At 29.7% G+C, this 288,358-nt stretch overlaps 9 protein-coding genes and 1 long non-coding RNA gene across 17 annotated transcripts in view; 6 read left to right on the plus strand and 4 right to left on the minus strand.

Annotated features, from left to right (window-relative positions):
* The first annotated feature begins 12,671 nt into the window (after positions 1-12,671).
* LOC129959881 (uncharacterized) lies at positions 12,672-13,322 on the plus strand. Its single transcript, XM_056072776.1, has one exon. It carries the CDS (start codon positions 12,672-12,674, stop codon positions 13,320-13,322), a length of 651 nt encoding a protein of 216 aa, XP_055928751.1.
* A 923-nt stretch (positions 13,323-14,245) lies between these two features.
* Positions 14,246-15,100, plus strand: LOC129959882 (uncharacterized). Its single transcript, XM_056072777.1, has one exon. It carries the CDS (start codon positions 14,246-14,248, stop codon positions 15,098-15,100), a length of 855 nt encoding a protein of 284 aa, XP_055928752.1.
* Positions 15,101-15,775: 675 nt separating this feature from the next.
* LOC129960025 (WD repeat-containing protein 48-like) lies at positions 15,776-79,424 on the plus strand. Of its 2 annotated transcripts, none has more exons than XM_056073032.1 (19): positions 15,776-16,035; positions 22,369-22,509; positions 40,351-40,426; positions 44,469-44,551; positions 45,667-45,796; positions 50,618-50,808; positions 51,596-51,700; positions 53,468-53,587; positions 53,667-53,732; positions 54,947-55,034; positions 60,981-61,078; positions 61,686-61,793; positions 67,503-67,599; positions 69,597-69,674; positions 70,211-70,298; positions 72,818-72,932; positions 73,279-73,355; positions 73,757-73,964; positions 78,856-79,424. In XM_056073032.1, exons 1-19 carry the CDS (start codon positions 15,958-15,960, stop codon positions 78,946-78,948), a joined length of 2,040 nt encoding a protein of 679 aa, XP_055929007.1. In that variant the 5' UTR covers positions 15,776-15,957; the 3' UTR covers positions 78,949-79,424. The 2 variants fall into 2 exon arrangements, with proteins under 2 accessions (XP_055929007.1, XP_055929008.1); XM_056073033.1 differs by having other exon boundaries at positions 22,369-22,494.
* Positions 79,425-88,389: 8,965 nt separating this feature from the next.
* On the minus strand, positions 88,390-92,480 carry LOC129960580 (uncharacterized). Of its 2 annotated transcripts, none has more exons than XM_056074073.1 (3): positions 92,266-92,480; positions 90,796-91,344; positions 88,390-88,598 (listed from the first exon to the last, which is right to left on the minus strand). In XM_056074073.1, exons 1-3 carry the CDS (start codon positions 92,327-92,329, stop codon positions 88,441-88,443), a joined length of 771 nt encoding a protein of 256 aa, XP_055930048.1. In that variant the 5' UTR covers positions 92,330-92,480; the 3' UTR covers positions 88,390-88,440. The 2 variants fall into 2 exon arrangements, with proteins under 2 accessions (XP_055930048.1, XP_055930049.1); XM_056074074.1 differs by lacking the exon at positions 92,266-92,480 and adding an exon at positions 92,100-92,240.
* Positions 92,481-108,397: 15,917 nt separating this feature from the next.
* LOC129960513 (uncharacterized) lies at positions 108,398-143,974 on the plus strand. Its single transcript, XM_056073989.1, has 5 exons — positions 108,398-108,567; positions 126,359-126,444; positions 132,140-132,238; positions 134,577-134,747; positions 143,335-143,974. The coding sequence occupies exons 3-5, from the start codon at positions 132,181-132,183 to the stop codon at positions 143,544-143,546; spliced, it is 441 nt and encodes a 146-aa protein (XP_055929964.1). The 5' UTR covers positions 108,398-108,567; positions 126,359-126,444; positions 132,140-132,180; the 3' UTR covers positions 143,547-143,974.
* Positions 143,975-146,562: 2,588 nt separating this feature from the next.
* Positions 146,563-175,880, minus strand: LOC129959883 (nuclear receptor subfamily 2 group E member 1-like). The gene is made up of 7 exons (XM_056072779.1): positions 175,820-175,880; positions 175,583-175,723; positions 170,795-170,890; positions 165,977-166,210; positions 150,754-150,980; positions 149,289-149,391; positions 146,563-146,780 (listed from the first exon to the last, which is right to left on the minus strand). Exons 1-7 carry the CDS (start codon positions 175,878-175,880, stop codon positions 146,563-146,565), a joined length of 1,080 nt encoding a protein of 359 aa, XP_055928754.1.
* Positions 175,881-228,257: 52,377 nt separating this feature from the next.
* On the plus strand, positions 228,258-232,040 carry LOC129960100 (elongation factor 1-alpha-like). Its single transcript, XM_056073217.1, has 7 exons — positions 228,258-228,413; positions 229,693-229,845; positions 230,103-230,282; positions 230,381-230,548; positions 230,656-230,935; positions 231,015-231,407; positions 231,664-232,040. The coding sequence occupies exons 2-7, from the start codon at positions 229,702-229,704 to the stop codon at positions 231,885-231,887; spliced, it is 1,389 nt and encodes a 462-aa protein (XP_055929192.1). The 5' UTR covers positions 228,258-228,413; positions 229,693-229,701; the 3' UTR covers positions 231,888-232,040.
* Positions 232,041-238,704: 6,664 nt separating this feature from the next.
* LOC129960778 (protein Mpv17-like) lies at positions 238,705-259,615 on the minus strand. Of its 6 annotated transcripts, none has more exons than XM_056074416.1 (7): positions 259,584-259,615; positions 253,329-253,444; positions 247,908-248,000; positions 246,587-246,682; positions 245,858-245,890; positions 240,521-240,573; positions 238,705-238,837 (listed from the first exon to the last, which is right to left on the minus strand). In XM_056074416.1, exons 2-7 carry the CDS (start codon positions 253,434-253,436, stop codon positions 238,750-238,752), a joined length of 471 nt encoding a protein of 156 aa, XP_055930391.1. In that variant the 5' UTR covers positions 253,437-253,444; positions 259,584-259,615; the 3' UTR covers positions 238,705-238,749. The 6 variants fall into 6 exon arrangements, with proteins under 6 accessions (XP_055930391.1, XP_055930386.1, XP_055930389.1 ...); XM_056074411.1 differs by lacking the exon at positions 259,584-259,615 and adding an exon at positions 259,223-259,575; XM_056074414.1 differs by lacking the exon at positions 259,584-259,615 and adding an exon at positions 259,155-259,284.
* An 18,462-nt stretch (positions 259,616-278,077) lies between these two features.
* LOC129961027 (uncharacterized) overlaps positions 278,078-288,358 on the plus strand; it is a 22,771-nt gene continuing 12,490 nt past the window's right edge. Inside the window, exon 1 of the long non-coding RNA XR_008783748.1 lies at positions 278,078-278,198. This is a non-coding gene — a long non-coding RNA (uncharacterized LOC129961027). The remainder of the gene's footprint in view (positions 278,199-288,358) is intronic.
* Positions 278,749-282,181, minus strand: LOC129961025 (uncharacterized). Its single transcript, XM_056074817.1, has one exon. It carries the CDS (start codon positions 282,179-282,181, stop codon positions 278,786-278,788), a length of 3,396 nt encoding a protein of 1,131 aa, XP_055930792.1. The 3' UTR covers positions 278,749-278,785.

Genomic DNA, 288,358 nt, shown 5'->3' on the forward strand with positions numbered 1-288,358 from the left:
TCTCATACTTTCTTCATGAGCTAAAGTTAGTTTTAATTTTTCTAATTCAAACTGTCTTTCCTTTTCACGCGCTTTTTCTGCCTCTTCACGCGCTCGTTCGGCCTCTATTTTTCCGCGTTCCTCTGCTTCTATTTTTTCGCGTTCCTCTACAGTTGAAATGATAATGTCTTTAACAAATTCCAAATCATCTTTAGCCGCTTGGCTATTTTCTATAATTTGTTTAAGCTTCACGATATTTGTTTTTTCCGGAACTAACTCACCTATTGCTTCAGCGACAATAATTAAATCTTTCTTTTTTGTATTTTTAAACATTTTGAATATGCCTTTATTTTTCCTAATAACAAATGCTAATATAATAACGATAATAATAATAATGCTAATATTTCTTCAAAACAGAAATTTCTAAAATAAACACATTCAAGCAGTTTCTTTTTCTTGAAAAAGTCATTCACAAATATACAAATCTTAAAATAAATGCTTGCAAGATTCTTTAATCAAAATGATATAGAAAATTCTCCTACCTGTTCTTCTTCAATTATATCCGTTGAGATAATATGCAGGAACTTCACAATTTGTCGGCCACTGCCGAAGCGAAGATTTGCTTGAAAAATTTGTCGACCACTGCCGAAGCGAAGATTTTCTTGAAACTTTTTGTCGGCCACTGCCGATCCGAAGACTTTTCTTGAAATATTTTGTCGGCCACTGCCGTTCCGAAGATAATTCGACGAAAACTAATGGTGAAATTCCCAGCTTCTTACAGGATCGAAGATTATTTTTCTATTTCCGAGGTCATTGCACTCCGGACCGAGCCCCCACATGTAGAGGTATGTTAACTCTGGCTCGAAAAACATTCCTCTACTAATCGGATTATATATCAAATTAAATATCTCTCACGGGCCCTAGGGGAAAGCCCGGTTGAGATTAATGCGTAGAGATGGCTCATATTAAGAGAATCACACACTAATTCAACATAAACAAATTTAATGAACTGGACGAACGGCTGGGCCGCTTTACATCGAGGGACGCTAGTACAGTACTCAACACAGTTCTTAGGGCGGGAATCAGATAGCTTCTTATTGGCTGTTGAGTGACGACGCGAGCGCCGTTAGGATGACACTCCGTACCGAGAACGCCGCTAGGATGACGTTCCGTACCGCTAACGCCGCCAGGGGGACGCTCCGTACCGCTAACGCCGCTAGGGGGACGCTCCGTACCGCTAACGCCGCTAGGGGGACGCTCCGTACACTACATATATATATATATATATATATATATATATATATATATATATATATATATATATATATACACTCATTATATATATATATATATATATAATTTATCGCCTCTGGCTTCATATTGTTAAAATCCGCCACTCAGTGTTTGTTATTCGTAATTATTGTGCACATTTGAAATAAAAGAGTTTATCAGCAAATGATATTTATACATTCTATTTTTTCATATAGTGCGTTTCTCATCATAAAATATTGTTTATCGAAAAACTACATATTAAAATTAATTAAATAAGTTATAAAATATATGAAACATGTTGAAAATTGACTCAATTTTTTATGTGCTAAACTCATAGGTCGGCAAACTCATTAGTCAACAGAGCCAATTATTAACAGTTCTACGAATGAAATCTATTTTGAGAGCCACTTTTTTTTAATTCTTAAATTATATAGGTAGGTGGAATATAGGATATAGGAACGTCCTCAATCTGATCCGTGGCTCGCGAAACATGGTTTGCAGACCACTGTCCTAATCTGCCAATATATCATCACGTTGTTATCAGTAGGTTGTATATTTGAAAATAAGTTTCTGATTAAGAAATAAGATTTTTTCTTTATATCTTTATTATTTATCTTAATATATATAAATTACGTGTCACGTTGTTTGTCCGCGATGGACTCCTAAACTACTTAACGGATTTTAATCAAATTTGCATACCGTGTGCAGTTTGATCTAACTTAAAAGATAGGATAGCCCTTTTTTTGAATTTATAAGTAGAATTTTAATTATTAATTAAAAACTAACTTTCCCGCCAAAAAAATCTTTTCATTTTTCCCATCGCCAAATGATACGGCTTGAGTTTTTTTTCCCAACAGTCATGAGGCTAGGCTTAAGATTTTTCAGCTGATTATTTGAAACGATTCTATTTATTTTCTTAATATTTGATGCATTTAAAATTAAACATTGTTAATTAATCGATCTTTCAGATTCATTCTTAAGTACTTTTGAATTAAAATAAAACAGAATAAAGGAAATTAAAAATTTCTAATCTGCATAGCGTTACCCCAACTGGCGTAGAAAAACTCACGCATTTGCGTTACGTTTCGAATCCGAATGTTCGAATTATTTATGATCCTATCCGAAAACGTTTCTCAGGAATAAGATATCATTTTCCACAATTATTTTTTAATGCATACAATAAATTTGATACGTTGCAACGGATAAAGTATCACGATCTTATGTTTGAATTTTGTATTACTGTTCTGGCAATTCTCAGAAATAAGATATTTTATTTGAAAATGATTAATTACAAACGTTTTAACGGATCACTGATTAATATAACATACTAAAATTCTGCTTTTTTTAATTATAAAGAAGTTTGGAAAAATACTTGGAGGTGCACACGGATAATTATTACTTTTCGTTTTGAATGAATTCCGATTCTTTATCTGACTGTTTACTAAGAAAAATGTTGTACGGCAATAACATTTGTTACCTTCATTGAATTTTCAATTAAATGATTTTATTTCTTTTGTTAAGGATATATATATAATTTTAAGGATTTTTATATAAATTATTGAAGATATGATAATAATAAATGGTTAAAATAATCGTTTCAGTTTTTCATTTCTTTACTAATAAACTGCATGTACGTATCAAGTTATGTCAGCTATCATCAACTCAGCTATCGTTCACTTCAGCTACAATGCTTATCATTATTTAATAAATATTTCTGAAACTGATTTCATTTTGTAAATGAATTTTGAATTATTCCAACAGACAAATGTATCAATGACGGAATAAATCTCATGACAACTTCATGTGCGGAATATAGAACTTTTTTTTTAAAAAAAAAAATCTTTCCTTTAAGCTGAGGAAGCCAGAATCTGTATCACTGAAGTTAGAGGATTTATTATACATCATAAAGGGTTTATGCTAAGAAGGAAGGTATTAAGAAGGAACAAATTATTTGTTCATTATTTGACAGTCACAATTATCTGTTAGCTCCAACCGATTCTAACAGATGGCTATATCTGTTGACTGGATTGAGTAAGTATTCTAACAGATGGCGCTGTGTTAAAAGTACCAACGTTTCACATAAGCTACAATTTAATGGCATAACCACCACGTGTTGCTGAGGCTAAAGTATAAGTTAAATTTATTTCGTAGTAAACGCAATACAATGAAATTCAATTGTTCTTGCTTTTTCAATTTTTGGTATTAGCATAGCCGACCACCTGTTATTTAGACTGAAGTATAAATTGAATTCATATTATAGTAAAAGTAATACAGAGGAATTCTTCTTGCTTTTTAATTATTAGTGCTTCATTGTTCAACAATCTTTAATTAAAATGCATGTTTAAAACAATCATTCTGATGGCGAAGTGTTGAAACACTTCGATTGGCCATAAACATGCGCGTACAATTGCAAAATGATCCATCAGCACAAATATTTTCTGAACAATTACTAGATATTGAGAACGGTAAAATAGAACTGCAACCAAATACGCAATGCATTAAACTGCCAGAAAATTTCTGCACTGTTCTTCAGGAAAAAAATGAATTGATTCAGAGTATTTTTCCGGATATACAATTACTTGAATCATAACTGGTTCAGTGATCGGGCTATTTTGGCAGCCAAAAATGTTGATGTTGACGAAATTAACTTCCAAATACAACAGTTGTTACCAGGCGATCTGATGTCTTTTAAATCAATCGATACTGTTGTTGATGAAAATGATAGTGTAAATTTTCCAATTGAATTTTTAAATTCACTAGATATACCTGGAATGCCACCATATAACCTTCGATTAAAGGTTGGTTCACCTATTATTCTCCTGCGTAATTTGAATCCACCACGATTATGCAACGGTACGCGTTTGGTCATCAAAAAGATCACCGGAAATATACTTGAAGCTACCATTTTAACTGGAAAGTTTAAAGGAGAAGTGGTCCTGTTGCCACGTATTCCGATGATACCATCAGAATCTACGATACCCTTCAAAAGGTTACAGTTTCCAATTCGTTTAGCTTTTGCCATGTCTATAAATAAGTCTCAAGGTCAAACAATGTCCATTTGTGATTTAGATTTGGAAAATCCATGTTTTTCTCATGGGCAACTATATGTTGCATGTTCACGTGTAGGAAAACCGTCAAATCTATTTGTGTTAGCTAAAGACAGGTTAACCAAAAATATTGTGCACCGATTAGTGCTAAATTAAATTGAAATTAAAAGTATTTATAATTCAAAATAATAAACATTACTGTCAAAGATTTAAAACTATTTGCCCTACCTGCCTCATTTATAAGTTTAAGTGTTACGTGTTTTTTACTAACAACTTTGTAATGTACTCATTTGTTTCAAACTTGAATACAAAAAATAAAGAAATTTAAATTTATTTTTTTTGTATTGATTTTTGCTCAATATCAACGGTAGTAGAAAATCAATCATGGAGGTCCTCATGTTTTTTTACAAATGGCATCTGTGTAAAAAAGCATGGTGGTCCCCATGACCGTGTTCTACTACTGTTTCCCTTGAATAGTTTACTACAATGTAATATAACAAAACCTTAGCCACAGCAACGAGTGGCCGGGTCTGCTAGTATTGTATATAAATTTCTTGCTTTTAAATATGAAGAAAGAATAAATTACATTTTTAGGGACTCATTTAATTGTTATACGTAAATTCGAAGAAGAGTCAAGTTTGAAGATGATGTAATAATTATTTTTGCTTGTCGCGGCTATTAGTTTATTTTCTCTCATGAGATTTAAATAAAAATGTGCAGATTAGTTTTCATTATCAGTGTAGTGCTTTTCGTTTGTTCTAACTCTGACACAAGGTCATACCCGGGGGGGGGACGAGTTTAGCCCTCGGCAATGGCGCAGATAGAGGGAAGAGGCATAAAAATTATTATTAAAAATATTTAAAAATTAGATTGCTACAATTTGTTAAAAATAAAAGAATTAATAAATATGCAAGCCTTTTGTGATGGATTAAGCAATAGGGGAGCTGATCGATCAGCTTGTCCGGTGGTTGTTTCTTACACAAGAGACACTATGGTCCCGCTACCAGGATATTATTAGAAATTTAATCCAATCTATGGCACAATGAGTTCTCAAATTTCCACTGCAAGCAGGAGTTTCCAAAGAGAGGGATGTTATCCCTTTGTGTTAGTAGTGACGGGGTGTCGTGTCTTTTCTTTCTTTTCGCTACAGTAAAACAGTTGAACAAGCGAATTCGCCATTTTTTAAAGTAAAAGAAACAATGAAGCCCTTGTAGAGGAAACAAAAAAAAAAAAAAAAAAAAAAGGAATTTGAAGCCCAAAGGCAAAAGAGGTAAATAGATACTCACACCTCATTTTAGATTTATGTGTATATTTTATGTGCATAGATTTATGTGTATCATGTGTATATGTGTATATATTTGATCTGTTTACAAAATGTAAGGGAGCTTCATTTTTATTGAACGGTTTTTTAGTGTTACTTTTGTTGCAAATTTGAGGGCAGGTATTTCTGTTTTTAGTCACCAGAAAATGGGTGAGGAAAGGAATCCTTATAATTTTTTCGTATCTCGGTTCAGAAAAAAGTATTTCAAGTTGGCAAATACAAACAATTACATTTTTATATTGCTTTTTTTATATTAAATACTAACAATTAAACCCATTTTTCCATCTTATAAATTGTATTGACTTAATTATGTCAACAATTTTAAATTTGCCAACTTAGCTGATTTTTGATAAATTAAAGTATAAATTGCATTAAAAGACTATATATTATATATATATATATATATATACATACATACAGGGTGTTGCCGAATTCGACCCACAAATTCAGAGGAGTGATAGTAGACATCAAGAGGATAAAGAATCAACATACAACATGGGGTCCCAAAAGACGTTTAATTGGTGAAAGTCGCAAAAATATATGGAGTCGGAGAATTGTTGGAAACTGTAAAAAAATAACAGATGAAGTTTCAACTATGAACTTTTTTTTAAGAGAAGCACATTCTTAAAAGCCTTTTTTCATGCTGGTAACATGCGGATTTGATGATCTAGAGGGTCGTAAATTATTGAAAATGAAAAAGTAGTTTAGAACCCGTATTTGCAAAAATATTAAAACTTGAAGAAAAATAAAAGCTTGAAAATGTAAGGGATTTTATATTCTATAATTTGATATAAGTATGCAGTGTGAGAACTGGTGAGTTTTAAAGATATTCAAGAAAAACTAAAATGGGAACCAGAAAACATCGCTGCAACATCAGTACCGATGATCGCAGAGAGCGTTGTCAAATTCGAAAGACAAATTCACAGCAAGGATAATAGGAATGAAGTAGATGAAAAATTATCAGAAAACATTGGGATCACAGGTAACGTTTTTCAATGAAATTCACAAATTTGGTGGAGTTAGCATGCTAAATGCTTGATGCCACTCAGGAAGATGCACTTTTCTACTAGAGTTTTATTCTCAGATGAAGCCTTGGTCATTCGAAAATTCCCACATCACTATCTCGTCGAACGTACAACAGAAGTTTGATATTAACAACTGGGCAGAGTCATCTATTTGGACCATATCTTCTGCCTAAACGCCTTAGCGGCAAAATGTGCCTTGTTTTCTTCCTGCACGGTCCTGCGAATTTATTGCAGGGAACACCGGTAGTTTGGTTAATGCATGATGGAGCACCAGCAAATTTTAGTTACATTCAGGAAATCTGACTTGTTGTTTGCGAATGAGGTATAACGACCATCAATTCTAGAATGCTCATTAATGAATACTTGCAAGCTTCTTTTATTTTTCTCGAACGCATGAAAAACTTACATACGAGAACTTCAACTACCTTGTTCCTATTCCTTGCATTCATAGGGTCATTCTCTTCTCCAGGCTCATTGCCTTTTCAACGTCTGTTTTTGCGATTTTCACTGAAAAACGATGCCTGCGACTCTATGTTTTCTGGTAATTTTTCATCCACTTAATGTTTATTATCCTTGCTCTGAATTTGTCTTTCGAATTTGATAACGATCTCTGCGAACGTCGGTACTTATGTTGCAGCGATGTTTTCTGGTTCCCATTTTAGTTTTTCTTGGAAAATCTTTAAGACTTCCCAGTTCTTACATTACACGTTTATATCAAATTATAGACTGTAAAATTCGTTACATTTTCAAGCTTTTATTTTTCTTCAAATTTTAATATTTTTGCAAATATGGGTTCTAAACTACTTTTCCGTTTTCAGTAATTTACGACCCCCTAGATCATCAAATCCACATGTTACCAGCATGAAAAAAAAAAAAAAAAAAAAAAATTTAAGAATGTGCTTTTACTTTAAAAAAAAATTCATAGTTGAAACACCATTTGTTATTTTTTTTATTAATTTTTTACAGTTTCCAATAGCTCTCCGACTCTTTATATTTTTGCGATTTTCACCAATGACATGTCGTTTGGGACCCCATGTTGTATAGCGTTTCTTTATCCTCTTGATACCTACTATCACCCCTCTGATTTTGTCGATCAAATTCGGCAACACCCTGTATATATATATAATTTGCATTATCGTAAGAACAGTAATTCGAATTGTATCAGTATTTGAATTAAATTTTCATGCACCATTTTCAAAATCTAACGAAATTAATAATTTCGATTTTTACATTCAAATTATTCATACTATTAAAAATGTGTTAGACAGAAGAAATGTAAAAGTTGTGAAATTCACTTTTTTTTATCTTGTGTAATTAAAATTAAATTACAATTATTTTATATTATTTAGCTATTTAAAAAGTGAATGTTTATTCTACTTAAGGTAAACAAATGCATCGGCCATAATGTCCAAAGATGACTATTGCGCACTAAAAAGAGATATGATTTTAAGATCGGAGTTATAAATTAAATCTTTCAAAGCAATGTAGTTAGTATCGTTAATAAGTAAATTTATTTGAAATAAGAAAAAAAGAAAAAATAATAAACAAAAAATTGACGGAGCAACGAAAATGTGCTGTATTTTATTATAATAAAGAAATTTTTATATAATCGTAATCAAAATAAATTTTTATATCAAGGACTTAAACAAAAGAGAAAGATTGCATTTAAAAATTTGATGAAAAAATAAAAAATTGCCTTTCATTCTAGCAAAATAATAATAAAAATTTTGCATTAATTTTTTTTAAACAATCGCAAAATTAAAAAAAAAAGCATAGTACTGTAATTAAACTAATATCATTCAAGGACTAATTTTTTTGGAAATTTAAAGTAGCGTAAAAATAATTTTTATGTGATAATATTTTAGAAAGTCGTTATAGTAAAACGCTAAATTTTAATTAATTTTTAAATTAACAATTTTAAATTTAAATTCTTAAAATTGAAAAGAAACGTTCGCATGTGCGCATTCTCATGCTTCATAGCATGCTCTACAGACTAAATGGTCTGTTCTGTAGAACAACAAACAGTCACTTATACTTACATTCTCTTTTATTATGAATAGAAAGTCGCATACAAAAGCCTGATTAGAGGCAAAAATAAAAATAATATCGGTATTTCATGTTAGAATTTAATTCATACACAAAAAAATCAAATGCTACTGCAAATTAATAATCTAATTGTCTTGCTTGATTTCGCATAAAGTTTTGGTAAACATTGGTTATATAATAATAATAACCGTACAAATTCTGCCATAGAGATTAAAATTTTCTTTTATATCTTCTAAGTTCGGTCCGATTTTGTTGAAATTTAGTACATATGATTCTCACAATAAAAGGGAAATCACCCTCAACGTCCAAAAGTTAAAATTTCAGTTAATTAAAATTTTTTCAAGATTTCAGCGTTTTTTCTTTGCTACCTTGTAAATATATTATCTCACAAAATGTATTTTTAACCATTTTAAAATTTAAAAAACAATCTTTCTAGTGATAGAAATTTAATTGCAGAATAATTTTTTCAATAATTTAGTGTGTGTGTGTGTGTGCCCTTCAATGTAAGCCCATAAAAAGAAGTCATTTTTTATTTCTTTTTCAAATTTTGTATTGTAAAATATTTTTTCTCGTCGGTTTCGAATTGATGCATTTTGTAATAAAACAAAGGATGTTTGCATTTCTTCCGGTATTTTATTATCGATTTTTAATTTCATTTTAATACTTTAATTATTACAACTCGACTTCCATACCCTTTAGACACCTTAAACGAGAAGAAAAAATAGGAAGATTTTTTAACACTCTTCTTAGAATGTATTTTTTGAAAAATTCTAAGATTTAGTTCCTTTAAATGATATTTTTAATATTTTTCTTAATATTGTTTTTAGAAATTTAATTTCTATTTTTTCTTATTCCGTTTAGTTTTCAAATAATCACATTATATATTCATCTGATATGTATGTAATATGATAGATAGATCTGTCGGAAATTTCTCATCTATTATTTTTTACTTAATTAATTATTTTGAGCATACGCAGACATTCAATTCAAAGTACTTAGATTTTATTTGCCATTCAGGGACGGAAAAAAGTAAATCAATTTGAATTTTCCTTAAATTTTTATTTTACAGCCTTATAAAACACCAATGATAGAATGCAGTTCTTATCATTTTATTAACATGTTTTTATTAACTCGCTTTCTTGTGTATTTGGTATAAATTCTTCAATTGATTTTAAACTAACTTCCTAATAGGATAGAGGTTTGAAATTTTAAACATAGCTCAAAACTTGATGACAGTGCACTATTAAATCGTTTTCTTGTCTGTTTATTTGTTTGTCTGTTCGGCAAAATTTTTAAATTGTATTTTAAACTAAATTCCCAACGAGATAGAGACTTTAAAGTTTAAACATAGATCCGAACAATATTAACTCTCGCTCTTGTTTACTCATTATAAATTTTACCATCGGGTGCTAGGAAGTTAGTTTAAAATAAATTGTAGACTTTCACACACACAGTCTAAAAAAAGAAGAAAATAATCATTTAAACATTTTAATATACCACGTTTTTAAAACAGACTAAAAAGTATAAAATATTTTTTCCTTGTCTTATACAGATTTATAACCCTATACAGATTCCAAATCTCTTACACGTTGTCCTGAACATTTGTGAAAATCACAGATTTTCAGGACAAACAGTCGATTTCAGTCCATTTTAAAAACATGTTATCTTAAAAATATTTGACTTAAATAAATATTTATTTAACTGTCAGACAATGAAATTTCTCAACAAGCAACATAGTCTTCGAAGGTCGATAGTAACATATTAAAAATATTGACAGAAACTGGGGCATGGGCAGTAAGACAATTGACAACAATAAAATATTTTATTTCTGTTTTCAACGGTTTCTTTCTTTCAACTTATTCCAACAACTTTTATAAGAATTTTATTTCCATTGTGCAATTGTGGATTTAGGTACTTTGCGGCCCTGGGCAGTGTGCATTATAAGCCCATCTTTACTTATAATAAAGATGAATGAATGTCTGTGTTTGAGTGTGAGTTGGTTGTTTACACGCTAGACCGTTTGACTTACAATACCAAACTTGATACATATATACTTTAAAAAGTGAGAATGTGCACCTAGGAGGATTTTTTTTTTTTTTTTTTTGAAATTTTAATAAGAAATTCAATTGAAAAGTAACCAAAATTTTGGCGTTTTCCCGTGGTAACTTCCAAAAATATTAGAGCACAAAAATTATTTTTACATCTTAAAATTAAAAAAACAAAACAAAAAAAAACATGGCTTTTCAATGATATCTATTATTTTGGAATATAATTTATTTTTTAATTTTTCATTAATTTCCTAAAAATTTTTTGAATACAATTTATATCAATATATATCACACAAAATAAAAATAAAATTTCTTGCGCAAGCACAGTAAGCTTGCACGAAAAAATTAGCTTTTATCAACGTTTTGCCATTACGCTGACAAAAGCTCGAATTAAAGGATTAAAAAGTTAATTCTCTCTCTGTAAACCAAAACTAGAAGAGTTTAATTTTTTGCATGAGTCTGAATGAAATAAAATAAATATGAAATTATATTACCCAGAAAAATAAATGCAAGAAAAAGGTTTTGATGGTTCTTAAAATATTGTAGCTAAATATTGTAGCTTCTTAAAATAATGTGCTCTAATGTAAGAAGTATCCCATGTCATCAGTTTGAAAGTATTTCGACTCCATATCATTACTAAGTCCATTAAGGAAGCCAGAACCAACTATCATAACAGAAGCTGCTTATCTGCATATCTGAAGTACCTCCCTCCAGTGGAGTTCTATTTACAATAAATAAAATTCCGAGACGTTAATAAATAAAATTCAGAGATATCTCGCAATACATTTTTACTACTAACATTGATCAATTCAAATGCATTCAACGTTGTCAATTCAATTGAATCTATATTATTTTTTAGGCAATCAAATTAAGTTTCTTGCCTTATAATTCTCCATTCAATTTTTAACAATTTTCAATAGATTACTAATAATTACATTGCTAAAAAAAATAGGTATTGGAATAGGTGTTCCTTTATATCATACAAATGTCAATGTTAAGTGACTTCAGAAGCAATAAGATAGAGATTTTATTTCAATTTCAATCTTTTAGAAAATATTTACAACTATTTTATTTGATGCAGTTGTAAATGTGATTTGTTGCGTACAGTACTTTTCATGAATATAGCTAATTAACGAATTGATGATGATGATGTCGTGCCAGCGTTACCATGGAAAGGGGGTGCAGTAGCTTCTGAGGGTAAAAACCCCTGAGCACCTGAGGGCAGAAGTCTGACTTCTAACTCATATGAAGATGACACTCACCCTGACACCATATAAATAGTTAATTATTCCAAATAATTATTTATTAAGATTGAATAATTAGTTAATTAATATTTACTTATATTTAATTAAATATAAAATCAATAATTATATTTTAATTTTAAGCTAATTAGATAAATTTTGCTTTTTGTTCCGTCAGAGATATCTCGCATTATCGGCAATAAATGTTCAAAGCCGCTTTTGCATTTCAAACAGAAAGGATTGGATGCATGAGTGTGCCTAATATTTCATGGTCTTTTCTAAGTTATTGTTCACTGTATTTTATCTTAGAAGTTATTTGCAGGAATAATATAGTTAAACTTTTATTGATGTTAATTATTATTTTTATTAATCAGAAAGATGCAGAAAAGACGTTTTTATGCGTTTTGCATGATGTAAACTGAGAAGAATTTACAACTCAACTCAGCTGTAAAACTTTTGTTTTCTAGGAGTGGCAATGTCTTTTTGTAACAACAAGAAAAAATAAATACCGGTAATACTCATGGTAGCTAGAAGATATTTCTCGTATTATTTTTTACGATTTTAGTGTGTCTCATTCATTTGCAGAACTGTGAGTTCATTTGAGTGAGTACAGAAAGGCGTCCGTCTATAATTTTTGACCTGCTAGTAACATCATTTGGCGTCCGCGACAGGACACGAAACTGACGGTTATCATGTTTAAAAACGTTAAAGGTTTTAAAAAGGAGGATCTCATAACTTTGTTGGAAGAAAGTAATGAACCTTTACCTGCTAAAGTTACAATTACTAATTTGAAAGAAGTGATTTTGAATAGTCAAGTTTATAAAAATGATCCGGAGTTTGTCCAAGAGGTTTTGTTTACGATTATCAGTGAAAGACAAGAAAACGAAAGTCGAAAGCACCAAGAAGACGAAAGAAAACGTCATGACGAGGAAATAGTGAAGCAAAGACAATACGAGTTAGAATTAACAAAAGTATCTGTTGGAGTGCGTTTAGAAGTACCAAATTACGAAACGGTTGAATCAGGTAGATTGAAAACGAAATTCCACTCACCTAAACTTGAACTTCGCCAGTTTTCCAGATATTTAAAGGACTGGTTGCCCTTTTGGAGCCAATTTGAACATGTTCATAATGACGTAGATACTGCTCCCGAAAATAAATTTCAATATTTGATCCAAGCCACTGTTAGTGGATCGCGCGCTCAGGAAGTCGTTAAGAGTTTCCCGCTAACCGGCGCCAACTACAGCAAAGTTATTGAGTCGTTAAAATCTCGCTTTGGCCGCAGTGATTTACTCATTGAATTCTACGTCCGTGAACTATTGAAATTAGTTATAGAAAACACCTAGCAACAGTCCGCAACGAATTTATGTGCACTTTATGATAATTTGGAGGCATAAATTCGTACATTAGAGACTCTAGGCGTTACGACGGATAAGAGTGCTGCTTTATTACACCCATTGGTAGAGTCTTGCTTGCCAGAAGAAATATTAAGAGCATGGCAGAGGCAAAGAAGTCCTGATGTCAACAATAGTTGTGAACCGCAAGTTAGACTGGCCGACTTATTAGCATTTTTGAAAGCAGAAGTAGAAGCTGAAGAACGAATTTCTTTAGCAATGCAGGGTTTTGGCCTGATTAAAAGAAAGGATAAGAATCACTTTAGTAACAAAAGATTTGAATTCAAGGAAAACAGAAATAAAATATCAACAGCTTCCAGTCTATTCGCCAATGCACAGACCCAAGAAATCAAAAAATCATGTGTTTTTTGCAGCAAGAATCATGCAAGTGCAGATTGCTTTTCTGCTCGAAAAATGAGATTGATGGAAAAGAAAACAATTTTGAAAAATAAAAATTGTTGTTATGCCTGCTTGAACCCCGGTCATTCAATTAGAAAATGTCAAATATTTGTAAAATTCCTAATTTGTGGTAAAAGACATCAATCTATAATGTGTGATCAACTTGCTAGTATAAACAAGCCACGTCTAGTGAAAGAAAACTATCCAGAAAGTGAAGTTAATTTGTCGAATTTATCCAGAAGTCCAAAAGTTCTATTACAAACACTGCAAGCCAAACTTGTTTCAGATAATAATGAGATGAATGTACGTATACTTATCGATTCAGGCTCACAAAATTCATACATATTGAAAGAAGTAGCCGAAAAAATTGAAATGTTCACCTATTCGAGAAGAAAAGTTAATCCACTCACTGTTTGGTGGAGTTAATTCTGGTGAATGCAAGCATAATTGCTATAAAATAAAATTAAGAAGTGTAAATGGAAACTTCAGATGTAATTTTGATGTTTTGGACCAGGTCAAAATTTGTGAAGATATTCAACCTGCTGGAAAAGGACCTTGGATCAACGAGTTGGAGCATTATGGAATTAATGCTCTCCGATGTAAACGATTCTTCCAATCCAATTCACATACTCATTGGTGCTGACATCATGGGCAAGCTGTTGACTGGTCACCGTAGAGAACTAAGTAGTAGTCTTTTCACTTTGGAATCGAAACTAGGGTGGAAAGTGATGGGGAAAATTGCCTCAGAAAATCAAAAGGAGGAACACTTAGCCTTGTCTGTGATATTCTTATTTGTTAAAGATGCTGATATTTCAGATTTGTGGAAGCTGGATTCGACTGGTATCAAGGATCCCATCGAAAGAAAATCCAGAGCTCAGAAAGACTTGGAAACCAAGCGATATTTTTTAGAAACTGTCGAATCTAAAGATGGTCGTTATGAAGTATCATTACCATGGTCTGATGATAAAGCTCCACTGCCAGATAATTTTCCCTTGGCGAAAGAAAGATTGGAGAAAGTTACTCTGAAACTGATTTCCAGAGGACTGTATAAAATTTATGAAAAGGTTTTTCAAGATTGGTTATCTGACGGAATGATAGAAATAGTCCCAGAAGATAAAGAGAAGTTACCTGGACATTATTTACCACACCATCTTGTATTAAAGGAAAGCAGCACTACACCCATTCGTCAAGTTTTTGATGCGTCAGCTAGAATGAAAAAGCAACCTCCTTTGAATCAATGCTTAGAGACTGGACCAAATCTCATCGAAGTTATCACTGATATTCTGCTGAGTTTTCGGGAAAGAAGAATTGGCATTACAGCGGACATTTGAAAGGCGTTTCTTCAAATCAGTGTTGAAAGAAACGACCATGATGTTTTGAGGTTTCTGTGGTGGGAAAACGATGAACGGAAGAAATTAAAAGTTTTTCGCCATACAAGAATAGGTGTAAAATGTAGTCGATTTCTGCTGGGAGCCGTGATAGAGCTTTTGAAATTACGAGTACTCCTTATTAAACTGAACTTGTATTGATTACCGTCTTCGAGGGTATTCTTGTAGTGACTATGGTGATTGCCTATTCAAGTTACCGGGTTCTATTTTCGACCAAAGATCGGTATGAGTTCAAAAGAAGTCAAAAAGCGTCGAAATCAAATTAATATTGGGTATATTAATTTGTAGACATTCTCTATGAAGTTAAATTCGCTATGCTGCATGAGCATCGTGAGAGATCTCGGCTATCTCATGCTGATTTGAAAGCTCGACTTCAAAAATTTGGCGATTAGGTTAAAAGATGTCCCCTCCTCTCATTCTCTGCGACAGCAACAAACTTTGAGAGTGTTACTGTCAGCAAGAAAATAAGCACCAATGTAAAACAAATTTATATTGACTGAATCTTATAGCTCCATCGAATATTAATACTAGCTAGATTGGAGTGAGCGACAAAATAAATTTAGAGGCAAAGCCAAATCTCGGGCCATCTGCGGGGTAATTCGTAACCGCGGTTGATAGTTGTGTTGTATTGGTTTTTAAATAAACAGCTTCGCACGGCGAGGAGTGTTACTCGAAATCGCTGTGCGGAGTATGGATTTTGAAGTAGCGTAAACATACAAATGATGCGTAACTTATACTTACTAAGTGAAAATCGCTAACATAATGAATCTCTGTAAATTTGTAGGTATAGTGGGAGAAAAATGTTAACTCCTGCACCTACTAGTATGGCTGCCCATCACAGGCAAGCTAGTAGTCACGGAATGAGAAAAAAAGTTCAGGTAAGCTTTATGTCATTAATGTTTAACGCAATAAATAAATTGTCATTGTTAAAATAATATATCCTATTTTCCTATCATGTATAGTGAAATATTCTTATTTTCAATGTTTATGTCATTTCGAAGAATGATTTGTCGGTGTAGCAGTGATAGTGATAAATGACGTTTTTAATTAATCCTATTAATATGCCAGGAATTCTTAAAGAAATTAAGCGAAGTAAGAATATTTTCTTGTGTGACAATTTATGATTTCGTGTATTTCTAAGTTAATATCCACCAAAAATTTGTATTTAAATGAATTTTGAATATTATAATCATCTTAGCAATAAATTTTAAATATATTTAGATTTGTATGTTGGATACTAATTTGAATTTTAAATGTCATTCAAGAGCATCTAATGAAGCCAGTAAAAGACCTTTTTGTATAATTCTGTATGAGAAAATTATTTTATATTTGCGATCTCAAATTATGATCTGTTTTTTTTTTTTTTCTATCCAATTCTTTGTATTTTTTATGACATCCTATATATATTTAGATAATTACTATATTAACTTTTCTGTGATAATATTGCATATAAAATATTTTTTTTAAAAAAACCTATGATCATGTAACAATCTTGTAATATAAGCCATTTTAATTCAAGAGAAAAAAATACTTCATAGTGCTTTTTTATGAATATAATTTTTTTTAAAATTCTGATATTACATGGCTCATAAATGTATAGAAATTAATATTGTATTTTTCTGATTCTATCAAGTACTAAAATGTTATATATTTTAAGGCAAAAAATTAGCATCTTGATTATTGTAATTGATATAATCTAGTGTCTTATTTCTAGGACAGTTATATTTCACTTCTGTGGCTAAGGCTAACACATTCTATTGTTTCTTCATTTGCTTTGTCTAAGAAATAAATGTGTATTTCTAATTTTTTTTGAAAATTTTTCATTTAACATATATTGTCTATTAGCCAAATTTTGAAGTCGAAGTTTCATTATTTTGAAATTTTTTGCTTTTATTTTCAAGGTAAGAAATTCAAAAATATTTTTGATTTCTTTTTCTACATTTTGAAAATCTTGTAATGTGTATAAAAAGATTTTAAATAATCCTTTATCAATTTTTTGATAAATTGATTAAAATATTACCCCTCCCCAAAAAGTTTTATTTTCAAAATTTAATATTTTTTTTCTGAATCTTTGTATTTTTAACATAATTCTTAAAAAAAAGTATTAATTATTATTAATCTGTGCTATAGATTAATTCGAATATTAGCAAAGACTAAATAGAGTTAAATTTGTTATGTTCTGTGCAAACCAAATACAAATGCAGTTCAATTATTAGCTCCAAATTTCTGTATTTTTTTATGTAATAAAAGCTACAACTTAAATAGATAATCATTTTGAATAAAATGTCATATATTGACATTGCTTTGATATTCTTGAATATCCTTGTATTTCTTTAAAAACTAGTGTACTACAACTCGATTACATTTTAAATTAGAGCAACATCTATTGACATTATGAGCTATATATCTGCTGCCAATTGGGAGATAGGATAGCTTTTTCCTCATGAGAAACATGCTTTGGAGTCAAATTAAGGGAGAAATGTTATTTATAAACAGAATAAATATTCTAGGGGTGGGTGGGGGTTGATTGTATGACTGTATGTTAAAGAACTGTTAAAATTTCCTCAAATCATTTAGTAAGAACATTTATAGGAGGGACTAACATTTTTTTCATTGTTAAATTCATGAAGAACCTTTAACTAATTGATTATAACTCTGCGTTCCTTACTTTTATTTTTCACTGACAGTTGTTTAATCTGTTTAAATTAGTTTAAGGAAATTACTTTAGTTAAAATCTGCATTTAGTTTGTAATTAATTTAATACATTGATCATTGAGTAATTTTTTTAATTGAAATATTTTATTGAATGCTAAAAAATATTAGTATCAAATAAAAAAAATTTTATAAATTAAATATTTTATAAAATATTAAGATAGCAAAATTGTAAGAAATATAAATACACATTATTATATGGTTTTGGGTTAAAGTGTTTCAAATCATCCTGTTTTATTGCTCCATTTTAATAACATATTAAAACATATTATCTGGCTGTTTCCTTTCTTGCATGAGTTATGGGAGGGAAGGAAAGGCCAGTATTTTGAAATTGGAGTTATTTCTTATTTGTTAACATTTTGAATTGATATTTATATTTTGCAATATACATGAAATAAATATATTAAGCTTTTCATGAAAGTGATTTAAGTGGGAAAATCTGACTGAGAAATTGTATTCTTGCATGGTTGCAAATAAAAATATCATTCCATAAGAATTCAAAATTTTTTGTCAGTTTTTTTGATAAATATTCTGCTGTTGTAATATCTAATTAATGAATATTGGTATTGGAAGCCAATACTCAATAAAATATGAAGCATTCTTTCTTGTGTATAAGTTCTGCCACAGAACATGATTTGATATGGTTTAAAAAATTAATCAGTTGAAATATTATCATATTAAATTTATTTTTTTATATGAACTTTTTTTTTTGAACTTCTTAAAAAGTTTTTGCTGTTTGGATATTGTCAGTACAAATATAAATTATGAAATGCATGAAATTTGTATCATTACTTACCCATGGAATATCATTGATAAACTAAATATTTTTGGTACCTAGCAAATGCTTTCTTTAATTTATAAAAGAAATTCAGATTAAAGGCATATCCACCATATGCATAATTTCTGAAGAAATTGCCAGACGGTGAATTTTTTTAAAATGGGATTATTATTATTATTATTTTTTTACATTTGATAATTTGCATTTGTTTTAATGACATAAAAATATTATTTGTTTTATGAAATATTATATTTATAATGTTGGAAAATTATTTTGATAAAAGAACAGTGAAAAATTCTAAAATCTTAAACTCAGTATGGTCTGGCAATATTTACTTTTGTGAATATTTCTTGTGATTTTCATTGTATACAAAAAGAGTATTCATTAAAACTGTGCATAAAATGATTTTGATGGTGGAATGACTGCATATGGTTAAAATATGAAAAAAGATATATCCAAGTTTTAGTATTTCTGTTTAATTTTTTTAAAAGTTTAAATTTACTGTCATTTTTACTTTTCTCAGCTTGTTTTAATTAATTTAGAAATTGATAAATTAAATTTGCTACATCTTATCATGAAAAAGGATTTTTTTTTTTGTTAAAAAGCTTTTAGCTAAATTATGCTGTTAGTTAATATTTTTTAAATTAAGATTAAATTTTAAAAATTATTTTTCTATATTCTTTAAATAGATTTATGAAATTTTCATTGGAAGAAAAAGCAAAACAACTGGAATTGTGCAGTGTTGAGATAAACAGATTTGGATTCAGAGCAGATAAAATAACAATAATTATGAAAAAAGAATGAATAAGAAAGCTAACAGATTATAAATAACTTTTTAAAAAGAAGCTAAAAATCGTATATTGGTGACAGTTGAGAATAATTAAATTATAAATTTAACCTTATATCAAGAATTTTTATTAGCTACCTGTGGCGGCCAGCTGGTTCGCCTTATTACTCTGTATAATTCAGCTATGTCAATAAAATTTAAGATTTGTACGTTAGTTAAATTGTTCTATTAATAATGTGGTATTTAAGTCATCCAATGAAGCAGTTTCCATTTAAAGTTTTTTTAATATAATAAACTGTTGATTTTGAATGACAAGAGACAAATGGCTTCTAAATACTGTGTAAAATGCTTATAATGATGGATTTTTAGATGCTTTTTGGATTAAACAGCGAATCCCGAAATCAAAAATGAAATTCAAACTTATCTGGTATCAAATAATAAAGATAGATAATCTCACATTAATTTAGACACGGAATATTTCAGTAGGTTAATTAAATTTAAGTTGATTGAATTGTAAATGAATGCAATTATCTGCTACTGTTTCTCAAATACTCTTTTGGATTATTGTCACATTAATGAAACAATTTAAAGTGAATTTCAGTTTTAAATAAATGTGACGCAAACATAAAGATATAATTTAAAATAGGAACAATTCCTATAACTTGTATCAATATTGGAGAGTATTTAAAAGCTCTTTTTAATTGAATGTTCCAATGTGTATTCTTTTGGTAGCATTCTAATTAATTTTGTTGAAAGGTTGATCTTGCATATTTTTTTAATCAGCTCTAAAAATTTAATAGAAATTGCAAAAAGTTACGTAAAATTAAGGTCAGTATCAATAGAAATATTACTTTCTGTCTTGTGAAAAGCATACAAAGTATTTTACATGTAAAATATTAGGATTTATACAAAACCCGACTTTTTAAAAAATCGGTTTTTGAATTCAATATTTCCTAAAAACTGGTTTTCGAATTTTTGTCAAAAAATAGAAAAGGGGAAAATATTTAATTTATATACAATAACAAAAAATGAAATCAATATTAAAAAAAATAATTAAGGATTACATATACATATTACTTACACAAAATAACGAAAACTCAAACAAAAATTACATTATTTTCACTAATTTGAATTTCTCCTATGAAAATAGGATTTTAAAAGACATAAAATATCCACTGAACGGTGGCCAAGTCTTGTTCTTATTTTGGACACAATATTGTCTGAAATCGAAAATACTCGTTCACTAGCTACAGAGTTTGGTTTTATAGTTTTCATTGCATCAATTAAGAAATTTAAGTTTGTTCTTTTATTCGCCACCTCAAATAATGAAAATTCAGCTTTCAGTATCTTTGGATTTGTAAGTTTTTCTTCAGGGTCTTCAAGAAATTGATGAATTGATTTTTTCATGGCTTCTTTTAAAAAAGCATTACACTTAGTCTTGAAATGAAAACATTTAAGAAAAAGTGAAGTTCAGCTTAATAAGGTATACAAAAAAGGATGAAAAAACTATTCTATGAATTAAAATTAATTTTCTTATTTACTAATACATTTTTTTTACTACCTAATGAGTAAATTTGCAGGTTACTTATGTGCACTTTTTTTTTTTTTTTTTGAGTAAGTTTCTGCAATAGTTTAAGTTTTCTTTTACCATCAAAGATTAGCTTTTTATTGTTGTTTTTGATAAGAAAATGTTGAAAAATTTGCAGTATGTTTCTGTATATGGAAAATTTTGCATGTTGAATTTCCACCCATAAACTCTCAAGTTTGATATATAGTGGTTTGAATATATCTTTAATTCTAATCCCCCCCCCCAAAAAAAGGTTTTTGAAGTTGAACTTCTATTTAGACTCTAAAATTTTTTAGTGCACTGAATTAAAAAAATAGAAAAAAAAGGGTGAGGAGGGGGGGGACTAGAAGCTTTCCAACTCATTTAATTTAATTGCTCAATTTTTATATACTGGCCTAGATGTATTCAAACAATATTATACAATACTTAAACTAATATATCTGGATATTTATATTTAAAATATGGTATGAGAATTACTTTTATATAATAATTCTTAAAAGTTAGTGGTGAAAAAATGACCTCAATTTGCCTTAATTTTTAAATAAATTTTTTTAAAAGATGGCTCTGATGTGCACATTTCCATCATCTAAAATATTAAAGCTTTCATGCCTGCTATTGTTAGTAAGTATGTATGTTGAATGTTTTATTTTCATTTTAATAGATTTGCGAATTTTGGATTTTTTTATACATTTTGAGTGTGTGTATTATTTAAGTAAATATTATTTAAAAGTATTATTTAAAAAAATATTGCTTCATTCAACACCCATATTTAAAACTTACACATAAATGTTACATTAAAATTTGTGTTGCAGACTATGAGAATATATGCGAAAAGTGTAAAATTAGATTTGCAATTTAGGAACTTTAATATGCAAATAAATTTTTAGTAGAATGAAACCTTTTTTTCTCTTTTTAGACTCCTTAAGTCATAATTTACAGGTTCAACCTGAAATATAATTATAGTAAAAGTTGTCAGATTTCATAATTTCTCTCTAGCAAAATTGTAATTGCCATATTCATAATGTAAATTTTATTGTATATCAATAATTCTTTCTCCTAAGTAAAGTATGGATATTTACTCAGGCAAGTAATTTTAATTGCATTTAATTCATATATATAAGCTTTCATAAATAAAGTTATATATATTGCAAGTGAAAATAGTTTTCTTTTCTTTCTTCATGTTACATAGTTTTATTCATATCAATTATTTTTTTCAAAGCTAAATATGTGTAACTGAAATGTTACGATGCCTATTTGAAATCTTGTTTTATGTGATCAAGGTGTGGATTATGTGTTACGTGTTGGATTATTGTACTTATGATGTTCTTGGATGTAATGTTAATATTAACATCAAGTACTGTTTTCAGGTTTCTTTTGTTATTCGTGATGAAGTTGAAAAATACCACAGGTCTGGTGTTAATTCACTGCAGTATGATGGCTATCTTGGCCGGCTATATTCTGCTGGGCGGGATTCAATAATAAGGATATGGAATGTAAGAAATCTAAAGGTATTTGTTTATTTTTTCCTATTTAATGAAATATTCTAATGATACATTTTGAAGCAACAAAAAATTGTTTCAAAACTTTTTCTCTATTGCAGTTTATCTCAAACCTGGTTTTGTTTAAAAAGCCTTTTTAAATTCCTTGTCATTATAAATTTAGACATATTTCAAAAGGTGATTTGTAATTTTTAAAATTGAACATAGGATTTTTTCTTCATTGTGAACTTGTTAATAAATGTATATTCTATTTGAATATGTATTTGTTCATAGATTACACCCGTTTTTCCCAGTTTACTGTTGTTTCAAATTTTCTTCTTTGCAACTTCTTACTGTTGTTTCAAATGAAATCTTCTTTGCAATTATTTTTGAGATTCAGTCCTCCGTGGGCATTGAAAAAGGAAATTTGAACCATAAAGGTCTGCAGAAATCTTTCATTTGTCAACACAAAGAAATTGCTTTCAGAATGTAATACTAAACCATGGCTTTTATACTTGTACATTGTGAAACACTTATATGCTGTAACCTTATTTTAAATCCCGAAAGATTTTCCCTATTCAGTTATGCTAGCAACATTACATCTTCTGCTAATTTCTTATAGATTACAAAAGAATCACTTATTTCTACAAATATTGCTTCTACAATTTCTTCACTTCTGAAACATGGCATCATCTTTTAAACAAGAACAACATATTAAAGCAATAAGCAGAGAAAAAAAAATACTTCTAATAGTAACAAGCCAAAATGTAAAGGAAGAAAAGGCTTGAAAAAAAGCTTGTTTCACTGCCTTGGGTAGAAATAAATTTTCAAGTAATTGTTGTATATCAAAAGACCATTGAAATATATCTATCTATCTGATGATAATCTTTTATCTTCAGCTAGCGAGATAGTCACTTCATATCTTCAAAATGAGTCTCGAACTTTTTGTGCTTTTATATTCGTTTCAAGCTTTGTCAGTCCTGTCTCTTGGAATTGCTGCAGAATTTAAAATATGATTTCATATCTTAATGACATTATTAAATCATACCAACCTTTCATCATTGTCCATCAAGAATACCTAGGTACAGCTAGGAGGCACAATTTCTTTTAAACACAACAGTCATATAAACAGAAATTTAATTGATAAGAGTTTCAAAGGGAGTAGCTTTGCTAATCTTCATCTTGTTCCATTCATATCCATTAACACATTTTTGCAAGCAATAGCTGTTCAAAACCAGTCTCATTTATTAATTATAATCTGCATTTTGTATTTGCCACCAAATACAGAATCTCTCTATGTTTGTGAATCAAACCAGTCTGAATAACCTCATATCTCAGCTTCTTGAACACCTTTTATTATCCTTGGTAAAACAGTCACAGTCCACTTAGGTATAATAATATTATAATATAGATTTTACTTTTTTTGAACTCAAAAGATATCTTTCAGAAATTGAAAAATTACTTCCAGGTCTTTCTAGTATAATTTATCATATGATACAGCATCTGTCCATGCAAGAATTTAGCATGATCATTTGCAACAGGTTATTAATCTAGTAAAATTTGAAAAAGAGCCATCAAAAATTAGCTACTACCACTTTGATCTTAATCAAAATGCTAAGAAGTGATATTTATGCAATTACCACTTTGATCTTAGTCAAAAAGCTAAGAAGTGATACCTATGCAACTGTAGATTGATTGTTCTTATTAACTGTCTGTGTAAAAAATTTTTAAGGAGTCAGCATGTGTCTGATGTACTATTAGGATAACAGTAAATTTTTTAATCCCTTTCAAAGTGAGTGTAGACAGTATTGATAATCTGCTTGAAATTAATATATAATATGCAGAAACTTTGTATAGATTTTTTTTTTTTTTTTCAATATTGAGAAAGTTTACAATCATGCTTAGCAATCTGACATTCTTTTATGATCTATATGATTGTAGGTGTATAAGATGCTTTGCCCATATTCATTCAGAATTTTATTAATATAAGAAAATTAAGAATCACATTTGAAAATCAGACCTTTTTACTCAAAAAGGTTGTATACCTCAAAGCAATGTTTCTATTGCAATATGATTTGCTTTAGGGATAAATAATATTTTACAATTTCCATTTTCTATTAAGGCTTTATGTCGGTAATCTCTATATTTCTTATGTAGGGGTAAGTGGTAATGCTTTTATGAACATCAGATCCAGTTAGTCATAAATAAAATTCAACAATCGTCTACTTTTAGTGGGATCACTTTTCTTTAGTCAAACCAGTTTGTGTACATTTCTGTCACAGATATTATCTCCTCCCAGAATCTGATATTAAACTGAAAGGTTAGCTTATGAAGTTTATAAATGAAATTAATTTTTTTATTATTAAAAAATCGCTTTCCAGATCCATGCAGTATATATATAATGTTATCACCCACTAAAGTAAAGAATTCAGTTAATCTGCAGAATAGCTAGCTAATCTGCACATTAATAAGGGTAATCCATTGTAATGTGGAAAATTGTTTCATTTCTCAAATTACCCATGTAATCTGCGAATTACCTAGATAATCTGCACATTATCTACTACGCACTCATTAATGTGAAAATAAGATCTTTGTTGGAATAACAGCAATGTTTTTGTATGCTTAAGTTAAATGTTGTTTATTTATTTTGAGATATCTAAAGAATTAAGTTGATACAATAAAGTAATCAACATTAATTAAAAGAATCAATCATCACTTAATTGAAAAACTTCAATGCAAAGAATCAAACTGTTTAAGATATCATTGCAATTAAGGGAATTGACATAATGTTATTTATTTTTTAATATCTAAAGAACCACAAAATACAATCAAGCACATGAAAAATTAGTTGATAGAATCAATCCTCAATCAATTGAAAAACTATTATGCAAAGAATTAAATGGCTTAATATATTATTATAATTAAGAAAATAAATTTGCAAAACATATGATAAACTTATACTTATTTATTAGTGCAGTTTAAAGATTGGTGACACTTTGCATAGCCGTTGGTTTTTTTTTTTGACAAGCACACCTATTTGTTGTACATTTAGATTTGAATTCATTGAACCCTGCCCGGTACCAAGGGATTTTTTATTGCTGTTGATGTACTGACAACAACCAGACTCTGGTAAAACCAAACTAAAAGTGGAGGGAAGAGTAGGAACAGGAAATAAGAGAAACAAACTTTTGAACTTTAGTGATACAGAAGCTGCTAATGTCCACATTACTAAATGTGAAAAACCCTTGATTCCACACTTTAACGTAGCAAATTAGTGAATCTTTACATAAACTTTGTACATTAATGGCTTTTCAGCTTTAAAGGTAAAATATATAAAGACCTTGAACATTTTGTAAGGTCTTTCAAATATGTCTTTGGGGAAATTCTAAAATATCATTGCTCTGCATTTACAGAGCAGTCATATTGTTCAAGATGGATTATGGATGTGTATGCAGTATGCTGCTCCATATAAAGAATATATTAAAAAGAAATTGGAACCTATTTTATCACATCCTTTTTTTAATTAGAAGTGAAGTCGATTAGTGCTTTGCTTACAAAATGTAAGGCAAAAGCATTTGTTATAACTTTATATTTTCTTTGGATTCACAAATATTTTTTGTAGCTTTGATTCAGGCAGTGTACTCACTGTACCCAATTTACGATATTAGCTTAGCTTAAGGAAATCGCAAGGACTAATATACTTAAATGCTTTAAAAACTGTTGGCAAATCTTATATACCCTTACATGAAAATGTCTTTGGTTTTACCATTACATTTGAATAGCCTTTGGCTGGGATGGGGTTATTAATGCTATGTCCATGTGTGAAATCTAAAGAAATTTGCTCTATCATGAAATCTATAGAAAGTTTTTTATTTTCACTGATGGTTTAAAATGCTCTTCTTATATTTCATTTGTTAATGTTTTTATTAATATCACCCTCTCATCACCAATGTTCAGCTTATGTGCTCTGTTATTACTGTAGAAATCTCTGTTAATCATTATGCATTATATCAAATTTCTGATAATCCTTCTGATAATTATATCCTTTATACAGATTCATTATTGTTCTAGGATTCTTTTACATACTTCCATTGTTTTAATCACCCATTTACTTTTAAAATTTTTAAATCACATTATTGTACAAAATCTTCTAATCTCTTCTTCCAGGGTTCTATCTTCTGGGGTGTATTTGGCAATAAATTGGCTGACAATTTAGTAAAATTTGTCGCTAATATTTTAAACGTTATTTTAAACCTGTAAACGTTGAGTACTCTTTAATATAAAGGCTAGTATAATATTATAAAAGACAAATGCTTTATCTCTGTAGCCTATTTTTACAAAGTGAATCTTGTTATAGAAAAAAGTCATCCAGTGTCTTATTCTGTCATCAAAAGGCTATTAGAAATTTTGGTGTTTAATAGAAACTACTGCTTTCAAACAGCATTGAAAGGCCTGAAAAGCTTCAAACTGCACAGTTTTTTTTCCCCTCCCTCCATAGTGTGAGATAAAAATTCCATTCTGAAAATTTCTCTTTAATCCTGTATTGCTGCTTTTTATTTTACGCATTTCCAGTCAGTTTTTGAGTCATCAGTGTAATTTTTGCATTTAATTACTTGTTATTTCACTATTATGAGTAAAAGAAAATTTAAATTCACTGAAGAAGAAATCAAAGCAGTTTTACATGTTATTGAGGACAGTCATAGTGATCTGCCAAGCGAGTAAGATGACCGGCTAACGAATAATTCTTTGGTTAATTTTTTGTTTATTTCCAACAAAGATTTGTAAGATGAAACTGACGAGGATAAGATGGACAACAGAGAGAGGGACAAGGAATCAACAAATAATGTCTTGAGCAATTTAATCTTTCTGGGTCAGAATGTAACAATAATTAATAAAAATAAGATGAAAAAATAAGGGTGTTTTTGATGTAGATATTTATTTCAACTTTTATTTCATTGATTTAAAAAGGATTATTCGTTACCAAATGTTTATGCATGAAACAATCATGCGTAAATTTTTGGAAACTTGAGATGAAAGTTTTGTTCAAAAATTTATCTTGTCTTAATATTATAGAAAACTTCAAATAACATTTTTAAGTTAGAAATTCTTCTTTGAAAATCAATGGGCATAACAATTTATACTAAAAAAGCGATACTGAAGAAAACTGAACTTATATGTTTAGGTTGAAAGCTGAAGGAATGTATTTTTGAAATATATTTCGATGAGTGTTGCTTTTCCGAATTTTGTGTTACAAATTTTCATAGTTCAGTAGTAAATGAAGCTTTAAAAGCATGTTATTTCTCCTATTAAATTGCTTTTCTAGAAATAACATTTTGAAAAAGTAATATATGACATATTATCTAGGTTTGTAAAGATTTTTTTTATTAATATTATGAAAGCTAGTAAAAACGAGTTGCTAAGTAAGGATGTTTTGGAATTTATCCTATCTTCTTTTTCAGTGATTTAATACAAAACAAGAATGCATAAGTTTTTGGAAACATATTATGAAAACATCTGTAAAAATGTAATTAAACTTCTAAAAAATCTTCTAATTAATATTATTGAAAAAACTCCAAAAAGGGTTTTATGATTAAAAATTCCCCTTTACAAATTCAATGAATGAGCTCATCATTTTTTGCTCAAAAATTTAATACCGAAAATAGCTAAAATAAAATTCTTAACTGAATATTGAAGAGATATTGAAGAGAAGCAATATTTTTTTTAATGTTTCAAAAAGGGCTGTTTTCCCAAATATTTTATTTAATAAATTTTCTTATTTTTGTATTAAATGAAAATTTAAAATCTCATCTCTTTGAATTGCTTTGACAGATAATTTTTTTTAATAAAAGAAATGAAGAAAGTAATATATGATGTATTAATTAAATTCAACAAAATATTCTTTTATTAATATATTAAAAGTTTTGTGAAAATTAGATGAAAAATAGGATTTTTGAAATGGATATTTATACCAACTTTTATTTCAGTGGTTTAGAACAAGCATAAATATTTGGGAACATAATGTGAAACTTTTTCTTTTCTTAAAAATCATTTTTTTTATGTTGTATAGTAATTTTTTTATAAATAAAATTATCACATAAAATTATTCCAAAGTCTGAGCAAAACACTTCATGTTAAAAACTGTAAATGCACTAAAGTAAAAATGTCATGTTGAAAAGTAGTGGTGGTAGGGGGAGGGGAGGAAACTGTTTGTTGAAAAGCTATAAGTTTCAGTTTTATCGAGTTAAAATTATATTTTTCTTGTAGCTAATTCTTTTAACAGATTATACAAGTTAACAATTCATGCTATGAAAGCATTTTTAAACAACTTTTTAAAACTCGAATACAACCTACACCATATGTTTAGTGCATCATAATCAAGAATGTTTTTTTGCATCAGCAAATTTTATCAAATTTGGCAACATTCATAATGCTTATAAAAATTGGTTGGCAGTTATACAAAAGAAATTATAGTTATAAACATTTGATTGTAGACAGAATTGATGCCAAAACTATAGTAAACAAATTTATCTAATAGTAAATAAACTAAAATAGATACAAAAATGAAAACAGTTATAAAGGAACAATGTAACTGAAATTTTGAGTTCGCTTGAAACTTCATAATTTTGTAATTTGCAGTTACTGTACAAATATTTACCTAATGTGCGAGGCTCTCTCAAAAAATCAGTTGACGAAGAGACACCAAAACTTAAATTTCATTATGATTATAGATTAATTATTTAACCAAGATTTTTACATCAAAGTATGTCAACCAACTTACTCATAGTTCTTTAAGACTTGTGTCAGTTGGTGAAAGAGCTCAGCTCAGCATTAAGAAGATCTGTAAAATATTTCCCTAGATCCACATTGCAATATTTATTAAAAACTTTTTTAAAAAAAGTTGTGAACATAGCACAAATTTTATCATAAAAACTGTCAATACAGAAATTAAATGAGACAAAACAAGCCTTAAGAAAAAGAAGGGGGGGGGGAGACTTTTTGGGATTTATTAAAATGCAGAAATTTTATATAATTTTAACCCAGTTATATACATACTCATACAAGAAATTTAATAATAGTTGATAATATACTCCAAACTACCATGAAGAAAATCTAGGGAATAACATCTGCATAATTTGGTAGCAGTGAACAATGCATTTTATAATGTAAAATATACGAGAGCAAAAGTTTATTAATGGACACACCAATGCATTTAGTTTCCAGCAGGACTAGAAGCTCTTTTTGGAATGCCATTGCTAACTAGGCATCTTTGTCTCACATTCTTGATTATTTGGATTTTACCAGCAACATTTTAAAAGAGTTGATTTTATTCATCAACTTTTTAGAGGTTTTGGGATTCATGGGGGTAGTCTGGTAGCTAGACCATCTGGAATTAATAGTAGCAAAAACAGCAAACAGTGAGAAGGTTGAGAATTCAGTATTAATTGTGCATAGATTTCATTCTTACGCGATTGCCTTTTAGGCAAAAATATTGATATTATTTGGGGAATAAAAACCATGATGATTGGAAATTATTTAGAAGCCAATTTCTTGTTAAGAAAATTTTAAATAGTAACTAAGATTTAACAGTTCATATATTTTTTTTAAATCATAGATGTGTTTTTAACCTTTTGAGGGACTCTGTATTAAAAGAAAAGTCACCTTGAAAAACTCATAAGTGAAGTTGCATCCACTGACAAATTATTTTACACCTAATACTTACTTGCATTTTATCAAAAGAGAACGAAATATGTTCCACTGTCCCTCAAGGTTCTTCAGTATTCCCTAAAACATTTCTATGACTCATGCACTTTGAATTTCTCCTCATCTACATTAAGAGCATAAAATATTTCTTCAAATATTTTGAATGTATGTTTAGTAATGGAAATGGAAAGATTTTCCCACAATCAGTTGTCAAATTTGATACTCAGCTATAGTATTTTGATGGATGTCATTTTCTTTGAAAGATTCAGAACAAAGCTGGCCACCTGCATTCCATTAAAATGTTACCATCTTCCCAATTTTTTTTTAGAATGGAAGAAACAAATTCATTATGAGTACATATATTTATGGTTATTCATTTTCAACAAATAAACCTGATTCCCAAAGAAACCAGATTAACTACGTAGTTTTGTACAAGGTGGGAAACTGTGAAAAATAGGAATATTTTTTAACAATTGATTTAAAATAAGCTTTGGCCAGTGACATCATTTTACAAATGTGTCGACTCTTTTGAAGAATTATCTTTTCTTTCTAAATTATTATACTGTACTATAATATATATAGTAATTTCATTGTATATGTAATCATTATAAAATACAGTTAATGGCAATTTATGGGAAATCTATTAAAAAAAGTTGATTAAAAGCAGCAGATACAAAAATTCATGTGCTGTCCCTCACTGACTAATAAACATCTCAGGGGCTGTGGGACATATTTATCCCACTATTTCTATAAATGATAAGGAAATTATATTTGTGATGAATAAATTTATTTTGAATATATTCATTGAATCTTGGATTTCTCTTACAGTAAATCCTTATCCAGATTTCTTTCAGAAGTCGTTTTCTTTCACTATCAATAAAAAAGAATTTCGTCATCTGAAAAGCTCGGAATTTAAAATTATTTTTAAGACTTTCTAATTAATTTTAAACCTTGTTGAAATATTTTTAAATATAAGAAACATTCAAATATCTATTAAAATAACTGTTGTGAAATAAAAAGAACAAGTTTATTATTTTTTTATTTTAAAAAAAGGTGGGATTGAGGCTGTCCTATTGCCCTTCAAAGGATTAAAGGAAAATGACAAGGAATAAATGGTCATCACGAGTAGTAATATATGATTCACAAAACAAGTTACTAATAATATAACAGATAATGACTGTATATAATATATTGAATTCAGATTTTCTTGTTCTTCTACCAAACTAGTTAATAGATCAACAAATATAAAAGTATACAAACACTAATAAGACAAAAAAGCAGGCATGCAAGCAACACATTTTTAGTAATGTACTGAAAAGTTAAAAGAAAAAAATTTTTTTTTGACACTTCAGTTTTAATTTGTAATTCATAATTATGCTATTTGTATCACCATACTATACCTTTGAGCCTGTAGTCGATTTCACTACCACATGTTGTCATTGTCATACTATCATAATATATATATAATTAATCAATTGATAATTAAGATTAAACAATATTTGGAAATAAGTGAATATAAAAGCAGTATTTTGGAAAGAATTTTCATAGTGAATATAAAAGCAGTATTTTTAACCTTGACCACATGAGGAAAAGAGTGTAAACTTGATTTAAACATTTCAATAAAATTTCATTAAAGCATTTCTACAAACTGTATACAAATGGAATTAATTTTTGAATATAACTAAATATAAAAAACTCTATCAGTATAAATTTATTTTGAATAATAATAGATTACATGGAGGCAATTCCTTTATTGCATTATTACTGTCAAGTCTATTATTATGTCTTTAAAAAAAAACAGCAACATTAATTATTCAAAACATTCATCATTCATTTACGTTCAGATAAGGTTGAAATCCAATGCACTAAATTATTTTTCATGATATGCCACAGATAAAAGTAATATAAGAATGGAGTTAATAGTTTTAAAAGATGGAGCTACAGTTAAAAATGCTACTTTTGAAATATCTATTTTTTTTTTCAAACTTTTTTTACTTGGATCTAAAAACGCTTATATGTGAGCATTCTAATTCTTTTATATATATAATATATATATAAAAAAAACCCCAGAGATTGTACTATTGATTTTACTTATTCAGCTGCAATTTTTTTTGGGGGGGATGACAATATTTTTTTGAAATTATTCAAGTACTGAAAATTTCGATTAAATTTAGTAAACTGATTATTCTATCATTATTGTCATAATACTCCAGGTCATGAAACAAAATTTTTAAGTGAGTTTATTATTTATGTTTTCATTGAGAATGAAAATTTTTTTTATTTTTTTTTCAAATGCAGTGCATTTAAAAATAATTTTGTAAATTAACATGCAATTATTAGAACACTTTGCATTTATTGAGAAAGATATTTAAAAAACAATCATTATTCGAAAAAATTTAACCAATTGCTGAGTTATTGGTCTGCAAAAGTTACATGTCATAAAAAAATTAATATGATTATCATAAAAAATTTCAATCTAAAGTGGGTGATGCAAATACTATGTTTTAAAGTGTCTTTACAAAACTGACTCCTTCTTCACAATGATGAAGAATTATCTGATATTTTCAAATATCATCGTAATATATAAGATGGTATCGGATGCCATTCTGTTCAAACCTTTTGTGTTTAATAATTCAGTTTTTTTTTTTTTTTTTTTTTTCCTTCAAATCTATTCTCCTCATTTTCGACAGGAATAAATTCTAAACATGAAAATCTGTAGGGTGGCAATAGGAAAATTAAAGATAAAGGCGTAGGGGCAGTGCTTTGAAATTTGTGAGAAACAACTAAATTTTATCTTTGTTTATTGCTTGGGATGAATTAAATTTTAACGTCAAAATATACTGGTAATTTTTCATTTACAAAACTTTCTATAATCTTTTGAGTGAATCAAGGGCGTTAAAAATTTTTAATACTATCACTGCAAACACTAGTTACTGTCCATCAAAAAAAGTAGTCAAGTACTGCTCATTATGCCTGTTCTAATTACCGCATAAAAAAACTGCAAATTGCTGTCGCCAAAGAAATGTCTTCTATAAGTATATAAATGTATGTATATATTTCTCACCTAAGAATCGTCTTCATATTCAGATTTATACTTTTTTTTTTTTTTCAAATTATAAGTTTTGATTGCATTTCTAAATTCGCCAGATTAAGTTAATTGGAATGTGTAGTTTTGTAATTGTGAGTATTGATTGATTGATTGGCGTAACGTTTGGGATCTTTAGTTAATTTTGTGTAAACGGCTGTTGGGTTATAAACAATTGAAATTTAGAATTCCCAATGTTCAATAAGGGTTCCAGTTTTTTCCTTGCATATTTCAAGGTATTATAAAAGTGTAGCAATAATTCTTTATTTATGTTAAAATATTTAATAAATAAGATAAGTTACGTAATTAAATATATGAATGTATTTTATTAATTTTTAAATTCACAAATTAAAACTTTTGAATAGAAACATACAAAAATTTCGACACCAATTGTAGGTGCAGGATCTAATTTATCGCTGTTCCAAATTTTATTCGTTTCCGTTAAGTCGGTTATACCATATGCGGCAATAACAAAAGGCTTTCAGAACAGTATGGCTTCCTTTTTCTTTGGATGGCAACTCAATTTTACGGTAGGAAAAAATGACTAAAATTAAACGGAACGCCTTACATGACTTCCGTTCTGTGGGCTTGGGGGAGGGGGGAAAAGAGCTTAGAATGCTTAAGACAAAAAAAAAAAAAAAATCAGTAAAGTAATTTTTGGTATTAAATACTCTTTCTGGCGAAAAAAAAAAAGTTTTTAAGTATAAAAATATAACAGTAAATAAATTTTGAAAAAGAATTTAATGTATCGTTTGGTGGAAACTTGAAATCAACATAATTATGTTTTTTTTTCTTTTCCATTTACTAAAGAATGTGTCTGAAAATAAACATCTGTAATTTTTCAGCTGCTTTAAAAGCTCACCTGTTTAATCTAGTCTTTTTTTAGCACTAGCTGATATACCCGGCGTTGTTAGGAATTAAAATACTTTCGTGTCCAATATTTCTAGAGTCAAAATTACTTTTATAAAATATTATAATACACAGTAATTGTGCGAAATATAATATTTTTGTAAATTTCTATTGTATATAAAATCTTTTATATTTTGAAACCGTTAAAAGTTAGATTATCTCTTGAATCGGACGATTTTTAAAAAAAAATCCCAATATTTAATTTTCTCTAAGTTATTAATATTTACTATATAAGTACTTCAAATTGCGTTCCCAAATAGTGAGGCATAAGAATAGTTTTAAAGAACGTTTTGGGACAATTAATTAAATATTTATTTTATTAATAAAAATATTAATATAAACCAAATTAATAGTTTTTTTTTAAAAATAAATTGCTAATCGTGTACTTTTAAAACTTTCTTTTGGTGGAGTTCTAGTATTCTGCAAATGCATTCTGGTAACTATTCCTCGTGTTTATTCGTGTCCTTCAGTCGTAAAAAAAAGGATTGTTATAAATTGGATTTTCAATTAATTTTGAAAAACTCATTAAATAAGAGAAACAAAAATTGCACGGAACTAAAATTTGTGCCATTGAAAAGCTTAATTTTTGAACGTTTAACATGATGTAAAAATAGTTTTTGTGTGGTATTTTTGAAAGATATCCAGATTCCGTTTTAATTTTTAATTAACTGAAGCTTGAATTAATATTCGAACTCTGAAAAGTTGGCCGTACTTTTTCTATTTTTCAATTACCACATGTGTGTAGGTTTTTTTTTTTTTTTTAATTCTTTCGAGATCGAACAAAAATTCTAAATTAATGTAAGGTACAAACACTAAGACATACATTATATGTAGCTTATGCATTCGGCGTTAGTCGGCTACATATCTTCATAGGCTCACACATTTTATTTCACAAATTATCACAATATTTCTTCAGCAATAATTTTAAAAAAACATCAAAAAATAAAGATAGAGTAGTTCAAAATCTCATCTGTAAGTGTCCATATTTTAAAATTGTCTGCTTCTATTCAATGATTTATTAAATTTTGGAAAATTGCATGGAAATGAAACAGGTATAACTGGAAAGGTAAAATTTTGAATTTTAAGATGGTATAAAATTATTTCTTACGGAATTATTTGCTGTTTGTTGCGAAGAAATGGGTAAATTTCAGTTAATTTTTAATTAATTGAATATTTAATTGACTTTTGTATTTTGAAAAAGTGACAAAATTCCTTCTCTTTTTTTAAAAAACAATAAGTGTGCAAAGTTTGGGTGAATTCGGCCCTGTTGTTTTTGAGGAGATGTGGAAGATGCATATATAGTCATAATTAATTTTATCTATATTAGAATCAATCGCTAAACTTTTAAAAAAAGATTTTTGTATTTTAAACAATATGCCTGGAGAGTTAACTATTATTATTTTTGCAAATAAGAACACCCAATTCAGATTCCTTGTTATTCATACTTCGTCATTTCCGACAACAAACTTTTCTTTAAAAAAAAAGTAACAAACATTTTTGAAATAAAATGTACCTATTAGGGACTGAAATGAAAAATAGGACAGAGGCAATATTAACAACGACCTATTTATCACGTTTTGCATATATTGAACCAATTTGACTAAAATTATGTATTTGGAGATTTCTCATTTTGCAGAATCATTTTTAAAGACGAAAAAATGAGGGTTGCCTTTGAAAATTTGGAGATGATGAAAATATAAATACGTAAATGGTTCTTTATGCACATGCAGTTTACATATTTTTAAAGAGAACGTACTTCTAATTGAACCAAATGCATATTAAATCCTCTGGATCTAAATGTGCTCTTGTTGGTGTGATGTAGAAGTTTGGAGAGGGGGTACCAGCCGAAGTGCCATCTGCCCACAGTTCAAAATTACGCTCCGCTCCAAAATAATCTTTGTTTTGCTTTAAAAAATGGAACGTTAATCTAACTAAACTTAACAAATCTTTATTGATGGCGAACAATAAGAAGTATTCGGATACTTTGACTGTATACGGACGTATTCAAACAACAAACCAATTCAGAACTAAATACAATTGTTAGTTTTCGAATATAAACGAAAGGATATTTGAATTACAAACAATTATAATATATTTGAAAATTTTAGAGGAGAAAAAAATTAACATTACTCACAAATTCGAATTGAAAACATCCTAGTCGGTCAAATTTCCTTGTTTATAAAATTCTTTGAAAAATTTTCTGATATTGAAAAACACTTGGGTAGTATAAAAGAATGCGAGGATGATAGCAACAATGACGTCTTGTTTTCTAACTTTCGAAACGTTAAATAAATATTTGTCATCATGATATCGTCCAAAACTTCAGTAGCCTCCTACCTAGCTAATTCTGTTATAATCAATCTCTTGTTTTATAATTGAAAACATGTCCTAATTTTCTTATTTGGCATGCCAAGCTTACTATATACAGTTTAAAAAATTGTTTATCTTTAAACAATAAAAAGGAATTTTCTCTATAGAAACTTACAGCTATTAGAAGAAGAAAAATAGCCTTTTTTTCCCCCTTTAGTCATATGTTTGAGTGTAAGATGAGGAATTTTTGTGTTTGCCTTTAGCATCATTATCGCTTGTTAAATAATCAAAAAGATAATGTAATATGTCATATGGCGACTTTAGATTTGATTTGATTGTTTTTTTATGGCGCAAGGGCCAATACTGGCCAAGCTGTGCCAAACTCGAGTTAACTTAAAATACAAAATATATACTCATTACAGTAAGGGGATGTAAAGTTAAAATAACAAAGTGAAAATACAATTTTAGATATTATGCATGAAATTAATCTCAAGTAAAAATGAAAATACATTAATATGAAAAGGTTCGCCAATTATATCTTTCAAATTTGGATAATCACTGCCGAAATATTTTGCTCTTAGAAAGCGGTATTTAGGGCATTCACATAGTATATGCCGAACTGAAATTATAGTATTACATTTTGTACAAATTGGAGCTGTGACTGAATGAAGTAAATGTTTGTGAGTAAAATGAGTATGACCTATGCGAAGCCTTGTTAACACAACACTCATTCTACGGCTGAGAGAGTCATTCTTAAACCCAGAAATAAATGGTTGGATGGAATGCAATTTATTATCAAGTTGCGAGTTCCAAGTACTCTGCCATATACGAAGTGAACATTGCTTTAGAATTTGATATAAGTCTTGAAATGGAACAAAGGTTTCTTCATTTGAATTAGCTGTTTTTGCGGCAACATCAGCTTGGTCGTTCCCAAGGATACCAACGTGTCCGGGAATCCAACAAAATAGAATATTAAAATTACGATGCAGCAATTTAAAATATAGTTTTACTGTACTGAGCACTAAAGGATGGCTTTGTCTGGATGAGTTCAAAATTGCTTCAATTGAACTTTTTGAATCGGTATATATGATCCAGTCTTTCTTTGATAATAGTCTTATCGCTCTTAAAGCAGTGTAGATGGCAAAAATCTCCGAGGTAAAAACAGAACAATGTTTGTTTAGCTTTCTGGAAAGTACAATGTGGTCAAATATTACAGCTGAGCCAACGTGGTCACCGATTTTGGAACCATCTGTAAAAACAGTGCCGTATTTTTCAAACGACTGCCTATGATCACAAAAAATTTGTATATAAACAGATGGTGCAGTTGTAGATTTTGGTAGCTTATTAAAATCATCGACAGTAAGAATACTTTTTCATGTCCAAGGGGGAACTTCGTCTTCTTTAGTTAAAATGTCAATGTTCTTTAGGTTAAAACTATCTAAAAGAGGGCGGATTCTAAAACCAAATGATGGAATAAATGAAATCTTTTTCTCGTATAACTGTCCATAAATCGGATTCACGATTCTGTCATATAAAGGATGTGACGGATTCTGATTTATTTTAAAAAAGTATTTGAGAGAAAATCTCTGGCTTCGTAATTGTAAACCTGGTTCTTTAGTTATTATATATAAGCTTTGAACAGGAGAAGTTCTAAAAGCCCCAGATACAAGTCGGAGCCTCTGATGATGTATTGCGTCAAGCTGCTGCAGAATAGACTTTGCTGCTGAGTTGTAAATCACGCTACCATAGTCTAGTTTTGATAAAATGACACTTTTGTAAATTTTTAATAGAGTTGAAGTATTGCAACCCCACGTTGTATTTGACAAAACTTTGAGAATATTTAAAGACTGAGCACATTTTTTCTTTAGATGAAGAATATGAGAACGGAATGTTAGTTTAGAATCAAATAAGAGGCCTAAAAATTTAACGACCGGCACAACGGGAATGGCTGTACCATTTAACTGAATTTCTGGGTCGGGGTGCAAACCACGAACTCGACAAAAATAAGTGCATTCTGTTTTTTGAGTAGAAAGAACGAAACCATTTTTATCAGACCATTCCGTTATAGATTTGACAGCAGCTTGCAATTGTCGTTCGATAAAGGGCATGTGAGTACTTATGCAATGGATTTGAATAACGTCGACAAATAATGACCCATGAACATATAGTGGAAGTTTTTCCATAATTCCATTAATTTTAATAATAAATAAAAAAACACTTAAAATACTACCTTGCGGTACCCCTTCATTTTGAATAAAATCATCAGATAAAACATCATTAACTGAACTTTATATCATTTATAGACAATTAAACAGCAATATGGTCTATCTGCTCATCAGTACAAAACTAATCTATTTTTGAATCCAAGATTAAATTGGTGATTTTGCGAATCGCATGAAGGAGGAATTTTTATATTTTTCCTGAGAAGCAAATATGATTTTTTTTTTTTCCGACTCCGAATGCTTTTCTTTTGTAAATGAAATATATCAATTAAATGTTAGTAAATACTTCGCAAAAACGCCAACTTTAAAAATAAAATTTCATGGTCTCTCTCTTTTTTTTTAAGCATTGTAATCGTATTTATCCAAATACAGACATAAAAAATAACTGCAATGAAATCTGTAAATCAAGTCCCCCCCCCCCCCCTCTAATCTATTTTTGAATAAAAGTGTTGAAAACCTTGGAAGGAAAAGACCTTGTATAAAATTTTGCTATCTATTGGTTTTCTGTGCGAATCTGTTTGGAGTTGCAATCCACATTCTCAGAAGCCTTAATAAAGACATAATTTTGTATTGGATTTATTTTGGATTGTGCAGTGTGACGCAGAATGGGCATTACAAATTTACTAAATTTTCATCAAGCCATTTTTCAACTCTCTGACACATATTCTCTATGATTTGCTGCTTTTATTATTGAGTTATGGATCTGATTTCTATTGATTTTTTTTAATTTTTTACTATAGCATTATTTACGTCTAAACTGTTCTTCCACAAACTTTACTGAAAGAAACTTCTGTTTTGTTTAGCGTTATAAATGGAAGGAATAGTTATTAAGCATGGGAGAATAAATTATTTGTCCTTATTACGGGAATTGAACTATGTTATATAAGATTTCAGATACAAAAATAATGGAATTTTGTGGATTTAAATATTCTAACCTATAAAATTATGTTTCATCTCTGTAATAAACAGTATCGGAAGTTCTGAGATTATTGCACAAAATGTGTTTTCCTGTTGAGCATGCCCATACTGTTACTGTTAACGATATCTAGAAAATTATAAGTCAGAATTTTGTTATGTGTGTCAAGAATATAATTACTATAACAACATTTCTGGATGTAGTAAAATTTTCCAGTAAAATTTTAGTAGTTTAATTATAAGACTACTTATTTTACTTATACTGAGATGTTACTCTTTTACCTTTTTGTTTAGCAAAAATTATATTGGTTAATGTGTATCAAACATGCCTGACATTTTACAAGTTATACTTGTTTCTTATTTTATTTCTTTTGGTTTTTTTTACAGAAGGCCAAACCTTTCTTTATATCTCACCTTTTTTACATATAAAATGATTACGAAAGATAACATATTCTTAAATCATTTTCTATTGGCTTTGCTTTGTGTGAATTTTAATTCTGGAAGGGACTAGAACTTCTGATAAAATATCTTGAAAATATTATCACTATTTATCTTGTTTTTGCTTTCTATGAATTTATTATTAATAAAAATTTTAATTATAGGAGGATATTGCAAATATCTTGAAAATATTAATTTAAACATCATAGATTAGTATTGTTTTTTACTTTGTTTCAGACTAAATTAACCTTTTATAATCATTATTTAACATAAATTTTTCATGGGTTACAGGATCCTTATATACAATCTATGGAACATCATACTGATTGGGTGAATGACATTGTTTTATGCTGTGGTGGAAAAAACTGTGAGTAATTTTTTTTTTCTCTACTTGTTGAAGAAAATTCTCTTTAAGTTATTTAATGTTGTGGAATAGAAAATTTAACTGATAACTTAATAATTTTATTTTATATTTTTAATTTTTAGAATTTGTAACATAAAACATGTCAGTTGTTTGGGCCTTATTATAATTTTTTTTTCTAAGGGAAGTTGAATTTCTGCTGTTGAGTTTTGGAAATATGGAGTAGTTCATAAAATTGTATACACTTTAAAAAAAATCTATTCTATATAAATTTATAGAAAATTTGTCATTGAAATAGTCAGTATTTATGTCCAACTTTTAAAATTTTAAGTGCAGGTAATTTTAAGTAAAGAAATTAAAAGTGAGAATTTGCCTGATTAAAAAGAGCAGCCCAAATAACTTCATGGAAGTTGCACTCACATAAGCAGTGACACAGTACTGCTGAAATCACACATCCTTCATGTTGATTTCCCTTCTCCAAAATCCGTATTTGGAAAAATTTTGAAACATGCTTGCATTGTATTTTCTTTGAGGAAAAGTGATCCAGAATATTTCATTCGCCGATACAACACCAAGCTGCTACTTTTGTGTCTATAATGGTCTCTGATGCAACACGTGGGATTCTGAAGACCAATATCTGCAATTTTGTATATTGATTAACTCATTCAAATGGAAATTCTTCTCATTTAAGATATTTTTAAGTCTGAAGCACCAATATGGATACAAAATGGCTTCATAAATGGAGTCAATGAACAACTCCTAAGGGCCATTTCTCCTTATTTTAGCTACATATTGAGCATTCCAGAAATATGTATTTTGTATGGACCATTTTATGTGCAATGTTATTTTCAGTTATATTTCAGCATCCCTGAAGAAATGGTATTACTGTTTAGTTTTGATAAAACTATTTTAAATTCAATGTAGCTTTTTTATTTACTGTTTATATTTTTTAAGCTTTTGTGGTTGATTGTTACACTTATGTTGTCTTAGCATTTTTATCTTATTGGATAATTATTGCATCTTCAATGTGCTAGTAATTGAATGATTTTACTGATAAATTATTTTTTTATTCGGCATGAGCTATAAGTTTACGTTGCAAAGTCTTTTTGAAATGAACAATGTGCTCTTATTTATTTTGATATAATTTGTAGGAAATATTTAGTCAAACTTTTCTAATTTTAAATTAAGTGTAAAATATTGAAAACTCATAGTTAAAATAATGTAGCATTTCATTTTTTTTCTTGTCTTTATTTTATGAATATATTCCTGATTTTTCTAAAAAGAACTTGCTGTAAAATGAATTTTATTTTGTGAAATGGAAACACTTTTTCACTGTTAGCTAGTTGTTTTGTTGATCTCATTGGCTTTTTCAGTAAATCTATTTTTTCTTTTTTTGTTCAATGAACTACGATGCAAACTCGGAGATTAATTCACCGTTCAGTTCTTAGGTCCATATCTAAAATTTTAAATATTCTTTCATTGCATCAACATAAAACCTTTAATTCTGTTTAATACTTTTGTACTATTCAGTTATAAATATACAACCATTGTTAGGCTACATATGGTTTCAAGAAAAGCAATGATGATGAGTTCAGAATTTTACTAGATAGAGATTCTAGTTAAGGTTAGTCTCAAAGTTTAAGTAGGATGAAAGTTTATACCTCTTCGAGAAACTGATTACAGTTTTAATTTTTCTTTTTGAAACAAATTATTCCATATTAGGGATTGATTGATGGCAGGTGAAGATTTATACAGTTATGTTACAAATGATAAGGTGAGGTCAAAGTGACAGCTGTCGATACTATTTTCATAGGTCCCACCAGAATGTGTTCCAGAAGTAATGAAGAAACAGAGATGTTTCTATTTATTGTGGTACCAACAAAATTTCTTAGTTATCGTCTTCTAATGATTTCCTGAATAATCTGTATATCACCAAAGGCCAATGGCTATATGAATGAAAAGACGACTCTTACTCATTTAACCACTAACTTTTTTGTCATAAGTGCAAAAAGCTTGAGAATTATTAATTTTGGGTATTTCAATTGCATTTTTGAGAATAAAAACTATACCATTTACCAATTGCTTATGATAATGAAGCATTTATCCAAAAAATTTTACAAGGGACCAGTTTCTTCAAATTTTTTGTGTAGTTCATTTGAAAGAAATGTAGCCACAAATCATCATTTGAAGACATGAATTCAGAAAATGAGTAGTTTTCTAGAATAATTGAATATAATATTCTTTGAATGTTTTATACTTGAAAACGATATCAAATCAAAATATTATTTTTTGTGAAAATTGATGACATTGTGGTAAATGTTCTTTCATTGCTGAAAAATATTGGTTATCTATTTATATGTATTGTAAGTATATAACAAAAACTAATAGCTGACTATAATACTTCTAAAATTTCTCAAGTTTTTTTTTTTTAAATTGTTTCATGAAAGAGTTATAAAACTCAATGAATGAATGAAAATTTTTTCTTACGATCTTCACCAGCCCCCAAAATCAAAATCTTTGAATTTGGTCATTCAAAATTTAGATGCATGTTTCCAATTTCGCCATATTTTTTAGGGTTTCACATCCAGAATATTTGTACTAATTTGCTAATATTCCCTAGAATTCCACTTCTTCTCTACTAAAAAGCTATTCTTAAACACGAAATGCATAGGATTATTATATGTTTTCTAAGCAATGCTATTTCAAAATATTAATTTATGAAACATGAAGAATGAAATTGATTGTTAATAAATACAAATAGGAAAGGCTTACTTGCAACGAAAAAAAAAAAATTCAATGAATTACGAACTCTGTTAATATTTACAGGAATTTAAATATATTGGTGCATACTTGGAAAGATACCCATTCATTAGCATGGGTAATATTGAATATCTTATGGCATGAGGCAGAAGACTGTTTGCTAATTCCACTGTTAGTATAAAAAGTATAATATTGGCTAAAATTAAACTATAAAAATGTTATGTTGCTGATCTGGATGACAGTGTGTGTCAACGATTTTTGTGTGGAAATTATTGAAATGGTGATGGAAGTTCTTTATTGCTTAAACATGTTGATTATCATTTCATATGTATTATATAAGTATACCAAAACAAAAATAGACTGGCAGTGACACTTTTGAAATTTGTAAAACATTCGGCTGTTCAATGTCATAGAAGTTATGGAATTGAAAGCTTTATCATCTGTACTGGATCCAGGCATGAGTGTATTCTTACTCAAAGAGGACAATTGGAGAAATGGAAGAAAAGTGATTGCATAGCATAGAAATAATTGCAACAATATGTCTGATATTTGTATTGCTGAATAGTTATCACTTTCTATCACCTATTAAAGATTAAAATACTCATATCGATGTTTTTGTGAAGTTGTTCAAAAATATTGGGAAGTTTTGAACTGCCGTCATTCTCAATTTATAATTCTGGGAAAAGTACTTTATTTTAAAAAATTGCTTTTCCTTTGTGAAAGTAAGCTAATATACAATATTATAATTAAAACAGCGTGGCAATGGCAAATAATTCATATTTTTATGTTGAAGTTTTTCAGCAATGGTAATATAATTCAAGTTACTATTATTGAAATTTCTGATCTTTTATATATTATACTGTTTGATTATTCCATTTTTGAGTACTGTGGACAGTTAATAAAAAAAATTTTAGTCATTAAATCAATTAAAATTCTCTTTAATTATCAATGTTAAATAGTGTTCATCTGTTGATCTTCTCACTCTTTTTATTATGTAACTTAATCATGCTTCTATATTTTGTATTAAATGTAACCATTATTGATTATTTTAAATAACCATTTAAAATTATTTTTCATTGTATTTGAGTACTGATATATCCATTGTAGAAAAGATGTTAAAAATAAGCGAAAAGCTATTACTGAAACTTTATTGATGATGGAATGAAACTTTATCATTCAAACATACTCAGAATTAATTATATTTGATATATAACATGACTTAGAAATGCAGATATATTTTCATATTTGATTATAATGTATGTTAGATTTGTTATAATTTTTTTTTTAGTAATATCTGCATCCAGTGACACAACTGTGAAGGTTTGGAATGCTCACAAAGGCTTTTGCATGTCAACTTTAAGAACTCATAAGGTAAATTATTCAGTTGTTTTATGTAATAAATGGCACTGTTTAAAAGGTTTCTAGAAGGAAGCTTTATATATAAATTTCTGGATTTTCATTATGTGAATCTTCCCTATTATGATTTTTCTTACTTTTATTTTTCTTTACTCAGCCTTATGAATTTTAACATCCCTCCCCCCTTGTACATAATTTATGATTATGGTGTGGTTTCGTTTTCAAATATATAATGAGCTAATTAGCTTCAAAAATCAATTTTTTTATTGGTATAAAGCATATAACTTGCAGATAACAGATGGTTTTTGTAAATGGATGTTTTCTAAGCAATAAAACTATTTTTTCGTTCAAGAAGATATCTTTTTTCCTCCTTAGCCAAAACATTCTTTGCTTAAATATAAATTCTCCCCAAATAATGAGGTGGAAAAAGCATGAGAAAAATGCTTTGTTCCTTCAGTTGGTTCCTTAAACTCATCACCAATTTTTATTAAGTTACTGCAGACAACAGCTTTTAAATGCAATACTAACCAGTCTTGAGATAACACTGTTATGCTGATGCTTAATTGAGAAGATGTAGCATAGTATCTGTGGAGAGAATATTTTGTATATTCATCAGTGAATCTGTACCGCTTGTCTGTGAAGAACACATAAAAAAGAATGATTTTTCTTATGAAAACTTTGTAATGTGATGTAGTAAGCTTAATTAATATTTAATAATTAATGGACATTTAATTATTAAGTTAATTAATTAATGGACAGTTTTATGATTAGAGCTATTGATTTAATATCTGTTGAAAAATAATGTTTTGAGTAATTATTTGTGTGCACACACAAATTAATGCATAGTTTGAGAATAATTGTTTTCTTATTCACTTTTTCTTTTAAAATGATTTTAAATCATTTTGAATGACTTATATTTTTATTTGGGTAATTATCTGGAAATTGTGATGAAATAAAAATTTTTAAGAACATATTTTGATTTATTAAAAATGAAAATTTGTTCCATTTGGAAAATATATCTAGCTATTCTGCATTTTAATAAATTTGATTCATCAATTCAAATCAAGGAATTTTTATAGTTTTTAAGTCTCCTATCTGAATGGAATGCATTAAATAGAATTTTATTTTAGGATTACGTCAAAGCTCTTGCATATGCAAAAGATCGAGAACAAGTTGCCTCAGCAGGGCTTGACAGAGCTATATTTTTATGGGATGTCAATACTCTCACTGCATTAACTGCATCGAATAATACTGTTACTAGTAAGTAATTTATTAAATAAGATGAATTTCTTATTTTCAGATTTCTATATTTTGATGTCACTATTTTAAATTTTTAATTTCTCAGTAAATTATTTTTGGTTATTAGATATTTCCATTTGTTTAATTTTATATTAGCACTGCAGCTAACCAATAATTAAAATTATTTGTGATAAGTGATCCTTGATTTTTCATATTTTGACAGTTTCTTCCTTTAATATTTATTGAATGTATTTTTTTAGCTTCTTATTGGGTATTGTAGCATAAAGGCTTAAGGCAGAACATGGTATCTGCAATATTCATAATTTTTTTGACATGCAAATTAATATTGTATTTTAATTGCAGCAGTTTGAATTTATACATTTTTGTAGAACTGGAAAGCAACTATGCATACTTGATTTGAAAGTATTTTATTAAAAATATTTCCTTAAAATGAAATTAATGCCAAGCTAATTTTTCTGTTGCTTTTAAATTTTACAAACTTATTTTACTTGCTTACACATTAATTCAAACAGATTTTTGCATCAAAAATATTCATTTATAAAGGATGAAATTATCTATATTTTATATCTTTATATATCTATACTTATATAAAGCTCAATGTGTGTGTTGGCGCACTACAGGCCAGATCGTTCGAACTATAGCTACCAAATATGGCACATGCATACCTTGGAGGTCGGGAATATGCACCTGGGGTCCCTTTTTTTTTTGAATATTTAATTAGACTTTTAATTAGTATGTAAAAACTTATTTCCCTCCAAAAATATTTTCATTTCTCCACCGCCAAATGAGTAAGGCTTCAGTTTTTTTTCCCACGCTAGCGAGGGTAGGCTTAACATATTTTCGGCCGATTATTCCAAACTATTCTGTTTATTTTCTTAGTGTTTCATTCATTTAAAACTAAACATTGTTAATTAATCGATCTTTCAGATTCATTCTGAAGTACTTTTGAATTAAATTAAAACAGAATAAAGGAAATTAAAAATTTCTAATCTGCGTAGCGTTACCCTAACTGGCGTAGAAAATTCACGCATTCAGTTTTCATGCATTTAAAACTAAACATTGTTAATTGATCTTTCATGATGAATCAGAGAAAATTTTGTAGAAAACTTCAGGAGATATTACATAAGTTAAGAAAGATATTCTGTAGTGCCCATAAGGTTCAAATACTCGGCAACTCTGTTTTCAGTACTCATATTAAAAAAAAAAAAAATGCTTCGTTTCAGTAAAAATTGTTCTTGTATTAATTGCAATTTAACCATTTCCACTTTAATTTAAAGCATATATTCTTCGGGTGCTAACAGAAAATTAAGAGAGATACATATTACGCTATGGCTGAAGGCCTTTATATTATGAATGAATTATATGACTATCAAAATTTGAAGCTTTAAAATATTTTGATGAAGAAGCTATTGAAATAGGAGTTACATAAAATATTTAATTATTGAAATTTTAACGAGCATTAAGATTGGCGAACCGGCTGATCGCCAAAGGCGTCTAGTATAATATAAAGTAAAAAATCAAATTTAGTAAAGTGGAATGTTTATGAAGATGTTTGAAGTTTAGTTCATTAATTTTTTTTTGTATATATATATATATATATATTACTAAGCACTTGTTTACTGACACTGTTTTAATCCAAGTAATAAAATAAAGTAACTTTAGCTCATTAACATTTGTTTTGTTATCCATTAGTTAATAAAGTTACTTTTTACTCTTTATTTCAGCTCTTTGGTAAATAGTAATTTAATAGAATACTCTTTCTAAAAATAAAAATATGAAAGCACATTAAAGTTTTTAAATTCAAACGATTAATGAAAATTAAAAGTAATGTTCAATAGCATTAACCTTTAAAAGCTGTGCATGGGATTGAAACTGCTTTCATTTTTTAAGGAACAGAGAGTACCAAAAGCATGAAATTTCAGTGATATTTACATATACTTCAGATATATATTTGAAAATTCTTTCTTTTACAGTCTATTGAAAAACTATCTAGATATCTGTTATTACTTATAATCTATAAAAGTTAAATTCAAGGGAAAATGTCATTCGAGTTTAAAGTATATCCTCATTAAAAATTTGTTTTTTAATTGATTCTCTATGATGAGAAATCTACTCTTATGAAATCGTATGCATATCTCTTTAAAATAACCTTAGATATAGGAGGGGGGAAAATGAAGATTGTTTTAATATGTGCAAATATAGCAGATAGGTCACTTAAATATATTTCCTATCTTTCCTTTTTTTAAGTTTCCATTTCAATCGTTAGTATGGTAAATTTTTTTTCTATGCATAACGTTACTATCAATGAAACAAGACTAAATAAGAATCTGAAATCCTTGCTTTTATTCGTATATTTGATTGCAAATAACTAATAGATATATGAGGGGCGATCCGCAAAAAAGTTTACAAGGCAAAGGAAAAATGCTTTATCAACAACAGACACATGATACAAATGGTAATTAAAAGCCATATGTGACGGTCACTTCTCTACATAATCACCAAACCTGTTTAGGTATTTATCACTCCGCTGGACAAATTTGTTTAACCCGTCTTGGTAATAACCAGGTCCCTGGCTATTGAGCCAGTTCTGTTTTTTGAACATCACCGTCTGATATGAACCTTGTTTCGGATAAGGGTTGTTTCAATGCCAGGAAAAGGAAATAGTCACTGGGAGCCGAATCGGGGCTGTATGGGGGGGGGGATGGCTCCAGACCTCCTACCTAAACGTTTCCAGCAATCTCTCTGCCTACTTCAAAAGAATGACATCATTTTGTCACCTGTTGTCTACTCATTGCTTTGTCTGTCAATGTCCGATGGGGACACGGTCTTGGCGCATAGAAATCGTATCACGGCTCGCACTTCTGTGCGAGACCACTTCTCTGGAAGTTTTGTCATTACTGTCGCTGTTTCAGGTCTCAGTACTAACACTATCTGCTTGAACGACCGGCCTAAGACAACTAGGGCCATCTGTCGCCACTTTGGGAAACAATATTCCCATCCATAATTTTTACTTTCCAAGCGCTGCTGCTTATAAACTTTTTTTTGTATCACCCCTCGTATAATATTTTCGAGGTATATTATTTAAAATGCTAAACATTTTTTTGGATAAGTTTAGCAATTAATATTAATAAAACTAGCTTAAATTAAGTTTTTGGAGCAGCGGAGAAACAAAAGTCAGATGCTTATTTTTGGAAGCAACCTTTTATAATAAAAACCCAAAAAACATTATGCTTTTGATTTGCATGTTCTAGTTTCCATGAAATGATATTTTAAATTATTTTTTAAAGATTTTTTTTATATTCTTAATATTTTTTTTTTTTTACTAGAAAGTGTATTAAATAAAGAAAATAATTACCAAAATGTTTATGAAAATTTGTTTCATTAAAAAAAATTATTTTATGGAAATCTAGTGACATTGAAATATTTATGCACAAAGACTTGCTTTTGTACTTTTATTTAATATTTTAGTTATTCATATATTTCATGCTAAATAAATTTTGCAATCTATACAGAATTTGCTCCTGAACTTTTTCCATTAATTAAAGATCTGATAAATCAGTTTTTGAACTGTAACCGGCTTTCATATGTTCCAAATGGAGCTTCGCTTGAAATGCAATCAAAGTAGAATTTGTTACATGTATTGATTTCTCCCATTATTTTAGAATTATCTTAAAGGGGGGGGGGAATCCAAAGCAGTGTTGAAAGTAAAGCTTTGTTTGTTGTTCCAGTTTAACGATTTTTTTAAATTTCTGATAAAGAATCTTTTTGCAAAAATAAGACCCCCCCCCCCCAAAAAAAAAGAATCATGCTATTCTGAAAGCTTTTGGTGGTGGTTGTATACTTTAAAAACTATTTAATAGAAATGTATAAAATTTGGAATTGCGAAGTTTTCAGCCTTCCTCCTTCGATTGACTTGTTATAACTATCTATTGGAACATTTTTTAGCTTGCTAATTTAAGAATTAATTAAAAATATAAAACTTACTTTAGTTAAGCAGAAGTAGGTGTTAAAAAAGAAGTTTTTAAACTTCAATTAATACAAAAACGCTTTTTGCCGCAACCAAGCATTTCTTTAAAAATATGATTACAGAAAACAGAATATTTCATCACTGAAATCTTCAGCAAAAATTCGTTAATTGGACTATTTAATTAGAAATGTAAAAAAGATAATTTTTTAAATTTTGAAAGGGAGTAAAATTTAGTTTTTTACGTTGATAGTTCCGGAAGTTATTGTTGGAAAAACGTTAAAATTCAGTTTAATTTCTAATTAAAATTAAAAAAAAAAAAACGCTCCGAGTTGCACAATCCCGACCTCCAAAGTATACATGTGTCAAATTTCAAATTCGATTGTAGTAGTCTGTAGAGTGCCAACACATGCATGCACACACACTATTAATAATATTATTGAGTATTATACTACAAATGCTTTTTTGTAATCACAATTTACTTTATTGTCTGGAACTAACTAAAAGGCTAAACACAAAAGTAATTTGAATGGGATAGCTCTAGATATTGTTGAATTTGTTCCTGTTTGTATCATGAAACAAATGGCACTTTCAAGTAATTTTTTCTACCAAATTTTTTAATTAAGTCACAGAAATGGATTAGGTATTTTTTTTTAGCATTCTATTGTATAAAAATTTTATTTGTGAAAATTTTCTTTGAAATAACAAAGTCTAATGCTACCAATGTGAGAATAAGTTTACAATCGATTCCCTTTTGCATTGATGAAATAAATTTCCTTTTCTAATGTAAATTTTGTGATAGGCTTAGCAGCTTATAGTATTTATTTAAATGAGCATTTAATCCATTTTCTATGTAGCTTCATCTTTGTCTGGCAATAAGGACAGCATTTATAGTCTCGCCATGAATCCATCTGGAACTGTTATTGTGTCTGGATCTACCGAAAAAGTTCTTCGTGTTTGGGATCCTAGGACATGTCAGAAACTCATGAAACTGAAAGGTCATTCAGATAATGTGAAAGCACTAGTTGTAAACAGAGATGGTACACAGGTATGAGAAGATTTTATAATTAAACATTTATTTGCTAATTATTAATGCTAATTAGTCCCGTATAAAATATATTTGGCGTCTAATGTTTTCTAAATTATGTCAACCACTCCAGCCTTCTTAGTCAAGTTCATGTAATGACATCTCTCTGCTCCTTATTTACCCCAGTGTTCAGGTCATCACTCTCTTATATACTTCATCCAATGATTAATTATTCCTTATGGCTCTTCGGCTAAATTTCAGAGGTTGAGTAGTAGTTGTCATCAGTATTTTCTAATTCTTTACTTAAAGTAAGAGTGCTCATTCCGAGTAGAAGCGCGTGTGTGCTGGCTCACTATAAGGCATGTTATTATCTATCTGTCTTCTAAGTTATATTGATAGATTTTTTTTCTCCCTTGTCACAAAATCTTTCGATATTGATTGCTGTTTTTTGAAATTATTAATAATAGTTTTTACATTTTATCATTTATTTGCCTTTGATCATTGTCATTAGAATTAGCTCTATACTGATTGCCAATGTATGAATTAGAGAAACAGCTGTTCCTGAACTTTAATTGTATTTACTTTTCATAAAGTGTAATCATATAATTCACTGCTTTGTTTTACACTTTAAATTAAAAGATAATATTTTTCTGTTATTCATTATGTTCATTGTAGTAAGCAATGATTTAATTGTAAGCAAAGATCTTGTACTTGTTATTAATTTCTTTTATTAATTCTTATTTAGAGTTTAAAACAAGCTAATTTATATATTTTTATTCAATCTTTTAAAGTAATTATTCACTTATAGGTTTTATCTGGAAGCTCAGATGGTACCATTCGATTATGGTCACTAGGTCAGCAAAGATGCATTGCTACTATAAGAGTCCATGAAGTTGGAGTTTGGGCTTTGCAAGTACGTTAGTTAAAACAGGAAGTATATTAGTGAAAATACTAAAATTTATATTCATTTACATTCATATTCATTTGCTTAAAATTTTTTTTTTCTTGAATTTGAGAGTTGTCATTTGAAGACTGAATTACACCATTGCTTACCAGTTCAAGTCTTTCTGCAATTCTTTAATGGTTGCTAAGCACCATTCTTCCAGCCAATTAAGAAAATAACTATACAGTATTTAAAAAATGTTTTAACACTTTTTAAAAATTATTATATGGGGACAATTAAGACTTATTTTGTATTCAATAAAGAGTGTATCATTTAAAAAAAATTTAGAGTGTTTAAAGATCTCAATGTGTGGAAAATTAATAATACATTAGACCAGTAAGAAAATACCAACCAGATTCTATAAAATATTGGATAATCAACACATCATAAATCTGTTATGCCATTGGGAAATTATAGGTCTTGAAGGTGAATTTCGAAAACTTCCTCTATTTCTTGCAATGTAACCATATGGAAATGAGCGCGGCAATATTATTGACCTTTTGCATGTCATTCTTTATTCACTTCACTATAAATAAAAGCTTCGGCACATTAAAAAAAGCTAACTTTTAATTACTGATTAAAAAGTAAATAAATATATATCTCAGTCTATTTTTAATGACTTTTTGAAAAGTCTAAAAATACTTTTCGACCATATTATATTCTTATTCCTGGGAATTTTAGTGTTTCTTATATATTTCAGTTCTATGCGATAGATCAAATGTTTCATTTATCTTGTCTAATGTATATTGTAAATTTATTTTTTAAAGAATCTTCTCTGACAAAAAAATGGAGGATTCTAATTAACACATAGCATAAATAAAAATTATAATGACTGGAGTTTTTAAAGCTGCCTTTTGATGAGGAAATGTACATTGAAGAGGTCTCCAGTAGTGGTTATGTCGAAAAAAATACTTACATAATTATCATTCGGGTAGAAATGCAAGAAAAAAATATATATGCCGGTTTTTGAATTTTTTGAAATGTGTTACTGAGGTATTACATTTTGAAGAAGTTGAAACATATTAGATTATACAAATTTTTATTTACTAAAACAAACTGAGGGTTAATAAATTTTATGATGAAAAAGTAAAATATAGTTATAAGTAAATATGGTTGATAAAGTATTTCTGAATATTTAGTGGATTGAATAGACTGATTTAAACTTTTAAATAATTGTAAATTTATATTTCATTCTTATTTCTTAACCAGAATTATGTAGTTTTTTTAAAATCAAAAGTAAGTTTTGGATATTGTGAGTTCTTTATAATTATATATTTTTCAAGCTCTTCTTGAGATTAATTAATTTGAGAAATTTTTGAGTTTTCCTGGTTTAGTGGTGACAGCCTTTATATGGTTAAGATCTGAAAAGGTATTTATAGTCTGTGAAGTTAATTTTTAAAAAAATGATACCCTTTATTGCTTTTCTTCTTCTCATCACTTCAACAAAGCAATCTCAAATCAATAACACTAAGGGGGAAAAAATTAGTCTTTTAAGATAGTAATAGACTGTTGTATAATATTATCAGTGGATATTACAAAATCGCCCTTAAAGAAGCAAGCACTTCTAAAAATTTATCCTTGGCTATTCCTGGAGAGCTTGAAAACGATTTTGGTTTTTAAATGCAATATTATTTAAGATTACAAGAATAAGTATATTTATATAATTATTTTAAATTTGAAATACTCATATTAGTAGTTGAAATTCTCACAGCTATAATTTTGCTTTTCTTTTAACAGACAAATGATAGTTTTACTATGGCCTTTTCTGGAGGTCGTGATAGAAAAATATTTAAAATTGATCTTAGGAACACAGAAATTAAAGCATTAATTGGGGAAGAAACTGCACCTGTTTTGAAAGTAAGCCACTCTTCATTGCACATTTTTTGTATGAGTATTTGCTAAATGCTTCAACTAATAGGCCCTTTTCTGCCTCTAGATGATTTTAACTCCAGATGCTTCATCATTATGGGTTGCAACTACCGATTCAAGTATAAAAAATTGGGTACTATTATATTATTTTTCCTGATCTTTCATTACTTGCATACATGAGAATATGAAATCTTGAAATTGCAGTTTGATTGAATGCAAGGTGTTATATCAAACGTATAACATACTTATAAATTGAAAACTGTATAATTATTCTTTCGACTATTTTACTTTGGTGAAAAATTCTGATTTATATCTAATGAGAATTTGAATACATCTGATATTATTTTTACATTAACTTCATTTTCTGTTTTTGGATAATAATAATAATAATTAAAAAAAAAAACAGAATTCGGATGGACTATGCTATCCATTTTCTAAATATGTATTTTACTATTTGATTCTTTTTGAATATTTTTATGATATTAACTTAATTGGTTTTCTATCTTTGCTTGCTTATTGTTTCAAAATGTAAAATTATTTTATGGATAATGCTATAAGTTTATTCGTGCTATTTAGATAATGTATATATTTCAGTTTTATGAGAGAATTTTGCAAGAAATTCTCTTTACTCATATGTGGTTAATGTGAAAGCAATTTCAGAAGTACAGTTTTCATATAAAAAATATGGCAATATATTTGTAATCTGGAAAAGCTAAGTTTTTTCTTCAAAGGAAAAAAAAAAAAAAAAAAAAATCTGATGGAGGATGTAATGCAGAAACACTTTGTTCTGAATTAAAAAATACTTTGAGTTCTGAAATAATTTGCATGATGTCAAATATCATGTGGAAGTCAAATAGTTACCTTAATATACTATGATTCTTATTAAGACTTTTTATGCTTAAATAATTTTTGAAATATAAATAATTCTGATATTATCAAATTTTCAGTCTGAAATCTTGGGAACCTTTTTCATTTTTTTGGTTAGAACATTTGAAAATTTCTTTTTTTTGGGGCTGGGGGATTACTATTTCATATTGTCATTGATAAATGTGGCTACTATAGAATTTTGTCTCGAAAAATTGAAAGAAAATGCATTTGGAACGCAGGTTTTGCTTAGATCTGTAATTTGCTATCCCCCCGCTTTGGAGTTATGCTTTTGATCTAAGATTTATCGCATTAAACCTATTTGCTATTTTTAAATTATATTACTTTTCATCATCTTTATTGCTTTGAATCTAATTTTTAAATTTTCTTCCATCTCACAATTGCAGTAATCTTTCTTTATATTGCGAAAAGCGTTTTCAAATACGATTTATTAAATAATGTATTTATTCTCGTTTTTTACAGTCAGTCAATAGTCGAAATTCTCGAATGGAAGATTATGATACTGATTTGTTGCCTCCGATTAATCAGGGTCCAGATCATGTGATTAAAGGTAATATTAAATAATTAAATTTTTGCTATTTCAGTTTTGAAACTTATTTGAAAAATTAAAACTGATAACATGTACAAATCAAGCATTCAAATGCACCATAGTAGGAATTAAGGCACTGTTTTGTGTTAATCAAAAGCATTCTGAATGTAATCTCATATAGCATTAAATAATAATCCGTGACCGAACGAAGAGATACAGATGATGAATTATTCTTCAAGTCTATGGATGCAGAAATAAAGGCAAATGCATATCACGTTTCAATAAGGCTAATATTTATTTACAGTAAGCAAGATTAAAATACAGAAAAGAAAAAGTTATTTATATACATCTAGCTAAGATGTTAAGATTTTACTATATAGAATGCCTTAAACAATTTTTGATGCATCCCACACAAATCAATTGCTTTTTGATAAATAATAAGATAATTTCATGCAGAGATTTTTTTTAAAGTAAGTACTTAAGAATAATTCTTCATGAAATTAAAAAATTAACTCTACTTCACAAAAATAATTCAATAAAATTTTTAAATATCACTATTAGGATTCTTTTAAACCTTAAAGTGAGGGATTCAAAATATATAAGTTTAGATACTGGTGAAAGATTATTTGAACTTGTCTGGTTTGGATAACATTACCAGGAAAATGTGAGGTATCAAACATCTGTACGAGTCTTGGCACTCATCATAGGCAAGGAAAAGCAGAGGAGTCACAGGAATATCATGCATGCAGGTAGATATTTCGCTTTGCAACGGCGCAGACACAAAACATTAGCAAATGCCACGAAATTAGAATCTCCCCATCTCTTTCTCCATCAAACAATTGGTCGTTTTCTCTGGGGTATGACCATCAATTTTCGTTTTAGCATCTTTTACAATCCATTGCTAAATATCAACAGGGGTTTCCCCTATTTGAGCTCTACTCACAAGGCAATCAAAAGTAGTTAATCCAGAATTTACCCATTCAGCCTCTCTCTAGGTGTTGTATGACTTTTCCGTACCTATCATAATACTGTCAATCAATGGTCTTGTTTACAAGGCGATTGTGTTACTGATAAGGATCAGTTCTAGAAAAGGTTGCAACATTTTAAACGCTATTTAAAAGTGTCAGATTTGACGAAAGTTAAAATGATGTTTAACGCATTTTCGAATACTTAATGATACGTTCTTTAATACGATTTCATGCGTTTTAATACTATCTGAATAATTTCCACTTTGTTTTTTATGAAAGATGAATTGCTTTTCAATGAATTTATTAAAAAATATATGATAAAAATAAAACGAATGATATTTCTTTTCTTATAAATACTGTATCCACTTCGAAACAATAAGAATTTCTTCTAGATTTTGGATATAAAAATGCATTATTTTACATAAATACAGTACACTCTCGATTATCCGCGAAATTGGGTGGCGCTGCCGCCGCGGATAACAAAAATCGCGGATAATCCGAAAAAAGCTAAAAACGGGTATAGCACAAAAGAAAATAGTCATTCCAACTTTGAAAAATCGTTTTATGTACAATAAAACGTAAAATAAACAGCAGGAAATGTTTAACTAACGCTTAATATTTTAGTATATCACTCAAAACTAACCTAAAATGCATTTTGTTAATGAAAACAGAAAAGTGCTTTGTACTTACGAGAGGCGTCAAGGATACACAGAAAAATTAATACATATGTACTATTTTAATATTGTAATGTATTATGTAATTACAAAAGCATAACTGTAAAACTGCACCTTTTTGAAAAAATCAGTCAAAAAAAAAAAAAAAACTTTGTGCTGCAGGCGCGGATAATCCGCACCGCGGATAACCCGCTCGCGGATAATCGGGAGTCTACTGTATAACGATTTGCAATAAACGAAAGAGTTTTGGTTTCATTAATTTTTGCTTTATTCCTTCTTGATTCGTTTGTTTAATTCAATAAGTTTGAACATTGAAATATATATTATTTGAATGCAGGCACTTAAAAAAAATGTTGTTTTTAAATTTGAAGTACAATTAAATGAGGTTAATGGTATTGTAAGGAGGAAATAGTTACAAAAGCAATTCTTGAAATGCCGTACGTAATAAGAAAAGCTTCCATCTACAGATGTTAAGTTTCCATTATATCAGTTATATCAGTTTCAAAAAAATCAGTGTCCAGTGTAGAAGCGCCATTACAAATTTATCATCGTAGATTTAATTTCAATGTTTTTGCATTTCATTTTTTAAAAATCTGTGCTCTGATAAAGATATATTATTTGTTCATTATATAACTTTTCATTTTGTATATGAAATATAGCAAGTGCATTGTGCATAAAAAGAAACAACCTACTGAAACTGAAGTATTTGCTAACTGATCATTTGCATCTGCGAAAATCTGTAAGAGATGTTAGCTGAATTCAAATTTAATTTTTTTCTAGATGCATTATTTATTTAATCATAACTCAAATCTACTGCTAAAAAATAAAACAGAATTAAAAAAATGATTTTTATATTAACATATGTATTATATATTCAGAAATTTTAATTTTTTTTTAACAATCGTTCATTTATAAGAAATTAGTCATTAAAAATCGTGATGAATGAAGTTCTGGTAATGCACTCTTTACAATATACATCTACACTTTTATTCTAAATTTTTAATGATTAATTATGCTTTTTTTTCCATACTTCAAACAATGTAATTATTTCCATTTTCAGAAGAATTCAGAGCCGTTTCAAATCTTCCAGAGGCCGTGAGGTAATGCAAATCTTGAAGCCCCCTTTTCCCTCCAAAGTTTTTATCGATTTTAATTTAATTTTGATCCAGCAGTTTTAAGTAGCAAATTTTGAAAAACTGCAGTCGCAAGTCCCTTTCTAAAAAGTCCATTTCAATATTTCACATATAAAAAAAGGGCACAGTTAAAATGTAAGTTTAACGTTAAGCAAAATATTAAAAAATAAAAGACAAGTTTCCTTAACACACTCTAAATAATATTGTAAAAGGAGGGGACATTTTTTTAAAACTGTAAAGCTCCAAATTTTTTAGAATTTTAAAATAGCATTATGAAGAACTTGTAAATAGTTGCAAAATTAATTTAATCATTATTTGATTTTGAATTGAATAAATTTGATTGCACGACCCTCTGTCAATAAATGAAAGTATAAAACTAAATAATTTTCTAGAACTGCTAAAAACTTTCAGGAGCTCTGAGGGGCTCCTTGGCAATTGCCGAAATTCAAATCGCTTAGGATTCAAATCTCTTAGGAATTTAGTTATATTTGTTAGAAATGGCTTTAAGGACACATTTCGATGTGCCCATTGAACGTTCTTAAGCAATTTTTTTTTTCTTTCGTGAAAACAATGTGCATATTGCAGACATTTTGCTATGGGAAAAGTCTGGTTTTCTCACAATGAGCCCATAGTTTGCAAAAGTTCAGTCGATATCAGTATAAGATTTCAAAAGCAAATGAATTTAGAATATTAGTTTCTTTATTAAAAGAAATAAAGTCAGACTTCTGTTATTGCATTGCAGGAGAAACTCGTGCTGTAACAATAAAGAAGTTTTTAGAGATGTTTTATTTCCTCAAAATTATATGAGTGAACATATACTTTTATTTCTGTAATTTACTTTCAACCATAATACATGAAACCTTGATTACATCTTCAGAATATTATTGGTATATAAATTTTTAATCGTATTATACACTCAGAGACAGACAGAAGCTTTCTCCTTTTGTTGAAGCATCAAAATTTAGTTAAAATACCGGCAGTACATCTTCTCGCCAAATACTCTTGCCAAAAGATAACATGTGTTTTAGCAAACCTAGACTAATCACTCTCTACTCCTTTTTTTCAAAGAGCTGCGCATGATTTACTGGCCATTTATGACCGGTACGGAAATGTCCGTATGTATGTCCCACTACCTCTCTCCACCCAATCTCAGCATTCTGTCAGGAGAAGGGTTTTAATTCCTTAAGGGGTCATTTCTTTTCCGAGGGAATTGTTATAAGGTTAGCGTCCAAGCAAACTGATTCATTCAGTTATCCTGGTTAAATAGTTTTTTTTTTTTTTGCTATTAGTGCTCTAATGGAAGCTTCTAAAGCCACCCCTTTCTTCCCAGTATGTGTGGCCTCTGGTTCAGAGGATCGCTCTCCTTCCTTCTCTATTATTGTAACATTCTTTCTTTATGATGTTGCGCCATAATTGAGGTAAAAATTGTTGTTATAACTGATTTCTTGTTATAAGTCTCTCTCAGCAGACTAAAGTGCAGTGAAGAATTGGCATTCACTAGAACGGATTTTTTTTTTAATTTTATTATAATGCTCAGATTATCAGAATCTCTTTTGGGTGAATATAGATCTATGGCAGTAAATTCATGTTGTTTGAAAATCTTGTATACTTATACATGCAGCTATGTATATCCTAATCAGTTAGTGAGTGCATTCCATGCCTTTAAAACTTTATTTCTGTGGTTCATTTCTTTGTATCATAATATCTTTCATGAAAGTGACACAATGCTTTTATTATTAATTTTAAAGTTATCATTTGAGTAAAAGTTTTTTTACATTTTTATTCATTATGAACATATTTTCTTTGCATATTAGCATTAACTTGTCCGTGCATTCAGGGCCGGGTCATCAAATAAGCAAAGCAGGTGACTGTCAAGGGACCCCATAACATTAAACAGTTCAAAAATTTTGATATATTCTAAAATATTTTTCTAATATTCCTAATTAATTATATTTTACAAGTTTTATTTTATTTGAAAATTCCATCTTATTTTACTATAAATATTTTATTATAAATTCTATTGTAATAGTTTCAGAAATTTTTCCCTATTTAATTTAAAACTTTTTTAAAATTTAAATTGTGAATTTTTTTACGTGCAAAAGAGTATTGAAACCAATTTTCTTGAAAGAAACGTGTAATTAAATGTTTTGTCAGTTTATCAGAGCTTGCTACATAAAAATGCTTATATAGAGAATTAAACCCAATAAAGAAATGGGTTTAAGAAATTAGAGAGGCAGAAAAGAAAAAAAAAAGACACCGAAAATTACGTTATCTAAGGTACTCTAGTGAGTTTGATCCCTGCTCTGGGTGCATTGTAAATCACTTATTTTATTCTTGCTCTAAATTGTACTTTTTATATTCTAACTTTTACTGTATTTGAAATCATTTGTAGTATAATGCCCACTTTCATGCTTTTAAATGAAAGCAGCCTCTTTAACAACAACAACAAACTATGTTTCTTGTTTTGATCACAAAGCTGATAACTGCTGAACTGATTTCTTGATACCTGTTGTTAATATGGTTATTAGATTAAAAAGCAATTTTGGCATTTCAGATGTATTAAGTTGCCATTGTATGAGAACTTTGATACTCCTTTGAAACTTCCATTTGATTATATCAAAGAATATTAATATAATTTATCAGATGGCATGATTTTATAATATTCAATACCTTCTCCTGAGGTATTAAATATTACAATGACGGTAGATGCTCAAGCAACAATTAGCATTTGGTCAAAACTGCATTGTTTCTTATAAATATCTGGGGAAAAATTGATTGATTCAAATGAAGGTTGTATTTTATGTTTTTTGTTATTTTTCTTCATTTTATGACTTTTTTTCGTGGAATAATAATTTAATAATCTGTCTTTGTAGGATGAGGGGACATATTGGGAGTTTTGAAGAATTATAATTTTTATAGCATAACTTGTTTTTTGTATTATAATTTTTTTTTCCTCTTTGTGAGAAACCAATTTTATTTTTCTTGCAAATCCCCTTTCATCTCCTCCTCTTCAAAACGGAATCATATTTTCAAACAAAACTTTTATCATTCTTTTAAATCTAGTATTGAAAGGGATTTTAAAACATTATTTACTTATTTATTTACTTAAATAGAAAAACTGTGTGGAGGTTTTTTTAACAATTATTTTTTAATCTGTTAATTATGTGAATTACATTTGAAATTTTTTTCCAGGAAATCCCAGCATTAGGCATTATGTTGTTCTTAATGACAAAAGGCACATTCTAACTAAAGATACTGACAATAATATTCAAATGTATGATGTTTTGAAAGTAAGTTTATTTAGAACATGTTTTACTTATTTGATAATTTCTTTTATATTACTTTATATTAAAATTATATTAAATTAATATTACTTTAACCAATAGTTAAAAATATTATATTTCCATGAATAAGCAATTTATTATTGTGTTATATCTTTGGCTAAGATAATTAACTTTCATTTTTTACTGTATACATGTGTAAAGTACATTGATCTCTCCACAATCCGGTGCTTCGTTAATTCAGCTAGTTGCCTGGTGTTTTGAAATGGGCGAGTGAGGAGCATTAAAGAAAAAATTTATTTTATGCCAGTAACTGTGATCTTGGGACAATGCATTTAATAGACTGCTTATATTTTAAATAATATTTTATAATTGTATAAAACCGTTTCTTTTTTTAAACTAAGTGAACCTATTTTAATCAATTTCTTTTTTAATCGCTCAGTCTTGTGATCTGATATTTGCTGGAGTACTCAGATACTAGTGTATCTATTTTTCAACTTTTTAGTTTTAATCATATACAAAGGTACTTTAGTGTCATTATTTGTCTTCAGTGTATTTTATCTTCTGTTCATTTGTTTCATGCAAAATTCAATACTATATTTACTGGTTTCAATAGGCTTCAAAGGTTGAAGATTTGGGTCAAGTTGACTTTGAAGCTGAAGTTAAAAAGAATTTCAAGTTAATTTATGTACCTAATTGGTTTTCTGTGGATCTTAAAACAGGAGTAAGTAACACTAAGTTGATATTTTGTCATATTAATGTACTTCAAATTTTTCCCGTCATAGAAACTATTTCATGACATTAAAAAAATCCGAGGAAAGATTGAATCGCATATTTATATTGCCTAGTGCATATAACATTCATTAGTATAATTAAATATTATTAATTAAGTCCTGAAATAGATTTTATGACAAAAAGGTAAAACATAAAATTCTAAAAACATGTGAAGTATAATTTTGCTTATAAATAAAATGTTCCTGGGTTTTTAAAGCTTATAAAAAAATTATTGGAACTAAATATATTTGCAATACTGGATCTATTAATATTATTTATATAAACATGCATCGTTGGTGGTAAAAATGTCACCATTTAAATTTTAGGATATATTTTTTTGTGCTGTCTTAAAATTAGATGCTTGCTTGACTATGGTACCAAAATGAAAACTTTGAAGAAAAATGTGCAAAAGTAAAAGTAACGAATCCAGCAGGATCTTTCTGCTGGATTTGTTGCATTTTGAATTTGAATCTGTGTTTCAGAGAATGTTGTATGACTATAAAATATAATCACATTAAAAATGTATTTAATTAAATAACGTTACTTTGCTGCTAGAAATATATAAAATATCCCATTATAGTAAAAGCTGATTATGATTTATAAATTAGATGCTTTCCCTTGTTTTGTTTTTTCTTCTGTTTGTTACTCTCCAAAACTCGCTCTTAATAATATAAATACCCATAACATAATCTACATGTTGCAAAGGAATGGACAGACAAATAAACAGATACTACAAACACATGTACAAATTTTAAATATTTATCAACTATTTGCATAAAACATACTGTATTCTATAAAAAGTTTTTCGCATAGAAACTTCATTTCAAAGAAGGAATTTCATATTGAAAAGCAACGATTCATATTGAGTAACAGTTTGAACATCTTTTTTGTAATGTTTTTGAATTAATAGTTTTTTTATCCCGCTCAAATTCCACTTGCAATGCCATAAAGTTGAAAGCGATTGTACATTGTTGATAGAATGAGTTGAATTTGGAAAAGGTAGTAACCTATTTCATGTAGCTCTGACTGATATTTTATAAATTTTTGTCCTGCGCCTTTGGAATTTCAGATTTCACCTAATTGGTTATCATCTTTATAAAGTAAATCAGATTTTCCCCATAAAAACGATCTGGTGTCTGTCATGTCGAAAATTTTTACAAAACCAGTGTGCGTGGTATCTTGTTTCTTACTAGTAACCTTAGATATGAAGCTAAGGAGTCCTTCATTTTGAATTTGCTAGATTCTAAATTCTTTTGCGGGCTAAAGATGGTGATTTTACTATCTCAAGTCTGATGGGATTTTGTCAATATACCACGTCCTTCGAGTGGCCTCTCTGGACTATGTCCTGAAAATGATGATCCCTAGACCAGTGGTCTGCCACCAGCAAGCGTATGATCTGATCAATCCATACCCTTGCTGGTGGCATACCAGTGGTCTGGCGCAATGACACAGCAGTTCTTTTTTATCCTCCAGAAAAGTGAAAACTTAATCAGTTGGATGAAGTCTTGCATGAACCAGGCTACTTTTTGTAACATGATGCTTACAATTTTTGTACGAATTTCAATTAATTGTATTTTCAGCAACAGTTAACCCAGTGGTACATCCATTGAATACATCTGTTCATACTGCACTTTTTCTGCGCATAAATTTTTCTTATGAGAAACAATTTGTGAAACTAGAAACCCTATTCGATATTTACACTAGTATCATAACAAAAATTCTTTTTCTTGCTTGTTAATATCCTGTGAATATATAAATTAACTGACATAATTTACTTAATGACTTGTTCAAAAATCGTCATACCTTTTCTGCCCCCCCCCCTCTTATCATACCCTGTATGATAAAAATGCATTTCATTTTTCTTACAAATAAGATAAAATGTGTTTTTCGAATAAGTGATTTGGCATTTTTTCACGCTACATCGCCAGTTTTAAATTTTATTTTGCAAATTTTTAATAAAAATAATATTAACTACGAAGTTAATATTTTTATTTTAATAAGCAATTTGCCATTGCTTATAGAACATCTAATAAGCAATGGCAAATTCAAAGTGAGAGGAATTTAATTGGCATGCGTCTGTTTCACCAAGCAGTTTGAATTATTATATAGTTGTGGTTTTGATTCATCGCCTTGTAAATGGCAAAGAAAGATAATTTATCTCCAAGATTATTTGGCTTAAGGTAGAATGATATGTAAGTAATGTTTCTCTATAGTTCTTTTAAGTAATGTTTCTCTATAGTTCTTTTAAGTAATGTTTCTCTATATATTATACATCCAAGTATCTGGAAGTTAGTTTCTCAATTGTTCTGTGAGTTAAATATAATATTTTATTCGTAACAGATATCAAAATTGATCTTTTAGATTTTTTTATAAGATAGTGCATACAGTTTTTGAGGTTTATATTTATATCGAGTTTTAGATGTTCCTTATATATTTTAAACTTTACTTATCCACAACTGAACAAAAAATAAATAAAGTAGCATTATATAGAAAAGTAAAATTATTTGTATTTAATCGAAATATAAAAGTATTTGTATTTATTATTAGAGATTACTTGCAATTATAAGTATTTAAGTGCTTTTAAAAAGTTTAATGTTTAAATATATCACTGTTTATTGTGGTTTTAAAATATATTATTTATATTTCAAGTTGGGAGAGTGAAATGAGTAATCTTTGAAACTTAAATGTTGTTGGGACTTGTTAGATATTTTATTCTTGTTAATTATTCATAATTAAATAACGAAAATAAATGAATTAGTATTGTTTATTGAAATAAAAAATTGAAAGAAGTATTGAAAATAGTCTCATCATATTGGTAGAAAATGTGTTTGTTTCATTAGTTATAGCTTAATTAGATTTGGATAATTCGTGTATGGGGTAGAGTTTAAATTTTTAGCAAGAAAAGCAGGTTTTGAATTTGTTTCACTGTCACAGCATGTCAGGCTTAAAAACACAATACACTATTCTTTGTATGTTTTACATTGTCTAGTGTGTAAAGAAGCTTTGAGATTTTTGTAATGAAGAATAGTAATAAGTTAATTTCAAAAAATACAGTGTATATATATAATAAATTAGTATTGTCTTTAATATTATTTAATATAATATCTTATTTTACAGAAAAACGTATTTCTTTCATTGATAAGTATTGCCAAATTTTGAAAGAATTTCATATGAAAATTTTCAAATCTTAATGTACAAAGTTTGTATTTGTTGCAAAAATTGAATTAAAAGGAGCATTTCCTCCTATCATTCAAAATCTGCAAGCCTTCATTTTATTAGAATTTTAAGGGTTAACTTTTCTATCACAAGATATTGATATAACACAATTTCACACAAGCTTGATTAATAATTATATGCAATTAGAAAATTTTACTTTTCTTAAGGTATGAAAATTATATTAAACCTTTGTTGTACACTGCGTAAAAAAAAAAAGTAAAAGGACACTAGATTTAAAAAAAAATAATAATAAGGATTTTTTTTTATTTTTTAATGCAATTATTTTTATAAGAGTTATTTTTTAGATTATTCACTGAAAAAATATTGTATCGCTACCGCTATTGTATTCAAAAATAAAGTATAAATAACAACAAAAATGGTTTCTTTTATTTGAAACCGTGTGAAAAAGTAGGACAGTTAGTTATAAAAAGAACAAAATATAAGTATCACTACCAAGATATTCAAAAATAAAGTATAAATAACAACAAAAATGGTTTCTTTTATTTGAAACCGTGTGAAAAAGTAGGGCAGTTAGTTATAAAAAGAACAAAATATAAGCGGTTTTAGTAAGGCGTATGCTTTCCATAATCTTTATGACTTCGAATGTTCTATTTGGAAGTGAATCATACCAAGATTGGATTTCTGTTTGACAAAAATTATCCCATGAGTTATTTAATGCCACTCGAAGCTCAGAGTGCGATTCAAGCTGCTTCCCACCAGTGTATACTCGACGAATAAGCATTGCCCAGATATTTTCTATTATATTCAGATTGAGGCTTTTAACTGGCCTTGATAAAACCTCCACATTATTTACAGCAAAACAATTTTTAACTCCATTGGCGGTGTGGATTGAAGCTCCATCTTGTTGAAACATTCCCTGTTCTCCTCCTAATTTGGGGCCATGAGGAAGAAGCTCAGAATTCAGAACATTAATGTAGTCTGTATGCTTCTGCCTACCATTGAGAAAGACCAAATTTGTTCTTCTACCATAACCAACTGCTAACCAGACCATCAAACTTCCTCCTCCCATTTCTCTAGTTGAATAATATTGTTCTGCATTCTTCAGACAATGCCAGTTGTATTGATGACCGTTTGGACCATTTAAATTAAACTTTTTTTCATCCGAAAATATCACAGAAGTCCATTCTGTGGTATGTGACATGTGTTCCTTATCCCAAGACAAACATTTATTTATATGTGCTTGTTTCCACTTTGGATGATGTCTCCATTCTTTGAAAGCGAATCTTTTGGACCTTTGGATGTAGTTGTATATTGTTTGCTTGCAGACATGAATAAGTCCTGCTTGATTTCGAGCTTTTGCAATATTTCCAGAACTCTTTTTAAGCTCACGAGCAAGTTTTCTTTCATAACGAGGCGTTAATTTTTTAGGCCCATCAGTCTTCTTTCTTATTCCGTTTCTATTTGGATTTTTAATAAAGGTAGAAACTGTATTGGGGCTGACGTGCAGTATACAAGTGATCTCACTAATATCTTTACCTTCATTTTTATACGCAACAACGGGACCCTTTTGAAAATCCTTAAAGGTATACCTCTAGGCATTCTGAAATTAAAGCATCTGTGAAATTTTTCAACAAATACATTTTCCGGAGAAAAAACAGTCTAAAAAAATTTATATACTTACTTTTTTACTCGTGCACATTCCACCAAATAAAAAAATACAGTAGTTGCCTTTCTGCTTTTTTTATACATTTTAAATCATATATTCTCGTCTTTATAATTATAACTAGTTATGCTATTTCATTTTTACATAAAAATAAAGAAAACATTGATAAATAAAGCCTACATAAGAAGCTATTAGCCAGGATAAAAATATAAACGAAAATTTACAGGATACGACTGTTCTACTTTTTTTATTCAGTGTATGTTTTACACTGTCTAGTAGGTAAAGAAGGTCATTGAGATTTTTGTGATTGAGGTATTGTGTTCTATTCTGTTGTGTCAAATTGGTGAAGGATTTGTTCTGGTACCTGCTGTTTTATTATATTAAACAAATACATAACACATCTAATGATGATTTTTATTTTCTAAGTACCAACAAATATATTCATAGGAAGAAAAATGAGGGGGGTGGGGTTGAACTATAATAAATTAAGCTGATATAGTTTCTTCAAGCACTCTGAACCTTTACTGAACCAAGCTTACATATTTTTTTCTTTTTCAAGAATTTTATAAACATTGCTGAAGCTTGTTAAATTATCATGAAGAATATCATGACTACTTAGTATGTGTTCTTGAATTCAGCTAATAATATGATGGCTATTGTTTTGCTGATATTATGCAGCATTTACATGTGATTCCCTTCTTTATATAGAGCTTGTTTGTTAATTTATATTCAGATTTAGAACTTTTACAAGGAAGAATTATAGTTAATATTAAGTATAAAATCTCTCTCTCCATGCAATAAAGAAATTTTATCTCTTAGCTGTTATGCATACACATGGATGAACCTGATAGCTTTGCTGCATGGGTGTCTTCTAAAGAATTTGGTCTTGGTGCCAATGATGGTCCTGACCCAAAAGGTAATTTTACAGTTTTTTGTAACTGTCTCCTACTCCTCTTGTACTAAAATAATGTTTCTCTATTAATGTCTATAAATTCGCTTAATTTTGATTGACAGAGGAGATTACATTACATATAATAGTATTCTGTTTAAAGAGCGAATTTATGCTCAGATTTTAAGCTAAGAAGCATTCTGTTAGTCTGTACATGTGATCTTATTGTATTTGTTAAATCGGTTGATGCTAAGAATTCCGGAAATCGAGAATTTTTTTGGCAAATATTACTTTCATATACAAATTTGATGACTACTATTTGGAAACTTTCAACAATGATTATTTCTACAACTCAATATTTCTCCATATTCAGCATCAATTTGCACTCTATATTCATTTCACTGTTGGATAGAAATTTTCTAATTTTTATTTTTTATTTTAATTTGTAATTCTTTTTTATTTTTATTTTCTAATTTTTATTTTTGATTTCAGAGAAACTCTGACAAATAAATGATGCTTATAAACATCACCTCATAAATTCTTTTGAATTATCTTAGTAAATCTTTTCATTACCTTGATATAACTTTACTTAAAATGTTAGTTCATTCATTTAAAATCAGCTAATTAATGTGACAATAACTTCTCATCGCTAATTTTTTTAAAAAAAAATAGAAGTTTTAAATGATGCCATTTTAAAAATAGATGACATTGAAAACTTAATATCAAGTTTCTTATTTTCTGTTTATAGTAAAATCATAGTAACTATTAATAAAATAGTATTGCATCCAAATAATTGTGTTGATAGTTAATCATGATACAACTAACTTTATATTAAACAGAATTGCATATATCATGCAGTGATTATTTACCAGCTGATAAAAAGGGTGTTTATAGAGAATCATACTGGGAAATAATAATAACAATAAATCTTTCATTTTAATTGGAACATATAACCTTTCATTTTAATTGAAAATGAAAACTTGATTATGTGACAAAGACATCTGTCCTTTTTTTAGTTGCTAGTATAATTGAATCTCTTTCTATGAATTACTAAATATTATTAAGTACATTAAAAAAAAGTTGGTCTTTATTAATTGTGATATTGTGATATTCTCTTTGCTAATGAAATGTGTGGACAATGTTCTTGAAAATGTATAATACCAATATACTCATAATTTATCTCTTAAGAATCATTATTAAGCAGTCGTAAGATTTGAAATGTGCTTTAATTATATCTTCAAGTTTCGAAATAATTAAGAAAGTAAATATTTACACAGTAAGTTTTCCTTTGAGTCGTATGTTATTTTATAATATAGTTTTATAAATAGTCAATAGTTTTGCGACTATTTTTGTATGTTTTCCAAATTATTTTATTCGTTTTTGGTTAGTAAGGAATAACAGTATGCACTAATTACATGATTTGATATTACAAATATATGTATTATCAGTGATACTCATGAATCTTATGCCATCAAGTTATGTCTCAAATAAAAAATAGAAATCTCTCAACCACTCAGTGATAAAATATATTTTAAAATAATTCAAAATTATGAGCTAATTGGCTGTGATAACTAATTGAATGTCCATGTATGTATAGTTTCTATAATGAAGGTCTAAATTAAAGATTATCACTAAGAATTGGAAAGGAAAATATCATCCAATACAGTACTGTTTTGAATGAAGAGTGGAGATTATTATTTGTCGCTAAAAACTAAATAATTTTGAACAAGCCATTTAAAGCTTGTAACTTAATGAAACATAAAAATGCATGTTGTTCGCTGTTTGGATTTTGGTGCTGAAACTATTATTTAGTTTTATTCTTTTAGTAATTTCCATTACAATGTGAATTTTTTTTTTCTGCCCCTTTCACTCAATTTCTCTTAGCTTGAAATTTTGAAAAATTCTGATAACTAACATAGTATTAATAAAGATTTCTATTTCATGAAATATTTTTTAGGCTAGTACTTTTTCATAAATGTTATTTCGTAATTTTTATTTTAATCCTTTCTGTATTATATTTTTAGTTAATCTTGGAGGTCTTCTTCTTCAAGCTCTTCTTGAACACTGGCCTGCTACATATTCTGCTGATGAAGAATGTGACAGTATGCCATATTTTCGTTTTATATAAAATTTCATAGAATATTTTATCATTTAAAAAAATATTTTTGATTGAAATTTTAACATGTATTATGATATAAATGTTTTGAATAATTGGCTATTGAAGTTACTGTCCTTAATTAGTTAAGTAAGACTTATTTTCAGTCAAAATCGATAGTGTTTGTGTTTTCTAAAAAGGCTTTCATGGAAATATTTAAAATTAGTCGTTAAAATATGTTCTTTCCAAGCTTCTGTATTTATTCCATTTTGTTTTTATTTTCTGGCTGTATTCTAAATGGTTTTGCCATTTATCAAATGAAGTGATTAATGTGAGAAAATGTAAACATATTTTTACTGCGTTTTATAAAGTAGACAAAATAAATGAATTATAAACTTTTTCTGTTCACTTTATTGTGAAAACAGTTTCTCTGCTCTTCATTTAAGAATTTTTCGCATTTTCTTAATTACCTTTATATATTTAAAAAAAAAACATTAAAAATTTTTTTGACATGCTAATCAATTTATTTCATTTCATGTGTAGGCAATATGAATGAAAGACCTTTAGAAGAGAGGCAAGGATCTGGAAATCCATATTTTAGCGTTCCAGAACATATTCCTGTAATATTTAGGTATTATATATTTTATTCATTAATGTGTGAAATCATTATTTAATATTAAAGTAGTAATTATAGCGTATTTTTTAAGGAAAGATAAAATATTTGTAGAATTCTAACTCATGAAATTATCTAGTTAATTTAATGTACAAAGTATCCATTATATATAAAAATTATTAAATTGTTTTGTTTGACTTGGTAGCTAAGTGAAATTTTTTTAAATGTTCCTTGCATATATTTATATCTTTGCTTGTAGTTTTATTATAGTCTTCTTTCATTATAATTTTTATCTATTATATCATTGAATATAAAAAACTAACAAATTTCATAAGTATTTTGTTTCAAACATATAACATAAGATTTATTACAATTCTTATCATATTTTGCTGTCTTTTATAATTTTTAATAAATTTTTATTATATTTGTTACACTGTGATTGTATTAAATAATGTCTGGTGCATTTAATCAGAATACATATTTTTTATATGATTTGTTAAAAGAATGTAATCAATCTCTTATACTACTTTCTCTAAAGCATTTTTAGTTGAAAAGTTCACCTTAAATTTGTCCATTTTTGTCGAATCAACAAAACTTGGTAGTTATTCTGTCATGCCTGATAATCAGAATTGCATTCCTTATATAATTATAATTTTGAAAATTAATTATGCACTCAACCCAAATGTGAAAAAACTGATAGCAGAAATAAAATCGAAATAGATGAAAAATACATTATTACATTTTGTGACGATGTCAAAATTCAGATTAATTAAATTCGTAAAATGCTTAGTTAATGTGAAACAGCATTTTTTAAAAAAATCAAAGATGAAAGATTATTCATGAAGGCATCAATATGCCCTTTTGCAACTTTAATTACAATTTCCAAATAAATATATATAGCTATATAATAATTTCTGGTTATACATTTTGTACAAAAAATATATAAATAAAACTTTTGTTGCCCACAAAGCAATGAATTGAATGAAGGTTTTAATTAAGAATTTTGCAATAATTGAATATTCTGTAAAATATTCCGTGATTATTGTAATCATTTGGTTATAATACTGATATATCAGTCTTTTAAATACACTTGATTGCAATTCTACTGCAAGAAAGGAAATACTCATCTGAGAAAGTCCGACTTTTAAAAAGCGGATATTAACATATATGTTAATTTCAAGTTTAAATTTCTTCTTCCGTATAATCAATTGAAGTCGAATTTATTCTTAACTAAGCAAAATAAAAATTAACTATATAAGTGGAGGTTGTCAATCTACTTTTTCTTGGAACTTTAATTTTTTTAAAAGTTCCTATGCTGAGCCGAAAATGAAAGATGTGGGTATGCAGTTTATATTAAATATACTAGAAGATCTTTTTAAATAAAAACTTTCTATTAATTTGAATTTTTTGTTTGGTAAAGAGATTTATAAGTTTTATTTATACAATAAAATATGTTTTCAAGGGTACTTGCCCTCCTATGAATAAAGAATGATATTCTAATTCCAGCTGAATGTTAAGATAGAATTTGTTCCAATTTGAGATCAGTAGATTTACATAGTGAATGCGATTCTTTCTTTTATCATATAATTAATTTAATTCCAGCTCAATGTTGGGAAAAAAACTAGCTCAACTTGAGACCAGTGGAACTAAATGATGAATGCAGTTCTTTCTTTTATCGTGTAACTATTTAATTTTTTGAAGGAAAAGGAAGACACTACTACGAAATGTGATGATAATATCTTTGATCTAGGAAGATTATGATTTTAAAATAAAAATTTTCTTCTCATATCAAAGTATATGTTTTGATGCATACTGACAAAGGATATTTAGCCCTGAATTTTTATATATCTCTTGGCATGAAATTATTGGCTTTTAAAGAAAAAAATGAATAAATCTGGACAAATTATTTTGATTTTAAAATGTTACGAAAGAAAATCAACGACTAGGTCTGTTTTTGTTTTTTGATTTGATTCTGTAGTTTATTAGGTGTGTGCAAAAGTTTTTGTTTTTATATCAAGATGGACAGAAATAAAAGAAGTGAAATAACTGTGATGCTGCAGATATGGGGTCGTTGTGTAAAATCTTTTACCCTTTTTTACAGCAAGTTAATCTTTGCTTAATTCTTTTCCACTTTCAAAGTACTGCTGATTTTACAATTATTTTTTCTCGAAATTATTGAGACTGTGTCAATATGTGTTGATAGCAGCATTTTGTTCATGCATCTGAGAGGCGAAGATAAAATATTGTGACGTCTTAACCTTTTCAATATCGTTAATTTCAGTCGTGCGTTGTAGTTATTTACAATCGCTACCAACTAGCTGTCTTCATTTCGCTGTAGAAATGAATAGTTTTTGTATTTTGTGATGTTCTTATGTATTAAGAGATGTATTTTGAATAATAAATATTGGCTTTCATTTTTGCAAATTTAAAACATTTGCAGCATAATTAGTATATTTTTTCTATCTGATCTAAAAAAAAACCGAACATTCACCAGTTTTTATTTTGAATAAAACTGATTTATTCTTCACCCCTTTTAGCGAAGTTGGTGGTCGCACACTTTTACGACTCTTGGTAGGGGATGCTGGTCGTGAAACTGAAGAATTATTGCTCCATGAAACAGTTCCTTCTTGGGTAACAGATGTCGTTGTTTCAGTAAGTAGTACATTTTTTGTATTTTATTTATTTATTTTCATATTTAAACTGTCAAGTCAAATGTGAATTATTTGGAATCATTTTCTTTAAGCAGTGTTGTCATTTTCATAATTGCATAATGCAATTTATTTCTCAGTGAGACTATTTTCATATTTTTGGCATGAAATTATTTGTTTTATTCCTTCAAATTTTACTTTGATTTATGTATTAATTACCTCAAGGCCAGAGACTTTTATGTTTAATTTTGTATTAATGTATTTCTCTTGTGTTGTTTTGTGATGAAGGAGAAAAACATAGCATGTATTTTTTTCAAATACATTCCTTTTCTTTTTTTTACTCTCCCTAGAAAAATATGCCACGATTCAATAAGATTCCATTTTGCCTTCTTCCTGTGCAATCATCTGGTGCAAAACCACTTAGGAAGTAAGTATGCTTGAGACATTTTAAAATTTGACATTTTATATATTATGAGAAGAGTGTGTTATGTTAACTCATTTTAATAATATATTCAAAGTGGGTATACTTTTAATGTATTGAACTTAATTTGGATAATATAAATTTTTATAGACTTTTGCAAAATGGCTTAATAGGTACAAAATTTAACATTCATTTTTTTATTGCGACATACATAATTTTATATATAAATCATTTTCCCACCCTTTTCTTGCTGTCATCTTGCTACTTAAAATAATTGGATAATAATAACTAAAAGTATTTAGATAATCAGTTTGAAAACTGATAAACCCATTAAGTTTGAATGATAAATGATTTGTTATTTTTTAATCGGATATTCTCGAATACAAATATTTGATCTTATAATGTAGAGAGCGTTTATCAGCCAGTGATATGCTTCAAGTGCGAAAAGTTATTGAGCATGTTTATGAAAAGATCATGGGTGCTGGTTCAGATGCAGGTTCTCAAACAGCTAGTCAGTCTGGTGGGTCTGGAGGCCAAGAAAAAGGTGAATCAGAGAAAGATGAAGAGAGGACTTCAATTGCAGAAGAAAAAGTGGAGCTTCTGTGCCAAGATCAAGTAAATATTTAAAGCTTTATTTTAATTACTAGATACTTTTATCTGCCAGTTGTTTCGCTGAGATTAATGGCTGCTAACATTTTCAGTTAAATAATATAAGTAGTTACTCGAAAATACTCTTGAAGGCGTAACTAAAAATTTGATTGATATGTAGCACATACTATTTAAAAGCCTTACACGCTTCCGTTCATTATTCAGTGTGTGTCCCTAGAGTTCTGCCATCTCACCTATACTGCGGAATATTGAAAAATATTTCTCTGATACAGTAAGAAATACTGAGCTCTATGATAAGAAAACAATTTTCAAGTGATAAAAATGTATTATTTGTATGCATGCAGTTCATACATTAACATTATACATTAATACATAGTACATTACAATACTCATTGACATTTTTATACATTGTATTAAAAAATAACTGTTTTAAAATCGATGCAATTGATTTTTTTTTTCTTTTCATCATTGCTTATTTGTAAAGTTAAACATTAATTGTAAGTACAAAAAATTTAAAAAGTATATTAAAAGCATACTAGAAGTAGAAAACCTACTCATAATCGAATAATGAGCCGTAAGTTCGTACTTTCATCATAGAAGCAATAGGAGAATAATTCAGGATGAAATATTTGTATTAGCAATGAAAACTATATGAATTTCTTTGCAAAAGTGATTTTTTTTTGTAAAGTATGCTCAAGTGTATTTAAAAATAGGGTAAAAACGGTATTGAAGCTAAATTGGTATCATTGAAAATATTTTATTAAATTTATTTTTTAAATTTTAAGATGATGTAAAAATTATTTTTGTGCTATAATAACTGTATGTTAACATGGGAAAAACTTTGAAATCTCGCTTGAATTTTTTAAAATTAAAATAAAAAGGGATTTGAAATATGCATTTCCATCTCTATCAATTCTGGTAATTGTACGTGGAACGGCCTGGCCTGTGGAGCGCCACAGGCCAGGCCACGCTCACATTATTAGTAGAAATAGGGATTAAATTTCATTAACTTTGCAATACTGAAGTTTTATTAGATTTCGGTATATTATGTATTGTCTTTCTGTTTAAAAGCTCTGATAGAGCATTAGCACACTAGAAAAATTATGAAGAGCGAGCAAAGACAGACTCTAGATTTGCCCCGTCGGAAACTTTTTTTTAATTTCCGAAGTGGATGACGATCTCTTTTACGTGAGTCAGACAGTGCCATTCGAAATATTTGCGTTTCGAAAATGAATCAATCATTTTCTACCGAAGTGACGACGTCATTGGCGTGGAAAATCGGATATCACTTTTCTTTCGAATTCAAATTTTCAATCCAAACGCTATGTATGGTCATCGGAGAAAGAGTAAAAGATTCACTAAGATTAAATTGTATTAAATTAAATTATTTTAATTTTATTCATTTTCTTCAGCGTTTATTTGTGTTAATTTCTTATAGTTATTAACTTAACTTCAGTTACGTTTTCTTTTTTTATACATATTTTTAGTTTGAGATTTGAAAGAATCCATTTAACTCTTTCAAACTTTAAGGATTTATTTCCTGAACCTATTATTGATAAATATTTAATGCATGGTAGTTTCGTTTTTAATCCATTTTATGACGAAAAGCTATCTTCAAACATGGGCGTACATTCTGTGATACACATTATAGAAGGATCTTGTATACTTCATATATTTATTAAAAGAACCATTTTTTATGCATCTACTGGAAAGATACATTAAAAGATGTGCTAATTGTAAAACACACGCACGCATACACAATGCGAAGCCTACTAAATGGATCTGTTTAATTTGTCAAGTACCTTTATACTTAGTGCGCTCACACACACACAAACTAAAATATTTTGTACCTAAGATTTGGCAATACTGGCATTATTTTTTCCTATCAAAATGCAAGTAATAATTAGAAAAATGTAAATGAATTCTGAATAGTTCAGTTATCTATTTTTGTATAAATCTTTTCGTTTTTCATTTGATCTGGAAATCTTTTTGATCATTTGAATGAATTTCAGTTTCTAAAGGTGTCCATGAATTTGTATTTTGCTGCTGTTATTTATATTTCGATGTAGCGTTGTTCCGATTGTTTACCTTTATTACTTAAAGAAAAAATATCAGTTGTTCTGTAAAATATTATCAAAACTGTGAAAGAAGACGAATTCAATAAGCAAATGAATCAATCGAAGAAAGTTTTGAGGTATTCAGGAAGAATTAGTAAACTGTTTCAACATAACATGTGTCAGTATATGTGTGGATAGTCAGAGCGTTGGTGTTGAAGAGAGCTTTATTAAAACAGTGACAGAAATTTGTGAATTTTGTGGACCTTATTTTTGGAAAAATGGAATGAATACTTCAATTCAATATACAAAATTCTGTCATGACAATAAAGTGCGTTCGCCGACATTATCGAACTGTCCTAAAATGATGACAGAGCTATTATGCACCAATTCACCTATATCATGTAATTACCGGCTGCATATTCACGAATATAATGCTGCATTAGCCTTCGCATCTATGGGAGCAGAAATAAATATTGCAACAGGAATTGGACATGACTTCATAATATATGATCAAATATACCGCCAAGTTTCACCTTTATATAGCAAAACCAAGCCAGATGTTGGTCGTGGTCAGCTTTATATATTCGGTTCTAGTGAAGTCAATATTAGGCGTTATTGAGAGAGAAATGATAGTCAGATTCAAATAAAACATCCATATTACTGGAATACCACTCATTCCATGAGACAATAATATATCTTTTAAGTTTTAAAAGTAAACTGTTCCCTGTAGGCTTGTCTACAGGGAATAGTAAGCCTGTTTCGAAACGTTACTTCAAAGACCATAAATAAATTTCAAGGCCAACTTTTTGATAAAGTGTGTTTAGGGTTAAACAAGCCTGTTTTTGCACATGTCCGACTAATGGTGATTTGACTTAGACCAAATCATTTGAAATGTTACAGTAGTTTATTTGATCAAAGAAATATGCAGCTGTATTCACAAAGTAGTTCTTTGAACATTCATATAACCTTTATGAGATAGCTTAGTATGTAGTTTATATTTTGATCTGTGACTGTATTAATTTTTTAAATATCTTTCAGTTGTTTTACAAAATTATAAGAGATATCACTGTATTGATTATTTAAATAACTTCAAGCACAACTTTAGCCTGGAAACTAGCTGTACACCTTTTTCTTACACTGCAGAAATTTTCTTGGATAGTTTCATTTGCTCATTGAATTTGCCTTCATAATACTTTAATTTACCAAATACAGGCCTTTTCAAGGCTCCCAAAATTTATTCTGTATTGATGAAGGTGAAGGCATCAGTAGGAAATCAATTTAGGATTTTTATTAATTCGCGAAATTAGGTTTTCTATAATTATTGTGAGATGCCACAGAACATGTTTTTTATTGTTAAATCTAAATAATTTTTAGCGTTATATTTAATCTCAAAACTCTTTTTGCACATTTCTAATTTTCTTTGTTAGTTTCATTCGACTTCTAAATGTTTACAAAAATCAAGAAAGAGATCTTTCTCATGGACAAACTATTTATTCAATTCTAATTTGAATTAAGGTATTATAAACAAATGAGTGAAGCTCAACCTTAACTGTATTTTATTATAACTGTGTTTGGATGTAGCGTCTTTTTTGTAACGTGCGAAGCTAGTAGTGTTTGTGTAGCAAACTTGAGAGGATCTCTCTGCAATTCTCTGGGGCTTAGTGAGTGTTTGCAAGCAGGGGAATGAACCTCCTAGTTACATAACGTCGAATAAATATTGTGTTATATATTTCTATAATGGTGGGAAAACTTAAATATGCACTTTATATTGTGTTTTTAATCCTCCTATTGTACTGAATTTTTAAAGGGTTATAGCAATTCATTGGAAATGGGGTTCTTTATTTTCAATTACAGATTTCATGGCATTCACCATGAGAGTTTCTTGTTTGAGGATAGAAAACCAAAAAACTGTGTCCTGGCCAACAGATTGTATAGAAATGTGTTAATTCTCTCCAGCGTTTGGATTTGTACTTGGTTATGAATATGGAGATTTGGTAACAAACTGCAAGTTCTTTTGATATGGGAATATTTATCCTTGAGTTTTAGCCGATCACATATTTTATTTACACAATCTTGAGGCTCTTTTTATATTGATAATAACAGCAATACTGCGGGATTCATGTTATGATGCTTATCTATCTTACTTCAGATGTTATTTAAATATGCTGAAATTTTCTATAAGCAGGGGGAAATTAATTTGTAAGCTTTCATTTCATTCTGTATATAGAAAATATGGTTTTAGTTAAGTTTTATGGTTTTATTTAAAATCTTTTCAAACTAATAATTATGTTCCACTAAACTCTATAGTGCCAAGTATTGTGATAGCTTTTTCTTTTTATTGGAATTGGTTTCATTCCAAGTTCAATCGAACTTAGAATAAAACTAGACTTGTAAAAGCCTGAAAAGACTATTGATTTTTACAAAATTCGTCGAATGATGTTTGGCATGTATTATATTAAATTGGGTAAAATGCTTTCTCTTAGTTTGTCATTGGTGCCGAATAATGTAAGAAATAAAATAAATATAAATGGAATATATATTTCTATTCTGAATTACTAATTAAATGAAGCTTGTATAAATTTGATCATGTAAACAATGAAATTTTTTGCTTGTAAGAGATTAGCTTTAAAAATGTATTGTCAAGAATCATTTATTTATATTAGTTTGAACAAATATTGTACGTTACACTTTTCTTTTCTTTCTTTTTTTTTAATTCCTATTTATTGGCAAATTTGTTCATATATATGCGATCTGTCATTATATTGAGATTAAATCTATCCTATTAAAAATCTGATTCTGTACTTTTAAAATCATGTACTAACTGATATTTTTTTCTACAGGTTTTGGATCCAAATATGGATTTAAGAACTGTAAGACATTTCATATGGAAAAGTTCAAATGACTTAGTTCTTCACTATAGAGCTATTAAGTAGTTATATATAATTTTTTTATTATGGGTGTAAATTCTGTAAATGCCAATTATTATAGATGGTAATTTGGCAGAAATATTTTTGTACGAACAGATTTAGAACTGATATTATGCTACAGTCAAAGAAAGTCAATGGGTTTATCTTGTAAACAAGTCATTGAAATGATGGTATTTGTATCGGAATGATGTAGAAAAAAAAAAAAAAATTCGGTCCCTTATCAATCTTGACTCTGTATGCTATTGAAGCTATAATACATGTGTACAGTTAAATTAAGGTAGTGATAAGCTGTTTTGTTTTCTTTCATGTGTGATTGGAACTATGTAAAATTGTGTAAATGATTTGAAAGTTTGAGTTCATGAAACTTAAATAAGTTTGTTTATACTTATGTGCAAATTGGTGAGACTTATCTAAGACATTTTACTGTATATATTACAAAATATTGTAAATAAAAAGCTCTGCAGGACTTAATATCTTCAGAAGTAGGCTTTATTTGACCAAATGAATTGTTAATGATGTTTTTACCTAATCGATACAAGTTTTACTCATTTCAATCTTGTGATATTCTAAAAGTCATATTTAAAAGGAATCAAGTCATTCGTGTTTTTCTCTAATGGATTTATACCTTCCTGAAATCAAACTTGCATTTTCTGAAGTCTTATGAAAAGAATTCAATCAGTCATTCAATTCTTTTGTCTGTGTATTGTAAGCAAAGTTGTGATTTTTGAATACCTCATGTTTGAAATACACTGAATATTTTATAAATCTGCAGTGAATTTTAAATATTCCATTGCATTTCATTTTTTTAAATAATTAATTTAGAAGAAAATATAATCATTTTATTGTATGATAATCATTTTACTCAAAAATTAATCTTGTTGATTATGCATGTGTTGCAAGGATTGGATAAAAGGTAGCGATAGCATGTGAGTTATGCAATGACTTTTATTTTAACAGTGCAAACACATTTTCTTTATATTATCCCCTCCCTTACGTAGCGCCTTCTACAATTAGACCGAAAACCCAAAATTAAAAGGAAGGAATTAAATGAAAAGGGGTTATATGAAACATAGTTATAAGTTGAAAAATTACCACTAAAATTATCTCTATTTTAAAAAAAAATGCCCACAAAAAATTTCTTAAGTCAATTAAATGGATAGTTTTTTAAAGCAATTCATATACTTTATAGTTGAAAAAAAATAATAAAGCTCACGAATAAAAAAAGGGAAAGAAAAGAAATTTTTAAACTGTGTGTAAATTTGAAGAAAGTGCAATATGTATTCCAGTCATATAAACTGAAATAAATTGGAGTATTAAACCTTTATGTATTAAAAATAATGTTTATCGTAATTACAAAATAAAATAATTCAAGAAAAAATATGTTATTAAATTGGAAAAGAGCATTTTATAAAGATATAAATCTAGAAAAAAATATACATTTTTAGAAAGCCTTTTAAAAGTGCATACAAATTTTAAAATAAGAAGAAGAAATCCAGCATACTTTCGTCTTGTATACTAAACTATGCTTTGAAATGCAATTGTAAAATATTGTCAGGACTAATTCTCAATCGTCATGATAATTTATTATCGAAATCCGATCAGCACGTAGCAAGCAATCGATCAAGTTTCATGAGCATCAAAATTAACATAACTATGAAACAAAGAGGAACCATTCTGTTATTAAAAATAATTTTAAACATAAATACAAAATAAAATATTCTGATTAAAAGTATATTATGAAATATAAAAAGAGAATTCGTAAAGACAAAAAACTAGAAAAATTTTGCATTTTAAAAGTATGAAAGCGCATACTACAGAAAAATATGCAGCATAAAAAATAAAAAGAGAAAAAAAAAATACTTTTTTCTTAAACAGTGCCTTGAAATCCAATCGTAAAATATTGCTATGACAGATTTTCGATAATTACGAAAATTCATTATTGAAAATTAGATAACTATCGGAAGTTCGACTGAGCGAGCACTCAAACTGTTTCGAAAGGAGTTGGAAATTCTAAGAACCATTAATGTTCAGCGCTTAAGGAGGAATTGATTTCTTTTCCATTGTTCATTCCTGTGTCCCTTAAGATGTAGGGGAGCGGATATTCCCATTCACAAAAAGAGCATTTACGTAATTTATGTTCACTTGTTACCAAATATATAAAATCTCCATGTTAGAACAAGTGCGTAACGTATGTTACAAGTGTAGAAAGGATTTTATGGCTGATAATTTAGCTCATGCTTTATAATTCTGCCTTCGTTAAAAACGCCGTTGGAGAGATTTGAAAGACTTCAAAGACTTGCATTTTTACTCCAGATTTTATGAAATCGCTTATAGCTTCATACATATACCAAATTTTTAACACTGATGCGCTACTGAAAATTTCAATTTTGCGCTGCTGTTTTTATATTTGTTTACATCTTAAACACAGAATTTGAATGTTATGAACAATGTTAAGTCTCCCCTCCCCCCCAAAGAGCAAGCACTCTCAAAATCCCGGATATTTTTAGTTTTTAATAATGTGTTATCTTAACAGTGAGACATAATATTTGCATTCCTTCTAAAGGAAGTTACATTTTAATTTTAAGTATATTTAATAAGAATAATTATATATTGGGGCTGGGCCTACTTTGCTGCCTTGAGCAACATTACAAAGATTAAAAAAAAAAAAATGCTAATTTCCATACTAAAAACCTTAATAAAAATTATTATAATGGATTAAGATTTTTCGGAGTTTTTGAAAAATCTTTCGAATAAATATTTCAGGGGGGAAAAATATGACTTCCGTTTAAATCGAATTTTTTTTATAAACAAATGTAGTTTTTCTTTACAATATATATAAATAAGTTTTTGAAATGCATCACGAAATTTATGCATAGTAAAACTCGAATAGAAAGAATGAAACAAAAAATGCTTTGAAAAGGATGGCAACGTTCGAATAATTCGTTAAGCATGTCTTTATTCAATTTCAACTTTAAATTAATGCATTTTTAATGAAATAATAATTAATATCTTAAGAAATTACAGTCCAATTAAAACATTAATTGGATAAATGCTATGAGTTTTTTTTAAATAAATAATTCGTAGCATCTGGTGCCTAACAGATTTAAAGTTCAGTTATTTGTATGATTTTTAAACTTAATTCATTAAGATATAAAAATTACTACAAAGCAACTTTATCATTATTTCGGATGTTTAAAATCATTAAATCTTTAAAAAATTTCTTGAATTGTATATATATATATATATATATATATATATATATACACACACACACACACACACACATACAGGGTGGTTATAATTAAACTTCCCTTATAAACAGCCAGCATCATACAACACAAACGGGTTAGAAACTCCTGGATTAGAGCGAAATTTGGTATATAGACTATACACGGATGCGCCCACGGAAAAAAAAAAAAAAAAAAAAAAAAAATGTCCACCAGAGGACGTCTTTTGCGGGAAAGCATTAATTTTAATACAATAAACGACCAAAATGGAATACAGAAATAATACTAACATTTATTGACTAGTTTCTGATCACCTTGACATAGAACCATATTAAGTAAAGGTAAGGGGTAAATAACAGTATGCTGTTTGAGAAAAAGTTGACAACGACTGCAAGCGTTTCTTATCCTAACCTGTTTTGCATAAAGTTCATCTTCTGAAACATGCAGATCTCGACATTTTTTTTCCTAGAATTGACAGCTTTACCCAGTTTTACATTTTATTACTCATAATTCTTGTTCTGGATTGTTAATATTGTTTCTGTATTCCGTTTAGGTCTTTTATTGTGTTAAATTTAATGTTTTTACGGAAAAAGGCGCCCATTGGTGGACATTTTGGAACTATTTTTTTGTTTTCTCGAAATTCCGTGAGCGCATCTCGTGTGTAGTCTATATGCCAAATTTCGTTGCAATCCGTTTGCATTGTAGGATGCTGTTTATAGGGGAAGTTTAATTATAACCACCCTGTATATAAGTTTTCCGTTTTGAGAGCAGAAAACTTTATTGCAAAATTATATGTCTGCGGCAAATATTATTGTATAGTAAAATATGACAATATTTATTGAAATATTAACAGAATCTGTGTGCAAAGGTGAAAAACAATAAAGGCAACAAGAACAAACATTTAGATTTTCATCAAATTTTGTCTTTTTTTTCTCATTAGGTGGGATTCAAACAAATGCATTGATGTCAAAAGTTCCAAATAAACATAATTTAATCTCTGGAAACGAAAATTGTGAGTGTCGGTTTATTGCATCACGATTCATCATGAACTAGTATTCATGAGTATGTAACTGATAAATCGGTTTTGTTTTCAAAAATTGATATCGAAAATCAGCGCAGCTCTACTTTCCACACATCTTGTTTATAGTTTTGTGCAACCAATAATTATTGTTTTTTTTTAAAGTTTAGTGTTACTTAAATTTCTAGCCGAAATCATTGATCCTATTTTGTAAACACATTCCTAAAATGCTTATTCTCGCGGAATAACTGAACGAAATACAGCTGCTACTGATTTTATTGTTCATTATCATCTGAAAAAGCCATTAGTGTCATCTAATACTATGATGACATGATATTGCTACTTTTTATCCAACTAGGTATATCATTTGTAACTGAATGTAAGGTAATCACACCCTATTAGTATGCAACTTTATTGATTAGTTGTATTATCTCGAAGTTGTTAGAGCCATCTCACGTATGACTTTATGGTGTTGCTATTACTGTTTATCCAACCTTTGTATTTTATCTAGTAAAATTATTTAAAAGAATTTATACATTTTTGCTGCAGCTAAATAAATGATACTCGATTTATTTGTGCTCTGTTGTTACATCAAATGTTTACTAATTTAAATAAAGCAAATTCGTTTTTGTTATATAGTAAAATATTTCTAAGTTGCCACCCCTAAATAGCAGTCACTCCTCTCAGTGACCAGTTTAGTAGGTTGGTCGCCGCTGTATGTGGAAGAAATTGTGGGGAATAAAACGTACATGCACTCAAAAACAGCATAGCAATCTAATGAACATTTACTATTCCCCCCCCCTTCAAAGTAGAGCAAAAGATGAACACCCCCCTCTACAAGTTAAGTAAAAATCCTTTCGGCATGCTGGAAAGTTAAGGTAGATTCCATTTAATCGAAATTACTATTTTCAATTCTTAGACAAAACCCAACGGAAATAGCTTTCCCGAAACATTCTCGTACACTCTTCAATTAATTCCCTCCTCTCCCCGCAAAAAATTTTGGGTCTTGGATAAGACAACGAATAGCGTTCACTAACGCTATGCAAAGCATTTACAAAATTGCAAATCTCATGATAGTTACAAAGTACAGATCTATGTAACAAGACCAGATTCGTACTTTGCCAAAGTTTATATTATTGAAAAACTTCAAAGTTTTTAGCAAGTGCCAAAAGTTTGTATCATATTAATCGGCAAGAAATGAAAGTTTATCTCTGTATTTTAAATATGTTTGAAGAAATTAACTATCGTCTGCAAATAATAACGTTTTATGGTAGAAAGTACAAATTAATTGTTTAATTTTTCTTTTGTATTGGAGGGGGAAAAAATCATCCGCTTTTCTTAATATTAAAACTAAGATCTTTTACGGATTTCAGTTATAACTGAATAAAGTATAACTATTAATTTAAGTAAAAGAAAATTTATCACGAGATTTTTTAAAAAATTTTTTTCGGTATTATATTTATTACTATTTGCATGCCATTGGCAAACTATTGGAAAAAACGCATGTCATTGCCGAACATCGGCAAAAATATCATGTTTATCTATAGATTATCGCTTTTAAGTGATTGTTTTTAATTGGTTAAGAAAAGGGCCCATTTTTAAATTAAAGCCATAACGATTATCTTTAATTGTTAGAATATTTTTTTAATACAGTATACTCTCAGTAATGCGACATCAAATTAAAGGACCATCAAACTAACAAAATCTCCGGAATACGTTTAATTTTTTAAAAAAAATATAGTATAAAGATTTAAGAAAGATGTAGTTTCTGGAAATTTGTAAACTGATCATTTTTACCTAAAGTTGCCTAGCCATTAAATCTTTATTTTTATTGAAAGTTTTATCTTTACTCCATTTGCTTTTAAACAATCTCAAACTATGGAAATGAAAAAAGTTTAATTTTTCCTTCAGAACTGGCAGCATAAATTTTTGACGTTAGAAACAATCAAAATTAAGGCTTGAAACTCATTTTTTAGCCCTTAACTTCTAAGATAACCTTTTAAGAAAAACTTTGAATACAAAAATAATTCTTAATGAGGTGTTAACTTGATTTATTTTTCTGTTTTTCCATATTAAGGAAGTTATAGCGAAGTGAAAACTTGTATTTGAAGTATCAATTCACATACAAATTTTCAATATTTTGTATTACTTTCTTTCAATTCTGTCTGATTTGTGTGGTTGGGTAACGTTTAACCAATTCCGATTTTGCTTGGCAGATATCTACATCTAGTAATGTTTGCTGTTCTTAACAGCAAAGTTTCGTGCCTTTCTATGCTTTTTGTTAAATGAATCTAAACCGTTTTTAATTTAGCGAACCATTTTTTGCAAATCGTATTCAATAAAGATCACTGGCGGTTATTTTCCTTCAATGAATGGAAATGAAACTCCGGCAAAATTAACTTTTTTTTGTACATATAGCTTGAGATGATGAGGCAAATGATTTTAATAAAAGAAATATATATTTTAAGAATGTTACACATTTTAAAGATGTCAAATTTTCCAGATACAAGTTTCCCGAGATTCAATGAAATTTAAGCCATATTCCAGCGACATATTTTTAAAAAATTTATTATAGTCATACTTCCAGTAATTTTTTCAATGAATGGAAAATCTAAATAGAAAGGATGCAACACTCTTGGATTTTGAGTTGATAACCTACCACTGCTTTTTAATTTCTTACGCTACGTAATGGAGAGATTTGTAATCAGTATAGTGAATTTAGCATTGAGCTTTTAGAAACATTGTTTCTTGTAAACTTATTTTACAAGCAATATTAATTTGTCTTTGAAAGTAATTTTTATTATGTTTTTTAATTTAAATATTGAAACCAGCGTTTAGTGTCACTATTTCCATGAATAAAGAGTTTTTTTTTTTACACGTCAGACTATTTGTTTCGATTTTTTTTATATATAAGTTGGCTAACTGGCACAGTATATTAAAATGAAGTTTCTTAATCTATTAAAATTAAGAAACTCAAAAAAAAAAAATCAACTATATACTTTTAACTTTTCAAACTTTAGTTATGTGCTGTCGGATGCAGGTAGTGAGGCGAAATACAAGAACTTTTGTTTTACCTGCAAAAGATTTACCACTAAAGTTAAAAATTAACATGAGAGAGTACAGGTTTTAATTTTAGTTGAATCGTTTTAAACTAAACCAAAGCATTTACTTTTAGAAAAATTAGTTTAATATACTCGGATTCATTTTGTGCATTTATAAAATCCACAGAAATTTTGAATTCGCTTGCGAAACGATGTACTTCAATTACATGTTGTAGAATGTATTGCAAACTGAACGTTTCTAATCTTGCAGCGAACTTCAAAAATTAAATAACATTAATCCATTATTATGTCGACGAAATCAACAGCTGTATTTATTTTTCTTAAAACGATTTAAGTCCTTTTAATCTTCCAAATATGGAAGTTTTTTGAATTTTTGTTGAATCTTGAGGTATTAGTAAATGCTATTTTTATTCAGTTGGGCATAGTTCCTAATCTATTTGCAGTAAGGAGAAATATTTATATGTAACGCTATGAATGCATCTAAAAAAACTTGCGATTTTCAAAAACAGGTCGAAAGTGAGTAGTCCGCTGATTTTGTTTAATTCGTGTAAATTCTTTGAAAAATGGAGTACATTTGTACGGCAGACGATGGCTTTTATCTTTCCGTTTTCTTGTCCTGTAACTTCATGGCCTTTTTCTCATAATATGCAAAATAAATCAAGATTAGTTTGGCGAACATTTGTATGAAAAAGAGGAATCGGCATAAAATATATACCTATTCAAAACCCATTTTCTTCAGTTTTTGGATTCTTTTTTTGCCATATTAATGCTATTTTTTTTTCCTCTTTTTTTCTGTGCACGCTACTAGAAATAATTTATAAAATGTAAAGATGGCATTTGACATTTGTGCAATTATCTTCCGAATCGCGAATTAACACGACACTTTCAATTGGATTATACATTAAGAAAGAAACTGCTTGCAAGTTTCGAAATCGATGTTCCAAAACCTTGCAGAAAATTTATAATATATTGCTTATAATGCAGAATCCATCGGGTTTCTGTTGTCTTAGTTTTAGCACCGAAAACGACGCATATTTATGTAGCTTTTAAGAACTCGAAATCTAGAAAATGGTACGCCCGGATTGCGCAAGTGCGTCTATTTGGTAGAATCGATGCAGAGAAAATTGACTACAATTTCGTATATCTTGCTATATATTATACCGAAAGCTATACTATACATTATAGACGAAACTGAACTTGCTGACGAAACTACTTTCCTATAAAATTCTCAAATTCCTATCCAATATTTCTTACAAATCTTATTTTGGCAATTTATGTATAATTATTAATGTAATAATGTGCAATTTAAAGAAAACAATTATTTAAACTTCCTAAAAATGACAAGTGAACTGAAATTGAAATCCTAAATAGCCTTTAGTATGTTATTTAGCTGGATTATTTTGTAAACCATTGATTGCGTTTGCTCAAGGCGCAATTTAAAAGCACGTTATCTGTTAATTTTTTTATCGGATACGAGTGGTGCAATTTCGATAACTTCAAAGTTTTCTTACGAGTTACTCATAATTTCTGAAAATTACTCCATCAGAAGTATAAAAAATGTTTCAATTTTTGTAACTTCTCTTACTGTATATCTTAATAGACAAATTAAACAAGATTATAAACACTATAGTAAATGGTTTTTAACATTAGAACTACTAAAGATCGACCAATCATTTTGACTGGTCCTTTAATTCTAGTGTTAAATATCAATAATCAAGGAAATATTGATCCTTTGAGAACAGCAAACTAAAAATTGAAATATTTTGACTTAACTCAATGAACTAGTAGCACCCAATGCCGATAGAGGCCACACATTCCTACATTGCCAAATTCTTTATAATCAGTTACTCTTATTCAAGTATAAAATGCAAGATATTCATTGAACATTACTTTCTTAGGATCAGTTGCGGAGTAATTCAGTAAGTTAAAACAATGAATATTCTCTAATGAAGCGAAACCGTTTAGATGTGGCAGTGAATGCGATAAATTCGAACAACTTTCGCCTGAGATTCAGACCATCTAATTAAAGAGGTAGTTTAGTACAGTTAAGTGTAACCTACAGGCGAATCACGCGAACATGTTAACGGAGATCAAATGCATAGATTGATTTTAATTGCAATTCAAAAGTTTTGAGACAAGAATGAAATTTTATTCGATAAAAATTCACACAAATTAAAAGGCTGTGTTTAAATCAAGAACGCCAGACACCAGCAATACATTTGTTGATACATCCATCATTGCAACAAATTAGCGGACTTTTGCAATCGTTGTTGGTTTTGCATTCATCCACAGGATTCCATGGAGTAAACGGATTGCAGAGTCGACTTGGAGGAGGTGGACAAGAACGTGCTGAAATTGAATTACTGTAATAAGAATTTGCGTGTGAAGTTTTAAACTCCGAAAAATTCATTCGGAGTTTCGGAATTCAACTAAACAGACGCGTTCTAGATCCAAGAAGATACACTCCATTTTAACAATTCGAATATGCGATTTCGGTATTCCCTCGACCAGTTTGTAGATTTTTCCAGCTGTACTACAGCTATTTATTTTGTATTTCAAATCAACACGTTTCTCTGGGAAAAGTGTAGGCGATATTAATATTCCTTCAAGGGTGTTGTTGTATAGATCTCCAATTTTGTTATACTAAATTTTTAAAAAAATTACTAAATTGCGCTTTTGTTAGAAAGGTAGTCTGCTGCTCCGTGCAACAGGATTCTTTTAAGATGCATTTATATGAAATTCGTTAGCATATTTCGAAATAATTTTGCGAATCGTCCCCTTGAAATAATTTCAGTAAAATTTACATTTTGATAATATTTATCATTTGTGGAAAAACATTGGATCCAAAGTTTATTGTAGTTCAAAATTGTTTAATTTGGAGTGTATATCTTGCTATATATTATACCGAAAGCTATACTATACATTATAGATTATGAATACAATTTAACATTATTGATATTAAAATGTTCAGCTGCCGAAACAATGCATTCAGGCGATTCGAAATTACGTTCACTTTTATCAATAAGTTATATTATCGGATTATTTCTTCCAAATGCTGTGGCATATTTCGACGACCCAAGGCCGCTAGACTAGCTCAAAGTCCATTAAATAACTTTCTTAGTTGCCAAATAAATGTGCAAACAATACAGATTATAGAATATTAACATTTTGTGAAGTAAAATTAATCAGGTTCTCGTACGTTTCATTACATTCAATTTATTAATTATTCATAAACAGCGAAAATCTGCTTCAATAATATTGCGCACGAACGTGGATGCCGGATAACAATTGGATAAGTAAAAACAAATACATTTTCATAAAGTTATTGGAATAAAATTAATCTAAAATAAGATTAATTAGCATGTTAAAAATGCATTAAAATGTGGAACTAAATTGACCAGTTTATTAAAAGAAGGACATCATGATGTGCACTGCTTAAATCCGCCATCGCACGTTCGATACTGATTACTAAAGCGATTCACATTGTTTTACTGAACAGTCGACTAAAAGTGCTCGCAAAATTTAAGAAGCATACCGAGGAGCTACCAATTGAGTATATCCAGGCAGATTTCTTCCTCGTTCGAAATCTTGCGTAAAAACATACGCAACTCTAAATCCGTCGGGCAATTTTCAACCGATGTATTTGCGGAAATCTGATATATCTTAGGAGATATCATTCAACCTTGAGCTATTCGTTTGGTAGTACTTATCTACAAGAATTAAAACCGGAAGCAAACATTTCCTGAAAATTGCAACTGAAGCATCTCGAAAGCAGATCATGTACGATATCGCAATATCGTATTTATTTAAGAATGAATTATTGCAAAAACATTTAAACCGTATTTTAAAAATTGTTATTTAGATTGTTAAATTAATAGCGTAATTTAATGTCATTGGTTGTCTCGTATTTATATTCTTTATTGAATTTTATTGGAACAAAATTGTCTGTATCGCCTGAATCATTATTCGCTTTAATTTTCATTTGCTAAAAGGCAAAATTATGAAGCTTCTACACTGATTACACTTTCACATCCGATGTATTTAGTGGAATCCAGATTTTGACCCAATTCAGATTCACCATTTGTGAAGTCTTTTTTCAAACATTGAAGATTACACAAATAGTACCAGTAACAAATAGATTAGCAAATATAGTAGAATCTATTGCATGCCATTTAATTTAATAATCTTGATTTATTGGTTACCTTATTCTGATAAATACTACAGTTGTTGAAGACATTTTGTCGTTTCTTACTAAATGGCTGAATTTGAATTGAATGGCCACTCCAAGCTTCTATACTGCATCAAAATATTACAGGGAAACTACACGACGGTTCAAGATTTGAAGCTAAATCTCGTCATTATGGAAATACTTTTAATGCTGAAATCGGTTTAATGCGAACCATTTGAATTGTCCAGAAAAGATAAATAAATTTCATATCAAAAACTAAAGACTTACAAGATAATATATTAATAAAATTTAACTTTAATTCATCGAGTGACTTATAGTGACCAAATAAAAATAAGAAACTATTTAGTTTAGACTTACCATTTCTTTGAATATCATTGCAGTTATGCTGAACAAAACACTGTTGAACACATTTCTGCAGATTGTTGTAACAATTGCTGCAAGACGTGCTCATATTTGCAACCATGTTATGAGCTGTTTGGCGCTTATTCTTTGAAGAAAGAGCATTTGGCTTTTCCTTTTCTCGTTTAATTTGTACGGGAATATCACCTTGACGATTTGAAAAAGTATCTATTATTCCAGAAGGAGTGGTTGAAACCGGAGAGTTAGCCATGTGAGTTGCTAAAATCGTAGTGGCTTCGACTAAGCTATGCTCAATCAGTTTCACAAGCTTCTCAGTTTTTTCATGCTCGGATCCTTCGGCTACTAATGATGGGTCCAGCAAACCATCTCTAGCTTGGAAGAGGAAATTGCGTAAAACTTGAAAAATTGGAGCCGGTTCTTGCAATAAAATAATTTGGCTTTCAGATGCTGTGTCTATAATTTCTTCTGTTGTGATAAACTCTTCCTCCTCAAGAATGAAGGCTTCTGTAACGTTTTCTGCTTCATCAGTCGCATTTAAGTGAAACTCTAGAAACAAAATCATTTGTTGCAAAATAAAATTGGTTCAAAAGTAACTGATGGCACAATTAATTCACCAGTCGTGTGTAACAGTAAAAACGATACCCATCTTTTCCTACAATCTTTTTGGAAAAAAAAAAAAAGTTTGTTAAATAATTATCGAGTAAGTCCTTTGACCATCAGGATTTTCCTAAATTTCTATTTTATATACATTATCGGTTTACAAAAAGCACATACCTTTTACTTGTGGCGGTTAACGAACAGAATCTTTAACAAATATATCTGATTAATAATCCTGTGTGCTCCTTCTAGAATTAATTTTATTTAATTAGGTTAGCTTATAGGATTTAATTGATGCAACGTTATAACTTCTGAAAGGAATCATTCTAATAGATAAGACTTTAGCTGATCACATACGAAAATGGAAAGTCATTCTAAATTCAGCTTATCAGCTAACAGATCAAAGTTACTAGGTTGGTATTGATATTTATTTTAATGAAAGATATGAACTAAATACGTTTGGAAGTGCATTGAAAATATTGCAAAGCTACCAAAATATACAATACTCGGACTGTATTCAGACCCTCCCCCCCCCCCATTTACTGGGCTGTAGTTTAAAGATTATGAGCGAATAACTAAAACTTCCATAATTGCACATCTTTCGCATTCTTAAAAGTCACCTGCATACGTTTTTTATCCAGAATTTTAACTACAGATCATGTGGTAAAATCTTCAGAATTTTTCCTTTTTCATTAATTACCTACCTCGTATGATTGCCAAGCCTGCTGCACAAAAAATAGTCAAGGCTATAAAAATGTAATATTTCATTACGAATTTGTAATTCTCATTATTTTTAAGTTATCCATAAAATATCTATATTCAAACAATTTTAAGTAAATTAACGATGCATGGTAAAAAAAACTGACATACCTCCGACGGTTGCACCCAAGGCAGTTGTACCAAGGGTTAGTATTATTGCAACAAAATATTTCATTTTAAAACTGGTCCACAGATTAAATATTTCAAACAGGACTATAGAAAACTAGATTGATCCTTTACCCAAGGAACCCAATCATATGCGTGGCAAATTCTTTTAATTTAGATATGAGTACGCGCAGTTTTCCTGTTTTTACATAAGGCCCTGTTCCAATTTTATCAACATTTGAGTCACCAAGTGAGAAAGTGGATAGATCGCAAACAGTTAAACCTATGGATATATTTGAATCTTAAAATTCATAAATGCTTGTACTATAGTATATCCGAAAAATAAATTCTTAGCCGTTCTAACTACCAGTGATGATCTTAAATCATCAATAATAATCTGAGAAAGGAACCACTGTGACACTGATCAAAGAAATTTCAAAAAAATTTCAGCCATTTAGTTGATGCATATATTAAGGTAATGCTTTATTACATTTAATAAGAATGAAAATGTTTCGCTATTAGTGTTGTTGAAGTACTTTTGTAAACACAAACTAAAGTAACCCGATCAAAACCTCTACAAGGATCCGAAGGCACTTCTAAAAAAACTAGTATTGATTTTAAACCTTATGATGCCCTAGCATTTCAATAATCCATAGAATGGGAATGGCCTATGCTCACCTGTTTCATATAAAATGCGCGGCACCAGTTTCATCTATTGCTCATTTTGCAGGACATCCAATACAGTGGAAGACAACGCGCTGTGATGTCCTAGAATGGCGGATGTAGGCATTTATCAATAGTAGGCCATGCATATTATGACTCTTTAAGGAACCGATTTAGTTTCACATTTTAACATATTTTTAACTTTGAAGATTCATATTAGGTTAATATTTTATTTTACTAATTATATATATTTTATTTAATTATTAATTTACTTTGATTTATTTATTTGCTGCATCCAGGTTTGTACACAATAATACTTACGTAGACACTTGTTTTCTATAACTACTGTTATCACTAAGTGGATCTAATGAAATAAATAAAGATTTGATCATTTATATTTGACAGTGTTAATATTATTCTAATGCTTTATAATCTGCAGAATTGGCATTTTTCATAAATTTGTTTGGCAAATAACATTATTTTTAATCGGTCTATTGGCGTGCCCAGGCAGCTGTCTAGACCCATTGCTAACGGCCTCAAAAATGTAAAGAGATTGCGTCTGTAAAAATCAACATTTCTCTGTAAGTTCAATCCATTGTCACCATTTGTTTTTATGTATTCATGTTCCCTTCATTTAATTATTATTTCGCCAAAACATTAAATATAGCCATGTAGCCATGCAGGATTTGATACCGATGGGATTCTCTTTGGAGATCCCTGAATGGTTTGTTCTTTCTTTTTTTTCTTTTTTTTTTTTTTTTTTTTTCCTCCTCCTTCCATCTTGTGCTCATTCAACGGGTTAGATAACTCAGTGTTATAGGCACCGGGACACAGGATGGCGTTATGTTTTCTCTAGTTTATCTATTTAGAAATCCCTACCAAGGAACATGCCTCATCATATTTATCATGAGATTATGAATTGACTGTATTAGGCGGGCTTTGCTATTATAGCGTTGTATATAAATGATCATTCCCTTTTGATACAAAAGTATTTGCGATTATCTGTATGCTTTGCATATAAGCTGTAAAACAGCTATTAAAAGAGAGCATGATTTTAATAGCTATATGCATTGCTTTGCATATATATAAAGAGAAACCACGTGAAGCAATATATGTGAATTTTAACAAAAAAAGAAGTTGGTTGCAGGCTTTATTAGATTGAAATTCAGATCTCTCAAGTCGAGTTAAAGTACTTTTACCCATTAAAGATGGCATTTTTTTTTTTCTTTTTCTTTCTGGAAACCGTCTCGAGAAGCCGAAATCTGCAATTAAATATCATTGTATACACGGTGTGCTACCCGTCTTTTTGACTCGGAAATTCTTTGCATACACGGTGTGCAATCCGATTTGAATAGGTTAAATTGCATAAACGAAGCAAATGGAGTAGTTTCGCTACTGTGGAACTGAAACTGAATTTTCTTTTTTGTTCAACAATTGTCCATATTATTTTTTCCTTGGGATTGTATGTTACTGAAAAACAATAAGCAAAATATTTTTCCTTTAAAATAAGGATGCCGAATATCTAAATCTAGCATGATTTCGTAAGAACATACTCATTGACAAGAATTTAGATATCCGTATCGAATAGCAAATCGTTTGTATTGGTTTCTGATAAAAATACAAATAATTGCCATGTAAAATTTTCAAATTAATAGTCATGTGTACTTATGAAAAGTAAGCGACGGATTAGTTTGTGTTTTAACTTAATTCCAGATTTTTAGTCTTGGATGTTTATCCCATTCTGAAGATAGCTATCTAGGAAAAATAAAAATATTTCAAAAAATAAAAATGCATTAATCTGCATTTCAAGTTAACGTCACTGATTAATTACTTAAACTGAATATCCAGATTCTTAACCGTACATAATCTCATTTTTCTTCAAAGGCTATATGCAACACCAATTTATTTTCTAAAATCTAACATATCAATGCCTTTTACTTTTGCTTACTTTTTTCATTATTGCTATATATTTATTAAATTTTCTATCCAGGGATGTGGCGAAGGGGAGGAAAGTAACTCTCATCCCAGATTTTTTCCAATCAATACGTGGCAAATTTTGAGGGATAATCGAAAGTACTATTTTATTCTGCATGTCAACGACACTTGGATAGTTAAGATTGTTAAAAAAAAAGATCCAAGTAGGAATTTTTATGAAATATTTACTGTTATTTAGCTGAAATAAATTATTTACATTAAGAAAGTTACTTCTTTTTCGAAACCATTAAAATTACAGTGAGAGTAAAAAAAAAAAAAAAAAAAAAAAAAACATTAATTTTTTATGTATGAAACATTTTATTTTAAATATATTATTGATCTGTAATATAAAGTACCATTACATGATTAAATAATCATTAACAAAAACTTATAAATATTAATGAAGAAGAAATTATTCCCTTAGTAATATATATCCATTTTTAAGCGTCAAAAAACATAAACATTGGCAAGATTTCTATCTCATTTTTTCTTCAGTTTTGCAGATATTGTGAAGTTTCTTTTTTCTTTCCAGGACCTTAAAATAAGTTGAATTCTAAATGTCCCTTTTGTTATGGGATTTTCTGTAAAAAAATTAAGGAGTTTGTTCTCATAGAACAGATATTTCTTGAAACAAAGGGAACAAGGAATAGAATACCATTAAGTGAAATAGGATAAGTTTCCCAAAGGGTTCATTATATGGCCAGGAAAATTGTTGACAAATATAGATAATGCATAGAGAAACAAAATTCCCATCGGACAGGTAGACGACTTATTGACGTCGACATTAGAAATATAGTAAGAGAGATAAAAAAAAAAAAAAATCAGATGCAATATTGTAAAAATGTTTCAAAATGTCTTGCAATCATAAAAGTGCAAGCATTAACAGAAGGACGCTTAAATGAACATGAGTGACATTATACGATTCCAAGTAAGAAACCATTTATATTTCAAGAAACGAGCATCTACAACTTCAGAGAAAACATTATAACAAAGATTTAAATTTCAGGAATGCATTTCATTTCATAATGAAAAAAATTTTTTTAGCACAAATAAGTAGAAAAGATAAGAATATCAAAGAATGAATTAAGAGACAAATATGAAACTGAAAGTGGTGTTTGTGTTTTCAGTGACCGTGAGAGAATATATATTAAGTCCCTTGTTTCATTTGAAAGATATCAGAAAGTTTGAAAAGCGATTAAAGAGAGAAAAAAATAATAATTGGAAATTCAATTTCTGTCAAATTTCAAAACGTTTTACTTTCTCGTACATGAAACCCCTCAGGGGCTCACCTTCTTTAGGTGAGTACGGGTGTCCCAAGCCCGAGGTACTCAAGGATCTATACTCTCTTTACGTTTATTCTTCCCTGAAGCTGCTGCTTTCCGCTGTATCTATTCCATCCCTCGACGGCAAGCGAGGGAGCTCTTCCATGAGAAGCTGTCGCCGCTCTGTTTGCTTCTTGCTTCTCATGGACAGCCAAAACCCCACGTGTTGGCCGTGCGTGGTGACCCATTAGAAAGACGGGTGGTGCACTGTGGTCCCCTGTGCATCAATCGGCTGGTAGCTAGTCACCTTAGTGGCTAATCTGCTAGGGATCAAGCGAAGGGGTTACTCCTTAGGCTTGGCGTTAAGGGTGATCACTGTCCCCGGGTGTAATTCTGAGCGTATAGGTTCCGGCTAGCACTGAGGTAAGCGCCGAGGCTGGGAATGGTCAGAGCCGGTGGTTGTCTTCCCTTGTTGGGCTCCGTGGTGGGCGGTGCCGTCGGGCCTGAAATTTTATCAGTATCGTATGGGCAAACGCTAACCTGCTCCCTTAAGTGGGCAACAAAATGTTTCTACCTTTCCAACAGTACCTAATTTTCCAACCTTTTTCATTATCAAAAGATCATCTGCTACTAATGATACATTTCATTATGTATCTCCGTTTCTTGTTGAAAGAGGTATGACTGGCAATATTGGTGAAGTTAAAAGTACTAAAAAACTTCGATCTGGCGATTTGCTGGTAGAAGTACAATCTCGTAAACAATCTGTACAAATTATGAAATTAAAATCATTGGAAAATATACCAGTCGTTGTTTCTCCACATTTTTCATTGAACTCCTCCAAGGGTGTTATTTCTTGCTGGGAGCTGTTCAATGTACCCATAGAAGAAATAACTAAAGAGTTGCAAGAATAAGGGGTTAGCCATGTACGGCGTATCTCTATACGGAAGGATGGCCAACTCCTAAATACCAAGCATCTGATTCTTACTTCTAGTTTTTCCAAATTACCCGAGTACATTAAGGCAGGGTACATGCGCCTGTTGGTTCGACCATATATTCCGAACCCACTTCGTTGTTATAAGTGCCAACGGTTCGGACATTCAAGAACTTCTTGCGCGGGACTCTAATTTGCGCCCGCTGTGCGGAAGCAGGTCACGATAGTACGGAATGCACATCTGAGAAAAATGCTTTAATTGCAAAGGTGCACATAGTTCCTTTTCTCGGATTTGTCCTGCATGGCTACTAGAAAAAGAAATAATTAGTACAAAAATTAAAAAACAAATTTCTTATTCTGAAGCTCGTAAAATTGTTAAATCTCAAACTCCTGTGTCTGGTACTAGCTATTTTTCTGTGATCAAAAAATCATCTGCAACTGATCTGACTCAAAACAATGGAAACAACATACTTACGGATAATACTCCTGAATCCGCTATTGTAACGTCATTGCCAGTTGCTCTAAATAGTAAAATTGTTTCTCAGCCAACTGGTCATGAACGTGAAACTTCTAATGTCCCATCCAGTGAAATGCCACAGGACCTTCATAAATTTAAAACCGTTACATATAAGAAAAAATATAAAAAAGACCATAAGCAAAATTCTGAAAATGCATCGAATTCTAAATTCTGGAAGACTTCACCTCGACAAGTCTCCCAATCTATGCCAGTCGCTAATTTTAGCTCTTCGACCATTTATTCCAAATTATCTGATAAAATGGATGAAGCCAACTCTAAGCATGAAACCATGTTCACAGATAAACCCAACCAAAACACTGATAACGAAATAGAATCGGATAATGCAATAGAATATAATCCTCATGAAACAATTGATGAAACACCACCTGCTCCGGAACATTCTACCGATTCCACCACAGTTGATAAAACTGTTTTTAGACTCCAAAAATGTATGGTTCAATGGGTTGACCCAAAAAATTTTTATAGTGAACCCTCAAGTACACCTATTCATAAGAAATACTTGAAAAGACATCGAATAAAAAGATTACAATGATTTTTTTCACTTGTTTTCGTAATTTATTGTACCTGTTTTTTATTATGAGAGTTGCATTTTCACCTTTTTAAATTTCTTTGATATTTTAATCTTTTGACATTTTTGGAAAAATTTCCTTTCTGTGATGTCATTTGCATTTTTAAGAACACTGCTACTATTCATTATTTGTCTTCCATATTATCATAAGAGTTTTTAATTTTAAATTGTATGACTCAATTGTACTTGACATATTTTTACCATTTGTTTGGCGCAGTATAGCCATATTTGGCTCTTGCGCCACTAAATCTCAAAATACTTACCTACCTACCTTCTCGTACATGAAATATGAAAAAATAAAATCGTGGAATTTGTCAAAAAATTCAAACTAAAGATTTTGACAAATCTCTTCATTTCAGACGTTTCTGAATAAAAAAATAACACACAAACACAAAATAGGAATGATGTCTGTCTGTGAAATCGATCATTCTGAAAACGTTATACCAAAATTCATATCAGCAGAACAAATGAAGTTTGGTGTATGGTCTTGAAGCCAAATTCGTAAACTTCCATTAAATTTTGAACAAAATTCATTTAGAGGAAATCTATCTGTATAAATGAACTACAAAAAGTAAAGAGTTAGAAATTTGATGCACAGGTTTAGCATCTGTGCCAAATGTGGAACCAAATCCGTCAAGAGGTTGATTTTGGCGTGCATTCAAACGCAATAACTTAAATAAATGAAATTTGATTTGAAATCTTGAGACTACAATTGCAGTTCTACACCAAATTTTGGTTTGTGTATTAACCGTATGTCAACGATTAATCGCCAAGGATGCAAGCTAAAGATCGATTTTCGTGACTATTTCTAGCCAGTGTTATGCAGTTAATACACCGATTTTCTTTATTATACGAAGCATACATCTCTCATTTGTGGGACTGAAAATAAATATATGAGCACTCGGGTCATTCGCAGTCATTTTATCCGGGAAGAAGAAGATAACTCATTTATTTGTAAATACGTGAGAAAATTTTGGGAAGACCACTCCTGCTGCTTTTTTTTTCTTTCTATCTCTCTTTCTTTTTCACCTTTCACCCATATATTTAAAATTCGAACTCTGCTGAATCAATGTATCAGTTAAATTTAAATTTTGACTCATGGCAGTTATTTTCTGGAATGTTATTCCTATGTACTCTAGGAATTCCTATGTACTCTACTGCAGTGACCCATTAATGAGTCACTATCAAAAATTTGTTTTTAAATTAGCTTTCTTTGAAATGCAAAAACATTCCTAGAAAGAATTTGAAATTTAATAGGGTAAGATAATATGTATAGAAGAAATATTATTTCAAATATAAGTAATGAAGTGTATCTCATATATTCTACTATATTTTCAGTAAATTCATGCAAATAATTTTTTTCAATTAATCAATTTATTATCATTGTTATCAATAATTTCCCTTTTTATATTAAATGTAATCTTGAAATTCTTCTGATATAAGGCTGATAAAATACGAATACGAGACAAAAAAAAAAAAAAAAAAAAAAAAACCGCTTCTTTATGACATTAATTAATGAAAATGTTTATTTTGGAAGTGAGCATTCATCTGTATTATTACTAATTATCTTATTTCTAATGTAATATAAAATTTTAATTTATATTACAAATATATTAATAAGATAAATATATTTTTACGAATATATTTCTGAAAGGATTTTTAAATGAATTACACTAAATTGACCATTTGAATTTAATTAAAATGAGGATTTACAGATTTTGGTCCACTAAAATTTGTCTGTTGTGTCGTTTTTCTTTAAAAATTTTTTATCAGACGATTAAGTAGGCTGAAATGTATTTTTGATGCCACAAGCATATTAGAAACTAGCCGCCTTTGGCGACCAGCCGGTTCGCCAGTATTACCGCTCGCTACAATTTTCAATTAAATATTTTAAGTAACTGGTCTCTTAATACATTCTCAAACAAAACATTTTTAATCTTCAAATTTTGATAGTCATATCAAACTTATACTGTTGTTTAGATAGTTTCGTTCAATTTACTATATATATTTTCCTAATTTGTTACTATATATATTTTGTTGTGTTTTAGTTTGTAGCAGCATTAGCGCTCTCTAAATACAATGTATATTTTATATTTTATTATATAGATTCAGAGAAATTATATAGGTGTTTTTTCACATTGTTTATTTATGGATTGTTAGTTTCTTATTCTTGCATCTGGTTGGAATTAAGCTGCATTTGCGCTTTTCCACTAAATGCATCCTTTAAAAATAAAAATTCTCCCTTTTTGGATTTGATTCGAGATTTCCGGATTGTTGAGGCAAGGAGAGTTTTTTTCTTTCAGGTATCATTAAAATAAATTATGCAAAGGTCAATAAAAGATTTTCTCATAGCGCATGGCCCGTCGCGCGCTTTACCAAGGGGCACTGTGGATAGCTTTGTGCTTGGAGCATCCATGGACAAAAAGTTACTTGCACAACTGTTTTGTTTAAAAAAATTTAAAAATAATAAAAAATATCGAATTTGTAATAACAAAAAATGTAAGACTTGTCCACTTGCTAATAAAGAACAAATTAATAAGGAAATTTCAAATCTAGATTTGTTCTGCAAAAATAAAAATCTTATTTATTTATTAAATTGCAAAGAATGTAATTTGAATTACATAGGACAAACCTGTACTGAACTAAATAAACGAATAAATGACCACAGATCTGCTATTAAAAACTTTAGTAAAAATGAGTCTTTTGATTATGAGCTACTACACTTCCAATGTCATAATTTTGATAACATTAATATTTACATTCTGGAAGATAATATTATTGATTTAAACAAAATATTAGACTTGGAAAATATTTATATTTGTAATTTAAAAACTTTGTTTCCTTATGGACTCAATAGCAAATTAAATGGAGAAGGTTACGGGGATTTGGATAACATTTGTATTTATAACAAACTTAACATCTTTAAAGACTTTCTAGATAATGAAAACAAAAGTAAAAGATTTAAGAGAGGAAAAGGTAGAGGCGGCAATTCTGATATAGTAACTGAGGAATTTCAGAATTTGTGTAATTTGGAACATAATAATGAAAATATTCTTAAAATTAAGAAATATCTATTTGGCTTTAGGAAAAATAAAATTAGATGGTTTATTAATAACAAATTTGAAGATTTAAAGTTTGAAAATTCATTCACTAAATTCATAATTCTAGAACTTATCAAATTCAAGCTTAATATAGGAAAAAACGATTTACTATTTAAAACTAAAAGTAATTTAAATAAAGAATACTGTGTAGTGAGATTTTTGGATATTTGCTTCGAAAACCTAAAGTTATGCACAACAATAAAGAATTTTTTCCTTTAAAGGATAATGCAATAGCTTCAATAGCATTTAGTTATTCAGCAACTTTAAGAAAAAGAATCTGTAACTATAATTACTATAGCAAAAATTTAAATAAAATAGACAAGACAGACTGTAACTGTAACAAAGATATTTATAAAGATTATTTAGATGCTGACAAAGGACATATTATAACAGGGAATTTGAAAATTATAGATTCTAACTCTTTAAGAGATCTAATGGAAAGGGGCACGAAATTTAGATTAAGAGAAAAAGTTAACATTAAAAAAATCTTAATTTCTATCGGACAAGATTTGGATATTTTTATTTCCAAATTATCTAGGAAATACCATTGGCCTCCAGAAGGTTTCAGAGAATGGAAAGTAAGGATCTTAGAAGACATTAAAACAAAATTTAATTCAGACAACGTTAGAACTAAAGAAAGAGGAATTTATTTCAACAAAGCTTTGAAAAAAGAAATAAAAAATTTAAAAGAGAGGTTTGTTATTACAGTAATAGATAAATCGGCAAATAATTTCGGTTTAATTTGTAAATATTATTATAAAGAACTTCTAACTAATGAATATAACTCTAATTCAACTTACAAATTAATTAACACCGGGAAAAAAGAATTGGATAAAAGGATGCTAGCTTTCGCTAAAAAAATGAAAATCAAAACTTGCTCTTTAAACTACCCTTACCTCTTCCCAACAATAAAATTTCATAAAAAACCAATAAATTTTAGATTCGTAACTTGTAGCACCGGCAGTTACAATTACTATACGGGAAAACATTTCTTTAAATACTTAAAAATTGTCCTGAATAAAATTAAAGAGGAAGATAATTTTATTATCAATAGTAACAAAGATATTTTGGACTTCCTAAAAAATAACAATATTAATAAGCTTAATACTTATGATTTTGAAAATTTATACACTAATCTACCTCATGAAAAGTTAATAGATGTCTGTACTAATATTTATGAAGAATATTTAAACAGAGATATTATTACAAAAACTAACTGGTTAGAGTTATGTAAATTTAATATTAAAGAAAACTATGTTTTTAACGGAATAAATTTTTATAAACAAGAAAAAGGAATTCCAATGGGAACAGCTTTTTCAAGTGCGTTAGCCAATATTTTCCTACATTATTATGAAAAAGAAATAATTAAACTTAACTTAATAATAGGCTGGAGGTATATTGATGACTTAATTTTGTTAAATGTGGATAATCCTAATGATATTATTAATTGTTACCCAAAAGAATTAGTTTTAACTCAAACAAACGGAAATCAACTTAAAGCTAATTATTTAGATTTAAATATAGAAATTGATAATGGAAAAACTTTGATAGGTATTTATGATAAAAGGGATGAATTTAACTTTAAAATAATTAAAATTAATAACTACCATTCTAATTTAAACTCTAAAATTTTCAAAAATTTGATATTTTCACAATTTAACAGGATTAAAAAAATTTGCAATAATAAAAGCTCTTATATCTTAGCAACAAACAATCTCATTAAAAATTTAACTATTAACGAATTTCCCAAAAACTTTTGCAATATAGAAGTTTTGATAAGAGAGGGTCTGTTTAATTTCTGACTTCCTCCGGTTTGTTAGCTTTGAGTTTTAATTCAATAGATGACGCTGCAAGTTTGATGACGATGCATTATGACGAAACGTGGGAGGCGGATATAGCTGTAAACGCGGAAAAATTAAATTTTAGTTTAGTTTAACGAAATGCATCTACAATAGCACGTTTTAACCTCAAGTAGTTTTATTCAGAATTGTACTTTCAATTTGTAAGTATTTTGCCTTGTGTTTATATTACTTTTTGGTTCTATTTTCATGTATTTTGTGGTTTGATTTGCTGTGGTATTATTTGGATTGTTTTTTGCTAGTGTTTTTACTTGTTTTAATCTTGTGATACTAATTTATCTCTAAAACCTCAATTTTCTGGGATTTTCGGGTCACGAGGGGTCAGTTTGTTGGACGAAAGTCAGACCCCTCACAGAAAAAATCCCTGGTTTGAATCCTTGCCTGAGGGTGACCCTTGAGAAAGTCTTCGGGCCGGATTCAGTTAATCTTTCTTTTTGATTCTTTGACTGTTAACTTAATATTTATTTCTAATTTTGGTTAAGTTCATTTGTGTTTTAGTTTGTAGCAGCATTAGCGCTCTCTAAATACAATGTATATTTTATTATATAGATTCAGAGAAATTATATAGGTGTTTTTGCACATTGTTTATTTATGGATTGTTAGTTTCTTAATAAGATGAATATATTTTTACGAATATATTTCTGAAAGGATTTTTAAATGAATTACACTAAATTGACCATTTGAATTTAATTAAAATGAGGATTTACAGATTTTGGTCCACTAAAATTTGTCTGTTGTGTCGTTTTTCTTTAAAAATTTTTTATCAGACGATTAAGTAGGCTGAAATGTATTTTTGATGCCACAAGCATATTAGAAACTAGCCGCCTTTGGCGACCAGCCGGTTCGCCAGTATTACCGCTCGCTACAATTTTCAATTAAATATTTTAAGTAACTGGTCTCTTAATACATTCTCAAACAAAACATTTTTAATCTTCAAATTTTGATAGTCATATCAAACTTATACTGTCGTTTAGATCGTTTCGTTCAATTTACTATATATATTTTGCTAATTTGTTGTCATTTCCGGTAAAACCTCACCTTTAATTTAAAGTGGAAATGATGAAATTGCAATTAATATAAAGATATTTTTTAATAAAACCAAGCGTTTAATTTTATTTATCATCTTTATTGTTATTTATTTATTATTATTATTATTGAATATGAATATTGAGAACAGAATCGCTCGGTATATAAGTCTTATGTGAACTACAAAATATTTTTCATAATTTATGCAATATCTCAAAGAATAATTCAACAAAAATTTCTCAGTTTCAGCATAAAATTCAGTTTTTAGTTTTGCTTACAAGAGGATTGAAATGAAATCAATAATAATATTTTGTTCCGGCCTATAAATATATTTCAAAAATTATGAAGTCTAAATTTAATGCAGTAAGGTATCATATTCTGAGAAATTTTCTGGACACACCAAATTTTAAATAAATGAATGAATGTTTCTATTTTCCACGATCAACTGAGACTTATTTATGAAGTTTTGAATGTTAAAAATTTAGAAAAACTCAACATTTTCATAATCTTAGGCCAATTAATCTTGAGAAACCTGCGCGCTGATTGGCGTATTTTCTTTGAAACGATCGATAGAAAATCTAAAATTATCCTTTTTTTTTTTTTTTTTTTTTTTTTATTGAATAGGGATATTCAAATTTTCATAAATCAGTCAGTTTAAGTGATTGATTTAGTTGATTGGAAATTAACTCTTTTTATTTAAAATATTAGTGTTTCAAGAACATTTTGTTAATCGTGATTTCCACAGCAAAAGCTTTATGTAAAATCAAAAATTCGTTATTTATTAGAGCATTTATTGAATCAAGTTACATAAAATATAACATAAATTCCATTTACATAAATTCATACATAAATTCCATTTAGATCATTTTAGCAGATCTGTGTCTTACTAAAGGTTTACAAATTAGCTGTGTGGCCCTGATTTGAATGGATATCCTGTTCATATTAAACAAAACTTGCCTTAAAAGAAAACTGATTTATTGGATTAATAATATAGAGAGTGTAAAAGATCATAAAATAATTTTTCTTGAACTTATTTTTTAAAAAAAATAATATTTCGTATTTGTTTCATTTCCTACAGACACGTGTCGAAAATTATATTTTTGCAGATTTCATTTCCAAGCAGATTTAATTTATTTTTAATTGGAGCTTTAATCAATGTGTTGGCAACACTTTGAAAAAAGCTAATTTTTTCCATGAATGCGAAACATGCTCGTGCAGCTTAAATTTTATTTTTATTTTGTATGAGAAAAATTGTTGAAAAATAGAGTTAAAATATTCATTTAAAAATTCATTAAAAATAGAAATTTAATTTTAAGGTTAAAACATTGATATCATTTAAAAGATAAATTTTTGATCTTTAACTTCATGTAAAAATCTTTTTTGTGCGGTAATATTTTCGGAAGTTATAGCAGAAACACGCCAAAATTTCGCTTAATTTTTAAATAAATAAAATTATAACTAAAAATTCGAAAAATTACCCCCAGGTGCACATTCCCGGCCTCCAAGGTATACACGTGCCAAATTTGGTAGCTGTAGGTTGAATGGTCTGGCCTGTAGAGCGCCAACACACACACACACACATTGAGCTTTATTATAAGTATAGATATAGATGAGCAAAAGAAACTTTTCCTTTGATGGTTCTTCAAAATGCACTATTCAGTTTTATGATGTTATTACTTGCCTTGTTCGTATTTGTAAAGATGAAATTTTTCAATCGTTTTTTCACTAACTTCCTGATGTAATAGAAATTTTAATTTATATGTGTGTTTTTTCTTGTGTGTTTACAATATACTACTTTGATATTTTGATAAATTAATTATCATTTAATAGATGAATTTAATTAAATATTGATTCCATACCGCAGATGGAGATATTGAGAGAAAATTGACTATAAAATTTCTTAATATTTATAATAATGGATTATAAATTATTGATTAAAAAGTAGAAAACAATTAAAAGCATTCGACTTTTGAGTTCTCTCATAAAAGTATATTTTTATTAAAATATACTAGATTTAGTTCAAGCTTTGCTTTAGAATTTCACATTGATTATTTTGACAGAGAATTTGCAATTCAGCACAATGGTGAGACCCTTTCCACAACAGCGGGAAGACGTTTGCTCCCTATGGTTTAATGTATACTAAGGACTACTCCATGTTCGACGAATCTTTAGAAAATCAGGCATCAAAGTCTAGGTGATTAGTGCCTGATCTTGCCTTAGTTTTTTAAATAAATAATTCTAAAAAACTAATTACCTAAATTAAATGAAGAAAAAAGATAAAATCGGTTTCCTCATAGCCTAAAGCGGATGCTGTTCCATTTGCTCCATAATTATAATATTTTTTAATATATATCCTCTTGTTTCAGGAATTGATTTATGCCTGCTTTTAGATCTCTACTTTGAAGCGAATGAAAATGTTGCAAAAGATATATATTAAAATAAAACAGAAATACAAAAATTTTGAGAGAATAGTTCAAAGTTAACATTAATTTAAATGCTTTTAATTTTTAAAAAATTAATTACAATTTAAACAAATATTTTTTAATGAAATTGATAAAACTGAAATGATAAAATTTTAAGAGGGTATTGTAATATTTCTTGTAAGATTATCTGCTCCGAAGTTACTGCAGATAAACAGAAAGATTTCAGTTAATTTCTAATTAATTGAATATTTAATTAACTTTTGAATTTTGAAGAGCTCACAATATTCTGTCTCTTGTCTTAAAGAATAAGTGTCCAAATTTTGACTGAAGTCGATCCTGTCTTTTAGGAAGAGATATGAAATACATATACATGCTTACTACATAGCCACACCAGCTTTTTTTTATATTCAGAGAAGACACGCTGAAAATTTGAAGTTGATTGTATCAGAATGTATTGGCCACTGCATTTTAATATCCTAGTGAATGAGCATCCTGAAGTTTTACTATTACCAAATCTCATCCCGAAATGAATTTCCCAACCTGTATCCTTTCCTTGTAAGAATATGATTGATAAATATGGCATAAATGCATTCGTTATCAGCCTGTTAACCAAATGTTTCGAAACTCCGAAAGACTTATTCACAAGCGGCACTAATTTTTATAAAACTAAATCAAAAGTCTTTGTTTTTACCTGAATGTTTACCAAATCATATTCTTCAGGCAGCTTTTCTTAAAGTCCGTCTGTTTATCTGAGCATTGAATTATTAAAATAATTAAATCTGAAACAATTAAAGGCAATTTCATAGTTTAATATACAGAATCTTAGGTCTCAAGATGAAAAGAAGATCATACTTCAAGGTCATGTGTGAAATAAATTTAAAGCAGAGATTTAAATGTAAATATAACCTTAATGTAGCAAATGTATTGTCGAACATAGAAAGGCACTATTCTGTAATTTTGAACAGATTTGAAGCGATTTAAAATTTAAATCGAAAAGTTTTTGTAAAAAATTACCTCACATATTTTAATAATACATAAAATCATAGATAAGTAGTGTAAAAATTCATAAAATCTCTATATTCGAACAAATCACTGCTCTTTCACGACTATTTATTGAACTATGCTTCCAAAATTTTTTTCGAATTGCAATTCCATTTTGGTTGAAAAAATTATTAGCAATCTGGAAAAAATTTTTGTCTACCAAATATGCGCGAGAAATAAAAAATACCAAATTTAAGCATTAGTAATGTTTGGCTACTTGCGGAATTTTTATAAAATGTTTCAAATTAAGATTTTATTTAAAAATTTTTTTTCTCTAATAATATTAAATAAAATGATAAAAGCCCTCTCTGGCTCTGTGATCTCCCAAAAATTCGTGTTCATGACCCCATATGGGATCGAGAGAGATCGTTGAAAAAAGAGAGAGGAAGAATTAGTAATGTTTGGCTATAAGTGAAATTTTAATAAAATGTTTTAAGTCAATATTTTATTTCTTAAAATCATTATTAATTAATAGTATTAAATAATCTGACAAAAGCAGTAGCTGCTTCTGTGACCCCTCCCCCTCAAAGAAATAATTAAATATTTTGACAGACCAGATGCCCTTTCTCAAAATCCATCAAAGCTACATTTTATTAGAATTTCTAAATCTGAAGCAATTAAAGGCGTCATCTTAATGAAATAGTATATAGAAACCTATGTCTCGCAAGATGAAGAGAGAACGACACGAATCTAATTCAAGGCCATGTGTGGATTCTTGCTCGATCGATAAGGCAGATCTCTACGAGCAGGAGGTTTCGTCTGACTGAGCCATATTCAAGGCTTACAGGGAAGAGGGTGGAACGCGCATCCATTTCCATTCACAAAACAACGATGCATGACATGCCCATTGAGCCACTACACAACCCCTGATTGATACAAAATCCCTGAACTTCATGGTAGATCCTAGATCTGTTTTCCTCAGGTAAGGGTTTTTATGCTTAGGGAATTTTGAAAGGTTATGTGTCGGGAGAGGGGATGGTACTGGATGCTATGAAATAATGCCAGGGATGAAATGCTTTGCTCTAGAATGCATGGGATAAAACAAAAATTAGACACGAAACTTTTATTTAGTGAATGTTTTTTTTTTTTTTTTTTTTTTTTTTTTGTTAAATGTTCGTATCGAGAAAATTTGGATTTGGGGGTTTTCATAAACAGCTGCACTAAAATTTGCCATGTTTTTGTTAAGCATAGTTTAAATGCATGCGATATGATAAAAAAAATGAAATATGGAACTTTTCAATTTTTGAAAGTTTTTATTTGATTTTTGCTGTATATGCTGGGGAAATGTGGGTATTGTAGCTCAAATAAAAAGTTGATGATGCGGTTTTGTGTAATTTATTTCTGTATTAAGCATATAACTGAGATGTTTGGTGTGAAACAAATAAGTAGATATGAGATTTTAGAATTTTTAATCTTAAATAATGTATTTGTATTTATACTGTGGAAATATATGTATTATATTTTTAATAAGGAACTTCAAATATAGCTTCCCATGTTGTAAATCTGTTTTTAGTACTTAAAATTAAGTTGATTTCATTCAGAAATTATTCTATTCCTTCAAGAATTCATGATTGTCAAACTAAAACTGTAAAAAGACAGTCAATATATTAAAACATACAGGATAATATAAATAATAATCTCTTTACAGCTGTAATTTTTTTGAGATTTTTAAAATTTCCAAAGTATTCCGGAAATTATAATTTAAAAAATATGAAACCACTTTATTAGAAATGGAAGAGCAACATATTTGTTGATTATTAATTTTAGATATAATTTAGGCTGAGGAGTTTTGAATTAAATTAATAAATTTGACTTAATAGTAATGAGAGATAATCTTTTAAAGATGACTGAGAATTTTTATAAATCAGTTTAAGATATCGAAATAATGTAAAGAATTGCTGTAATGTAACATTTCATAAAACAAACTTTTATTTAGATGAGGATTAACGTGTTATTTTCCATATATTTTTAATTGTTATTCATAGCATGAAAATAATATATATTGCAACTTCTTGTTAAATTTCCGCCAGCCATCTTTTAGATAATTCTTTAACAATTTCGTCTAATAAATAAATTTTCAAGATGTTTCGAAATTCAATTAGCTTAAAAAAACTTCATAAATTTTACAAAACAATTCTTTGTGGAATTTTCTGGCCAGAAATTGAATCTTTTTCAAGTTTTATAATCGATGAAATGCTTTCGATTTTTGCATTGACAAAAATCGTCTGAAACTATTAAAAGGAAGTTAAATAAATTTCAGTTATAAAAATGTGTGATATATCATAAATAATTGTTTTCAAAAGCTAAAAATATTTCAATCAAATTTTTATTTTCATTAACGATAATAATAAAATAAATATCTGGTATAAATGCTCGGATCTTTTCATAAACATTAAAAAGCAATAATTGTTTACTCAATTGTATAGATGTAAACAAAACAAAAAAAAATCGAAAAATAATTAACTAAAATATTTTCTATATGAATTTCAAAGAGATAGAAAACTATTTGTTTATCTACAAATACATTATGCTTGAAAGTTATTCTGTGTGACAACTTTTCGTATGCAAATGGCATTATTGTTGCATTTTTGCTTTTACTGAATCAGTGAAAACTTTTTAATGTCCATTTATTAAGAATTATCGTTTGTCAAAAACTATCTAGATTCAAGTCAATTTTAGAAGTCTTTTGTATCATTCTGAATTAAATCTTGTCAATCACAATGATTGCATCAATGATGAAGAAATACAATTGTGTACGTATAGTTTAAATCATCCTCAATATTAAAAAGAAATGAATAATTTCCATTTGAACTTGCTTAGAATTGTGACAAATTATTTCGCTAAGATTAAAAAATTACGATTTGTTAATTTCCATTCTGTCAGACTAGCTTTACTCTCGTAAACAACACAACCTCCAAATCGTAATATAGCTTCCATCATGCTTTTAAAATAATTTATTCTTTTTCATGAAAATAGGCAAAAAGGTATCAGTATTTAATATAACTTTCTGTAATCTATGATTTCAACGTGATGAAACCACTGTCATTAATATGAAACTTCATGTTTCTTGAATTTTACTTTTATTCTTTGATAAGAGCCTTAAAAAGTTGAATTTCTACACTTTACTTCTCGCATTGATGCGAGACGGAATTTTTTGAAATTTAAATCACTATTTAAAGGGAATCCGTAACCTTTAGCTGACACACATATAAAGCTGACATACATGTAAAAAAATCTTTAAATCTTGTTTAAATTATAATTATTCAATTTTTTAATTATAATTATTATTTTACTTAATAATCATGATTTTTAATGTGATTATTAACTAAACGTTCTAATTATCAATTTTCTAATGTTTCAACACCTTTCTGTCTAAATTCAGACATAACAAACTCACTAAATTTGTCTTTCATATCGTGTCCCACTCGATTTCCTTCGTTAATATATTAGATCATTGTGCAGATAATTATAATGCTAATTACTGCATATATATGCAGTAACTAAAATTTTAGCCAGGGTGAAATTACACTCATTGTAGCTATTCAGTTAAAATATATTCTTAATTATTAGAAAACCAGTGAAGTTTTCATAAAAATAACCAAGTGTGATCCTGTAAAATGCGACAAACTATGGAACTTTCAATGCACGATTTTTAAAATTTCAAAGAAAAAATAATGTTTTTGTCATTTGAAGTTTACATATAAGACCTGAAAAACTATACAAAAAAAATCAAAATGGAATTTTTGAAAAAAAAAATAATAACAATAATAATTTACACTCTAAATTCTATTGTAAATATTTTATTTAAAAATTCTTCTTTCTATTCTAAATTTCTGTTTAAAAAATTCTAATAATCAAAATGTTCTACTCACTCTTAGCATTTAAAATAAATTGTGTATTATATTTGAAGGGCGAATAAATTGCCTCCTGATTAACAGCTGTCAAAGGCTCATTTTTAGCTTGATTTAAAAATATGTTTATTCTAAGAACCTTAGATAGTTTAATATAATATGTTTGCAATAAAATAAGCACCTAAAACAAATTTATTGGAATTTCAGTAAGCGCAATCTTTTTTTTTTATTCTGTGTACCGGTGACAAAGTCTCAAATTTAATTACTCGTCATAATACGTCATGAATTGTATATTAAGAAACGAAAATAACGAAATTCCCAGAAAACGAAAATTCCCAAATAACGAAATAGCTGGGATCTTCTGAATCCAATGTATACACTGAATGGGAAATAAATGTCAACATATTATTTTCGATAAATCTGCAAGAATTTAATAAATAAAAATTGAACGAAGAAAAATAACTAACACAAGAATCTGCAGCATGGAACTGAAAATAACGTAATTATTTCTATTAAAAATGGAATTGTTTCATGCTATATTTATTATTTTGAATGCTTGGAATAACCAAACCTTTTGTATATGCTACACAAATGGATCTAGTAGTATATTTCTGGAAATGAGTATATATAGCTTAATATTAAAGTTTTATGTAGTTTTTATCAATGTATATGCCGTAGGCTAAGCGATTTTTGTTTGTGTGTGCAAAAAACTTCATCATTTTGTAACAACTTTTCCAACTTGCAAGACACATTTCTAAATGGTGACACTCTCTGCCATAAATCGTGTTTTTCCATTAGCCTATGACATACGTACAGAATGTCCAGTCAATTCATAGTCCAATGGTAAATTTCTAAACCGGTTGAGATAGACAAATACTTAAAATAGGGAAATACTTTAAATGACGTAAAGAATTATATTTTATGTTGTTTGCGTCAATAAATGCACTGCTAAAAATTAGAACGTCTAAATTTTTATAAATTCCCCAGGATCCTATCAGTCATTTATAGTAAAATATTCCTGACACTCTAGGATTTTATACAAAAAAAGTTTCATTCTTCAACGATTACAACTCAGTGATCCATGAAGCTTTGAATTTAATCCAATCATTGGCCGTCTCGAGCAAGCACGACTCGTTAATTGGCGATCTTTCTCGTAGCCGCCACTAAAATGTCTAAACAAGCAATGTCCCATTTACAATTCTGATATTCAAAATCTCATAATTCGGTCAATTTTTGTTGCAGAAAAGTGGAATTCTTTGTGTTTAAAATTTTATTGTGTCTAGGATATTTTATAAAAATTCAGATTTTATTTTTAAAATTCAGCAATACGTTTCATAACTCAAAAAACATAAAATATAATTTAAAGCATTTCTCAAATTGGAAGTAACGTTTATTTCTAGCAGCTGAAAAATTAACCAAATCGTGCTAGTATTGTCAGTAGGTTCATTCTGATAGTTATAAAAAATTCACTGCGATTACTTCTAATATAATCCGATAATACAATGTAATAATCTGTTATTCATTTTCAAAATATTTATTCATTTACTACCTCACGTAAGATTATTTCGGTAATGGATGGAAGTGAAATGCACAAAATTTTCGCTAAAATTAATATTTTTCTTTTTAACTAACTTTTCTATTTCTATTAAGACGTAAGCAAATATGAATAATCAGTTTTGCTTTCTGCGAATTGAATTAAATAATAAATTTTCAATTTTTATGAATTTTCAAAAATTTCATGCTAATTTACCATGCATATTTTTTTTAAAAAAAATTCGCATATGAAATTCCCATTTATGAAAATGTGGAAATACGCATGTAACGAAGAGTATTCATATAAATATGGTAGTATGAATGAAATAGTTAATTGACTCGCTCATTTCTAATTTTTCGTTGAACAATTTCATGCTCTGTAGTTGCTTTGCTTTTATCATTTTACTTTTTCAAGCACTCCATCATCCATCGCTTAACTCTAAATTTGTCTTTTATTTACCCTCAGTTTCTTCATTGCAAATTACTAAATTGATGATAAACTTATTGACAGAATTCGTTGCATTGTTTTTGAGTCAATTCATTTTTTAACAAAAGTAAAAATCACGAAGAAATTGCTTTAAATTTCGTGAAGTAAATTGAACTTATTTACAAAATAAAAAGAAACTTAATCATTCACAAGTTATAACTGTAAATATTTTGCAGCGGAAATCTCGTTTCAGTTATTCCATACTAATTAGCAGGTTATTCTAATATAGTGGTACACATAAATACAGAGGCATTCCTTAATAAAATAGCTCCCAAGGCAAATATCAAAATATTGCCCCTCCTATTTTTAAAAAAAATTAAAATCCACTTATTCCTCCGACCTACCCCAAATTTTATGCCAGAGAGGGCTAAAATTGAAATTACAACCAAATTTAAATAATAATTTACAAAATACTCTTGCATTAATATGACCTTGCTACTTTTTTGCGTGTGGCTAATTCATCGATAAAATTAATTTCGCAAGTATTTAACTAACTTGAATTCCTTAATTTAGTTACTGAACTTATTTAATTTTTTGTACGCTAAAAGTATTAATTGTTATAAACAACATAGAAATGATCTGGAAAATAAGGGGGAAAATGCGTTACCATTTGAATTGAATTTTGATGAGTAAACATAATGAAAATAAACAGAATTTTTGCTGCTATGAGCTTAATAATATAGTTCATATTTAACAATTAAAAAAGTTGTTAGGCCAAATGATTTTCTAAAAAAAATATGAGATTTAACGAAAATCATTTATCATTTTAATCAACCATGAATTTAATTATAATAATTTCATTTACTTAACTAATAATAAAGCAAACATTTAAAAAAATTATACCGTGTCACTGAATAATAAATCAATTTTTACAGAATTCTTTACTCTGAAACTAAACAAAATTACAATAACATGAAATGCATAACTAAATGCATCTATAAAATAAAAAAAAATCAATGTAACCATCTAAATAATTCATACATATAAAAAATCGAATTTTATTTATAATTCTAAAACATAAACTGTCATATGCTCATAATAACACTCACAGGAAGAAAAAAAATATTGCATTCAAGGATGGATTTAGCTTGTTGGGGACATGTGGTTCTGATGTTCTTCGTACCTCTGTGAAATCATAATACCTTATAAACATGGAGATTTTGACTTCTCAGGCATTACGCTTTAAAATATCATTTCGAATACTTTCATATATTTTATTAATAATATTGGAGTTTTAAAATAGCTGTACTATTTTTTTTATTCGTTTGAATAATTAAGATGCATTGACTTCAGCAATTTTAAATATACATATGCAGTTCGAGTTTATATGTGTATAGTAAGGTGTCAGCTTAGAATATTAACGGTGCTTTTGTCAAAGTTATGGTAAAAAAGTAAATAAAAACTAGCCTTGAAATGATAATTTTTGAAAATTTAAGCTGCATTTTTGTGCAGCATTATTTCCTGAAGTTTCCTGACCTTGAATCCTAATTGACCCAACATTTGGAAGACAACTTTTATTTTTCCTAATAAAGATATTTGTGAATCAAAAATGAATCACAGTTGAGCAAAAGATTACTAAAACGAGCCTCCTAAAGACATCCCTGCGGTAATTGATTCATGCCCTCTAGAAGTATAAAATTTCCGAGGTTTAAAGCTTTTAAGAGTAAGAATAGTAATATTCCCGCAAGTTCTATGATGTTACTTAGAATCTCCGTGATAAAGCTGACACACACACACAGCCATTTGAATCATAAAAATGACAATAAATTCTTAGGCTAAAATGGGGATTGGCTTGGATACAAATCATTATCTTACGCACAGAGTGATAAAAGTAGCATTAGCCACACGCTACTTTAGGGCAGATACAGATCCTGTCGAGATCATAGCAAGGTTTGTATGGGTTGACTGCTGCTCTAATATGAAATGCGATCGATCAATATGATAAGCGTTTCTATCTCCGATTTTTAAAATGTACGTCGAAGGTTCATTGTTTAATTTTCATTAAGAAGCAGGTTTTAGTAATAATAATATGCTTAATCACCTTCCAATTGAGATTAAATCTCAGTTTTCGGACTTCCATCCACACAAAGCTCAAAACGTAAATCGAACCGATTTCTTCATATTTCACCCTTTACAAATGGAGTGCATATACCATCTAATCCGTTGAAAGAGGTATTTTTTACTTACTACTTGACGAAAAAACAACTTCTTTCTCTTTTTTTTTTTCTTGCTACATAACAGCGCCTTCTATTTTACAGTTTTCGGCACTTTACACCAGTAATCTTTTTTAAGCTCCAACAAATAAAACACACAGCGAATCACTGAAGCTTAATAATAATAATAAAAAAAATGTGATTTATATTATAACAATTAGTAAGGCTAAATGGGTCACAACATTCCTATAACTATTTAAACAATACTGAAATGCAAATAACGCCTTCAAATTGTAAACAAAATAATATTAATAAATTTATATACTTAATGCAAAAAAAAAAAAAAATTACAAATATGTGAAGGTGCATACAATATCAGTGAAAATCTTAATTACAGAAAAAATATAATGAGTAAATGATAGATATGCTTTTCAAAAGTTCAATCAAAACTATAACAAATATTTAATCCTTATTCATTACTATGAAATTCAAGATTATATAAAAGGCATATACATAATATACATACCACAATAACCGCACTGGTGTCTTACCATTTCCCGCTTTAATGAAATCTGAGCAAATCTTAGATTTCTCCTAAGATAAGTTTTTATGATCTTACCTATCTTCCACATATTCCTGGGAATACTTCATCGTATGAAAGTACAACATCATCTACTTTCAATTTAATATTAAGATCTTTGATGGATTCGTAGATCTTAATGAAATGCTTTCTCCAACGATGCTAAAAGTGGTTCAATATATTTTGTTCTTCTTAAAAAGACCCAATTAGATCTTCTTGGATTTCTCTTCTGGCTGGAAAAGAAAGCAAACATTTACCAATTAAGAAATGTACAGGAGTTAATGGTGGCGAAGTATCATCATGGATGTATAAGATTGATCAGGATTCAATAAAAATTGTGTTTAGCTCATTAATTGAAAGATTAGAAAACCCTTAAGAATTAAGGCACTTAAAAACTTTTCTTAAGTAAGTTTTAAAATACCTCCCCAAGAACTCTCCTCACCATGCCCCTTTATCTACAATATATTTGCCTTTTATTTCATAGAAAGAAAACAAATTTTATAAAGATGATGTCGATGCATTATGCGGACATAGAGTTTTTTCACCCGAATGTCCGCAAAGAAGTTTTAACTTAACCAGAATATATCTCGTCATGGATCAATAAATATGCGGAATACTGAATCAGTTCTTCCGTATTCATGGAAAGAAAAAGTTCTAAATATGAACCACAAATGGCAGAAGTAAGTAGTGCTTATCATAGCTATCCTTTCTGAAAAAGGGATTAGCATTATCAAATCCCGTCACAGGAAATGGAGGTGATTCTGAAACACAATCAGATGGTCTATTTTTGATGTCCCGAGATGCACTTTGTACTTTTTACATACTTTACATACAAGTACTTATTCAAAGTACATTGACAACGTTTACGATTCAAAATATTTCTCTGTGTTAAGCAAAAGCATTTTCACTTGCAGCGTGAAGTAGTTTATAGTGACTGTCGAAAATCAAATTCACTAAATCTATCTCTGTAAATGAACAGCCATGGATGCTTGTCTTCAAAATCAAGATAAAAGAAATTGTCTACTTATTTTCCTTCGATTAAACTCCAGAACGAACTCTTCTTTAATGGTTTTTAATAAAATAAATATTAACAATGGACCAAATTAGAACTTTGTTACACCTTCTAAATTCCGAATTGCAAGTTTAATTTCAACATTCTTTGTATTCTTTATGAGATAGAAATTTTCAAATTTATTTATAACTTGCCTTGCGACATTTTTGTAAATTTCTTTTTTACACGTTCTTTGCGTTGAATTCTAATACAACAATGAGACTGCATCTAAGTAATATTTTTAGGTGAGCGAATTTTTCGAATTCGTGTTTATCATTTTGTACGTTTGCAAATGTTCTAAAATTCCATGATTTTTTTTAAGGTGACCTGGATATTTTTCTAATACCAGTTTTGAAAGTTTTACCGATGTTTAAATATTTAGAGGTTTAACCTTACTTTGAAAATTTTGGCAGAATCTTATCTTTTCCTAATCTTTGATTAATTCATTTCATAGGTCGAGTCCATTTTACCTGATATTCCTTACACGTAACAACATTTACTTCCAAAGATTCTACTTCGATTAAATTTTGAATTCCTTCGCCTGATTCTTTTAAAACAGTTTTTTCATGATAATAATTTATGTGACTCCCATAACTCATCTCGTTCATCTGATGCCAAATTTTCATCAGCTTTTAATAGTACAGAACCTACCGGCCACAAAACTCTTCTTTTCTTTTGCAATCGCTCTATACCTTCTGTACATTCTTTCCAATTCATACATAAATGTACCCTAGATAATTATTATCAAAATTAAATATTTTCCAAATCGAATTTAAATATTTTGAAGTTCTTACCTTTATGCATTTAAAAGTGTGGGCAAGGCGTGGACAGAACGTACATTGTAACCACAAACACTCTTCGGAATCACTTGTCACATTTCATCCCTTCAACATTTAGCATTTTCCAAAATTCTGGGCAGATGCGCCATTTTAAAATTAGTATCCAGTTCTTGATTTTAATTACTACGCACATTTAAATAACAATAACAAGTTTGAAGATCTTCTAACAGAGATTCACACTTCGTCTTTTACAAATGGGGTGCATAGGCCATCTGGTCCGTTTAAACATATATATTTTTCTTTCGTACTTTCCGAAATATATATATATATATATATATATATATATATATATATATATATATATATATATATATATATATATATATATATATATATATATATATATTCCTTTTCTTGTTCTGCAGGGAAGCGCCCTCTATCTCATAATTTTCAGCATGAATGAGAGCACTGCAGGAAAAAAAAAGTGCTTTTTAATCAATTTATTGTAAGCCTCCATTTCAATATATGTGTGAAACGTGGTTGAAATCTGAAGTGCGGAAACGTGACAACAGGAATGAATTTAATAAAAGGGAATAGAGTAGCATACGAACAAATGCAAAAAGATTTGACAGAAAAGGATTCAATCTGTTAGGCGTGAAATTTATTTTTGAGAAAATCCTGTTTATGAATGTGAAGAGAAAGAACAAGAGTAGTTACAGTATGTTAACTTTAGAAATCAGTCTTTCATTTTTATTGTTTAATAATCTCTTTTTGAAAAAAAAGATTCATGATATCACACTGAAAGAAAAGGAAAGGCTATAAAAGACAATAAATGAAGATTCAATCTTCTGGTTCAGTAGACTAAAAAGAGAAATTTTTAAATATTGTTGGATAAATAGTTAACTACAAATAAGTTGTTTCGAGTCTTATGAATTTAAAAGAAATGAATTTATTTTTATTTTAAGAGTACGATAACAATATATATATATATATATATATATATATATATATATATATATATATATATATATATATATATTTGAAAACCATAAAGGATCTCCTTTAACATACTACTCAGTTGTAAACTTATTTTAGCTGCATTAACGCCATATTTTGAGTCAATACTCAGGCTGTTTTGAAACGTACCTCCTACTTTTGAGCCATAGTCAAGACGATGACAGTTGAGCTGGCGACCCTCTCCAAACTTCCGCACCTACCAGCTAGATAACATTTGGCCCAGATAGATTTCACATCATTTTTCTCAGATAGAAACGCTAAGACCCTCTTACAGAGCGTTTCGTCAGTGGAATCGTCTTTCGAACTTCGACCCCTCTGACCTTTCCACCACATCACATCGGCCTTTTCTGTGCACTTACCCATTATTTATCTAATTTGTCAAAAAATAATCTTCATTGTATATAAAAAATCTATAAGGATATAGATTTGTTTGTTGAAGCCATTTAATACCATAACAAATTATTTTAGTAAACAAACCTGATTATTAAGCAGCCATTTTGACTTATAAAACAGATGGTGTTTTATTGATATCATATTTAAATTTTTACAGAGTTATAAAGATAATTAAATATTATTTTAAAATTGTATAAAGATAATTAAATATTGTTTTAAAACTGTGATTCATTCATATTTACATAGATATATGCTTTTACGCGACGACTAGGGTGTCCTCAAAAATTGTATGATTAACTCATACATAAACAATTAATACATAATTAAATGTGTTGTCATTCATACTTTTAAATACAAACGTGAAGCCTTCTCAGCTATAAAAAATTGTACGACTCTAATCCATTCATGCAACAGTTTTCTATTTTTGTCAGTCAAAAGTATACTTTAAAAAAATTGACTGATTCATACGTCATCATTCGAGCTGATTGAGGAATGGTTAGCTATGAAACGCCATATAAAATTTCCAAGTATTATATGTCAGAGTGTGAATAAATGAACCTTTATTCTTCGAGAATAGCGATGGAAAGTGGAATGTGTAACATTATTTCTCACATTTAAAAGATTCTTAGGAATAAAAAATGGTACGCTCAGCGTACCTCCTTATAACTATTATACCTTTAGGGCTTGATTGATTGGACAAATGTTGAGGAAAAAGATACAGCTCCACATACACTCTCGCTGGATCTCACTCCGATGGATTACTTTGGGGGAAGTATAATAATTATTGCTCAGTACCAGCTAACATTAAAGAACTGGAAGTATCCATAAAAAGAAAAGTGTCCAATTTTAAATGGCCTGTTTAGTTTCGCTTTTTTTTTAAAAGTCCCATCTGTACAAGATGATTAAATACAAGATGATTATGTTATTATAATTTTTATGATTTATTATCCACTGACATTCTACAAATTTATCAAAATAGTCTGACCGTGATGTCATTATTAAAAAATGAGAACACAGGAGTGACTGTAACCGTGGCCTAATAGTTAATTTTTATATCTTAAGAATTTGTATATGCTACCAATAAGTAAAATGCTTTAAATGAATAAATATTTTTTCTGTTAAATATATTGCCAAAAAATCATTAAATTTAAACTGTTATACAGTCCTCCACTCTTTGTAGTCATAATTAGTAAGATATTTTAATGCACTAACATTTCAAACAAGCCAAAAATGATGATTATTTTGCGACCGAAACTGAAGCTTTGAATTTCCTTATTTTAGGCTCATCCATTGCCACGGTCATTTGTTGATTAGAAAATGTTCACTGAGCAACCGTTGAAATGGTCTTAAGATTAATGAAATTGAAAGCTTCGTAACTCGGGCAGTTTTCGTTGCAGAAATACAGATCAGTTTGAAAATGTTCGTGTGTGATATTATTTAACTAAACATAGCTAATAGGAACTGGAGGGCAGGATGAAATGTTGAATTTTGTTAGTTTTTTAGCAGTTTTTTATTGACTCGAACAGCATACAAATATTTTTTTTAAATTCATTTAAAATATTTTTTTCAATTAAAAGTATATGCCTATTTAAACATTAATAATTAGAATGAGCACCTTGTATATTGGATGATAATTAAATGATATACTCTAATTAATTTTTTTCTCGAGATATCAGTGTGGGACACAGATTTTTAATAAACTGTTTATTACGAATAAATATCAAATTTTGACACTTTATATATTACGCAAAACTCTCAGAGGCAATGTTATAAAAGCAAAATTATTGTAAGGAAATATCCAATTTCTTACGATTTTTTCAAAACATTTTCTAATTTAGGTTCATAATAGAAAAATATATATATATATAACTTTTTGCGATTATTAATATGACTGTAAACATACAAACACTAGAAGAAACTATTTCGTCGTTTATATAAAAAAAACTGCATTCTTTAATTTCAGCTCATATTTATTTATAAATATAATGCTCAATATTAATGAATTTAATTTTGCTATGCATTGACTTTTTTGGGGAAGCTGAGAAAGTAATACAAGAAACATGAATAGATTTCTCAGAATTATTTCCACTTGAATTTATTTTAATTCTATTAACACATGATATGATTAGATTCAATTACTATTCATTAGATATATAGTATTTGCTCCTTTTGATCATGGCAAAGAAATAATTTTTTTCGACATTTTACAATAACTCTCATTTTCAATATTTTTAAAATAAGATCATGCAATTTTGGTCCAGAAATAGATCTTTTTAATTATCATAAAAATATATAAAATGTATTTGATTTTCTAAAAAGTTATTAAACACAAAATGTAATCTAAACTTTAATATAATCGTGACATAAAAATTAAATATAATATCAAATTCAATGGAAAACAATGAACTAAACAAAGAGATATTATAAAATTTAATGAAAAATAAAACTTTTTTACTATTTTTCCATAATAATTCCCATTTTTAATTTTTTCAAAAATAAGAATGAGTGCTTTTGGTCGAAGCAAATAATTTTCATTATTACAAAATCTTTGCGCAAAAATGTATTTGAGCTAATAAAAATAAAAAAAAAACTGTTAAATTGTAATACACTTTTTCATTCCCTTAAAGCTGATTCACTTACAAAGCCATAGATAGCCCTGAAGGAAAAAAAAATGTATTTATGCCATTGGTTATCTGTTGAAATTAGAAAATATATGCATGTATATTAATAATTTTTATTTTGCTCATTTATTCTAAACAAATTTGATAATTTTTAATTAGCTAATTTTATTAAACTGTTGAAATTTCTGAACAGAAAATATTGCTTTACACATTCTAATATATTCAACTTTATTTTCCTTATTTTTTCAATTTAAAAATGGTTAAGCTAGTGTTTCTACTTACCGTTAACACATTTTTTATATATAAATAATGATTAAACTGAATAAGTTCATTTTAGAAATTAATCTTTCATAAGTTTTTTCATGAACTTTATAAAAGATTAATTCTTTCATGATATAACGTATAAAGTCAGTTTGAAATATGTAAAAAAAATATTGATTTCACATATTAATTAATTATTCTAGAAAATAATCGGGCTTTTCGTTAATTAGGCAATGACAGATACGTGGATTGTAAAAGAAATATAAATCCTGATCATATGTATGCAAAGACCTGTTTTCTTTTACATCGCACTTAACTAGTAAAAAAATTTTCTTCTTTACAACTATTTTTTTCACATCACTTAATGAATTTATCATTCAAGTAATTTAAATATTTTGTACTTTATTTGCATTATACATAATGAATATAATTTTAATCTTTTGTGCGTGTTGGTCGTTATTCCGTGAAAGAATTATTTTCATCAAAGAACACAAATGCTAATTTAACTGACTTTATTCTCTGTTCCATGAAATAGATATTTATTTTCTGATAAACCGAATTTTATATTTAAATGATAACATATATATAGCATATATAACAGCAGATGATAGAAATCATGAAAGATGATGACTTATTTTGCCAATATAAGTCATTCGCAGACGTATTCGTTTCAATTCGAAGAAGATTTTCAGCACATTTGAAATAAATTTTTAAGTTGCTTTCCATATCATGTATTGTATATTCTTCCTTTCTTTATTGCATGATTTCGAGTTTCATTTAAAATTCTCACGAAGAAAAAAGTTAATTTTTAAAGGACTACATTAATAATGTAATATGTCTAGTTTGACAAAGGAAAAAAAAAGAACCTGATTTTGCAAGGATTATTGCTGTTCACTTTCGAACTTCATGTTTAAAAATATCGAAATGCCATAAAAATAATAAATCATTAAAAAAAAATTCTCTCCCATTGGAAATTCGAAAATTTCTCGCAGTAGTTCAGCCTTGATATTTGACGAGTAATTACATAAAAAGAGGGCGTATTTGCCATAACAGTACCGGTAAAAATAGGATATTGGACGAATGATAAATTTTGGCCTCTTTCTCTGAAAGAAATCCTAACAAAAATTCCAGTATGAAGGTTAAATTTTGGTTATTAATAACCGACGAAGCAAGAATACCTGATTTATTATTAACTCATTATATGTCAAAACTAAAGCTTTTCATTCTTTGATAAAAGCATTAATGTGAAATAATGGTCTGTAATTTTTTAAAATTAGAATTAATTCATTTTATTTTTAATTAGAAAAAAAATATTTTTACTAAGTTATTATTACAATTGAGTTACATTTTAGAGTATTAAAAAATAGAATTCTTAAAATTTTGCTTATAAACTACTTTTTTTATTTTTTAATCTATAATACTTCGCCATAGATGTGTTGGACTTTTAAAATGATATTTTTTCTAATTCACTACCAGCTGGCACACTTATATGGAATGAAAATTTAATTAAGATAATAATTACCTGATAACTTCGGAAAATATTAAGGTAATGGATTATCATCGAGAGCTACAAGTGCATGGAATTTGAAAGTAGCATGTGAGCAAATGATCAACTACAAATTTCATTTTCACAAACATGAAGCAAGTCAAGTTAAGTAAGCATGAGTAAAAACGGCACACGATCGAACAGTTAATTAGTGAAACGCATATTTGTGAGGTATTCAAAGTCTTCTTTCAGATGCGTAAGATGATAAGTTTCTTAACTTCTTCCTTATAGTATTATCGCCTCAATGTTGTAAAACAAAACAGGTTGAAGTGGTAGCAGTATCGCAGTTTGAAAACTGAGGCTCTATTCCGCTGAAGATATAATACGCTCATGTCCATAAATTAAGGATCACGCGGAAATCGAACTCCAAAATACAGGACTACACACATCTTCAAAAATCATAAGCAAATTGCAGGAAGCCACCAGATGACACCGATAGTACGTCACAATGACGAGAGTGATGTATTAGGAATACAGGCAAAGAAGTAAAATTGTTTGCAAGCGCTTTATAAGCCTTTCAGTGCAATAACCGCATAGTTATGACATAAAGGACGCATTTGAATAATTTTTTACGTGGAAGAATTATCGGCCGTCTGGAATGTGGGCGTACCCAGCTGGAAGTATCCGAGGAACTTGAAATCGCCCAGAGTGTCATCTCCAGGCTTTGGCAACGATTCCAAGATAATGGTAATGTGAGTAGACGTTACAGAAAAGGTCACCCCCGAGTTACAACGCCGAATGAGGACCGGTATTTGGCAATTGCTGCCAAAAGAAACAAGCGGAGCACAGCGTCAGACCTGTCTCGTCAGCTATCGTCAGCCACTGTTACGACAGTTTCAAAGCAGACCGTGTACAGACGCTTTGGGGAGATTGGTCTATATGCTCGTAGGCCTGTCAGATATGTTCCACTTACTGCGACTCACTGTCGCCTGCGGTTAGCCTTTAGTAGAGAGCATGAATTGTGGACACCGCAACAGTGGACTTGTGTGATGTCTTCCGACGAGTCCAGGTTTAGCTTGCAGTGATTCTCGCCGGACTTTCATTTGGAGAGCGCCAGGTTCCCGTTACCACCAAGAGAACATCATTGAACGACACCGTTACAGTGGTGCAGGATTGCTCGTTTGGGGAGGAATTATTCTGGATTCCAGAACTGACCTGCATGTTCAAATTAGAACCACGGCAGGCTAAATCTATCGGGACGTCATTCAGGAAGAACATGTACGTTTGTTTCGGGACGCCATGGGCGCAGAATTCGTGTTTATGGATGACAACGCCCGTCCTCACCGTGCAAACATCGTAAACGAATGCCTTCGATCGGAGGATATCACCCATATGGACTGGCCAACATTCTCACCGGACTTGAATCCAGTAGAGAGTGTGTGGGACATGCTTGGCCGAAGAGTTGCAGCTCGTCAACCACCTCCTACATGTCTACCTGAACTTCGGAGAGCACTGCTTGATGAGTGGTGTAATATTCCCCAAGATCAGATAGATAATTTGATACTTAGCATACCTAGGCGTTGTACGGACTTTATTGCATCGTCTGGAAGACATACTATGTATTAACCATCATACCAACCATGTAATATTGGCTTTTGTGAATAGCGTTTTTTTTTTTTTTTTTTTTTTTTTGTAATTTGCTCCAAGGAACAAAAAAAATCGCATTTTTTTTTAAAATTAATGATATCAAACAATAGCACCTTTTTGCTCTTTACCTGTTGTTTAATAAATAGGCTTTACAAATAAGTCCCATTTGTTTTGCTTCTGACATCTGACATTCTGAACCAAGCGTCCTCCCTCTGGTGACGTTCGGAGTGAGAGGGAGGGCACATTAGGTGTCGTCATCATCATCTGTCTGGAGCTTAAAATTACGAAGTTCGTTTCAAAATAGCCTCTCAAACGATATATCTAAACTGTTTCAAATAAAACTAATTTCGTGGAAAAAGATTTTGCCATGAGTGCAATGTATTTAAGGATATAAATCCAAGATCAGTAAGAGCTGACTGTATTTCGTGAATGTAAATCTGGAGCATAGTACATTTGAAGTGGGCCAAATGTCCTTCCGCTCGTGTGTGGCGGTAATTTAGCAAGATATATTTACAGAAGCATTCTGTTTCGGATGCTGCCCTTGTCATCTGATCATGGCTCAAAGTTATGAGATTAACTCTCAAACAACCACCGGAAATTACATAAACGAGACTTCAGTCATGATAATAGATATATGAACAACAATTTCACCAAACAAGTTTTTTCAAGGATTCCTGCATTTGCAATTCTTTAACAAAATCTTTTAACTGTATGTAAAAATATAATTTTTAAAAAATTTCCTTTTAATTATAATTTTATTGCAAAGCAATATAAAATGAAGAAATATATGAAGTTAATAATAAAAAATTTCAATTTTTGAATAATAATATAATATTTTGCTCTATTTTTTTTAGGTATTTGAACTAATAATAAATGCATTTCACACATGGACAAAGCATTTTATTTTTCAAGAAAGAAGTTCATGCTCTATCTGAGTTAGGTAAGATGGTATTACTTTTTTTATTAAATACCCTGAAATTAAAAAAGAAAAATTTTGTTTATTTCGATGTCGTGGGATTGGAAATCGCGACAGTAATTTATGAAATAACATTTGCTTCAGTTTACTGCACATGTTGATGCAGTCTTGATTATTAGCTAAAATGTTTAAAGAGATCTCCTTCAAAGAGAACAAAAGTGCTATTGACTATTTTAATTTGAAATTCTAAATGAAAAATTAAATAATTTCGCCGCTTTACTTCAAAGATGTGCAAAAATTGAAAAACAGAAAAAAAAAAAAAAAAAAAAAAAAAAAGCAAATATAGTTTGCCATAGATTTCAGTAAGGACTAAATATTCTTCAAAACTATGATTAAATTTTTAAAAGTTCCTCATAATCTGGTGCGAATCAGGTAGTACTAATTATGTACTATGACACTATCATTTTAAAATATAAAATAACTTATAAGTAGCTCATATTTGACCAGTGAAACGTAGTTTTCCGATGACTGCCGTACACGGTAAAATAGATTTGAAATGCGTAATTTTTTATTATTCTTCGATTAATAATTGGATTTCAAAATTAGCTCAAATTTAGATTCCTGAAAATTAATAAAATTGAGTTAAAAATTAAAATGTTTTTATTTTATTTTGAGATGCATACCTTTTTACTTTTTCGTGTGCGAAGCTTGGAGAAAGTATTGTAATTGTCAAGAAATTTGAACTCGAGATTTTGAGAAATCTCCAAGTTTGAGACCTCCCTGAGCTCGAAAAACACATTTTTGGAAATTTGTTTATCTGTGACAAAGATAACTAAAAAAACGCTTTGAGCTAGACTGATGAAATTTGGTGTATGGTCTTTACAGTAAATGTGTAAGTTTCTATCAAATTATGAGCAAAATCCAATCGGTAGAAGTTTGACTGCTCGGCTCTTCAAATGTAAGTTAACTCGATAATTATTAATCGGAGAGAGCTAGGTAGATAAAATTTGGTGTAAGATTTAACATATACATTGTAGATACCCAACCAATTTTGAGGCAAATACAACTAGGATTTGATATTCTGTCGGTCTGTACTTTAAGAAGCATATAAAAGGGGTACGCAATGACTTAAGAATACCAAATTTGGCATGTGATTTTTTGACTACAATTATAGTTTTGTGTCAAATTTTGATTTCAATCGTTTAGAAAAAATTAGTCTAAAAAACAAATTCTGTTTTCATATTATTAGCCGCATACTAGAAATTAACCCCCCCCCCAAAAAAAAATCGTCAAGGGTTACACGATCGATTGAGTAAAAATGCTCGCCAAGATATTTGCACGCCAAAAATCAATTGTTCGCCATTGCCAAGGCGTCTCCAATTTGATTCGGATTGAGAGAGAGAAATTTATTCTAGAGGTTTGATTCCTAGTTGAGAGCATCGATCTGATATATGGGAAAGAGAATATCAGCTTGGATTTTGTCCTTTCATTCTGACAATGGTTCAAAAAATCTTGAGGTTCGTCCCTATTTAACTTCCAGATTGTTTCAGAAAAGGACCTTAATCTAAATGAGCTAAATCAAACCAAGCAAATATCGAAATATTATTCAAAAGAGCGACCATCTAATTTACCATATCTCTGCAAAGAACTGGAAATATCTGCTTTTTTTTTCCTAATAATGATTAATCTTGTTTGTAGTTCTTTATAAATACAACATATTGCAATATTATAGTGAATTTCATTAAGACATGTAGACGAAAATGTATTTCATAAAAAAAATGTCAGCTGCTTTATGAAACAATCACTGAAATGCAATTATTAAAAGGGAACGGAAGATATCTGCCCTCCGGTAAAATTCTCCGAGCAACGAACATTGGAAAGGATTGGAAAATATTAACTGATTAACGAACCAGCAGGAATTGTCTCCCGAAAACTTTCTCGCGTATTCTTTAATGAAGATGTTATCCTCCACATCCCGTTAAAAACTGAGGTTCTTCGGTAAGGCAGAAAACGCTTTGTTATGGCATTGGCGTACAACACTTACGAAGTATTAACCTTGGCATAATTTAGCATTTTTACTGAATCTACCGTGTGAGCCTTGGCGAGTCTTTCGGCAGTTAATCTCTGGCGTGAGGTTAATAGTAACCGAAAACAGAATCTCTATTTTAGACGCGTTTTTCTCTATTGATTCCAAAAAACAATTGACACAAAAATACATTTGTAATCACATACCGAATTTGCTATATTTGAGTCTTTGCATTTGGAGTTCCCATTTACTTGCTACTGTAAGCACAGACCGACAGACGGTTAACCTTTTGCTGAATTTAGAACAAAATTGGTAGGTGTTCACACAATAGATGTTAAATCTGTGTACCGAATTTTATACCCCCTGCTCTCTTTCTTTTCTTAATTATTGTTTTAACTCATCTTAGAACAGCCGGACAGACAGACTTTTTCTGAATGTATTTCGCTCAGAATTTGATAGAAATCTAGAAGATTGGTATTAAGACGTCTATCAAATTTCATCTGTCTAGTTCAAAACATTTTTTGTTATCTTTGTCACAGACAGACAGATGAACGCAGGGACAAACAAACAGTATACAATTTTTTTTATTTATTTTGAAAATGAGAAAGGTCTAAAACTTGGAGATATGTCATAATCTTGATTCGATTTTTCCGCGATTGCAATACTTTCTTCTATACTTCGTATACGAGAAAATAAACAATGAGAGATTATCAGTCATTTCCCCATTATCATTACCAAGTGAATAAAGAAATCCTTAAGTATTAAATATGAATGAAAATTTGGCGATTACTCTTCTCTTTTCTTTTACACAGGTCGATCCAAATTTCCGATATCTTATATCAAAGAGATTTAATATTCCTGAACGTTTCTAAAGCTAAATGTCAAAAGGAGAAGGGACACTTTTTTACGTTTTTAATCATACAATTTCTATTTGTATTTTAAGAAACCTCTCAAATATGAAGCATTAAAACTTTTCTTTATGTACAGTATTTTCTGTTTTGAATAATAAATGCATGTTATGGAATAATATGTATTGATTTAAAAACTAATTTCCCACGTTTGTTTTTATTGAAATTTTGTTTAAAAGCTTGAAACTTTAATAAAAGCAAAAATGTAATGATTTTCATATTTTTTTAAAAGAAATATTACTTTTACAATATTTTGCAAAAAAAATTGTATTTATGTTTTATAATGTGACTCAGACATGCGTCTGAATTAAGGCTGTTTTATTTATTATTTTATATAATAAAAACACCGTTATAATTCTGATAAAAGAATCAGTAATTTATTTATATGTATTTGAATATAAGTAAAAACTAAGAAATGGCATAAAACAATTAACCTTTAAAAAAATACGCTTCTCTTTTTTTAAATTCTTAGAAAATTAAAGGAAATTGCATGAAATTCGTTCAAAAATTAAAATATTTCTACAATTAAAATAAAAGATTTTTTTTTAAAAATATTTGTTAAAATAGTCTAAAATACCGTTTTCACTATTTTATAAATATAAAAACCATTTTAGAATGCAAATTTCAACACTGATTTCTCATTTACGTAGTATTTTTAATTTATCAGTATCAGTATAAATAATAATATTAATAAGTATCAGTATAAGTATTATAAGTAATAATTCTGTCTGATTAGCAAAAATTTTATTTTCGCAATATTTATAGGAAAAAATCTTATAAATGTAAAAAATACAACAAAAGGTTTCTGACATAAAACATGAAATCTGTTGTGAATGCTTCCTGGTCTTTAAAAAGTCGCCAATGTGAGTTTAGATTGGGGAAAGTTGTCCAATAAATACACGAGTACTTCAGATGTGACCAGCATCACCTTTGACATTTCAAGACTGCTCTCTCTTTTTATTACAGACCTTTGAGACATAACGTGATGGATAAATCAAACCGTAGGATTTTTTAAAAAGTCGCCAATGTGAGTTTAGATTGGGGAAAGTTGTCCAATAAATACACGAGTACTTCAGATGTGACCAGCATCACCTTTGACATTTCAAGACTGCTCTCTCTTTTTATTACAGACCTTTGAGACATAACGTGATGGATAAATCAAACCGTAGGATTTTTTAAAAAGTCGCCAATGTGAGTTTAGATTGGGGAAAGTTGTCCAATAAATACACGAGTACTTCAGATGTGACCAGCATCACCTTTGACATTTCAAGACTGCTCTCTCTTTTTATTACAGACCTTTGAGACATAACGTGATGGATAAATCAAACCGTAGGATTTTTTAAAAAGTCACCTTGTAGATTTTTTTAAGTGAATTCAATTCGTTTTGTATAACTTAATATCCATGGAAATTTTGTTTAGTAAATATCTTCCCAATTTTTTATTTTTTTTAACTTTTGGGATGTTTGGAAAGTTTCTGCTTTTTCCGATTGTTTGCATTTATCTTTGTCGAGAAGCTGAAGCCTTTGTAATTTAATATTTTCTGAAAGGTTGGGGTTTCGCCAATATTTGTCTTCCATTTGATTGAATTATATTTTGTTAGTGTCAGTGTAATGTAAAAGTGCCTTTTCGGTCTTTATTGCTTTTAATGATGATTACAGATCACTGGTGACCTCCACATCTGAATGTGGCTCAAATGGAGATTTAAAAGTATTCTCAAAACTCTCTATTCATTCAATACATTCAAAAGATCCAATTTGGCCCCAGGAACGCATTATTATTTCGGAATCATTTAATACAAAACTTGCAGAACTAAGTGAAGCAAAATGTATTTTCTAAAATCCGAAACATAAATTGAAATTTTTTTGTGTTTAAATTTTAAATATTTTCGTATATTTTGTGGTAGGGCATTTTCTAAATAACTACAAAATTGCTTCGTTTGTTAAGAAACAAATGTATTGAAGGATAACCATTCAAGATGACATAGCAATGAATAGTATTCGTATATAGATCTTGCAAATCTTACCCATTCTTAGTGAAGCTCCATAGTATTTCTCTTATTATAGCGGTGTATCCCACGATGGGACAATTAAAAAAAGGGGGAAGTTTCCGTTAGGATGTACGATTCTCGATTTCCTAATGAGTAGAGTAATGGAATAAATCTCCACTCCAGAGACAGGATATACCTCCTACGGGAGAGACTGTACCGTTGTCGGTGATGGCCATTAGGACTCGATTTTAGTTAGACCTATCAGGTAGTTTTCATCCAGATTATTATGCAAGTCGGAGATGGCCCTTCTTTATTTACCGTAGGAACATGGATTTCGCAATATCATTATTTTAATTTTTCCTCATTTTCAGGAGTGTTGACCTTTACGCTGATTACCAGATGACTTTGTTTTCATTTATAACAATTACATTACTATTATATTACTATTGCATTATATTACAATTATATTACTATTGAACAAAGGTAAGATGATGCTAGGCAAGAGAATTGTCAATTTGAGTCCGTGGTAAAACTCATATGGCTCGATAATCGTTTCATAAACAAGAAATACTTGACTTCAAATCCACAGTTGCATTATGTTGATTAAAATGCTAATACTATGAACAATGTCTTCCCCATCGCACATCTCTTTAAGGCCGAGCATGCGCCGTTTCAGAAACACCACTTTATCCGTCATACCCTAGATTTGTAAATCAGCTTTCCGCGTTTTATGTTAAAAAAAAAATGCTAATTATTTTATTTATTAAAATAAAATTTCATTCGAATTTTTTTTTCTAGATTTGTTTTTCTTTCTGAAGTAAACTGCAAGAGTCATTACCATGATCAATTTTTTCACTTTAACAACATTATCTATTTTCCTTCAACGAATAAATCAAGGTAAGTCTTGGAAGTTTTTAATTCTATATATGCATATGTTTAATAAATAAGGATAAAACTACCTGTTTTGATTCGTTATTTACATAAATTAGGTTAATTTAATATAAAAATAGTTTAGCATTTCATGAAAAGAGAAATTAAATAGTCATTTTTGTTAGATTTAAAAGCAACATTAACTTATACCTAACTTAACAAAGTAAATTGCTTATGCTTATTATGAACTTACGCTTAACTTAACAAAGGGAAATTGAAACTTGAAATGAAAAGCTTTCTAATAAAAAATTTTGAAACTGAAGTCTGTTTTCGTTGTTATCATCTACGTATACCAATGCAATTACAAATGTAAATAACCATTTATTCATATCTTCTTTTGTTTTTCTTAGCAGTTTCATCTTAACGATGATTTTAAATATTATTATCGAAGACGCTTCCTCTCTGACAAAAACAGAGAAATGCCACATGTAAAATTCACTAGTGAAAGTTCAAAGGAGACAACGTGGCTAAAGCTTTGATCAACTGAAAATGGGGATTGCCACCGACTGGAAACAGAAGCTGACGATTGGCAGTTGAAGAATTAAGAGATACAATTGTTCAATTTTAAGAATCCTTGCGATTCATTCATCTCTTTAAATTTAAGTGGTGAGGAAAAGAGATCTAATTTATTGCATAGATTTCTTAAGAAATCTAGAATTATCTCTTTACCTATCATTTTGACTTGCAAATTTAATTTACTTTGAAATTAGATTTTCTATGGGACATCCTATCTGGACACATGTGTAGTTTCAAAAATGTAAAGGGTGTTTATGCGTGCCTCTGATATTCAATTAATTGATTCTTTGACTTATCTACAGATTTAAATATCAAAAATTCCGTCATTCGATGCACAAATCAGACACTTCATTTCATATACTGGAATTAATTGAATGCATATTAGACAGGTCAAAGGTTAATATGCTTCGCGTGAAAGAATGAATTGCTTATAAACTAAATGCTTCAAGCGTACATTATCTTTAACAGCAAAAAAGAACTTATCCACATTTATTAATGAGGAATATAAATAGCCAGAAGCCAAATTTTACTCTCAAAGGTACATCTACACTCCCAAGAATTCTGAGCTCTTCCCCTTCAGTATGGCGACAACTATAGTCCTAAGAATGGTGTCTTGATACAGTAGAAGGGCTATGCACTATACGATGTGTATAATCACTAATGAGAAAATTGGGAGTTAATATTCTTGTTGGAGATACAGAAATAAAGGCAATTAAAAAGTCATCGTTTTAATTCAAAAATAAATTGTGCACATGAATATTAAGTAGAGAACCCAAGAAATGCGTATTTATTTGGTTGTTATCTCTAAAAATATTGGAACAAAACAAAAGAACACTCATTTTTTGTTTCAGAAGTGCACTCCTATCATTTTTAATGAGCAGTGGTACACACTGAGTAAAAAGAGCGCTTTTTCCTTAGTTCTTTACTAAGCGCGCTTTTCTTTTTCGATGTAAATATTCATGTTCAGTTTGAATCCCAATCTGTTTTATTTCTTTTAATAAACATTTTTTCCTCCATCGTTTATTTCTCTTTGTGAAATCAAAACTCACAAGCCATGCGTAGATTTTCCTGCAAATAAAAATAAATAGTATTTGTACTTAAGATCATTCATTCTTCTTGTCTAAGTCAGCGACAATAGGCGGCATTACGGGGTAGAATCTCAACAAAATATCTCGAAAGTGGAAAATAGATTCACCATAATGAATCGATCATATTTCAAATCAAAGTCGTTTTTCATGCTTTCCAGTTTTCCAACTTCCTCGAGGTATTTTTTCAAATGAAATCGATGATGATCTATAACTTTGTGATTGACTTTTCTCCATATCTTGCATTGTTTTCAAGGCATAAGCTAAAACTACGAATTTGGCTTTAAGTAGTGCAATAAGTAGTCTAATCGCGTTATATATATGCACTTTATAATACTTAGACACCACTTTTACGTCTATAGCTGTAGACGTTCTCAAGTTAAGAATGGGAAGGTGATCAGTAAGCGCGAATGTGCTTTGTTTTCTTATTTCCTTTAAAATGAACTTTGCGCTGAAATTATTCATTAGACTTTGTATCATCATACAAGCAAATGAACTTATACCACTTTCAAACGATTGCTGATACACAAATGATCAGGCAAATTAAACTACTCCTAATTTGAAACAATTTGATCAAATCTGGATATTCTTATTTTAATAATAAAAAAATTTGTATTTAATTTCATAGTGCAATGAATCAGTTTCGGAGAATGTGAATTTAAACATATTTCTTCCTTAATTGAATTTTTATTGCTCCATCCCAGGATATGCAATTAGTTGTTATGAGTGCAACTCGAAAAATGGTACAGACCGGAATTGTCATGACCCTTTTCATCCTGCCATGAGTACTTACACGGAAGGATGCAAAGTTCCCAAAGAAGGACACATAGGGCAATTCCCTGCCAATTTTTGCATTAAAGTTATAGGTAAAACAGGTAAGATTGAGGGCTATTTTCCTTTGTTTCCAGAAGAAAATTCATATGGATCATTTATGATTTAAAATAGACTTCCCCAGTGATCATTATGACTTAAACTGCTAAAAATAAATTTCAATGAACAATTTCGGGTTGTATTTCTCTTCCATAGATCCAAAAGAGTACATATTATGTAATTTTTATATTACGTACAATAGTTATGGTACATAAGTTGATTTTTTTCTGTTTCTTTTAACAATTTTTATAACTCGTTTGGAAGAAAAAAGTTTTGAAAAATACAAATCTTGCGTAAGATTTGTCACTTAGAATAGAGCTCTGGAAATAACTCTGTAATTAATGCTTTGAAATGAACTCTTTGAGACCACGCTTATAATTGACGAAAATTTTGTCATTATAAAATGCATTGCAGCTGCTCTTTAGTGACTGCTAAAAATAATACAAACAGAATCGCCGTTTCACGTATCTCTATACTTAATAAAACGTATAATAAGTTTTTATTTGATTATTTAAAAAAAACTGCAGTAACAGAATTGTATGACTAAAAATATACAGCATTAAAATTAAGAATTTATAAGGTGTAAACAAAGAATGTTAAAAATGATAAAAGTTGTTAAAAATAATGTTAATAAATATGTTTTTTAATTGAATTTTTTTTAATTTCTTGAATCTTTTTTTATAATTAAATTAAATGAACCCATTATCTCGCATATACAGGCCTATTCAAAATAAGTATACCAATTACAAAATTATTTGGTTATAACTTCCTATCTCTTTCTCATATAGACATCTGATGGTTATAGACACATCGTTGTTCATTCAAGAGAAAACTGTTTCGCATCAGACATTGTGAAGGTCATTGATGCGCATTCGAAAGCCACATGCATGTTCTGTTTTGCGGCTATCTAATCTTCTAAAAGTACTTTTTGTGTCTTCATTTCATTAAAATACGTCATAGACCCTATTTTAACGTCACCTTTGGATAAAACAACGGAAAAATCGATGGCGTGCTTAGAGATAGCTTCACATGGTAAAGAAATGGACTATCGCATGGATGCTGCCTATGTGACCAAAATAACACAAATAGGGGGTAACACAAACAAAATTTAAATCTTTCTTCTGAACTTTGTCCAATTTTTTCTTCCAATCGTTGTTTAACCCTTAGAAAGGCCATTTTTTTCCAGACATAGTATATTAAAATATTTTTAGAATTGAGATTGGCTTAGAAAAAATGATTCATTTAGCTTATTAGATCAAATTAACTTGATTAATTAATTAATTTGTTTAATTAATAATTAAGTGACAACTTAAGACACACCATTTTATGTCAGATAAGGGAATGAAACATGTAAGTTTCTGTCTTATTCAAAAAATTTATCAGAACTTATGCCAACCTACATAACTTCATACAAGATTGATGAATTTGGTGGGAAGTACACTTCTCATGGATTTAGAAAGAGTTAAAAGCGCGTTATAGTCATTTCTGATCGTTTTGAATAAAAATGTATTTTTTAATTAGTGTAAACATACGTATTTTTATCAAAGAATTCCGAATAAAATTATTGACGACACTGCGGTGGAAGAGTTACAAGCTTCAGCTTATCTATTCTATGTCCCTTATAACAGCACAATCCGTAGAAAATGTATCCCAGGCACTGCTCTTTGTTTTTAAAATAATTATTACACGATAAAACTGTAAATGCTGTTAACTGTTTCCGTATTTAGGTTTACACAAACTCATCTTTTTCAAATAGCAATAACCATTTTTCAATAAATATCTGATTTCTGATAGCTGCAATACATATAATATTTTGTAATTTTGAGTAAGCCGTTGAAGAGTTATAAGCAATTGAAAATTTGAATTCCTAATGTTAAATGGAAGACATATTTCAAGATATAATGAATCCTGAAAAATAATTCTTACTCTGCATTAAAATACTCAATAGAAAGAAAAGTTATGCACTTTTAAAAAGGTGAAAGCGAATTTTATAGTTGTAATTAATTTTTAAATTCACAAGTTAAATAATTTTGAATAGAAAAGGAGCAAGATCTGAAACATTACTGTTCCAATTTTTACCAGTTTCCATCAAATAGTTTTTAAGATATGTAGTAATAATCAATAGTTCTCAGAGCAGTATGATTTTAGCATTTTGCGTGAAGTGGGGGAATCTCATCTCCGCTAAAGGACACTCTGGAAGGAATAATGAATTATTAAAATGAAAAGTAAAGCAAAAAATGCGTTGTTTTGGATTCATATAGTTTTTTTTTTCTTTTTCAATGATATGCTAGCGTGAAGTAAAAGAATCGATTCATGTAATAGATTCTATTCCGATTACATTTCGAGAGAAGCTTCATTTGGCACAAATGGGAGGCGATTACAGTTGTAGAAAGGATCTTAAGGCAGAGAATTAGAATAATTAAGAAAAGCACAAAAGCTGAATTCTATTCAACGTATAAAATTTATACAATGTGAAATATTTAAATAAATAAAACATTATTGAATAAAATACAAAAGCAATTCCTTAAAGAGTGGATCAGGCAATGTCACTAGATTTTCCCAAGTTTCCATTTTTTTTTTAAATGTAATAAAAGTTTATAAACATTTCGGTTATTCCTTTTTTACTATTTAACCAGCCTTTATTTAAAAAAAAATTAAGTATAAAAAATTCTTAAAAATTAGCCATCACAGAATTGTGAGAAATGAATGTAATAGTTGCAATTACACATTGATCAAAGCAATCGAAGCACCTGTCATCTAATCATCAAAAAAAGCTCATCGACGATAGTATTTATTTAGTATTATTTTTTTCCGCACAATATTCGGTATTCTTATATCATTTGTTCTATTGAAGTTAAAAAGGAAACAAAGAATTGAAATTCAATGCATTTTCAAAAGTTTTAGGATTTAAAGCTAACCTTATTGATTATCAGCATTAAGAAAAAAAGAAACGTAACATCTTTCATGCTTCTCTGTTTGGCATGGAAATTTTATTTAGAGGGATTAATTACGACGTGCAAAATTCGACTGCAAAATACAACTAATCCTTCTTTGCGTAAGATGGAACGAAAGATTTTGGAAATTAGCGCACTATTTTACTTTCTGGTACAAAGAGAAAGTATTGTCATCGTCAACTTAGGTAAATGAGATTTGCATCTGAAATGCATATTTTTATCAAATTTTGAATCATCTGATAGTTTCACAAACATGCGATAGCTCGAAAACGCAATATATTTGATATGTGAGTAAATTTTAGCTCTTGTCGAATTTCATTTTCAGTCTGACGGTCCACAATACGTATTCGGTTTTCTGGTACTTGTGTATTAACCTGATTCCAGCTATTAAGTACAAAAGTTAATAAGTTCTTTCATATCGATTGTTTGCCACAGACACGAGGTTAATACTTTTATCGAAAAGTATACAAGAACGTTTTGGGGAAACTAGTCCTGCTAGTTTGTTAATGAACTGTTTTATTTCTCCTATGAAGTGCTTAGGATTATCAAGGCTGCCTTAGAAGGCGGCGGTTGGCCCCCAGCCACAGGGCTGTCACTCTCTGCCCTAGGATACAGGACCCTATTGGAAACAGTTTTTGAAACTGCCTAGATCCCAGCTAAATTTCAACTAGAATGTATAATAAATTTTATATAAAAACATTTTTAAAAGCACATTTCTTAGTGGATTAAGATATATAAACTTTTTTTCATTTTAAACGTTTTAGCCTTTAATTATCATTATATACAATATAGAATCTTTCCCTCAAATTCACTACCACTTAGTATCGTTCATATGCAGTGACGGTAAATGGCACCCGGGGCATTATATAATTTTTTCGCTCCCATCATCATTATTGATTTAACAACGTAAATGGCGCCTGAGGGATGATATTATTTTGTTGTTGTTCCTCATCGCATTTAATTTTAAAAAATGGCGTAATCGCACTCATGCTTTGTCTCCGTGGCCCATCCTATAACCTCTCCCCTTGTTTACCTATCACTACGTCACTGCTCTCGTGGAATTAAAATTTAAGTAAATTGATAGACAAATTAGCAAATAAATTCTGTATAGTAATAGGGAAAGCAAATGTGTGTGGAACTCTATCACATCACGAAGTGAGTGAAAATTCTATAACAAAAAAGAACATTCCATTAATTAAATCAACTGAAAATTCCATTTGAAAGAAAAGCACTCCATTATTTGCATTCACTAAGAATTCCATTATAAAGTACATCAGATAGAAAAATAAGTAATGAATATCAAATGCATGATTTATAAAAATAAATAATTTCCAGATTTAAATCAAAATTATTATTATTACTTTAATGACTTTGAAGAAAAGAGTTAAATCGTATGATTTCAAAGTATAAAAATTACGATGAAAGATGGAAAAATAATTATCTTGATGTTTAAGAAAAACTATTTCGAAATTCAAGTGGAACGGAATTTTCATTCAGGATTTTTATGTCTATGGCATTGAAACAAACAAAGAAGAAAATTCTTATTTCTCATCTGAATATTTGAAAGATTTTTCGGTTCTTTTTAGATTTATTTTTGTCCTGAGAATCCGATGGTAATTTACATCTGTACATATTTAATCTTTGTTCCATTGAAACAAACCAGGTTTTTGGAAGCAAATAATGAAAAGAGTAGAACGTGACTTATTTGAAGCTGCCCCAGAAACTTAGCTTATCTATAAATTTAAGAAATGCTCTAAAAATGCAAAAGAGAAAATGGCGAATTTGAAATTAAAATCGGAGAAAAGTGACTCATTAATAATTATTGACAATTTTAATAAGTACTTCAAAATGAATAAGTAATTAAATTTTAAAAAGATATTTAGTGATAAAAAAACTGTAATAATTTTATTAAAAATTATTATAATAAACTTACTTAAATTTTAAAAAATTCAGAAATCTATAATTTTTTATTGGCTAAATTGCATAGTAGGCAAGTAAGTGCTGGAGGGAATTAAGGACTTGAAAAAGTTATATATTCAGGATCGTTGTGCACTTAGTACAATTTTATGTATTCAAAGATATCAACTCAGAAATTTAAAATAACATCATTTGTTGGCTTGATTTTAAACCAAATAATATAAATTTGTCTTACATGGATGATATTTTAACATTATAAAGGGTGTCCCAAAATTAAAGCAAGATTTGAATTCGCCACCATTCGTGTAGTTGTCGGCAACTCTATTAAAAACACGGCTAATACTTTGGTTAGCTAATAGCGTTATACGGCTAATAGCTAATAGCGTTACACGATAGAACAACGTGTTAACACCAAATTTGAATTTAATTTAAAAAACCCATTTTTTCTTTAAATTGTTACATTTTTATTGAATCGTAAAGTACACAGGATACGTAGGGCAAATGGCCTCCACGGCTTTGCTTGGCACCATAACCATTTTGCATAAATGTGGCTGGATTTCTTTGATGCAGCGCTCAATTTCCTCATTCAATGCAAGCATGCTTGTTGGCATAGACCTTTGAATTCAAATAATCTTATAAAAAGAAACCCAATGGTATTAATCACACGATCTAGGGGGCCAATTCTCAAATTTTTGAGCTGTGGCCGCCAGACTTTCATTATTTTTGAAATGTTCTTTTTAACAATGAAAACACGTTGTTCTATCTACACGTTGTTGTGTAACAGTCCATTTTTGCTAACCCTAAGCTATCAGCTGTCAAATGGTTCTTCTAATAAGATTAATAACACTTTACTTCACGAATGGTGGCAAATTCAAATGTTGTGTTAATATTGGGACACCCTTTACATATATCTGGTTTCAGCATTTTGGTACTGTAATATGCAGGAATTGTATTGAATTTCTAATGCCGTTTACTATGTACCGAATTATGTTTAAAAAACGAACCAAAAATTAGCAACGCAAATATTACAAGAAAAGAAAAAACTTCGTGTTTGAGAATGAGCTTAGAAATTGCGGGGTGGTTTTGATATAGATTTTAACCTTTCCTTCTCCCCCAAAAAACTATTAAAAAAACAACTTATAAATGAAAATATGTAATGCTATTTCTCTAAATCTGTATCTATATGTATTTACAAAATAAATAAATAAATTATTTTTAGAAGCGAAACCAAAAATCAGAAAAAAGTAATATATAAAAATAACGTTCAGGGAATTCTTTTTGTAGGAAAACTATGAATAAATGCAAAATCCCGGTGTTTTTTGAAAAAGTCAACATGCTATTAAAGCTTCTTTCCCTCGAATTCTGGAATAAAATAATGGATAATCCAAAAACGAAGAAACTCTGTAGAATATTAATAGAAGCATTAATGAAGATTTTATTGCCTTTGCTAATTTATTGTATTTGATGTTTCCTGCATTTCTATTATCTTATTTCGATGTAGAAACTGATTTTAGCAAAAGTTTAAGGTTCTTCTAAAAACTTTAGAATCTCGAGTTCATTCAGAATTTCTTTATTAAAGAAACTTGGCTATGAATGTTTTTTTTTCTCGTAGGCGGGAAGAGCTTCCAAAAATAATGTTTATTTATTTTGTAAATTATTATGACTTCGCGGTAACGTTGTTGCATTGGCGCAGTCACTGCACTGATGTCTGTTATTTCCATTATTTTTCATCAATTTTTATTTCAGTTGTATCACCTAAAGATTAGATATTTAAATTGTAAGATAAAAAGCTTCTTTTCTTCATTGATAAAAAATTTGGAAGAATTCTGTCGTACTTTGTTCTATTACTCACTCTATTATTTTTATAACTATATATGTGTGTAATATTTTAGATGATGGATGGAAAAATTCAATATTTCATTAAAGGTCTTTATTTAAGTCACTACTTTATTTTACTGAAAAGGATAAAGCTTCATACTATTAAAACATTTATAGTGTAGGAAATATCACATTGTTTTATGCAGTCTCCGCTAGCGGTCCATTCTCAAAGCAAATCAGTTCAATTCGAGAAATGAGCAAAGTTGAGTCGAATGATTTGGGATATTCCTCGGAGAATTACAGTGCAATTCAAAAGTCATGAAATACTTTAAAATAAATAAATAAGAATGCGATTTATGCACAGAAAGGTAATTGGATTATTTTAATCACAAAATATGAATTTACTCATAACATAGCTTACAAAACAAATCACCAGATGACATTGCAATTGGTAAAGCGATCAATTTTATAAAGTCAAACTTCAAGGTATGTAACTAACATTTTACAAATATTGTATTTGTCGTCCTCCAATTAAAAGAATAGTAATCACTCGAACAAATGTTTTTTTTTTTTCCTTCTTCTTCTTTTAGAGTAATCAAGCAACATTTCTGTAAGTATGACAGAACATGCTGTCGAAAGAATGGTTCCTTGTCTGGCAGTTGTGCACTGCAAGACGACGCATTGAACCTTTGTAAGCTATTATTTCGTCCCAGTTATTCCTAAGTAATGCATCCCTCCACTAACTGCAGAGTCATCTGGTGGTTGAATTTATAAGTTACCCTTCCGAAGAATTCCGATTTCTTGACAAAAAAATATATCCAACTTCTTTTATTCTTTCTGTAAAAATGGATATCTTTCTATCTTCATTCGTTTGAGAATTATGAATTAAATTTTTTTTTCCTTCTTCTGGATCACTCTGAATTTTGATTTTTGTCTAATACCGAGGTTGAAACTATCGGAGGAGGTCTCCCCGAAACTTTTTCGTATACTCTATAATAAATATACTGTGTATTATTAACGTTACGAAAGAGCTTCTTAGAGTGCATTCTTATACGATTAATCGCGGGGATGCGGTTAATACTACAGTACCAGAAAAAGACGGAAGTTTTGGATTGTTTTTTTAGGCCGATTCATACCAAAATTTGGCACAGAACTACAATTATAGTAACAAGACCAAATCTCATATATTTAAGTCATTGTACTTTTAAGTTTAAATAATTGTGAAAGACGGATCTACGCTTTCAATGCTAAATCTGTATAACAAATTTTATCTATCTTTTCGTTTTGTAATTATCGCACTCACTTCACTCGGACAAGTGGATTTCCTCTGAAAAGATGTCGTTCAAAATATGATAGAAATCTACAAATTTAGAGTAGAGACCAAATGTAAAATTTCATCTGTTTAGTTTTTAAGTTATTTTTTGCACAGACAAACAAAATTCTTTTCAAAAAATGAGTTTTTCGAACTTGTGGAGATGTGAAACGTGCGGTTCTTCAAAATCTCGGATTCGGATGTTCTGACGATTACAAACTTAAAAAAAAAATCAGTAAAAATCACTAAGAGATAAAATGATGCATTATAAGATAGGTTGGAGCAATACGATTTATCATATAATATGAGTGGGACTCGAAAAGTGTTTAACAAACTTTAAATATAGGTAGGACATACTCAAACAAATAAGTTTTCCATAGGAACAAAAAGGCGGAAATATCCTTAAAGTTTAAGAAGGTTCAGAAGGTTTAAGAATCACTCTGTATGTGATCATACATGAGTATTATATTTTTGTGTACATTCCACATGAGTCTGAATTTAAGACTATGAGGAATAATTTCATTTCACTCTTCATGAATGTAATTCTTAAATGAATTCATTATTGATTAAATGATTTTTATTTTATTTCAGTTCATACAGAAGAAGAGCATGTGATCCGCGCATGCGTGTTGGAAAATATGGACAATCAATGCGGAGTTTTTCGTTTCGAAAGCGATACTTTACAAGGATGCATTCTTACATGTGATTACGATGGATGTAACAGAAGTACAAAGTTCCATCAAAGCATTTTCTCTCTGCTGACAACGACTTCAATACTATTTCTTATTCTCATAAGACTCTAAATGTTAGGAAAGTTATCGAAAGAATTTAGTTTTCTTTTTCTCTCTCTTTCAGAATTTATGTTGAATCATATGAGTCTATGCAAATCAACTAGAAACTAAATACAATTGTATGAATTTCTTATTTTTTCACATATCCGTTTGATGTTCAAATATTGTAAATACAATTTCTCAATCAGTCACATCCATTGAAATTTATTCAAAACATATCAAAACTGATATGTAGATATGAATTCTCATTTCACTGATATTATGTACTGATTTGAAAAATTGTGAAATGATTTCAATCTATGCAAAACATATTGTGTAAATATATAGATATATAAAGATATTTATCGCAAAGAATACTGTGAATTGTTGCCTTTAAGGATTTTCATGATATAACTTGGTCTTATGAAAATTGTAAATTAAATATTTTACTCTTCTTCCAAATAAAATGCATTTATGACTAATAGTTGTGTGATTCACTACATTGGAGAAATTAACAGACGATTACAAGATTTTACTATATTTGTAAAAGAACCTACATTTATGAAATTGCAGACGATTTGAGTAGTTGTATTACCAGATAAGCCGACGAAAATCTCCGGTCCTTTCTACATCTGTTTTTATTCCTCAACATATATCAATTAGAGTGGCTTGGCAGGTGCAACAAACAAACAATTATCATGCTTTTTGAAATAAATAAGTGTCAGTTCTAGTTTTGTTATCATTTGTTTCCAATATTCGTCAAGTGTAAAGGGGTTTTTTTGGAGTTCAGTAAAGAGTGTAGAATTAAAGCAGCAAGAAAAAAGGATTTTATTTTGCTCAAACATTGTGCTGTTAGAATGAAGGATCATTTTTTTAAAAAGCTTATACTCATCTTGAACTATGTAATATCCCACTTACATAATAAGTAGTTTTTAGCTATATTTCATCACCGAAAATTCATTTTTATAACATTCATTCAAATTTATGAAATTACAACACTTGTGAAGAAGATAGCCATATTTGAAGCTAAGAAAGATTTATTAATAAATTATTATTAAATTATATTTATTAATAAATTTGGTATTCCGCTGGAACCTTGTACAGAATACTAGAATGAAAAACTAATTCAAAATTTCACAAAATAATTTCAATATTTTTCGCAAAATTTACTTATATCAGGGCGTCTGAAAAATTTTTTGAGTTAAAACTTTTCATTTTCAGAATAAAACTTCTATGTGAATGACCAAATGGAAGTGAAATTATTTCTCACAACACTCGCTTAGGTTAGGATTTCTTCAGCCTCTCTCAAATGGGACTCCTTCGAGGGTAGAAAAATTCAACACCCTTTTTTTATGACAAAATATCTGTCACAATGCCAAAACAGCAGCATCATGAAATGAAACATGAGACATTAATTAATGGTCAGTAAATGCCATTTCAGTTAAAGTGTGTTATGGTAATAAATTTTCTTGCTACGGGTAAAGTTACAATTATAAATATTTAAAAATAGCAACTACAACTGTTTATCTCAATAAATAGACTTCAATTAAGTTTGGTATTCCTGTGTCTAAACTCTAAAAACAGGCTATTTAATTTTAATTTTAAAAAATTTACAGCGTTGCTTGCTATCCCCCAAGTAGAAAAACTGAGTGGGATTAGTTCATATTGGCGTAACATATGTCAAACGCACCACATCACTTGAATACTGGAATTTATTGCGCCCCATCAATTTGTTACTTTTAATACTGCGTAAAACTACGTGCATTTAGGTGAACAGTGTGAGCGTTGACACCATATGAAAGCAGTCCACAAAGATGTACTTTTCTGTGATTTCAAATTTAGTTATAATTATTCTTTGAATATTGAAACAGAATGTCACACACGCAAGATCAAACCAAGGAATATGATCATCGATCACAAGAAAAGAATAAAAAAACTTCTTTAGCTAATATTAGCCATTTAAATCTAGATGTTGATTATGATCTAATTGTAACTGTTCATGCTGAATCTATTAAATGGCATCCACATAACCTTAGAGATGAGTTTGCTAAAGCTATGCAGTTGCCAATAATCATGTTGAAATGTTCTATAGATACTCCAGCATGAGAGTAACTTGCAAAATAAATGAGTCAAAATGTCAATTCTTGTCTAAAGCCTCGTCTTATCCGGGAAGTAAGAATCTTGTCATTTGTAATTGAAACCCGTCCTGTAAATATATTTTCTAGAAAGATACTGGAGATACCGAAAGCGATGTTACTATTCTTTAGGAACTAAGCCGGCATTACGATTACATACAGAATAATCCGCCAACATTTCAAAATGTTCTTAGTTACTGAAATATTTAATTTTATTGGAAAGCGTAACATCGAGCAAATGACTGCAATATATATATATATATATATATATATATATATATATATATATATATATATATATATATATATATATATATATCTTTTTTGGTATTTCACTACTTCTTTGAGTTATCTTGAATATTCAGTTTCTCAAATTTCGATTTAATGAATGTTTCTATTGAAATTTGAATGTAATATATGTTTCCTTCTAAATTAGGGAAATTTTCAAATAAATATATCGCAGCAAACTTTGTCGATAGAAGAGTGAAACTTGATGTGTGCATAGATGAATGTAAGAGGAACATTTTACTTATTGAACCAGGTTTGTTATGGGAATCTTATAGAAATTTAATTTTTGTAATTTTTTTTATTATTATTCCCCTCTACAAATGACAAAGTGTTTTCATACCTTGTATTTAATGAAACTTTGTTACTGCAAGTGTGTGCATAGCTTCAATATTTAGGGAAATGACAGCTTGTTACACTTTCTTGGAACATGGTTAATCATATCAGAAATATTTAAATATACCAGAATCAGCAAACATTCAAGATTTCATACGATTTCTACGTGCTATTTATTGATTAGTAAAGCAATATACAGAAAAAACTTATTTCAAGTTTGATCTTTTTACTAACTACTTTTACAATGAACAAAACTATGTACATCGAAAATCCTTAACTGTAACAAATCTTCCCTAGAAAAGTCTGCTGATGTCGTCTTCGGATAATCCGATGACGTTTTCCAAGAGGATTCTTTGTGGTATGCATCTCAAAGAAGGGAGAACAAGAAGTGTTCGGCCAAAAGCTCCTGTTTCTTTCGTTCGCACACGAAGCATATGCTGTTCTAATCTGGTTTGTGCTTGTTCTAAAATCAAATCCACATGTCCTGTGGCAACAAGGGGCTTGCAGCAGTCTAGAACAAGAGGAAAAGTGCACTCATAAAACAATGGTACATTATGTTTACTTGAACAAAGTATTGTAATCAAGGTAAGAATCCAATGAAAGATTTGGATGCATTTTGAAATCAATCTACATATGAAAAGAAGATTCCAGAAACTATTTTTGAAATAATGTGTTTCTGTATCAGGGCCTGATTAAGCCCCTTCGAGCAATATAAGTTCCTCTTTCCCATCCCCTTAAACATTTTTATTACTTTTATTTAATGCATATAGAAACAGTTTGAAGTAGCAAATATTATTTCAAATTAAAATAACAAAACATTTAGTTGTGGAACATCTCCAACAGAGCTAGTTTCAACGTTTCGTGTGTAAAAAAATTAATTTCGATTTGAAAACAATTTTCAACAAAACGATAAAAAAATTAATTAATTTGTTTTGTAACTGTTTATTAACTATAAAGTATTGTTTGCCAGATCTGCGTGAGTCAGTATGCCAAATGCGAAATAAATAAATAAAAGATCACATTAATCTGGAAGCAAAGTCAGGAAACATTCCTTAGAATAATGTTCTGAAATTTAAATGATAGTTTATTATAATTTGAATAAGTTCAAATACATAGGCCTGGCAAATTAAGTGAAAATGGGGAATTGAATTGGTCTTAAACTAATGTAAAAGAATCTCGAATTTGAGGGACCATTAAGTAACTGCCTGTTTGATAATCCATCTCCGCCGTGTGTATGCTGTAGATAGGAATTTGGAATTACATTTAATTGATATTTAATTTTAAACACCTATAATCAGTATTATGAGTAGCAAAACCCTTTATTTGAAACGAAATTTGGTAAATTTCATGGATTTTTAGTAGCTCATGGATGCTTATTTCGTCGTATTATATCAAATGGAATGTGATTGCTGGTATATTTCTATGTTCTGTCATACGAGTTGTCATTGACTGCATACAATTTTTTAGGCACTGGTGGATTGATTGAAATTAAAGTAATCCCCCCCCCCAAAAAAAATAGCTCAGACACAGAAAGCAAATCTAGATAAGTTAATATGCTAACAGAAGACATGTACTTAACCAGACCAGTTGAATGCAAACGATGACAGTGAATGTTTTAGTTATATAGGAAGAAGCTGTTTTGTTTACCAATAAAATGATGCGAGTCAATCTGTCTCTAAAGGCTGCCAAAATGCCGATTAACTTATTACTTCGATTTTAAATAAAACGATCAATTCTGAAGATAGTATCCAAGATCCATTAGATTCTCTTGATTCTAATGAAAAACTCTTGATTTTAAATTGATAATTCTCTTGATTCTAAACCAGTTTCAGATTATAGTTCTTTAAAAACGACAGACCAGTTTCTTTATACACAATGTTTTGATCACCAAAGTACACTATTATATACAGCGATGCTGTACAGGTCGTAACTTAAAGCTATCATTTAACTTAATAATGTTTAAACAGACCACTAATTTTTTATAAGAATAAAATCTAATTTGGAGTTCTAAAATCACTATCACATTCATTTTGTTGACAAATAAGCAGGTATAACATACACCGTGGTATAAGTCATTAGCTATGTCAATACACAACAACAACAACATATGCAATTCAATTAAAGCTTCTAAGGTAAATCTGGATTTAAGTAACTTTCCTAATCAGAAAAAAAATATTTTTTTGTTCCTAAATTTAATATATATTTCTTGATGTTATGTTAATTTCTGGGAAACAAAGAAATTGTAATTTAATTGAATATAGCTATAACTAATTAAATTAAGACGGTTTAACATCGGCTTCATGTGCCACTGTTTTTAGTGGAGAATATAAGGTTTTTCCATGAGTCTGATTTTAATCAAACGTCTTATAGCGTAATTATAGAAGAATGAATTGGAGTTTGAAATAATTGGATTTTGATGCTAGATAAACGACTGCTCCAGGTTTTCGAATTTCGCAACATATATATAATTCAGCATAGAAGCCTTACATCAAATGTGAAGCAAAAATAAATGCTGCCGAGAGATAGATATTACATTATTTTCTCCCCTCTCGTTTGATTTTAAAGTGTGAAATAAGCGCTATTTTTCAGCCTGAATGCTATTTTTTGAGTACCTTAACCTCAAGATGGGGTGCAGGGCATATTGATCCTTACCTCTTTCTTTTTGTCACTATACTACTGAAATTGAGACATGCATTTGGCTCCCCATATTCAGACAATATAAAAATTAAATAATCACGAGTATATTTGAGGATGAAATATATCATAGACAGAATAGGCAGTAATAAGAGTGACAAATACTATTTCCTTTATTGTTGATTTCTTAGTTTTAATTTCCATTATTTTTGAAATTTTACAAAAATTAAGTGAATGAAAACAACATAATGGGCAAAAAGGATTCCAAAATAAAGTATTGAATTGTGCTTTTGCCTTCAGACAAGAGTATTAGCATAACACTTGATAGCGTTCCCAGAGAACTGAGTATAATTTAATCTTTGAAAGCGAAATAATCTATACTTGCCTTTTCTGGCTAAAATGATGGTTTCCAGCAATGATCTCTCCAGCAAATCAAGCTGTAACTGCCTGCATTCCATGATGGCTGAGACTACTCGTCTAGGAAGGACCTAAAATTAATAAAGAAAGCAATTTTCTATCACATTTCTGGCTTAAACTTACTACATAAATGTATTTGTTTGAGATGAAAGCAAGACTAAAAAAATTAAATCTTGTTATGCATATTCATTAATTCGTTGTTAAATCAAATAACAATCATTGTTAATTAAATTATATAACAAATATATGACTTGTTCTCTATAATTTATGCTATGAACTGAATTTCAGTCAAACTAACAGTTTCTACTGATGCAGCTTCTAGTATATACCTCATATAGAAAAGGTTAAAGAATAAAAAAATATTATGAAATAGGATATTTTCAAGACAAAACTATAATGGTAGTTTCCATTATAGCTTTATTTCCTGCTTATAGCTTTCCATTATAGCTTTTCTTTCAGACATAGATAAAAAAAAGATTTAACACTTTTTTGCTTACACATTATAGCGGATTCATTTACTAAAAGGCAGGCATATCCCGGTCACTTCCCACTAATCTTAAGTTATCTTGTCAATAGAAAATGTCAATGTCTAGAGTTATATTAATCGAAGGTACTTGTTCAAATTCCCATTAGATCATCTGATTAAACCTCATTTGCTCTTTTGCTATTCACTTGGAGCTAAACCAATGAACTGGCATGTTTAAAACCATGAAGAGGAACGAAGTCCGGGATTAAGTTTACTATAAAGGTGATATGAATTTAAGATATGAATTCATAAAAAGATTAGAACTCAATAAAGGATTAAAACTCAATCTAATTCCAAGAAAATAGCCTTCACATTTTTGACATTGTTTTTATTGTTAAGTTTATATTGTTGTTCGTTCAGCTGTCGAAAAGCGCGGTCGTTTTCCTTTTACATAAGAGTTGTTTGTTTTCATTATCATTACAAATTTAGGTTAAAACTTAAATTATCTCAATGCTTTTAGAATGTTTATTATGCTTAGTTAATTTTATTTAAATTATCTATTAAATTGCTTTTATTTGTTTTATAAAGTGCATATTAAATTTACGTGCCCTTATGAATTGGTTAGCACTAATAGAATTAAGTCTAGCAAAGCACAATTCACAGTCCTATGCAGCTATAAAAAAATATCTTCAAATATTCACAGTTTGTTTTTTAATACTCATATTTATCGAAAAGTCTTGTAAAACATTTTTTTCTCTTTCACATTATAACAATTAAAAATTGAATGATAATGCATTTTTCTATTAAATAATTTCCAAAAATATGAAAAAATTAGCCATTCTTAATGTCTACATTAAATTAAGCAATGACGTTTTGTTTAGAGCTAATGTAAATTTACGATTGTCATGTGACTGCGATGTCAAATAAATTGACCTTATTGTAATAAGCACTTCATAATTACCATTACCTTTCCTTCCTCTTCGATATGCTTTGCCACCACTAAGATATCAACTGGCCAATAAGCAGCTTGTAGAAGAAATAATTCCCCCCAGACATCCTGTAAGATGACAGACTGATCAACAGGTGGCAAAGAGCAGAACAGATCGTTACTTCGGGCTCTTCGGAAACTCACTAACAGAATATGGGCTGCTATTTGTCGAAACACCATGCCTGCTTCAGGTGGAACGCTGCAACCTATATGAAGTAATATCAGTACAAGTGTAAGTTTTCAGAGAAGACTTTATCAAATTTTTATTCAACATGGGTTAAAAAATATGGATCTCTCATAAAGTTAACATCCGTTGGTTGATTGAATTTCCGATTTTAAAGCTTCACTATGAATCATTTGGAGCAGATATCGTAATTCCGAACTATTACCTGATGACGAGATTATAAATGAACTGTAACACCCACTCTCTGAACTTCGGTACTGGCCTGATGGCAAGGTCTCATATTCAAGATTGGATGGTTCCAGGCACAAAACCATATCTTTCCCTCCCAAAGAACCACCTTGTATGTGGGCTTGATGTATGTTAAATCTCATGTCGGTACTTTCCTGTTGATGCAACTTGGAGGTTTGGAGAAGGGGTACAGCCTCAGAAGTCATCCTCATTATGACAGAATGGCAAATGTCATAATAACAAGTCGAGCACATTACTTTGAAGCATTTAAAATAAGTCTTCAAAAGATTTGACGTCTTAATTGATATACACTTCGTATGTTGTTATTCATGCATCTGTATTGTTGCACTACTGTCCGTTTACATCCATTTAAATATCCTTCTTATACATTTTATTTAGTTCTATCCTTTTCTTTTACCTAATTTACAGACAAAGAACCCCTGCAGCTACTTCCGTTTGCATTTCCAGTCTCAACATGTTTCATTGCAAAATCCATTTGTTATATATATATTATATATTTGTTATATATATATATATAGAAAACATGTAGAGATTTTCAAAGGGAATTGATGTTACATTATTTCATTCCAAAGAAAACTGTAACAGAAACGCATCGTGTCCTATCGAATACAAATTGGAAAAAAAAAAAGAATGGTTATTTAATAATGATGACTCAGATACATACGATAAAGAGCTTGATAGCCCCTCAAAAAAAATCCAAGATGCAGATTTGGGAGCATTACTTGATGAAACCATCAATGGTGAACGATAAAAGCAACAGTTTATCAATTTGAAGGAAGCACTGAATGAGAAACGTCTAATATCTGGTGAAAGACATGATAAATTGTTTTTCCAACACAATACTAGCTCATATGTTCTTATATAAATGCAAAAAACTTTAGAATCACTTATCTGAGATATGTTGTCCCACTCCCCGCATTCACCAGATGTTTCTCTTTCAGACTACCATTTTACTCCATGCAGAGTGCCGTTTTTGGATAGAGGTTTAATTTTCTCGCAGATATCAAAAATTGGCTCTATAACTGAATTGCATTTAAACAACCAAACTTTTTTCTTTGCGAATTTGCTTGTTGTCCAGAAGATAAGGAAATGTTGTAGTTTCTGACGAGCAATATTTTTAACCAATCGATCTTTAATTTTCCCAAAAAACTGGGGTCTTTTTTTAATTTCGAAGCGGATGTATATTATAAAGGGTATGTCAAAGAATGTCATATTTATAATCCCAATATATAAATTGTCTCATCATTACTTCCGGATATCTAAGGCAGTTTTGATGCTAATAAACAAGACCTTTACCGACCAGTTAAAAAAATTGTTGGGATATTTCAACCTCAAGCCACCCTTTCTGAAATATGATGAGGATAATTCTTTAAAATATATTTTCCAATTGATTAAATGATATGTAATTTGATCCGCATGCTTCAACTAGACAAAAGAAAAAAAAGAAAAGAGGGGGAAAGGAAATTTTTTGTTAAAATGAGCCCCTTAAGATGATAAATACCTTTAAAGCATGTTGGGATTTTGTTCAGAACGGCTGGAAGTTTTAGTGAAGCCATTTTCTTATTGTTTAACTAAAAATATGTCAATGATAATAGAATCTTAAATTCATCTTAAGCTTATCTATCTAAAAAATCCCTCCTGGGTTGGGACGTTAAAAGATATTTAGCAAATGCATTAATTAATCTAATTTAATTTTTATGGCGCAAATTCATAAAAAAATACGCACTGAAGTGACCTATAAGTGTAAAAAAATGTAATAAACTATACAATTAAATAAAAAAAAATTTATTGTAATTTTAATGGTGAAATTATTTCATAATGCTTCGACCAGTATTCCGTTCAGAAAATAGCATTAATAAATGTTTTGTTATTTATATAATATAGTACTTAGGGAATGGAAATACGTTCATATATAATACTTTTACTCTTCTCAATTATTTTTTATTCATTACTTCGTAGAAGAAACAGATGGCGGGAGATTTTAGCAGAAGCAATGTTTAACCAATTAAATAAATTTTAAATTTCGCTTCATACCAATGAGCAAATGTTGCCAAAACTATTTCAAAAATGAAACTAAAATATCAAAAAATAAAGGCACAATAGTTCAGAATTCACCGTTGCCTAGTAAAGGAGTATCTATAAATTCCCTGCTTTAAAATCGTCTTCATCTATTCTATTAGTCATAAAAGTTTAAAAAATTAATAAAAACCGAACAAAAAAACTTGCGAGAAACTGAAGCATCCATTTCTAAAAAGAAAATTTTTAATTTTAATTTAATATAAAAATATTTCTTGTGGAAAAAATTGTTCTAAACTTGTTGCGGAAAAACTGCAAAATTCAGTCAATTTCTAATTCATTAAATATTTAAGGAATTTAATTTTTTAAAATTTTTTGCCCTTCAAGTAGTTGATAATATTTTTTCTCCTGTTTTAAATAATAAGTGTGCAAATTCAATTGAATTCGAGTTAGTTTGGAGTAGATATTGAATATGCCTACATAGAGAGCCCCGAGGATTGATTTATTTTAAAATTGCTACATTTCCTGTTTCCTACAACGCTTTGATAAGGAAAAAAATGGGTCCATTCAGGATATTCTAATATTACAGTATATAGTAGTTTTCATCACATCTTTTTTCTATAAACACCCACTGCAATTCTTAAATCCAGATATGAAAATAAGAAATAGTTCCCGACGTTTTTCCTTTTAAGCAGCAGACTATATTGTTTTTATATTATAAATGAACAGCATAGAGTAGTTTGGATTCGGTGCACTCTTCCTCACCTGTTCCAGGTAGATCTGTTGAAACAGCTGCAAATAAGGACTAAATCTTAAACGGTTAAATGTAATCAGCTGCAGAGGGAAAGCAGTTGGCAAGCAAATAAGTTACCGTAGATTAAGAATACGTGTCTTACTATTAAACACACATATCAAAGGATGATTCACGAAAGTTTTATTTTGACTTCTACTCACATGGAGCAACAATAGCTCTCTTTGTATGATTCACAAAAATTAAATAAAAGAATTAATAATAATGCCTTCAATAGAAATGATTTTGGAATATATTTTCATATTCCAATAAGATAACTATTTAACAAAATAATTCGTTCATATAAAATAAAAGCAGAAATCTTTATTCAAGGCTCCCATTCTTTCATTTTTTTTTTTAATTTCTGAGGAATGAAAAACAATAACAAGGACAAACATTAAATGAATGAGATAATATGAAATTTTTATTAAATGATGCCAAGGAAAAATTTAAGAGTATGTTTAATGAGAAGAATTCTGTTGTAAGCCTGTATGATTTAATATAAGAAAATACATTATATAATATATTATAATAGTTAATAATAACATTTATTTCGAATTTGCGCAGGAGAAAAATGATGTTTTTCAGTAATTGGTATATTTAACTTATAAACTTCATGTTTAGTAAAATATCTGAATACCAGTTTAAAATAAGTATTTTAAACTTTAAAAAACACATTTTCATTCATTTAATCTAAAATATTTCATGTAAAAACTGAAGAACTGATAATAAAAAAATGAGCAAGATTTCATAGTTTTATATTTTACAAAATAATTTTTCTAATCTGATAAGTTTTTGAAACTCTTTCGAAAATGGTATCTCATCATTTTAAATATGAACTCATTTTAAACATGAAAAAATATTCATCGAAATATCAAATGGAATGGAAAATTTCATAAAAGGAAATACTATTTTTAATTATAACTATTCAAAACTCTATATTTTCATAATATACACATGAAACTTTTAGTGCGAAATATGTTTCATCAAAATCAATTAACTTTTTAAAAATTACCTCCAATGATTCTCTGAACTTTTTTTTCTCTCTGTGTGTGTGTGCACTTCGCTCTCGTCATCGCTGTAGTTCATACTTCAGTTCTCTGTGGTACTTCAAAAAATTCGGTTGCATCGATGAAAAATTCTCGTTTTGCTTTGTTTTTAAACACTTTCATTAAATTTGGCATGTTTCATATTTGTAAAAAGGGGATTTTGTAATCGGTAATTCATTTGTTTTCGCATGTGCTTGAGTAGGGGTCAATAATCTTTTTTCGTAAAGTGGTATTTTTAGAAATATAATTACTAAAATAATAATTACGGAACCGCAAATTAGTAGCTTACAAGGGTGTTTGTGCTCCGGGGAAACCCCGGAATTCCGGGGATTTTGAACTTCGATACCCGGAAATTCCGGGGATCGTCGTTCAAAAGGAAGTAGGAATAATAATGAATTATTTATTTTGATCTGGGTAATTTTGTTTGCTTTGAAAGCAGAAAACGCAAGGTCAGTGTGTGTGGTGAAAACTTTTCCTTTCTTTCTCCAAAGGCAGTGATAATGCGTGAAAAGGGGGAAAAACTTCTTTTTTGTTCTTTCCTTATTGCGAGTTATGACTCATTCCCCCGGTTCTCGGACATTCTCTTCTGGATTCTTTTCGGCAAGTAGGAGCGGCAGAAAAAAAAGGGAGAGACTTCGTTCGACCAGATGTGCGATCACGTGACCTGGGTTCAAAGGTCTTAATTTTGCAAAAAAAGTAATTCTTTGAACTTTTATAATTAGGTCATTCAATACTTCATAATCGTAATTTTTCATTTCTCCCCCCCCCCTTCTCGAAACTCCGAAATGTCGGTAGTAAGTCCTTAAAAGTTTCCGGGGATTTTTTGGGGTCCCACAAACACCCCTGAGCTTAAATTATGAATATATTTTTTGAAAATTGAGTCCAGATTTTTTTTTCTTTTGTTTTGTTAAAAGGAGACAATTTTTTTCTTTGATTAAAGATACTGCAACAAAACACACAAAGTTAAATTGCTTACTATTATTGTCACAATATTCGTAATTGCAAAATGCATTATATTATCAAAGTAAAAAATAAGCGCTTCTAATAAATCTTAATTTATCATTTTTCTTTTCTCAGGCAGGATTTCAAATATTTCATAATATGTATAGTTAGTACGAATAATAAAATACAAATCCTAAAAATTAATAATATATACTAATGATTAACAAGATTTTATTTCGCTGAATTTCTCGATAAAATTTATAAAAATTCGATGAACATTTCCTTTTCAAACGAGATGGCAGATTCACATAGTTCGGCAATTCTTTTAGTTGATTTTTCATAAAATTTACGTTCGAACATGTTTGCAATTTTCATATTTGTGTATTCTCGATGGAATTACACTATTTTAAAACTTCTTGAATTTATTCATAAATTAATGCATTTATTTAATCAAAATTTTCTTCTACACTAGTGGCACCAGTGGATAATCAATTTTAAAAGTTTGATTTCAGGATTCCGTAATATCCCTGCCAATGGGTTATAAATAAAAGCTAAATGATCGAAAATAACTGAGATAAAAAAAGTTTCTTTTTAACTAATAAAAGTGTATTTCCAATATTTTATAAAAAAAATTTTTTTGTATGAACAAAACAATAACAACAACAAAAATGTTTAATGAAAATTTTATACAATTTTAATGTAAAATTTTTTGTTTTTTCGAGCTGCTGGCAATAATTTTACAAAAAAAAATCGCTAAAAAGCTATCTACAAACTGTCTTAATTTTGCTGTTAATTCATTAAAAAACTGTCATTGCCCATAAATTTCTTTTTTATTGTGCGTCGATTGAATTGAATATTTTAAAACTGTTTATTTAAGAAGAAATTATTTTTTATTATATCTTCCAATAATAAAAAGTGATTATAAAATTATTTTTCTTTCTGGAAAATATAAGAACTTTTCTAACATACGGGCTTATTGTGAAATGCGGTGGAGTAGCGGCAGAATCGCTATTTTAAGGGAGCTGTGAGATACTGATCCGAGACTCAATTCTACTGTTCGTGAATCTGATGCATGTTGCATCGATGGACCTCCTATTAATGTGATGTAGAAATCTGAAGTATGAACTCTCAGATCAGGTGTTGTCCTTGTGATTTGATCAGGGTCCAATGTTATTAAATCTTTTTTTCAAATAGCTTTGATTATAACTTTGAAACAGGACTGTAATCAATCAATACATTTATTTACTAAAACCACTAATGAAATTCCAAAGAGATGGAAGTGAAATATCCATTTATTTGTTTTCTACAGCTACTTAATGATATAATTTCGTCGTTCTTCCTTCGTCTTTGCAGCATAAAATTGCAGCTTATTTTTAATTATTCATATTCAACGTCCACAGCATTTGCTAAACTGCAAAGAAAAAAATGAAACTGATTTTCTACGAGACAAAAGGTGGGGGATGAATCCTTTCTTGTTAAAAAAAAAATGTTAATTTTCATGGAACCTCCTGTTGCAAAATTTGAATCAATTATTATTAGAAAATTATTATTAGAATTGTAACCGGACAACTTTTCCAGCTTGCCACCTAGCTGCCGTTTGATAAAACTTCAGTCAGTCATCTCTGGAGTCATAGATGGAAGCATGATGGATGGATGATGTTTCTTTCTACAAGGTACCTTCCAATAATGAAAATTGCTTAGTTGCTGACTCAAAAGAAAAGATTGCCGAAACGTCTAGTTCTATTCAAGTTCCTAAAACGTCATCTACCATAAATCTTCGAAGTGACGAGGGTAAGCATCTAACTAAAGAACAACGTAATCAATTAAATAGCTCACTACAAGAGTTCAAGAGTTGCTTCGAACCAGGGGGAGAACCAACACTCTTTAATGAACACCGCATTAATACTGGAAATAGTCCACTGGTTGCAGAACCACCTTATCGAATGATCTTGCAAAAAAGGAATTGGTAAAAAAAAGAATTGGACACTCTCTTGGCTGATAGTATAATTGAAGAATGTGAATGCCCTCTTGTATTGATGCCAAAACCTAATGGTAGCATGAGACTTTGTGTCGACTTTCACAAACGTAACGCTACTACTTTTGCAGACACGCATCCTCTACCTCGTATGGACGATTTGCTCACAGAAGCTAAGTCAACAGCCTATATGTCAATCATAGATCTCAAATCAGGATATCATCAGATAAAAGTACATGAAGCTGATCAAGATAAAACAGCTTTCATTTGCTCATTTGAAACGTACAGATATTTGCACATGCCTTTTGGACTACGAAATGCATCCGCAACCTTTCAACGCCTGATTGACAAATTTATAGCAGGCCTAAAGAACCTATAGCAGGCCTATGATAAGCATCTAAGTGATTTACAAGCTGTTTTTAAAAGACTTTCTTTGTTTGAACTCCATGCTAACAGAGAAAAATGCCATTTTGCTTGTGACCGTGTAAAATATTTAGGTCACTGGATAACATCAAATGGAATAGAAGTTGATCAGGAGAAAGTATCCGCTATTCAAAAAATTCCTGTGCCAACGTGAAAGAAGTTCAGTCTTTCTGGCAAACTTGCTCATGGTTTAGAAGATAAACTTCCAAACTTCGCGAATGTTGCAAGGCTTCTTAATAATCTTACTAAAATGAATGTACAATGGATTTGGGGTCCTGAACAACAAGAAGCATTTGAAACCTTGAATAAAAGATTAATAACACCCCCAGTGTTAAAACAACCATATGGATCAAAGCCATTTCGTATCCGAACAGATGCAAGCAGTTGTGCTCTTGGAGCCGTTCTTACCCAAGGAGAAGGTCCAGAGAAGCATGTTATTGAAGATGCCAATTGTCTGCTTATCCCAGCAATATAAGATGAAGTCCTTGGGACACGGCTCAGCCTTACGAGCATATGAACTCCCAATTGCTAGAGACAGTGGAATTGTAGCACGCCTCCGGAGACGTGGCAGACCAAAGAAATTCCGTGCTGACTCTTCGTCGAGACGTCGTGCGAACCAGAGGGGGAGTTTGTAACCGGACAACTTTTCCAGCTTGCCACCTAGCGGCCGCTCGATAAAACTTCAGTCTGTGCTCTGGAGTCATAGATGGAAGCATGATGTTTACCCCCGAGAATTGTACTTTCCTTAAATGTTTGTATTATTTGTTTGTCCTATTATTGATTTTCGTGTGTTATGTCCTTTAATGTTGCATTAAAAAGATTTAAATCAATTAAGCTTCTTTCCTTAAGAGTTTTGTTTTTCCCTAGCTGGAATAGTTTTTGGCGCCCAACGGTAACTAGTTTTGTTTAAGGTTACATAATTTATTATTAGAGTCACCGCCAAATCATAACATATTTTGAAACATTCATTACAAACTGCTTAAAATTTTCACATGTAGGCTTAGAAATTTGCTTAGACGTGAATTCTCTGATTTCCTGCAGCGAGTCGAGAGGCCACAGCGGTCTGATTCTAGAGTCTTGGCTTAAAAGTAGGAAGATACCGTGTTCCGTCCTCCACTCCAATGTTTATGTATATTTGATAAATGCTAAGACTGTACAGTCGAGGAGAAAACGTGTGTCATCAATCAATTGGATGTGTGCCGTCAAAAAGTTCTTCTCGTGCAGAACCAAAATGGAAAACGAGGTTAATTATTTGCGTAACTTTCTCATCGGAGAGCTTTGAAACCAATTATTCCATGATTTTGTATTCGATGAGTTGTTTTCTGTATTATGTTAATGTGTAGTTTGGTCTCCCACGTATCATGACTCTTACTACTTGAAAAAGTAGAATTCATTGATGTAACGTCATACTGAAATCTATCGGCTCGTTTCTACCTCTGGTTCATTTCAAAACAAAGACTACCGGAAGTTTGTTCAGAAACGTTCCATCCCATAAGTGTCACTCATTGCTCAGTTACTGCACCAATCAGGCTGCAATCTTAAATATGATGACAAAATTCAATGCGCAATTTATTTCTTAAAAAATTGAAAACGAAATTTTATTTTCTTCATCAATCAATCAATCCATTTTATAGCTTTCAGTTGTATGAAAGTTTGAGAGGTGCTTCGACCGTTATATTCGACTTTTTTTTCCTATGTTTGACTCTTTCAGATAAGCTTCCTCTTTATCCGAAATAATGATGTTCCACGGTGTGTTTTTGTTTTGCCTTATGATCATCGGACTTCGTGGAAACGTAACAATATATCTCGATGTTCCTGATAACTTCACTGAATCGAGTGTCAACTTGTTCAATGCCACTGTAAATATTATTGATAACTTCTCAGATATTTATTTGATTACTAAAGACCTAGGAAGAGCCATCACAGCCTCTATGGCAACTAGTACAGTGATTATTCCTAGGAATATTAACGTAAGCTACTATATATCTTTAAATTTATCTTTCGTAAAATTAAAACGTGCTTTTTAATTTTTTAATAGTATACATTGATGTAAGAAATTAAGAGAATTTTCATATTTGATCTACGATCTCCAGAGCGACTGGACAGATTTTGATAAAATTTGGTGTGAACATAGATTGATATAATGCAAACAAAATAAACATTCAACAGTTATAATAGGCACACATGTTTGTGCGTAACACTCATGGAAGTCTGAAGGTCTGAAACAACGGTTGAAGAATACACAAAAGAAATGGGTTAATAGGGGATATGGTCCCCTCTTACAGCTATACACGCCTTGCAACGTGATGTCATACTGGAAATAAGGCAGTTTATCAGTACATGTGGCAGTTGGTCCCACTCATTCACCAATACTGTTTTCAGTTCCTGGATGGTTCTCGGAGGGAGTTTGAGAGTTGCAATTGCCCTCCCCAGAGAGTCCCAGACATGCTCTATAGGGTTGAAGTCTGGAGACCTGGCTGGCCAACCCATTCGGCGAATATCCTCTCGAGAAATTCGTCGACCAGGAGAGCTCTATGTGACCTCGCGTTATCGTCCATTAAGATGAACTCGGGGCCCACTGCACCCCGGAAAAGACGAACATAGGGCTCCAAGACCTTATCCCTATACTTCACACCAGTCACAGAGCCTCTGTCAAAGACGTGGAGAGGTGTACGGCCATCTAACATGGTGCCTGCCCAGACCATTACACCGCCACCGCTATAACTGTCGATTTCGCGGACATTGGAGGGTAGGTAGCGGGTCCCTGGCTCTCTCCATATGAAAGTACGGCGAGAATGGGTGTTTAGGCTAAAACTGGACTCGTCGGTGAACAGAACGGTTGCCCATTGCTCCATACTCCAATCTCTATGTTGCCTGCACCATGCTAATCGGACTCTCCTGCTCGTAGACGTGAGCGGGACGCAAACAGTCGGTCTTCTGGCAAACAATCCTCTCTCATTCAGTCTCTTAAAACAAGTCACTCTTGATACACGGGTTCCTGTGGCTGCATGCAGGTCCCGAAAGAGCTGAGAAGTTGTAGCCCCTCTGTTACGCCTCGCTAAAATAGACAAATGGCGATCTTCTCTGACCGTCGTGGCTCTTTGACGACCTTGTCCAGGCTTTCTCTCGATGGATACAGTATCCTGGAACTGTTTCCATAGGTTACACACGACGTTGGGCGTTAAATGAAACTCTCTGCATATCTGAACTTGCGATTGGCCTGCCTCTAACCTGCCCACAATTCTCCACCTCATTCCATCCTTTAAACGTTGGTGGTTACTCATTTTTACTGTTCCGATGTGAATTTCACCGATTGCTGCAAGATAACACCAAGAAATTCGCCGATGTGTGCTAGCGAACGAAATTCGCTTTACCCTCAATGCATTTATAAAGCCTGTTTTTCTACTGGCTCCACCTGCACACACGTGTAAGCTTACATATTAGCCGTACAACATTTGCATTTTTATCTAGAAGCAGTGGTTTTTCCTTCACTTCAGTTCTTTTCATGCAATTCGATAAAATATGCAAATTCTCTTAATTTCTTACACCAGTGTATGTTGCAAACTTTTTTTCTCACAGTACTTGTTTCAGCCCGCTTTCAAGTTTTTATGCAATGTAGCATTGGATTATTTTCTCTCTTTTCTATTTAAAGACGTTTATTTCCTAGAAACTTGCATTCAAAGTTTGGTTCTGCTCAAGGGATCCGATTCGTAATCTGTCATTTGTATTTGCTATAACTTTTTAGTCTCCAATACCAGGATTTCCTTTACATCTGCAGAAGATAAAATCTTACATTACGAGCTTTAAAGCAGCTAACGAAAATGCTTTGAAGATATATCTACTTGCAGCTCGGGACATTTTAACACGGATAACATATAATTATGTAAAAACTCGTATAAATATTGAATAACATACTCTTCAACATGTAACGACTGATTGAATCATCTGGAAGGTTTCGATGTTTTCCCGAAGTTTTGGATCTCTTAGCGTTAAAAACTCGCATTTACAAAAAAACGAATGCACTTGAAATAAAAAAAAAATTTAAAAAAAACTCTTCATCTTGCGTTAATGCATTTTGCTATTCAGTGAAAGGGAAAATTAATTTTTAAAAATGAGACGATGCTTTTAAGTTAGCAGTAATGTTGCTTGCAAGAAAAAAAAAACTTCAAACTGTGCACTTGTACCTTATTTGTACCACGCGTGTCTTATACTATTAAGAGAACTGTGATCTTTAATTCTGCAACGACAAGTAAGGACATAATCACTGCGATACTTTATGCAAATATCCAATATTTTTACGAGATGACATCCAAAATAATTGCTTTATCAAAATCTCCGAATATGTCCATGTTGAACTTAATTATTTATATAAAAATGTTCGCTATTGCATTTTTATTTAGAAACAAGCTGAAAACAATACGAGTTTTACTTGTGGAAAATACAATCCATGTCACTGGCAGCTTTATACTGAAGAGAGTAAGCATCAAATGGAATATCCAAGTGTGCAAGTATCTAATTTACGAATGATGATGCTCTGGAGGACTTTTATTTATCTGCTCAGTTCTACCAAGGATTTTCGTTATATTAAAATGGCCCATAAAATCTGAAACGCACTATTAATATCGGGATGTAGTACATAGATATTCTTTTAATATTGGTTAGTGATAAACAACAGAAAGTGATCCACTTGCGTTATCTGAAATCTCAGATGTAAAACTCAATCTCGTTTGTTCTACAAAATGCATCAATCGCCAATCGGAGCTTGGTATTTTCGAGTAATATGGGATAAAATTAACTGGAATCTTTTGGTAATGCAATTATGCAATTCTTCCCCAACTATTCTAAATTTTAATATTTGAATATAGTACCTCAAGTCCTTTGTATACAATGTAAATAAAAATATCCATTTGTAGAGTTTAATATCGAAATAATGAATTATCGGTAGGCAAATTACGCTAGTACTTTAGTAATTCATACCTTGTTGTTGTTTTTTTATTTTGGAAGCAATTTTCCAAATGGAATATATCGCTTAATTGAGAAGCTGGTACAACAATGTTCGCAGCATTTTTTACAAATTCGAAATATACTTTAAATAATGCTTTACTTGAACCGTTCTTGCATTATTGCAACAATTGCATTTCAAATAAAGCAACAAAAAGACTTAAGCATATCCTACAAAATCAGAACGGTAAAAAGCCAATGTACTCTTCACATGCCACGAATTACCCTCGCTCAAATTCGAGATTGTTTCTGGTTTCTCTGAAAACAGTGACCGGCGATGTCATAAAACGTCTTTTGATAACCATGCATTATTCACAGGGAACGTCATATTACATTTTCTGATAACTAATCATGATTGACTCACTATTGTTCAATTTTTCGTTATTTAATATTTGAATTTCCCAGTTTATGTAAAATGTTATTAGAATTTCAGTTACTTTAAATTTTTTCTTACTTCATTTGCTTTACATATTCAATTGATCACTATCGTAACTTCAGAAAAACTGGCACGTTGCGAATTTTTTTACTAAAGTGAAATTTCCGTTGAATTTTGTAAATTTGTCTGATTGCCTAAGTTAATCTATTCTAAATATTTGGAAGATAGTTTTTCAGAATATAGTTTTGATTCAAATGATATGAATATCGGACAGACAAAACGACAGCTTTTGTTTGATAAAGACTTTGAAAATGTAGACGGCATTCATGACAGTGGGGAAAATACTTATTCCATAGAAGATTGAATTAAAAGCTGTGCTTTACGAAACTTTGAAAAATTTACAGAAAGTATCTAGGGTAATTATTGAACGTAACCCACAAAGTGATGTACTAAAATTAACTTTTAAAAATGACTTCTTCAAATTTCTCGGTTTGCAAATGAGTACTTTCGACACCTTCTGAACCAGCAACTTACTGTCACTGACGTTAATAATGGTGGTAAGATTTTCCGCGATTTAAATACTTTAACCACAATTTTTCGAATGCCTTTATATTTAATCACGCCCGCATTCTTTTTCCTTTTAGGAAACATTGCCAATTTCTACGAAAAGCTCTGATCAATGCGTTAAAATTAGCACTAAGCATGGTGGCTTTCACCAAATAATAAATCATGGGTTGGTACGGAACACCATCTTGTACCCTTGGTCTCTTAACGGTTTGATAGGCACGACACAAGAATTTTTTTTTTAAATAGTCGTACCTGTAGATGTCTAAATTGCGTTTGACCAAAAGCCAATATAAATAAGTTCAGTGAATCCAAGGTAATCGCAAATTAATCTTAACTAAAATTGCTCAATCTTGAACAATCTTTGGTTACTTTTTCTAAAATTGTTTTCTTTTTATGTGTGACTGTCCTAATAGCACAGTTTGTAGTTATTATAGGGATAATATTTCCATCCGTGCTTTCGAATATCGCTGCACAGAATTGAATTTGACATCAACAGAGCCAGAAACATCCAGTGTTTCAGAAATGTCTTCAACCGATTCAGTCTAGTATTTGCTGTATAATGGATTTTATATTCAATTTTGTGTATTACATTTTAAAATTTGGCTTTAATTAAATCTTTTTAATCGCTCAAATGCTTTATATTTGTAATTCCTTATATTAACAAGAATACTTCAATGTAGCACTTGTTCACATGAATTTATGAAAGGATTTACTTAAGAATTTGCAACTCTGATTTAGTGTCAATTGGCAGTATATTGCTTAGCAAATATATACAATATACAGGGAATATTATTAAATATTCCTTATGAATTCCACTTTTTAAATAATGGTTGTTTATAGACTACAATAGAAACGAAACTTACTATTAATACTGTTGCATTAGGCAATATAGAAATTGTCATAAATATTCCATACTATTTTGCGGGCAATGATATTATATCATTAATACCTATTAGCTTCTATGCAAATGCATTTTCATGATCATGGCATTGGAATATAATGACCAAAACTAGTTCTACAACAAACAGAAAAATTACTAAAAGCATTCGCTGTTAGAGAGTTAATATTTTTCCTTCTTTGGTTTGCAAATTATGGACTATAAAGCTGCATAATGAATATAAGAATGTATTTAAGATGTACCAATTTTATTGGCTTTTATAAAAGGCATTTCAAATGAATTCAAGTCATTTTTAAATTTTTACTGAGCGAATAAATATCTTCACTCATTATTTTTAAAATTTATAGAAATTATTTAAATTAGTGAAATATTCATCTTTTGTATTAAAGTTACTGAGAAATAAATTAAAATCCACTGAAATGTTTTCTCTTCATGAGAAAATCATTGTGATAAACACACATTTATTCATAGTAAAATTTTATTATAGTACAAGAGAATTAAAAAAGAAAAGCATCAGCTTAAAATCAAGTTGAAGTCGTGAAATTTGTTTTCTAAAACTCCCACTTTTTACATTGAAAGCTCTCCAAAATCCCTGAATTCAGGTTATTTTATTGGAAATGTTTCAATATCTTTTATTTTGGTGACATTTTTACCACCAAAATCAGGAAGAAAATCTTAAATAGACCCGAACATCCTAAAATTTATTCAAACTGTTTTGCTTTTGAAACTTACCAATCATGTATCGAGTGTGTAGGGGAAAGGGGGTGGCAGCTGCAAACCTGGGTCCTGGAAACACTGGCCTAAAAGCACTCGCTGGCGCTTCACTTCTGGAAAAAACTTCCACCGACCTGCTCATATTGTGCGAATTTCTTGAAGTTGATTCGTTTACTAGATGGTTGCTAGATACATCTAGGCATTCTTTGTTCACTTTTTTATTGTTTCTTGGTCCCCTTTCTTCTTGAACGGCTAGAAAAATAAATGAAATGCTGTTAATTATTTGGTCACCAAATAATAAAATGTAAAGAATTGGTCAGTGAAAGTTATATTTATTAAAGCAACCAGAATTTCAGATTTTGTACTGATATTTTATTTAAATTTTGAATTTAAAAATTCAGAGGGAATGGTGTCCTCGGTACTTTCTCCTACACTCTTAAATTCTCTCCTTCCTCCCCACCTCCAAAAATAGTAGACTTTGAGCAAGGTCATGAATACCACGAGATTTTGTTTTGATTTCAGATTTTAATTTTCAGAGACCAGTGGATGAGCATTTCGTTTCGAAGTATAGTGACCAAATGTACAGATTTCGACATCTTATTGTCGATAGATTGAAGAAAAAATTTGACAAAGAACTATAATTTTATTAACAAGATTACATGTCCAATTTCATTTGTTACATTTTTGAGATATCACGTTTAAATGTAGGAGAACCTAGGTTTTTATATTTGTAGTTATTTTGTTCATTTGCAAACAAATAGAGACAAACTTTTTGTGAATATATTGGCTCAAAACTGATATTAATATGAAATTTCATCCTCCAGTTCAAAGTGTTTCAGAATTATATCTATATATGGAACAAATAAATAGGCATAGTTCTAATATGCATTTTTGGAATCGTAGAAGCCCGAAACGTGGATACTCGTCAATAACTGATATCACGTTTAAATGTAGGAGAACCTAGGTTTTTATATTTGTAGTTATTCTGTTCACTTGCAAACAAATAGAGACAAACTTTTTGTGAATATATTGGCTCAAAAGTGATATTAATATGAAATTTCATCCTCCAGTTCAAAGTGTTTCAGAATTATATCTATATATGGAACAAATAAATAGGCATAGTTCTAATATGCATTTTTGGAATCGTAGAAGCCCGAAACGTGGATACTCGTCAATAACTGATATCACGTTTAAATGTAGGAGAACCTAGGTTTTTATATTTGTAGTTATTCTGTTCACTTGCAAACAAATAGAGACAAACTTTTTGTGAATATATTGGCTCAAAAATGATATTAATATGAAATTCCATCCTCCAGTTCATCCTCCAGTGTTTCAGAATTATATCTATATATGGAACAAATAAATAGGCATAGTTCTAATATGCATTTTTGGAATCGTAGAAGCCCGAAACGTGGATACTCGTCAATAACTGATATCACGTTTAAATGTAGGAGAACCTAGGTTTTTATATTTGTAGTTATTCTGTTCACTTGCAAACAAATAGAGACAAACTTTTTGTGAATATATTGGCTCAAAAATGATATTAATATGAAATTTCATCCTCCAGTTCAAAGTGTTTCAGAATTATATCTATATATGGAACAAATAAATAGGCATAGTTCTAATATGCATTTTTGGAATCGTAGAAGCCCGAAACGTGGATACTCGTCAATAACTGATATCACGTTTAAATGTAGGAGAACCTAGGTTTTTATATTTGTAGTTATTCTGTTCACTTGCAAACAAATACAGACAAACTTTTTGTGAATATATTGGCTCAAAAGTGATATTAATATGAAATTTCATCCTCCAGTTCAAAGTGTTTCAGAATTATATCTATATATGGAACAAATAAATAGGCATAGTTCTAATATGCATTTTTGGAATCGTAGAAGCCCGAAACTCGTCAATAACTGAAGATAAAAAATTTTAATTTTTTTTTTTTTTTTTTTTTTTTTGTTTATTTTGAATATAAGAAAGTAAAAATGTTGTGGATTTGTTTCAATTTTAAATAAAATATCAGGGTTGGTCTTTCATTTTATAAGCAATTCTTAAATGTTTGAAAATTTTAACAACATATAATAGAAAAAATTAAATGGTATCTGAGGAATTCCTAATACCAACTATGCATAAAATATGCGTAGTAAGAGATACTCTAGATCATAAGGATTAAATGCAAAATTTCTTTGAACTTTTATCCATTTTCTTTGTATGTAAACTTTTGTTATAAGTGATCGAGCCAGAGCAGTATCGATATTTAGACCAACTTATATTTCTAATATATATTTCTATTGATATCAAAAACAAGTAAAAGTTTGAATAATTATTTATGAAATATCCACCAAGATCCAAGTTTTTTTAACCATGGATTCTGAGAGTATCGCAAGGATTTTTACATCATTTCAAAATACGAAAAAAAGAAAAGAAAAATGGCTTTTTAATAATATTAACTTTTTTAGTATAATTTTTATTATTTTTAATTAATCTTTGAAAAATGTTTTAAACATATTTTACAGCAATATATTTTCTTGTCGAAGAGAAACTCAAAATTTTTTCAATGTTGCTACTCATTTTTCATTTTAACTTTTTACCCGATTGAGATCTGAAGATTCGGCTTATTTTTTTATGTTGAGTAAATTTCAGTATTATGCTATCTTATTATAAAATTTTTGAAATTTGTTGTATTTGCATATTTTAAACTAGCAGAATTTCGATTTATCTTCAGAATTAAGCAATGATGAAAAGCTTTTCATTTTTAAGCACTGCTACTCTTTTCTGTGATATAATTGGATGTATAAAGATGTAGGTAGATATCACAAGGAACGGAACGGTGGAACTTAGAACAACTTAGAGGCCTATAAAAGGTTTTAAAATATTTTGCTGAGGAAGCCGTTAAAGCAAGTAACCACGTTAAAAAAATCGATTTGCAAAAATATCGATTTTTAAAAAAATTCAAAGTTGTTAATTTTTGAGCAGTTTTTGCATAAAAATCGTTTTAAATATGTTCCTACTTTCATACTTTGAGGTTAAATTGATTTTTAAATCCGCATAACTTACGCCCTAATGCAATTTTGCATCTTTAAATACTATATGCCAAATTACATATTTTAGTAAAATATTACAAAAAAAAAAAAAAAAAAAAAAAAAAAAACCTTGTACATTCAAATGAACGTATATTTTTTGTTAAAATTTGACATAATAATTTCTCACTATTTTCTGCAGTTCCTGAATACAGGATAAGCAATCTGTTTAACGATTTTACCATTGCATGAATGTTTTCAGAATGGGATCAAACCTGGGAATTTCAGCTTATTTATTAGAAGAACCCCAAAATTTAAAGAGTGAATTTAAATGAAGCTTTTTTTTTTTTTTTTTTTTTTTTTTTTTTGTTCAGAAGCTATTTTTTAAGTTGTCTGCAAAATTTTGAAAAAATCATTTGATAACCATTTAAAGTAGGATGTTTTTGATTTATACCTCTTTTTAGCTAAAAACAAAACAAAACATAATATTTCTTCACATTCTTTTTGGCTTTTAATTAATGTATTTTTGTTTTATAGGTCTTTTTCGTTCTATTTCAAAAAAAATTTTTTTTAATGAATATACGCATTTTATAACATTCTTTAAAACATTCATCCCAAATATAGTCACATATCTTAAGACTAAGTTACACAAAAAGTTTAATTGAACCTGTTAGCAACATTAATCTTGGTGAACTAAAAGGTCGTTAAAAGTGGCTAGTCTTTAAAAAAATATCTTATTATTTTTTTTCTTGTAGATCATTTATAGGCGTATTTTTTTCTTGTAGATTATTTATTTAAATAATATCTGTCTCATAAACAGTTATCTAGGCTCATTTTTTAAATAATTTTATTGTATCCTATATTTATTTCGTTTTGAGAGATTCGGCGCAACTTATTTCAGGATTTTAAGTCAGGAGGATCAAAAGCAATGAATCAGTTTGAGGTATGAAAGAACGAAGACATCAATCGCACTCAATAGTTGAATATTTGATCTCTTCGCATTTTATAGGCAATAAACTTTTCACATAAAGTGTATTAATAGAAAAATCCGTAATGTTCATAAGTTCCGTTTAACTATGATTTCATTCCGTTTTGAAGTAAAACTAAAGATCTTGTAGAATGGATCTCGCAATTTTACGCCTCGGCCACATTATGAGAACGACACCTAAGTTCCAGTGCTCTTCTGCTGCAAACTTCCACACCATACCAGAAAAAGGACTTTAACCCTTGACGTCATATTCAACATAGTGGTGGTAGATGTTTGCTGAATCGGACATCAAGCTTGGAAGTCAAGCCCTGAAGTCGAGATCTTACTTACAGTCATCAACGACTAACTTAATTAAAACATATATCACAATAAATTTCTTTTAAAATATACTAAAAACACTACCAAGATTAAGATAACTGCAAAGTAAAATTAAATACAAAAAAAAGATCGAAAAATTGGTAGAAAATCATATAAAAAGCTTTCTAATGCATAAAAAATGTTTTTAAATACAGTAAAATATCAAAGTGGGGCGGGGGGGGGGGGAGGGGGGGCGATTCAAAATGACGATATTTTCACTTTAAAATATGTTTAAAGAGTGATATACGACAGTTGAAAATTGTTTAGAAGTCTGGGAATGCATAATGTTTTATAAAACTAACAAAAAAAAAGAGAGAGAATGCGTTTAGTTCAGTCTAAGAACTCTTCAATAAATAGGATGCTGGGCATTAACGGATTAATATATGGATCCTTTCAGTAGAAAATGCTAGAAATTGAATTTTAATTTTTTCTCTTATAATTAACCACATAGTTTCAGACAGAAATACGTACCATTTCTATTCATGTTCACTCGAAAACACTTTTGTAGACGGCAGAAAGGACACCAATTTCTCCGTGCTTTATCGACGACACAATTTCCAGTTCCAGCTGCAGAAATGAAAAAAATGTGACGTACTTTTAGGATATCAAAGCTTGATTAAACACAGGGGAGACCGGGCAAGATGGCAATGTTAACAGCTGACCATTTTTTACAAATTCCTTTTTTGAGTTAAATTGTTTTACTTCATATATAATTATTAGAATCGCCTTTTTGGAAGTGTACCTAGTTAATAAAATTTTTATTTTAATATAATTAATATTATTAGTCGTTTTTAAAAGATAATGCAAAAATCTCATCTTATCCCGGTACTGGAGCAAGAGGATTATCCTAATGAGAACTGAATACATGTTTATTTTTAGAATATATAAGACAATGCACTAATTAATGAAACATTGTTAACCACGTTTTAGGAATAATGTAATGAAAGGGTAATTATATTTAAAATCTTAGCTCATACTAAATTAATATAACTGAAAACGGTGTGTGTGTGTGTGGGGGGGGGGGTATCATTCCCAAAAATTGAACAAAAATTTCCTTCCTAAGTTTGAGCATCCCTTTTGCCTCCAGTTGTTGCTTTTGCAACATTCTATGTAACTTCCTGATGGAGGGTCAAAATAGAGCAATCAAAAATTGCGCTACACTTTCTTAAGATGTTTCAGCTCATGCTATAATTGCCGGGAAACAAAAATTTCAGTTTCTTAATGGCCATCAGATTTTTTTTTTTTTTTTTTTCATTTCGAGCGCTTTAAATGTTGTTGTTATATCTTATGTTTTCCTTTGGAATTTTCACATCTTCCAAAGGCGTGAGTGTTAAAATTTTACCTGTAGGTTTATGTCATTGGCAGTATGATGTGAAATACCAAATATATCCCCTACTAGTCAGCTAGATTTTACATTGCAGACCTTGAAAATTACAACACGTCAATAAATATACACGAATATCATATAACGAACAACGAAATAACGACAGTGGCTTAACAGTACTAATCTTTAGTATCTAGTAATGTGGAGTGCTAGCAGTATTCGTAAGGTGGTGAAATTTTAGTAATATGGATATAAATTAGATCATTCTCTATCTTGCCTGTTCTTCAATTTAACTCCAGTCTCATCAAGTACGATTTTTTTCTTTTTTTTTTGAGCATTAAAATCGTGTGAAATTTTAGCCTTAAGCAACGTACAAATTGCATTTCTATTATTCTATACAATTTAAGGGGGCTATGCTGTAATAACGGTACTTATAAATAACAATTGAATCTTTGAAAGGCCGCATGGTCTTACGGCACTGTCGCTTCGGGACCGAAAGGTAGCGCGTTCGAAGCACGATTGCACGGAAGATCTATTATGTTTCTGGCGCACATTAGGGCCAGGTGTACGTATGCGATTTGTATAGATCAAGTCATAATGCTCAAGAAGTAATTAACAGTTTTAGGTACATTAATTGCAATTGAGTGCTCCACGCACATTTCAGACACCTTTCAAATTTCCTTCTAAACTCTGCTGAGAACGGTGAGCAAAAATGCGCTAATGAAATACCATAATGATAACTATAACTTCTACATGAGACATAAAATGCAACGAAAATCCATTATTTTTCATTTTATCTACCTTTCTATTATAGCAATACCTATTAAGAACTCGGCTTCTAAAGAGCAATAGAACTTAATCAAAATCAATCTATATCCTCTGATTGCTCATATACTCCGAACTAAAAAAGTGCATAAAATTACTTCACAACGCAATATTTAGTTCTCAATCATCACTATGCCTCATCATGTGGGTGAATTACAATAGTTTTTATAATATGTTGAGTAACGTTCTAACTTTGTAAATCCTTGCTTGTTTCTTCTACATTGTTTTCGTTCATTTAATATGGCTGTTTCTGGTGCTCCCAATTACTATAATTGAATAATTCTATAAGACCTTTCATTTATTCAAGAATTTTACTGCTCTACAAATGGGCTCAATCAAAAAGGCAATAAAAAATTTTCTTGCTTTCTAAAAATCTTTTAAAATCAGATTTGAACTAATAAGTAGTACAGTTTATTTGGAAATTGTATCAAATTGCATTTCTTGTATCAAAAATACTGTATGCTGATTGTTTATGAAAGTTAGTAATTTATTGAAATTATTACTATCATAGTGTTATTCATTAATTATTACAATATCTATTAAAGTATCTATTAGCTATGCATTATTTATTGTAAAACTATTGAATAGTAAAATTAAATCTTAGTTGGAAAGCTTAGCTTAATTTTTTTCTCCTTTTTTACACCCAATTTTTCTTAATTTCAATTTTGAGATGAATCAAATATTTGCTCTGATCCTATCAGCTCCAGTGTAACGTTGTTGTATTACATAAATAATTTAATAAGTTATGAAAATAAACTTTTCGTTTTATATATGATTAAAAAGGGTTTTATATACGGTTACATTTCCACCTCATAGTCTCGTTAATACGATAATGTTTCAGAAGCTAGCATACTATCAGTCAATTTCGACATGCATGATGATAAAATCGTTTAAAAGGATCAATAAAGTATCTGAAGCTACCAAATTTGGTTCTAGTTTGAAATACAATAAAAATAATTACTTCTTGGAGAGTACTTGCTCAATAAGAAAAGTTTTTTTTTTTTAAATTTTACTTATATTCTTGGTTAAAAATTTATCAAAATGTTCAGATTTTTACTCACTAATTTCGGAACATATTATTGAACAAAAGGCGTATTTCTCTACCATATTCTTAAAGTTTTATTCTCAATGGTTTTTGACACATTCTAAAAACATTTTTAATATATTTTATAAGAATTTTTTTTGATAACTGCATTTATAAATATGCTCGTTACGACGATATGAAACATATCTTTTTGTGAGTGCTTTAACCATTGCAGTATAATTAAGAGCAAATTTTAAAAATGGAATAAAGATGAGCGAATTAAGTCTAAAAATATTATCGTGCTGCAATGTTTCAAACTAAAAATGTGTATCGAATTTATTTTTTTTTATTTGGCATTTTCTTGTAAAATTTAAAAGTTTCTGTTTTCGAATCCTCAAAAGTTTTAAGGACACATGAAAAGCTGGAATTGAAATGATTCCCTCCCTTCTTTTCAAAATATGAACAATTTCAATATAGGAAAGTTCAACAGACATTCATTATGTAGTTTAAATAATTAAGAGCAAATTTTAAAAATGGAATAAAGATTAGCGAATTAAGTCTAAAAATATTATCGTGCTGCAATGTTTCAAACTAAAAATGTGTATCGAATTTATTTTTTTTATTTGGCATTTTCTTGTAAAATTTAAAAGTTTCTGTTTTCGAATCCTCAAAAGTTTTAAGGACACATGAAAAGCTGGAATTGAAATGATTCTGAAATGATTCCCTCCCTTCTTTTCAAAATATGAACAATTTCAATATAGGAAAGTTCAACAGACATTCATTATGTAGTTTAAATATTGGATGTGTTCATTCGTTCAAGGCGGAAATACAAAATTTCACATTTTACAATGAAGTTAATCGAAAACAGTAAAAAGTGATTGTACACGATACGTAACAAATCCTTTTTTAACCGTGTATTTCAAAGTCAAAATATTGCAGCTTTTGCTGTCTTAATCTGTTACCTGTTCAAGTTTTGCAAGACCTTGTAAAATTTTGAATGAATAATTTCTTATCTATTGGATTCCAAACATAGGATATTCGTTATAAAAATATAAAAATTCCTGGCATCAATTTGATGTGCTCTTTCTGCAATTTTCCATTCAAGGTAAAAAAGGCGCGAAATTTAAATTTAATTTAAGGAATCAGAATTTTCTAATCTGGAAATTTAGATACCATCCCTTTATATGTTTAAAAGTCAGTTCAACTTTACCGTAAAATCTTTTTATTACTAATTGTAGTGATGACACCTCTTCAAAAAATATCATATATATACATACATAATATTCTGCCAGTTTTTGGGTATTACTGACCACGCAGATTTTAAAAGTATTAAAATCCCTAAATTAAATGAGCATTAATATTTAAAGGCTTAAAAAACAAATAGGCAAATAATAAAAAAATCATCGACGGAAAAAAAGGCATGAAATTTAGAGGTATATTTCCTAATCAGGAAATTTAGATACCATGCCTTTTTATCCTTAAAGCCAGGCCAACTTTACCATAAAATCCTTTTATTACTAATTATAGTGATTGCACCTCTATAAAAAATATCATATATATATATATATCATACTCTGTCAGTTTTTGGATGTTACTCACCACGCAGATTTTAAAGAGTATTAAAATCCCTTTTTTAAATGAGCATTATTATTTAAAGGTTTAAAAACCAAACAGACAAATAATGAAAAAATCATTGACAGAAAAAAGCATGAAATTTAGAGATATATTTTAAATTTTTATGAATCTATTCAAGACAGGGAAATCCCAAATTTGTCCATCTCTTCAATACTAAAAGCCATCGGGGGAAAAGTGAATCAGAGCTATTAAATATTTGTTCCTTACGATACTGGCTTTAAGAATGGCAATTTCATTTTGCTGCAAGAATTATAAGATTCTCAGTTCTCTGTCATTTCTTTTTAGAGACATTGAGAGACGTTTATTTATCTTTCACACTTTGAAAAATAATTATTAAAAAATTCCGTTGGAAAATTACAATAATTTTGTGATCGAATTATAAAATGCTTCACAAGATTTTAAATTTTCGTGTCAAGGGAATTTCATCTCCCCCAACAAAGATCCTTCTTACCTATGCAACTGTACACTATTCCCCTCCTGATACTTCTTTTGAAAAAGCAACTGCATCCATCACAGCAAAAGACTCCATAGTGTTTGCCGTAAGATTTGTCTCCACAAACTAAGCAAGACACTGGAACAGGCAGTGTTCTTCCTATAAAATAAGAATTCGGAAATGGATCTTCAAATGCAAAATTCAGAGTTATTAAGTATATGCATATAAACAAGACTTCATTTTCTTCCCGCATACCCTCAAATATCCCTCCCGTATAAAATTGCGGACACTGGGTAAGGTCGCGAAGGCCTTGCATGGTTTTGACGAAATATTGATATTTGGCTTGAATCTAGTATTTTTACTGAATCGATTGTGCCGACCTCATTTGAACCTATTTTACTATAGCCTATTTTGGACGTCCGATCCATTGAAACCGTAATAACTACAGTTGGAACCACAAGATCACATAATGTATTTCATTCATTTACTTTTATGAGTTATTGCATTTGCATGAAAGCGAAGGGACTGTGAACCAAATTTTACACAGTGCTCAAAATTTGAAAAGAATATATAATTTTTTTTTTAAATCTGGGTACCAAAACCTAATGCTTTTTATGCTAAACCAAATTTTATTTGCCCAGCTCTTTTCGCTGTGTCGTTATCGAGCTCAATTATCAAACTTTCTTTGATCTTTCAAAAATTTAGAGAAATCTAAAAATTTGATCTAATATCCATTTGCAAAATTTCATCCACCAAAACGTTTTGAAATTATCGTGCTTATAGACAGACAGACATAATTCAAAAATGTATTTTCCGAACTTAGGGAGATCTGAATCAGGTAGATTCACCAAAATCTCGATTTCGAATTATTTGAAGATGACAATACTTTCTCCAGGCTTCGTAAGTAATTAGGTTGCAATAATTTTTGAGACTATAATTATGATGAATAATTTGTGCTAAAGCATTTAAGTGCCCGGTACAGTCTGGACGTTTCCTGTATTTAGCATTTCATTCCGACTTTGATAAAATATCTTGCATTATTTCGTTTTTGCTCAATGGGCATGTTAAAAATATTTTTTTAATAATATAACGGCGTTTTTTAAAAAAAATAGCTTCTGAAGTTTTTTTGTAACCCCTTTTACAATGCTTGCAATATATTCTTCTTAGAATATGAGAAAAACTTCTTTAATGGTGTTGAAAACTCTTGATTGATTACTTATGTTGAAAGCCGTATTCAATTTTATAATTTCTTTTTTAAAAAAGAAAAAATCTCTTAGAGTGAAATCTTAGTTCAAAGAAGAACGCATTGAATATGAATGAGGTGAAAGAATCAATTGGATGGAAAATTAATAATTTTTTAAAAAATCCTTTTATATATATATATAAATGGTGATCTATAGAACCCCTACAAAATTCTGTATTAAATGTGGAATTAAATTTAGTGCATCTTGTTGCCTCATCTATTAATAGTCGGCTAATATTTTCGCTCTGTCCATCGCTATTTTCCCGTCCAGAATTTGGCATATAATCTCGTAATTCTTTTTGCTAGAAACGCAAATGAATAAATTTGAAGCGGCCCTAATTGGCATGAGATTTTTAATCTTCAACCCACTATGCTTTAGACCTTAAAGTAACGAGATTCCTTTTTATGAGCAACAGACAAGAACTAGAGACTGAAACATCTCGTTGTTTTTAATAACATAATGGAAATGAAGGAATTAATGAACTCTGCTACTGAATTGCTATTATTCATTATAATAAGCAGACGGTATTCTTTGTTTGTGAATACTTGGTAAGAGAAATCATCAGAAGCTAGTTTTCTGAATTTTTATGTACTTTTCTTAAACGTTTCAAAATAAACTATTACATTATGTGCAAAAAAGGACATTTCGAACATTTTATTCAAATTCGAGAATATTTATTTAAAAATTGGACTGTCCAGTCTAATTTCGAACATATAATCACTTCAAACAGAATCCATCCTAAATAAAGTAACCATTTCTGACAGCTTGAACTATAGATTAATCTTTTCCCGTTGACCGATTTGACCCAAACCTCTTCCAGAATATGGAGCGTTTTCTATTGATCGTTTCTTAACAACTTTCCATTTCTAATCAAAGCACGTTTACTTCGAAATACTTTTTCCTTTTCGAAATGCAAACAAAAGCATATATAAATATAATCATAGGAGGGGAAAAAATTCCCTGCTAAATTAAAATGGCAATAAATTGCACATAGTAAAAGTTGGAAAAGGGGATTCTTCAGTTTTTATCTTTTTAAAAATTTAAATTCTTTAACATATATACAGTGGTGGCCAAAATTGTGGACACTTTTGAAAATATATATGTTTTCTAACTTTGTATGCTTATAGAAAATGTTACATTTCACAAATTGCAAACTCTTACATATCATTTTAAAGAGACTTTAATGATGATTTCAATACAAAAAGCAAAATTCAAATATTTGCAATACAAAAAAAGTTATTCTTACTTTAATCTGAATAACAAACACAGTGGTGAAATGGATTGGAATTTCTAACTTTCCTGGCCAATCACTGTTCTTATTCTGGGAACCAAAAAATGTTAATAACTGCCAGAAGAAGATGACATCATGTTTAAAGTTGGAACGGGTCATAATTGTGCCTTTTTCTATAGAGGGAAGACTGTTTTTTTATGTAAACAAATCACAAGTAAGAAATTTTGTCAAGCTTTTTAAAATTTAATAGGAATTTTTGTAAATATTTCTAATATTTAGTGATGAAGCAATGCCACCAAATAAAAGAATAGATTGGACACTCAGAAAGAGAACTAAGATTATTTTGTTACATGAATGTGGTCTTTCCAATGCTGAAATTGCAAAGACTGGGTGTTTCAGTAACTACATATGGCATCCGAAAGTTTTGTTTACGATATCAGGAGACAAATTCATTAAAAAACAAAGCGGTAAATGGCTGAAATGGTACACCACATCTGTTCATGGCAGAAGAATAAATAGACTATATCTCCATGCTCGAAGAATGTCATCAGCGGCCACCAGAAGTGAATTGAATGATGCTGGCATTTATGTCAGTTCAAGAACAATCAGGAAAGGATTATTAGATGTTAGACTAAGAGGTAGAATTCAGCGAAAAAATTTACAGCAGTGTATAAAAAGATTACAGTAGGCAAAAGAACACATTAATTGGCCAGATGATCAGTGGTTACAAATTATACGGAGAGATGAAACAAAGATATTGTTATTTGGTAGCGATGGCGAAAATAAGTAAGACGTAGAATAGACGAAGAGCTACATCCTGACTGCATTCAGGCAACTATAAAGAATTCAGTTAGTGTAATGATTTGGTCTTGCACGTCAGCAGACTGTATTGGTCTCTTTCATGTCATCGATGGGACATTAAATACAAGAAAATACATTGAGACTATTCTAGAGCCAAAACTCGCACCGTCCGTCAGTGATCTCTTTCCCAATGATGCATCATTTATTTTTCAGCAGGAATTCAACTCCTTGCCACACAGCAAAAATATCGAAATTGTGATTTAGTACAAAGAGCATTGAATTGTTATCATGGCCAGGAAACAGTCCTAAACTCAAAATTATTGAGAACTTATGGCACCGTTTGAAAACTCTTATAGATATGAAACGTCCATCAAAAAAAAAAAATTAATTGAGTCTCTAATTGTTTCCTGGCATCAAGCAACAATGTAGGAAGAGCTTAAAACCATTGTCAGCTCAATGAAACATTAGTGTGAAGCTTTAATAAAAAATAAAAGCTACCTTACTAAGCACTGGTAACTCACTGCAGTCATCCGCATCTAATGTATCTCGATAATTATTTCCGCACAACTTTTTTTGTATTGCAAATATTTGAATTTTTCTTTTGGTATTGAAATCAGTATCAAATTCCCTTTAAAATGATATGTAAGTGTTTCCATTTTGTGTAACGTTACATTTTCTATAAGCATACAAAGTTAGAAAACATAAGAATTTTCAAAAGTGTCCACAATTTTGGCCACCTCTGTATGTGCATATTTTAACATGAACAACTTACTTGTAAATAAAAATCAAGACTACGCGGAAGAGTTAATTCAAATTGGAGAAAGAATGAAAAATTTTAGAACTATCTCAATTAATCTTAATTAACTTTTCCTTTACTGCATCGATACCATCTATCAAACATTTTTCATTCAGTAACACTTCACCTCTTTACATGAATTAGTTTTAATCACCGATAAATAGCTCTGTTAAGTAGATTCTATTTTACAGCGTCTTACTATTGATGTTAATATGGAACAAGTCCCATCATTACGAAAATCATTTATATTTAAAGGTACTAACATTTTATATTAAAACAGAATTATCATAATTTATGTATATTATGAGTCAAGTAGTTCTCTTCTACAGTTCATTTTTTTAAAATTAAAAACACTTCATCTTTTTAATATTATTTAATATGAACGCATATCCCTCGGGTAACGAGTAAATTCTGTCCCAATTATTCCATAAAATTTTTCGAAAGTTGTTCTTTTAATATTTCTTATATTTGCAAGTATTCGCTTCATTGCACAAGCATTCACAAACAAATAAAAATAGTCCGACTAGAGACGAAAAATTCACTAATGATTTATCTATTAAAGAAAATTCCAAACGGCGACAAATACTAATATTTTTTAACAGACAACAAAGAATTAGTATTGGAATTTCTGCTCATTTTACATACGGACACAAATTCTTCATTGTGTATAAATTTTCCTATAACTTTTCAGACGTCAAGAATGTTTATTTTAAATAGCTTTTCTCCTTCTATAAACTAGGTAGAAAATTCTCCTCTCGAACTTTTCAAATTTTTCCACAATATAGTATGTTTTCTGTTAACTCTACCTTAAGGAATTGAACATGTATTTTTGAACAGAATCTTTTCCTGTTCATCGATTGGGCCTGAACTTTTCCATATACTTTCACATTATACTGCATTTTCTGATCTACTTCCTTGTATAAGGAAAAGAATTGCACATGTGTTTTTGAACAGAATTTTTTCCTGTTGACCGATAAGGCCCACATTTTCCCATATACTTTCACATTATACTGCGTTTTCTAATCAACTTCATTGTATAATGAAAAGAATTGAACATGTATTTTTGAACAGAATCTTTTCTTGTTGACCGATTTGGCCCGAACCTATTCATATACTTTCACATTATACTGCGTTTTCTAATCAACTTCATTGTATAGTAAAAAGAATTGAATATGTGTTTTTGAACAGGATCTTTTCCTTTTGACCGATTTGGCCTAAACTCTTTCATGTCATATCATAAAATAATGCATTTTCTGTTTAGCTCCATGGTAAAGTGAAAATAGTTCAACATAAGTTTTGGTATTAAAACTTTTCCTATTTACTTATTTGGCTCAAATTTTAATATTAATTTTTTTTTTTTTTTTTTTTTTTTGCCCGTGATCTGCAAATTTATCGTTACGATCACATTCTACAAATTTATTCACCTAATTTTTTATGGTTTAAAGTTATTGTGTTCACATACTCATAAATAGACATTCTGACAATGATTAAATCCATTGATGGATTTGGATCTAAGATATATGATTCTGATGATAAAATCATATGCCAAATTTAGTTTGCCCAAGGCATTGTAATTTTCAGTTATCGTGTTCACGTGCACACTGAAATGGATTTTGCTCAAAGTTTAATAGAAACCTCTAATTTTGGTGTTCATATTAAATATCCTCATTCTAATTCGGATCGATTTTGAGTTATCGCGTTCACAAGCAGTCAGCAATGATTTCAAAAATAATCATTCCTATTCAAGGAGGCAGGAAAAATCTCGCTTTCAAATTCTCAGAGGATTATTACAGTTTGTATAATATAAGCGCTAAAGTAAAAATTGTTGCAGAGTATATAAATATCTTTTTCAAGGCTTTTCACACCTAGTATGGAATTTGCACACTTTGTGAGTGTAAATAACAATCAATGAGAGGGCATATTTTAATCTTCGGCTGGTTGAACTTCCATAAAAAAGGATGGATTATCAAAGGATTTGATTGAAAATCTGAAATTTTGAGTTTTTGAGAATTTGTTACTGGTTCTCACAAAATTCGTCTAATACAAGAAAATCTCCTCATATGTATTACATTAAATTCCTAATAAAGTAATAACAAAACTTTCTTTTTAATAATTAGTACAGTAAACCAAATATGGATAATTAAATATATTATACTAATGCAATAAATCGGAAACTTTGATAAAATTTGGAGTAAATCCTATATACGTTAAAATCTAAAAATTAACTGAAAATTACGTTAATTCATATTAAAATGTAACATATTTCAGTGGAAATATAATTTTTAAAGCTTATATTGATTGCAAAATAAAATATTTACATCATCCGAAGGAAGAGAGCTTTGTATAAGGAGTAATTTCAAGACTTCACAAGAGCAGCGGGAAAAAAAAAAAAACGTTTTTAAAGACCAAGATTCTTTTGCTTTGCTTAGTAAAATTGTCAAAGATGCAGTTACTTAGAAATTTTTTCTACTAAGAAACACCACCAGAAAAATTTCAGACATCAACTTTTCTTGGAACAGAAAATCTTTTCTTTATCTCAGAAAACGTGCTAAGCTTATATTAAAAAAGAATTATTCGACCCTTTGTAATCATTCTTGAGAATAGAATTCTTTGAATTTAATTTCGTGCGTAGTAACAAAAGTTAATGAATTTAGATCAATCACAAGATCCAATTAATTGAATCAAAAATGACTTCGAATTCTTGAAATGGTAACTTTAAAATGCACTGATTCAGAAAAGATTTATCTATCGATCAAGATTGATGGATTGGAATTCCTTTAAATAGATTAGGAGATACGGAACTAACGAAATTTTGCTTATACTTTTTAAAAGAGAAACAAAGTCATCTCTTATCTATGATGATCAAATTTTTTTAAGTAGAAGTTAGCAGTTGATGCGTCAAGCTTGGGCGAAAAGTCAAACTCTGGACCTGACTTTGTTAATTAAAAGCTTTAGTCACTTAACCATAAAGAGTATGGAGGTATTTGTGGAATTGAACAGTATTCAAATGCATTACAATATGGAATCAAATTTATCCACTAAAATAAGGTGGCTATATTTTAAGTATAATAAAAATTCGTTGCTAGAATTCTGCATTACGATTAACGCCACTGTGAAACACTCGAGTTCGGAATAGAACAGTTCTCTAATGGTTGGCAGACAGGAAAACATAGAAGGAAAAGTAGATCATGTTCCCTAAGGATGACATGATTGATCCAACACATGACTTCGCTGCTATCGAGTTACAGACGCTAATTTTTTTAATGCCCTTAGCAGCTTTTAATTTTTTTAAAATTCTTATTAAATAATTATAATTTCTTAAAATTCTGATATCGGCCTTTAAAATTTTGGTTTCAGTCATTGAATTAAGAATTAAATTGTACAGTTAAGAGTATTTTATCAAAAACTGGGGAAATTCCAGGACAGACTCAAACGTCCAGGAAGTCTCGAACTTTATTATCTCCTCATTTCAGTCACTGTAATTCTTTTAAAATGTCAGCATTGCTTAGACTTTGGAAGAATTTGCAACGGCAGTAAAGTTTTGATGGCATTTTTCCAATGTCACGCAAGAGATCAGATGATAGTCCAATATTGTAATCTCAAAAATTATGTTGGTCAGAAACAAAAGTCAACTCTGGAGTTACAGTTCGTAAATCTATCGTTATTTATGAGCTTCGCTGTTGAAGTATTATTGGAGTAAATATAACTCATTCATCGGGAAATATGTTTAACAAAACATTTATGATTTTCGGAATTTACTGTTAAGATGTTTTATATTTTTATTGCCCGTTTTCAAACCAATTCAAATTTGGGAAGTACATTGAGGAAGATAAAGAATAAATTTCGAATTTACCTTTGATACTGTATCTTCTAAATGTTGAGAAACTTTCAGAAGAAAAATTGAAAGTTTCTCATGTTAATATACACAATATAAACTAGAAATTTGAGTATAGCATTAAACATCTTGCAGAATATAGCAATTTATGTCCTGGAAAAACCATTCAAAAGTCGATGCTTATTTCAACGACCTTAAGAACTTAGAAAGAGCGAAGAAACCGAAACCAAACAAAATCTAACATGGATAATACAAAATGTACTAAAGTGAAAAAGGTTCTTCGTATTAGTCAGGATAGCCGAGATTTTTCATTTTTTATTACGTCAAAAAATGATTCGGAGTTGTACCTTATTAGAATTAAATGTCCCGGATTTTCCTACTTTTACTTGGAAACTAGTAAAATTTACAGTTTGCGAATAATTTTAGAAGATCGACTTCTTGATAATTCTTCTTTCCAATTACTACTGTGCATAGAATGTAGCTAACCTATTTTAGAGAAGAACGGTTATTCTGTTTCATCATTTCTTAAAATCGTATTAATTTTTCTTATGAAGAAGCCCGGGCTGTAAATTGATTCAATATACGTTATCAGATATTCTCAGTTAGCCAGCTCAGTCTGGTTTTCGACACCTTATAACTGTTTAATCTTTTCTCACCCTCCCCCATTCCATTAATTAGGGTCTCAGATAATCCTAAAAATCTTCTTATTTTTTCCTTAAACCGCGAATCGAACTGAAGACAAAGATAACAGCTAAAACGTTTTTTACGATAAACCCAAATCACTCATTCAGCAATTTTGAGCTGTAGGATACCAGGGAATACCAATATTGTCTGTTGCAATTAACTATATAAATAGAGAGAAAAATTTCGTCGCTTATTGTGCTATTCATTAATTTATAAAATTATAAAGAAATTAGTCTGAAAATCAACAAAAACTGGGATGGTTCCCAATGGTTATAGGAAAACTTGTTTTCTTCAATGCCAATGAATATAGTTATTTAACATTAGTTGCTTACACCTCCAATGCAATCTACCATTTATTAACAAATGAGTTAGTCATTTCTACATTTATACCAACAGTGCAGAACAGCAATACTTCCTAAACAAAGAAGTATTATATCACATTTAAATTGTATTGGACGGTGATTTTTTATGAAATTTTAAAGATGAATAATTTTGAACGGAGAGTCAATTTTGAAGCGTTTCCCTCTATTTCTTCCAATCATATGCCCAAAGTGATCGAATTTTCTGAAATAAAACCTTAAAACTCTCTAGACACTGGAAAAGAAAGAGATCGAGTATGAGTAGAATCAGAAACTGAAATTATCTAGACTAATATCTAATATATTTGTTCATTTTGAAATTGAATTTAAGAACAATCAAACAAGTTATAATTCTATACTGCCATTATTTACTAAAAATGTGGCCCTATTCTGAGCGAGATAGAAGGGACACGAGAGAATTCTTCAGACCAATTTTTTGAAAATAATTAGTGTTTGAAGATCTTTCTCTTTTAATTTAATTTTATTATTTAAAGCTATTGCACAAAGATTCTGTTTGTTATTTGTATTGTTTACACGAAGATAAGAAAGTTATATTCCATTTAAGCAAAAGTGAGCGTGCAATTTGAAATAGATTTCCCAGGCACTCAAGTTTATAATGATATCATGATATCGCAAGAAGGTTCATGTAGACAATAAAAGAGAAAAAGTGTAATTCTAATACGGCTTTATTTTTTAGCACAGTTTCAAGCTGCAAAAACATTGTTAAGAGGATCTTGAATATCAAGCGATTCAATTGAAATTCTACATAACATAATTATACTTGGCGAGTCTTCAAAGACGTATCAGATTTGTTTCAGTTGCACTCATTTCTATCTGCAAATGTATAGGGCCAAGTATCAAGCCAAATACCGAAGAATACCAGGAGCGATAGGAATCAATGTACAATGTTTCCCGTCAAATAATCGAACCGTTTCATTTTTATTGAAAACCAATTCAAAGGAAGTATACACCGACGTGCTTTCAGTGAACCATATATATTTTTTTTATTTTTCAGAATACAGAACTAAAATGGAACAACAGTCTCATCTCATTTAAAAACGGAATCTGTAATCTATCAAAGTGACGATATGCAGCTATTACTTGTTCTTGTTCAGTACTTTTAAATGTAAAATAAGGCAATATTATTATGTTTCTTATTGTTCTTTTTGGTTTATGAGTCGACAATGTGTTTGTGGGTTCCGAGTTAACAGTGGTTTACCTATCAAGACTGTAGGATAATTATAATTATTACAAGCAGAGTGGCATGGGACCTCTCGATGTCGTATATGTGTTACGTATTTGTGTGTGTTGCAATATAGTACGACCCCTCTCCCCCCCCTCCCCGCATTTGATTCGCGCGGAAAAAGATAAAATTAAAAAATCTATTAGAAAAACATTATTAATTATATTTTTAATTGTTGTTAGCATAATGAACATTCCTGGATTTTATTGTCCAGACAATTAATTTCTGACTATTTTCTTTGTAATTTCGTTCTTTTTCAATCGCAGAATTAGTCTATTATGTTATACAATGATAGTTCTATCAGTTTACGTAAAAAGAAGTTACAAACATGGGAAATTTTATGTGCTTTTTGTTTGATATATATTTCAAGCATTAAGTGAATGATAACAGTAAACTTTTGAATGACTTCTGTCCTTTTCGCGATACTATTTAAGAATACTATTTAAGTCGAGCAGATGATAATGTAAATTCTGAATGTCGGATATGAAAATTATAAGCACAAAAAAAAAAAAAAAAAAAAAAACGGATTTAATTTATGTTTTTTCCATTTCTTCTCGAAGAAGAAAAGAACGAAAAACTATTTTTAAAAATTGCGTTTGGGAAATACAGTATTTTTACGGTACGTTTTTGTTTCTTTTTTTTATTATTATTTATTTAAAAACAGAAAAAATTATGCTTTTTGGAGCAACATCTCAGTGTAATAAATATTTTATTCTGATTTTTTTAACTTTAAATATATTGTTCCTCATACTTCGTAGATATTAATTATATCATGTGTCACTCACTATACAAAACTTAAAAATTCGTATCAAAATCAAATTTAAAAAAAATTAACTATGGTTTTCAAGTCACAGTTTCCGGAACAGATAATTAGAGCTTCACCCAGAGTGTCTAAACATTTACTATAATGAATTTAATTTAATTCTGAATCAAAAATCTATTAATTATAATTTTGAATAAGTTTAAAGTAAAAAATCTGACTGAGTATTGTAATTTCAAGATTTAAAAGTTGCTTTCCTCTGATATCCTCTGTTTCGGAGTATTTTCCGACGTTTCAGTTGATACGAAGTATCGTTGCACTTCCACATCTACTGCATTAATTTTATATATTAATTATATATTATTTTTCTTTTAGTCATTATTAATTTGAATGAAAATTCATAAGTTATAATTAGAAAAGCATCGATTTTGTAATGTTTTTACATAGACATGTATACAGTTAAAAAAATGTGAAAATATACTGAAATCTACTTGCATTAAAAGTTATGCTTATTATCAGGGAGAAGTAAATAACGCAATTGTACAAAGCTACCTAATATCATATTTATTCAAAAGATAATCAATAAATTAAAATACATATTTTTGAATCGATAAAAATGAATAATTAAAAAAAAATGATAAATAGAACGCAAAGCTCATATTTCTCTTATTAATTAAAATATCAAACCTATTATTGCATTTTTGTATCAAGTGATTTTATTGAATGAAACAGAAAATATATATATAATTTTTACTTTCTAGTATACGAAATATACAAAAAAAAGTATTGCAATCGTAAAAATAAATTTGTCAAAAAACATTATAACGAATCTCCTCGTATCAAACCTTCACGAGTTCGAAAAACACATTTTTTCTAATTATGTTTATCCATATGTTTGTGAATATAGTAAGTTTAAGAAGTTTTGATGAAATTTGGTATGTGGTTTTTACATCAGATTTATAGATTTCTATCAGATTCTGAATGCAATCCATTCAGAGCAAGTCTATCTGCCCGACTGTTCGAATTTGAACTAACACGATAACTACAAAACGGAGAAAGCTAGATGAATAAAATTTAGTACACAGATTTTGTATATAAAATGTACATATGTGTCAAATTAGAAACAAAATCCATCAAATAGTGTCTACTTTTGTAAGCATGTGAAAGTGATAGCTCAAAAGCGCAATGGCTTAAATAAATATCTGAAATTTTGATGTGATTTCGAGACTACAATTGTGTCAAATTCTGGTTTCAATCAGTCGGAAAAATACGCATTTGGATTTCTGGTATTTATGTATTTATCGCATCCCGGTTGTTAAACGCTAAACATATCGCGAGTTAATGGATTCTTTCGTAGCTATAGTTAGCTAATGGATTCAATTAATAAAACACAACTACATTAACTAGAAAAGATGCGAGAAAGTTTTAGGGAGATCAATCGCGCTGATTACAGTAGATTTGGAAAATGTTTATAATGTTGGCATTAAAGGTAACCATATATTCGATCAAAGACGAAGCTTGTGAAATTCTATTTTGAAAAATAATTGATCTTCAAAATTGTAAAGCACTCATTAGAGAGTATTTTTTTTTCAATTGTTTTCTTATCTGAGTATATTCATAAGGCTATAAGAGCTTACATTCATAGATGCATTTATTATGGAAGGCCATATTATTACTCTAGCCTATGTGCCCAAACTTGTGAAGACTATCCTAACAATCTCAGTAGAAATAAAATTCTCATTTCGTTATGTTAAGCGTTCAACAGTGATATAACTAATTATAAGGTGGTAGAACAATAACAACAAAAAAATACAGCAAAACTCCCGGAGGTCATGGTCTTAGGAGCCCCGACTCAAAGTCACAGTTTGATAGGCACATAGACAATGTTACTAATCTAACTTCTAGGGATAAAAAAATAAACCACTTTCAATAGCATTTAATCATCTCATAAAATGAAGCATTTTCATATTTAGTGACGTTGATAAATTTAATTTCTTTAAGGGTCCCTCCGTTAATATTTGGCTGGAACCTTATATAATATATTTAGCCAAATTTTCATTAGCATTGTCCTCAACTCTATGTTTTGATATTAGACTATTTTTATTTACATTAAAGAATTTTAGAATTCGCGGAAAAATTTTGATTTTTGGCATAATATCTCATTACAGGAAATTTTAGGCGAAAATCCAAACTTTTTTCCAGAAGAGATTGCTTTTAGAAACAGGAAAATAAAAAGTTTTGAATATTTTGTTTGATAAACAATGACGTGGCCACATCACTCCTAATTATCAAAATTTGGAGCTTTACAGGAAAGCTAACTTACCCATTTCTTGCTTGGCTGAGGATTCAATTCGGAAGAGCAAATATTAATACCTAATAGGGAGAGATAATAGATAGAGAAGGGCGGCCCGCTTTACACACGAACGCCCATGTCTCTTCTCTATTCGTCGATTGGATTTTATTGGAATGCTTCGGCGCCCCACGAACCAATGAGAAGAGAGAACGCCAGGAATGTGACAGTAGTTTTGCAAAAGGGGGCTCGGGAAAAGGTGGGAATAAGTGAGAAATCAAAAATAAAGACCAGCCTACAACGAGGACTCGGTTAAAAAGTGACTTCTTTTTCTGATATTTAATGTTATTGGGTTATAAAAAATGTTTGAGAGAAATTGAATTTATTCAAATCATTTCTAAAACCTTTCGACCTATTCGGAGACACAATTTATTTATACATGACTAAAGTGTAAACATTTTTGTAGCGATATTACATATATCGGAAAAGCGGCGAAAAGTGAGAGAAAAAGCTGGAAAGTAGGCAATGACAAAATCTGCTTAAAGTAAAATTGTGCAGTATTTAAAGGGTAAAAAAAAATCTCTTGTTACTCATTCTAGGAATAGATTGCAGTAGTTCTTCAGACAGTGTTTTGAAGAGATTAAAGAAAATTAAATTTAAAAAACGTGATTGTAAAATTTCTCCTCCTTGGAATTTACTGAAATTTGACTAAAACGTTAATAACATCGTGCTTCAAAAGTTAGACAAAACAATAAACTGAATTTTTTTGCACTGAAAATACGCGAAAGAAAAACTTAACGAAATCATAGTATCTCAATTCAATGTTTAATTATCTTCTGCAAACAAGACAGGACAGAAATGTTCGATACTCAAAATGAGTGCGTTTGTTAGCTCATTTGGCAGTTCGGAAACCCTAAATATATTCATTCTGTTTGAAGTCCACCGAATGTGCTAATCAGCCCATCCACATTATAGTCTTCTCATGAAAATAATTCTCCACCAGTCGACCTCTATGTGGTCTAGTATTAAGTCATGTAGAGCCCACTGCATATGAGTAAGAGCAAATAATTGGATCCTGAATGTTTTTCCTATATCAAATAGCATCAGCAGTGTCTCTTAGAACAATATATAGACACAGACGAATACTGGATCTTGCAAATAGGTCTCATTCATAGATATAACCGGAATAATAACAAGTTCTGGCTTCCCACATAGCCAACATTCATTTTAAATCACTTTGCAAACAAAATATGGACTCATCAGTAAAGAATAAAAATATCCATTAACATTAACTTTAATTGATACTTATGAGTATCTAATAAAATCTATTATTTAAGTGGCATGTATAGTTATACGCATTACTATACGCAGGATTTATAGTAATATGTATAACTATATTTCTTGCGTATAATTTTTTTCGTGAAGTCTTATAAGCATAATTTGTCTGGATACTAACCATATAGTGGCTGCTACAAGAGAAGATCTGAGGTAGATTGAAGTAGTAGTTATATACATTTATGAAATAAATTATAAATAGGAAACGTTTGTGACACTGGTACTCTTTATCGTCTGAGGCTGTTCTTTTTAGAAATTGGCTCTATTACGAATGCAGTTTACGGTTTACGCTTCACTTTATCAATTTTGTCACATAGAAGTGGCATTTGGTCACTTCCATTCGACCAATGTCCCGCCGTCGTAATTCTCTAGATAATGGAGAATGATGTCAAGCACTCATATCTAAAAAATGACTATATCGAAATTTCTCTACACAGCTCAATCTGCCGAAATTGCAGAGGCTTTTAATGCCTGTTTCCACTCGCTTTTCCAGTGAAGTTAAAAAATGACAGCTCCACTTATTTTTATATCATATTCTGATGCAGCGTTACTTTTTATGTATACTAGATAATTTGTATAAATTCTGCTTTCTCTTTAATCTTCAGAAACCAGTTTTCTTAATTTATTTTTATTTTCATATTCTTTTGTTTAGACAATCACGTAGAGATGGAACGGACTAAATTCTTCACGGAATCTAGCGCATTTAGATCTATTTGAAATATTTTCGACTGAAGTTTTTTTTTTTTTTTGATGGATTGCAATTTTTAGGAAGGTAAAAATAAAAACGCTGAAGATATCCTTAGATAGAGCTTAGTATGGATATCTTCTCAGAAAGAAGAAGTCGCATTAGGACTTCGCTTTAGGATTATAATTAGTTCACCACACTCAACTCGATCGAAGAATATCTTCTGCTTTTTATTTTCAACCTTAAGTAAAATTGGAACCCATAAGTGCAATGTCTTCAGTGTATTAGTTTTCAATATCATGAAATCAGAGAAGATTTGACTGTCAATTTTTGCCACATTTTTATCACTCAGCGTTTTTGTGAACAGAGAGATGTTCTTTCTTCTTTAAAATAAATACCTGCTTTACCACATTGAAGCTTTCGTTAAAAACAAGAACCCAATATTACACGACCGGGCTTATAAAAGAAAGCACGTTCAGAATACTGGATGACAGAAATATTCAGGTGCCTTCCTATAATAAATAGGTGCTCGTGAAACTCATTTTGGGGTACAGTTTGATGAATATATTAACTCAAATGACTGTATGTTTTGACAGTAAAAATTTATTTATAGTTTAAAATTGGACATTTCTATTTTTAGACTATACTTAGTACATTATGATAGATCCTTTTGTTCAGAACTGAATCTCAATCACAACAAAAGTTTCATATGATTTTCAATTTTATGAAATCGGATCTGTTTTGTACTCCTTCCAGTGTTAAACTGTTTATTCCATTTTGTTGAGATTTCCATGCACATGGAAGTCAGGAACAGGAAAGAAGGAATGCACGGACCACCATGAAAAAAATAAAAAGCACAAAATTAAAAGTTACTATCACTAATTAGAATTTTAATAGCCCAATATTGCAAGTTAAGATATATAATTTTGAATTCACTGAATTTATTATATCTGCATTATATAACAAGATTTCTGTCTTCCTGATTGAAATATTTTCGTCGGTTAGCATTCTAATTTGCATTCTGCTAACATTCTAACAAAAATTGCGCAATATTCTATAAATATTAAAAAGAAGAAAAAAAAAGAATGTTCGAGGGGTAAAAAAAGCACGCTTCAGAACCTTTGAGATATTGATTATTTCAGGTATATTGCATTTACAGACTTACTTAGAAAAAATAGTGAATTTTTTTTAAAAAATTTTTTTATTGAAGAAGTCTATTTTCAGACAAAATCCATGAAAAATGTGATGAAAGTAATCTACTGAAGAAATTCATAATTAGGTTTAAAAAAACTCAGACATGAAAAAAAAAAACTTGTTAGCTGTAAAAATCAAAACTTCGTCAGTTATAGACGAGTCCAAAGACAAAGGAAAGCTTAATATATTATTCTTCATGTGCTTTGCTGTTATTGTTGGAGTTTTAAGAAACTCGGGATAAATATATTAATTTTCGAGGCTTTGTTAATGCAAATAATAGTAATTACAACGTTTTTTCACTTCAAGATCAGCTTCCACAAAATACTAAAGTTGCCAAAAGTAGCCAATGTGTGACGAGATAAGAAAGGAATGAGAACTTTTATAACAGATCGTTTCTGTCATCTCGAAATTACTTATTTTTGTACTGTATTTCATTATAATATAAAAACCAGAAATAAAATGCTTCAAATAATGCAATTCTAATCCGCTCAACTTATAAACGAATTTCAGATTTATTCGTTTGTTGTAAAGAAATGAAGCATATAGAATGCCTCTCAAAATATTGACTGATATATATAGAATGAAACTAAACTGTCAGGCGTACAAAATGTATTTTTAGCACCGAGTGCTATATGTAAAATTCCAAAAAACCCCAAATAATAAAATCATGAGGGAGCTAATAGGTTAATATGTTTGTGGCCTGAAGCTCAAAAATATGTCAGATCAAATTTATGTTAAATAAATAACTGATCTTTCCAACGTTTTGTGAATGATATGCATTTCCCTTTCAATACCTTCAAGACCTATGCCTATATTAAATGTCCGATCTTAGAGGGTTTTTTAATAGGATTTCAATCAAATATAATCATTCTTTAAAGATTTGCTTTTTCCTTACGGCGGCTCATATATAGTATCATTGAAGTTTTAAAACTGGATTAACAAGAAAAATTCAGGTTTTGACTATTTGTTCGGGATTTAAAACAATGTTTTGTATTTTCATGTTTATTACTTTCAATTAAATTATCTATATTAATAAATTTAAAAAATTAACAATATTTAATTTTTAATAATAAAGGCTTGTGAATAAATGAACTTGGTCATGCCATAACGAAACAACTCGAAAGATATTTTGGGCAGCGGTGTGCTGATTACATGGTCAGAACCACAGAGTTCCAGATTCGAAACCTAATTTCTTCGAAGGGCCCAATTAGAAGTCAGCTTAGTGTATTCCAAATCTGCCAGTTTGAGTGCCTTCTTTGTCATCTGGCTGCGGCTCAAAATTGCGAAGTCCGTCAATAGCTTTTACGTTACTTTGAACTGAAATGTAACGAAACTCAATGAATAGCATTATTTCGAAAAGTAGCTATTTAATAAAGCATTACAAGAAAGAAATTCTATTGGCTGAATTTCCCCAAAATAAATTATTGAATTCTCAATAGGTTGTTGTGCAACGGAATGAAGCTGGCTTGGTGGTAGACAACCCTTTATTCTCTATCAGGTATAGTTTTCAATAAGGAATCTGCAATCCGCTCAGCGGCATTTAATTCTAACTGCAATGGACTGAGCCCAATTTTTCTTTCAAACTTTTACTATAATAGGATTTCTCCAATAGAACCTAGGTGCATGAATCAGTCTGAAAAATATATTAAAAGAAATAGTCATATATTTTATAGAATATTTTCTATCGTATCCAATTTTATCCCATACATTTCTCCAAATAACTGTCCCTCCACCTCCCAATTAAACGCTCTCGAATTCTACGTTATCTCGAAATGAAGTTCAGAAAATCTGGCTACACCAAGCACTATTAACTTGTTAGGATTTAAGGAAACTAATTTTAATACTCTCTAATGATTTTATCAATAATTTTACAGTCTTCACTTTTTAGCCCGCATGGAATTTACGCCGGACAAATCATTAGTAAAAGAAAATGTCGGAGAAGCACTTATAAGATTTGCAGTTGGATAGAGCACACATGCTACCAATTTCCCATAATATTTTGGGGGGAATGTTGAGCAAAAGTGTCATTACTTGTCCGACATCTCAGCATGGCAGAAGATACGTGTATTCTATACAACGGTTATCAATACTTGACATTACGTTGATCATTTCTTACACAAACTTGACATATGCATTGGATCTCATGTCACTCCATTTGTTATAATTACACTTTCCTCCAATGAATAAAGACAAAATTAGATAACCCTATAGCAATTTGATGTTCGTAAGTGATCCTCTCTATATAAAAAAGGAAATCACTTGCTTATTTCTCTGCAAGAATCCTTTTCTAAAAGAATTTAAAATCGTAAAATAAAGGTTAAAATATATCCTTATTAACTTTTTATAACTTAACGTACATTTTCTTATTAAAATAACCGCCATGAAGAGTAGAGGCAAAAACTAATTCTAAAAATTGAGATTTTTTAAAGAATGAAAGACAAAGAAAAACGGCATTTTTTTTTTTTTTTTTTGAGAAGATACATTTCAGATATTATTTAATTTCTGCATTGATTCGAAAAGGAACAGGAATACTTTTAAAGCTAATAAGAAGACGATAGGGAAATCAAAAAGATTTTACAAAAGGGACTTATCTTTATACTATTCCGATTTGTTTTATATGAAGCGATTAAGTTTCGATTAATTATTTATAAAAAAATGATTATTAATAAGTGCAATTTCTCGTTTTAAATATAAGTGATTGAAACCTAATAGTTAAAAAAAGGATAATTCCTCTCTAAAGTTCCTTTATTACGTGTATAGAAATAACCGTCCAAGAATCTCATGTATTATTACTGAAAGTAGAAATTAATAAAAGAAATTTTTGATGTAGTGCAGATTAACAATTAATTCCCAATTTTTTTCTCACTGCATCAGATGTAATAAGAAATGATTATATTTATTGAACAATTTAAAAATATTATGCCATCTAAAGCTTTTGGATGTTGTTAATTTATCTCTTTTCAATACCTTCAAATCCTCTTTTTAAAATATAAGCAATACCCGAAAAATAATAAAATTAATCAATACATTACTCGTTTCAAAGAAATTGTTTCTTCACTAATATTGATTTAATGTTATTCCCCATTAAAGAATAATGTTTCATTTCAGAGATGTCGTGCACAATAACTTGAAAATAAGTCTTCCAAAATCCACAAATGATCTACGCTCACTTCTATAAATGATACTAGCCGTTGTTGTGTCATGACTCTTTTCTGTTTTCCCTCATACCCATTAAAATAAAATAAAAAGACGCGTCATGTAGTCCTTTTAAAAGCATTTTAGGATTGGGATCTTACATAACGTGCCAGTGTGACATTTTAATGCAAACAAGCACGCACACTTTGATGTCATTTAATATTTTATATCCACTTCAAATGAACCATTTTAAAAGAAGTTAGGCCGGTAATACGCATGTGATCTCCACGACTTGTCATAGGGAGAATACTGATAATCGATCCAAATAGATCCATTGGCCCTATTTAATGCTAGAAGCCCGTCTGCTGCCAGAAATTCCGCCTTCCCTCAACAGATAGATACTACACGCTTTAATCTGTGCCAAAGATGGATTGACGCTTTGCGCTTGCCAACAGGTACACGACGCTCGTCTCTTTAAATATTCAGGCCCGCCACTTTGTCAGTGGCGGAGATTGCGGCCTATTGTGCTGCTCCTTTTCCTGACACCAGCCCTTTCCATTTGCGACACGCGACGACGCACTTATCGCGACCGCCTCATTTAATATTAAAGAAAGCTTTTCAAGTGAGCCTTTAGAAAACGCATGAAAGCTGTCTTTTATTTACTTCATTCCTGATACAAAAGCCGTTCGGGAGAGTTGCCCGATCTTTACGCACTTCTGAAAAGCTCCTCCGGCACATCTTCCTTTTTAACATTTCATATTGGTCGTCAGGTCGCTTTTGTTCGGATAGAATGCGAAGCCCTTGTCAGTCATGAATCGTCTGCAGAAACGATTCTTTTTTCGGTGGGGAGGTTCCCATCATCCCTCTTAACCCAAGTCGAAGAGTCTTTCTCGGCCCTTTTTCGAGTGCAAAAACACCCTGCTATTATTCTTTTGTCATTTTTAGTCAAGCGTGAACTTTCGTCTTTATTGGCTTTTATTTATACAATTATTCTGCTTTTAGCTAATGCGATACTTCGATTGAAAATAGCAATAAATATTTGACTTTCGATTGAAAGATTTTGTTGATAAGCGAAAAAAATTAATGTCTGAGAATTTTGGTATCTGAAACATATATTTCTTTTTAATATTTTCTGTTTTAATCTTATACTATGCTGTAATTCATATTTATGTCAATGTCATTTGTGCCTTTTTTCGATCAATTTTGAAAAATATGATAATTAATTAATTTAACCTGGTATGAAAAACCACGCACCATTAGGTTGATTCTAAAACTGTGTTAAATTCTGAAAAAGTTATTTTAAGATGACTAAATAAATCACTGTTAAAGAGAAAAATAATGTAATTAATTTTATTTAATGGCTGTAGGATTTATTTTTAAATGTCTACTCTATGATGAAGATTTTGTATACATTTGCTGTAATTCTGTTGACATTTGATTAAAAAACTGGGAAGAATTTGTATATTGTAGGGTGTATGGATTCCATTTTGATAACCATTGCATAAACAATTGATTGCATACATCTAATTGTTCAAATTAATAAATACTAATGTACAATTTCCTCAGCTTTTTCCGAGTTTAAATATTTGTTTTAATAAATAGAATAATTTTCCATATTCCTATATTTCTGTCAAATTTTGAAAGAAATTCCTTCATAGTTTGACTTTTTGACTGACCAGTTGCTAATGAACACTATAACTACAAAACCTAAAAAGTTAGATAAATAAAATTTCATATATAGTTAAACCTTCCAAACATAGATCCGTATCGAATTTTTGAGTCCTACCCAATAATGTGTTGACCATCTGTTGGTCTGTACCGTACACTCGTTTCTGTATCAAGCTTATAAACATGGTAATGAAAAAGCGCTATGACGTATATAAATGAAATTTGTTATGTCATCTTGTTACTAAAATTGTAGTGCTGTGCCTATTTTTATTTTCGAAGCGAAGGAGAAAAATGCATTCAGAATGCATTTTCGTTTGTTTTCAATTGACTGCGAAACACGAAACGCTCATACGCTGGATTCGAAAAACAGAAAAAACAAACATAGAACTCATGACGTTCATATCTTGCCGAAGGCCCAGAATTTTTATGTGATGGGGAAAGGAAGTTAGTATTTTTATTACGGAATATTCGAGAAAAGACTACTTCCGCATGCTTCCACTAAAATGATAATTTCCATAAAAACCCTTATCAATAAGAAGTGTTTATTTAAGTAAGTTTCTAGCGTTGGCATCATTAAGATTTGGAGTGCAAGTTGCTTTTTAAGTACTATTCCGCTTAACCAGAAGATTCGAGGAATACATGTTCTTAGAAGAAGCTTCAAAGCGAAATATTCAACAGTAAATCTATATCCAAAATGGATTTAAACGTAATGTTCATTTAAAATAAAATACATTGCATTTTTATTCACAAGATAAAGAAAAAATTTGAAAACGTGAAATGAAGGCAAAATGGATATGTGAAATACAACTCCTCACAATTCTTTCATGCAATAATTTTCAATGCTGTTAATATGATAATGCAGTTGAAATCTCAAAAATGATTGAACCCTTTCGACCCGATATTTGCTTGACTAAAATTTTGTAAAAATGGTTCTTTCTGCGATAACCCATGTAAAAGTTTTGTTTATTTAACCAACAGGAAATAAAGTCTAATTTTCGGGGCGTATACAACCATTAGGGCCGAAAGAGTTAATATTGTTGAGAATCTGTATAATACTGTCTGTATATACTGTATCTGTATAATACTGTTTCTCTGAGTGTTGAGTCTAATAATAGGAAGAAAGGTATACAGATATTTTTAATAGTTGCTGAATGGATGTCAGGTCAATGATCCTAAATCTTCGAGACCATTTGGTGACAAAAAAGAATTTATTGGAAAATACAAGAATTATGGCGATATCTTTTAAGAGTCAAAATGCGTGATTTCTTTTTAAAAAATTCTACACCGTCAGTGGAGACTATAAAAGAAGAAGAGCTCACATGAGGAAGAGAATTCTATTTTTGGAGCATTTTTTGCGGAGTCAACTCGCTAGCTGCACTTTGACAGCTATTGCTGTGTTCTACAAGTGCTGTTCTTTGTGTACGTCTCGGCTTTTTTTTTTTTTTTTTTGCTATTATTCTTGTTTTCTTTTGAAATTAAACATCGTTTTCTCTTCTCTAACAAGCTGAATTTCTTTTATTGTATTCCAATCGGATGATTTTTCTTTAACAATATTTTTACTCTAATAGTAATACAAATGAGACATATTTACTCTAATACAAATGAGACAGGCGATTATAAATACTTACGATCTTAATCCAGATCCAGTTCTCTGTTGCATGCCATGTAAGTGAACAAGGAATCAGCGACTGTCGCACTGCGTAAATTCCGACTCCAGAAAAGTATGAAGACTAGAAAAGAGCCTTCAACAATGGCTGGACTCATAAAGCTTGTCCAGCGATGTGAGGAAACTGGATCGCGTAAGGTACGACAACCAAGGCAGATACGTTCGGCGCGCGTTGCAGCCGGAATGGAAACATTTGCGTCTGAATCCGCTGCAGGGATTAGCAGTGCACGGGAAGCTGGTAGACGCTTTGGCCTACCACCGTACTCGATACGCAACATTCTTCATGGAGTTCTTAATCAGTATCCATACAAATTACAGTCTTGCCATAAAACTTTTACAGTCGGATAAAGTAAAGATAAAAGCATTTGCAAGATGGGCTCCCTCCAAAATTAGACAAGATCCTTCCTGAAGCTTTAACATCTTGTGGACAGATGAAGCTCATTTTTCGCTTCTTGGCGACGTTGGTTAATATTAGCGTTGCAAGCTTATATGACCTCCAGATCTGACACCAGCAGATTTTTGGCTATAGGGAAATTGAAAATCCCGTGTGTATCGATCCCGTCCATCCAATTCGCGAGAGCTGTCATGTATACAGGCGGTCATGCTATGCTCTGCCGCTGCTGGATATGTTACACTCCTGCAATGTGTTATCACCTGTGGTGGTGGACATATGGCCCATATATTGCTATAATATATGGTTTGGAAACATTATTTTTTTTTTTTTTATTTAAGTCTCTTTTCTTTCACTTATGTGCGAAACGCCACCTATCGGCTATTTTTTATTCTTCTTATCTTAAAAAAATCTCTTGCCTTATCGATGCTAAACCTGCAAACTGTTTTTTATTTTGCTTCATTTTCCGGGTCTATAAATTTGTAAAGCTTTTACGGACTTTTTGCCCCCCCCCCTCCGCCTTGTATATTGAACTGAACCTGCAGCTAGTATCCTGTGGCATGCTGATTCGCTTGCTATAGAGGTATCACGTAATATTATAATGCGTTATTGTGGGTTAACTGATGACCGAACTTCATCATCGCGTTGTATCGTTCAACATATATCGATGTATCGTGATTTCGTTATTTATTTTTTGTTGTTATAAATTATTAAAAGCATCTGACTAATCAGAAAGACTCCAAATGAAAGGAATTTTTAGCTTACATTATAAAAATATTCGTGCTTTTTTCAATAAAAATAATTACAAAATAATTGTGTTAAATCCTTTCAATAAAGCATTTTAATGTCAAAACAATGCCTGCATTTTACAATTTATCATATTCCATTTTTTCAATAATATAGCAATTTTTCAAATTTTAACTTCTTTACTGCTGATTTAGAAAATGTCAGTTTCTTTCACTCTTCAAAGAAGAAAAAAGGAAAGGAAATAAGATAATAATACCTTTAAAACGTAGAATTAAGTAGTTTTAATAAAACCCCAACTCAAAATCTAATGTCTCGAAAATTAAATTCTGTATATGAATAACATAAATTTTTATTCTTACTTTAAATGTTTTATTCGTAGATTTATTTTAAATATGCGACCAGAATTGTAGCATTAAATAAATTAGGTAATTTAAATTAAAGAGGCATTCATACAATTTGCCGTTTCAAAAATCAAGAAAATCCGAAATATGAAAAATATTATGGAGTGTGATCTTATTTGAGAAGAAATGATGCAATGCATTAAAAATTTTAGAAAAAGCCTTCCGATTTTGGTTCAGTTATGAAACAAAATGATGAAATAAAAGAAAAATAAACTATTATATTTTATTTTTAATATAAAATAAGCCAAAAAGTAACCAAAACTCATATAAAACATTATTCATTTGAACATTACATCATTTAAGGTTATTCTAACATGATTTTGTCAAATTATGATATTGGAAATAAAATAAAAAATTAAAAACAAAATATGAAAAATTCAAATGCAGGAAAAATGGGTTAGATGAAAGACAGTTATGAAATTATGACAGTATATGAAAGACAGAGTGAAAAATTACCACTAAAATAGTATTTATCTTAAAAACGAATAAAAAATCTATCGAAAATTTCTTAATTAAATGCAAGATCTTTTTAGCAATTCAAAAATCTGTATATTTAAAAATAAAAAAAAACACATGAATAAAAAAAGGAAAAGAAAACATTTTGTAAAGAGCACAACATATATTCCTATCATAAAACCTGAAATAAATCGAAGTAATAAACATTTTTCCATTAAAGATAATATTTATTTAAATACAAAATAAAAATAATTTAATAAAAAATGTATTATGAAATTGGAAAAAAAGAATATTTTTAAAGACAAAAAAAAAACCCAGAAAAATTATATATTTTTAGAAATATAAAAACGCATTGCTGCAGAAAAGCAAGCGAATTCAATTTTAAAAAAGCATACTTTCCTTTGGTATACAAAAAAAAAAAAAAAAAAAAAAAAAAAAAAAAAAAAAGCCTTCAAATCCAATTGTAAAACATTGCCAGGACTGATTCTCGGTGGTTATGAAAATTCGATCATTACTGAAAGATCGACAATTATCGAAAGTTCCATATCTGTCGAAAGTTCGATCAGCAGAAAGGGCTGATAATTAAGAAAGGTTTGATCAAACCCAATCAGCACGCAGCAATCGATTAGCTCCATGAACATTAAAATTTACATAGCTATAAAATGAAGGTGAACAGTTTTAACACTAAGGTTAATTTTAAACTTAAATACAAAATAAAATATTCTAGTAAAAAAAATTATGAAATTGAAAAAAGACTACTTAAAGATATAAGAATATAAAAATGATACATTTTTGAAAATATGGAAGCGCATATTACAGAACAGCATTCGGATTAAAATATTCGTTTAAAAAGTACGAACATACTCTCTACTGATATACAAAAACAAAATTACCTTGAAATCCAGGCGTAAAATATTGTAATGAGAGATTCTCAATAATCATGAAAATTCGTTCATTATCGAAACTTATTACCTATCGAAAGTTCGACCAAGACCGCTTGAGCACTCGAACTAGTTTGGAAAGGAATTGGAAATTATAGGAGCTACTAATGGTCTGAGCTTTAGGAGGAGTTAATTTCTTTTCCATTGCCCACTAATGTGTCCCTTAAGGCAGAGAAAAGCGATTCCCAAGCATAAAAAAGGCATTTACATAAAATAGATGTTGTTACCATTTATATTTTTAAAAAAAAATCTCATGTTAGAGCAATAGTATAGCATATATTTTATGTAAAGGGAGGATTTTATAGTTGATGATTAATCTTTCGCTTAATAACTGTGCTTTGCGTTAAAAACGCTGATTATTGTAAGAAGATTAGAAAATTTCAAAGTATGTACATATATATATATACACTCATGTCCAAAATAAAGGTCACAAACATAAAATCTGCGAAAAATGAAAAACTATTCACTGTGTTGCCACGAAATTTGGCACAGAGGTACACTACAATGGAAGAAAGAACATAGATACATAACAATATGGAAAAGATTTTAATTGGAAATTAAGAAACAGGGAATATCAAAAAGTGTTACATTATGAATCAAAGATAAAGCATTTATCTCGGGAAAAACCTGTTTAATATGGAGTGTGACCACCGTGCACTGCTATACAGGCTTCACAACGAGCTTTCATATTGTTTATGAGGGTGTCAATAAATGTTTGGGGCAACAAAGCGCATTCTTCCAAAAGCGCGGCTTTTAATTCTTGGAGGGTATTAGGAGGAGGGTTACGCTGTGCAATGGCTCTTCCGAGACCATCCCAAACATGTTCAATAAGACTGATATCTGGAGACCTCGGGGGCCAGTCCATACGTCAAATATTCTCTTCCTCAAGAAAATGGTCAACGATCTGGGTTCTGTGCGGACGTGCGTTATCGCCCATAAACATGAAGTATGGGCCAAAAGCACCCCTGAACAACCTCACATAGGCTTCAAGAATCTTCTCCCTATAGCGATGTGCATTGATAGTACCCTTATCGAAGAAGTGTAGTGGTGTACGACTGCCCAACATTATGCCACCCCAGACAAGGATTCTTCTGCCACCAAATATATCGATTTCTTTTACGTAGGAGGGATGATAGCGAGATCCTCGCTCTCTCCAGATGAAGATTCGACGAGTGTCACTCTGTGGTAAAACTCGACTCATCACTGAAAAGAACCGCCCCCATTCTTGCTGTACCCAAGACTGATGTGTTCAGCACCACAACAACCGGGCTTTTCTGTTGGATGCAGTCAAAAGGACGCACTCAACTGGTCGCCGGGCATAAAAGGCCCTCTCTACTAGACGTCAGTATACTGTTTGTCTACAAATTCTGATTCCATACGCAGCAACAAGGTCACGAGCAAGTTGAGGAGCCGTTATCAGCCTATGCCGTCGTGCGCTTAATGCCAAATAGCGATCCTGTGCAGGTGTCATTGCTCTGTGAGGGCCTTGCCCGGCCTTCCTGATTACAGTACCACTTATTTGGAATTGATTCTACAACCTGGATACCACTTTTGGTGCCACTTGTAACCATCGAGCCACTTCCACTTGAGACTGCCCAGCTTCAAGCCTGCCAACGGCTCTCCATCTCAAGGAATCGTCTAAATGATTATAAGAACTCATTCTCACTGGAAACAGGTTCGATTTTTTATTTTAATGCAATATTCACAAAATCGCAGACAAAAATCCCAGATCCTCAAAAACTAATGCTAAACAACATTTTTTCCCACAACAAAGGTGAAAATTACAAAATTTAGTTTTATAAGACTCTTATAAGAAGAATTATACAAAAAAATGTTTTGCAACGTTCAAATACTGTTCGAAGTACATTTGCTCTGAATTTCAAATTTAAAGGTGTTTTTTTATTGGCGGTAATAATTAATATTTTACTTAATATCTTCACTGGACCTAAATATCTTAATTGAATAAATGCCATAAAAGTTGTTAAAATATTGTTTAGCATTTGTTGACAAGCAGATACATTTGGAGTTCAGTTATTTTTATAACTTTCAAATTTAATTCATAAAGGTATTAAAAATTATTACAAATTGCTTTACCACTATTTCTGGAAGATATTTCGGATTTTAAAATAAATAAAGTGCAAAAGATTTGCTTGAATTGTAAATTATCTGAAAATAAAATATACATAATTCTTTTATTATCTTTAAATAGAAATATGCTGTTGGAATCTTTTAGTTTTGTAAACAAAAACAAAAAAAAAACAGTTTATCCAAAATGACCTGTTAAACAAGTATTTTTATATATTAAAATATGACAGTATTTATAGAAATATTATCAAATATTATGTACAAAGGAGAGAAAAAATGAAGGGCAACAAAAATAAATACTTATGTTTATTTTTAATTTAAATTTATTAATATTCTATTTTGGTTTTCAGATAGATGAAATAGGCACAAATATTAAAAATTCCAGATAAACATCAGTTTAAGCATGGAAAAATTAATTGTGAGTATCGATTTACAGCATCGCAATTCATCGTGAATCATAACTCATGGTCTAGATATCGATAAATCGATTTTTTTTCAAAAAATAATATTGAAATATAGATTTTTTTTTTGATAAATAGAAAATCGACATAACCCTAGTTATTACCTAAATATAAAAAAAATTCTTTTTTTTTAATTTTTTTTTGTTTTTGTATTCTTAATTAAGTAGCAAAAACTAGTTTGAAATGTATACTTTAAAAAATGAGCATATTTGCCGAAACATGCCAAGCTTTTGACACAGGAAGTTTGTAGGAAGTCCCAGTTTTGGCAGCATTTTCCTATACACAAGGGCCGTTTATCTTTTCTTTCTTTTGCCGAAGGACCATTAAAAAAATACAAGAGCAGAGAATAGAAGGATTTTATTCCCAAAAGTTATGCACAATTTTGGTCACTTTTCGATATAATCTCGATGAAGATTCAAGGATTCGCAATGTAAGTGGATCAGGTTTCTTATTCCCTCTTCGAAAAATGTTTCCGCTTGTAATGTGAGATGGGTTTCAACGTTCTTTGGAAACTCATCATTAGTCTGGAATTATTATTTTAGCTTCCTAGCCATTACTTAAATCTAGGGAACATATAAAAATCACTCAGTTCTATGCCAAGTTCTCAGTGAAGAAAAACGGGGATGCAAATCTGGCGTGATAGAAGAATTTGTTCAAAGAATTGATCAAGCCTTTCGTAAAAAACGGAGAATGCTGGAATCCCAGGTAACGAGCATGCCAAAATTGCGAGTTTGGAGAGTAAATATTTAAATATTCCTGATCCATATTCTTTAATCAAAAGAAAATAAAAAGAACTTTGAGGAACTTCAAAGTAATTATAAGGGTCGTTTCACGTCATTGGAGGCAACAATCTTCGAATAATGGTTCACTGATATGGCAAATGCCTAAAATTTCTCCATTATGTCGATAAGTAACCATGTTTGCGCGTAACTATTGGTAACAAATTAATTTTGTTCCATGCACTTAAATATTTATGGCCAATAGTAGCTTGAAAAAGAAACGGAGAATTTAAACAATCTTGAAAAATACTGGAAATAAGGAAAAATATCTAAAAATGAGCGAAAATTTTCAAAGAGAGCATTTCGCGCAAAGTGCACGCGATCGACGATTTCGCACTGCCGTTTCTCTTCATCCGAAGCCTAATGTCGCTAAAACGATCACAGCAACATCAGCCCTTGACAGCTTTCTTTCAAAAATATGATTACTTTTTCGTATAAGTATAAAGTACTCTAATCGTAAGGAAATTCGAAGAGATTTTGAGGAATATCTGCGTTGTAGACCTCCTTAGTCTGAAAAACACATTTTTGGCATTATGTATGTCTGTGAATACAATAACTCAAAAACGATTTGAACTACACTGTTGAAATTCTGTCTACGGAATTACGATTTGTAGATTTCTATCAAATTTGAAATCCATTCAGAAGGAGTCTGGCAGTTCGTAGGGAGGCAGGGTGTGTTCTGAGAAAAAAATCATCTCTGATCCAGTTAGCGGGATGAAGGTGAACTGAGGGCAGGATATTAAAAACGTTTCTACCTGCATCACCACTGCTCCAATAGCTTTGCCATTCCTCTAGCATATTTTTCCGGAGGAAGTCTTTTATATGTAGTTTAGGAAGCTTTATTTGCATATAAAATTGTCCATTTCTCGTTACATCTTTTGCAAGTTGGTCTGCTTTTTCATTACCTATGTTGCCTGCATGCTCTTTTACCCATGAGACTTTTACTGTTGGATGTGAAAGGAAAACGTTAAAAATTTCTCTTCCTCTTTGATTTGTACTCTTTGGATTAGAGGATGCCATGATACTTGCTCCTTGTCATTATTAGAGGCTTCAACATCTGCATGAATTTTCTTATTTCATATTCTATATACAGTAAAAATTCAGAATGGAATTCGTCAGCAGCAATTTAAAAAAAAAAATGGGAGTGATCTTCCCGAAATTTTCTCGTTTACTCTCCAATAAAGGTCTTACCCCGCTTAAAATGAGTGACCTTGTGTAAAGCTGCGAATACCCTGCATTGCACTGGTGGACTACAGTTACGAAATATAGACGTGAATTTAACATTTTTATTGAAACTAGCACGAAAATATTTATTTTCGACGATTGACACCAAAATGACAGTTCTAATCAAAAGATAACATATCGAATTGGTCATTGCGTTTCTGATTTACATGCATGTGAGAGTACAGACTGATAGATTGTTTAACGGATTGAATTCCAAATTTGATGAGTATCTGTATTTGAGATGCGTATTAAAATTGACTCACTTAGCTGTTTACGTTTTGTAGTTCTCTTGTGTTTGTCACAAGTGTTCAAAAGGTTCAATCTGTCGGAGAGTGATCGGTGCAGTTGGGGTGGAATTGGCACGGCACTTCATTATGCTACGGAATATATCCTCACAATGAAAAAAACCATCACCGAGCCATGAACAAGAATAGCTGAAAAGAGTCGCCAGCAACTTCCTCTCCAGGGAAAAAATCCATAGGATAATTAAATTTATCAGTGAAAATTGAGATCTTTACTTGCCTCCTTAGTTTTCAACATATTCTCAGTGTCATACTCACAAAGACTAAGGGAGGAAAAAGCACCACAGTTTCTTCACATACGTTATTATTCATAAATATTAATCAAAAAAAGTTTCTCTTTGTTGCCATTAACCGAATTATTTTCCATTTGTTTATTGTAACTGCGTCTTCATCTACTTTGTCATGATAACAAGTGAATACAGAATTCATGTGTTTTTTCATACATTTTATCTTTCTGCATATTATTATTCCAAATAATTTTTATTTCATTTTTCAAAGTTGAAAATCCTTGTAAACTGTTTCATTTTATTGTCATTTCTTATATTTTTGTAAATTCTGTACATATTTATTTTCGTTTTTTCTATTGTAAATATTTTTGTATCTAATAAAATTCCCTTAACATGCCATCAAACCGTTCAGTGACCAGAATGGTTACGGATGCGTGGATATGAGACGGCGTTCTGTTCATAATTGTGCTGAACATTCCAAATTTCTTTTTTCTAAGTTAAAAAAAATAAAGATAAAACTTTTCTTGAAATATATTTATAATTCAAAGAACAAAATGAATAATACCAGTGACTGAAGAGAAAGTAATAGAAGTAACTGTGAAATATATTATGTCACTTCATGCTTTTATCTTTGATTTTTTTGTTGTTGTTTGTTTGTTTGTTTCTTATGGCACTTGCCACTGACAAGCCCGCTGTTACGAAGACAGCGATTTAAGCCTGAGGGGGACGTCTCTTATTTTTTATAGCAGCGCCAACTAGGGCCAAGAGTACGACTTTGCTACTCACGCATCACTCATTCGCTTGCACAACCCCTTTTTACAGGAGGGCACATTCACACATCTCACAGATAGAACAACAGAAGAACAACCATGCCCAAACCGGGACTCGAACCCGGGACGCCCAGATCACGGGGAAGACGCGCTACCCCTATGCCAGGACGCCGGCTTGATTTTTTTAAAAGTTGTTTTATTCGTTGTCTTTAAAAATATTTTATCATATATTTTTAATTTAACTCTTTCAACGACCAGTTTAAAAGCTGCGTGAAGGCAGTTAAACAAGGATTTTGTAATTTTAAATCGCCATTGGATGATGCAGTCGACTACAGAACCAGTCCCAACTTCTAATTTCCATCCCCCAAGGGAGGAGGGGTGTTTGACCTACGGTGGCAATAACGTGTAATGGGCAAGCGCGCCTGGCGAATCTTCCATGGAGCCGAGTTTCGAACCAATAACCCTTCGGTCATAAAGCAGAGATCCTGATTTGATGCCATTGCTTGTTTCCCCCGGATTTCTTTCAAAAAAGTTTCAGTCACGTATACACCCGATCCTTATTAGACAGCTGCTGTATTTCAGTTCAGTTACATTAACACACCGTTTTAAAGTAACGCTAAGGCTATTTTGCGACGGATCTCGTCATTTTGAAGCACGGTCAAATGATGGAACGACACCTGAGATGGCATCACCTCTCCTAACTTCCGCACCACACCAGCGGGAGGACGTTTTGCCCCGACGGATTTAACAAGACCCGTTTACCCGACGGTTCTTTGGTGGAATCGGGTTTCGAATCTGAAAGCCTCAGCTTCCGAAGTGGAGACTTTACCACCAGGCCACCGCGGTCTTAGAGACATCTGCTGTAACCTGGCTGAAAAGTTTCAGCTTTAAGGGCCATCTAGATTCTAGATTCGAAATACGATTCCACCGCCATGCAAGCATGTCTGATGTACGTTAAATTCATCGGTGCCAAATGATGTCCTTCTGCCAGTGTACCATAGAAATTTGGAGAGAGTGTGCCAGCTCAGGTGCTTTCTCTACCATCCGACAGCGATTCAATACTACAAGCCCCTTCTAAAATAACCCAAGTGCTGCTTCAAAACTGAACATCAACTAAACTAAATAGCTCTGCAATAAATAGAGATTGATCAATTACGTTTTAATTAAAGTGATGATTTCCCTTTAACAATTTACCCGGAAATACTTTTGAATACTCTTTTACTAAAGAAGTGACAGACATTAATGACAGATATTTCGAGCAGAGAATTTATCCCGCGTTTTTTTTTTTTTTTCATATAGAAGAAGATAAAATTTTGTTTAAATAGTATGCGAAGCATTTCGCTTTCTTTGAATCGCTTAGCGGCTTAACTGATTGTTGAATTTTGGTTTAGATTAGAATGTTGAAGGGTTTTTTTTTTTGTACTTTAAAAATGAGCTTAGTAAGACAAAAGTTTATGTCGAATTCTATTTATCCACAAAATGATTCTTTAGCATGAAATGAAGAGTCTAGGCCGTGCATCCAACTATAGAATTTTTGTCTCTGAAGAATGTAATTTAGCCACGAACATCAATAAATTCAGAAAACTAAATATGGAATTAAATATCTCCTAAGTATCCATATTCATGCATGGACTGAAACAAAAATGTTTTTCTAAAATCAAAAAATCTTCTAGTTACTTTTCTTATTAAAATTTTCCTAATCGCATTTCTAGCATGACTACTGATTTCAGCCTCCCTTTCCGGTAGGAACGCTTTTGTTTGCCAATAACATTCAGAAAGTGTTTTTTGTGAAAAGGTTAAAATTTACAAAAGTACAATTGCCGTTCTACCAATTATTTTTTTAAGAAATTCCCTTTATGCTTTGAAACATGGAAGGAAATATCTTTAACATTTTAATTTCAGATGAAATGCGAATTTATTGAAAGCAAGACACAATCTGGAAATTACCAAAGTGATTACAAAGCTCTAGGGGTGAATCATGCAATTCAGATATAATTGAAGTGTTTCCTTGCATTCTCAAATTAGTAGTGCTTAAGGCCAAAAATGAACTCAGCTCCAAAAATTTAAGATTCTATGTGCTGCGTGCAGTTACGCACATAAATTAAATACCATGCCATTCTTAACGAAAACTTATAATATTCTAAAAGTTGCAGACATTTTTTGAAAAGTTTAAGTTAGATCATTAACGTAACAAATCCTTCTCTCCCGTATGGTGCTGACACAGAGTTTAGCTATATGTTTATTTGAAGTCCCATTTTGATGCTACACGAGGATTATTTTCGGGACAGGATTTTTATCCATCGTCAAATAAAGAGAATCACTACTTCCTTCTTCGCCATCACACCAGTGGAAGGACTTATGACATATAAAGGACGTATAATGGGTGTAGTTTGCGTCACTCCCGCTTACATAGGGAATCTTTGATGAATTCGAGTCGCGATCGGGTGATCTCGAAGCCAAGTTTGCGCCACTACGCCACAAAGATCTTGTAAATCTAAAAGACAATAGCAAAGGAAACTACATACAATTGAGTAGACACTTTTTGTCTTTCGCTCGTGTCTTAACGTCTGAACAAAGCCATGTCACCATGTTTAGTTCCTCACCCATGATCCCATAAAAATTATGGATGAGAATCTTTAGTATGTTCAGTGCTGTTATTCTCAGCCAACCTGCAACATCAATATGTGGGACATGATGTCCAATTCTCTGTTAAACTCTTTGCAGACGGAGCTAGATAGACTCCCAACATGCAATGCAGTTTTGCGCTGATTAGGGGGAAGGGATGAAGCAGCGTCCAATCATTTGATGCATGACGGTCAGTCCTCATAGTAGTGATTTAGATACTGATCTCTAGTTTTGATTATAATGTTTTTTTCTATTGCCGCCTTCGTCTTCGCAGGTCTCCATGTAGATGCCTACTAGAGCTGACTTTGGGATCCAAAAGATTAGATTGTTTTCGTGTGTCAGTTCTGAAAATAAAATGAAGCTAACATTAGCCTACTTACATAATTTTAGGGGCTTTATTGTATTAGTTTGTTTTGTTTAAAACAATGTGTTTTTTCAAAACGATATTCATATTTTTACTTAAATCTAGTTCCTTTCAAAAAAAAAATTTTTTTAACTATCTCTATTTAGTCAACCTTCGAAATTTTTATTTGGGCAATCTAACTACGCCAAAGTTTTAAGAAGACAAAAATCCGAGTAATCGTATTAAATATTATAGATAACGTCATTCAAATGAATACATTTCATTGCATCTTTTAACCAAGTTTGCAATTAGTAATTTTGCTTAAGTGATTTGTAGTACCAAATAATAGGGTTGTTTAAGAAGCAGCTGCTATTTGCCTGCTTCCCATTATTGTCCGAAGAGTTTAGATCGGTCGAATATTTTGGCCAAGTGTATTCAACTAAGAGCAAAATTATCAAGATAATAAATTTGGTAAGAATTTTTTTCGCAATTGTAAATTACACTATTTTTTCCTTCGTTAAATATAATCATCTAATAGTTCAAATGGCTTATTAAAAAATTTGGTTTTAATAATTATATACTATGACATATTTCAAACGCAACTCGATCTATAAAAGAGTAGCTTTCTGAATTTCTGAAATTTAAGAACTGGGTGTATAATAATTTTTGAATGATCATATATGTTTTAGCTGAATAAAAAAAAAATTGAATAAATAAAATCACTACTATTGAATAAATTGTTTTCTACTAATAGCATTCAAGAATATTTTTTAAATAAACAGATCGAAAAATTGAATTATATGTAATTATAAATTCTTCACAGTAAGCTTATATTTAAAAAAGGACTTAAATAAAATAAATCAAGACTTTTTTTATTTTGTGTGAATGCGTATTTCTCGAATAGTAAAGCATACGTTAAATAAAAATTATTTAGCTTTTTCTACAGTGAATTATTATTATATATATTGCATTTTTATGCAAAACTATACCTTCTTTTTGCTTCAAGATTTACAAATATTTGAATTTGGATGTGAAGTTCAAGAAATAATGTCATATTAATATGTTCTGTGTTTTGCAAAAGAGGCTATTTTAGTTTGCCTTCGCTTAGGAATTAACCGATATGACAATCACACTTTTTAAATTCTATCTCGGGTAATGGAGAATTCTTACGTTTATGTATTATCAAAAATTAAAATGATTCAGAAAGCTAAAACCTCAGATTATTTTAAATGGCTTTGTTTGCTTATCATGGTCGCGAATGTATCCATAAAGCGTTCGATTTCAATTTAAAATGAAGATTTGAGTTTTATGCAACGAATTTTCGCCTAAGAAATAGTGACTCTCAAATCTGAATATGTTGTTGATATGAACGATATAAAAGAAAAGCGATAAAAATTATGTAAAATGGTTATATAGATATCGTATAACATGAAAAAAATCTTAAGATTCAATGCACATCTACTAAAATAATGCAATGTAATAAAGTGGACATTGTTTAATATCGCCTTATCAGGTATTTATTTTACTTGATAATTTTCCTCCTCTCTTGAAAGAAATAAAATTTATTCTTATTCCATTATTGTCTCGCAATCTATTAAACAGCTGCGACAAAAGCCTTTCTAATTATATATTGAGTTCTTTTCACATTCGATAATAGCCTTTTCTTCTTATTTGCTTCATGACTTTTTATCTATAATTATTTTTGACATATTTAAATTGATTCGCGGTTAAAATTGCAGGAATTCAAAAGGCTGCCTATGGCTTAGTGATAAGGATTTTGCTTTGGGATCATGGGTTTAAGACACGATTGTATTGAAGATCGACCATCTATGTAGGCTGGGTACACTGTAAATTTGCCGTGGATGATGAAATACACTTGTACTAATTTGCGTATATGTTTGGAGAATAGGATAATGACTTTGATATCATTCTCGCAATAAGATAATCGCTTGAAGTTACTGGTTCCTTGGCAGAATAGCTACAAAATGGGACACTAAACAAACCTGGAGAAAACTATATTTCTTTTAGTTTGTTACAGATAAACGAGCACTTCCGTTTGTCATCATATGAATAGCAGATTGAATAGTCAAATGCAACTGGATCGATTTGAAAACAAAAATGGTATATAAATTATTGATATCGGAAAACAAAATGAAATCGCCAGCATTGGCTTATTTAAAATTATCAACTGTGTATTTATTACTATTGCCTGAAATTTACAATTCAAAGTAACAGAACAGTCCCGTTTTTCATATTATTTTGAAATCTCTGCTCAGAAGAAAAATTTTTAATTATATATGTTACCGACGAAGTTTTGATTCCAGAATTTCATAGAATGCCCAAGCAATTTTAAGATAAGTATGAAACAATTAATATTTCATACATTTCCTAAGGAATTCCGTACAATGTTAAATTACAAATCGGCAAAGTATGAAATACATTGTCGCTTACCGTATATAAGAAATAATTTTATTTTGAATTGCCTTAAATTTTATTTCCGTTTTTGATGTAACAACTAGGTTCCTACTTTTTTTTTTTTTTTTGATAAGGAACGAATAGACTGTTTTAATGGAGTTTTCATTTTTCTTAATGCATTTTGAATAAAAGATCTATTCTTACTTTTCTAAGTCTGCATTTTTTTAGATTGCATGCTTTTTTAAAATAAGTCTCATCGTGACCTTTTTCCATGCTTTGCCTAAATAGTATTTATCATTTTGCAGAACGCTTAATTAATGCTCACTAGGTTTGGGGAAAGCAGGCAACATATTCAAACAATTCTGATAGTTCATACTTTTCCTTAAAGTACCTAGGTATTTTGTAGAGTGCTGACGTTTTCATACATTACTAGTAACATAAATTGAGTAAGACATGAATATTTTCAGTTGCGACTAAATAACCTGATAATAAATAGGAAAAACTGATAGAAAAATTGTTCGGTTCTTGCAAGATTCATCAAAAAACAACCATAGACTTGATGTTGTTCAGCTTTAGTTGTATTTTAAACGGTGAAAAAAATCGTCAAATTGCGAATATGTAAATAATTCTTGAGAAGATTGATATGTGGCGCAATACAAATGTTGTAAAACATGTGAATGAAAATTTTTATATAAACGGATCGTATAAATTGAATATCAGTCATTAATTCGTCCTTTCTAAATTCTACTATGTTGCAGTACTCACAAAAAAAGTTATCTAACTGTAAAAAAATTGAAGAAAGCAACAAATGCTTGTCGAACTTCTTAAAACTTCTTTAAATGTAGATAAAGAGGAAGTTCAACCATGTTATTAACAAAATATGCAGCTTCTTAGTTAGCAAACTAAAAAAATAACGTAAGGTCTTAAAAATATTAAGTTTGTTGATATATTTAAAATTAAATTAATCACTTAGTTAAAAACGAAAGTGGCAACCATTTTTACAATGAAATGGCCTTTAAAAGCGACTTGTTAACTTGACGGTGAAGAGTTAGAATCTAGCACATTTTAGTAAATTAGCTGATAAATTCTTTAATTTTATTAAAATGAAACGTAACGACTAGCTGATTGCATTGATTGATAGTTGCATTAATTGCGTTATCAAAAATAACTTAAAACCTCGGGGAACGGTCCCATCTAAACTTTCTCGAATAAAGGTTCCACTCCTCCTGCATACACCTGTGAATCACGGGTAGGGCCACGAATGGAACGATAGTTACGAAATATTGGTCTTTGGCATGAATCTAGTATTTTTACTGAATCGATCGAGTAATCTTTCACGATGCCTAACATGCGGCTGTTACAAAAGTATCCGAAAATCAAATTTGTATTTTGGGCGCCTTTTTCTTCGATCGATTGAAACTAAACATTGGCATAGAGACTTTTCACAAAATCACATACCAGATGACATTTATGTACGACGTACATAAATGACATCTCCTAACTTCTTTTGACGTTCTCTTAAGTACAATGTACGTCACTACGCTTAGGAATTTTTGTATTTATATGCATGGGAAAAAAACGACCCAAAGGGGTCAGCCCTTTGATAGATATTACTCAAAATTTTATAAGAATCTGCATTTCGGATGTTAAACCTGAGAATCAAATTTTATTTATTTAGTTCTTTGTTTTGTTATTCATTTGTACTCGAAGATCCAGGCAGATTTCCGTTTAATGGATTTCACTCAGAATTTGATAGAAATTTACAAATTTGATGTAAAACCTATACCAAGTTTCATCTATCTAGTTCAAAGCGGTTTTGAGTTATCGTGTTTACAGGTAGATATAATTCCAAAAATGTGTTTTTCGGACTCGGAGAAGTCTGAAATGTGAAGATTCGTTAAAATCTCAAATGTACGATTTTTTTTACGATTACAATGCTTTTTTTTTTTTTTTTGTATATTTCGTATATGAGAAGGTAAAATGGAATAAAATTTGAAAAAAAAAGGCTTTCCATTTGATTATAACACTTTGATATGTTTTCTGCCATTATTGAAATGGATGAGTATTTTGATTTTATATACTTAGCTCCTTTCGTTTGTAGTTAACGAGCTCATTTATGTTCAGATAGTCAAAGTTCTTCCTGGATTCAACTTAAAATTTGTTAGAAATGTTCAAATTTGGTTTAAAGACCACATACTAAATTTCATTAGTTTCGTTTGCGAGTCCTCGTATTCACAGAAAGAGTCAAAAATGCGTTTTTTTGAACTCGGGTGATCCGAAACATGAATATTCCTCAATGAATTCCTTCAAGTGATCGTTTTTCTTTGGATTGCTCTATTCCGCAACATAGTCGTTCTAACTGCCTTCAGGGGGTATTCGAGTTCAAGATAATAATCCCATTGACTTAAACAGTTCAATTTAGGCAATTGTTTGTGCTCCAATCTAAGTAACTTTGAGACAAAAACAAAATTTTCCTCATTTCTTTAAATTATTTGAATAAATTCCTTACCGGATGATATAATATCATATATTGCTTTTTGCAGTAAAACAGTTTTAAAACTATTAACTTTTGTTAATATATATAATGGATAGTAACTAAATTTAAACACTACCTGAAATGATTTTGCTCTTTCTTAAAGATGATTTCACATTTCACATTATCTAACACATTGGCTCCTGCGTGACTCATCTGTGACTCGCATCTACTCGAATGAGGCAACTCCCTTCTCTACTACAATTAAGTGACCCCTTCTTCGTTGTCTCTTAACAAGAGGTCGAAATTCTAGGCGTGAGTCATAGCAGCGAACATATTAAAACATTTAAAGTTATAATATCGGTCTCATTGAAGCGTCCATCCGAATTTCGCAACTCTTTAATTTATGTATGTTTCTGTCCTTTTTTCTGTTTATACTAGGCAACTTTTCACGTTCTTTGTTGGTCCTACTGTCATAAAAATGTCATGAAAACGGTAATTTTTTATTTTTTATTTATTTGCTCTGATAACAAGAGAAAACATCTCTAGAATTTTAATTTTGAAATAGGTTTTATAAAATAATTTCAGTCCTTTAATGATTGTAAAATCATAGAATTTCCATCCTTTTATTCAATTATTGTTTTTAGAAGAGTTTCTGTATCTTGTATACTTTTTCTTTTTTTCATTATTCTTACAAAAATATAAGGTTTTTCTATACAGATGGTGGAGCTACAACCAAGCTCATCCCCACATAATATTTTGAAATGAACACAAACATATCTACTGAGATAGCTTGTTGTGGTACTAAGTATAATTTCAGTGGCCGATTTCTGACTAAGCAATTACCTAGTGCCGTGGGGATGAGGCAAGCCTCCGACCGCTTAGTTTTAAAATGTTATTAGGCTAGTTTCCAAATAAACTTGCAATAAATACAAATTCGATCCATTTTAAAGTATTAGGATTACAATGTGCGTTTACACTGAATTATTAAAATGAAAATGACATATTCATGATGCATTTATGAATTATTCATTTAACTTGATATACTCTATTAAATAATATTTTGAATGTTATATTTTTTTGAGGTTTATTACTTCTTTATAGCATATCATAATAATTGTTTTTATATATAAATATGGAAATGGATAATAAACAATTATGGCTATTTTTCAAGAATTTTATTATTTTAATTACTGTTCTATGATATATAAATTTAAAAAATAAATAAAAATGCATACCTTAAGGCATAGTTACTAAAGTCGAAATAAATAAACAATACGTTAATCATTTATTTCAGTTTAATTTAAAAACCGACTGCAATGTGAAACTATATTGGCCTGTTAGTAAAAGTGGAGTCTCGTAATGTGCACTGCCTGGGGCTGCAATATATTGAAATCCGCCACTATCTAATCTCGTATGATTTACACTTGTAACAAATTAGGATAAGTTGCAAGAGTCAGAACATGAGTTGAACCAGTCATTAGTCGCCCACGAGAGAAAGAGAAAAAAAAAAAAGAAAGAAAAACTATCTTTCCCCTTCCTCTTCAGTACCAGTGAACAAATATGCCAGTGATTCCAACTCACCATCATGCTAATTTTAACTTTAGATAAAAAATAATAATAATAAAAGTATTCTTTATCGTTATTTACTTTAAGTCCTAACAAACTGCGAATTATGTTTTTCAATAGATTCATTATGGTCATTAGTTAAGTTTTATAGTTCCGTTCAAAATCAGAATGTTATTTAAAAAAAAAAAAAAAAAAAAAAATTGGAAGAAGAATGCGTGCTTCAATTTCCTAAATTTAAACATTCAACTATTGAACATTTCAGTGTGCTTTCATATACACCAATTGCAGTTTAGGTATATTTTTGGAAAAAAGACTGTACAACAAGAAAATGAAATATTTGGCTAAACATATTTTTGTCATAAATACTTAAATGATGCAATAATTAAACATTCAAATTCTCAAGCCATTCCATTTTTAATTAATTTTTTTTAAATTTAATTTTGAATTTACAATTCAAACTAAATATGAAATGTTTCGCTTTTATTTTGATCAACGTAAATAAGAAAATGCTTTGTTAGGTATTTAAGGGATCAAACCGATATCAGAAAATCTGTAAAAAGTAATAACACGGATTTAAATGATAAATTAAAATATTGCTTCAGTTACAATTTTTTATATGTAAGAGACATCATAATCATACGCAACTATCTCATAATGGGTATGAAACTCTTTTTCTAGAAGTATTTCGAATAAAATTTTTCTGGATAAATTTTTCTTTTAATAAAATCACAATCCTATAAGTCTTGTAACGCTGTTAAGAAGAAAAAAAAATGTATTTATTTCGGACTAAAGTGTCTGTCCTTCATAAAGATGCGAGCAACACGATCCGTCGGGAAACATAATTCCTTCATGCAAGATGAATTACAGAAAACACCCTTTATTCTCTGATTGTTGCTGCGTAAGAGATATCAAGCTTGTGTGAAAGAAAAATGGGTAGAAAAGTAGATTGCAGTGCCATCTATTAAACAATATAAGAACTATAACGTGTTAACAGTAAAAAATAATTAAATACAGACAAAAGCTCGAGAGAGCTGAATATCATTGAGTGGAGAGAGAAAAAAAAACGGATTGGACGCAGATTGTCCCCGGTTCTAGTAAATTCATTCAACTTTGATGGATTAACAAACACTTTTTCTGTTTCATGTCGGATGACACTAAGATAATATTTTTTAAGATCTTTTTTTAAGGATAAGATCTTTTTTTAAGGATAAGATCTTTTTTAATAAAAAAAAGTGATTTATATTATGGATTTGTGTTTAAATTTGCACTTATGAATCACGTATTTTTGCTGAATTCCTAATTTAAAAAACTAGTTGCGGTATAAAAGACAGGAAATTCTCAATAAGAGTGTTCGGTACTCACTCTGCGGTTAACCAACTTTCGATATAAACGTAATGTTCAATAGTTTTATATATTTCACATTTATTTTGGAAACGAATGATATAAACGTTGTTTTTGTGAGTCGTATATGCAGATATTGTTATAAATATTTTGCAAGTTTCGTATGAAAAATATTAAACGCTGAAATTGTTAAAAGGATTACTAGGAAATCATTTTCTAAAATTGAATGATAGTAAAAAGTGCATTTAATAAACCCCTTTGTACTTGTTTATCTCATTAAATTTCAAATGAATTCATTTAATCCTTTAACCAGAATGGCATTCATTTTTTTCTGCGTCACATGAAAAAATATTAAGAGCTATATTCTATTTTAAGTTTTTACGGAAATGATTTCTTTACTTTTTAAGCTAGTTAAAAATATTGTTTTTCTAAACATAAAATCGTAGATGGATCTTAATAGACCTCTAGTAAAACAAAGATATTGGGCAATATTTGCATGAAATCGTCCGTATTCGTAACAATTTTGTATTTTATCATGTTCGATTCGGCGAAGATAAAAAACAAAAGTAAACGGAACGACACTTCCAGCAAAAGAAGGCTTCTAAAAGAAAGGAAATTTCGTGACGTACATTATCTCGCAGATTTACTACGCAGCCAAGTACCAAAAGTCGTAGACCGTTAGATATAATTCTCTCTCATTCGTACATTTCATTCATTCATTCCCACGTGGCTTTCGTTTTCTCGTTGAATTCTTTCTCCTATTTCTCGATTGACTGTATTTTTGTGCGAGTGTGAATGGTTTTCCTGCTATAGAATTTTGAAAAAAATGTCTATGATGAAAAGTCATAACTCCGTATATAAAGTGAAGTGACAAGGGGAAATGAAATATAGTTTTCGATACTGTTGTCACCGTGTCCGAACCATAATAATTGAGAGAAATGCGGCATAGTTTCATCGCTTAGAATATGAAGAAAGAGGAAGAAGCTCTCGGCGTTTTTACAGTTCAGAAGGGGAACTTCCCGTTTTCAGGAGTGACATTGGAACTGAAAATAAAAAAAAAATGTTTTGGTAGCAGTTTGAGACCGTTACCATTATTGCATTCCGAAAGGCGTTAGAATCTCTCAACAGCTAAGAAATTAAAGTGAATTTAAATCGATAGAAAATAATTTTATGAACAGGGTAGAAATAATATTAATATACTACATGTACATGGTTAATTTGATTTTGAAACTAATTTGGAGCCTAATGATATAAAATAAAGTTTAATGCAATGAATAAACAATATTTTTTGATTAGTTCGAAATTCATAACACTTAAAATTCGTATATACACTGCGTAAAAAAAAGTAGGACAGTCGTTTTTTGTAAATTTTCTTTTATATTTTTATCCTTGCTAATAGATTCTTATGTAGGTTTTTATTTAACAATATTTTATTTATTTTCATGTAAAAATGAAATAGCTACCACTATTTATAATTAGAAGTTATTAATTTATAACGAGAATATATGATTTATAGTGTGTAAAAAAAAAAGTAGGACATCTAATATATATTTTTTATTTGATGGAATGTGCACGAGTAGAAGAGTAAGTATATACTTTTTAAAAAACCGTTTTTACTCAGGAAAGCGTATTTGTTTAAAAATTTCACTGATGCCTTAATTTCAGAATGCCTAGATGTATACCTAAAATGATTTTCAAAAGGGTCATGTTTTTGCATATAAAAATGAAGGTAAAGATATTAGTGAGATCCCTCGTCTACTGCACGTCAGCCCCAATACAATTTCTACCTTTATTAAAAATCCAAATAAAAACGGAATTAAGAAAGAAGATTGATGAGCCTAAAAAGTTAACGCCTCGTTATGAAAGAAAACTTGCTCGTGAGCTTAAAAAGAGTCCTGGAAGTGTTACAAAAGTTCGAAATCAAGCAGGACTTATTCATGTGTCCAAGCAAACAGTATACAAAACTACATACAAAGGTCCAAAAGATTCATTTTCAAAAAAACGGAGATATCATCCAAAGTGGAAACAAACACATATTAATAATCATTTCTCTTGGGCTAAGGAACACGTGCCATGGACCACAAAATGGATTTCTGTGATATTTTCAGATGAAAAATAGTTTAACTTAGATGATCCAGACGGTTATCAATACTACTGGCGTTGTCTGAAGAATGCAGAACAATATTATTCAACTAGACAAATGGGAGGAGGAAGAACAAGTTTGGTCTTTCTCAATGGTAGACAGAAGCATACAGACTACATTAATGTTCTAAATTCTTAGCTTCTTTCTTATTTCTCCGAATTAAGAGAACAAGGGATGTTTCAATAAGATGGAACCTCAATCACACCGCCAATGGAGTTAAAAATTAGTTCTCTGCAAATAATGTGCATGTTTTACTATGGCCAGCTAAAAGCCCCGATCTGAATATAGTAGAAGATATCCGAACAATGCTTGTTCGTCGAGTATATGCTGGTGGGAAGCAGTTTGAATCGCTCTCTGAGCTTCGAGTGGCATTAAATATCTCATAGGATAATTTTTGTCAAACAGAAATCCAGTTTTTGTATGATTCACTTCCAAACAGAATATTCGAAGCCATAAAAGCTAATGGAAAGAATATTCTGTATTAAAAACTAGATATATTTTGTTCTTTGTATAACTGCACTTCCACTTTTTTTTTTTTTTTTTGCGCGGTTTTAAATGAAAGAAACAATTTTTGTTGTCATTTATACCTTATTTTGGAATATCATGGTAATGATACTAATATCTTTTAGGTGATTTGTCTAAAAAATAATCCTTATAAGAATAATTAAAGTAAAAATAAAAGAAATCCTTATATATATTTTTTTAAATCTAGTGTCCTTCTACTTTTTTTACGCAGTGTATATTTATCCACGCATTATAAAGAAAAAAACTCTGCTCTTATTAACAGCAAACTTCACCTATGTGCTTTCCAGAATATAAGCAGATAATTAACGCCCGAAAAAGTGCCAGGAATAAACTCCAAAACAAATCAATGCAGTGGTCTTTCCTAAATTTTCTCGCACACTCTCTAGTAATGATGTTGCCCCTCTTCCCCGCATAAAAAGTGTGGATCTTGGGGCAAGGCCGTGAACACAACGATTGCTCAAACTTTTATTTTTAGAATCCTGCATATGAGCGTTTTGCGCTTCGTAGTATAGTGAAGAAAGTCGAGTATCTGAAATCAAAATTTGACATAAAACTAAAATTTTAGATACAAGATTGCATATCAGATTTCATGGATCTAAATCGCAGTTTTTTTTTTTTTTTTTTTCAAATCGTCATATGTGCATGCGAATATACATACTGTTAGTCGAGTCCTTGACTGATTTGGTTCAAAATTTGATATGGATCTGCATTTTAGGTAAGTAAAATTTGGTGCACAGGTTAATTATCTAGCTCCTTACATTTTCACATTGATCATGCTCACTTATCATGCTTTATCATGTTCTCGGACAACCGGTCAGACTTCCTTTGTAATTATATCGTACAAAATTTGACGAGAAATTTAGTGTAATGACTATATGCCAAATTTCATCTGTCTAGATAAAAACATTCTTGAGTTATCATATTCGCAGACAGATAGATAATTCCCAAAATGTATTTTCAAAGTCGAGGAGGATAGAAACGTCGAGTTTTGTCAATCTCGGGGGGGGGGTCCTTTTTTGAGGATTACAATCATTTATATGCTTTAAAATCAAAAATGAATAAATAATATCTGATAAAAATGGCATCCCTCTTAGTCATATAATAATTCAGCTACGGTTTTGATGCATATCCAATAAAAATTTGGAGGTGGCCATGAAGAGGAGTACAATAGATGTTAACAATGCATCTATTGTACTCCTCTTCGTATTTAATGAAAGAAATGTCAATTTTTTAAAGCGTATAAAATGTGTAAAATCCTAAATTAAAAAGTGATCATTTTACCAGATTTTCTTTTTATTATTACTTATATTTTTTTAATTTTATTTGAAGTTTCTTAAATTTTATTTTTCTTATTTCTTTTCATATTTAATTTCTCCATCTTCTTAAATATATGCCGCCAGTATTTTATCGACAACTGTTTTTCCACTGTGTTTCTGAATAGCCATCTTTACTCTAAATATATTTCGATTGCAGCCTTAATTTGCCAACTAAAACAATCGAAATTAAAAATTGGTTCTACAAATTATTCAGATTACTTTTTTTAATGCAGGTACGCAAGTACTTATAGTTAATTAGTTCTCAAATATCTGATCTTATATTTCATAATGACTACTAATTCAGTATCTTACCACGAAACGAAAAACATTTTTTTAAAATATACTTTCTTTCGATATCAATAAATATATTGATATAAGGATACAAAGAGAAATTGTAATACGAATACGGCTTCCTCGAGCATGAAAAATGGATTATTCAATAAAAACTTCGTAAAATTTATGGCTTGTATATTCAAATGAAATTAAATCCAAATTTCTATACATTTATCTTATTCGATGATTCATAACCTCGCATACTGTTAAACGAATTTACATCTCCAAACGAATCTCCGAACAAAAAGCTTATTGTTACAAACTGAATATAATTTATTGGATCATATTGAAGGTAGAATATCAAGGATAAAAGGAAGTTTTAAAATGTAATGTGAATTACAGGATTGAACCGGAAAATTACGAACTTTCCTTCTTTAATTTTCGCTCTGAGAACTATTTAAAGCAACATAAATAAAGCATGAGAAGCGTGCATTATTATATAGGTTGTGTCTGATGGAAGTTTCAACAATATATTTGATTGTCCAGAGGTGAAATTTAAATTTAAAATTTTATTGTAGATGGATGTCTCTTACCATTTTTTATTAGTCTTATGTACCCATTGTTCTAACATAATTCTGTATTGTCTAGGAAGAATAGCAACACTTACGAAGAAAAGCTACCGGTTGTATGCTCATTTTCTTTTCAACATTTTAGCATATCTATTGATAATGTTGAAATATCTGTAACCAAGAATTTCTGTTTTAAAAAACTAAATAACAAAGTTCACTCACAAAAAAATTGTATCTGCTTCATTTGCACGGAAATGTAATCGACACAGTACGGTTAATAATTGTTAGCATCGATCTGCAAGTGGATTTTGACTTCATAATTGAAATTAAAAATTTCATTTTGAGATATTGAGTTTCTACTTCTTATTTCATTGAATATTATTTTCGTATATGAGTAGAAGCATTTAAATCTATTTTTATGCGAGCGTAAGCGGAAGTTTGAAAAGTGAAATTCTGTTTCATGTGCCCTCCCAGCCGGCATTTTCAATTCACACATCAATATAAATAATAAATCAATGCAAACTATTGTAAATTATTTTAGTTACAAAAATAAATATAGTCCATACCATTTTACTCTATTTTTCTGCTGATTCAATAGAATTTTTTTTCACATTTTGACTTACTGAATATGGCTTTCAAGAAGCAAATAAAAATTTATATTTGAAATTCTTTGAAACTTTATTCAAAAAGTAACAACTTTGAATGAAGCCCAACATAAGACAGCCCAATGACACATCTAAAGAGTTCATTAATCAAATGAATTTCTTTGCTGTGTGTTCTTTTCCCCGAGGAATCTTAGTTCTTTTCTCTGTAGACTTCTTTGTTCTCTATATTGACTTTCTTTTCTGCAGAAAATGACTGACAAGATCGAATCAAAAATGCATGAATTCTTCCATTATCTCCATTTTATGTGGTAAATGATTTTTGATTCTTCCGTCTTTGTAAAGCATAGAAAGGTCATTCCTTTATTTAGGCAAAGTTAAAAATTACTGAAAATGAGCAACAACAGAGATAATCTCGGAGCTTTGTACGCTATTGCTGTAAAAGAAAAACAATTATTATGAAAGTTGTGTACCAGATTTCGCTGTAAACATGAAGATTTTTTATTTTGCTTGATCAATTTTTATTCACTAGCCATTTTTTCTAAGAAATTCACGATCTTCACTTTCCTTATAACTATATGAACCATCTATGACTGTTTTTATCCTTCTGTTTTAATTTCGAATAAAATTTTCAAAAAATTGAAATATTACACAATTTTTAATTTTTATGAATCTTGCCATTGTCAGATCCACAAACTTCCCGTGATAAGAAAATAGATAGTAAACATGGTGAATTTCGGTTAAATAAATTGTTAAATCAGTTTGAATTTCTCATGAAGTCTTAAATGATTTTTTCCTTTGTAATTATCATGACTAAAGTATCCTGAGGATGAACACTTCAAATATTAATCGCTTTAAAAATAAGTTCTCGATTCTTTTAGGGATATATAGATAAAGTAGGCTGGTAAATTCTACCATAAATACGATTCATTCTTCCTTCTGAAGGTTCTATGTATAAATATCTCGTAATAAGCTGTTTTTCAGCGCCCATAATGGTCCGGTTATTTAGTTGTATTCATATGTCAAAATGGCAAATCAAGGGTTCATTTTTGGTTTTCATTATTAACTTCGTAGTGGGCTTTTGCACATTTTTACATTTAAACTAATGAAACCGATCTCTTGGTGGCTAAGTATAAACATAGATGAGTATTTTTTTCACTAGGCGTGTAGTATCCATATTGATACGTTCAAGCTCCCAAGAAATAAATTTTGATCGCAATTTAAAACAAAAATTACTTTAATCCTTGAAATGAATAGCATTTGTCTACGATGGTTTCCTCATAAATCTATTTAGGACTAACAGTGTTTTAAAATGAAGGCGCTTGTATCATTAGTGGTATATCTTATTCAGCTATAATTTTAATTGTTTGAAAATATTTTTCGATATTGATTTTCTGTAGGTGCAAACTATACTTCTACAAGAAAAATCATTAACACCCTTTTAGTGAAATTAGAATTTAAAGCTTTCATCTTATTTCAATTTTTACCAATAATTTTTTGGAAACATTTCTGTATTTCTAAATGATAAAAGTGACATGTTACTTAAATTAAAGGATTTTGAAGTTGTTTGTGAACCTAAAAAAATTATTGATCTTTGCTTAATTTTGATTCAAGGATAAGATTAAATCGGTTATTATTTTCTAAAAGGTACTAAATATTTGTGTTGAGGAATATCAAGAAAGTTCTAAATCACAAATATCCTTTGACAAACTATAGTTATCAATGCCTGCTTAGTATTAAAAAAATGAAATGGATCTTTTTTGAAAATTAATGTTTAACACATTAATCGCTAGACACTGGACTGTAAACTATTATAAGTCAAGAAAGATTTTACGATGTTCGTTGTTGCTAGTTTTTTCAATACCAGTAAAAAATGGCTAAAAAAAAAACATCGGACTTTCAAATTCTGTTATAAAATTAATTTCATAATAATTGAAATAGATATTGATTTCATAATTATCTCAACTAAATGACACGGGCATGCGACTATATCGTTTAAAAATGTAACTAAGCGTTGCACTGCATGTTGCAACGTGTATGAGCATATCATTAACATCTTATCTGTTCTATTAATGTATTTGTTTAAATTTTGCACAACATTTTGAATAGAAATAATTCATTAATGTGAGCCCAGGTGTTTCTAAAAAAAATAAAGGAAAAAGTAGATTGTTATACAAAAAAAGTTTTTCCAATCTCCACTTAACAGTGCTATCGAAATGTCCTGCTTGACCAATGAAAATTGAATAGAAATTTTTAAACTTGCATGATACCGTGTTCTTTAAGGTATAAAGATTTTTAGAACACCATACTGTAAATATTTATTAAATAAATTATAGTAAAATAAAAACCTTGCCTTATTTAAGTACAGTGAATCAATTCTAAATTTTTAATGAAAATTTAAACTTATTCTAACAATCTAGAGAACATAAAGGATTCTAATGTAAATAGAAAAACATATTAATTAAATTGGATACAGTTTGAAAACAAAAATAGAGCAGGGAACTTCACTAGAATTCTACTGTAAGATCATGAATTACATAGAATAGAAAATATAATAATAAATATTTCAAACTGAAAAAAGTTGCGTTATGAACAATTGCATGCCTCATTGTTGAGTTAAAATTTGAGTTAGAGCCTTCCACTTTACTTTTATCAAGGGAATTAAAACCAATACCATTCTTATTTAACAAAATTAATTTTACAAATGCAATTTCCCTCTTCCATATTTTTATTGAATTTTCGTCTTTCGAAAGAAAAATAGAGTCCTGGTGTCAAATATATATTATGGATTTATTTTCACTAAATCTGTTCTTTAAAATAATAAATAAATATATCTATAATAAATTTATCTATATTCGGCAAAAGGAAGAAAAAAAAAGACCATTAAAATTACTTAACAATTTTTTTTTTTTTTTTTTGAAACCGTTAACTTTTCTCTTCTTTAACTTCCTATTATCTCTCACGAATTCTATTTACGTAACAGAAAAACAAATGATTTAAAAGTTCCAAGAAATTTTAATAAATATACTTGATTGAAACATTCTTCGAGCAGGGCTGGTGCCAGTGAAGGATCAAGGGCGTCCCTAGACAACTTTTCGAGTATGATGCCCGCTGAGGGAAACTTTTTTCGAGAATAAATTTGATTTTCTTTCTATTGACAACTTTTCTTTATTCCACTAGAGGCATTACGAGATTTACTATGTACGCATGAAAAGTTGAATCCTGGGTGCTGTTAAGCATGAAAACCCTAGTATAGCAGCCACCAACGTTTGTGAAGACAAAAATTATTCTTTGTTTTTGGTCAATTATTTTGCAACAAATTACAAGATTTAAAAGTCGATCTGGAGAATAAGCATCGTGTTTTTGCAAGAAAGCACAATGTTTCTAAGGAAAAAACATTATCACAGCTGCAATAGTACATTTCTCAAGATGCTGAAGCATATTTACGAAATGAATAAATTAATTAAAAAAATGCTTGTACTCTGGTAATGTAAACACATGCATGCGAAGGAAGTTTCAGTCCAATAGATTTGGAATTTGGGCGCTACAATGGTTAAGAATAGAATTCGAAGCTTCACTATCTTAAGAATACAGGGTAGCTGGGCAAGAAAATTAGATTTACACCATATATTAAAAGGAACTTGTATCCAAAAAGCAGAATTCAGCTGCACATTTATCATTATAACCTACTATCAATGTAAGCTGGTTTATCGTACTTTCCTGTAAACTAAAAATAAGCAAACTTTTTATATTTACGTTTGATTTGTAATGTGATATATAATTTAAAAGCCTTTCTTTTGTAAGGTGAAATGTACAATTGGATATTTTGGAATGGACGCAAAATTATGTGATATATTTGTAAATATTTAAATTAAATGCTTTGCTCACATTTAAATATGTCGCATATGTTCTAATATTCTCACATACAAAAGCCGTTATGATGAATGTAGTAAGAAAAAGTTATAAGGTTTTTTATTAAAAGGTACTGAGGTATATAAATATCACAAGTTTATCGTAAATGAATTCAACTATTTATAATGTGACGTTGAATACTATGTTTTTTTAAGAATTTGGATTAAATTAAAAATAGCTCTAATTGAGAAAACAGAATTACGTGATAGTATTTTTTAACTTTTTCAGGTGCGAGGGCACTTCTTTCCTTTGAAATGCCTATACCCTATACAATGAACTACACAGGAAAAAGAAAAATCCTCCAAAAATTTTGACAATATTTTTATACCCAACCCACATAACAGGCTATTCAACTAAGAAATAAAGATGTCACGAAATTTTCAGATCATCATCGTTTAATACTTTCTGTCTGTCGATGCCTCTCCCTCCACCCCCTCTTGCACAAACCATAATCTCTTGGCAGGCGGACTGTAACATCACTCTTGCCTAGAGGGAGTGAGAAGTCAAATCACCGTGGGATGCTAATCCACGCTTAAAGTAGCAACCCCGAATTACTACAGTATATGGAATAAAAAAGAAATCTTCCACTCGCTAGTTCTGTCTTTTAGAAATCGGATTTAAAACTGTGATAAACAAGTTCTTCAAATTTTGATTCTGACGTCATATACAGGCAAGAAATGTAAAATTACCACCCCATTAATAAGCATGAACGGTATTTATACCTTATTATTTTGCAGAGAAAAAGTCTAATATTTTTATAAAATGTATTTCTACTTTGTTCAAATACTTAGTTTTAATGAAAAGTTGTTAAAATTAAATCGAATACTGCCGTCGCGTCATTCACAGCTGATTCTACAACTGATGAATTATATTTCATTTTGTTGGAATGGCATCAGCGGCTAATATTCTTGGCAAGATTCTTTATATATAGCCACGTGACCCCACTTTTAACAACCTTTTCTGTGACTGGAGTTAACCTGTGTTGGTTGTGTTTTCGTCAATCCCATTCCATCGTTCCAAATTATTCGTTAAAGTGAGTATAATTTATTTTATATTAAATTTCTGTTATGTTTTTTTTCGGTAAATACTTTCATTTATGTCATAGGAGTTTTAATTATTTTATTAATTGAAGTGGAAATTGGACATTTCGTGTGCTGACGTTTCTACTTCACCGATATCCTTGTACAATTCACGTACTTATTTCTGTGAATGTTCAGTTATTTTAAATCTTAATTACAGAAGATCACAAGTATTGATAAATTACAAATTCATTGAACTTTTATTAGTTAGCAATAGACTTGATCATATGTTCGGAAGCTACGCGAGGTGTAATGACTTGTGGCTCTTAACCCCAACTCGTGCAAATACATCTTTGTTAGTATCTTTTAAGAACAAAAGTTTATCATGTTGTCAGTTTTATATAAAATCTTGTAACTTAATTTGACGATTTCGCTCGAAAAATTGATTCGTGAATTGTAAAAAGTTCGTGTGGAAAACACCCAACTTGCCTGGCAAGTGCGCCTTTTAGAATGTGTTATAACATACCGATAAGTTATATTATAACTTATCGGTATTGTGAATCGTCTTCTTTATATTCAATTTTCATTTAATCTACTTGTCGTGAATTTGTTATGTAATTTTTGTGACACTGAAATGCCCACCAAATATCCGGCGTGAAATTCGGCACGTGCAAAGTGATCAAATTAGTTCATTCTTTGTGAAGTGACTTGGCTTTGTAAAAATCTTTAAAACGTTGTTTAATAGTATTTAGCCATCAGATTGTATTGTAATTCGGTTTGTTGAATTTTAAAAATTTGCAGAATGCAGTCGGACAGAATGGCCACATGGACAATCGATAGGCTTAGGTGTATCGCTTCCTATTATGTGGTATGCATCATATTTAGACCATTCGTTATTTCCGTTATGGAATGAAACTTTGCGGAAGGTAAAATTTCTTCTATGACGATGCAGTTTTTCAAGTATGTACGAGTTGAAAACGTATCTTTCAATACAAACGAGTTCGTTGAAGAGTAGGAATTTTATTATTCTTATTGCTTCGTTACGGAGTCGGTTGTATTTATTCGAACTCAAATTGGTTCTAAAACTTATTTTAAATACTTGATTTCTTACTTTCTGAACCGGTATTTGAGATGGAGCTTTTATGGCAGCATTGAACATTACGCACTACTAAATTTTGCATAAAATCGATATTCAATTGAAAATTTTGATCCGCATCCATATTTATTGATTTATCGGTAATACAGTAGATGTGAGTAAAGAATTATTAATATTTGATTTTTTTCACCCCACAGGTTTAAAACATGCCGAAAGATAAGACTCATATAAACATTGTGGTCATTGGCCACGTAGATTCTGGGAAATCTACCACAACTGGTCATCTTATTTACAAATGTGGTGGAATTGATAAAAGAACCATTGAAAAATTCGAGAAAGAAGCCCAGGAGGTAAAATTCCAACTATGAATTTAATCTTGAAGATTGTATATTTAAAGAATCTGAATAGAAATAATATTTAAAAATTGATTAGTTTTTTTTATGGAATGTAGTTGAATTAAGATAGCTAATATATGGTTTTAAATTTACTTTCATGTTCTATACCTGTTTTTAACTAATTAAAAATTTCAAATGCCAGAACCTTATTTTTCTTTTGTAAACTAGTATTAAATATTGCAATAATATGGCTTCTTTAATTTTTCTTATAGATGGGTAAAGGCTCATTCAAATATGCATGGGTCTTGGATAAACTAAAAGCAGAACGAGAACGTGGTATTACTATTGATATCACATTGTGGAAGTTCGAAACAGCTAAATATTATGTAACTGTTATTGATGCTCCTGGGCACAGAGATTTCATCAAAAACATGATTACTGGCACATCTCAAGTAAGTGTGACAATGTGATGAAAATGGTACTAGTAAATGACAAAGGATGCTTATTAAAAGTGGACTCTTGTTAAAAATACTGTTTGTTTTACTCCTAGGCTGATTGTGCTGTATTAGTAGTAGCAGCTGGTACTGGTGAATTTGAAGCTGGTATTTCTAAAAATGGTCAGACAAGAGAACATGCTTTGTTAGCTTACACACTAGGTGTGAAACAAATGATTGTTGGTGTAAACAAAATGGATACTACTGAACCACCTTTTAGTGAAGTAAATATAAATTATATTAAGTAGCTTATTTTAGTTTTGTTTTGAGAAAAGCTCTTGTTAAGTAATATTTAATATGGTGCTACTGCTATAATGTGTTATCATTTCAGTCTCGATTTGAAGAAATCAAGAAGGAAGTATCCACATATATTAAAAAGATAGGTTATAATCCAGCTACTGTACCATTTGTTCCAATTTCTGGATGGAATGGTGATAACATGTTGGAGCCAAGTACTAATATGCCTTGGTATAAAGGATGGTCCATTGAAAAGAAAGGTAACAAAATTGATGGTAAAACACTGCTCCAGGCTTTGGATGCTATGGATCCTCCTTCTCGCCCCCTCGATAAACCTCTTCGTTTGCCTCTTCAAGATGTCTACAAAATTGGAGGTGATTATCAGTTAGAACTAAATAACCAAAGAAGTTATATTTTTTATTCTTATTTTTAAACTTCTATTGTCTTTTATAGGTATTGGTACTGTGCCAGTTGGAAGAGTTGAAACTGGTATTATCAAACCTGGTATGGTTGTTACCTTCGCTCCTTGCAACTTGACCACTGAGGTGAAATCCGTGGAAATGCATCACGAAGCTTTGACTGAAGCTGTTCCCGGTGATAATGTGGGCTTCAATGTTAAAAATGTGTCTGTAAAAGAATTAAGGAGAGGGTATGTATGTGGAGACAGTAAAGACAATCCTCCCAAGGCCACTGAGGAATTTACTGCTCAAGTCATTGTGTTGAACCATCCAGGACAAATTTCTAATGGATACACTCCAGTACTTGACTGTCACACAGCCCATATAGCTTGCAAATTCAATAAAATCAAGGAAAAGTGTGACAGACGAAGTGGCAAGAAGTTGGAAGGTATAGTTCTAATTTTAAAATATTAGATGGTAAATTTTTATTCTATAAAAGAAATTAGTACTTGTAATACATGTTTTATATTATACAATCGTGTCCTGTATTAGTATTTTTCTCAGTATCTCTCTTGGTTTAATAATTTAAGATTTTTTTTATTTATTTATAAATCAAATATTGTAATACTTGTTACAAGTAATATACATTATTTGTATTTGCTTTACTATTTACAATTTTGATTTTAAGACTTTTACATTTTCAGATGAACCTAAATTTATCAAATCTGGTGATGCTGCCATCATCGATCTTGTTCCAAGCAAGCCCATGTGTGTTGAGACCTTCACAGATTTCCCTCCTCTTGGAAGGTTTGCTGTCCGTGATATGAGGCAAACTGTGGCTGTTGGTGTAATTAAATCTGTTAAACCAAAGGATCTATCTGGAGGAAAAGTTACCAAAGCAGCTGAAAAAGCTTCTAAGAAGAAATAAAAATTGTGATCTGGACTGGTCCTGCTTAATTTTGGTAGCATATAATGTATGTATATCAGCTGATTAAATTAAGTTTGGCAGACAAATGTTACTGTCAAAATTGGATGTTTGGTACCAGTTTTTCAGATTTGCAATAAAGATCAATTGCAAAAAGTTTTGTGTTTAGTCATTTTTTTAGAAATTAAGGTCAGTTTATTTTATTTTTCTTTTAAATTCAAAAGAGATAGCAGAAAAGATTGTTGCAGGTAAGAAATAACATGTAATACTTTTTTAACAAGTTTTTTCAATTTTTGGAAGAAAGCTAAATATAGGCCATAGAATATACAATTGGTAAGTAACTCTCATTGTTATATCGAGTTCGGGGGACAGTGAGCCATTATGTTGAAATGTTAAATATCAAATAACATTAATATTTTTAATTGTACATTTTGTATAATTTTAAATTATTGAATTAATTTGCTATCTGGGAATTGGACAACTAAATTGGCATTCTCTAAAAAAAATTAAAAACCTGCAGATCACATTTAAGAGTGAGGCCTGCTTAAATAATCTTGGATCAAAATTTGTAAAAATAAGTAATAAAATTTGTAAATAAGTTCAGTTTCAAAGAATTTTAGAGGAAATACTGAGTATATTGGGAGAAACAAAATTGGTTTACTTAGTAATGGTTTATATACAAATCTTTTAATTACCTACCTCTTAACTGATTTAATCTTTAATGTTGAATCTGCATTTAAGAAAATTAATATTGACAGTTCTTTACCATTGTCTGTCATATTAAAATTCTTGAACTTGTAAATTAAGATTAATTATTCTGTATCGTAATATAAAAATAGATTAAATAATATGCTGTGGTGTAATAAGTATTTTATGGATTTTTGAAGCAAACATGAAACAAAGTATTTATTAGCAGAAAATTAAAATGGTTGCAGAGTTAGAAGGTAAATTTGTAACAAGAGAACTTATTTATATCTAGCATTTTAGTTGTCAAGTTTAGGAATACAGTATTAATCGGATATTTATAATGATAAGCAGGTTTAAAAATTCGGCTAACTTTAAGAGTAGTAGAAATGGGTGTATATTTTAATCCATATTTCTGAGTTGCTAGAATATTAGTTTATAATTAATAGAATCTTCTGAGGAAATATGCTTGGATACAGGAAAGTATGAATATATTATTAAAGATAAGTAGTATGCATGAAAGTATTGATTTTCAGCTACCTGGGTATTTCTTATTGTAATATATTTGATTTTTGGCCAGGTTTATAGCATCAGTTTGATACCTTTTATAAAATGTGATAGTATATTAATTTGTATAGTATATTAATTGTATTGCTTAGAATTAATATTTTATTTATTTCAATTTTGGCAGAAATGGTATAATACAGAACAAAATAGAACCCAACTTACAGCTATGGGATTAATGCTGGATAAGAATTTTTTTTTCTAGTTAATACATTTCTGAAACCTGTCTGTTTATGATGCTTGTTGTAGAAATTCGATAATAATACTGGTTATTTCGAATGAATATATTTTTAAATGAGTAACTTTCTTAACCATGTCATTAAATGTATGACATTCAATTATGAATACTACTTTCTGTAAAATTTCATGCCTTTCCTCATAATGCTGTCTTATTTCTCTTCTTCCAGTACATACTAATCTCGTGGCATTACGGGATTAGAATTGATCTTTATATATTTATCTGATAATAATATACCCGAAATTGCGATACAATATGGGAAGCAATGCCAATTGCAAGATTCTACTATGTTAATACATTGGAAGGAAATTTTAGCTAGCCTGTTTATTAGAATGCTTGGAGAAATTTATAGTTATAACTAAAAAGCAAGTTTGATTGATTGAGAAACCATTATAGTATAAATTCGTTGCGATCTTGTTTTGGTTGGGACTCGGTTCAAGAAACTTTATTGGGCTTTATTAAAGACTTCATGCTTGTACAAATTCCCTCTACATATTATCCTTACCACTTGATATTGAGTTGAATTTTTACTTGTAATGTGACTTAATTCAGTTGTTTATCTTACCTTTTACAATGAGCATAATTTAGATATTGGTTTAATGCATATGCGTTAATAATATGCATGATGAATATATATATCTAGGCTGTACATGCTTTGATTATATTCAATATAAGATATCATTAGAGAGAAATAAATGATCATTTGATATTCTATCATCTTTTGAGTGAAGTTCTTTTCTGTAACTATGAATTAGTTCAAAATTAAGGCTAGGGTAGAAATGATGAAATTAAAAAAAAAAAAGAAATCCTCAGTTCTATCTTATCCTCAGGTTTGTTAAGGCTTATATTCTAACAAAAACTAAACTCATGTTTATAGCTTTAAGTGACACTAAAATTCATTCCTGTTCCAAAATTTTTTTTTTTCTAATTGCAACAGCTTTTGAAATATTGCATTTTGCAGAAAAATTTTAAGTTGCCTGACATGTATTGTAGGAACTAGTTGCATTGAATGATATACTGACAAATAGTTGAAAAGAACTACATTTTTTTTTTTTTTTTTTTTGCAATTAATTAGATTGACCACCTAATTTGTTGTATACTTGAAATAAAAGATAATGAATGTTTATGTTACTGATATAGACATTGTCTGTTTTTGTATAACTACAATCTTATATTTGGTTTTAGTAATTATTTTCTATTCTACTGATAATAAATATGAAATTTTATGAATATTTCTTTTTTTAAATACACTATCAGGAAAAACCACTTACATAAAATAAATATTGTAATGAATTTTTTAAAAAAAAGTTTGATTAACAGTGCATTTAATTTTTAACACTTGTCTATTGGAAAGTGAGTGAAAAGTGATTAACAAAAATCCTATCATAATAGTATGAATAATGATAAGTAAAAATGTTGACTTATTGACAAAAAAAAATTGGAACTTATTGACAAAAGTGTAGAGCTTGGAATGAAAAAAAATCATATACAAAGATAAACCAGACAAAAAAATTTTGGGCTTGAACTTATGGAAAAAAAAAAAAAAAAAATGGTGAACCTGGCATGGTCAAAATCAAAATGTTTTGTATGACATGGTTGGATTTTATGTTTCGAATGTGATGTTATTCCAAACTTAAGGGGAAAATGACGAGAAAGACCATCAATAATGGGATATTAAAAAGAATCTGAAACATTTACTACAAGTAAACCAACTGAGGGCTATTGTACTAGATAGGCTGATGGGGAAAAAAGAGTTGAGCAATAACCTTTGGCTGCAAAGCTTGAGAAGAATATATTTTTTACTGTAGTAAGTAAATGAGGATGCGTTTCAATTCATAAAACCTATAAATATTTTTGATTATATTATATGCAACATGGTGTCCAAAATTGTGTAATGAAGTTCAGTCATTAAAATGATTGTAGTCAATCTTTGTTTTAAAAAAGCCATATAAATAAACAAGATTTATCAGCAGCTTCCAAGGTATAAAATTGGTATTCCATCAGAAGAAATTATGCCACCATATCTAAATGATAATTTTAATTGGGAATATACATTTTCTTTTTCCTATTATTTTGACTTGAGAACATTGCTCCTTGTTTGGAAAGTTAAAATCAAGTACTTTAATTTTAAAAAGTTTGTTGATCTAAGGGAGCAAATTCAAATTATTTGACTTGATAGAATCTATTAATTAGTTATCTAGAATAAAATTTAGATAAGATAATGGCATTACTTCAAAGACCTAAGTAAAGGCAGATAATTAATCTGAAGTCAAATTTCAGTAAATGTTATGCAAAAGGCAAAGCTGGTAGAATTTCTTAAATTCCTTTTCTTATTTATTTAATTAATAAAAATAAAATATCCTATATTTCACAAAGTATAATCTGCACTTCTTCAGGAATCTTTCAAACGTAACCCATATTGGACTGCTATCCTATTTAAAGAACAGTTGAATTAAATGCAAATAAAATAAAAGCGATTTAAATCTAAAACTTTTCGTAATAGACTAAATGTAATCTATACTATTAAAGCTCAATGTGTGTGTTGGCGCTCTACATTCCGGATCGTTCGACCTACAGCTACCAAATTTGGCACATGCATACCTTGGAGGTCGGGAATGTGCACCTGGGGTCCCTTTTTTGTTGAATTTTTAATTATTAATTAAAAACTAACTTTCCCGCCAAAAAAAATCTTCATTTTCCGCACCGCCAAATGAGTAAGGCTTCAGGTTTTTTCCCACGCTAATGAGGCTAGGGTTAAGATTTTTCGGCCGATTATTTCAAACGATTCTGTTTATTTTCTTTATGTTTTATGCATTTAAAATTAAACATAGTTAATTAATCGATCTTTCAGATTCATTCTGAGATACTTTTGAATTAAAATAAAACAGAATAAAGGAAATTAAAAATTTCTGATCTGCATAGCGTTACCCCAATTGGCGTAGAAAAATTCACGCATTTGCGTTACCGTAACTGGCGCTGAATATTCACGCATGCGCATTGTGTTCTGATTGTTGACAATAGACTTGGTTTTGAAGGTTTAATATGTTTCCGACAGATTATTTCAAACGATTCTGTTTATTTTTTTTAGTGTTTGATGCATTTAAAATTAAACATTGTTAATTAATCGATCTGTTCATGATGAATCTGAGAAAATTTTGTTGAAAACTTCTTGAGATATTATATAAATAAAGAAAAATATTCTTTAGTGCCCATAAGGTTTAAATACTCAGCGACTCTGTTTTCAGTACTCATATTTTTTTTTTAAAAAATGCTTCGTTTCAGTAAATATATATATATATATTATATTTATTGGAGTTTAATCATTTCCACTTTAATTTAAAGTATAAATTATACGGGAGATAACAGAAAATTAGAGAGATACATATTGCGTTATGGCTGGAGGTCTTTATAATATTATGAGTGAATCATATGACTATTAAAATTTGAAGTTTTAAAATATTTTAATGAAAAAGCAATTAAAATGAGAGTTCCGTAAAATATTTAATTAAAATTTTAACGTGCATTAAGATTGGCGAACCGGCTGGTCGCCAAAGGCGGCTAGTATATAATAAGACTAAATATAAATTTTTAAAAAATAAAAAGAAATTGCTTTAAATTTACCCTTAAAAGAATTTTAACTCGATAAATAAAATTATTTTTCTTAAACAAATATAGCTTTTAGTAGATCATCAGTGTTGCTCAAAACATTAAAAATCTCCATGGGAAAAAACAAAAAATATTAAAGGCATTTGGCATGGGGTTTTCAGCTTTCTTATAATCAGGTGAATGGTCTGATATCCACCCACCCAAACTGCCCATACTTCTAGATAGCATTCCTTCAATTCATAGAAAAATGAATCGTTTTCATGCTAGGGGACATAGAGCAACAAAAGGTTAGAATATTCTCGAATATTCTTTTGTGCATGATATTGCACGTATGCTTATGAAACTTTAGTTCCATTTTTTCCAGTTCCAGTTTTTCCATTAGTTTAGTTGCTGCTTATGTCCAGGAAACAATGGAGTGACATAAAAAAAATGCCTACATATGAATGACAATTCTGCCATCAACAAAAAGGATCGTTGTAACAAAATTTATCCACTTTTAGAAAAATTTAATATTGCATTGCAACAATTTAGAATATTTTCAGAAAATCTAACAATCGATGAAAGATAGTATGCTATTTTGAGAAACATGGTTGTAAGATGTATATGAAAAATAAACCTGTGAAATTTGGATACAAGTTATGGATGTTGTCATCGTAAAATGAATATCACTTTAACATTATTCCTTATCAAGGTGCTTAAGAAACGTTTATGGAACAACTTTCTCAATGTATTGTGCAACCTTTGCCCTCTGTTGTGAAACTTCGTAAGTTTCAAATGAATATATATTTTTACTTCACGTTTGTTAATGGTACGTTTGAAACAAAAAAAAAAAAAAAAAAGATTTTGTGCAACTTGAACTGTTTAAGATAGTCGAATGGCAAAATGCACTCTGATATCTTTGAAATCATTAGCTAAAACTAAGAGAGAAACACCGGATGCATTGTTTAACAAAGCAAACAAAATAGCTGCAATGATAACTGTGTGGTTTCATTACTAACAAATTTTGAAGTTACAAAAGTGTAATGTAAAGTATAGTGTCGTGTGAAAGGAGGCAGAAAGAATGCTGATGTACCATTCTGTGTTACTTCTTGTAACAAATATAAAATTGGAGTTGATTTATTTGAGACTCATATGGAAAATTATTTTACTTCTATTCAAGAAAAAAAAGTGGTATTGGACACTTTGCATGAGTTGTTTTGAAACTGCTTTCATTGCAGCCTGTGAAATATTCAAAATATTTTCATCTAATGATGACAGGATTTATTAACATTTTGCAGGTCAGTAACAATAAGTTACCTTGGTGAAACAACATTAGACAAAGAGGTATGCTGCAGAATAAATAACAACCTCCTAAATTGTGAGCATTTATTAGTAAAATACCCAGATGGTTGTCTAAAACAATGTCAATTAAAATCTTTCAAGAAGGTATCTATCACAGTTTGTGAAATGTGTAATGTGAGACTATTTTTTGGATTTCTATTTATAAAATCTTTATTGTAAAGTAAGCCGACCTTTGTAATTTTTAGTAGTGTATTGGACTGTTGTCCTATTTATAGAACAATCTGTATGTTTAAAAAATATTTAAAATTTTTATTTATGTGTAAGTTTCCCGCATTGATCATGCCTTTAAAAATTTACATTTTTCATATGGTTGTTTTTATGAGTGGCCCAATATGGATTAAAATCAAAAACAGTCTGAAAATCACTCTTGAAAATAAATAGTAACAATTTTCAGTCGAAATATTCTTTATTAATTTTAAAACATGTTATATTTTACACAGCAGGAGCACTGTAATTTTTGTTTGCTTGTGATGCTAAGTAGGTATTCCAGAGGAGAGCTACAAAGCTGACAAAAATTATTCTGAAAAAAAAATTATTTTTGCATATCAATATCCTTATAAATTAGCAATTTACTGCACTCATTAAAACAATGAGTGCAGTAAATAAACTTATATACAATAAACTTAATTTTAAGAATTTAGTGACAGTGAATATGATTAGGGTATCAATGTTGCCACAATCAGTGACTTTTCATATTGGCAAAACAAGGAAAGTTACATCATAGTATTCAGTTAAAAATAGTCATGACTGTGGTCATAATTTTTGAATAGTTGATATATTTCCAAGAAATAAAGATCTATGTTTCAAACAACAATTGAGGCCCCCAGATATAAAGAAATATATATTGTATAATTTACCTGTTTTCTCTAGCTTATGTTTATTGTTGATGATTATAATATATATATATATATATATACCACATCAGATAATGTTTCAACTGACTGCCAACGAGTGGATAAAATATAAAAGTGTGAAGTAATGAAATAAGTAACCATCGGAACTATTAGTACAGACCTATTAGTGCCTCTCATATATTAATTAATCTTATTTTTTAATATTTTTTTATCATCACAATATTGAATAAATAAAAATTTAAAGGCCTTTTCTATGCCATACCATGGTAATTGATTAGTTTATTTGCCTATCGTTTGATATGCTACAAATGTGCTTTCTTACTTTTATAGTAATAATGTAATAAAATAACATCTATACCACAATAAAAATAATGGAGAAGTGTTCATAAAAATCAATAATTTTAATTTTTTATAATCATTTCTTCGTGCACAGCAAATAAATAGGGGAAAAAATGTCACCCAATTAACTGCATTCTTCAGCTAAAGATCCAGATAAGAAAATCAGTGAAATGCAATAAAGTTTTATTTGCTGATCAACATTTTCTTTTGTTACAAACACACAAGTGTAACTTAATAAATTGCTAGAAATAATAAATTACCCCACCTTTAATTTGTTCAAAATTCTTTTATGAGTTTATTTCACGATATTCATTTATAAATGGTAAAAAAATAAATTCTGGTAAGTTTATTCCTTTGACTTTTTGACACACAAGAATTTATTGAAGAACTTATAATATTATCAGTTAAAACAAGAGAAGAAATTTATTATTAAACAAGTTATAATAAGAGAAGAAATTTATTGAGTACAAAAAAATGATATTGAAAGAATATTACAGTTGATTAATTTTTCAAAAAACTAAGGCAGTGGGTGATATACAACCCACTGCCTAAATAATCCTAAGCATAATATTGATAATAGCATTTAAAAGCGAAATTTGATAACAAGCCTTTTAGGAAACTAAATCTTATGACTTAAACAATTTATTTTCCTGCTATTCATTAAATTTATTACAAAATATATTGTATTTATGAATTAATCTGCATTTGTCAGTTATTCATTAATACTCTTTATCATTTATGTAATACTCTTTGAGAGATAATTCTCTCTAATAGAGATATTTGCAGAATGTTTAGTCTTATAAGAAGAAAAATAACAGAAATCGGAGGATTATTATTATGTAGGTTAGTCAAAAACCAATTGCTTAATATAGTGAAATATGCATACAGTTATAAAGTAAGTTAATAATCTGTTTCAATGAAATAAATATCCAGCAGTAAAATTGCCAAACGTGCTTGGTTACAAAAAGCTAATTAATATCTAAACCATATTTAATTATTAGTTACTTTACCTGTACTGTAAAGGAATAACATAAAATGTAATCAGTTGTGCTGCAGGCCATAACTAGCGGAAAAATAAACAATTATTTGCTGGAAATTGCAAATATAAAAAATACATTTATATTACTTAAGATAGTATGAAAAAAACTCTTCATAAAAAATTGGAAAAACAATTCATGATAATTTTTTTAAAAAAAATTATATATATATGTAATGATATTTTAAACTCTAATTTCAATTTAATTAATTTCCAAGATTTTATCTTAATTTAGCCCATAGTAACTTCATTCTAAAATATTCTCTTATTTCGTGATCCAATTCCACTTTCTCTACTTAATTAATTCAAGAGAAGCTTTATAAAATTGCCGAATCGGCTAAACGCCAACACTTTCACACACTCAGCGTGAAGGGATAGAAAAGTGTCCAGTACGCACATTCTTTTAAAAAAAGATCCCTGTGTTTCCCTTACTTGTGATTGACATGCATCAGAAATCCCAATCAGAATCTTCATAATATATTAGCACTGTAAAAAAATATTTTCCCTATCCATATCTCATGTTATATAAGACAAGGGATAATTTATTTCGCGCTTCTTCCCGACTTCTGCTTTTGAGTCGGACGTGCCTTGTCTGCGCCTTCTTGTAAATAATCATGTCTGCCTTCCGAAAGAGAATAAAATGAACTTAAAAATAGAAAGTCTCTTCACTGCTTATCACGTCCCCACTTTGCTTCACATAAAATAATGCTATTACACACACACACACATATATATATATATATATTACGGTACAAATGAGACAAATTTTTTCTCAAATGAAATTTATATTTGAAGCACTAAACCAAATCCATACCACGAATATAAATGTCATATTAAAATAGAGCATTTGAAAAATGATATAAACTTTATACGCATGAAAAGTACAGCAAATGAAGGAAAAAAAGACAATTTTTTTACTCTATAATTTTTTTTACAAAGATATGTTTGAATTTGAATACACAATTTAACTTCCGAATGTTTAACAATTTGTGTGATCAGTTAAAAGAGTCCATAGTGTATTTTTATTCGAAATCTGAATTTATATTCATATTTAATATTAATACAATATTGAGATTTCCATCCATAATTTCTCAAGTAGATACAAATAAAAAATTCATAACTTAGGGAAAATCCCATAGGAAAAAAAGTTAACAAAAATCTAGTAATAGACAGATTGTTATTTAAATTTTAGTTAAATACAAATATCTTAAAGATTTTATACTATAAATTTAACAAAAATTGTCATGCTCTTACGTAATAAACTATATTAGTATTTTAATAAGGATATAAATTTTACTTATTAATATTATGGCCTTTAATGACCAACGACAATCAATTTTATTCCTTAACTTTTATAGATTTATCTCAATGAAAAAAAATATGATAAATTAACTAACAAATATCAAAATCTTGGTGTTTGTTATATTTTCATGCAAAGAAAACAGAAATGAACATTTAAATATCCTTTCAAATCATATCAAGACACAAAAGGAGACAGGGACTTCAAGTGATTTGGCAAGATTATATATATATATATATATATATATATATTTGAATCTAATTTAAACATAATTTATTTCCAAACTTTTAGCCTAATTCAGCTCATATTAACTTCAAGGTAAAATGTTCTCTTATTTCCTGAATCCCATTACACTTTTTCTATTTAATTAATGCAACAGACAGTTCTGTAAAATTACTTTAGTCAGCAGTTCCTACTCTCCGAGTGAAAGGATAAAAAAAAATGCTAACCTAAACAAATTCTTTTCAAAGATATCCAGATTCCTCTACCGAAATCGACACGTGTAATGAAATCCCTATCAGAATCTCATAGTATTTAAACACTGGAGAAAATCTCTCTCTCTCTTTTACGCCAATCTGCTCTTGTATCGCGCTGTGAACATACGTGCCTTGTCCGCGCCTGTTGTACATAAATCATGCCTCCCGGGATGGAATAAAAGCGAACTTAAAAATTCAAAGCGTCTTTTCTATATATATATATGTGTGTGTGTGTGTGTGTGTGTGTGTGTAATGATATTTTAAACTCTTAATCCAAATTAATTTCCTAAACTTTACCTTAATTTAGACCTTCCTAACTTCATTCTAAAATATTCTCTTATTTCGTGATCCAATTCCACTTTCAGTTTAATTAATTCCTTTGTAAAAATAATGCGCCATCAAGAACTACGTTTCAAATGAGAGTGATACTTCGGTACCCTTGAACAGGTGTCAAAGGTCAGTCCCTCGGCGCCTGGCCGTAAATCCTATGCTATATAAGGCGAGCGATCATTTGTTCGGCCTTTTTGCCTTCTGTTTTTGTGCTGCGTTGTGCCTTTTTGTAAATAATCATGTTTGCCTCCCGAGAGAGAGTAAAACGGAATTAAAAATACACCGTCTCATCTATGTCTTCAAACCTGCATTCTACTTAAACCAAAATATGTTACATATATACATAGAACCATAGAATAGAACACAAATATATATATATATACACAGCTTGTTGCTTTCAAAGCAATATCAGAATCAATACAGAATTTGGATTTAAAATTCAACTGATTCATTTACAAAAAAGGACTATGAAATTTAATTAAATTGTTTTCAATTAAGAAGTTTCAAAAATATTTTAGGATGCACAAAATAATTTATTAATACAAAACTAGATTTAATAAAAGACAATATGAATGATTCTACATTATATGTTATTTTTTAGACTGTAATAAATAAAATGTCAAGGTAGATTTTATGAATAATAAAGGAAGCAAAGAATCTATCTGAGAAAATGTTGAATTAAACTTTTTTTCCTCATGTTGATTCATTTAAAGAATAGTATCAAATAGTTTAGCTCCATAGAACACAAATTATAGCACAGACATCATAATTTTACTTCTGGCTGCAGCTTGTGAAATTTTCACATTTATAAATAAATATTAGCCTGTACAAAAAATGAAAAACAATTTAATCCAAACTGATATTACAATAAAAATGAACTTTTGTGAAAACTTCAAAAGATATGAATATAAATTATCAAATTTTATTAAACACTGAATCATAAACTGTTACAATTTCTTGTTCTGGAACCCTGGCAACAGCTGTAAATTATAAATTAAAACAAATTTAATATCTGCTTTTACAATCAATTCCTGCAATTTAAAGATATCTTTACATAATTCCATATAATTTTTCCGTTTTTAATTTCAAAGCTCAAATCGAATTGCCTTAGTAATTCAATTATTAAATTTCCTTTGCAAAAAAAAAAAAAAAAAAAAAAAAAAAAAAATACAAATAAGATGCAAAGTAAACAAAATATTTTGAGTCTTTCCTCCTAGTTTTTAAAATGTTTTTACTAATACATTTTCCATGGGAGATTTAGGAATGAAAATTTCTTTGAAATTATTTTTATTCAGAACTTAGAAGAAGAATAAAATTGTTTCTAGGAATGAATTATTATGGTTAGTATTCATGCTATTGAAATCAATGTTTTAGATTCAAAATGAATTATAACAGTTTCTACATCTGAAAAGGATTCAGTGATAAAAGTATATCACGAGAATAAACTGGAGCTATAAACTTACTAAGGATTAAATTGAATGAAAAAGAAATTCACAAATATATCCATTAAAATAATTTGAATATATGCCAAAATTTTTAATAATAGTAACTAAAAAACTATCTTAATCTAATTAATAGCATTTTAAAGATTTGATAAAAATAATAAGTGCCTTTCTAAACATTGAAAGAATCTTTTTCCCTAGCATTGACAATTGTGATATAAATCATCGAAACAAAACTTTAAAAATCTGTGAACAAAATTCTCGGAGTTTCATTTAATATGATCTGGGGGAGGGGGGAGGAATCCGTTTTTTTTACACAAATTTCCCCTTGTTGGAAACAACTGTTGTGGATTAATATATTTTAAAATATGATTTTTTTTGTCAAAAAACTAAAAAGTATGCAGATACAATCATTAAAGCTTAAAATATTGCCTCATATCGAACAATCTTATTTTGCACTTTGCTTTTGCATCAGAAATGGGTAAAAATGTTAGAGACTGATGAACAACACAAAGCAGAAGGCTCACATTTTAACAATTACTGAATAGTATGAAAATATTAAATTAAAAAAGATTCAAATATAATAAACTGAAATTGAATGTTATTACTGAATGGTATACACAATGTATGAAAATATAAAATTTGAAAAAGGAGGCACCATTCTCAAACATTTGGTGAATATGAACAGTGAGTTCTTTGTAATCAAGATATTCGGATTTTTATGCAATCAAGAATTCACTTTATGGAATAAATAATTTAGAGTGCAAACTAAATTTCAACAAAGTACTTAATTCTTCAAATTAATTAAATTCAATGGAATATTAATTTTAACATGCCTTATTAAATAAATATACAACTGATACAAAATTTTCAGTTAGCTACCCAGTATTTTATTTACATTAATTATACTTAATTTATAAATATCTGAATTAACATTCAAGGAAAACACACAAAAATAATTACTTTATTTAGTAAAATGTACCATTCTATAAATTTATTGATTTTCTGATTTAACGATACTTTTAAATCACTACTGAAAATAATATTAAAAATATTAAGTTACATTAATTTGCTTTATATTCAAATTCTGCCTCCCTTGGAAAAGAATAAACAAAATTGCAATGAAGAATCAGCAAAATGCTGTGTACAAATTATCTTTATCAAATTAAAAGGTGGAAAAGTAGCAATTATGAAACCTCACTCCACACACAATTAAAGCTATTTTTCCTTTTCACAATGTTTATTTTTCCTGTTTAAAAAGCTTATTTTTTTGAAATAGTACTAAGATGTCAATAATTCAGTCATTTTTTAAGAAAAATTGCAGTTACTTTGAACAAAACATAATACTTTGTGCATGGGTATTTCATTTTAAATTTTATCATATATACTTTTATTACAATTTCAGTAATAATAAAAACTAACATCCCTTTTAAAATGCAATCAATATAGAAATTTTAGCAGCATAACAAAAAACATGATGTCAGAATATAATATTTCTATGAAATATTCTTTAAAATAAATAACAGAAATTAAAAAATGAATAAATAATAAATTTGGAACAGTTGGAAATATTTTATCTAATCAAATTGAAAAGCTGTAAAAATTGGGCTGTTTAAAGACAGCACAATTTGCAAGCATCAATGACTTATAAAAAGATCATAATATTTACTGAGAATGTTTAAAAAACTCAAAATTATAAATCTCAAATAAATAGAATATAAATATTCAGTCAAAGATTAATACATTGAAATTCATCAACTCACCATATAGTTTGTTTTTAGAACTTTAAAGTATTCCTAAAAAAAAAAAAAAAAAAAAAATCAAACCATTAGATACAGAGGAAAACAATAAGAATTGCATATGAAAAGTGAGGAAAATTTCCATAGAGATTCTAAAAATGTGAAAAGTTTTACTTTATAAAGATAATGGTTTTGTTTAAGAAACATTTCATGGAACTAAATTAAAATAGTAATAAAAATTATTTAATTTTATAATTTAACCATTAACTAAATGTTTTTTAAAATGCAAAAAATAAATAAATAAAAAATGTTTTGATGTTCTGTCATCTGAACAGTTAACATTTGAGTACTGCAGTGGTTCTTAATAGTTATGCAATTCTTTCAGTAATAACGCTTAGGGGAAGAAAGGTCTGAGGGTATGAATTTACATTTTTCAGTATCTAAAATCTGCAAACATTTAATTTCACTAACTGATATTTGTAAACATTAATAAAAATTTATTTGAAAAATTGTTAATTAGAATATTGATTTGAAGCCAGTAACACCATTTAAAGTATCTATAAAAAAACAGGGAATATGTAATAATTAGAGTGCTTATACACTGCAGAAAGAGTTAATAAAACCTTACAAGCAAGTCGTGAGGTTTATAGAGAGCGTTGCATCAGTTAATTACCATTCTAAGTTAATTAAACATAATTAAAAACAATAATAAAACAAGAAATAATTTCTATACATTAAAAATAAATTACAAACTTCATTTATTTTTGCTTTAATCACTGGCCATGGTTGAAACTGTAGCAAACCAGATACAGACAGAAAGCACCCAAGAAAACAAGGGGAAAAGAACATCTAGGGGAAAAAATTACAATATTGCATTAATTTGTTAAAAAGTATTATATATATATATATATATATATATATATATATATATATATATATATATATATATATATATATATATATATATAATGATGTTTTAAACTCTTAATTTAAACCAAATTAATTTCTAAAGCTTTATCTTAATTTAGCCCATAGTAATTTCATTCTCTTATTTCCTGATACAATTCCACTTTCTGTTTAATTAATTCAACTGAAACTGTGTAAAAATTACTGCGCAATCAATTCTACGTATCGAATGAAAGTGATACTTCCGTTGCCCTTCTCAAAGGTCACCACGTGTATTGAATTCGAGCGTGGCCGGAAATCCCATATTATATAAGACTAGTGATCATTTGTTTCCTTCCTCCCTTTTTACTTCTGTTTTTGTGTCGCGCTGCGTCTTCTTGTAAATAAATCATGCCCGTCCCCTGGGAGAGAATAAAACGAAATTAAAAATACAACGTCTCGTCTATGTCTTCAAACCCGCCTTCTGCTTCAAACAAAATAATGTTACATATATATGTAACAAATTCGAATCCTGTCGGCTTTTTAATATGTAACATTATTTGTTGTGAAGCAGGATGCAGTTTTGAAGACAGTGAAGAGACTTTTTATCTTTTTAAATTCTTTTTAATCCAACGGGAAAGCATAATTATTTACAAGCAAAGACGCGGACATTGCGCGTCCGCCACAGCGCGGCACTAAGCAGAAGTGGGGAAGAAGGGACGAAATAAATTATCCCTCGCCTTATATAACCTTAGATTTTGATAGGGAAAATATTTCTCCATAGTATTGATATATTATTAAGATTCTGATAGGGATTTCTGACGCATGTCAATCACATGTAAGGGAAATACAGGGATTTTTTAAGAAAGAATGTGCTTACTGGACATGTTTTACCTCTTCACGGCAAGCGTGTGAAAGTATTGGCGTTTAGCCGATTCAGCAATTTTATAAAGCTTTTCTGGAATTAATTAAGTAGAGAAAGTGGAATTGGATCACGAAATAAGAGAATATTTTAGAATGAAGTTACTATGGGCTAAATTAAGATAAAATCTTGGAAATTAATTAAATTGAAGTTAAAATTTAATATACAAAAAAAAAAAAAAAAAAGAAAGACACAAAGATTCAGAACAATTTAATTTTATCAACCATAAAAGGATAGAACACACACACACAAATCATGCATACATACTTGATCTAAAAGCACCTTTTTCAAGCCAACAGTTCTCCCCACACTAGTAATAGCTTTCTCTAAAATATTGTACCATGTACGCAGCACTGGGGCCTGTAATCATTTAGAAGTAAGGGAGGAAATCAGGTATGCAAAATTAAAAACAGAAATAAATAATTAATGTAATGCAAATTTTAACTACATCAACATCTTTTAGCTTCATTCTTTCAAACTTTTTAATAAGCCTGCTTCTTTATGATTTAAAATCAGATAAAATATGCAGGAGTATGTTTAGAACTCTTAAAAAAATCTTGAACATAATAAAGTTAGTAAAATTATTATAATATTATCCACAATATATATATATATATATATATAATAGAGAGATAGAGCAAAACAAGAAAAAACTAAATTTTTTTAACAGGGTAGAATGTGATATTCAAAGCATATATATATAATGATTTATAATTTTCCCATACAAATGTAAAAAGAAAAAATAATAATTATTAAGGTTGGCAAATTCCAAAATAACGATATAAACATCAGTATAAAAAAGAAAATGACAATAATTGAAATAATCAAGTATCTGACTCGGAGACTTCTACATGAGTAACCTACAGGTTGGGATTCATAACAGGGATTCTTTCTATGAGTAGCCAGATTTAGGTTGCTGTAGATGCAACAAAAAAACTTATCAAGAATCTATACAACAACGATTTTCCGAAAATTTATTGCAACATTGAGGGTTAGTGAGAACGGTTCTTGTGGACTTTTAACAGGCTATTTCTTTTCTGAGTATAGGTTAATTGTCTGTGATTTCTTGTGGGAATATTCAAAACGTCTATACATTTTTAGTTTTTGTTTGAATAAACAGATGGTGTAAGATCTAAAAAATTATAACTAATTGTTCGAGTAGCAAAGCAGGAAAAGTTGTCAAGAGGCACAGCTCCATGTCATTTGTTTAGAAGGCATAATTCAATTAAGGCTATCTAGTGTTTTTTAAATTTTAATTGTTTTCATGATTATTATTACTTCTCTGATGCAATCTGATGCAAATTTTCATTTTTCTTGGCTTATCGTACATATCTTCTTTTGTATATTTCAACAAGAACACTTAATAATATTCCTTTTTATTTCATTTGTACACATTTACTACTTTTCCCAAAACTTTTCAAGTAATTTTTTTTAATAGCATGGCTATTCACAGAAAAATAATTCCTATTTTGAATCCCAGACTGAAGGTGATCTTTGGCAAAGTCTCCAGGCCAAATTCTTTAGAATTTTGGTTATTGTTGTTTCCTTTTTTACACATATGTTTATATTTCACTCACTAACAATATTTGAAAATAAATATTCTCTTGCCTTACCCATCACTTTTCCCCGCAATCAAAAATAAAATCTAATTAAAAAGATTTTTACAAGGGAATGCAGTAAGAAACATAAAACAATAGGTCATTTAATAAAGTCAGAATTATCATAGGCAAATTTTTTAAATTTAGTCCAGATATCAGAATTTATTTATTTATTTGCTAGACTGAGAGTCATTCTGAAACAATATAAAAGTTATAAAATACAGGAAACATAAATTTAAATGAACAGTCTATATTTTTAATTTTAAGAAACAAGCTAAGCTAAATTATCCTTTTCTTAACTTAGTAGGTTTTCATAAGCCCAAATTGGAGATTTGGATATAAACACACACATTAGTTTTAATCTTGTTTAGAACAGTTTCTGGAAGAAACAAATTTTTGATAAGGCAAAATCATAATGATTGACAATAAAAAAAAAAATTATCTTGAAATTCCCTTTGATTTGTTATATCTCAAAACTTGAGGTCTTTTAATTCCAAATTAACTGTGATTGCAAATATTGTTCTCTTTGCCCTTATCAAATAATTACCCAAAAATACAGACACATACATTGAAAATGTCATATAAAATGCAACATATTTCATGATCAAACTTTGATTCATAGTAAAAAATTATTATAATTGTACATAATCACAGAATATATTTACATGAATAAAATTGAAAATATGACCATGATAAATGTTTTAATTAATATTATACATATAATTACTCAAAATTGTGATAAAAAAATTAATATGGAGAAATTAACATGTAAAAAATTAATACCACTAATTTGGATTTTCTATTTCAAGAAAGATGATTTCACTGAAACTTCTGTTAGGCATTCTGGAGTAATTTCAAACTGTATTTTTAGTTTTCTTCAAGTGATTTTAGTTTACCTTTCTTGTACAGTTATTCACAGCATTTCTTTCTCTCCCTATTTCTATTTTACAAATCTAAGAACAAATCTGATATCACAAATACTTCATTAAACTCAAGTTGAATGAAAGAAATGATTGAAATTACTGCAGCCTTCTGTGTATTCGAAAGATTTTGAAAATCATTACATATTTGATGCCAGTAACATGTTGAAAGAAAAAAAAAAAAAAATCAGGGGTTAAGCATACAATCATGAGCATACCTTAGAATCTCTTATTGACATTCTGCAATAAAATCATAAAAGATATGTCTTAAAATGTGCTACTTATTCTTATACAAATGTATTGAAGCTTTTAAATTAATGACATTTTATAGTAACTTATCTCTCTGTAATATTTACAGAATTAAAATATTACAATTATTATTATTAGTTAAAAGAAATAACAGAGTAGAATTTAATTTTAATAATTTCAACAAAAATATGAGCACTCAACTTGAAAGAAACATACTTAACTACAAGACAGAAAACATTATTATGGAATTCAAAACCGTCATAAGAGCTAAAATATGATTCAATTTTAAATGGTAACGACCGCACATTTAAGATTAGCATATAATAGCATTAAATGAAGCAAAGGATGATAATCAAATTACAATGGTTATTATTATTATTATTCGAGAGGAGTTTGCCAAAATGCTCAAATTTGGTTCTTAATGTAAAAGAATTTTCAGCCAAAGTTATTAATTTTATTAGATTAAGAAGAAGAAATTTTTTAAAGAATTCAGCAAAAACACACAAAAAATTATAGGATATAAACATTCTGTGTTTACATATTTTTGTAAATCTTAATTAAATGTAATACTGTTACAGTTATTCTACCTTTGAAAAATTGTTTGCCTGCTTATTAGAATCATTAATTAGATTATTATAATGTTAGAATTACATAACTTAATTAATAATTTGGCTTAGAAATTTCCTGTTTTATAGATACATAAAAAAAATTACTCCCTTCTAAAAAATATGTATTTAGTACTTATTTAAGAAATGCAATAGATACAGACAATAAAGTACAGAAGTGGAAATTGGAAAGGAAAAATGAAGTTTCTACATTTTATGCTCCTTAAGTGAGTACAAAATTTGGGAAATAGTAGACAAGCCAGAAAAAATAAAAATAATAAAAAGCAAATGGGTAAATTCTTGAAAGCAAGATAACTTTGATGAAATAAAATAGAAAGCATGTCTAGTTACAGCCAGTTTTAACCAGATAAAATATAAGGTTTATTCAGTCATTGTATCTTGTCTTAAACATAGAATCTTTCCAATTGTAAACTGTACTTGCATCAAAATTAAATTTGTTTGTTAAATTTTTTGATGCAAAAACTGTATATTTATATATTAAACTAGAAGAAAATGTTTATATGTTACCCCATCTGGTTATGAAAAATTAACTAAAAATACAAAAGACTTGTAAATAGATAAATAGTATTTACTGCTTACCTAAACCAGGTAGAAATTGGTATATGACAATAAAAAAAAATGAATTGGAAGAGTTTGGATTAATGCAATTAGTTTCAGATAATTGTGCTTTCATTAAGAATGATGGTTAAAATTATTTGATTTTATGTATATATGTAGATGATTTAACTGTTTTTGTTTTTTTTTTGTAATAATAATGAAATGTGTTATAAAATTCTAACCAAGATAAAAAAAAAAAAGTGCTTGAAATGCACAAGACTAAAATTGGTAAGTTTTTAAGTATGAGAATTATAATGGTATCATATTGTTGCAATTTGAATATATTGATTCATTATTGGTTAAACATAATATTAAAAAATGGAAAAGCATCTAAACTCCAATTGTAAAAGGAAAAAAATAAGAGTTTTCCTTCTGCAAATGAACAGATTGATATGGTTTATATATCATGAATTAATTGAGCTTTTGTATTTAGCTAATAAAATGCATCCTGATATATCATTTGTAATAACTTATCTTTCACAATTTAATCACAAACCAGAAAAATAAAGACATTACAATTAACTAAAAAAGTATTAGGATATTTTATGGGTACAAAGGATAAAAAAATTTTATGATGATGGTAAATTTGGTTTTCTGAATGCTAGTTGGGGAAATGCGGAAAATGGTGAATCATTTTTTGGTGATGTAATTTTATTAGACAATTCTGGAAAAGTTAATGAATGAATAATTTTCTGGAAATGTCATAAACAAAAGAGTGTTAGTCTCTTAACATGTGAAGAATTATATGCAATATCTGAAATTTGTAAAGACATTATTTGGATTGTAAATTTACTGTCTGAGCTGAAATGTAAACAATATATAAATGATGCTGACCTTAAACTCAAATAGTCATGCAGCAATTTAGTGAATTAAATGCACTAGGTCTTCCAATAAATCAAGGCACATAAATATATATTTTCATTTTGTGAAAGATTTATTGGAAGATGATATAGTCATTAAATCAGAATATATTCAAACTGAAATGTTAATTACAGATTTTCATAAGAAAATCTGTTAAAAATCAAAAGTTAAAACATCCAATCGAAAATATTTCACTGATTTCATAATTTTTATATATTTATGTTTTGGATGTTCACAAGAGGGGTGTGTTGGAATGAAGCGAGTGAACTATTTTTAAGCAATTACTTTGTGCAGATGAATATTCTAATCATTTACACACCATCATTCTAATTTTTTCTAATTCTAATCATTTTCCATCATTCTAATCATTTACACACTCTTCCGCTCAGTAAGCTCTTAAAGATGTAGCTGTGTGCATATAATATTGAACTGAAAATTCTGTGCAATCTGTTGTCTTTCTTATATATGTGCATGGAGCGTGTATAATAAACATGCAGTCAAAAAGAACCATGATTAGATTTTATAAAAAGGCAAAAACAGAAATAAAATCTAAACAAATTCAAGAAACTAGCAGCCCTCTCAATATTTACATTCAATCATAATATTATATTTTATAATTATGCACATCTTTGGCAAAAGATTATCAGTTGCCCCATGTGATTTAATGAAGCTAAATTGATGAAACTTGAATTGACAACTAAAGTCTTAAAAAATAATAATTTGCATTTTTTTTTTTTTTTTAATGAAAGAAGAGGAAAAAGGAAGGGATTGGAGTTAAATGATTTGCAGTAAAATACAGTTTTCTGAAAAAAGGAGATTTAAAAAATTTATATTTACCACAAAACAAGTACCAAGAAATGCAAATCTCCCAATTCGTATTAGTTCTATCTGTTTAGCTTCTTTTTTTTCAATTGCTGTTTGTGCTATAACATCACTTGTCCCCATAAGAAAGCCTATAAAAAAATTCATTATTAATCTAAACATAATGAAAAAAGAACAGTATATGTTTTCAAATACAGTGGAACCTCAATAATCCAAACTCCAGAAATAACCATGTCCATGCCAAGGAAATATCCATCTGGGTGTCAAAAACAGAAAATTATCAAAAAATAAAAAAATAATAATAAAAGCTAAACTTCAAGAAGTCACTAGTAGATCAGTTTTCTTGGCTACTAAGTAATTCTGGCAAAGAAATTGCTTCGACTTCAGAAGTTACAATTCGAACTTCAACTGGGGAAGAATTGTACAAATGTAAAATTTTTGGAGGGATATTGCAATGCTTATATTGCTTATTTTCTGCATCTACAAAAAGATGGAAAATTCTACAAATGCATTTAAACATTAATCATAAACCATTATGTGACACTCATTGGGAAGCCAGAATAGATTTGGTTAAAGTAGTGTATACACAGTTTGAACAAACTTGTAATCCCCTAGAAGAAATTATTGATGCAATTAATGATAATACAGCGGTATCCAAAGTTAAAACTTTATTGAATACAATAAAAGAAATGTGATTTATTTTTTGTTTAATAGTATGGTTTGCAATATTGTCCAGAATTAACACTATCAATAAACTATTTCAAGCAAAAACAATTGTTCTTGACTTGGCCTTTGATTTAGTCAATAAAATTAAAACTGAAATCCAAAATTTAAGAATAAAATTTAACACATTTTTAGATGAAGTAAAAATGTTAGCACGTAATTTGAACATTTCAGAACATTTTCCTGTAAAATGAATTCGAAAAACGAAAAGATTATATTCCGAATTTGCAGAAGACGAAGTTATAAAAAACCGTAGAGGAATTTAGGTGTAATTTTTTCACACTGTAATTGTTACTGTTATTGTACAAATAGAAGTTAGATTTAAAAGTATACCAAATATTAATCTGATTTCAAATTAATCACTGATATAAAAACTTTAAAAAAACATGAATTAGAGGAATGTTTCTAAAACTCCAGGGAATTTGTTTGCTACGGGATTTGATTTTGGAAAAAAGAGATAAATAATGCACAAGACATATTGCAATACATATTAAATAATAATTATAATAAGTTATTTCAAAATGTATTGACTGTGTTAATTGTTTTTTTTTTACCTTGCCAGCAGGTGCTGAGTGCTTGTTCAGCAAATTAAAATTAATAAAGAATTATCTTTGGTCAGGCATGTCTTCAGAACGCTTAAATGCACTTGCTATATAAAGTATAGAAAAAGAAATTGCAAAAAAATTGTAATTTTTCTGAAGTAATTGATGTATTAACAAAATCATTAAATAAACATGCATTAATAATATATGTTCGTGTTTGTATTTTTTTTTTTTTTTTACTGTACAAAACATTAGGGCCCCAAATGGCTCGTTGCACCTGGGCCCCTTCATAGAGAAAGCCGGCTCTGCATAGAGGTGTACATTATATGAATAAAAATATCATATTTTCATGTTTCCTATAAAATATAGCAAATCTAGGATAGTAAGACACATAGCATCATTAATTGTCATATGCTTTGCATGTTGCATATTTTAAGAGGTATTTATAGAGAATAACAACAATTTTCTTTTTATTCTAAGTTATTAGTAGACAGCAAATCCTCTATTAAATAGATTATGATCTAATGGCCTTCTGATTAAATGGGCAACATTTGGCTATTGAGAAACAACATTCAATAAATGATTAACTGAAGTTTGAAATATTTTTTACCTCATCTTTCTAAAATTTAATTTAGAATACAAAATTCATTGTCACTAATTTGGTACATGCATTAAATATTTTGAATTCATATAAAAATGCACAATTTCAGATGTGTTAAAATGTCTGTTTTAAATATTGTTTTTACAAAAATTCATGATTTAAAGGAATTTCAACTTCATGCACACTCTTCAGCCCTAATTAGTTCATTTGATTGAGGGTTCACTGCATGTTAAAATAAATAACTCAAACAGTTAAAACTGTTTTTAACACATTACTATAAATAATCAAGATAAATTTCACAGAAATATTTTAAGGAAAGATGCACACATACTTCACATTTTGGTAATATTTGAAGGATTACTATGAAACCAGCATATAAAGTTATCACAAATTTCATATTCTAATAGTCTTAGGCTAACTTAGATTAGTCGAGAGTTTTTTTATTTTTTTTTGTCACTTTATTTTTTTTATCCTTTAGAAAACAGCTTCCGGGAAATCTCTCTCTCTTGATGCTATAATGAGAAGTTCAGATGTTGCTTAACTTTTTCAATGAAAGATCATATGAAAATACACTAAATAAAAATATTATCATTGAATACTAAGAAAATAAATTCAATCAGAGGGTTTTGGTTAAAAGAACAAAAATACACTTAAAATCCTTTTAAATATGTATTCTGAATTAAAAACATTAAAGTAATTTCAAGTCAGTGAAAGATAAAATTTCCAGTTTCTTTAAAACACCTATGAAGATATGCATTCTTGTCTTCTTCCATTGCCAATAAATCTAACCATCATAAATGCAATAGGCCAGAAGAATATAACTATCTACAAAATGGTTACTGGATGGAGAGAATGTTTCATAGACAATGAAATTCAAATTACAAGTTAATAATATTTTCACCAGGCTGTGTGCAGAAAAAAAGATTCTATAGACATAGCATCAGTAATATCCCCAAGGAAAAGGTTTTAGAAAAGAAAATATATTCCACAGTATATCTACTAAATAAATGCTACTTTAAAAGTAAATGTGCATTATTAATCCAAGCAACAATTCCACAGCAGAAAGGCTTCAACTTAGATGAAGCATCAACATATTTTTAAAATTATATAATATAATTAATATAATCCAGTAAAGAGATTTGCAATATTTATTCAATTATTTAATGTAATGATAGATTTTTTCCAGTTCCAATAAAGCAAACAGGAAAGTTCATTTTGATGAATTATTAAAACATATGGTTTATTGTTAGGTCCAAGAATCAAATAAAATAGAACAATAAATGAAAAATGCAAAAAACTCACATCGCTCTCTCAAATCATTAGTTAATAATTTTTTAAAAAGTTAGATACTCATTATTAAAGGTCAGATTATTATACTGGATGAAATAATGAGTTAGTGACAAAAGTTTAACACAAGACTCTTAAGATAAACTATCCTTTAAGTTAAAAAATCCATGCCAATAACGTTTGTACTTACAAGGTGTTTAATCTCTCATTTTATATTAATAAGAAATTTAATCACTATACACAAGAAGATAATATAGTGAAATTTTCTGCAGGATAATGAAGGCTTTATATATATTTGTTTATCAATGAGCAGAAAATCCTAATGTCTTTGTCATATAATCTTTGTACCAGTCATAATGAAAAGAAATTAAGTAATCTGATACACCATCTGTATCTGCTATCAAGAAAAAAGTCAATACTTGTTAGATTTCAAACATTTTTTTTAAAAAATCATTGTAAAGGATTAATATAATAAAAAAATATTCATTTACTATAAAAAAAAACTCTTAGTTAAATATATAAAACCAGTTTTCATTATTTCCCAGACAATTAATAACAAAACCAAACAATAAAATCCTCAGTAAATTATTATTACAGAATTTTCATTCATTTCCAGCATAAAAATGCAAGGCCTTTGTAAGGCTACTCTTATTATTCTTAAGGCAATTTTCAATATAATGATTTGATACACTATTAATAATCAATTTAACAAGTTTGTTACAAAAATAGTTGAATACGAAATTGTAACCTAGATTACAACAGAATTTCCAGTTTAAATAAAACAAAAAATTAAGTAATAAAGAAAAATATACAATTTGGCATTTTGAAAATTTACTGACTATGAGTAATGATTAAAAAATGAACATTATTCTTGTTTTCATCACAAATGTACTCTTTATAACAACATGAAGTGTAAAGCAATCACAACTTTCTTTCAGGAATTGGAAAACTTTTAATGTTTGAATAAATAGAAATGCACCAGATTTAGAAAACATCATTACAAGAAGGAAGAAATTAGTTCTTTAGAATTAATTCTTTTAAGAACTGCATTTCACTTTTCTTCCAATATTTTCTAATTTTGAAGTTTCTCTCTTTTACTGAACAGTAAAAACTGTTAAATTAATAGACATATTTTATGTCATTTGTCAATTCCGCTTTCTCAGCTAATTTTTCAGAACTTTTTTCCAATTTTTCACTATGTAAGTATCTTTTCTTACTTTTTAAATCAACCACCAGAGAAACATTTTCATTTTTTTTTTATACTGAATTCCTTTTTCTTTCAGTTTTTTTATCTTAAAGGTAAGCTAAATATTTTTATTTTGCCCCTACTACAGATAATCTTAGTTTCTTTGTGATTTCAAAGCAATTTGAATTTTCAGAATATTTCAAATAATCAATAAATCAAAAATGTTTAAGGGATATAAGTTGTTCTTTCAGGTTTTCAATTTTAATTCCTTTATTAAAAAAAAAAAAAAAAAAAAAAAAAACCTTCTTTTTATATCAGCTTGCCTATGACAAAGTGTTGGTCTCATTTTCTAAAAACTGCTAAAGTTTTTGTTTATTCCTAAATACCCATATAAAGAACTATAAATACTAATTATTTTTTGTTGGATCATATTTCAGAAATTTTGGAATTACAACTTTACTTAGAAAAGAGTTAAATTAAATTAATATTTAATTACATTAATTTTTTTTTCATCCACTATATTTTCACTAAATGAGGCAACACATTTTTCAATCTGTTACAATAGTCATAACTACATGAAGCAAGTTTTTTTGGGATCAATATAAAATAAGCACCTAACTATTCTAAAACTAATTGGTAATTTTTCTAAAACTTTTTTAGTATCTTCAAAATTATATGTTTGGCATTGTAATTTTAAATCAAAAATATCTTTTTTTCAGAAATATTAAATGTTTTAAAACCTTGTCTTCAGTGATATCAAAGCATATCTTAGAAAGAATAACAAAAAATAATTTCTCTTCACAGTTAAAATCTGATAATTTATAAACGCTATTCATGATTTCCACCAACTTTTTTTCACAACATTAAATATGCCATTTACATCTAAGATCTGGCCTTTTAGATCTTCAGCAAACAATGGCATAAGAGATTTACTGGACTGATAAAGAGTTAAAATCGTATTACCATTTTGGCCAAAGAAAGAAATTTATTTTAGCTCATGTCAAATTACCTTTAACAGCCTGTAATACAATGATATATGATTTACAGCTGGATTTTGAAAACTTCCCCTTTTGAACACTCTGGACATAACTTTTTATAACATCTCAAATTTCTAATGTTTTCTCAGCTACTGACCTGTTTTCCAACCATCTACAAGAGCAAAATTTGCATCGCATTCTGTATATATAGAAGAAATTTTATTACAGTCATTTTTACATGTCAGGGAATTTTTAAATAACCAATAGAGCTATAAATAGACAGTTCAAATGTCATCCAGTTGCTCTATTTTATTACTTTATTTAAAATATGCAAACTGCCGCTGCCTACAACTCAGAACAGAAATCATCTCTGATCCGATTCTTTGACTGTGAAAAAATTTCTACATAATCCAATGCTTAAAACAAAATGTCTACAATGTCAACAATTAACTGCTGGTTGAAATGCAGAAATTAAATTAAAAAGAAAAAGAATTTAAATTATAGAAATTCTTTAATTAATTTTACCTTTAATGCCATGCCACTAAAATATAAAACTTTGATTTAAACGCTTTTTTTTTTTTCAAAATTTCTACCTGTAGTCAGAAGTTGCGTTTTCCAAGGATGAGTTTGTAGTATTCGATTGTACCACCTCAGAAACTGAGCCATTATAAATATAATCGTGTGGAATAATTAATATTCGAAAATTCTTAACTGTTCTCTAACACTGCTAAAAAAATTATTTCATTTATATATCATTTAGTTTTATTGCAAAAGAGGACTTGATACATGAAAATTTTAAATATATATTTATGTAAGGTTATTAAAATATTTTATTCTTAAAAATACGAACAAATATTATAATGGTCAAGTTTGACAGATTGAATTATATGACATAATAAAACATGCATTTCTCCCTTATTTTGATCAAAGTTCAAAATTTTTGAACTATCATACCAAAAACGTGGAACTGCTATTGCCAGATTTAAAAGAGTTTTTCAACAGTTTCAGTTTTATTTTGTTGAATTAATATCACACTAGAATACTTTACTAACTAAAATATTATGACTACCATGAACAATTAACCAACGGGCTTTCAAAAACGGTAGCGATACTATTTAAAGCACAAATTAGTTCAGATTCTTCTACGAAAAACAGAATTCTTCTGTTCATTTGCCATCCGGCACCGGTTTAAACTTAACGAAATTCAACGCCAAATATCTCTTATGTAATTTTGTGATAAGATATTAATATAACTAAAATCAACTAATCAGCAGTGGTTCATAGCTCATTCATCTAGTATTATTACTTGGTTGTGCTCGAGTTCTCTTTAAAATAGAAGAATGATTGCGCAAGCGCTGAAAATTTAGTTATTATATTATTGAAAATAAATAATTTTTCCTGCGCAAAGAACCTCAGTTTATGTATTTTTTAAATCTTTGTTGTCGAATAATTGAACGAAATACTTATTTAACATTTTCCCCTTACAAATTCTACTCCTCATTCTTAGATGAATTCATAAATCATTAATTTTGTTGCGGTCTTATTCTAAGTTGAATACATAAACTATTAATTTAATTGCCTGCTCAAAAACTGCAACATAAATAACAAAAAAGTTTAAATTAGTTTACATTTATTAACGCCCCATGTGAAAAAAATATGTTGACTATTTTTGGACAGACCTTGTAGTTTTGAAACCCGGCCAGATTACGAGGATGACACATTTGTTAGCATATTCTTCTCCAAATTTCAGCACCACACGAACAGGAAGGCGTTTGGTCCACGGCGAAGGACAAAGAAATATTTCGATTTACTAAACAAGAATTAAAGCTTAAAATTGCTACAAAATTACCGAAAATATTGATTTAAACCATGCCATGAGACTCGAAACCTTTTATAAACTTATTTAATTTGAAATCGGAAGATTAAATTAAAAGCATTATTTTGGTACATACCCTTTTTTTTCAGCCCAAAAAGTGTTTTGTACCTAGTTTCTGAGTAGTTATTTGTTTGATATCAAATGAAAATTTGTTTATTTATATTTTTCCACATTATTTATAATAAATATATCATCTGATTGATAAATATTCCATTGTTAGGTTTTTCTTCATCACATCACAATTTTGTCTGGAAATATGCTGCATTTTACAAACGTTTCTCATATTATTTTTTTACCCACCTTTAATGTGTAGCAGTAGAAATATAAAAAAATGCATAAAAATATTAAAAACTTTTTTTAAAAAAACTCTTTTATCAGTGTATTAAGGAAAGGAAATGATATTTACCAAAAATCTGGAGGTCAAAACAAAATTCTTAAAAGTATGATGAAATAATCTATAAAATCATAATAGATATCATAAGAAATCAAAAATTCCGAAAATTCATTAAATAAAAATTAAAATACAGCACATGAATATCGTAAGAAATAAAGGCTTAAAACAAGAATTTAAATTTTAATAAAAGCGCTTTTTTTCAGTACATTAAAAATGAAAAATAATTTTTATGAAACATCTGGAAGTCAAAACAAAAATCGTAAGCCTGAGAAGAATATGCAAAAGAATATTATGACTTTATAAATTTGTAAACCAGTGCTCTGAAAAATATTTATTCAGTGCCATCCAATAATTTTATTAAATTAGTGGGGACTTATATCACGGAGGAAATAAAGTGAATTTTTAATTACGTTATTATGACCCTTAAAGAAGTATGGAAAACCAGATGTCACAGTTAAACTGATCAGTTATCACCAGGTTATAATTTTACATTTTGACTGTTGTGTATTTTTGAATGCTTCTTGGCTTGATGGAATTCAATACAAGCTTCAATCTATTAGTATTATTTTTAATTACCATCAACCTGCTACTATTATAACATTTACTTAATTGCATGAATCTCTTCCGGTAGGATGATATCCTAATTTAAATTTGAGATTTTTACAAATATATTGCTTTATGATATTGAGAAAACTCCAGCAAATTATTTAATTGTATTCATACATCAAAAGCAACATGAATACGAATATGAAAATAACCCTTGGATACACCTAGATTAAAAGTAAGTGAAAACTGCTCTGAAAAATATCTTTTCAGATAATTTTTAAAGTTCAAAATACATTTCCATCCACTAAATATGGTGCTTTAGTCTTACTCAATAAACATGTTGAAAAAAAAAATTTTAAGTTTAGTGGTTCATTTTTTTTTAAAGGAAAGATTGTAAACTTTAGTTTTTAAGAGATAAAAAATTCAATGGGATAAAATGATTTTTTTTAAAAATTTGTTAATGAACAGTATGATAATCTGACTGAATGAAAAAAAAAAAATCCAAAATATTACTTTTTATATCAAGGGAGACATTAAAAAAAATCAAATGCAGTTAGAAGATATCAGTGAGGAAATAATAGCATTTTGGGGATAAGCAAATGTTTTGCACGTTAAGAAAATATTTATTTCATGCCTATAGTAAGATTGATGAAATTATTTTCAGTTTTAAAGAAAGAGCCACTCTGTACATTAATTTTAAAGAAATGTCTTGCGCATTGCAAAAACGCTCTGCAACTTAAATTAATACGTTTTAATAAAATTATCTATTGATTAATTGTAAATTTAGAGCAATAAAATCGATATACAGTTCCATATTAAATAATATGAACTGTCTGTTAATGGCGTTTTCCAGAAATGTAACATTTAACATAGAAATATGACATATTAAGTATTATCAATGAAGAACACTTAAAGCCAAAGAGCACTTTTGAATATATAATTATGAATGATAATAAAAAGTAAAAAAATGAAGGATAACTATTAAAATTTAATTAATTTCTTTCCATGTAAACAGCTTCTCTAATATACTTAATTATATAATATAACAAAATTTGTAAAAATTTTAAAAAGGTGCTTTTTTTAAAAAAATAATTTAAAGGATATTTATTTAAGCAAATATGGATTATTTTGGTGGTTTTTCATTTTTTTATTTTTTCACGTGATACGAAAATAATCAGAAGAGATATATTACATTATTTCAATCAGAAAAACATGAAGGCATATTTATTTCAATTTAAATGGTATTTTATTTAAAATACTAGAATCAGTATTCAGAAAATCCCTCAATCAGCATTTCAGCTAAGCTTAATAATTTTATTTTGTCCGTAGTAATAAGTTTACTCATTTCAACAACTAATTAAGTCATAACCAGTTTTGTTTTTATGAATTACATGGAATTCATTTGCCAACAATTACCATAGGTGAATACTCTGATTGTATATTTTAAGATTATGCATGAAAATTAAAATTAAACGATGTAATGCCAAAAATATTGAACATCTCTCCACACACACACACACACACCTGTTATTCCGATATTACCACTTTTCGACGATTCTAACTCGCTAAAGGGTGAGACGCGGAAGGATGAGAGCATTTCCGGAATTCTTCTCATTCTTTGACCTTGATTTCCGCCTCATTAGATAAGTGCTCGTTACGTGCTGTGTGCATGTGAGTGTCGTGTCGTTTTTGACCATATTATTTTAACTCAAAGTTGCGTATTGATTGTTTATATGGCCAGTTTAAATGGCAAAAAGTTATCAGGATTGGCGCAAAAAATATTTTATATAATATTATTAAATGTGACCGAGACTATCTACCGCTGTTAATTTCAAAATGTTATAAAAAAATTCAATAACAAATAAAAAAGAAGTGTTTTAACATAAAATATTATTATTTGTAAAAAAAGTGAATTATAAAATTTTAAGAACAGAAATTTTCTATTCAGAAATGTCTTCAGAGAATTTTCTAGAACAGAATTCATCATAATTTAATGTTTATTCCTCTTACAGTAAATAAAAATTGATTTTAAGTATTTTATTGGGAATTAGTATCTTTTTCCCATAATATTACGAGTTATCTGTTATGTTTCGCTTTCTGAGGTCGCGAATAATCCGAATTCACCTTATTGTTAAATGTAAATCATCTCTTCTCATTTTTGGCTCTTACCCCTATTTTGACTAAATAAATGCATCCTGACACATGCGCAAAAGCACGGAGGATTTTCGAATCCGATAATAAACAGTATATATATTTATCAAAGCATGGAAATTTAATTGATTACTTCATATCTGTATATTTTTTCGCAAAATGAAAATTAGGTGAAACTGAAAACTCATAATAAGATAACCCAAGTTGTTATGTGCTTTAAAATTATTGATCGAAAAAATGATTTTTAATGAATGAAATTTTTAGAACAATAGCAATTGTATTTTTCTTGAAATATCTTATCTTTTCTTGAAATGGCAATTGTATTTGAAGGTATAGCATGCCTTTCTTTTTATACCTATGATATATAGCGGTTAAATGTTGTATTGGAAATATATACATAAAACATTAGAAAACGGTATACTTTATTGCTCAACAACGTGTATTAATGCAATGGAGCTATTTCACACTATCTTTATTTACTTTAAACATTACACTCTGATATATGCTGATTGCAAATTTAAAATGCTTTTCCAAACATAAGAATTAAATAAATATAGCTATAGAATTAAGAGCGCCAAATTTGATCGTTTCAAAATTCCCAAGTCATTACCACTAAAAAACTATATTTTAAATTCTTTTTAATGCCTTAAAAAAGAACTGAAATCTAGAAGATTTCCATTGGCAAAGCATTATGCCTTAAATAGATATTAGGCGAAAATTTTCTGAATTATACCAAATAAATAAAACAGAAAATCCATCCTTTGTAACTTTTCACTAATCCAAGCTGAAATGCTGATTTATACTGTATTTTACGCAAGTTTGCTACAGAACAGATCCAATTTTTTTAAATCTAAAATAATCCTCTGGATAAAGAATAAGACTAGCACGAAAGAATTGGTTTGGAGGAAATGTAGGAATCATTCACGAGAATTAAAATAGCAAGCATATATAGTATGCTATATGTTATTAAAACAAACAAGAGAATTCTTTTTTACCTAAAAAGTAAAACAAACAAACAAACAAAAAACATGTACATTCCCATATAAACAAAACAGATAACCCATTCATTCTGAAAAGCAATTTTATTTGATATTGAACCAAAGTAAAATGCTAGTTTAAGCTGTGTTATACATAATTTTGCCCCAAAATAAATAAAAAATTTCTAATCTAAAATAATTATTTCTAAAAAAGAAAAAGATTTTCATAAAAGATTTATGTACTAGAATTAAAATTGCAAGAATGTTATTAAAACAAGTGGCTTCGGCATGGGAAGCTCTTTTCACATCAGAAAAAAAATAAAGCATGTATTCATAAAAATATAACAAAACTTAGTTTAGATATATTTATAAATATATAATAATTTAGCAATCTGCAGCGAAAATGTGCTCAAAATGTAAACAGTTTACAGAACACGTTAGTGGCAGCCCGATCCTCAAAGCAATTACAGATTAAGCTTCAGGAGAAGGCGCAGTCGTAGACGTCATATGAGTTTTACGTCACGTGAATTGATCCCAATGTAATATAATTTTATTTTTATAAAGTGAATCTTTGGATTTTTTGTCGTATGAAATTTATTGTAGATTTATAGGATTTATCATTTTTTTTTTCGTTTTTGATCTTTTATTATTTTTGTTTTGGTCACCAGATTTTTGATAAAGAAATTCTTTTTAATGCATTGAAAAAGGCGTTTTTTAAGTTTTTAAAAATATATTTTAGTTTTAATCTTGATTTGTCATAATATTCATTACAATTTTTTTAAAGACGTTAAACACCCAAGGTTTGTCCAGGGATCAAAAGCGGCCATGCTAGCATTGTATCGTCGTGCACAAATTATTGTACCAAATCGGACCACCTACTTTAAATTCACGTCTATATTTTAAGCAGTCATTAAAAATTCATGTATCCTCTTTTACACTTTCATTAATTATTCTAGATTTCTTAGAATGAATATTCTAATTTGCACATAATCTATATATTTAATATTCTACTAAAATAGTAAATAATCTAGTTCATATTCATATTCTATGAATAAATTATTTAATTCTTATGTTTTTATAATATTCTTAATTTCTCACTTTAACTAATTTTTTAAAAGTCAAAATATGGATAGCACTCACTCGCAAGGCAAAGCGTAAATCCTGTAATTCTGATAGAAATACTATAAATGAACTGGACATTTAATCAAGTTTGTAACATATTTCACCTTTAAATGAATATTCAAGAAATCCTTCCCATTTTTCTTTATAAGAACTTTTTGATTACTATGTATTTTAATTTCTCCATATTTTTGTGTCATTTTCATTTAAAAAAATCTTGTTTCCTACGCTAACAAAATGACGTTTAAAACACCTCATTTTTTGTTATCCTTTGATACCTTTAATATTTACTATTATTCATGCTAACAAATATTATGGAATATGAAGAATATTTTTCAAATGAATTTCGAGATATCGCCTTCAGTGTGAAATCAAAATTTTAACAAATTTAATTTATTAATTGATAACCAAAACCTCTAAGATTATTAAACATTCTATTGATTTTGAGAACCAATAGCTGTACAAAGTTTCAGAATTCTTGTATGGAAGAAAGAAGATGGAAACTTGATTACAAAATTCCATTTTTAATGGTATGAAACATGCGATAGCAAGTAAAAGCGTTTTAAAAAATGTCTATTTATGTTGAGTATTTCCTGAGAGTACAACCAAATCCATAACAATAAAATAGCCAGTTTTCAAATGTGCAAACAATGTTGTTATTAAATCAAATAGCATTTGCCAATGTATCTAAACGTTTTCCGTTTTATTCATGTTGTTACAAGATTAATTTAACTCGGCTATTTGTGAATGACTTTCTCTCCTCTCATATCTCCGAATCAAGCACCTTTCTGGCAAGAAAAAAAGCACTCGTTTGGAGAAACCTTGTGCAGTGGTCTCCTTCCAGCCCACAAATAATTGGTTCGTTAAACATGCATATAGGTTTCTTTAAAAAATGTCATTTAGTATGTTCTGCAGTTTGTAGTTTCGAAGGAATTCTTCAGTTTAGTTGTTTTTAAGTTTCAAGTATTTAAGTTTTCTATTTTGAAGTCAAAGTGCTTTTTAAACGATAAGTAAGCTACCTCTGACATTACAATTGATTTTTCCTCTTTCAACAACAACAACAAAAAAACAACAACGTATTTTACAATTCTTAAAAGATAATTATTAGATTGGGAGAATAAGGAATTGAGACAAGGAAAATGAGGTAATTTTTCCTGCTCTAATTTTGCAGGAAAAATTAATTAATTATTTCAAGTGACAAAATCGATTAAAGAATTTATAAATTGATGTCATTTGGCCACGTTTAAAAAGGCAGAATTTTTAAATATGTGATAAAACTCTTGGGAAAATACAGCTGTTCAGTGGAGGCCTTCGGCAATGTGAGTTAATGAAATGTGAATAAAATAAAATACGAAAAATTACTTGGACTTAGAAATTACTTCTGCAATAAATTTCCCTTCTTGTATTCAATCAGCAGAATTTCTAAAATCTTCTGTCTACATCCAAATGTATAAAAATTTAGTACGTAAAAGTGACGTAATTAAACTTTTTTCAATAGTATAAATATGATTAATAAGTTATTAATCTCAGAAGATACGTAATTAAAACAGCATAACCTTTTTTTTTAGAGTCAAATTTTTTTCGTAAGATATGCTTATTTTATTCGCTGCTTAGCATTGTACGGAATCTTTTTTTCCTCACTGTACAACACCTATTTTCATTAGGAATAATATATAATAAACAAATTTGCAATAAATATAAAAAAGTTTTTTAAAACACTACTTTCAGTGTATTAAAAAGAAAAATAATTAATCAAAAATTTTAGAAGCCAAAACCAAAATCGCAAAAAACATGATAAAGAGATGGAAAAGTTTTAAATAAATTGGAATCATTGCCACATTATAATGTATTTTTATTTTATGAAATTAATTTTTTTGTTTGTTTTTCTTGTCTTTCATTAGGAAGGACTTGTCCTTTGAAAAGGTCTAAAAGATTTGATTCAAAAGGACTTGTAGTCCTGTTCAGGCCTTTTTTTCAGGGTTTTTTTTGTTTTGTTTTGTTTTGATTTCTTGAAGTTTCATAATTTCTTTTAATGTCCTGATAAAATAGTTCCAAAAAAGCTCTTTATATTTATTATTTTCCAGTTTTTCTTTTTTATTTCTTAAAAATTTCCTTATAGCTTAAAAAAATAGTAAACGATCATCTTTTCTGGGAATCCAATTTGGTCGTATTAGCTTTGCACCTTCTTACCAAATCAAACCAATATGGCGAACTTTATTCAAGCTTGTGTCCATATTTTAAACAATTATATGAAATATTAGCGTGAAAATAATTACTTTCTATTAATATTCCAGTTTTCTAAGCATAAATATTCTGATTTATACATAATCTATAGAATAATACTCTTTTACAATAGCAAATAGTTTAATTCGTATTAGTAATATTTGAATTCTAAGAAACTTTTTTTAAAAAATGCTTCGATGCTTTAAAAAAATACCAAAAGAAGACGCATGAGATGAAATTATGGAAGACATATAATCACATAATGCATTTTAACTTTTAATAAATATTCGAAAAAAATTTTTCGCGATTGCATTATATTTTAATTTTTTGGTGTTATTGTTTCATTTTCAATAAAAAGTGATTTCCTAAGCATATCAAATTATTTATAAAACCTTTTTATTTTTTTATACATTTGCATTGTCTAGACAAAATTTCATTATTAATACTTATAAATATTATAAAATGTAAAAATTGACATTTTTCGAATAAGTTTCTAGATGATGCTTGAAATTAATTTTAGCTAAATGAATTATATTAATTAGTACATGGTAGGTATGAAGCGTTTAATATTTACAGATTCGGACAGAACACGCTAAGACGAGTGTTTTGGTGTATAATATGTGGGTAATTAGACAAGGACGCTATATTTGGGGACCCCACATGCTATACATCAAAATACTCGTCTTAACATGCTCGATCTGAATTTATAAATATTAAAGGCTGCATACCTTGTGGGACACCCTGTAATTAAGAGCACTAAAATTATTAAATATCCATTTAATATCGAGAACTAATAATTATGCACAAGATTTCAAAGCTCTTGCACCTGACGCAACCCTTGAAAAATTAATTAGAAAATTTCCTCCTTTAAAAAATGCCCGTTTGTATTATTCTGAGTCGTTACTGAAAATACAGCAAAATCACTTGCATTAAAGTAAACAATATTCGAAGAGCAGTATTATTTGCGTTTTAAATAGACAAATAATACTGTTATTAAATAAATATATATTTATAAATGCATCTGAATGATTTGATTCTGATTTACGTTTTAGTTCCTCAAAATTGATTAGTTTCGGCCATTTGTAAATAGCTTTTCTTGTGATTCTTAACTGAGTTCACACTTAGGCAGCTTTTCAGCAAGAAGACAGCCCTCTCTAAAGAAACACTTTTAAAGTACTTTCTTTCTAGGATCCGAAATATCCATTAATAACGTCGATTTCCATAGGATGTGCCGTTGACATACATTATTTTAAAAGGTACAATTAAGGCAGAAACACAGTTCCCAACGTTTTCAATGAACTTCTCGCGTTTTGTTGTCAAGTTTTTATTTTTATTTTCTTCTATAGGATCAAAATGTTTTTGAACAATGATTTCGTTTCCTCTGGGTAACTACCGATGCTTTCTTTCAACAAGCCTATAATATTGATTTCTTAGAAGAAAATGATGAGATTGAAAGAATTTTGATGAATAAGGAAAATGGAGGAATTTTTTCTGCTCGAGTTCACCAATTCTTATCTTTGTTCAGCTTTTGTTTAGATAAATGCAGCATTTCAGTGTCGGACTTCTACAATACGAGGCCACAGTTGGAAAATTATTTTTAATCCTCTACCCTCATTGTAGTCTTGTAGCCATTTTCTGTTATGCTATTAAACTCAAGCTTTTACGATTTTTGTTTAGATTTCCAGAATTTTCATTTTTTTTTCTTTTTAACGTCCATCTAAAAGAGATTTTTTTTTATAACTATCATTTTATTTATAACTATCTCTTTATTTCTTAGGATTTCCATTATATTCCATTTCCATTAAAAATAAAAGGCAAAAAGTTCAAATCTTATCCAGGAATCCAACTTGGTCATGCTAACTTTGCAGCGTCTTATCAAACCAAATCAATGTGGCAAGCTTTATTGCTCTGAGATTCTGATATATGCAAAGAATAGGTTTCTAAGGTGAGCTCCAAGTTCTGTCTGCGTGGAGCAAACACTTCTACCGCCTGTGTAAAAACTGTAATCACAGTTCACGCTTTATTTGTTTTCGAATTATTCAATTGAATTCCTTTCAAAGAATTAGCCAGAAGTCAGTTTCGATTAATTTTATTATTGATTTTTTTTTTCATTTGACATTTTTTTTCTCTCTTATCTCTCGCAATGGAGTTTCTTAAAATGCTGTCTACGCATGAAATTTTCCATCTGTAACAGTTGCATTACTCTTACCTTCCCTTTTGGATACTAGATGGCGATGCCTGATTAGGCCATCCCATATGTCATCCCATAGTGCATTGCGATTGTAATAAGAATGAGATGTGACGCTGAACTGTGAAGTCGCGCGCGTGAATGTTTTGTGTTTGTGCTTGTTTTAAGTGTGTGAATGTGATTATTAAAAGAAATATTTCCAACAACATTCGTCCTGTTGCTTCCTGCACAGATCATAATAATCTACATACCACCACATTGGCGCCCAACGTAAAAGAACTTCTGATGAAACGGAAGTGAAGTCGTCCCGACGATCACAAGAAAATTTTCCCGCCACCACATTGGCGGCCAACGGAAAAGAAATTCTGATGAAATGAAAGTAAAGTCGTCCCGACACAAGTTATAATTTTTCTCATCCCGATAACGTGTCGTCCTGACACAAAATAATTTTTCCCATCCCGGGAACAGTTCATCATTGTGTTCCAGTGAAATGATGAAACGAAAATGAAGTCGTCCCGACGATCGCAAGAAAATTTTTCCGCGCGCAGCAAATTATAAAACGTGTATTCCCGACACAAGTTATAATTTTTCTCATCCCGAGAACGTGTCATCCTGACACATGTGATTATTCTCATCCCGAGAACTGTCCATCATTGTGTTCCAGACATCTGTCCTAAAAGATGAACCAGCGTCTGCCATCTTCGCTTCCTTGATGTCCTAAGGAGTATTCCAGTATTCAGTTTTAAATCCTAACTCGTACGGGACGTCGACCCCTGTACCGAGTATAATTTATTATTTGCGCATCTCCAGCAAAAATCTGCATTTAAATCCAGTGAAGAAAGTGTGTTTCTGTTTTTCAAATTTACAGCACGGAAAAGTGCATCAGTTTTGTTTTGGTGGTTCCTGTCCGTATCTGTTCTCAGATAAGTATCATAATACTTGTACATTTTTTGTTGTTGTTGTTGTTTAAATTCAATAGCATCCAGCATTTGTTTCGTTGAAATACATTCTAGCAACATTCTCTCATGTTTGAATACACCAAAGTGCTTCGTCTTCTGTGAAATGTTTTCATACTATTTAATAATTTCTAAGTTACTTCTGTTTTTATAGCCTATTCATCGTTGCTAGTTTGCATATTGAAATATTTGTATGGTTTTGTTATTTGATCTCAATCATTGAAAGTGCGTAATAATATATCTTTTAAATATTAAGATATTCTATATAGTGAATTTCAAGTAGTTGTTGTATTTCTGTATTTTAATTAAGCACGAAGTAATTTATCGTACTTGATACATTTCTTGGTCCGTAAATTTGCGAACCGAAACCAAAGCTGTTCTCGTTTACTGATACCATTGTATGTGCCCTTGAGTGACGCGCCAAGTCTCATTAAGTATTCATAAGCTTAGTCGCTCTCAAAGTGATTAATCTAAACAAGTATTGAATATGTTTTCTTTTTTCAGTAGCATGGTATTTTGGTATGAAAAACTGTTTTGATAGATTTATTATTTTTTTTTCAGAATAATGTTTCAGCATTTAATCGTATAAAATGTGCAATTTTATTTCTGATTCTCAGAATGTTATTTTTATGGTTAAGAATACTTCTTAATTTAAATTTTACTTGGAATTATTCTGAAAATCTTATTTTCTGTTTTGTTTTAATGATAATGTTTACGTTTTTTTATTCTTTTGAAATTTGAGTATATGATTTAGATATGATGATTATGATATGAGTATATGATTTGATATATTGCTATTTTGAGAAATTCCAGAATATATCTCAAACATAATTTTGCTTTACAAATGTTAATTGTGAATTTTTTATATATTTTTGCATATTGAAAAGTGAATTAGAAATTGTGTATCAGTAAAATGTTAATATTGATTATTTCTTTTTTTTTAATGTAATTGCAAATTTTATTGTTAGTATTTTGAATTTAAAGTGAACTTTTGGGGAACGTTGACTTTTATTTGAACGTTTTTTTCAACTGACTGTGCTTAGATGAAAAATAACTTTTTTATTTGGTTTGCGTAAAGATAAACGTTCAATATGGCATTTATGTCTAAAGGCAGGAAACAAGATTTAATAAAACTTGCCACAGAACTTGGTGAGGAGGTGGAAGGTGATCTTAAAGTGATTGAATTACGCGAATTAATATTGAAAACGTCGATTTACAAAGAAGATTTAGACTTTGTGAAAGATACCCTAGAAAACATTATAACTTAAAGATTAGAACGTGAGGAACGAGAACGTGATGAACGGGACAGAGCTTACGAGTTGGAGAAACTCCGTCTGCAAGTGGAATCTCAGAAATTGGAGCAGACTCCTGGTCTTGAACTTTTGCCTGCAGACCAACAAGCTACATTTAACTTGAAAAAGTTGCTCCCTGACTTTGACCCGCAGGATGGAGACATGACCCTATTCTTAAATCTATTCGAACGTCAAATGAAAATTCTAAAAATAGGTAAACAGAACTGGGTTGCTCATCTTCTAGGGCTACTACCTAATAGTGTGGCACAGCTCATCTCAAGAGAACCAGAACAGGAAGCACATAAATTTGATTATATTAGATCCATGTTACTTCAACGGTTTAAATTAAGCGCTGAGAGGATGCGACAACTCTTTGTAACTCACAAGAAAAAACCTGAAAGCACATGGAAAGACTTCCATTTTGAACTGCGTAGCTATTTTGAAGCATGGCTAGCAGAATTGAACATAACGGAAATTGAAGAATTGAAAGATCTAATGATCCTGGATCAAATGAAGAAACGAGTTCTTCCCGAAGTCAAGAACCATTTTATTGATGTATGGAGTGAATGGGTTACCCCAAATGATCTAGTGGAGAAACTGGACAGTTATGACAACTTACGCTCTGTAAACCTAAAGCTTGCCTCAAAACCACATGAAACAAAAGCTATTTACCCAAAAAGAAATCAATATAAATCAATCCGATTTGAACAGAGAGATGATAGACAGGGTCTGCCGTGGATTCCCAGTCCAAGTAGGCGGAATCCCGGGGTCCCCAGTCAAAGTAGGCGGAATCCCGGGGTCCCCAGTCAAAGTAGGCGGGATCCCAGCGACAAAGACAGACCCCCTCTGTCATGCTATGGTTGTGGAGAGCCAGGAGTTGTAAAGGCAAAATGTGCGAAATGTAATCCTATGGTTCAAGGAGACCGCACTCAACCTCCAACCCTTAATCACATGAACTTTTATAGTATCTTAATGGAAAGCCAGCCATCAAGTATTATTGAAATTACGATTTGTGGTTCCCAAGCAGCAGTGTGTGCCGACACTGGAGCTACACATTCGGTTGCCGGAGAAAAACTTTACCATTTCCTCAAGAATAAAGGACTAAGATTAGAAAATAGTACTGTTGACATGGCCCTAGCCGACGGGCATGTACAAAAAACAGATATACTCGCAACGACGGTAGATATTGGTGTGGCAGGAAAAGTTATCCCCACGAAACTTATAGTCTTGAAGAATTCCAAGGGAAACCGAACTCTTCTGGGTACAGATTTTCTGAGAGCCGCAGGTATCGTCCTGGATCTTCAGAAAGGACTTTGGTATTTCTCAGAGGCTCCTCACCAATCGTTTAACTTTATTGAACCTCCGGCTGATATTAAGTCTCTCGTGGCTGTACCTGTTGCATCCCATCCCTGTCAACTTCGAGAAAAGGAGGGTACCCATCTCTCGGGCGAACAACGGACGAAATTCAATTCCCTGCTCAAAAGGTACGAGAAATGTTTCCAACCAGGGGGAGAACCAACTCCTTTCATCGAGCATCGAATCAACACTGGTGATCATCTCCCAGTCGCCGTACCACCGTATAGGATGTCTCCAACTAAAAAAGAAACATTGAAACAAGAAATTGACCGACTCCTTGCTGAAGGAATTATTGAAGAGTGCGAGTCACTATATGCCTATCCAGTGGTCCTAATTCCAAAAGCCAATGGTACCATGAGACTTTGTATAGACTACAGAAAACTGAATTCCATCACTATTCCAGACTCTTATCCATTGCCACGAATGGACGATCTTCTACATGAGGCAAAGCCAACCCCTTTCATGTCAGCAATTGATCTGAAAGCCGGTTATCATCAAGTAAAGGTCCATCCAGATGATCAAGACAAAACAGCGTTTGTTTGCCCTTTTGGAACATACCGCTTCAAAAGGATGCCATTTGGACTCAGAAATGCACCGGCAACATTTCAAAGATTAATAGACCGCTTCCGCAATGGTCTGGAAGATATCTTTACTCTTGCTTACCTAGATGACATTATCATTTTGTCAGAGACATTTGAAAAACACCTCTCAGATTTGCAGTGTGTCTTTGAAAGACTGATCCTCTTTAAACTTCAAGCCAACCGCGAGAAATGCTGCTTTGCATCCCGCAAAGTGAAATATTTGGGTTTTTGGATAACTCAGAAAGGAATAGAAGTTGATCCTGAGAAAATTGCCTCTATCCAGAGTATCCCACCTCCGCAGAATGTTAAACAGGTCCAATCATTTCTACAGACATGTTCCTGGTTCAGAAGATACATACAAAATTTTGCCGAGATTTCACGACCAATCAGTGACCTCACAAAAAAGAAATCTCCTTGGAATTGGGGATTTCCCCAGCAGACCGCATTCGAAACCCTTAAAAAGTGCCTTACAACACCCCCAGTGTTGAAGCAAGCTAATGGCACCAAGCCATACATTATCCGGACTGACGCAAGCCACTATGCACTTGGATCTGTTTTACTTCAGGGTACCGGTTCAGAAGAACATCCAATCGAATATGCAAGTCGACTGCTCACTCAAGCAGAACGCAATTATTCAACAACAGAACGGGAAGCACTGGCTGTTGTTTGGGCTTTAAAGAAATTTCGTGGGTATTTAGAAGGTTCTGAAATCACTGTGGCATCCGACCACCAACCTTTACGATGGCTCTTAACTTTAAAGTCTCCGACGGGTCGACTTGCTCGATGGGCTTTAGAAATTCAAGCTTTCAACCTGAAAGTTTCGTATGTTGCTGGAAAAGCCAATGTAGTTGCAGACATGCTCAGTAGACCTATATGTGATGAGAAAGAAACTCCTTATGAAGTGTGTAACATAGCCATTGCTGACCTGCCTGTCAGAAGTGCTAAAGATATGCGTGAAGCTCAACTTGCTGATGAAAATCTGAAAAAGATTATTGACAGTTTCGAATCTACTCAGAAAACAGAAGATTATGCCAACTGGACAGAACGTGGGTTCTTAATGAATCAAGGTGTCCTTTACAGATATTTGCCAGATGCTGATTCCGAAGAGGCACAACTGGTAATTCCTTCTTCAGAACGTGATTCTATAATGGAAAAACACCATGATGATCCGATGGCCGGTCATTATGGAGAAGAAGGTACTTTTCAAAGAATTGCTAAGCGTTACTATTGGACTGGTATGAGAAAATACATAAATGATTATGTAAAAAATTGTCCAGAATGCAGCAGATATAAAGCAAACAACCAGAAGCCAGCTGGTTTACTGCGAACCCCAGTCTATTCTCAAAGATTTGAGATAATCTCGATCGATCTTTTTGGTCCATTGCCAAAGACTGAAAATGGTAAGCAATGGATATTTATTATTGAGGATTGTGCAACCCGATGGGTTGAACTATTTCCACTATCTCAAGCAACTGCTAGTGAGTGCGCCATTACACTCATTGAGGAGATATTCCTGAGATATGGAATTCCCAGACGAATCATTAGCGACAATGGGTCTCAATTCGTCAGTGCTGTTCTTCAACAGGTGTGTTGCACCCTCAACATTAGCCAAAATCTCATTCCTGTTTATTTTCCTCAATCAAATCCTGTAGAGCGAAAGAATAGAGATTTAAAGCCTCGACTGGCCATATTGGTTGGAGATGATCACGGAAACTGGCATTCGAAGTTACCAATGATTCGTTTCGCCATGAACACCTCAGTTTGTGATACCACTGGCCATACACCTGCATTCCTCCAATTCGGAAGAGAATTAAGGACTGTTGATGATGTTGTACGAGATTTCAAAGCAGTTGTCGAGAATGACAATTTTGTACCTGAGATAACGCCTTATCTTAAAAGGTTTGCAAACATCATGAACGAATTAAGGGAACGAATAGAAATGAAACAAGACAGAAGGAAGATATATTACGACAAAAACAGGAAGCAAGTATTTTATTCTCCGAGTGATAAGGTTTGGGTAACATCACATCCCATTAGTAACAAATTTAAACGTAAAACGTCGAAATTTGCACCACGTCGAGATGGTCCATACATCATATTAACGCAGCGTTCTCCAACTACCTATGAAATTGCTAGCCCAAATGATCCATCCACCTCCTTAGGAACATATCATACCTCAGCTCTACGTTCGTACAGTCGAAACATGGAAGCGGATACACCACTGCATCCGATTCGCAAAAGAGGCCGACCACCAAAACTTAATTCCCTTTCCTCAGGAACCAATAGACTTCCAGACAATTCAAATTCTGTCTCCTTGCCGAGACGTCGTCGGAGCCAGAGGGGGAGGATGTAACAGTTGCATTACTCTTACCTTCCCTTTTGGATACTAGATGGCGATGCCTGGTTAGGCCATCCCATATGTCATCCCATAGTACATTGCGATTGTAATAAGAATGAGATGTGACGCTGAACTGTGAAGTCGCGCGCGTGAATGTTTTGTGTTTGTGCTTGTTTTAAGTGTGTGAATGTGATTATTAAAAGAAATGTTTCCAACAACATTCGTCCTGTTGCTTCCTGCACAGATCATAATAATCTACATACCACCACACATCTAGTTTTTTCTCCCTTCTTTCAATTCTACCTCTACAGATTTCTGTACTCGTTACTGTGTTCCTTATATAAATAAATGAAACAGTTTTTCTTTCAATTAACATTATTTATAATTGTATGCCTATCAATAACATGAAACTGATGTGCAAAGTCACGAATGATTTGAAACTTTTCAAAAATGTTTTTGTTTTATATTTTGTACTAAAAAGGTCTGAAACTTTCAGTTAAGAATATCTACAGTAATATCTATTGTAATACATAGATTTGTAAACATAACAGATGTAACGTCTTTGTTTTGCCCATTTGGTTCCAAGTTAAAATGAAAACAAGAATCAAGATTTTTAAAAAAGTATAAATAATCTTCTTAATGTTAAATGCATTTTTTTTTCTTTTGCTTATTCTGTGGAAATCAGACAATTTATTGATAAATTTCCCCTAAGTTTTATTTATATAGCCCAAGAACCTAAAAATAGATTATAGTTCTAACATGATTGAAAACTTTTCCGCAGTTGCAAGTTTCGTATACGAAATGCTTAGCATTTTGATCTAATTTTTTGACAAATTGACAGATAAGAGTAGTATAGTATGTCATCTTCTGGACTATTTGTCAAAAACATGTCATTTTCTGGACTACATCGCGTAAGTTTCTGCAAATACAGTTGAAGCATTTGTTGCCCACATCGCGTTTGTTTCTGCAAATGCATTTGAAGCATTTTTTGCCTACATCGCGTTTGTTGCGACTGCTGCGCACATCGCATATGTTTCTTACATTGGAATCGAAGTGTCTACTTCTCACACCGAAGTAAATGAGTCTACCGCATTTTAGTTTCACTACACCTTAATTTCAAAACATTGGATGATTCTACTAACCGTACTTATTTATATTTTATGATTTTAGCGTATCTTATTTTTTTTTTTATGAAATCAGTGTGTTAGTATCATATCTGTCATATTAAAAGAGAAAATCTTGTTTTAATAAAATATTTCATGCATTTGAAATTATTTATACAAACGTAAAAAAAAAAAAAGAAATATTGCTTTTTCAGTTAAAAACATAGGTCTTTTCACATTGTCTTTTTATAAAAGCTGTTTTTATCCACTCTGAACCTTCAGAAGCAGGAAAAGCGCGCTTGAACAGGAAATTACTTATCTTCTTATTATTTTTATGGTAAGGCGTCAGAGCACTTGTAAAATATCCATTCATATATCCGCTTCAGATTTTGATATCGTGTTAGTACTAAAGATTATTTCTTAGTGTAAAGCATGAATGATTCATCTGTTTTGGAAGCAAATTGAATAAGTAAGTGTTTATATTCTTTTTGTATTATTTTGAATAATATTAATCTTTTATATGAATATATTTCAAAGCATACAAATAAAAAATTCGATAGTATTCTGAGGCAAACTTTTATTAAATGAATCTTTACAAAGGTTTAATTTAAAGAAAAATAGCCTGCTAAGAAAATGTCCATAAGTTCTTCACTTTTCATTTCGGTCTGTGATTTGCCGACTGATTTAATTCAGGTTTATATAAACTTCTGTGGATATTTTTCTTTTTCAGTTCTGGCAGTTTTTCTATAAAAAAGCAGAAATTCATCTCTATTGCAAAAATTTTATATATGGCTAAATATGTTAAAATTTGTGGAAGTAATCTTTAATTAAAAAAATTTCATAAATGGTTTAGAAGAAATATGTTGAAACAACTGATAAATGAAACTGAGTCTACCTAGTGATTTAGATTAAAAAAAATGAAGAGAGTGGATAAGTAATAGTCACTGAAATAAAGAGACAACATTGAAAAAGGAAAAGAAAAATATTTATTGAGCAAGAAAAAGACAAATTGTTTTACGAAATTCATTAACACATTAGTTTTATTTACAGTTTCCCTCAACAGTTTCTATCATCATTTGATAGAGAATAGTGTCCATATGAGATACAATCAACTCCATTTTCCAATATAAATTTTTTATCATAAAAAGAACAGAGAGATTTTTTATTCACAACATTAGTACTGATTTCATGATTTCGACTTAAAATCTGATGTTGATAACATCTTTCATTTGACATATTTTTTAAAACATTCACGTACATATCATGATTTATTTTTTTAACCTCAGATCTTTTGATTCCCTTAGCGGTCCTTTTGCAATTGTCACCGAAAAAATAAGAATACATTTTTGGTTTTAAACTGCAAACTTCCTTAATTGGTACTCCTTTTGTTTCATCTTTAAAGAAACCTAGTTTATTTTCATTAAATGTATTATGTAGTTCATGGCTTTTATCATAGTTAGAAAAATCAAAAATTGGAGGTAACTTATTTTCTAAATCCTTATAAATATCTTCACATTTAATTTCTAATGTGAATGAATCTGTATCCATATACAAAAGGGTAACGTTTTCACCATAGTTTTCTTTGAATACTTCATAATATAATTTATACATATAAAGTTTAGACAGTTCTAAAACTGTAAATCCTATGTAAATTGGTTTATTTAAGAATAAATTTATCTTCCTTTTTTTGAACAAAACACAGTTCTCGTTTATTATGGAAAAATACTCCAAAGAAGAGCTAGATAACTGGTTTATGCATTCGCGTTTAGTTACACCTATTTTAACATCTATTTGTTTTCTGACGTTCATGCAGCTACGACCGAAAAAACTATTAATCATTAATTTGAAAAAAGATTTGTCAAACTCATTTTTAGATTCTTTTCTTTTCAATGTATTAAATTCTACATAAGATTTTAACCAATCCCGCTGTCGAAAAGACATGACTCGGTGAACTTTTTTTAGTTTTAATCCTTGCTTTATATAAAATTGTAAATTTAGGTAATGAGTTACATAATGACGCTTATTAAATAAATTAGGTGTTAGCTTTTTAGTTTTACAATTAAACTTAAAATTATTTTTTTCTAATGCTTGCTTTTGATATGGGGATAAATTTTCATAAGATATATTTAAGTGTTCAACGGCTAGGGGGAAATCATCATGCATGTCACGTAAATTTTTAGGATAATCTAAGTCAACCTCCATAATATACCCTGTTTCAGCATCAGGAGTAATGCTCATTATATCTAATTTATCTATTTCTTCATGATTTAACCACTTAAAATTAGAAAATGGTAGATTAGCAGTCATGGAAAAACCATATAAATTATTAACATCAACTGAAATAATGTATTTATGAGGTTCGTTATGATTATAAGTTTCAGGCACATATGGGTTATTACATTTGGAATATCTTTTACCAATAAAACAAATTCCTCCTCTAATTCCCCTTTCAAGCATTAAGTACATATCCACGTCTGTTAAAAGTTCAAGATGCGCATCTGTCATTTTCAGGCCAGCACTCCATGTTAAATCTGGTGCTGATATAAATTGTAAAGCTTCTAAGTGATACATACGATAAGTTATATCTCTAAAGTTATTGAAGATATCTGCCAACAACAAACAATCCACAAATAAATAGAGTTTAAGGTAATCTTCAAACATGTAACATCTGAATTTCTTCCATACATTTAGAGCATGAAAATAATCCTCATCTGATATATCTTCTCCATTTAAATTATTATAAAAGTAATGTTTTGGAGGAAGCTTTTTCTCGACTAAAACTTCAATATTATTAAAGTAATCATACGGAAAAATCGCTTTTCTTAGCAAAAGATCAGCATGCTTTATTCCATAAAAGTATTCTCTGAAAATAGGGAAATCATAATTTGATTCTTTTAAATTATTTGTTAGCTTAGACAGAGATGAACTCAGAAAATGGTAACTATCTAGAAACTTTAAATTTCCTATAGTGAAAGTTATAAATTTTTCTTTGTTTATTGGTATAACTTTAATCTTTTTTCCGAATCTCTGTGAAATTTTTTTGAAAATTAAAGGGCAATCGTAATTAGTAAAATTATGTAAAACAATTGGTATTAAATGGGAATATTTATAATTTAAGTTACATGGTACACTGTGTGCGAAACCTAAAAATTTTCCTGAATAGTGACAATGGTTAAGGGCAATTATATCAGTTGCTTTAAAATCTTTTTGACATAAGTGACATTTTTTAGGTTGTATTGAATCCGATTTCGTAAAGGGGATATTTTTCTCCATAAACTTTAAAATCATTGTTTCAAGGTATTTTAGACATTCCAAAAAATTTTCAACGCAATCTGTTCCACGATAATAATTGTGAAAAACAATTTTGCTGTTTTCATCAATGACGAAAAGTGCATAACAAATTGGCTCATGCTTTTGGGTTCTGACGCTAAAACTTCTATCTTTTCTTGGTAAAGAAGTATGTATTTGTGTTGTAAGACATTCAAAGTCTGCATAAATGCAAAAGGGATCTTTGAACATTTTTTGGTACGAGTTGAATTTTAGAGTATTATTATTTAAAGAAGGCATTTGCAATTTCTGAGGTTTGTTTAACAAACAGAACATTTGGTGGGATTCGAGTGTTTCTTTTCTTCTGAAACTCAATAAACAATTCTTACAGTAAAAACTGCAACTATTTTTTTCATGCAATAATCTGTTAAAATTTGTAATTAAAAAGTAATGCTTTTTATATAGCAATAAGTCAACTTCCTTTCTTAACTTTCTTTTAGTCAAATAAATTGGAAAGATATTTTTCTCAAACCCGTAAACATTAATGCTAATATTATTTTTTTCTTCAAACATTTGTATTTGATTAAGTGCCACAGGAAATTTCAAGAAGGAAAAATTTAAATATTTTAGATGTTTTCTGTAAGAAGCTGGACTGTTTTTATTGTATTTTGCTGGAAATAATCTAGCAATTATGCAGTAAAGAAAGCATTTATCATCACAGTTATTTATATTTAAAATACATTTTTTTAATTTAAGACATTTTGGGAGCGATATAAAACATCCACCGTTTAACGGATCGTAATATCCAATATGAACATCAATAAATTTGATATTATCGATTATCCAGCCACTTCCAAATTTGATAAAAGTTTCAATTGAGGAGAGAATTTTTTCAAATGCTTCTGATATATTTTTACCTAAATCTAAATTCGAAAGTGATCTCTGACAATAAGATGAGAAATAAAAAAACTGCTCTTTAATGTTATCATTATCATCAAATTTAAAAAAATTTATTCCCATGCATATAACAAAACGTAATCGATGAGAAAAATTAGAACCAGAAAGTAGCTCAAAAATGTCTGTTTCATTATCTGATAGAGCAACTAATGGATCTAAATATACAAGCAAATCTTTTCGATAGCTTTCAAGAAAATTTTGGAATGCATGTTCCTTTAAGTAAAACATCTTACTTTAGAATATGACTGTTTGAAACACTTGTTTCTCAGTTGTACTTCGATGCATGGTCTGCAGCTAATTTGATGGCTTCTTTTAGGTTATCTTTCAAGCTAGCTGGTAAGTTGAATCTGTTAGTTATACGACCGTTGGTTTCTCTTGAAAAGCACATGTATTTACTACTCTGGTATTCTTTCATCGTTAAGATGTAACCACGACCAAGATGAACGGAGAACTCGGGCATAGAAGAAGAAAAATTACCATCTTCTGATAGATCCACATCGAATTTTGGCTCAGTTGGTGGAGTGTCGAAAGATGATGCGGAAGACTCGCACGATAAGGATACCATCTGCGATTTCTTTTTACTCTTCTCAGCTTCATGTTCTTTGTTCTTCCTTTTCTTGTTTTTCAGCATTCCTTCCATCTCTTGAGAAAAGGAAGAGATGTATATAAGACAAAAAGATAATTTTAACTTTTAATGTAAAAAAGAGTTAGTTAAACATAGGAAAAAAAATCCTTAGTTTTATCTATACCACAAATATTTAAGTGCTTACATTTTAAGAAATTGATATCTATGGTTTGCAATTAAAAGTTTTAAACAATCACTAATTGTTTTAAAAGTTTTTGTTGCATTCAAAAATTATATCAAATTTAATGGTAGAAAATTCAATAAGATTATTATTTATATTAATTGAGATATTGTAAAGCAAAATATTAAATCAAATGTGTACGAAGGTATTAGGACGTTTCTCACCATGGTATGAATTCATCTTCAAAGTAGAAGAATCAAGCTTAGCAAAATAAACTTTATCTTTACCTAACAGAAAAAAATAAAACTCATAAGTTTTTCTTTCAAAAAGGATACATTCATTTTCATTAAATTGTTAAAGTTTTGCTTAAGAAATTTTAGAATTATAATACTCACTTAGGAAGAAAAGCCAACTTTCAGTAAATAGACTCCACTAGCAAATAGAGTAAGACTTGTAGTTAAAATAAAAATTTTCTCGATAGATAAGATGTATGGAGACATCAATGGATCTAGTTGGTTTCTTCTCTATGAATATCAAACTTTCTCTAGGTTTATATACCAAATTCTGTTCAGATTTCTGAGTATTCCATGCAAAATAAGTCTCTCCTTTTTTCAGAATAAAAATACTTATTCATGAAATCAGATAACCAACCTCTGAAGCCAAGATATTTTTATTCATTTATCAGTAACATCGAACATAATATCTTCGACTTAAAATAAACTCTAAAGAAGTATTTTCACCATTTATAGAATGTAAGTGATGTATACACAACAGAAAGGAAGAAAAGCTAAAACGCCAAAGAAACACACATTTTTTCATAAATAATTTTTTATTCGCAAACAATTTTACAGTAGCATAATTTACATATATACAATATCGTATACAGAATATTGGATAATATTTTACAGAGAAATAAAATGTACAAAATTTTCCTTTCACAAAATTGGGATAAATTTAACATCTCATTCGACTAATTTTCACAGAAATAACACATATAAAATCTTCACTTTTACAAAATATGTAACAGTTGAACCACTTCATCATCATTCAATAATTTAAAATATCCAAATTGAAACCTTGGATTAGTTTCCACTTCATCAAATTTTTGTTCTTTCGCTATCAATATACATTCCAAAATTGTATCGAAGAGATTCTTTATTGTTGAATGTACGTTGAATTTCTCGATAGGATCTGTTCGATGTAGTTGACAAAATCCAAACTGATCTGAAGAACTATCTCTGTGAATGTAGTGAATAATTTCAGAATTATTTAACACTTGGAAATAAATAACTTTTTTTGAAAAATCTAGTGATTGTTGTGTAATAACATATTTTATACATTCAACTAAAGAGTTAAATAACGTAGAATGAATGTATATATATTCTTGCACAGAGCAGACGTCGCAAATCATATATCCGTATTTCTCCATGGTTCAAGCTCATCTGAATCGAAAAGGTTCGTAATTTTCATAAATGTACCTTTTCTCATACACATTCTTTAAAGAATATATATATATATATTTCATTTCTCCATAGATTTTTTTTTCAAGTTTTTGAACATATTTTCTGGAGATACATCAGAACCATTCTCTTAAATACATTATTAATCACGCCTTCGTGTAATTGTGACAAATCCAAAGAATCGCATTGCGTATTTTTGTCAATATGCTTTGAAAGCAGTGAGCCGGGAATGGATTTGTATTTCAAGAGCATATCCCAATCCAAAATATCACTCAGGAGTGAATAGTATTTTCGCTAAGATCTTGATATCTCGACACCAAACTCATATCCAAAACATCATTATGATCAATGATAAATCCTTCAGTCAAAACTTGAAATTGTGAGATTCGTTTCCAGTCCAGATCTCTCCTGAAGTCGAGCATAAAGTTTGTAGATAGAGATTGGAATTCTGAAATTAATGCTAGGTTTATTGGATCTCCTCTCTCCAAACATCGTCTGAGAAAAGATTCCGATAATTTTTGGTATCTACATAGCTTGTCAAAGTCAAGTTTTTCTCTGAACTCTTCCATAAACTCTTCGGAAAGTTTTGATATTGAGATAAGATAGAAAAATCCAATTCATTTTGCAATGATCTCATAACCTCCTCTGTGAGAGTTGTGTTTTTAGAAAACTCAACCCAATCGAAATCGTTTCTCCCCATCGTTATAGAGTTCGTAAGGCTTTGTGTCTAGTAGTACACTGAGAAAACTACCGTTCCAAATTTCTTTTATAGCATAGTATTGTAAGTTTTGGTTTGTTTTTTATGACATCAGAGATTTAATTTATTCATATGGCTCATAGGTTTGCATTTTTGGAAATAGTGCGATAAATGACAACATGGGTGTAGTTTCAGTTTTTGCTGTACAAAGCGTTTCACAACCATTTCGTTTTTCTGTTTATCTTGAAAGCTTAGTGAGTTCAGTGACATGTGTCTAGAAAATATATAGAGGAAATATAAACAGAAATGGCCGCATGTAAACGTATCAGCATCTTGATAACATATTTTGTTGAAAAGTATAGTGTTGGCATTTCTCTTTAAGAATTCAACGATATGTTTTTGAACTGGTGGAATGCCATAACTATCAAAATAATAAACTGTTCCACCTCTGAAATATGCACAAACCCAATGGCTCCCTGGTTGAGTTTTAGCATCTAAGTTAATAACGAATGAAGCAAAATTACCTTTTACTAAAGGTAAAGAATCAGATGCATATACACCACCAAATTCTCGTTTTACCATAGGATCACTACATGCTAAACGACAAATTGTTATGGTATCCATTTTTAGTAGTCGATTAACACGCTTCGCGATCGATCAATTTCTATAGTGTTTCGGAATTCTGAATAAACTACCAAACTAACAGTCTCTGAGAGTGCTTCTTTGAATTTGAGGTCAATTGAAATATTCCCGCTTTTGTTAACACTAGTATGTGACTCATTAGATGCGAAATCAGGTGTTAAATCGATTGCATGTAATGCATAACCATTTTTATATTCTATATAGTTTATGTTGATATTTTGAAAATTGTGATAACAATTTAAGTTAGTGAAAAGACTTAAGTAGCTGCGGGCATAGGAGTCTGATGCAAAATCAGGATTGTATGGCTTTGCTGGATACATTTTATTTCCATCCGATATGCTTAGATAACTCAAAGAGTAATGTGAAAAATTGAAAGGATTTTTTGCTAGATTTCCGTTTAAAGCATCATTTGCCACAAAGCCACAAATAATTCTGTAAGGAAGAGGGCCAATAAATGCATTAGATATTGTAATACTTTGAAGGCCATTTGCTAAAGAAAATGTTCGAACATCAACACGCCTTATTGGTAATTTCATCGAGCCATGTTCTAGCGCTTTTTCTTGGGCGATAATTATCGAAGGTGCAACATTCACCTTTCGAACAAAAAGACTTGCTGATTGTAAAACAATTTTACAATCAGGACTGTTAGACATTAAAGCAAATTCTGACTTGTGTTTGAGTAATCGAATTCTCACATCTACACCATTTGGTAGCAACCGCGGTTGACTTGCAATGTCCATATGGAGAGGGCCTATTAGATCTAATGCTTTCGATTCTGCTGCTAACTTTTGGCGTTCTCTGAAACCTAAATTAGTTGAATTTAGGCCCATTGTATTAAATTGACCTGAAGTATCTTTGTAGAATAATGCAGAGGTTAACATTGCTTCTTGAGCAGATTTTGACGAAAATAATAAAGCATCTAAAAACGCACGATAAGAAAAATTCACTTGGTTAGAGACCTGACGATCGTTTAAAAATACACTTAATTCTGAGAAGAGAGTGTTTAGAATATAATTTATTGGGGCAACTTGATCTGTGGTCGCAAGATTTCCCCCATTTTTCTTGACGACTTTAATTTGCAAATGTAAGATTGTATGTGCTAAATCGAGATATTGATCTCCATTTCCACTAATAAAAAATTCTATAGGTGAAGTGTCTGATAGCGAAGCAACAAGTTGAATCTCAGTGAAAGCCGATGAATCGATTGCAAGTTGAACAGGAACGTTCGAAAATAAATCAAGCTCACTCTTTAGACAGACAGTATTTTCCATCATGTAAAAATGTCCTCTATTTCTTTTCGCTTTTTACTAGGTCGAGTTTTACCTCTTGACTGTGTTTTTTTCAATGAACGTTTTCTTTTTATACCCTTTCCATGCTGAAGTTTTTGAAAGAAGTCATCTTTAATGCGACTTGAGGTTTCTCTTAATCGATGTCGAGCAGAATCTTTGAACGATGCGCCCTCTGTTACATCTGTTAGAACATTCTTACTGGTTCTCAGTAACTGATCGCCTAAATATTTTCCTGCTCTTATTGCTAGAGGAGTTATGAAACGTCTCAAATCACCAAATATCCCATAACCACGCTGATAGGGCCCTCCAGTGAAATAAGCATTTCCTCCAATTTGTTGGAGACGATAGTACTTCTCACAGTTTCTAGTGTCCAACTGCATTTTGTGTAATCCTGGTAATGTATGAAAAGTCCGTAGAAAAAGCTGCTAATTTATAGGTTTGCGTCGAAACGGAAGTATGGCATATGTTTTTCCGCCATTTATTGTTATATCAGTAGCAAAGCTTGTTTTCAGTTCAATTTGGATTGTTTCTATAAATGTTTTTCGCACAGGAAAGTATAGAGGTCTATCATAGTATTTTACTATTTGATCTTCTTTCTCGTTAATGCAAGGGATGATTCGTAGGAGAGGAGCGAAGGAGTCTCCTACGTGATGTGATTGCACTAGATCGCTATAAATGAATATTTCTGTTATTCCACCACTTATATCAAGTGAATACTTGGATTCGTAGTTCCCGCTTTTAAATGAAGTTTTATCAAAACCCAGCAATTCCGCTAGAGCTTTTGCGAATTTTACTTCATAGTAGTCAGGGACGTGAAGCTTGGTTTTCGAGTTTTCTAAGAGTGATAGTTGGATGTACTCAAATGAGTTGAGTAAATTCGAAGGCGTTTTGTATATTCCTGGCTTAATAACTAAATCTTTCGAATGTTTAATGGATTTCACAAAAGAAGGATATTCTTGAATGAACACTTTAAAAGAATCGTTACTGTTCACATGAGCTAAATAATTAACTCTCAGTTTCTGCGTTTGCTTAATAACAGTATTCTCTTGGAGATTCAGTTTGCGTAGCAGTGAAGATCCTGAAGACTTTTCTATATGCATTTCGACATATTTCGATAAAATGATAGAAACCTCTAATTTATGTCGATCGTATTCAAATTTTATGAGCTCGTCTATATTTCTCGCTGCTAGATGTCTGTTTAATATTTCAAACAAAACTCTAGGCTTGTGAATAGTCATCCTTCCAAACATTGCAGACATTTCAATTTCTATTTCGAGAACGCTTCTAGGAGTCGAATCAACTATTTTCACCACTATTTCTACGGGAGATTGTTGAGAGATGCGAAATTGATAAATCCTCGAAGTGCTCAAAATTGTTTCTTCGTTAGGTAAATGTAGCATATATAACAATTTCGATTCTTTCGCAACATACAATTCCAATCCTTTTCGAATGTGGGCTGCGACCGTTGCAGCATGCGCATCGTATTCAAACTTTATTTTAGTTTCACCAATCGTTTCTACGATTTTTCCATTCAGAGTAAACCAAAATGCATCAACACTCTCTGACTTATA

Source organism: Argiope bruennichi, chromosome X2 (assembly GCF_947563725.1).
Source record: "Argiope bruennichi chromosome X2, qqArgBrue1.1, whole genome shotgun sequence".
Taxonomy (NCBI): domain Eukaryota; kingdom Metazoa; phylum Arthropoda; class Arachnida; order Araneae; family Araneidae; genus Argiope; species Argiope bruennichi.

Bases quoted from the DNA above. Each gene is read 5' to 3' on its own strand.
- LOC129959881 (XM_056072776.1), top strand. From the start codon at position 12,672: ATGTTTAAAAACGTTAAAGGTTTTAAAAAGGAGGATCTCATAACTTTG.
- LOC129959882 (XM_056072777.1), top strand. From the start codon at position 14,246: ATGGAAACTTCAGATGTAATTTTGATGTTTTGGACCAGGTCAAAATTT.
- LOC129960025 (XM_056073032.1), top strand. From the start codon at position 15,958: ATGTTAACTCCTGCACCTACTAGTATGGCTGCCCATCACAGGCAAGCT. The intron at 16,036-22,368 runs GTAAGCTTTATG...TACTGTTTTCAG, and splicing joins GAATGAGAAAAAAAGTTCAG to GTTTCTTTTGTTATTCGTGA. The intron at 22,510-40,350 runs GTATTTGTTTAT...CATGGGTTACAG, and splicing joins GGAATGTAAGAAATCTAAAG to GATCCTTATATACAATCTAT.
- LOC129960580 (XM_056074073.1), bottom strand. From the start codon at position 92,329: ATGAAATATTTTGTTGCAATAATACTAACCCTTGGTACAACTGCCTTG. The intron at 91,345-92,265 runs GTATGTCAGTTT...TTTTGTTTCTAG, and splicing joins CTTGGGTGCAACCGTCGGAG to AGTTTCACTTAAATGCGACT. The intron at 88,599-90,795 runs GTAAGTCTAAAC...ATTCAATTTCAG, and splicing joins CAATGATATTCAAAGAAATG to CACGTTCTTGTCCACCTCCT.
- LOC129960513 (XM_056073989.1), top strand. From the start codon at position 132,181: ATGATCAATTTTTTCACTTTAACAACATTATCTATTTTCCTTCAACGA. The intron at 132,239-134,576 runs GTAAGTCTTGGA...GCTCCATCCCAG, and splicing joins CCTTCAACGAATAAATCAAG to GATATGCAATTAGTTGTTAT. The intron at 134,748-143,334 runs GTAAGATTGAGG...ATTTTATTTCAG, and splicing joins TAAAGTTATAGGTAAAACAG to TTCATACAGAAGAAGAGCAT.
- LOC129959883 (XM_056072779.1), bottom strand. From the start codon at position 175,880: ATGCAAGGCCTTCGCGACCTTACCCAGTGTCCGCAATTTTATACGGGA. The intron at 166,211-170,794 runs GTACGTATTTCT...TTATTTTTCTAG, and splicing joins AGTGAACATGAATAGAAATG to CCGTTCAAGAAGAAAGGGGA. The intron at 149,392-150,753 runs GTAATGGTAATT...TATTAATTTTAG, and splicing joins ATATCGAAGAGGAAGGAAAG to GTCCTTCCTAGACGAGTAGT.
- LOC129960100 (XM_056073217.1), top strand. From the start codon at position 229,702: ATGCCGAAAGATAAGACTCATATAAACATTGTGGTCATTGGCCACGTA. The intron at 230,549-230,655 runs GTAAATATAAAT...TTATCATTTCAG, and splicing joins CTGAACCACCTTTTAGTGAA to TCTCGATTTGAAGAAATCAA. The intron at 230,936-231,014 runs GTGATTATCAGT...TGTCTTTTATAG, and splicing joins AGATGTCTACAAAATTGGAG to GTATTGGTACTGTGCCAGTT.
- LOC129960778 (XM_056074411.1), bottom strand. From the start codon at position 259,295: ATGGCTCAGTTTCTGAGGTGGTACAATCGAATACTACAAACTCATCCT. The intron at 253,445-259,222 runs GTAGAAATTTTG...ATTTTTTTATAG, and splicing joins AACGCAACTTCTGACTACAG to GCTTTCTTATGGGGACAAGT. The intron at 246,683-247,907 runs GTATGTATGCAT...TTTTTCCCCTAG, and splicing joins AAAAGGTGCTTTTAGATCAA to ATGTTCTTTTCCCCTTGTTT.
- LOC129961025 (XM_056074817.1), bottom strand. From the start codon at position 282,181: ATGTTTTACTTAAAGGAACATGCATTCCAAAATTTTCTTGAAAGCTAT.